At 44.5% G+C, this 257,136-nt stretch overlaps 5 protein-coding genes and 1 long non-coding RNA gene across 8 annotated transcripts in view; 3 read left to right on the top strand and 3 right to left on the bottom strand.

The window, feature by feature from the left end:
* The window catches only part of LEXM (lymphocyte expansion molecule), a 19,170-nt gene extending 6,176 nt beyond the window's left edge, over positions 1-12,994 (top strand). Inside the window, exons 5-10 of the mRNA XM_036256795.1 lie at positions 1,170-1,307; positions 1,443-1,586; positions 3,157-3,318; positions 4,389-4,514; positions 6,200-6,333; positions 12,922-12,994. Coding sequence (XP_036112688.1) covers positions 1,170-1,307; positions 1,443-1,586; positions 3,157-3,318; positions 4,389-4,514; positions 6,200-6,333; positions 12,922-12,994 — 777 coding nt within the window. The remainder of the gene's footprint in view (positions 1-1,169; positions 1,308-1,442; positions 1,587-3,156; positions 3,319-4,388; positions 4,515-6,199; positions 6,334-12,921) is intronic.
* A 7,026-nt stretch (positions 12,995-20,020) lies between these two features.
* On the bottom strand, positions 20,021-46,045 carry DHCR24 (24-dehydrocholesterol reductase). The gene is made up of 9 exons (XM_036257116.1): positions 45,789-46,045; positions 42,493-42,648; positions 36,482-36,587; positions 35,657-35,775; positions 33,673-33,936; positions 29,035-29,178; positions 24,200-24,397; positions 23,647-23,825; positions 20,021-22,601 (listed from the first exon to the last, which is right to left on the bottom strand). Exons 1-9 carry the CDS (start codon positions 46,017-46,019, stop codon positions 22,448-22,450), a joined length of 1,551 nt encoding a protein of 516 aa, XP_036113009.1. The 5' UTR covers positions 46,020-46,045; the 3' UTR covers positions 20,021-22,447.
* Positions 46,046-75,958: 29,913 nt separating this feature from the next.
* On the top strand, positions 75,959-85,286 carry TMEM61 (transmembrane protein 61). The gene is made up of 3 exons (XM_036257590.1): positions 75,959-75,973; positions 79,173-79,522; positions 84,937-85,286. Exons 1-3 carry the CDS (start codon positions 75,959-75,961, stop codon positions 85,226-85,228), a joined length of 657 nt encoding a protein of 218 aa, XP_036113483.1. The 3' UTR covers positions 85,229-85,286.
* A 6,441-nt stretch (positions 85,287-91,727) lies between these two features.
* On the top strand, positions 91,728-100,157 carry BSND (barttin CLCNK type accessory subunit beta). The gene is made up of 4 exons (XM_036256794.1): positions 91,728-91,904; positions 96,488-96,582; positions 98,323-98,586; positions 99,719-100,157. The coding sequence occupies exons 1-4, from the start codon at positions 91,728-91,730 to the stop codon at positions 100,155-100,157; spliced, it is 975 nt and encodes a 324-aa protein (XP_036112687.1).
* A 16,412-nt stretch (positions 100,158-116,569) lies between these two features.
* Positions 116,570-255,320, bottom strand: USP24 (ubiquitin specific peptidase 24). 3 transcript variants are annotated; one of them, XM_036255871.1, is made up of 69 exons: positions 225,346-225,391; positions 223,986-224,053; positions 220,125-220,299; positions 219,323-219,445; positions 217,713-217,748; positions 217,302-217,367; positions 210,445-210,510; positions 208,274-208,348; positions 207,536-207,694; positions 206,380-206,494; positions 205,817-205,920; positions 203,388-203,495; positions 203,095-203,190; positions 202,842-203,003; positions 202,595-202,639; positions 200,280-200,339; positions 196,818-196,925; positions 195,538-195,687; positions 194,543-194,674; positions 193,177-193,288; positions 191,430-191,506; positions 190,399-190,539; positions 190,176-190,229; positions 189,088-189,203; positions 184,459-184,525; positions 184,221-184,331; positions 183,417-183,515; positions 183,153-183,326; positions 181,269-181,354; positions 181,018-181,111; positions 179,895-180,050; positions 176,243-176,340; positions 173,433-173,528; positions 173,083-173,311; positions 169,556-169,715; positions 168,620-168,775; positions 166,463-166,533; positions 165,393-165,553; positions 159,986-160,047; positions 158,217-158,408; positions 157,160-157,277; positions 154,925-155,069; positions 152,495-152,614; positions 151,942-152,067; positions 151,194-151,292; positions 150,229-150,311; positions 149,478-149,619; positions 149,134-149,253; positions 148,494-148,714; positions 147,446-147,570; positions 145,390-145,531; positions 144,788-144,938; positions 143,719-143,814; positions 142,982-143,085; positions 141,367-141,480; positions 137,282-137,378; positions 134,831-134,947; positions 134,309-134,401; positions 132,400-132,502; positions 130,804-130,925; positions 129,630-129,743; positions 127,679-127,744; positions 124,532-124,598; positions 123,356-123,434; positions 121,258-121,333; positions 120,778-120,864; positions 120,003-120,113; positions 117,538-117,562; positions 116,570-116,955 (listed from the first exon to the last, which is right to left on the bottom strand). In XM_036255871.1, the coding sequence occupies exons 3-69, from the start codon at positions 220,206-220,208 to the stop codon at positions 116,906-116,908; spliced, it is 7,314 nt and encodes a 2,437-aa protein (XP_036111764.1). In that variant the 5' UTR covers positions 220,209-220,299; positions 223,986-224,053; positions 225,346-225,391; the 3' UTR covers positions 116,570-116,905. The 3 variants fall into 3 exon arrangements, with proteins under 3 accessions (XP_036111764.1, XP_036111765.1, XP_036111763.1); XM_036255872.1 differs by lacking the exon at positions 200,280-200,339 and adding an exon at positions 254,977-255,320 and having other exon boundaries at positions 116,570-117,562; positions 220,125-220,268; positions 225,346-225,511; XM_036255870.1 differs by having other exon boundaries at positions 116,570-117,562; positions 220,125-220,268; positions 225,346-225,479.
* Positions 234,801-246,774, bottom strand: LOC118626334. The gene is made up of 4 exons (XR_004958892.1): positions 246,103-246,774; positions 245,668-245,760; positions 237,187-237,229; positions 234,801-234,936 (listed from the first exon to the last, which is right to left on the bottom strand). It is a non-coding gene; the product is annotated as an uncharacterized LOC118626334 (long non-coding RNA).
* Positions 255,321-257,136: the final 1,816 nt, after the last annotated feature.

Here is a 257,136-nt window from a genome sequence, read left to right as displayed (position 1 = left end):
CTGGGTCTCTGCCCAAGGACCTCCCCCTCCCACCCACCTACACTGCTGGGTGGCTCTTCTCACTCCATCTACAAAGAACACACTTCTGACCTTGGCAGTCAAGGTCCCAGATGGTCATTCCAGCCTTCCAGCCATAATTATCAGCCTCTCTTACCTCCTCCCATGCCCCAAATCAGCCACCCAACCCTGACTCGTCAGTGCCCACTATGGGCCGGGCACTGTGCAGGAGGCTTTATTTTAAAAGCTTGTCCTCGTTACCCTGGAAGAAAGCGTCACCATTCCCATGTTACAAAGGTGGACCATGAGGCTCAGGCGGATGAAGTGGCCTGCCCACGTCACTCAGCTAGACTCCAGATCCTTCCAGGTCACAGCAGTGCTCACAGCACAGTGTGACTCATTCATGCAGCTGCAGGGCTAGGCCATGGGCAATGGATGGAATTGCCGAGGCCACCAAAGCAAGCAGCTGTCTGGGTGATGGGGAAGGAAGGCTTCAGTCCCAGGAGAGGGGGCATTTGAGTCGGCTCATAGAAGAATGTTCCAAGGCAAAGAAGGCAGGAAGGGCCTTGCAGGTGGCAGTATCGGCACGAGTGAGCGAAGGCACGGAGGTTGGCAGAGCGGCGTGTGTTTGGGGACCAGCGAGGACCCACTCAGGTTGCAGTGGGGGTAGGAAAAGAGCAGTGAGCTAAGCTGACAGGCAGCAGGGTCCTGGTGAAGAGTCTGACCTTGGAAACGAAGGTCTGATCAGTGATGGAGGCTCACAGGCCCACAGTGCTGTGTGTCGGGGGGCAGTGGACACCCAGGGTCCCTGAAAATCCTATTCCCTCTTGGGGGGTATCTCTTCCTCAGGTACACTTAGCATAAGAAGTGGGACTGCCCTGGCCAGTTTGGCTCAGCGGTTAGAGCGTTGGCCTGCGGTCCGGAGAGACCCGGGTTCGGTTCCCGCTGAGGGCACGTACTTCGGTTGCAGTTTGTCCCCGGCCCTGGTTGGTCGTGCGGGTGGCAGCCACTCGATGTGTCCCTTCACGTCGATGTTTCTCTCTCTCTCTCTCCCTTCCTCTCTCTTCCTCCCACTCTATCTGTACAAAAAATGGAAAAATATCCTCGGGTGAGGAAAAAAAAAAAAGGAGAAGTGGGACTGATGGCCTTCATGTCCCTCCCTCCCCCCACAGAACTACTATCCAGGCCCTGGGAATTATGGTGAGAAGGGCAACCCTTACACGAAGCTGGAGGAGAAGGCCTGGAACCGCTCTCATTCCGAGGGCCTCATGTGCAGGATGACCAACAAGCCGTCCTCCACGGCTCCTCAGGTACCTCCTCACCTGACCGGGCCTGGCTGCCTTCCTGCGCAGTCCTGCAGGCAGACTCCCAGAACAGATGGGAAACCGAGACTCCGAGGGGCCCTGGGCCCTCCCACAGAGCCTGGCACCTGTGCTCTGTTCTAGGGCAGCGGTCTGGCACCATGCACCTACACCCTCAAAAGCGGCATAGAGGCATGCCTGGAACGATCCATGGGCACCCGCGGCTTCTACGACATTTTCTCTGGTGATCGAAGCAAGCCCCAGCCTTACGGACATTACTCTGTGCAGGTGTGTAGCAGGAGGGGTGAGGGGGGCATTCCCCAGCAGGTTAACAGGCCTCACTTACTACCAACGGGAACACCACCCCGTGAGCCAGGGACCATGCAGGGCCCTCCCCACATCCTGCTCACCTCGAGGGCGGGATGTCTCCCTGTGTTAGGTGAGGAGACTGAGGCTGGTCACACGGGATTTGGTCAGGCTGGTCAGGATTTGAACCCCACACGCCTGTCTGACTTCACCGCCAGTTCTCTCTCCTCGGCCCTGGCATGAACTACAGAGGCAGTGCAGATGGCCACAGTGCCATCGGGATAGGACACTGGCCACAAAGCCTGCAGGGACCTTGACAGCTAGGCCGGGGTGTCCTGCTGTTCTGGGCACACTTCACAGGCCCGGTTAGTGCTGCACTGTTAACGAGGCAGAGAACTGGAGGGCTGGGAGGGGAAACCGAGGCAGAATGTTAGCTCCAACTTCCCTTTCCTGTACCCATCAGGTTCCTGTTGCGGGATCCATAGCACCCTGTGCTTTGCTTGCTTCATGCTCGTAGCAACCGGACTTAATTAAGTATTTGTGTAATTACCTGTTTGTTTGGTCTCCACTGTGCATTCACTCAGTGTGCACGGCCAGGCCAGGCAATGGTCTAGGTGCGGGGAAGCCTGCCCCCTTGGCGTTTACATTCTAATGGAAATAGAAACATAGTCATGAGTGGAAACAGTGTAGTGTTAGCAGGTGGTGAGTGCTGTGCTGAGCGCCCCGGAGTGCGGGGAGGAGGGGGTGGTGGTGAGGTACTGAATACCTTCAGACCAGGCGGTAAATAGCCACTGAACAGAGCCCGCCTGGTGCAGCTCCCCTGGGCCTTTCCAGGTGGGCCTGCCAGGCACAGCAGGGACCTTGGCCCTGTAGTCAGTGCCCATTCTGAACGTAGTACCCAGACCACGTCATCTTTTTTATTATCTGAAAAATAATAGACTCTATTTTTCCTTTAAGTTCCCAGCAAAATTACGCAGAAAGCACAGAGTTCCCATGTACCTTCTGTCCCCCGACACGCACAGCCTCCTCCACCATCAACACCTCGGCCCAGAGGGTACCCCTGTTATAATCAGTGAACCTACATTGATACGTCATCACCCAACGTCTACAGCGCACATTAGGCTTCGCTCTCGGTGCTGTACATTCCGGGCACATGCACACGTGTGTAACGACACGTACCCACCACCAGAGGGTCAGACGGCGCAGTTTCTTGCCCTAAAAGTGATCCCCACCACACTGGGGGTTAAATATTTGGACTACCCCTCCTGCTGAGACTCAGCAAATGTCCATGAAATGAGTGAAAGAAAGATAAACTCAAGCTGGGTTAGAGGGTGTGGCCTGTAGGGGGTGCTAGAGACTGTCACACTGACCCCACCGAGCCGGGCTGCTCCTCCCCTGCCTGGGCCTGGCCGCAGGTGTCCTCAAGCAGTGTGGGGAGTGATGCCTTACTGGGTGGCCACCTGCTTTTCTCTGCGTCTGAGGGTCCAGAAAGGCGCCCTGGATCTTCCTGGCGTAACAGCTCACTTTCCCCACCCACCCCTCTGTTTCACAGAAAAAAAAACCCAGTGAACTGTTGGGTTTCAAGAGCTTCGTGGACGAACTTAACTCTCGTCACAATAAGAAGCGCGGGGTGTTTTCAAAACTTTCCCGCAACCCAGCAACCCCTTCGGAGAGGATTTACTGGAGCACCCTCAGCCAGTGTCCCCGCAAACTAGTCAGTATCCCCCCAGGGCCTGCCTTCCTTCCTCTCTCAGACGGCGGCTCTGCAGGCCCGGGTGGAGTGGGTGGCTCTCTCTGGGGAAAGCTCAGCCTTGGGGTCAGACCCACCTGGGTCCCGGTCCTGGTCTTGCACTTACCGGCCACGCTGGGTGGGTCCCTCTCTGAGGCCACGCTGGGTGGGTCCCTCTCTGAGGCCACGCTGGGTGGGTCCCTCTCTGAGCGCTGGTTTGCACTGTTGACCTAACCAGGAGCGTAACCAGGTGGCTGTGAGAATTAAATGAGGTTGAGGGCTGGAGCCCATAGCGGGGAGCCTGGGATGGAAAGTGGGGGCTAGCACTGCTCTCCGCCCTGCCCCTCCCTCTCCTGGGGAGAAAACAAGGGGGACATGGGGCAGGGCGGTGTGAATAGGGCTCTACCCTGATGGAGGGCTGCACACCTGTTCCAGCTCGGGGGTCTTGGGCTCCTCTCTGTGGGGTCAGCCTGTCATCTGACTTTAGCTGGGTCTGCCCCCCCCCCCATCTCTTTGAGAGAACGGCTAAAGGGTTGGGAAGGAGTGGGGTCTGGGGAAGAAAAAAGGGTACCAACATTTCCTGAATGCCTGCTCTGGGTTAGGCACCTCCTAGCACCTCCCCCCACGGAGGGATCGCCATTTACATTTCACAAAAGGACACTGAGCTCCAGAGAAAGGAAGAGATTTGCCCAGGCTCCTCCAGCAAGGGTATGAGAAGGAGCAGATTGGAATCCAATTCATGTGGCTCCAAAGTCTGAGAGTGCCTAGACCCCAGCCTGGGGAGCTCCCTGGACCCTGCCAGGCCTGGAGGGCCCCTGGGAACCTGGAAAGAGGTGTCAGGCTAGTGGGTGGAGGTTAGCAGGGGTGGCATGGATTATGATGGCACCATAGGGCCCTTCACCCCTGGCGGATGGGCTCCTGCTGAGTTGGAAGGTGGCTGGCCTCCACTGTCCTTGGCTCAAGGCCCAGGGCTGTCAGGGAGCCCCCATCAGCCCTGGCCCCAGGCTGACCGCTGCCAGACCTCCCAGCTTTCAGCCTTCATCCCTCACCTTTAGGCCACATCCGGCCCCAGTATGTGGCTTCCTTCAGAGAAGGAATGCAGAAACGTCAACCAGCCGCCGTTCCTGCTGTCCTCCAAGCGAACAGGCTTAAAAGCCTACCAGATGCTGCTGGGAAGCTGGGTGAGTGGATCTGCTGGGGTGATGAGCAGCCCCAAACCCTCCTGCCCCCTGGGAATTGGTGCTCTGAGTGAGCCCGATTCCCTCTCTTTTCTCCCCCAGGGACAAACACCCACTCCCACTGTCTTATTTTTCTAAGGCATTGGCTTATAAACCTGAGCGGGCATTAGCATCACCTTCGAATGCTTGTTAAAAGACACACTTCTGGGCCCCACGCCAGAGCATCTGATTCAGAAGCCTGGGGAGGGGCCTTGGGATTTATGTTTCTAACAAATTCCCAGGTGATGCAGATGCTGCTATTCTAGGGACCACACTTTGAGAAGCACTGCGCTAAGGGACATCACCTCAGAACCATCTTGTTCCCTTATTTTCCCAGGGGGATGCTCCCTCCATCCTCTTTGTGTGTGTCTTGCGGCTTCAGGGGCGACTGCTGGAGTCGGCCCATTTCTCATCACTGGTTGAGCAAGGGCTCCTTGTGTTCCCCCCTTCCCCCCCTTCCTCCTCCCCACAGGCAGCCAACCCCGCTTGTGTGATGTAATCTTCCTCTGTCCTGACTTCCAGTAGCACCGGTTAGTTTTGCCTGGATTTGAATAGCTGTATATTTTTAAGGTCTCTTCTGGTTTCCCTGGGAACATCTTGCTTGTAACTTATTTGCCTTCTCATTATGCTCCCACTGCCTCATCTGAGGACAGCAGCATGCCAACCTCCTCGCCTCGCTTGGTCCCCAGTGTGCCCGCACTGCCAGCCCTACCTGACTGAGGACCAGCTAGTCAGTGCCCCTCATCCTTCCTCTCCTCACCTCCAGCCTGCATCTCCTGCAGGGAAGAGTCTCCCCCCGGGCACCCCAAATAAGACATTCAGAAAAGAACCCGACGCCCATGCTGCTACCACAGGGCTGGCCAAAGTGGGAGGGCTGAAGTGAGGCCCTTTGCACCTGGCTGGGGGCTGCCCCCGAGCCAGGCCTGTCCGTAGTTGGCAGCAGCTTCAGCTTCACACTGGGCTAGTGTTTGGTTCCTAACATCTCCCAGCTCACCTGGGTACTGCTCTTTCTCCGCAGATGGCAGGGCCCTGTCACCGGGGCAGGTCGGTCTCCTCTCTGAACCTCTGTGGCACCTCTTGTACCTATGACCAACCCGGGTTTCTGAGTGGGATGGCATATTAATTTCCCAGGGCTGCCATAGCCAAGCAGCACAGACTAGATGGTTTAAAACAACAGGGATCCATCCTCTCTAGCTCTGGAGGCCGGAAGTCTGAAATCCATGTGTCAGCAGGACTGTGCTCCCTCTGAAACCTGCTGGGGGGACTCCTTCCTGGCCTCTTCCCACTTGTGGCCAGCAATCCTCGGAATCCTTTGGCTTGTGAATGCGCCACCCAGTCTCTGCCCCTGTGTTGTATGGGCATCTTCCCCTCGTCTCCTTAGTAAGGACACCAGTCATAATGGTTAAGAGCCCACCCTACTTCCAGTATGGCTTCATCTTAGCTAATTGCATCTGCAACTACAGTATCTCCAAATGAGGTCACACTCTGAGGTAGCGGGGGTTAGGACTTTCACATCTTTGTGGGGGACACAGTTCAACCCATAATAGAGAGTAGGGAGCAGTGTGGGGAGGGGAGGAGGCCTGAGATCACGTCTCCAGGCCAGGTGTCCAGCTTGCTAACGCCCTGCCTCCTCTCTGTCCCTGGCGCAGAACCCTGTGGGCGTGGGCTACTACCTCAACACCTGGCTCATGGAGACAAAGGACCATCGGCAGCGATATCGGTCCCTGTTCCTGGGCAAATCCAAGCGCTACCTCACGGACCCGGCCTGGGACAGGTTCATGCAGTGAGTGCCTCTGGAGCTCCGCAGAGCGGCCGGCGGGCGGGGACCCTCCTCCACCTGCTGCTCGCTTCCCATGGGAGCACAGCTGCTGTGCCCAGTGCCAGCCACACAGCTGTGGCAGTGGAGAGTTCAGATCCTCCTGGCTCTGCCACTTACTGGCTGTGTGAGGTGGGGCATGTCGCTTAACCTCTCTGAGCCTCATTTCCCTCAACTGTCAAACGAGCAGAGGACTGTGGAGCCCCAAATGAGACACCATCTGACGCTGTGGTAAAGCAAGGGAACTCGTCAGCCCTGAGTCCTCCACCCATGACCCAGGCATCCAGGCTCTGCCTGGCTAGGCTTCACTCCATGGAATCTCAGTTTCTTGGTGTTCATAACGGGGGTGGTAAAGCTGATTTCAGGGCGTTGTTGTGAAGCCAAAAGAAAAAGTGCATGAAAACCATGGCCATCTGGGGAACGGCTTGCAAACTGTAGCGGCCGCCGCATTTTATCGACCCGGCAGGCTGTCAGTTACAGTGTGTTAACAGTCTCAGAAACGCGAACGTGTGAGGCAGGTATGAGCATTGTCATTTCGTGGCTGGAAATCCCGGTGAGGACAGGAGGCCCAGATTCTGGGGATCAGATGGCTCAGGGAAAACCAGCTTTTAACTGTTTACTTTTTATCAAGATAGTCTTGTGTCTTCTCCATTTTCTCCCTTGTTTTGGTGACTTCCTTAGAAAAAGTAATGGGAGGTAATGTTTTTGATAGACTGTGTTGCTGAAAAACATTTTTTTCTTCTTACTTGAGCAACTGATCTATGGTTTGGTTGGAAATGAAGTTTTAGGTTGGAAATCATTTTCCCTCGGGATTCTGAAGGCTCTGCTTGGTTGCCTGTGAGTTCCAAGCGTGGCTGTTGAGAACTCTGGCGCCTTTCTGGTTTCCTGTCCTTTGTAGGCAGCGTGCACCTTCGTCTCTGGGCCCTTTTATGGTCTTCTCTTTGTCCCTTGTGTTCTGAGGTTTTATGACCAAGGGTTGTAGTGTGAGTGTATTTTCATTTACTGCTTTGGGTACTTGGTGGGTTCCTTCCTTCTGAAAACTCAGGGCCTCCTAGTCTGGGAAAAGTTTTGCGTTTTAGTCTTTGACGATGTCCCCTTCTCTGTTTTCTCTCTCTTCTTTTTCAGATGAATGGTTTGACGTTGTAATTTCTTATTCCCCCCCCTCCCATTTCTATTTCTACCTTTTCTGTCCTATTTTCTAGTAAACTCCACCTGCCCTTTCTCCCTCACTCTTGCCTTTTTACAAGTTAACTGGCATCTTTCCTCGTCTCCAAGATCTCTAGTGTGTTTCTCTTAGGGCCCCTCCGTGGGGTTCGCAGCGTGGCCTTTCACCTGAGGACCACGCGTTCTCCTTACATTTCCTTGGCTGCCTGCATTGTCTCCACTTCCTCCAAGATGTCTTCTTTCACTTGCTCTTTAAAAAAATACCAAAATCAATTCAAAATAAAGCAGGAGTAAAGAATGGACAAAAACGAATGGAGACTGGATGGAGGGAGGTGCTCTGATGGGATCCTCACAGCTCCTGGGTGTTGACGCGCTCGTGCTAGTCCCTGCCTTGGCTCCAGGTGGCGCTCACAGGCCGCTGTGCACAGCTGTGGATGAGACCGCGGAGAAAGGCCAGGGACTGGGGGCTGCTGTAGAAAGGGCAGGGGGACCCTCAGTGCTACCTTCCATCTTATACATGAGTGAGTGAGGCTCAGAGGGGTGGAGTGATGGGAATGCCCAGGGTCCCTCAGCCAAACAGACCGAGGGCAGGGACCAGGAACCGTGGCTCTGACTCCCACCCTGTGCTCCAGCCTCTCCTCCTTGGCCAGGTTTGGAGGAGGCCGTGGGCTGGCAGAACACAACACGTCTTTGAACAGTTGCTGTCTTCAGTCAGACAAGGGAGGGCATGTGTGGGAGAGTTGCGAAGTGTCCTTCTGGAATGTGTAGTTACAGCTAATCTTTCTCACCCCTCACTCGCAAGCCTCATTTGCTTCGTCTTGCCAAACCACAGGGTTTGGGGCTTCCAGCTAGGAGCCTGAGATTGCATCCTGCACGGGAAAGGCAGCCTTTGTTTTCATTCTTTACAGCTGTGTCTATAGTTGCGTATACATTTGGCTGACCTACCCAGTGGACCAGGTTTTCCATCCGGTCACCTTTCTGGCTCTTACGGCCAGGTCTTTTTATTCCATCTGGCCACCTCTGGCCATGTGGACATGGGCTCTCTGTGCTCCAGCCAGACCTTGCTTTGTACTACCTCTTGCTCTTCAGCCTTTGGCCACACTGAGATCGGTTCTTGGAACATCCTTCTCCTAGTTTCTGTCTGGAAAACTCCTATTCATCCTCCACAACTCTGTTTAAACACAAGGCTGCCCTGATTTTTCCAGATAGTGTCTCTTCATTCTCAGCCTCTTGTGAATTCCCTGGCTGGAACACTTCCGCCGTTACAGTGTAATCTGTGTGCATATGCGTGTGGTCCCTCCTAGACGGGACTTCTCTGTTCTCCAGCCTCACTGTCGAGCTGGCCCACACAGCAGGAGATCAACGAACATTCGTCAAGGGTGAGGCAGTGCGCTAACTGATGAATGGAGTCTGAGTAACGCCATGCAAGGAGCGTGTAGGAACTCCCATCTGACGGAGGAGTTCTTTTTTTGTTTTAATTTTTTTCACCTGAATCTTACTGTGAATTTTTTTCAAACATACAGCAAAATTGAAACGATTTTACAGTGTACTCCTGTATATCTATCACTTAGATGATATCATAAATGTTTTATTCTTCTTGCCTTATGATAGATACCATTCATCCATTAATCATTCATCCATTCTCATCCTTCTGCCTATCTATTAATCATCTTATAATCTGGTAAATTTCAAAGTGAATGGCAGACATCAATATACTTCCTCCTAAGTACTTCAGTATGCACACTACCTTTTAAGCATTTTAAACTAAAGCCATATTTCTTGTTCAGAAATCTGAGATTGAAATCATAATATCCATTTTTTTAAATAAAATAATAATAATAATAAGGAATATATTTATAATGGACAAAGTGATTTTGTATGTATTTACCGTACATAGTAACTTTAAAAGGTAGGTATTACTCTCAGTGTTTTTCAGTCAAGACCACTCAATTTGGAGAGGAAGTGTTTTCCTGAAGCCACTGCTAGTCAGTGGCATTCATGCATGCAATGTTCGAAAATTAGTTGAGCACTTACTATGTGCCAGGTTTATCCTGGTTACTGGCGCATTGCAAGAGAACCAGACAGCTGTTCTGCCCCAGGCTGGCTCCCCACTTCTTAGAGAAGGCAGTCACCCTTTTTCTGCAGTTACAGGGTAGCGTGAAAAGAAGGATGAGGGCAGATGGGACCCAGGACCTCTCTCCACGTTAAGAACACTTGTTCCCACAACTTTCTGAAGGATGTGAGCAGGAGGGAAGGCTCTTTGAACCCAGAAGGCTAAGGCTGAGACAGCCTTTACCAGGCTCACCTTCACGTTCTCATCTCACCTGCCCGCACCTGACCACGTTCCTGCCACCTCCTTTCACCTTTGTGCATGCTGCTGTGGGGAGATGGGGACGTTTGGTCAGAAAAGGGGGACTCTTGGGAGTTCAGCACGGATCCTGCATCCCGCAACCCCCCCAACTCTTATTATTGAACACAGAAGTCTGGTTATTGCCATGGAGACAGGACGATGCCAGGGAAAGACAGGGCCTTAACGCCAAGGGAAGGCCATATTTTTACCCTCCTTCCCTCCTCCCTCCCCTCCCTCCCTCCTTCCTTTTTTCTCTTTCTCTATCTTCCTTCCTTTATTTTTGGTGGGGTAGACACTTGAGCATGTTTCTGAGCTGACGGGCCAGGAAGAAGCAGGGGATTCAGGAGTGAGGTGGTGGAACCCGCTCCTTGCATGGGCTGGAGAGCTGGTCACCCGAACACAGAGAGAGGTTCAACTTGGATGGGGCCAGGGGGTGGGGGAGACAAAATAGTTGATGACTCAATTAAATTGAGCCAACATTTGCTAGTGCCAGGGGTCCTTGCTCAGAAGGTCACAGGCAAATGGGGATAAAAGCTTAGGACAGCCCTGGCCGGTTTGGCTCAGCGGTTAGAGCACTGACCTGCAGACCAGAGAGTCCTGACTTCGGTTCCCGCTAAAGGCACGTACCTCGGTTGCAGTTTATCCCCAGCCCCTGTTGAGGTCATGTGGGTGGCAGCCAATCTATGTGTCTCTCTCACATAGATGTTTCTCTCTCTCTCTTCCTTCCTCTCTCCCTCCTGCTCTATCTGAAGATAAATGCAAAAATGTCCTCGGGTGAGGATAAAATAAATAAATAAAACTTAGGACAGGGAAAGAGCATGAGTGAAGGAATGAGAACAAAAGCCACTAGAAGGTTCATTCCAGATGATGTGCGGAGTGTGTAAGGGGACTAGCAGAGAGTGAGGCAGGCAGGGTTCATGAGGTCAGTCTTTGGAGACCTTGAACGCAAAGCTAAACTGCTGGGCTTTCATGTATCCTGCCTGTGAGAAGCCGTGGAAGGATTTTTTTTTTTTTAGTCAGATTTGTAATTGTATAACTCTGTACAGTGAAATTCACCCTTTTTAGGGGTACAGTTCTATGAGTTTTGACAAATGTGTCATCAGCAAAACAAGCAAGATGTAGAATATCACCCCCCCTCCCAGTCTCCTCCCCCTCCACCAGGCCCTGGCAACTACTGATATGATTACCATCCCTATAGTTTTGCCTTTTCCAGAATGTCATATAAATGGAATCATGCCATCTGTAGAATCTTGCATCTTTTCTTTCATTTTACATAACACTTCTGAGATTCATCTATGTTGTGCATGTATCAGTAATTCCTTTTTTGTTGTTGTTAATCCTCACCCAAGGATGTTTTTCTATTTATTTTTAGAGAGAGTGGAAAGAAGGGAGGGAGAGAGAGAGACACATTGATGGGTTGCCGCCCACACCCTCTCTAGGGCCAGGGATGGAACCTGCAACCCAGGTATGTGCCCTTGGCCAGGAATTGAACATGCAACCCTTTGGTTCAAGGGCTGATGCTCTAACCACCGAGAAAAACTGGCCAGGGCAATTTGTTCCTTTTTAATGCTGAGTTATATTCCATTGAATGGATGTACCACAGGTTATTTAATCCATTTCCAAGGTGAAAGACATTTAAGTGGTTTCCAGTTTGGGCAGTTTTGGATCAAACTGCTATAAACAGTCATATATGAACCTTCGGACATATGTTTTTATTTCTCTTTGATAAATATCTAGAGTAGGATTTCTAGGTTGTTCAGTAAGTGCATGTATAACTTTATAAGAAACTGCCAACCTATTTTCTAAAATGGCCGTACTGTTTTGTATTCCCACCAGAAATGTATGTGGGATCTAACTGCTTTATATCCTTGTTAGCGTTTGGTATTTCAAGTTTTTTTCTTCTAATTTTAGCCATCTTAATAGGGTTTTTGTGTGTGTGTGTGGTTTGAATTTGCATGTCTCTGGTGACAGGCCTGATTTTAGACATTTTTTCATGTACTTTCTTTATATCTTTTCTTTTGCACATTAACAAAATAGGTTGCTGTCTTCTATTAAGTTTTGAGAGATTTTAAAATATATTCTAAGCATACATTTTTCACCAGATACATGTTTGGCAAACATTTTCTCCTAGATACTCAGAAGGGTTTTAATGGGATGCAAGTCTTGAGTTTTAAAGATGTGCTCCGTGGCATTGTGGGTGGGGGAGGTGGGTGGGGGGAGAGACAAGGAGACTCTCTAACGGTCAGGAGAGAGCTGAGGATCTGAGCCTGGCCAAGGGCAGTGGCATGGAGACCCACCAGATGGTAGCAAAGGCCCCTTTTTCCCTGTGAGCCTCCCTCCTGCCCACCTTCCTTTTTGTGACAGATGTTTGTGGAACACCTACTAAGCACCAAGTAATGGTCTAGGCATAGGGGATACATCAATAACAAAATCAAAGTCCTGCCTTCATGGAGTTTACATCTTGACGAGGAAGACAGATAATAAACACATACATGTGTGTAACATAATAGCTGGTAGGTACTGTTGGATACATGACGCAAGGAATTCTTATTGAAATGCCATTTTTCAAATGGCTTCAGGGATGGAAACCAGAGTCCTCCAAGGTTCCACTCTGAGAAAAGAATCAGAACAGTGGGAGGGACACTAGACTGAGGTCAGGGGCTCTGGGCTGGAATTCTGGCCTCGACTCTGGCCCTCAGTGTGACCTCAGGCAAGTTCCTTCCTTTCTGGGCTCTCAGCCCCCTCTCAAAGTTGGGCTAAATGATCTTTCAGGTGCTAGGATTTTGTATTTGAAGTTCTGACAAAGCAATTTGAGGGCTCTGAAGAGCCGAACTTGGTGCAAAGTAGAGGGATCTCTACTGTTTTGATGGAAAAGCTCTGGAGGTCATCAATGTTGGCCTCTCACCTAATGTAGGATCTCCTGGGAAGCACAACCAATAAGGTACTTGTTTGTCCCTATGGGCACCCTCCAGGGATGGGAGGCTCACCCCCTTCCAAGGGACCAGTTCCATTTTCTTTTTTCTCTCTCTGTCTTTTTAAAGGGAAAGGATCACACCTTTTACTAAGGGGAAGTGCCTTCCAACTGTGGATTACAATTCAGATCCTACTCCTTAAAGCCACATATGAAGGACAGCCTGCGGTGACCAGAGTGCCCAAAGGACTGAAAAATCTGGGGATGGGAGGGTGGAAGAGGGAATGGAGGGGTCTTGGAGAAAGGACACATGGGAATGCCTGGGAGAGGGGAGAGAGGTGATGATGCGGTGGGATCACTTTTACTGGAGACATTCACCTGGAGGTCACAATGTCTGCTGGGACATCTGGAGCCAGATATCTTTTGATACAAGAGATCAATTATCCTGAGAATTCAAATCGGCCAGTGACATGAACATGGGAGCCAGACAGCAGATGGACTGAAGGGGTAAAATACAGTGGACGCTTTTGGGGCTCCTTTTATTCTAAAGCCAAAGTCTTTGACTCCCTGTTCATTAAAAGCCAGAAAGAGTCAGGAGAATGGCATTCTGGAAGCTCAGCGGGGCCTCATGCTGTGAGGAGGCTGCTGACTGCAGGCAGCGTGCAGCCACTGAACAATGAGCTTCAGCCCCGCAGTCAGGGTTCAGGAGCACATGATCTAGCACAAAGGTGGGTCTGTGTGCATTGACCACAATGTCTTGAGCTGTTTTTGTCAGTGAAAGATTGAGTGGGATGGCAGGAGACTGTTGTCCCCAAAGAAAAGAAGACTGGGACACCACAGCCTCGGCCAAAAAATCCGCACAATGATTTTTTAAAAACCACAAAAAAAACTTTAAGTACTTCCTTCAGAGCCTGAGTGTGTTACAGAAAGCAGTTTCTTTCTCACTTAGGTCAAAATGATTGTTTTGGGAGGAAAAGTAACACTGCCTTTGCTCATAGAACATGTCATCTATCTAAAAATCATACCAAATCCTCAAAAAAGCTGATGAGACAAACTAGACACAGCTAGACTTAATAAGTCAGTTTAGCAAGGTTTCAGGAAATACGATCAATATACGAAAACCAACTATATCTATATACTAGCAATAAACAATCAAAACTTGAAAATGCCATTTATAGTAGCATCCAAACTATGAAATACTTAGGTCTAAATTTGACAAAAGTACAAGATCTGTACACTGAAAACTATGAAATACTGTTGAGAGAAATTAAAGACCTAACTAAGGGAGAGCTATACCATGTTCATGGATCAAAGACTCAATGTTGTTAAGACGGATTCGAAGCAATACCAATCAAAATCCCAATAATTTTTTTTTTTTTTTTAAGTTGGCAAGCTGATCCTAAAACTTACAGGGAAATACAAAAGACATAAAATAGCCAAAACAAATTTGAAAAACAGAAACAAAACTGTAGAACTAACATTACCTTATTCTACAGTGTAGAATTGGTGTAAAGATAGACAGATTAAAGGAATAGAATATGGAGAACCCAGAAATACACACACCATATATGGACAACTAATTTTTAACAAAGATACAATGACAATCCAGTAGAAAAGAGTAGTATTTTCAACAACAACAGCAACCAAAGAACTATGATCAGACTTGTATCATATATAAAAATTAACTCAAAATGGATCATAGGTATAAATGTAAAATCCAACTATAAAAATTCTGGAAGAAAACAAAAAAATATTTGAACTTTGTGTTAGGCAAATATTTCTTGGATACCAATTTAACTACTTATTTAAATGTTTTTTTTTATCCTCACCTGAGGATATTTTTCCATTTTTTGTACAGATAGAGTGGGAGGGAGAGAGAGGAAGGGAGAGAGAGAGAGAAACATCAACGTGAAGGGACACATCGAGTGGCTGCCACCTGCACGACCAACCAGGGCCGGGGACAAACTACAACCGAAGTACGTGCCCCCAGCGGGAACCGAACCCGGGTCTCTCCGGACCGCAGGCCGATGCTTTAACCGCTGAGCCAAACTGGCCAAGGCCTTATTTAAATGTTTAACTATTTAACAATTTGTTAAACTGAATTTAATTAAAATAAAACACTTTTGGCCCAGCTAATGTAGCTCAGTGGATTGAGCATTGTCCCATGGACTGAGAGGTTCCAGTTCAATTCCCAGTCAGGGTACATGCCTAGGTTGCAGGCTTGATCACCAGTGGGGGGCATGCAGGAGGCAGCCGACAGATATTTCTCTCTCATATCAATGTTTCTATCTCTCCCTTCCTTTCTCTCTAAAAAATCAATAAGAACATATTTTAAACAATAATAAAATAAGTGTCATTTAGCCCTGGCTGGTTTGCTCAGTGGTTAGAACATTGGCCCAAGGACCAAAGGGTTGCAGGTTCGATTCCCTGTCCAGGGCATGTACCCAGGTTCAATCTCTGGCTCCGGTTGGGGTCGTGTGGGAGGCAACCAATGGATATGTCTCTCACATCAATGTTTCTCTTTCTTTCCCTCCCTCCCACTCTATCTAAAAATCAATGGAAAGACATCTTTGGGTGAGGATTAACAACAACAAAATGTGTGTTTTATTATATGCTAATTATACCTTGATAAATTATTCCATTTGGGGAGAAATAAGAACTAAATGCAATGTAGGATCCTAGAAAGGATTCTGGAAGGAAAAGGAACATTAATGTTAAAATTGGTGAAATTCAAATAAAGGCTATGGTTTAGTTACTAATATAATGTCAATGGCAATGTCTTGGTTTTGATAATTCTGCTATGGTTTTATAGAAGATGTAAAACATTAGAGGAAGTTGGGTGAGGGGGATAGGGAAATTTGTACTATCATTGCAACTTTTCTGTAAGTCTAAAATTAATTCAAAATAAAGTTTTAAAATATATGCAATAAAAATTTTTTAAAAGATTGCTTTACCTTATAGAAAAAGTGCATTAAAAAAAAATATATTAGCTATCGTATTACTGACAGTTACCATAAAGTCAGCAAGTTTGGGTGGTTCGCTTTTTGTAAGAGAAACCTGTGTAACAACTTTACATTTAGACAGTTCTTTTGAGTCCTTTGCCATGAGATACCAACGGACTTCTGTTACAAAAGTCATGTATACCGAGAAGGGACAGCCACCTATGATAATGGAGCGCCGGCTGCCATGGAGGCTTCATTTCACTGTTTCTGGGTCTGGGCCCCGGCTAAGACTCTGCGCGCTTTGGGGTGTAAGACTAGATGAGCCTGCGCCCTTGTTTAACTCATCAACAGCTTCAACGTGGCCTGCAGGCAAACCACCTGACCTTTCTTGAGCTTCATTTTCCTCATTTGTAAAATGGACCTGCTTTTTTTTTTTTTACAGGAGTGTAAGGATGAAATAGGACACAGTATGTTGCAATTCAGATGTAAGGTGGGATTGAAGGCTTAAACTACAAAAGCTGTTTTAAGGAACATTCTAGATTTCTCCCCCGCTTTATTTTTAAATCATCACCCGAAGATATTTTTTCCACTGATTTTCAGAGAAAGTGAAAGAGAGGGAGGGTAGAGGGAGAGATAGGAAAGAGAGAGAGGTGAGAGGGATACATCAATTAGTTAACTCATGCATGAGTCCTGACTGGGGCTGGGTGTCAAATGTGCAATCCAAGTACTTGCCCTTGACAGGGAATTGAACCCACGACCCTTTGTGGCTGATGCTCTAAGCACTGAACCACACTGGCCAGGGCTGATTTTTCCCCTTTATGGAGAATTTACAAAATTGAGATTTGTGAAACTGGAAAAGGAATTTCCTAAAGGGTTCCTCTGTAACTTTAGGAAGAGACACTCACATCACACATATTTTAGGAAAACATACATCATGTATATATTTGCATTTGCACAAAACTCAACTCTTTCATCCCAGTTCATTTAAGCCTGTCAACCCTCGAACGATTGGGGTGAGCTAAATTGCTCTACCAAATAGTCCCAAATATTTAGTGACTCAACTACAGTAAAAATTGTATTTCTTGCTCCCAAAACAAACCAGGCCAGACTTCAGGTTGATGGGCAGTTCTCCAGCAACTCGGGGATCCAGGCTCCCTCCAACTTGTGACTCTGCCATGGCCCATGGCCTGGCTGTCATCTGCATCCAGCTAATAGAGGGGTAAGAGTCAGGGGAATCTCACATAGGTTTTTCCCACATTTGTTCCCGTTCTTCTAGAGAACTGTAACTCAAGGACACGTGACTACAAGGGAGGCTGGGAAATGTAGTCTAGCATTGTGTCCAAAAAAGGGAAGAATGGATTTTAGTGCATAGCTAGTGGTCTTCACCAGTTTGTAGGTGAAGAAATAGTCTTAACAGGGTTAGCTTGCCAAAATTTGTTAGATCACCTGGTGACAAAGCCAGGACTGTGGCGCAGAGCTCCTTACAAAGCACTGCCCCGCCACCCCCAAAGGCACCAGAGATATACGGGGAAGAATCGAGTTGTTTGGCCTTGATGCAACGGCTGGAGAGGCAGCTTTCTCCTGGACAGACGTGCTGGCGGAGCCATTGTTCCTTTGGTGAACTCTTCCCCCATGGGGTCGGCACCCGGTGCCATATCTGGGACTCCAGCAACCTGGCTCAGTTTGCCCCACCCTGGTGATTCCCTGAAGCCCTGCTCCCCTCCCCCCCAACTTTCAGGCCCACCCAGGCTGTTCCCAGTGGCTTTACCATAGGATTTGCCTGTCTTGGCTCCTGCTTCAGATTTTCCTAAATGCTCTAAAAAAAGCAGCATCTGGCCTCAGAGAGCCCATACCTCTCGCTAAGTGGCCCCAGGCTTGGCACTAGGAGCAGCCATTGGCGGATCCACTTTGTAGCTTATGCCTGGTGGCCCTGGGTACAACACAGGCAGTGACTGACCTTGCCCCAGAGCCAGGACACCCAGTGGACAGCTTCAGAGCACATTGAAACACCACCACCCAACCACCTCCACAAGTGACACACTCAAGGAATGAACTCAGTGGGCACCAGAGCCCTGCTGAAGTAAGTCTTGCTCTGTGTGGTGGGCCCCTGCACAGCAGATCATCCAAGGTAGTCAGAGGTCAGTGGATAGTGGGTACAAGCCAGACCTTGCAGCTGATCAGCCTGAGTAAAACCCTCCAACTGATTTGCGAACAGAAATCAAGACTCAATTACAACAGAAGGGTGTAAAGTCCACAAAGGGGGGTGTAGTTTGATGGCCCAGCTGGGTGACCAGGGAGGCTGCGCCACTGAACCCTACAGGACACCTACTACAATAGGCCACCCTAGAAAGCCCAGGAGACATAGAAACTCTACCTAATACATACAAACACAGGGAGGCCGCCAAAATGAGGAGACAAAGAAACATACCCCAAATGAAAGAACAGAACAAAATTCCAGGAAAAGAATTAAACGAAATGGAGATAAGCAATCTAACAGATGCAGAGTTCAAAACACTGCTTATAAGGATGCTCAATGAACTTAGTGAGGGCCTCAAGAGCATTAAAAAGGACCAGTCAGAAATGAAGGATGCACAGTCAGAAATGAAGGAGGCACTAACTAAAATAAAGAATAATTTACACAGATTCAATAGTAGAGTAGGTAAAACCAAGAAGCAAACCATCAATTTGGAATATAAGAAAGCAAAAAACACCCAATCAAAACAGCAAAAAGGAAAAAAGAATTAAATAAAGGATAGGGTAAGGAGCCTCTGGGACAACTTCAAGAGTACCAACATTTGCATCACAGGGGTGCCAGAAGGAAAAGAGAGAGAGCAAGAAATTGAAAACCTATTTGAAACAATAATGACAGAAAACTTCCTAACTTGGTGAAGGAAACAGACATACACATCCAGGAAGCACAGAGAGTCCCAGACAAGATGAACCCCAAGAGGCCCACACCAAGACACATCATCATCAAAATGCAAAAGGTTCAAGACAAAGAGAGAATCTTTTCTTTTCTTTCTTTTTTTTTTATCCTCACCCGAGGACATTTTTCCATTTTTTGTACAGATAGAGTGGGAGGGAGAGAGAGGAAGAGAGAGAGAGGGAAACATCGATGTGAAAGGGACACATCGAGTGGCTGCCACCCGCACGACCAACCAGGGCTGGGGGCAAACTGCAACCGAGGTACGTGCCCTTAGCGGGAACCGAACCCGGGTCTCTCCGGACCACAGGCGGACGCTCTAACCGCTGAGCCAAACCGGCCAGGGCCAAAGAGAGAATCTTAAAAGCAGCAAGAGAAAAGCAGTTAGTTACCTACAAGGGAGCTCCCATAAGACTATCCGCTGACTTCTCAAAAGAAACTTTGCAGGCCAGAAGGGAATGGCAAGAAATATTCAGAGTGATGAAAAGAAAGAACCTACAACCAAGATTACTCTATCCTGCAAAGCTATCATTTAGAATCGATGGACGTATAAAGAGTTTCCCAGGCAGGAAACAGCTAAAGGAGTTCATCTCCACCAAACCAATATTATATGAAGAAAAAGATAAAAAATATGAACAATAAAATGGCAATAAATACATATCTATTGACAACTGAATCTACAAACAAAATGAACAAGCAGAACAATATGTTCTCATATACAGAGAACATTTTGTTATTTGCCAGATGGGAGGGGGTTGAAGGAATGGGTGAAAAAAGGTGAAGGAATTAAGAAGTACAAATTGGTTTAGACAGACAAACCTCAAAAAGAAGGTGGGAGGTGGGGTGGGAAGAGATAAACCAAAGGACTTATATGCATATATGCACAACCAATGGACACAGACGGTAGTGTGGGGAAAGGCAGGAGGGGGTGGGAGTGGGGAGGATGGGGTCAATGGGGGAAAAATGAGGTACATCTGTAATACATTGAACAATAAAGATAAGTTTTAAAAAAAACCACTGCCCTCCCCAGGTGACCCTGATCTGAGCCACACTGGACGCTCCTCTGTCCTCCCGCTCCCACCCTTGCCCTGCAGTCTGTTCTCCACCTTGCAGATGGGAGAACCCAGGAAGGCCATTCACATTGTGGCAGTGATAGAAATTCAGAAATGGAACAGAAAACCACCCATGAGCCCACTGCCCTGAAGAAGCTGTCCCTCCCCCACGGTGTCTTCCAGTCCTCGTTCACGCGTGCGCGGGTTCAGAGGGAAACCGACCTTGAGAGCTGCGGAGCCTGCACTTGAGCCAGGTCTGACCCCCACAGTGTGGTCCCTAGAGCAAGAAACAACAAAAGCTACTTTCCAGGTTACACTTTTATTTTTACAGAAGCGGGGGCCACACAGCCACGGGGACACAAAATATTCTGGACAGCAGGCACGACGCCTGTGGTTGACAGCCTGCCAGGGGAGACTCATGCCTTTCTGCTGGGGCCCTGTGACCAAGGGGGGAAAAACACACATCCCATCCCCACCCCTCCTTTCCCTTTTAGTAACACCCAACTAAACTATGCATCCTTCCAGCCAAAGAAACGGGCTATAATGGATTTTACAGAAAACTTTCATGCAGCCACGCAACTTGCGGCTCTGGAGGGAGAGGCCTATTCTGTTACTTTCCACATTGCCCCAGATGCGAAGTTAACTCCACTGGAAACCACACCCGGCTGGACAGTGAAGGGACTGGCTACAAGAAAAAGCTGGCTGCTCACCATGCTGGAAGACTGCCCTTTCCAGGCAAGACGTTACTGGAGAAAAACATTAACCTGAGGCTGGTGCAATCCCAAGACCTTCCTTGCCAAGCCCCAGGTTCCAGGTGAGGTCTGCGGGGACAGGATTTTGGTTCATAGGACTAAGGACAACAGAGGCTGCTGGCATCTCTGGCCACACTCCCAGTGGCTTAGGGATAGAGGCCACAGGGGTGACAGGATGGAGCCTATCTGTTGGGTTATCTGCCCGGGTTAGCCATTCCTCTACAGCAAGTAGGATCATTGGTTTAACCCAGAGCGGAAGCACGTGGGCCCACCATGAGAGCTAATGCCAGAATTCATGTGCTTTGCATACACACTAGAGAATGAGTTTCTGATAGTTTTCCTACGGCCCCTCCAGGGGCCCAAGGGTAAGGAGGTCCCTTTGCCTTGAGTGCCATGAATGCACCCGCACTCACAGGACCATGCTAAGATACTCTGCAGCATGCTGAGGCCTGGGTGGGGTGGGTGAGCAACTGTCAGTCAAACCGAGACTCTGTGAGGACTCTGGCAACCTGCAGTGACAAGACGGACACTTCCTGCAAGCCTTTCAGAACATGAGATGAAGGAAGGACCTTAAGTGACTGACCACCCCCAAGTGTCCACTTGATCGTTTGTTTTTCCTGACTTTCCATGGGGTTTGCAACCACAGGGTGTAAGACAGCCACGCACTTCTATAACAGAATGGCCCCCAGGGAAGTCTTGTCTGCACTGATGTGGTGGATGAGGATAAACTGTAGTTCAGAGGAACAAATGACTTGCCCACAGCTGACTCCTGGTAGTGCACACCCTCTCTCAGAATGTCACTGCCTGGCTTCCCTTACAGGACGCAATTCCTTCCCAGACTCTGGGTCTTTAGTTCTTAAGATGGAGCTGCATAAAAAACCAAGCTTTAGTAAGTGGGGAAGGATGGTCCCTTCCCTCTGCAACAGAAATGGAGCTAACTTTTCTCTGAGCTTAAACTTTGTAAGGCACTAAAATTAACTACAGCTGGGGTGTGGGAGAAAGAAAAAAAGATGAGTGGTTGGGGAAATCAAACGAATGTTCTATTCTTTCAGCCCCACGGTGGGAATCCTCATGGAACCTAACAATGGCAGGCTCCACTTTCCTGCTGGTGTGGCCCACCCCACCCCCGACACCGCAGAGCAGCGTGGACACACCCTAACAACTAAGGGGGTTTTGGGGTCAAGACGCATAAGGGTTGGAAAGCAAATGAGCCCAGACCTCTAGGTCCAACTCAGAGCAGAAACCACTCATTCCACCTAGGCAGGTCCCAGGCTGAGGACAGGAGTCAGCCCTAAAATGTCTTCCCAGGGACATGGTCCTCTAGGAGTAGACTTGGTGATAGCTGGGGGCGGGGAGGAAGCCTGAGTGCGAAGGAGGGAGGGGCAGGACATCACCAAGGATGGCAGAGAGAACTTTGGGATTGGACCTGGCTTTGGCACAGCACCTCTCGGGCCTGCCCACCCATCTGTTGTCCCCCTGAGACTCCAGGGATGGAGAGGAACCTTCCCTGTCCCCCTGAGGAGCAATTCTGGCTGACTGAACAACAGCAGTACATGCCAGCCAAGTCTGGGCACAGGTGACCTAACACAGAGCCTTCTGGACTCAACCACCAAACCCAAAGCACTTGGATGTGACACAGAGCGGGAAGCAAGAACAGCCAGCACAGCCTGTAGGCAGACACTGCTGCCCTGCGGCAGATGAAGAGCCAGGCTCCGAGGGGCTGAGTGGTTCACCCAGAGCCAGTGGCTGCACTGGGAACCAGACGCAGGTTCACCTGACTCCAAATCCCATGTCCTTCCCGCTCCACTCGGGAGGCCCGTGGAAGCTGAGAGCAGTCCGTCGGGGTTGTCTGCGTGGGACTTCTGGAGGGGCTTGTTTTTGAAAGTGTGGGTCTGGGAGAGCAGCCAGGCTTAGAGTGAAGGGAATATGACTCCTGGCCCTGAGGACAGGGCCCACCACACGTCTGTCTCTGTGGCCGGCCTCTGGCTCAGTGCCGGGCGGCCTTGCAGATCTTGTCATACACCTCGGGGAAGGCATCCTGGCAACTGAGCTGCTCCCGCAGCTTGTGGTACAGGGAGCCATCAAACATCTCCCAGAACTCCTCGCGGTTCATATAGCAGTCAGCATACAGCATCTGGAACCTGCAGAGCAGAGATGGGGGTGAGGATGGGAGGCGATGTCAGTGGGACGGAGGGGAAGGGGATGAGAGAGAACTCCAACCCTACCACCCTCACGTGTAGTATGCTTTGCAGACAGGAAGTGATTCTGGAGGATTTCTCGTTTATCCCCTAATGACCTAGGAGTGGAAGGTGGCAAGGGAACTCTTATCCCCATTTTGCAGATGGGCAGTCGAGGCTCAGGGTATTAAGTGGCTTGGCAGTGGAGGAAGAGGCCGGAGTAGAACTCAGACTGCTGGCTTCTCCCTGGGCTCAGTGCCTCACACACTGCCTCCCTGATGGGGCTGCTGACTACTCTCTTTTCATTTCTTCACTGATGTTCCATAAACTGCGCACATTGAAAGTGTGCAGCTTACTAATTTGACATATGTTTACAAACTAGAAACCATCAGCTCAATAGAGAGAATGACCACAGTGAACACCCTCACAAGGGGTCATCGCCCTCCGCCATCCTAGGCGATCAGCTTTCTGTTGTGGATTCTGGAATTTGATATAAATGGAAACATCAGTACTCCATTTTCCTGCCTTCTTTCAACCAGCATGTTATTCTGAGACCTGCCCGTGCCGTGCAGGTCACCAGTTTCTCCAGGCTGTTTTCTGAGCACTGCTCTGATCCAGGCCTCTGTGTACTTTCACAGTCATGAATCCTCCCCCCTTAGCTCTGGTCTTCCAACCTGGAGCTGCAGCCCCTGAACATCCGGAAAACCACCCCATCATCTGCCCTGGGGCCAGGGGCGGGCAATTCCTGGTTTTCTAGCTCAAGCAGCTGGGGCGATGCAGGTGTGCTCACGGGAGGAGGGGGTGCAGAGGAGAGGAACCGGAGCCTGGCACTCACACCTCCTTACCTTTCATCAGGCACTTCCAAGTACAGGCTGCCACAGTAAGAGAGTCCTGAAGTGACCAGCTGGTCCTGCTCCAGAGCTGGCCCCCGTGGCCCTGCCCTGCACCCCTGCAGCAGTCCCCCGGGGCTGGCGGCCGACAGGGCTGTGCCACGTGCTGAGCCACTCACCCATGCACACTTCGGACGAACTTCTCCAGCTGCCTCATGCAGGACCTGGCTTCAAAGTGCTTCACGCGCGGCTCCCCGTAAGCTCCAATGTCCACATAGAGCTCGGTCTCGTCTCCCTTGGGGTGCACCAGGCCAGGCTGGCTGGGCAGGATGAATGGGCACAGCCAGATGGGGTAGACCTAGGTAGACCAGGGAGGAGGGTGTTGGTGCTTTCTCTCCAACAGGTGACAGGCTCATAGCTGGCCCACACCACCCTTACCCAAAGGGAGGCTTTGCAACACTCTCCAGGGGCCCCTTCTCTGGCTGCTCAGTTTCACTTCCATAGCCCAGCCCCGGCTGAGAGCACCCAGCCCCACCCAGCTCCACCACACTGGACGGCACACTCTGAGCAGTTCACGAAAGTGCTCAGCACTGGGCCCTATGACTTCTCCCCCATCACGGCCATGGCTGAGCAGGTCCAGTTTGTAGCTGGGGAAACTGAGGCCCAGAGGGTCGTCGGAATGCCCAAAGTCAGCGGCACAGTTCTCCATGGGTGGCCCTGGCCCCGGCTCACGTGGATGTCGTTGTGGAAGGTGTGCAGGGCCTGCATCAGGCACTTCATGGGCACCAGCATGTCCTGCACCACGTGGTGCTGCTCGTACAGCTTGCGCAGGGTCTCGCCCTGTGTCAGCTTCAGGAGGGAGATCTTGGGGGGCACCATCCAGCCAAAGAGGTAGCGGAAGATGGGGTTGTTGCCAAAGGGGATGATGTCCTGAAAGACAGAGTTTGAAGATGGAGAGAAGGAACCAACAAGGACTGAGTGTCTGTGTGCCAGGGGCCAGGTCCTCATTTAGTGTTCGACATGTATGACAGGGTCCACCCCTCCTATTTGGAGTGGCAGAGCGGTACCCAGGGTTCACCCAGCTGGAGTAAGGTTTGATTCTCAGCTCTGGCATTTGCCAGCTATGATGAGCGTGGGCTAGTTACGTGACTTCTCTGAACTCAATTTCTTCATCTGTAAATCGGGACTTCTGAGAACAGTGACAGACTGAAGGCTAGGCTCTCAGCACAGTGCCTGGAGCAAAATAAGGTGGTTATTTTGCTGTTCTAGTTGTAGGGGTCAGAGTGGCTGGCACAGAGCAGACATCCACAGTGTTTGAATGAGAAGAGGGATACTCAGAGAGCTTAAGCAACCCACCCCCCCTTTTAATTTATTGATGTTAGAGACAGAGAGGAAGACAGAGAGAGAAACATCAATTTGTTGTTCCACTTATTTATGCATTCATTGGTTGCTTCTTGTATGTACCCTGACCAGGGATTGACCCATAACTTTGGTATATAGGGATGATACTCTAACCAACTGAGCTATCTGGCCAGGGCCTTCAGCCATTTTTCTAAGGTCACGCATCCAGGGACAGCTCTCTGGAGTGGGCAAGGTCTGGCTCAGGTTCCGTAATGAGTCCACTGGTTTACAGCATCTCCTAAGAGGCTCCTAGGACAAATATGGCCCATCCTCTGGTTTTTTAAATAAAGTTTTATTGGAACATATCCATGCCCGTTTATTTACATACTGTCTTATGGCTGCTCTCAGGTTGTAAGGGTAGAGTTGTTCTTAGAGAGACCTCATGGTCCATAAGGCCTAAACCTAGCCCTTTACAGAGAAAGTCTGCTGACCTCTGCCCTATTGTATGAATGTGGCTTAATTTATTTAATCAGTTCTGCACTGATGGGCATTTAGATCATTTCCTGACGATTCCAATGAACGTCCTTTATGCATGTGTCTTTGCCCACTTACACACGTTTATCTGTAAGATAAATTCCTAGAAGTGGAAAATCTGCTTCAGACAGTGTATGCAATTTTAATGGGTGCTATTTTAAGAGCGCGGACATCGGAGGAGACCGCGGTTCCCGTACCCTGGCCAGCACGCGTGTTATCGGGCTTCCGTGTCTCTCATTCAGGCAGGCAGAAAATGAGACTTCTGTAGCCTGGTTTCGCCTGCCTTTATTCCGACTGAGACTGCAACACCCTTCTCATGTTCAAAAGCCATTTAGTTTCCCCCTAAAAACAGTCCAGCATTAGCCGACAGTTACCAGCCGGGACTACTCCTTTTCCAAAGTTCAAGTTTAAACACCATGCCCTGCCCTCCTCCTTTCCTGCCTCTGTCCACCCCATTAGCTGTCCTACTTGAAGTGACTTCAGGTCCCATGTCCCTGGCTTCACTGCACTAAGGTCAGTTATTTCAGGGGACCTCGTCGCAGCCTCTTCCCTCCTTGGCCTCATCTCTCCAGCTGCCCTTGGCGTTGGCCTGGGTCACGCCCGCTCCTGGCCTCTGCTCTGCTGGGCCCAGGGTCCCGAGCCCCAGAGGCAGGCCCTGTGACAGTGGCACTCTAAGAAACACGAACAACCAAGGACCTATGACCCTTCCTTACTTTCTGCGCTAGCCAGTCACTCACCCCGCCGGAAGGAGGACGTCAAAGGGAAGGGAGGGCAGGGCTGGCCGAGTCCCGTCTCTTTTCAGTCCTTCCTTACTCACCAGCTGCCAAGGTGGGGTGTTGGTGGAACATGAATGTTATCAAGAAGAGAAATAAAATTTGAATGTTTAAGTTTTCGTTTCTTAAAATAACATCAAATAGCAAATATTTATAAGAGACAGACTACGGAAGAAAGGAAAAAAACTGTAACTAAATATCTTCGAGGGCACCTTTTTCCTGCTTTTTAGACTGGGCTCTGAAAAGGTGCAGCTAGCTAGCCCTGACCCCAAATACTGCTGACTGACCGAGCTGGGTGAGCGGCAGGGATCGGACCAGCCAGGCCGCTCGGGTGTGACGGGAATGCAGTGATGCCCGGGAATGCTGGGCATGCCCACGCTGACTGGGGCACCCTCACCTCTGCTCTGGAGCCCTGGCATGGAGCCAGCGCCCACTCGCTGTCTTACTTAGATGTCTGAAAGGATCTCAGACTGACGTGCCCCACACCAATCTTCCGATCTCCCTTCCCAGATCTTCCCCCCACGCTGCCCACGGCAGTCAGGGGCACCTCCCGGCTCCCACTTGCTTGGGCCCTAACCTTGAAATCACAGCCACAGCCAATCTGTCTGGAAGGTGGGTTGGTCCCACCTTCACAGACTCTCCTAATCTGACGTTTCCCCTCCTCCACTGCCACCCCCCGGGACAGCAGAAATCTTTCTTCTACTCTGTCACCCCCATCTATTCTCCATGTAGCTGTCAACATTATTCTTTTAAAACAACAATCAGGTCGTATCACTTTTCTGTGCAAAGCCCTCCACCAGTTTCCTTGGCTTACGAGGACACACATGATCTAGACTCTGGCTGCTGAGTGACCTTGTTTTCCACCTCGGTTCTAGCTCGGGGGCTTTCTTGCTGTTTTTTAAAAACATGGAACCCGCTGTGACAACTGGATAACTATATACCTTCCACCATGTAGAAAACTTAAATCAACAACATAAATCTAAGAGCTGAAACCATAAGCTCTTAGAAGAAAACACAGGAATAAATCTTCATGACCTTGGATTTAGCAATGGATTCTTAGATATGACACTAAGCACATATAACAAAAAATAGATAAACTGGACTTCATCAAAAGTAAAAACTTTTGTGCATCAAAAGATATTATCAAGAAAGTGAAAAGTCAACCTATAGAATGGGAGAAAATATTTATAAGACATATATCTGATACAGTAAGTGTCTAGTATTCAGCACTCTTACAACTCAACAACAAATTTAAAATGGGCAAAGGGAACTGAACAGACACTTCAAAAAATATGCAAATGGCCAACAAGAATGTGAGATATCACTAGTTATTAGGAAAATGCAAATCAAAATCACAATAAGATTCCACTTCATACCCACTAGGATGGCTATAATCGACACCCACAAGATTACAAGTGTTGGTGAGAATGTAGAGAAAGTGAACTCTGCTGCTGGCAGTGTGAAATGGCTCAGCCGCCGTGGAAAAGTCTGACAGTTCCTCAGTAAGTTAGATACAAAGTTACCACATGACTCAGCAATTCCACCCATAGGCATATACCCCAAAGCACTGAAAACTAGTACTCAGCCCTGGCTGGTTTGGCTCAGCAGTTAGAGAGCATCGGCCCGTGGACCAAAGAGTCACGGGTTTGATTCCGGTCAAGGGCATGTACCTTGGTTGTTGTGGTTCATCCCTGGCCCTGGTTGGGCCCATGCGGGAGGCAACTAGTGGATGTGTCCCTCTCACATGGATGTTTCTCTCTCTCTCCCTCCCTCCTTCTCTCTATCCTTGGGTGAGGATTAAAAAAAAAAAAGTACTCAAACAAATACTTGTATATTATTTACAATACCAACAGGTGGAAACAATCCAAATGTCCTACGATAGATAATGGATAAACGATAGATAATGGATAAACCAATTGTGGTCTATCCATACACGGAGTAGAGTAGATTATTTAGCAATAAAAAGAAATGAGTACTGATACATGCTACAACATAAATGAACCTTGAAAACATCATGCTAAGTGAAAAAAGCCAGTCACAAAAGGCTATATTTTGTATGATTCCATTTATATGAAACAATCTAAAACAGGTAAACCCAGAGGGACAGAACAGACTGACGGTGGGAGAAGCCAGGAAAAGGAAGAAAGGGAAGTGACTGGTTAATGGGTACAGGATTTCTTTTTGGGGTGATAGAATGTTTTGGAACTAGACAGAGGTGATGGTTTCATAAGGTCATGAATGTACTAAATGCCACTAAATCGTAACTTTAAAATGGTTACTTTTATGTTATATGACTTCACTTCAACTAAAAGAAAACACGACCCGCACAGCCTGTTTGAGGAGCACAGCCTGTTTGAGGAGCTATGCTCCGACTCTCTTTGCCTGGAGCACTCTCTCCCAGAGCTCTGCATGGCTTGTCCTCCCTACGTTCAGGTCCCTGCTCATAAGTCATCTCCTGAGAGGCCTTCCCTGATGCACTTATTTAAAATGTCGCTGCTCCCCATCCCTCCGTGCACAACAACAAATTCTTGCTCACCTGTCAAGGCCAAGCTTGACGGCTACCTCCAACCCTAGCCAGGACTAGACCAGGCACTTCCTCTTCCTGTTCTTTTGGCCCTTATGGTCTGTCTGCCGGACTAGGCTACAGATCCTCAACGACAGAACAGGTCAGTGTTCCCCAAAGTACCCCCCCGAGGGCCCCATTCCCAGGTGCTCGGGGAAAGCCTGCTGCTTTAAGTGAAGACTGCCCAGTCCTTCAGAAAGAAGCGACTGAGTTGCTGTGTAAGAGGGTGTTCCAATTCCCCAGGACAAAGCCACGCTTTTCCCCTAAGGGAGAGAGTGTGGCCACATTGTTAACTATCCTGGTTCCCTGCCCAGCTGGCCAGGAGGACCAGGCCGACTGGGAAATCCGAGCCTCACCTGGAGCTCCCAGAAGATGCTGCGCGTGTGCCGGTGGTAGTACTGCCTCAAGGGGATGTATTCCAGGCCCTCTTGGTTTGTCTTCAGGTAGTTCTCCACGTGCTTGAAGAACCACGGCTTGTAGTAGTTGCCAATGCTATTCAGCTGAAATGACAGAGGGCACCGTGTCAGCCCACAGACAAGCACCAGTGCCATCAGGGCGTAACAGTGATACCCGGCTACTGTTCAGCTCTCCTGGCCTTTTCAAAGCTCTTTCGTGTCTGTTACCGCCTTTGAGACTCTTGAAGCCTGGCAAGGTTAAGCACAGCGGCTCTTCTCTAGCAGAGCGAGCAGAAGAGGTTAAGTGGTGTGCCCAGGGCCCCACAGCTAGTTCCTGACAGTCTAGAGGGCTTAGCGACCCGACCTAGTCTGCTGCTCCTTCTCAACGAGAAAATCAAAGTGCAGACGTTTACCAGCATCTATCACAACGCAATGCTCCATGCAGGTGCATTCCTCCCCCGTTCCCTTCCACTAGGCCGGGGTGGCACAGCCCCGAGCGCAGGTCATCTCCTCACGGGGTCCCAAGGCCAACAGTGCTAATTAACCACAGCACTTTCCCCGCCACGCGAGACCAAGCCCACGACCCTGAGCAGCGCTCGCCGCAGGCAGCCCCCATCAGTGGAGGAAGCTCACAGAGTGAACCTACGTGCTTCAGTCCTAAATGGTTCAAGACTTCAACTTCTGTGTGTTTTAGGACTTAGCTTCTCTGGACCCCAGCTTCCTCATCTGTGAGAGGAATTCTGGGCTGGTGCTTTTGGAGAGAGGCAGGGCCATACCCCGACGGAGCACAGGGTCCACCTTGGGCAGGCCACTCTCTCAGCCAGTTTCTTCACATGTAAAATTGTATGAAACACATATGCCCTGTGGAAGAGTTTTTGGTGCCTATTGGAAATCACACACACACACTGCAGATGCTTAGGCCCCAGGTAGACCAGCTTCTCTGGGGGGCAGGTAAGATCACACCTAGGTGGGTGGGCTCAGCAAGGACTCAGGAAGCAGATCGATTAGGAGAGGAAGAATGTTGCCAGGGGACCACCAGGGAGGGGAAGGCAGGCGCAGAGGCAAGAAGTGAGCCAGCCCCAGAGTAGCTGGTGGAGAAGAGTCACAATGCGCGCTGAGTGCCGTGATCTCGGCACCTAGCGGGTTCGTTCCTTGTCGCCCTCCACGGCCTTGCATGGCAGGGCTGCTTTCACGGTCGGGACTGGGAATCATCAAGGCTGAACAGGCTGCCCAAGGCTACAAAGCTGGCAAGAAGCAGGGCAAGGACTCACCCCGTGTTGCACAACAAGCCCAAGGTTGGAGGGCTGAGAACCTTGAATGGTGGGCTCTGGTATGTGGGCATTGTCAAAACAAAACAAAAAAAGCTATTAATTTCTTTCCTGATTCTAAAAGCAACATATACCTTATGGAAACTTTAAACATTGCAGAAATATGTAACTTGGAAAGAGAGACACCACTGTAGCCTAATAAAACTAATGTATATTCAGTAGGTTTTATTTTCTGTGTACACACACCTAGATTTAAAACAATGGGACCATCCTGCGATACTCTTGCCCAATCTATTTATTTATTTTTCCACTTATAATACACTAGGCTGACCCTGGGTAGCTTACTCAGCCTCTGTGAGCCTCATTTTCTGTGCAGGCGAACTGAAGACGTTACTACCTCCTGGAGTGGCTGGAAGACTGAGAGGTAATGTACAGAGTGCCACACACGGTGCCCACCCACAGTGGGGGCACAGTCTTCAGTTCCCGGTCCCCACTGGCCTTCCATTCCCACATCCCCTCGCCAACTCCCTTCACCTTGGAGCTGGCCAACCCTTTGGGTGGTTGCTTATCTGGGTGTCGCCCTCTTGTGCTGGCCACTCTGCTGGTAGGCCACCCGCAGAGGAAACCTGGGGCCACAATGTACCAGGAAACTGCAGTTACAGAGCCTATTTGTCCAACTCCGTTTCTGAGAGGACAGGGAGAGAGGACACCGTGCGCTGGCCTCTGCCTGCTGATGTGAAGGAGACCGGAGCCCAGCAGGCACACAGCAACCTGATCTAACCCAGGTGGGCCTGGCCTCACACCTGGCAGTGGCTCCAGCTGCGTAATGAAATGGAGACTTGTGGGCACCTGGAGACAGGTGCTCCTGCTGCTCATCGACTGACTCATCAGGAACCCTTGTGCCAGAGAAGCCAGACTGTCCACCTCTCCCAGGGCACACAGCTGGTGCTGCCAGGAGCCGCGGGAGTTCCAGTTCCAACCGTGGCACTTACATAGCAAGCCACTTCCGATCTCTGGGGCTCCCCTGTAAAACGGAGGTGGGTGGCCTCCTCCCAGGGCCACAGTGAGGCTTCCACGGTACAGTGCCTGCAGAGGGCCTATCGCAGTGCCTGGCACATGGGGACACATTCCTGAGCAGCCTTTCACACAGGACTGTTTGGGAGAAACGCTCCTCAAAGGAAATGTCCACATCAAATGGCATCTCTCAGTCTCCTCCCCAGCCCTGTTCCCACTGGCTTGCTCACAGGATACTTTGCCAAAGGCTGTGTGTGGCCTGGGGCCCCAGCCCCTCTGCCAATGACACCAGATGGGCCTCTGGGTAAAGTCTCGGTCTTGTCCTTGGGAAAACGGGTCAGGGTGTTTAAAAGCTGTACAAACCCATCTGCCCAGATGTAAGCTTGGGTGGCATCTAATACATCAAAGAGATGACAGAAGAGCTGGTGCAGTGGGGGCGGTGATTCCCCCTGGCCCCTCCCTCAGCACTGGCAGCCTCTAAGGGAATGCTTCAGAGAAGCTGGACACCTCTGAACTAGAGTCCCTGCCAGGTGGCGAGGTGACACAGGTTGATGGGGCTCGGCCCAGGTCAGGCAGAGCCAGGGCCCAGGGAGCGCCAGGGCACTTGTGCTCAGTGTCCAGTCCTCCCAGTCCCGGTCCGGGGCCTCCACCCTCCAGTGCTCACCAGTGTCCCACATGGTATGGTGCTCAATCGATATTTGCAGATGATGCCAAATTCTAGAAGCTGATATGGAGGGGATGGAACACAAGTAGGAGCCAGAGAGCCAAATTAATATCTGCCCTGTGCTAGCTGTGTGTCCTCAAAGGAGTCTCTTTCCCCCTCTGGGCCTCGTTTCCTGATATGGAGAGAGAATTATACCAAATGATTTTGAGTCCCTTCCAATTTTAAAATGTTTTAGTTATATATAGGCATTGATCTTAAGAGTGCCTATTCCTTTGATCTACTAATTCTACTTTAAAATAGTATTTAAATTACAAACAAAAGATGTTAATCACTAACATTAACTTAAACAGTGAAAAACTGGAAATAACTTAAATTTGCAACTCTGGGGAAGGGGTTCAGTAAACGATGGATGTTCGCCCAAGGCCGAGTTCTGTATCCATTCGCTATGACCACTTCAAAGGCAATGTGAAAACATGGGGACGTGCTTATCACACTAGACAAGGCAAACAAATTTGGACAGGTGATCACAGATGAAGACAAACAAACCAAAAAACTGTGCAAACAGATGTTCAACCTCACAAGTGACCCGAGGACTGCAAAATAAAACGAGACGCTATTTTTAACCCTATCAGATTGGCAAAAATGAAAGAGCAACACTACCCAGTGTTGGCAAGAACGGAGGGGAAGGGCACTCTCACGAAACTGCTGGAAGTGGACAGAAGTACAACTTTGAGAAGGGCTGTTTGGTCGTAGCTATCGATATTTAATGTGCTCAACCTGTGGGGTCAGGAATTCCGCTTTTTGGACATGATCCTATAGAAATGCTCATACAAGAGGCCAAGGAGAGATGTAAGAGAATCTTCATTGCAATCTTATTTTTAAGAGCAAAACATCTTAAGCAATATAAATACTCATCAGTAAGCAGTGAATTAGTTCAATTATTTACATGCAACAATGGGATCCTATGGGATGAAATGAGGGTGTGTACACACCCCCACACACAGAAATAGGCCTTAAAGAACACACACCAAACTGTTACAAGCAGTTGTGTGCCTGGGAGTGAAAAGGCATGTTAGCTTTTTCTTTATATATTTCAATATTGTTGTACTATTTATGTAGTTTAAAAACTTAAAAAAAATCTATGCACCAAAAAAGAGAAAATAAATACACCAAACACGTTAGCCAACAGCTGACTTTGGGTCATGTTTATAGGTAGAGTCTTTTCTTTCCTATTACTTTCTACATTTGCCAAGTCTCTCATTATAAAACTCATAAAAACTCTCATAAAAAACTGTTATTAAAAATCATACAGTAAATTGAAGAAGTGTCCATTCTGAGGCATCAAATCAATTACTCAAAATTTGGCTTTGTCTTCTTATAGCAGTTTATGTGACCTCTTGGAACTCGGTTTCCCCATCTATAAAATGGGGTTGCTGTGAGTATCAAAGGATACCCGGCAGGCGGTAGGGGCAGAGGAAATAGAAGCTTTGTCACTGCCTAAGTCAGCTCTGACTAGATCCTGCTGCCGAACCCCAGTGAGCTGACCCAGGTTGCAGCCTTGACCGGGGTGGCTGTCAGGGTCAGGGTGGGGCAACAGGCTCAGTGCCAGCCCACCCAAGCCTTCCTCCTCCCACCGCTGATGCCCTGGCCTACCTTGCTGGGCTCCAACTCATCTGTCATGACCCCTGTCATGATGACAGCCTCGTCCAGGGAGTAGAGCAGCCCCTCCACAAAGTGGTTCTCCTGCTGCTGGGACTCATGCTGGAATTTGTTACAGATTGCCTCTAGGCCGCGCACTGGCTCAAACCGCAGCTTGATGTACTTCTTGGCGGGAATGATGCGAATCTCGGCAGCCACCAGGAAGCCCAGGGTCCCACACGACCAGGGCACAGCGTAGAACAGGTCTGAGTTTTCTGACTGTGAGACAGAGTCAACACATGCTGAGAACCTGAACCCTGGGCCCCACATCACAGCATGTCATCAACAGGGGCACAAAGAACCTAGGCCGGAATTGAACTCCCGTCACTACCTTGTGCAAACCCACCAGGCGCTTCACAAACTGCTCTCTGCGCCTCAGCTTCCCCTCTGCGGCTTCAGCGTGACACTGAGCTCACATGGCCCTGGTCGGTGCTCAGGGAGAGTGCCGCCTCCCTCCTCCACCAGGCACAGCCCCAGGAAAAGGCCATGACCAGCCCAGGGGACTAAACAGAGCTGAATCCTTACTGAGGGTCACAGTCACCTAGGAACATTAAAATGCCTCCCTTCTGGGACATTACCCACATTTACAAAGCCCTTCCAGCCCATCGGGTATGGAATCTCCACAGCCTAGAGAGCGCATGAACACTCCCAGTCAAACAGATAAGGAAAATGAGGGGCCAAAGGCGACACAGCTCACCCAAGCCTCCCGCTGTGCGCTCTGATGCTGGGGCTCAGGATGATCACTTAACCCCCAATCCGGTGTTCTCCCTGTAAAGCCTCATCTGCTTCTAACATCATCATGTTCTTGTTTTGGCAACACAAGGGACTTTTTCTCTGGCCATTCTAACTCTGATTCTTTGATTCTAATAAAGCACCTTTTGAAAAAGTCCAGCTTTGTCTGGGCTTTACCCAGAGGACAGCTGTGTGGTCTTTGCTGCCCTCACTGTAGCTGGTGGGGCAGGAGCTAGAGCAGGGGGCTCTGCAGCAGGCCGGCTGAAGCCTCTAGAACAGTCGACGTGGGCAGTGGATGCCCATCTGGGCCACCCGTAATCGCAGCAGCAATGCCCAGGTGTCTGCTGCAGGCTACTTTCTCCTCCTGACAACACATCTGTCAGACCGGAACCTGGGCCTCAGAGAAGGTTGGTAACTCATGAGTGTCTGTCTCCTCTTTTTGCTGGTAATAAATAGGTTAGAAGGCGGGCCCAGCCTGTTCAGGGAAATGAGCTAAACCAGTGTGAAAGGGGTTGCTCTTGTCCAAGACCTGAGCGCCAAGCCGGGAGAGTCCAGTGGCCCTGGAGGCTCTCTGAAACATCCCTTCGGAAGGCTCGCACGGCCCCTCCCATCCAGGGCCCCTGAGGCACGCTCGGGGAGACCGAGTTTCTCTAAGGCTTCAATCCTGTCCTACCCCCCGGATAAATGCCTTCGATGTCTGTGTCCCACTTTGGGCAGTAAATTGTTTTTTTATTTCTTCAAAACAGCCCCTCTTACCACTTTCAGTCAACCCTCACACCATCTGCCACACTTTGATGCTAAGGCCCACTTTCCCTAGAGAGGAGCAGAGGGCGCCGAATGGCTGAGGACACGGATCTGGGAGCTGGAGAACCTGGATCTGAATCCCAGCGGGGTGGGATTTACTGGCTGTGACCTCGGGTGTGTTTACTAACCCTCTATGCTTTAGTTTCCTATCTGTAAAATGTGGCTAATAATAGTACTTACCTCATAAAGTTATTGAAGGATTAAAAGTCTTAATATATGTAAAACATTTCAACAGTGTCTGAGCACAGAAAGGGGCTATATAAATCTTGGTTGCTGTTATGAATTCAGACCCAGACTGAACAACTATATTTGAAATGAAGCACCCCCAAGGCGCCACCTCCCCAATGCCAGGGTCCTAGACGCCCAGGGCAGGCGGGTGGGCATCTTGACTCTCTGAACTCACCGGTGTGCAGCGCACAAAGCTGCCATCAGCCAGGACCAGCTCGTAGGCGGTGCAGATGTGCTGGAAAAGGCCGTACTTGTGAGATGACGACTCGATGCCCGTGCCCATGATCAAGCCCCCTGCAAAGACACACGTGTTAGCGGGAGGAGCTGTGGGGTGCAGGGTGGTGGTGGGGAGAATCGGGTACAGGGCACTTCACTGGAGCCGGGGAGCTCAGAGCACAAGGGTGATATGACAGGGCTGGCCAAAGTGGGCGGTCCGCTGGCGGAGACTTCCCACCTCTGTGGATCTGGAGAGCAGGCGAGAGAAGGACTTCGATGGGAGCGTGAGGGCTTGCTCAGAGGAAGGGGACAAAAAAGAGACCCGACAAGGGCACTCATACCCTCACCTCTGGCCAGACCCAACCTGCAAACCTGTGTGCATTCTTTTTCAGAGGGACCTTAATGAAAAGGGGGATTCTTTGGATGGCAGGCAGCTGTGTCCCATGGGAACAGTTAAAGGGACTGAAGGTGCTTTCCCCGGATAAGAGAAGACCTTGGGGACCGTAAGTCCTCCAGAAGGAAAGACTAAACATATTCTGTGTGCTCCACAGGGCAGAACTGGAGCCATGGATATGTCATAGGGGAGCAGATTCGCGCCAGAGACTGGAAAGTGCTATCTGGTCATTGGAGCTGTTCAGAAATAAAGTGGTCAGCAGGGAGCGCCCTGTCTTTGGAACGGGGTGAGGGGACTTCTGTCACAGACGGAATAGTGGCGACTCCTGTACTGGAGGGAAGGTGGGCCAAGGTGCCTCAGTTCTGATCCTAAGACTGTCTGAGTCCTTACCCACTGTGAGGTCATCGAGCTCGGGCAACACAGGCAGGGTCCAGCCAATGGAGGTCAACAGGGTGGTCACCTGACCCATGGTCACCAAGGGCTCCACACGGACAATCTGTTGACACGAGAAGAGAAACTCTGAGTCACGAGGAGGCTGCCAGGCCTCATGGGGGCTTCTGCATGCAGAAGGGGTCCTTCAAACCTTCCCAAACGATTACCGAGATCTGCACTCAGCAGGACAGAGTACTGGAGAGGAAACTAGGAGAGAACTGAAGAGCTGCAAAGGGTGCTCACTGAGCATACAACTGAGTGCAGGTCAGAGCGTACACGTCAGCACATTGCCTGAGGCTGAGGCTGGGGAAAGAGCTACCAGAAAGGATAACCGGTAACAGTATCTGTTCCCACGAGCCTGGAAACTTCATGCTTCACAGGGTATTGGGTAGAGTCCTCAGAATGGTCTTGCCTCACAGAGGGGAAGACCTATCCCTAGATTTAAATGCTCTCTGGCCCCACCTGAAAAAAATTAAGACCCAACAGTATCAAACTGTTTCCCAGTAACTCAGCTATATCCCTGAACAAAGCTTAAGGTTTATAGGAATACAAAAATAGCCAGCCAAGGTAAACTTCACAAAATCCAATCAAAGTTTAGGCATGCCGAGGGGCAGACAAATTCAACCCACCATGAGGAGAAAATTCAATTAATTTGTTTTGATAAAACGGACCCAGATTTGACACAGATATTAAAATTAGCAAACATGGGCATTAAAATAATTATTGTTATAGTGCCTCTGTTCAAAAGTTAAGCAGAGACATCAAAAAGATAGTAAAGAGACCCTTATCAAACTTCTAGATATAAAAACCACGATATCTGGGAAGAAAAATGCACTGGCTGGGATCGACAGCAAATTAGACATCGCAGAAGAAAAGGGTAGTGATAGAAATGATCACAGCAATAGAAATTATCCACAACGGAACACTGAAGGAAGAACATTTAAAATCAATAGTTACCAGAGTGAGCTGAGCTGTGGAACAACTTCAAGTGGCCCAATATATGTGTGAGGTGGTCCTCAAAGAGGAGAGGGTAGCGAACAGAAAAATACTTGAAGAAATAAAGACCCCAAAATTTCCAAATTTGATGAAAATTATAATAACTCCCAAGCACAAGAATTATGAAGAAAACTGTACCAGTGCACATTATAAGTAAACTGCTCAAAACTACTGATAACAAGAAAATTGGAAAAATAGCCAGTCGGGGGAATAGATGTGTGTCATGCAGAGGAACAAAGATAAGGATAAGAGATTTCTTGTTGGAAACAATGCAAGCAAGACGACAGTGAAGCGTCTTTAAAGTCAACCTGGAATTCCATACCCAGTGAAAATATCTTTTTTTTTTTTTTTTTTATCTTCACCCGAGGACATTTTTCCATTTTTTGTACAGATAGAGTGGGAGGGAGAGAGAGAGAGAGAGAGAAACATCGACGTGAAAGGGACACATTGAGTGGCTGCCACCCGCACGACCAACCAGGGCCAGGGATAAACTGCAACCGAGGTACATGCCCTTAGCAGAAACCGAACCCGGGTCTCTCTGGACCGCAGGCCGATGCTCTAACCGCTGAGCCAAACCGGCCAGGGCCCGGTGAAAATATCTTTCAGAAATGAAGGCAACTATATATCCATTAGGATGGCTACTTTAAAACAAAACAAAACAAAACACAAAACCAGGAAATAACAAGTGTTGGTGAAGATGTGAAGAAACTGATGCCCACCGTTGGTGGGCATCTAAACTGGAATAGCTACTGTGGAAAACAGTATGGCATCTCCTCAAAAATTTAAACATAAAATTACCATATGACCCAGCAATTCCAATTCTGGGCATATAGCCCGAAGAATTAAAAGCAGGGTCTTGAAGAGACATTTGTACATCCATGCTCATAACACCATTATTTAGAACGGCTAAAACGTAGAAGCAACCAAGAGTCCATTAATAGACAAATGGACAAGTAAAATGTGGTATATACACATATGGAATATTAGTCAGCCTTAAAAAGGACTGAAATTCTGCAATATTCTATAACATAAATGAACCTTGAGGACATTCTGCTAAGTGAAATAAGCCAGTCACCAAAAGGCAAATATTGTATGATTCCACTTACATGAGGTACTCAGAATAGTTAAAATCACAGAGACAGAAAGTAGAACAGTAGTTGCCAGGGGCTAGGAGGAGGGGAGAATAGAGAGTTATTGTTTAATGAGTATAGAGTTTCAGTTTTGCCAGATGAACAGAGTTATGGGGATGGATGGTGATGATGGCTACATAACCTTATGAACATATTTAATACCACTGAACTGTACACTTAAAAATGGTTAAGACTAAATATCATGTTAAGTATACTTGACCACAATAAAACCTAGAGAAAAAATGAAGGCAAAATAAATGTTTTCAGAGATACAACAGTTCAAAGAGTCACCACCAGCAAAATCACCATATAAGAATGTTAAAGGAGGTCCTTTGGGCAGAAGGAAAATGAAAGCAGATGCAAAAATGAATCCAGCCCAGCAGGTGTGGCTCAGTGGTTGAGCATCGACCCATGCACCAAGAGGTCGCCAGTTCAATTCCTGGTCAGGGCACATGCCCAGGTTACCGGCCTGATCCCCAGTGGGGGGCAGTCAGGAGGCGGCCAATGGATGTTCTCTCTCACGGATGTCTCTATCTTTCACTCCTTCTCCCTTCCTCTCTCTCTATAATCAATAAAGAAAAAAGAAGAAAAAGAACTACGAATCCATACAATGGAATAAAGAAATGGCAACTATATGGGTAAGTATATAAGATTTTTTCTTATTATTTAAATTTATTTAAAAGATAAAATGACTTAAAAATAATGTAGTGTGGGCTTTATAATGTACATAAAAGTCTGACGACAATGACACAGAAGTAGGAAGGAGAGAAATGAAGTGAATAATTACAATAAGATTCATATACTATACATAAAATAGGATATCGTTTAAAGGTAGACTGTGATAAGTCAAGTGTATGCTATGAATCCTGAAACTACTGCTAAAATAACAAAACAAAGAGTTACAGCTAATAAGCCAACAAAAGAGCTAAAATGGAATAAAAATTATTTGGTAATCCACTTGAAACTAATACAAAATAACAATAAATATAAACTATAATTGAAAAAAAATTAGTTGAAAACAACAACAACAACAAAGAATATTTAATAAACACTATTCTGTCTTCAAAAAAATGTATTCAGTAATCCAAAAGATAGAAAAAATAAAGAAAACGACAATAGGAAGAAAGAACTAATGGGAAAAACAGAAAACAAAGAACCAGGTGACAGTTAAGCCAAACTTTACCAATAACAACATCAAATGGAAATGGTCTTACCATCTCGATTAAAAAGAAGATGGTCAGATTGGATTAAAAAGCAAGACCCAACTAAATGTTGCCTACAAGAAATACATTTTGAATATTTAAAAACCCAAACAGGTGAAAAGTAGAAGGATGGAAAAGATACACCATACTACCACAAGTCAAAAGAAAAGATAGAATGGCTTTATCAATACCAGATGAAGTAGATGTCAGAGCAAAGAATATAACTAGAAATAAAACAGGGCATTTTGTAATTATAAAGGCTAAATTAATTAATCAAAAGGACAGAAAGCCCCGGCCACGTGGCTCAGTAGGTTGGAGCATTGTTCCATACACCAAAAAGGTTGCGGGTTTGATCCCTGGTTGGGGCACATATGGGAGGTGACCAATCAATGTTTCTCTCCCTTCCTATCTCTCTAAAATCAATAAACATACCCTCAGGTAAGGATTAAAACAATTTTTTTTTCAAGAAAGGACATAAAATTCTTAAACATTTATATACCTAATAAGAGCTTCAAAGTACATGAAGCAAAAACTGACGGAACTGCAAGAGATATAAACAAATCCACAATCATAGGCAGAGATTTCAATAATTGACAGAATAATGCAGAGAAAATCTGTAAGGACATATACTTGAACAACACTATCAATCACCTTGACCTAAATGACATTTATAGTACACACCATCCTAAATAGCAGAATACACATTATTATTTTTTAATCTCACCTGAGGATATCCTCCCCCTCCCCCCCCATTTATCTTCAGACAGAGTGGGAGAGAGGGAACGGGGAGAGAGAGAGAGAGAAACAGAGAAACATTGATGTGAAAGAGACACATCGACTAGTTGTCTCTTGCACAACCCCGACCAGGGCCGGTCCAAACCGCAACCGAGGCGTGTGCCCTTGACTGGGATTGAACCTGTGACTCTTTGATCCGTGGGCTGATGCTCTCTCTAACCACTGAGCAAAACTGGCCGGAGCAGAAGGCACATTTTAAAAGAATGTGCATGAAAAATATGATTATCTAACTACTATGCTGTACACCTGAAACTAACACAAAATATTGAATGTAAAATAAATAACTCAAAAGAAACAAAAACAAAAAGTACATGAAACATTTACAAAAACAGACTATATTCTGGGCGACAAAGTAAATCTCAATAAACTGAAAAACATTCTGATCATACAAAGTATATTTTCTGACAACTGAATTAAATTAAAAATCAGTAACAGAGCTCTGGAAAATTCCCAAATATTTGGAAACGAAATAACATACTTCTAAATAACCCATGGGTCAAAGCAGGTATCAAAAAAGGAAACCAGAAAGTATTTTGAATTGAATGAAAATGAAAAGATAACATGTCAAAATTTGTGGATCGGCTCAAGGGGGAAATTTATGCACATGTGTATGTAAATGTGTATGTAAAATACTACAACCACATTGGAAGCCAAGTTGGCAGTTTCTTAAAAAGTTCACCCCACACCTATCATTATGATCTGGCTATTCCTATCCTGGGTGTTTAACCAAGAAACAGAAAAGCATACATCCATACAAAGCATGTCCATAAATGTTCCTAGCCACTTAATTTGTGATTGTCCAAAGTTGGAAATCCCCCAAATATCCATCAATAAGTGAAAGGATAAACAGGCTGTGATACATCCACACAATGGAAAACTACTCAGCAATGAAACAGAATGTAATTCTGATACATGCTTCAACAAGGATGAATCTCAAAATAATTATGCTGAGTGAAAGAAGCCAGACATAATAAACATAATGCATGATTCCGTTTATATAAAACTCTAACTATAAACAAATTTATAGTGACAAAAAGCAGGTCATTCTTTGCCTAGGGATGTGGGGGAAGAGGCAGAGAGTGGCCTGCGGAAGGGATTAGCAAGGGGCAAGAAGAAACTTTACGGATGATGGGTAGCTTCATTATCTTGAGTGTGGTAATGGGGTCACAGGTGTATACATATGTTAAAGTTTACTATCAAATTGTACTTTATGTGCAGCCATCATGTAGACATATCTAACAACTGTTACTATTTGGATATTTTGTCGTCTTCAATTAGAAATAAAGCTGTGATAAAAATAAAGGAAGGAAGGAAGGAAGGAAGGAAGGAAGGAAGGAAGGAAACTGTGAAACAATCTTTCTCTGGGCTGTCTTTAAGCTTTATTTTCTGTTTTTTTGAGCCAGATTTTAGAACCAGAATTACTAGATAGGCCAAAGAGTATGCACATGTCTATAGCTATTAACAAGTGGGTCCCCAGGAAGCTTGGAAAAGGGCCCACCCTCCCAGCCACTTCCACAGCCCCGTTTGCCAGCACACTTCCTTACCAGGAAGGGCAAAACAGGTTTCCTTTGTGTCTCATTTTGCCCATGATTTCCCCATCTCTGTCTTCCTGTGGAATTGCAGATAATCAATGAATCCTCCTGAACTCTCAGGTGGGGCTATGACCAATCTCTTTCAAAGCTATGAGGCTTTGGAGAGTGGCAATGGTCAGCAGAGCCTTCTGTGATGTCTTCTCTGTCCTGTCCACTCTGGGATACCCTTGGTTGAAATCATCTCCCTGCAAGTCACTTGTACCAAGGGCAGTGCGCCACCCACTCCCAGAGCCAGGGAACCATGCCACTCTCACCTGTTTCTTGGTGTCCACCTCCAGAATGTCCATCAGGTTGATCATAATGTTTTTGTGTGTCTTCTTGTACTTCCCAACCCGGAGCGAGACGGTGAGCCAGCCAGGGCGCCCTGTGCACATGAAGGTCTTGCTGCCTTGCTCCTTCCATTCTCGTACCTGCAACCACGGGACAGAGGCTGAGCTGGCCAACGTGGACCCCCAGAGCAGCTCGAAGCCCTGCTTTCAGGAGAGGGAGCTGGGAAGAAAACCTTCACTCGTCAGCAAACATTTACTGAGCCCTTGCCTCTTCCAGGCACCGGAAGGCCCACTGGCCTTCCCCTCTGGGCTCTCCCTGTCTAGGGAGGCCGACAGAAACACTGGATGCTGCCACACCACAAAGCAGAGTGAAGAAAGAGCTAAAACACAGGATCCGTGTGCTTTGAGAAGGTTAGCTCTAACTGGGAAGGTCAGGGAAGGTTTTGTAATGGTAATAGTAGTAACCATAGAAATGATAACCATTTACTGGGCGCTTACACTGTGCCAGGCACTGTCTCATTTAATTCTCGCAACAACCCGAGGAGATCGGAATGACCTCCTTTTGCAGATGAGAAAACTGAGGCAAAATAACTTGCTCAAGGTCATACAACCAGTGAAAGGCAGAACCCAGATTCACAATCAGGCTTCTGGAAGGACATGATGAGCTTGTGTTAACAGTCAATAGAGTAACAGCTAACATGTACAGAGGCTTGTTATGTGCCAAGCCCTGTTCTTAGCACCTGTATGTGTTAACTCATGTATCACTTCGAGGAAAGGGGCAGGGAGGGACCACCAAGCCAATGGAAGGAAAGCTTTTGCAAAACCTGTACTGTAAGTGACCAGAGCACAAAACACAGAAAACAAATGGCCCAGGAGATGACAGGTCATTAGGAACATGGGAGGAAGTGCTCCCTTGCTGCTGAGATGGACAAGGGCAGGGGGCTGGCTATCTGTTGCTGTAACCTGTGACCATCCATTTCTTCTTTATCTCTCACTGTACTGAGGCTGCTGAGCTGGTTGGATGTAAGCCAGAAACTGCTGGGGCCTCCACAGGGAGACAGCCTCCCTGAGAATGAAGTCAACCCAGAGGAAAGCAGAGCAGAGATGGCAGATGGATGGAAAGATGGAGATGGGGTATCCTAGATCCTGTCACTCCCTAGTCAGTTTTACTCCTTGACTTTTCAGGACCTGGGTCAATAAAGTCCCTTGTTTTGCTCAACAGTCTAAGCTGAGTTTCTATCACTTGCAACCAAGAGTCTGGGAGGAGATTGCACTGAAGTTGATCAGGCAAACAGCTCAACATGGGGAAGAACTTTCCTATCATAAGAGGCCAGGGTGCCATAGGAAGTAGAGGCTTCGGAGCAGAGAGGAGTCATTGAGGAAGGAATCCTGTGAATTAGGGACGAAGGCATGGCAGGAGGGGACTCCATGGCCACGCAGGCCTTGCCCCTGCCTGACTCTGCAGTCCCAGGACGTAATACAGGCTCAGAGTTATGGAGAATGGATTGGGGATGCTACATTCAAGCAGGAGGGTGGGCCACAAGACATGAAGTGAATGTGGAAGCCATGAAACCCGAAACACTGATTGAATTGGAGCCAACCAAGATTTTTGGCAGGGTGGCAATGCTGTGGGGGAATGGCCGTTGTGACTATGTACAGACCCAAGAGAAGTGGGAAGAGCCCAGAAGAAGGGCAACTAGTCCGGTAGCTACTACATGCCTGGTGTGAGGCAACAGAACCAGACCTATAGGGTAGAATGCAATGGGATGGGAAAGAAAAAATGTCAGCAATCAGGCTCTGAAATCACCTGCCCTGGATTCCAGCCCCAGTTACTAGCTATATCTTCTCGAGCACTGAATTACAGTTTGAACTTCAATTTTTCCCCACTGTAGAACAGGTACATGATCTACCAGGGTTGCTGTGAGGATTAGAAATAATGGACATTCGTGGCACAGGGTGTGGCAATGGCAGGCTGAGCCCCCTGTCTTCCTGTACAGTGAGCCCTTTGGTTTAGTTTAAATAAGCAAGAGCTCAGTGGGCTGTTCTGGGCCAGGTCCCATGGGCCAGAGGTGAGTTGGCTAAGAGTCCCTGCCCTCCAGGCGCACACACTCTGATGGCGGAGACAAACAGGTCAATGGAGCATCTGAAAGCATGGAAAGAGTTATGAAAGAGGGTGCAGCTGGGGAGGAAGGGTAGGCAGGGCTCTGGAACCATGACTGTGACCAGCAAAACCCAGGGCAGCCCAAGCAAAGCACTTGCAGACACTGCATTCTCCCACGCGGGCCACGGTCTTCTCCCTTGTGGGAATGCTCTGGGCATCCATCTTCGCACTCTTGCTTGCAGCACCCAGCCCAGTGCACAAAGAACATGGAGGCTGCTACACCTGTGGCATCGGTGGAGGTGGGGTGGGGGTGGGGGGTGTAGCAGGAAACAGAAGCTCTTTGCAACCTGACTCCAGTAACAGAGGAACATAAGGGGGGGCAGAGGGAACCAAGAACCTGCCCAGGCCTGATGCCCATGTCAGCTCTGGATGCAAGAAGGAGCTTGGCTCTGAGCAGCAGCAGGGCAAAGCTCTGTGGGTGCTGACACAGGGAGGATGTACAGAGGTACTGGGAAGTGGATGACTGTTTTGTCCAGGAGTGAGCACCTGGCCCAGAGGCTGCAAGGCTCCTCTCCTTGGCTAAGTGCTACCTCCTCACTTTAGTCCTTTATTCTGAGCACGTCAAAAGCTCCCTGCTGCTACAGAGTAAATGCTAACCTCAAGGCCCCTCCATAACCTCCATAGCTCCAAACTGACTTTCCAATCTTCTTCAGTCCGCCTTCGCTCACATCCAACCCTCCACTGGACACACCTCCACCCAACACACCTCCCCCGAATCATTTCCCCTACTTCCCAGTCTCTAGCCAGCTCCACCTCCCAGAAGCCCCCCTTCCCCTCTGAAGTCACTCGGGCCTGGTGATAGCTACCCGTTCACTGCCCACCAAACCCCTCTCTTTAGATTCTTTACATTCCTCGTGGTATCCGCACATGCTCTGTACATAGTGGGAATTCCATAAACATCGGAGCAACGTTTTATTCTCTCCAAGTCTTTGCTTACGCCCCTCCCCTCCCGAGAAGCCCCCGCCATCATATTTTTTTAGTTCAAATCTCCCTCGAACGGCACGTCACGTCCTCCGTGCCGTCTGGGCTCCCCCTGCCCCGCGAACACTCCATCCTCGTGCCCGACTTGCACACAGACGGCCCTACCCGGAGCCCGGCTCAGGCCCGCGGGAGCGCTCACCTGCTTCTGGATGTCCCGCACGCGCTGCCCATGCAGGCGCGGCGCGCTGCTGAGCTTGAACACCACCCAGGCGCGCACGTAGTAGTAGATGTCGAAGATGAGCGAGAGCGGCAGCAGGAAGAGGCACACGAACACCCAGCGCTGGTGAATGAGCACGAACTCCAGCCCCTTCACGCGGATCCAGAGCAGGAAGAGCAGCGCGCACACAGCCAACGACACGGCGGGCTCCATGGCGGGCCGACGGCGCGCCGCGCGGGGAAGGGTGCCGCTCGCCTCGCCTCGTCCGTCGCCGCCACCCGCTCAGCGACCGCCTGCGACCGCCTGCGACCGCCAGCACTTGTCGCGGGCTCCTAGGGAGGGGGTGTCGCCTCGTTGCCTCACGATTGGTTCGGGTCGCAAAGGTTCGGTGGGCCGAGACCCGGCTGGCGACCAATGGCGAGCCGCGCGGGAGATCGGACCAGGAACCCGCTGTTTTTATTGGCTGCGGGGGTCAGGCCGCTCCACCCTCTTTGCGCCGACGCGGGGAGGGGTTGCGGGGGACCCAGGCCCCGGCGGGCGAACTGCGCTCCCGCCGCCCCACTGGGGCTTCTGGCGGAGGGGGCTGCGGGGGCGCTCCTTAGCTCAGGGGCGCGGCTGCTTCCTCTTCCCGCCCCTTTAGGGGGCGCCTTCTCGAGAGGCGCGTGAAGCGATCACAGGTTGGGTTACCTCCGGAAGGGTGGGGTGGGGGTGTCTTCTGGGCGCTGGGTTAGCCCCGCTGCGGCCAGGGAATCCCGGGCCTGGCTAGCAACCTCCCGCCTTTCCGTGCGCCGAGGGAGCTGGGGAGGCTTGGAGGGGGACGAGCGATGGAAGGAGCTCGAGCTATTGTCCACCCTCTAGCGCCCGCCCTGTGCCAGGCGGCGCTGCCCCAGATAGGGTGGTGAGCAGAGCCCGCGGCCCTGCCCTCATGGAGCAGCCGGTCCAGAGGAGCGGCGGCTGTTACCGGCTAAAGCGTAAATACGATGTTATTTGCATTTCATCTCTTCCAACATTTTCGGAAGAGTAGGGCATTTTTATTTTAGAAGCCAGACAACTTACCAGGCCTGTCCACTGGCCTGCGCGCCTGTCCACATTCCTCTTTGCCTTAACATGCACTCCGGAGGGTCCCAGGGCCCACGCTGCCTCCGTTCAGTGCCTGCTCCAGCTGGCCCCTCCGGAGTGCCCTTTCCGTCCCCTGCATACAGCGAACATTGCACATCCTTGAAGGCAGCTCAGGGCCACCCCTAAAATTAATTTTTGTCACTTCCTTTCCCTTTCAGGTGCTGATAAAATAAATCATGAGTGACATAGATGCACCCCGCCCCCACCGCCCCCCCCCGCCCCCCCGCCAGTGGAAGGGAGGGAGGGGGAGAGGGAGAAACATCACCTGAGAGAGACACATCGAGATGGGTCGCTTCCTCCCTCACTGGAAATTGAACCCGGACCCTTCATTGTGCGGTGGAAGCTCTAACCACAGGGCCACCCCGGCCAGGGCCCATGCATACTTTATTCACATTATAATTGTTTCTTTACGTGTTTCTCACCCTCACAAACTGAGCTTTTACATTTCCAATTTCCAGTCTAATGTTTGGTGCATAGGAGACACCCCAGTGTTTGTTGACCCATGGATGAATGAAGAATGTAGGCAGAGGCTCACTATTCTGTGATGATCAAAGTCCAATAGTGAGAGACTGTTTGGATTAGGCTTGGTCGTGGCTAGTCCAAACTGGGATGTTTTTTTTTTTTAAAGTTTATTTTAGAGAGAGAGAGAAACATTGATTTGTTGTTTAACTTGTTTATGTATTCATTGGTTGATTCTTGTATATGCCCTGACTGGGGATCAAACCCACAATCTTGGCATATTGGGACGATGCTCTAACCAACTGAACTACCGGGCCAGTATCAAATTGTGATGTACTTTAAGTATGAAACATGGTGGATTTCAAAGACTTAGTACAAAAAAAAGAGAATGAAAATATCTCATTAATAATTTTATATGGATTGCATTTGAAATAAAATTTTGATATATTGGGTTAAATAAAATATAGTATTAAAATTGATTTCACTTGCTTTATTGTGGCTACTAAAAAATTAAAAATGACAGATTTGTTTTGCATTATATCTCTAGCAGCTCCTGTCAAGAGGATGTAATTAGAGAGTATAGAGGAGAGGCACTGTGGAAAATGCCTTTTCCCTGGTTCTGTCTGAATTCAAATGTTGGAACTGTTAGAGAGGGAATGAGGTAATCTGGAAAGTAAAGTTCAACCTAAAAATTAACATTTGGACCAAAGTGTTTAGTGCCTTGTAAAAAAAACAACAGAAATTACTGGTAATCAATCAGAATAGTTTTACACTTGGAGAGAGAAAGAGGAAGCCCCTAGAAGTACATAAGACTGATCTTTAGGGTACAACTCTCCAAAAAGAAAAGGAATGGAAAAGTACTCAGAACAATTGTCTATGCATCATGCATGTTCTCATTCTCCCTTCCTGCCTAGTCTGATTATTCTTTTCTCTCTCCACAAACTCCAACCATTTGAGTTGCTATTATCTAGGCAAGGAAAACAGTTACCATGAGTTGGGCCAATTAATTTTATTTTTAGGTTAACATATAGTAAAAGGTGCTTATCTTTGTGTACAGTGTATGAATGTTAGCACATGTAAGGGTTTTTGTAACCACTAACACAATGAGGATACGGAATAGTTCCTCTCCCCCAAAAACCCATTTGAGTTACACCCTTCCCTCTCCCTTAGCTCCTGGCAACCACTACTCTGTTCTTAGTAATTAGAGTTTTGTCTTTTCCAGAAGGTCATGTGAGTGGAATCATGCCGTGTGTAACCTACGCCCCATTACTTGTTTTAAACTAGATATTTTTTTATTATGGTAAAATACACCTAACATAATAATTACCATCTTAACTATTTTTTTTTTTTTTTTTTTTTTTTTTTTTTTTTTTTTTTTTATCCTCACCCGAGGACATTTTTCCATTTTTTACTCAGATAGAGCGGGAAGGAGAGAGAGGAAGAGAGAGAAACATCGATGTGAAAGGGACACATCGAGTGGCCGCCACCCACACGACCCAACCAGGGCCGGGGACAAACTGCAGCCAAGGTACATGCCCTTAGCGGGAACCGAACCCGGGTCTCTGTGGACCGCAGGCTGATGCTCTAACCGCTGAGCCAAACCGGCCAGGGCCCATCTTAACTATTTTTAAGTGTACAATTTAGTGGTATTAAATACATTCACATTATTGTGCAGCTATCATCCCTGTCCGTTCCCATAACTCTCTTCATCTTGTAAACTGAAACCATGCTCATTAAACCATAACTCCCCATTCTTCCCTTCCCCCAACCCCTGGCAACCACTATTCTACTTTGTCTCTGATTTTGACTACTCTGAGTATCTCATAAAAGTGGAATCACACAGTATTTGGCTTTTGGTGATTGGCTTATTTCACTTAGCATAATGTCCTCAAGGTTTATCCTTGATCTGGCATATGTCAGAATTTCCTTCCTTATTAAGCTGACTAATCATCCCCTTTAGGTACTACATTTTGCTTTTTATCCAGTCATCTGTTATGGACATTTGGGTTGCTTGTCTTCTGTAACTATTGTGAATAATGCTGCTGTGAACATGGGAGAACAAATATCTTTTTTTGCAATTCCTTTGGGAATTGGAAATGAAAGTGGAAATGCTGAATCATATGGTAAATCTATGTTTAATTTTTGAGGAAACACGGTACTGTTTTCCACAGTGACTGCATCATTTTATATTCCCATCAACAGCACACAAGGACTCCCATTTCTCCACATCTTCACCAGCACTTGTTTTCTGCATTAAAAAAAAAAAAAAAAAAAAGTTAGCCATCCTAATGGGTGTGAGGTGGTATCTCACTGTAGTTTTGATTTGCATTTCCTCAGTGACTAGTGATGTTGAGTATCTTCTCATGTGCTTTTTGGCCAATCATGTATCTTTGGAGAAATGTCAATTGAAATCCTTTGCCCATTTTTGAACCAGTTGTTTTTTTGTTATTGCTGTTGTTGTTGAGTTTTAGGAGGTCTCTACATACGATGGATATTAATCCTATACCAGATATATGATTTGCAAATATTGTCTTTCATTCTTTGGGTTGTTGGGCCCATTGATTTCTGTCCAAGTCGAGGAAGCTTCCTTTGACAGGGAGTCTACTAAAAACGCATGTATTATTAATAGTGTACATTATTTACATGAAAACTCAGTCATTTAGAATGCTTAGGTGTAGGATGTTCTGGTTAACAATTCTCAGGTTAACTGGAAATTAAGCAAAATCTCCTTTACAGTTTGACCACATAGCAATTTTAAAAATATATGAGTCCCCTTCTTTTTGATATATCTTTATTGTTGAAAGTATTACAGATGTCCCTCCTTTTGTTCCCTCATTGACATCCTCCTCCTCACCCTTGCCCCCTCCCCTTCACCGCATTGTTGTCTGTGTCCCTATTTATTTCTTTATGAATAGAGCCTAATGAACACAAATAATTTTTTTATTATTGAGGAGCTCAATAAACACTAGAATTCTGACAAAGAGCATTTTCTTGTTTTTGTACAGTACATCAACTGAAATCATTTGAGATTTACAATCAGACTGAGGGATGGCAATGCAGAGAACTATTAATTCATGTTGTCTTTAATAAATGGGGACATTCAGATGTAGAGAGCAAGTGATTTGCTCAATTATTACTTTATTCTGGTGATTAGAGAAGTCAAGATAAGGCCCCCCAATCTTCTGGAGCTTTATGTCACTTGAACCTGCTCCCTTGGTTATTGTGTGAAGCACCATTTCCTGTGGCTCAGTTCCATAGATATCAAGTGGAAGTTGTAGAATAGGGTTTCTGGAAGTGTGAGTGGTCTGCAGACCATCCGCAGCAGAGTGCTGGCTACAATGTAGCTTCCTAGACTCCTCCATGTCCCACTGAATCTAAATCTCCAGAGGTGGAGCCCAGGAACTGGCTGTTTAACAAAGGTCTCCACGTTATGTGCATCCTCTAACGCTGAGGATGTTGGACTGAACGTGTACTGACTCTGACACTTCTCTAAGAATATTACCTCTGGTTTTTAAATAAAGCCCTAATTAAAAATTCCTTTCCCTTGCAAAGTGCAGCTTTCACCTAAAAGCCAATTTATCCAGAAAACTATAATATGGGAAACTCCCTGATAATCAAGACTTTATTGTCTTACTACCTTCAGTCATTTAAGAATAGTAAGCAGTTTTTGAAGTCTCCAAGACAGGACATTAACTTGATTCTAGGAGAGTTGGTTTTCTTATGCTGCTGGATAGAGTCATTCATTCATTCACTCAGCCTCTCATTTGTGACGATTTGGCTGCATGTAACTAAACAGCTGCGACAATAATGGTGATTATTTTCTCATGTAGCAAGAAGTCTGAGTCGGTTAGTTCCCTGGCTCAATGACATCTTGACAGATGCAGGTCTTCCTGTCTTCTGCCTACTTTGTGTTTCCCAGATTAGTTTCCCTGATGATGACTGGATTGGCCAGCGTTCCTGTGTTTCATCAGATACAGCAACACTCAGCAGCAGAAGGAGAATCAATTTTAGATGGAAATGAACTGTATCTGCAGCTCACCCACGCGGTGAGTATTGACGTGCAGGAATTTGTGCAAAGTAACGGGGACATACTAGTGCACTAGACACAGCCTTGCCTTGACAGATCATTGTTGGAGATCTAGACAAATCAATAGGTAATGAGAAATCGGTGTGTTAAGTACTCTGATAAGGAATTGTAGGGTACTATGAAAGCACATGAAGACACACACACAAAACACAGTCCAGGACATTTCTGAGGACTGATAACTAAGCAGAAACACTATAGGATGACTAAGAGTCAGTCAGGTGAGGTGTTAGGGTTTAAAGGAATAAGAACATTCCAGGAGAGAAATGTGTGAAAGCCCAGAAGGGGATGAAGGGTATTTGGGCAACGGAAAGAAATTTATACTGTATGGTATAGACAATGGGGAGCCACGGGCAAATTTTAGAAGAGTGTCTTATTTACCCTGCATTTGGAAAGATCACTCTGGTTGCAGAAAGGAAAATGAATGTGAGCAGAACTGAGGCCACTGATAGGAGGACATTTCAAAACCCAGGTGAGAAGTGATGAGGTTATGAAACGAAGGTGGTAGCAGTAGAACTGGAATGGAGAGGAAAGGTCTGAGAGGTATTGGAGAAGGTGCGGACCAGCAGAAGAGGAGTCCAGGAAGGTTCCTGGGTGTTTTGCTTGGATGACAAGGTAGATGGGGATGTTTACCAGCAACGTAGAGAATATAAGTTGGGGTAGAGTAGGAGAAAAGATAAGTGCTATGGACGGAACATCTGTATCCTCCAAATTCATATGCTGAAACTAAAATCAAAAGGCCTTCTTGCGGTCCAGAGAGACCCGGGTTCGGTTCCCACTAAGGGCATGTGCCTTGGTTGCAGTTTGTCCCCGGCCCTGGTCGTGCGGGTGGCAGCCACTCGATGTGTCCCTTTCACGTCAGTGTTTCTCTCTCTCTCTCCCTCCCACTCTATCTGAACAAAAAATGGAAAAATGTCCTTGAGTGAGGATTAAAAAAAAAAAAAAAATCAAAAGGCCTTCTAAAGTGAGAGAAAACAAGTGTTTATTGGAGATCAATAAGAATAGCTATTTGGGACACACTGATTTAGGCAGAAGCCCAAAAGTGCTCAGATTAGGAGACAAGGCAACGGGTATTTATGAGAAGACGAAGGGGAAGGATTACATCAGTAGAAGGAAGGCATTTCCACCGGTGCAGGTAACGTAGTGATGTTAAATCTAAACAATGTTTTAAATGTCCAGTTCAGTAGTCATAATAACTGCTTTCTTGTTATCTTTGCAAACAGTCTTTTTTCAAGGCACAGGGTTGCTTAGATCCAGTCCAGAGGTGGTTTGGCCGTGTTTGAACCTCCCAAAGCTTTGAGGCGTGCGGTGTGCAAGGCCAGTCCTCTGGCACCGCGGCGCCCGCTCCCTTATCAAGTGGCTCCATTTATTATTATTTTTTGACACCCGAATCCCCGTGTGATGGCATTAGGCGGTGGGGCCTTTGGGAGGTAGCTGGGGTTAGGTGAGGTAATGAGGGTAGAACCCCCGTGGGGGGATTATAAGGAGACACAGGGACCAGAACGCTTTCTCTCCGCCGTGTGTGGACAGTGAGAAGGCAGCCATCTATGAACCAAGAGGAGGGCCCTCGCCAAGAGCCAGGCCATGCGGGCACCCCCATCCCAGGCTTCCAGCTCCCAGCCCTGCGAGAAATAACTGTCTGCTGTGAAGCCCCCAGCCTAGGGTATTCTGTTAGAGCACACGGAACTGATGATGCAGTGAGTCGGAGTTCACTGGCTCTGGTACGAAGAAATAATCATAGGACATCGTCAGGGGTGAGTAGTGGAGAAGCAATGAGCCCATTTCCGTATCCTTCTGAGAGAACCAAGGTGGGGCTGCTGTCGGCTTCCTGAAAAAGCGAGCCTTGGAGACAGGGTCGGGGGTTAGCCCAGGACGAGCTGTCACTGTCCACGCTCCTCTGGTTGCAGGTCTGGTGGGGACCCTTCGAGTTTAGGAGAGGAAAGTGAAGATGCATGCCCGAGAGGGAAGAAAGGCGCCGGCTTCCTCCCGAGAGGGAGAGCGTGCCAGGAGCAATATTTATTTATAATATGTTTTTATTGATTTTTTAGAACAGAAGGGAGAGAGAGAGAGAAACATCGATGTGAGAGAGAAACATTGATTGGCTGCCTCCTGCACGCCCCACACTGGGGATTGAGCCTGAAACCCCAGCATGTGCTCTGACCAGGAATCAAATCGGGACCTCTCAGTCCATGGGACGATGCCACTGAGCCACACTTGCCAGGGCTTGTTTTAATATTTTTAATCTCTGTGCACCCAGTACATGGCCAGTGTCCCAAGTCAATGGGTTTCCAGCTTGATTCTTTAAAAAAAAAATTTTTTTTAAGTTGAGTTGCGAGAGAGTGAAACATCGATTTGTTGTTCCACTTATTTATACATTCATTGGTTGATTCCTGTGCCTGACCGGGGATCATACCCACAACCTTGGCGTATTAGGATGACACTAACCAACTGAACTACCTAGCCAGGCCCCAGCTTGATTCTTGAATCAGAATAATTTCAGTTTCTTCTAACAAAGTCAGAACATCCCTTGAAGAACACGACTGTAAAATAAGCGTCACATACAAACAATAACATTTATATATCTTCATTGGTTTAGTGATCAGACTTCCAGCCCCTCACTATTAAAAACACCGGTGAAGCCCTGGCTGGCTTGGCTCAGTGGTTAGGGCATCGGCCGAGGAGAGTTAGGGCAAAGAGTCGCAGATTCCATTCTCGATCAAGGGCAGGAAACTCCGTAGCAGGTTTGATCCCCGGCCTGGTTGGGGTTGTGTGGGAGGCAAACAATTGATGTGTCTCTCTCACATTGATGTTTCTCTCTCTCTCTCTTCTTCTTCTTCCCTTCCTCCTTCTCACTTTATTTTTTTAAATATCAATAGAAAAATATCCTTGGGTGAGGATTAAAAAAATAATAATAAAAATAAAACCACCAGTGAAGCCCAGCCAGTGTGGCTCAGTGGACTGAGCATCGTCCATGGACTGAGAGGTCCAGGTTCAATTCCCAGTCAGGGCACATGCCCGTGTTTCAGGCTCGATCCCCAGTAAGGGGTGTGTAAGAGGCAGCCAATCAATGTATCTCTCTCACATCGATGTTCCTATCTCTCTCTCCCTTCCCCTCTCTCTAATAAAATCAATTAAAAAGATTAAAAACACCAGGGAAGCCAGGTAGAGTAAAGGTTAGTAGCACCAATTTCATTCTGACAGTTGTGGTTTGAAACCTGATTCTTTAATACATTAACTTGGGGCGAGTTACCTTTTCCAGGTAAGTTCTGGCACACAGCACGTTTCCAAGGACCATTATCTGTCTTGACCATTTCTCAACAGGATGGTGTAGATGTCTGCAATCATTTACTGAGGCCCTCATTCTTTCACAGAGATAACTAATCCCAGACTATTGACTTAAATTGATGTGTAAAGTCAAACCAGTTAATAAGCTTGGTGGCCTGACATTCTGAGGTGGTGGGTGGAGGACCGAGTGGACGTATGGAGAAGGGACAGCAGATGGGGTGATAGGGAGCTAAGGAGGCAGCAAGACAGCTGCTCACCAACAGAAAAGCAGCCTGGCTATTTACTGAGGGACAAAGAGTCCTTTCTCTGTAGCCTGCTAGAGGGCATGCTTGTGGGTTTGACAGTTCTTTATATTAATAGCTGTGCATAATGATCAATAATAGGTCAAATGTGTTCCAAGTAAGCTGTTCAGCCAGGCTGCAAGGTGTGGAATGCCTTTTTAAAGACACCCGAGCTTAACTTGGAAGAGAAACCACTTAGTCTAAACTCTTGCACCCCCAGGAGCAGCATGTTCTTGAGTTAACAAGTACACGGACCAAAAAGATTTCTAAAAATCAAGGGCCATTCCAGGATTGCCAACCTGTTATTTGGGTATGTTACAAAACCAAGAAACAAACTAACGAAAGATCCACCACCTATTATCATTATCTTTCCACGAAAGAAGGGGAATTTTAATGTCAGAAAAAGTCAGAAAGTCACAGTCTCACAATAAAGGACAATTCTTTAAATAGAGCAGGTGGAACACGGAGAAACACTTGATGCATTTCATAGCTTTGCTGACTTTGTTGTAACTTCTGAGGCCATTGTTACGGACGCACCAGATGGGCCTGGAATTTAGAAAGTGCTGCTCTCTAAGGTGTGAGTCCCTGGCCAGCAGTGTCGCATCACCTGGGAACTGATTCGATTTGCAAACTCTTGGGCCCTACCCCCAACCTGGTGAAGCAAACATTCTGGATGTGGGCCCAGCGGTGTGTGTTTTAACAAGCCTTCTCGTGACTCTGACACACCCAGGTGAGAGCCACTGTTGTAAGGCGTCCCTTTCAGGTGGATTGCCCCTGCCTTCTCTGGAAAACCTCCAGGGACAGGATCCCACCACCTCAAAAAGAAAGCTGTCCCATATGAGTCACCTCCGGTGGTTAGAAACTCCTCGATCAGCCTCCTTGGCCCCAGTTCTGTCCTCCTGACCCACTGAGAACGAGTCCCCTTTCTCTAATATCACTTGAAAGCACTGTGTACATTTGAGGGTGACTGTTACAGCTCCCTTCTCCAGGTAAGCGGGGCCCCTGCTCTGACTGGCCCTCTGGTGGCTTGATCTCTAGTCCTCTTGTCAGGCTGATCACCCTCATCTGGATGCCATTATTATTATTATTATTATTAACAATTACCATTTGTTGGATACTTGTGACTATCTGCCATGCACTGCTTAGAGACATTCTTTTCCCTCCATTTTTAATCTCAACAACCCTGGGAAGTTGGTCTGCGATCTCCATTTTACAGAAAGAAAATAAGTTCAGGGAGGTCAAGTAACATGTTCAGTGTCACTCAGTTTGTAAGCAGCTGAGCCAGGATTCCACACTCCAGTCTCACGCTTTTTCCACTGCACAAGGCTGCCCTTGCATTTCCATCAAAATCTTACTAATTCAGGGCGGCTGAGCCAGGAAGAGCCGGTCATGAGGTCTGAGTATGCAACGTGTGGGGAGGATCGTGGGCTCTAGAGGCAAGAAATCTGGGTTGAGTCCTGTCGTCTGCAGCTATTAAGTATATGACCTTGGATGTGTTTCATAATCTCTGAAAGCCTCAATTTCCTCATCTTTACAATGGGGATAATAATAGCATCCACCTCATAGGGCTGTAAATGAGTGGTAATGAATTAGTGCTGATAAAGCACTTAGCAAGGTGCCCCGTACACAGTGAGTGCTTGGTAAACATCTGTTGCGATTACTGAATAGTCGGACTCAGCAATTATGTAATTACAACGTAGCCGGGCTGTGTGCAGACACGTGCATCTAAATCGGTGTCTCCAGCTCCACCGCCCACCCGCCTATTTCTGAACCGGGACTATTTCCGTAGCTTCCTAACTGACTCCCTGTCTCCAGCGCCTGGCTTCTCCAAGCCAGCCTACATATGCTAAAAAAATCAATCCTCCTGAAATTCAGCTCTGATTATGGTGTCATTTCCCTGCTGAAACACCATCTTCAAATTAAGTTCAAGTTCTCTTCCTTCGTGGACTCTGGTTCCAGTTGAACCAAGTTATGGGCCCTTCTTCCTACACGAAGCTCCTCCTGCATTGTTTCTGCCCTAATGGCCCCCCCTCCATCCCCCCCTCCCCCCCCCCCGCCTCTGCCCTCCCTCCCCCTGCCCCATGGCTCTTGGTCAAAATTCTTCCAACGGCCCAGTGCTATTTCTCTCGTGAAATACTTACAACTTCCACAGAGAGTGGGCAACTTATTCCTTTGAACTCATTTGGCCTTTATTTCCTGAATAATTAGTTTTGAAGTCATTTGGCCTCTATTTTTTTAATTATACCAGTATTAGGAAAAGAACTTAGATTTTGCCACCAAGTAGACCTGGATTCAAACTCTGAGTCTTCCTCTTATTAGTGTATCATGTCCCTGAGATTAAATTTTCTTTTATGCAATGGGGATGAAATCCCCTTCATACGGTGTCTGTGAAGACTGAAGACCAGGAAGCAGAAATCCCCGATTGCGTTCCCTTCTCCCCGCGGCCCACCATGGTTTAGATCCCTATCTGCTAAGAGCAGGGATTCGTCTTCATCGTGTTGGTGTCTCCCGCAGAGCTTAGAACAATTCTTTATATACAGAGGCTCAATAAATACATGTTGGAGTGAACTTTCTGCCTCTTACTAGCTAAGTGGTCTCAGTTTGCTTAACCTCTCCGAACATCAATTTTCTTGTCCTTAAAGCTAGTGATATTAAAATTAACCTTTTTTTCCTTAATCCTCACCTAAGGATATTTTTCCATTGATTTTTTTTTTTTTTTTCAGATAGAGTGGGAGGGAAGGAAAGAGGAAGGGAGAGAAACATAGATGTGAGAGAGACACATAGACTGGTTGCCTCCCTCACGACCCCAACCAGAGCCAGGGATCTACCTGCAACCAATGTACATGCCCTTGACTGGAATTGAACCCGTGACTCTGGTCCACAAGTCGACCAACACTCTAATCACTGAGCCAAACCGGCCAGGGCTAAAATGAATCTTAATGTTCATTCCAGCTAAGTCATTCTTTCATTTACTCAACAAATATCTGTTGAGCACCTGTCTTCTGCCAGGTGGCCTTCTAGGCGGTGCAGTGTTGTGACTAGGCCAGATGTTCTGTAATTAGAACTCTGGCCCATAAAAACTAAAACTGGTCCCGGAGCAGGAGCATGGATGTCACTTTTCCTTTTTTTAAAAATATTGATTGATTACAGAGAGAGAGAGAGAAAGGAGAGAAAAACATCAATTTATTGTTCCACTTATTTATGCATTCATTGGTTGATTCTTGTATGTGCCCAGACTAGAGATGAAACCCTCAACCTTGGCATACTGGAACGAGGCTCCAACCAGCTGAGCGACCTGGCCAGGGCACATTGGCACTGTTCTCATGTTGACATTAGAAGGAATGTATGCAGGCAGCTGGGGAATGTCGGAGTTCGCAGCATCAAGTACTCTGTCGTCACCGCCTGAACACCAATTGTGTCCCTTGGCTTGGTGCTTCATAGGAGGCTGCATATTAATCGAGTACCAGGTTTTTTTTAAAACAGCTTTATTGAGATGAAATCTACATATCATTAAATTCACCGTTTAAAGTATACAATTCAATGGTTTGTCAGTATATTTACAGAGTTGTGCAACCATCACCCTACCCAGCTGTAGAACATTTTGATCCCCCAGAGAAACCGGTCTGTTTATCTTTTCGACACAGGCCTTTGCCCCAGTCCAGCCCTCCTTTCTTCACCAGCACAGTGGGGTGCTTAGCTCACTGTGGAGGTGGCAGCGATGGGAAATCAGTGTGGAGATAGGTCTTAATTTTAAGCCTATTTATCAGGTGATTATCAATGGTCTAATTAAGACCTATCTCCATTGATAATCACCTGATAAATAGGCTTAAAACACAGTCACCCCCAGAGACCCGCTCAGCCTCGTGCACATGCCCCAGCTAAACGAACCTTCTGCAAACACAGCTCAATCCTGTGGGCAGTGCCCAGCCAGCTCCAGAGCTCCTGCTGTCTGTCAGCCCAGAGTACCCAAACCAGCAGCCATGAGATGACCTAAGAGGGGCCACCCACCCTTCCTGTTTATCTCCCTCTTCTCCCTTTGTTCTCCCAATTTTGCCCTCAGCCCCGCTTTCTCCTCCCTCATTCAGACAATTATCCTTCTCTGTCCCGTCTTCCAAAATGCCCTGCAACTACAAAGCCTTCTGCTGGACCTGTCTCCCGCACCATCCGACATGCTTTACAGACATGCTCCCTGGGTAGGCTGCTCATACCTCTGCCTGCTCCCCTCACTCCTGTTAGCTCGGCAGCCTTGCTGCATCCTGTGACCCTCTCCTGAGAACCTGAATCCAGACCACCAACGATTTTAGAATGGCCAGACCCAGAGGGCCCCTTTCAGTCTTTCTTTCTGCCCTCTTGGTACTCACTCTTCTCCTTGAAGCCCTGTCCTCCCTGGCCTGTGCCCCAGCACCCCCTTTCCCCCAGTCTGACTCCTCGGCCCTGTGCCTGGCTCCTCCTTGCGTGGCTCCCCGCCCACTGCTCTCCTAATGCTCGACCTCGCTCCCCGCCGGCAGGGTGACCTCAATCACCCACATGCGGAGGTGCCCACACTTTCCAGGAGGCAGGAGTCCGCAAGGCAGAAATGCAGGTTTCAAGCAAGACGCTTTGGCGCTGACCTCAGGTCTGAGCAGGGTGTCTGGACTCAGCCACGCCATTCTGGGACAACAGGGTCTCGGGCAAAGCTGCCTCTCCCCTTGATAAGTAGAGGATTTGAGGGCAGCACGGGCCAAATGATATAAGAATCCAGCAGCCTTGGGGAGAGTAGGGCCTGAGTCACTGCCCCATCCCAACCCCTCTCCTTGGATCTGAAGGTAGGGACACCAGCAGGTGGACCCATGGTCTTATCCCTGGTCCTGGAGCTGGTGGAAAGGACACCAGAAGCCTCAAAGGACGCATGCCACTGGGTGCTGATAGATGATCACCTACCCACGACGGAGGTGAGGGCTGGTTTCTGGGCAGTGCTTAGCTGTGCTGTTCTGTTTGGGAAATGAAGGAGAGGGTTGGTCTTTAACGGGCTCCAGCAGGAGTGGTGTTGAACCGTGACACCTGACAGTGGTGAGTCCGTGCAACAGCAAGTGAGGACTTCCATCTCGGAGCTCTTGGCCTGCTGGGAGGGAGGCAGGTCTCGTAAGAGAGATTTGGAATTTTTGTTAAGGTGGGGGCTTGAGCAGTTGATTTGAAAAACAAAGATGCGACCATATTTCTACCGATCAGGTGAAGTGGGCACATATACAAACATACCCGCTTTCTCATCCTATATGTGCAGTGCCGCCGGACATTTCCACTGGGAGCCCCACGGGACCCTCGACGTCAGCATGCCTCACGCTCGGCCTCCTGGAGGGCCTGTCCTGGGTTATGGCACAGCCAGGACAGTCCCCCAGGCCGGAAGCACTGGAGTCCTTCTTTAAAAAACAAACCACTGCACAAATATCTTTTCATGATATAAGTAACATTCTCTTTTTTTTTTAAGAGAGAGAGGAAGGGAGAGAGAGAGAGAGAAACATCGATGTGAGAGATACATAGATCGGCTGCCTCCTGCACGCCCCCTACTGGGGATCGAGCCTGCAACCTGGGCATGTGCCCTGACTAGGAATCAAACCAGGATCTCTCAGTCCACGGGACGATGCTCAATCCACTGAGCCACACCAGCTGGGCCAAAATGATCCCATTTTACAGATGTGGGAACTGAGGCCAGGAGAAGAGTCAGCATGATTTCAAGTTCGCACGACCAAAACAAAGTAATTCAAGGTCCATACCCTTCTACTGCACTGTTCTAGAGAGAGAACAATGCCTGACATTTCCCGTGTTGTTAATACGTCCCTTCCGATTCCATCTCTTTGGAATATGGTTAATCTGTTCATCCTGTGAATTTGTCGAGCCCCGTTTCCATATTGTTCCCAGGAAGCCTGCCCTGATGCCCGGACCATGCTGACTCTCCGGCCGCTGGTGGGATCATCTGAACACTCCACCTCAGTCCATCCTTACCATGACCCTGTGCATTTCATGGAAATTTCCTTTTTTTAAATTTCATATGAGGAAAGTGAAGTTGAGAGAACACGAGCAACACGCGCAGGCGTCCGGGGCCGAATGAGGACGCAAACGGAATCTGATCAGAAATGGCCCGCCGCTCTGGGGCACTGGTTTGCTCACCCGCCGTGGGCCTGCCCCGGGGGGCACCTGAGCAGTGCTCCCCAAGTGTGGCACTTTGTTTCAGGGAACTTGCAAAGATGCAGATTCAGAATCAGGACGTCAGGGCGGGGTCCGAGAGTCTGCATTTCTCACCACTCCCGCGATCCCAGGGCTCTGGTCTGAGCACCCAGCCTGAGGAGCAGGAGTTTCTAGCACTCCTCTCAAGACACCGGCCTTGCTTCAAGCCACACAGCTAGTCAGCGGAAGAGGCAGGGTAAGGATTCGGGAACCCGGTTTCCAGCCGGAGTCTTTTCTACACTGTGTGTCAGTTGCCTCTCAGCTCCAACCATGCCTTTCTGCACTTGGCTTCGGATGCTGGAGCTGGGACTGTGCAAACCACATTTCTCCTGCTTTGCCCACTGGCCCAGCTTAGGATCTGTGCGTGTGCTCAAGAGGCACCAGAGGGAGAGAGAAGGAGGGGAGAAGAGGGACACCACTCAGCCACCAGCTAGAGGTGGGGTGGGGAGAAAAGGACGTGCTTCCTCCTGTTCGCTTCCTGAGGCCTCACATCTGTTTCCTTCTTCCCGAGAGCATCACCCAGCAGTGCTTCTGTTGCAGGAGCATTTCTCCTGTAGAAGCACTGGATCCAGTTTGCAGTTTTCCCAGTACTTGTGGAACATCCTCACCATGCCTCAACCTCACGGGCAGGAGCGCCAGCACCTGTCACCAGTGCCCCTCGGTCCCAGGCCCGGGGCTTGTAGGGTCCCTGAGAGCTGGGTCTGAGGCTCCAGGGCCAGCCCCCAAGTGTTTACTTTTCTTTTTCAAATTATCTTTATTGTCGAGACCAAGTGTATGCTTTTTATATTTCCAACCGCTTCCCTTTGCCCTTCCCACCCCAGCCCCAGGAGTGAGACAGCTTCTTACATGGCTCCCTCCCTGGTAGCTAAGTGTTTTCTTCTTGTTTTTTCAGTGACTGAGTCAACAACTTTAACCCAGCTTGCATTTCTGTATACTAAATTCTCTCTCTCAAAATAACTGAACCTTTACTAATATACTTTATGATATGTTAATTTACAAATTAGCAAACCATCCCTTCTCGACTCTGATTCCTGGAGGGCAGACTGGAGCATAGCAGCAAATACACATGCACACACACGCGTGCACACGCACACACACATGCACACGTGTAGTCATGCATACATGCACATACTAGATGGATGAAGCTATGATCTACTTTTCTCTTCATGCTTGACCTGCAGAAGGGCCTTATTATAAAATATATGCTGGTTGAACTGGAAATAAACGTTTGGCTTCCTAGAGGTGGTGAAAAGTGAAAAAGAGTCCAGGTTTTGGAGTCAACAGGACCTGGGCTTCTAGTCCTCGTCCTTCCACTTACTAGGCAAGTTGCTCCCACTTCCTCTCCCGCTCCTCCTCGGGAAGAGGAGATAAAAATCGCTACCCGTGGGCTGTTGTTAGAGTGAGGAGTAATGATCAATTAGCTGTAGACACCATGGTCCTGGCAGCCACAGTGAGGAGTGACGGAGGTAGAGAGCACACCTGGAGAGCTGCCAGGGCACAGGGTGTTCACGGGGCGACGTCGCTGGTCTCATCAGGTTCCAGCGGAGAAGAGCGAGAAGCACCTGGTGAAGTGGGGTGGTTCAGTCATCCATGAAGATGAGATAAATCGGGGGTAATTTTCTGATGAAGTAAACGTGGGGAGAGAGTCAGGCCTAAAGGCTTCTTGGAGGTTTTGAGTTTGAGGAACCCGGTGACTACAGAGGGACCATCAGCTCACCAGCACGGGGACCCTCCACGTGCTAGGCCCAGTGCTGGGCGCCAGGCTGCAGGCACCAGTGGCTCAGGCTTGTTTTGGCAGCGCACAGTACACTGAACGGATTCGTTCAATTCCCAGCACCAGGGGACTATGGGTGCTGGGCTCTGGGCTGCGGCTGAGACTACAGAGTGGATCAGAGTCAGCTCTGCCCTCGGGAATTCAGAATTTAATAAGGGGCAAGTGAGACCAAAAGAATATCAGGCACGTGGAGTTTGGAGGGCACCCTGCTATTTAAATGGCCTTGTTGCCCTGGCCGGTGTGGCTCGGTTGGTTGGAGCGTGGTCCCGTTCACCAAAAGGTGGTGGGTTCGGTTCCTAGTGAGGTCACATACCCAGGTTTCAGGTTTGATTTCCTGTCTGGGAGTGTGCAGGAGGCAACCGATTAATGTTTCTCTCTCACATCAATGTTTCTCTTTCCCTTCTCCTTCCTCTCTGTCTTAAAAAAAAAAAATCAATGAAAAAATCTTAAAAAAAGAAAGGAAGGTAGAGTCAGAATTTGGCACCACGAAGCTTGGAGACAGACGCCCCGCCCACACCTCATACCTTTGGAAACACACAAAATCCCCCAAATTTCCCTGGCCAGTTTGGCTCAGCAGTTAGAGCGGTTAGAGCGTCGGCCCGCGGACCAAAGAGTCTCGGGTTCGATTCTGGTCAAGCACATGTACCTCGGTTGCCGTTCGGTCCCTGGCCCTGGGTGGGGTCGTGTGGGAGGCAGCCAGTCGATGTGTCTCTCTAATGTCGATGTGTCTCTCTCCCTCCCATGCTATCTAAAGATAAATGGAAAAATATCCTCAGGTGAGGATTAAAAATAAAATCCTCGAAACTGACCACACAAGCAGCTCACTCTCCAGGTGGCCACTCGACGTGTCTCTTTCTTCTTTTACGGTGGCACCTGTGCCCTGGCCTCTTTCTTCTTCTCTACCTGAATAAACTCGCCTTGTTCTCACTCCGATTCGTCCTTGACATTTTTCCTGGGCGAGTCAAGAACCTGACATGTGAAAGGTCCCAAACTGTGTCCCTGAGCCAGCCCTGGCGCAGAAGGGGTCAGGTAACAGTTTTACTTCAAATCTTGGAAGTCACTGGGCACTTGGGGTGAAACATAATAAAAGCTCCCTCTGTGAGGCCAAAGGTGGCAGCACAAAGCAGCAGGTCAAAGCCCACCCAAGGTTTCCTTCCCTTCTCCCTGGAGAGCAGTGGGGGCACTGGCTGGCTGCCGGAGTGGGGGTGGTGAGTGGGCCTTTGAAGTTGTCCGGGGCAGAGCTGGTGGCTATGACTAGGCCGGTGACCGGAAGGGAGAGACATTGAGGGGTGGCCATGATATTTTGGTGTGGTTATTGGGCATAGGGCTGGGAAGGAGCGGAGGCTCCAGGAGGAGCCGGTGATGGGCGCGTGGGACTGGGAGGAGGAGGCTGGGGCAGGGAGAAGAGAGTGGCTTGGGCAGTAGCACTGGTTCAGGCTTTGGGGTGCCCCAGGCAGCCAGCGCCCAGCACAGAGCCTGGCACAGTGCCTCAGTAAGTGCGTGTGGAATAAGTGGAAACAGAACTTTTGGGCCCTGAGAGGTGGTATAGCAGGGACCACCAGGTGGACCGTTGACCCCACTGTGCCTGAGAGTGTCCGGACTGTGCGTGGGGCGGCTGCCCTGGGTCATTAAAGACCATCTGGAACTGTCTGTGCCTGGCAGACTGGGCTCCTGGCCCCAGGGAGTGGCCACCTGGAGGTCACTGGAGCCCTTACTTTTCCTGTGGCCCCTGTGTCCTGGGAGTCCAAGGCCCACAATTAGAGGTACGATAGTAGAACTCACCAGAAGGTGGCGCTCATAGCTTTTCTTTATTTTTAATTTCCATTCCCCCATGACGGGTTTGGGGTTCTTTTTGTGTTGCTCAACAGCACCCTGACTTAGTCTGCACAAGTTAAGACGCTGATTCCCAGTGTTGTGGTTTGCAGCCGCCCCCAGCCCGGGAAGTACAGGCTAGCATTCCTGCCAGAATATAGGTCCTGATTCAACGATCGCTGGCAGCCCCCAGAGGCACAATAATGCATCACTCTCACTGGCTGTGTGACCTCATGTACTTCTCAGAACCTTAGCTTCCTAAAATAAAAAATTTAAAAATGGGGTTATAATCATTCCTCTCTCATACAGTTGCTGGGGAGAGTAAGAACAAATGGAAGCAGTACTGTATTATTTATATATATATTTAAAATAAATATATATATTTTTTTATCCTCATCCGAGGACATTTTTGCATTTATCTTCAGCTAGAGCAGGAGGAAGAGAGGAAGGAAGAGAGAGAGAAACATCCATGTGAGAGAGATACATCAAGTGGCTGCCACCCACATGACCAACCAGGGCCGGGGACAAACCGCAACCGAGGTACGTGCCCTTAGTGGGAACCAAACCCGGGTTTCTCTGGTCCGCGGGTTGACACTCTAACCACTGAGCAAAACCAACCAGGGCCTGTATTATATTTTTATTAGAGCCCCTGAAACCCAGCCCTGAACAAGCACTCCCGTTGGAGTCTCCCAACCATCGTTTACAGAGTCGCGGCTCCGTACCTGGCCCTGGGCTGGCAGCGGGGGCAAAGAGGAGTGTGTGGCAGTGATGGCCCTAAGGTGCCTACTGCCTGGGGCATGTCTCTTGAAGTCTGTGCCGCCCCTGAGGTCTCACAGCCAGTGTGCAGACCATCTGGGTACGAACCGCAAGTGTCCTAACTGCCAGTCTGCAGTGACAGGAATTCAGAGCAGTGACCTCAGCTCTCCCGGGTGGAGCAAGATTCCCTCTGGTACCTGCCCGGTGCCTGCTAACATCGGCATTAGGCTGGATGGTCCTGGTGGGGAAGGCTCCAGTTCGGGGTTAGATGACTCCAGAAATGACATGGTTTCCTGTAGGTCTGAGCCTTTGCAGAAACCATAATAGGAAATAAAGAAACACAAAAACAAAAAACCATAATAGGAGCCATCGTCCACTGGGTGACTCAAGGCCTCCTGGATGGTGGGTCACGTGATGCACTTTTCCTCCAGTAAAGTTCCTGGGAAGGCTCCCCTCTGTGCAGACAGTTTGGCCTGCTTTCTCTTCTTGAGAGAGAGACACCAATGAACCTGCCTCTTCTGGATCTGGATGTCTGCTCAGTCAGAGAATGACAAGAAGTCACATTTGGCTGCATGAGCTCTTGGCAGGTACCTGATACCAGGTTCTTTCTGTCCCTTTTCTTTTCATTATTGATTTTTTTATTTTTTAGAGAGAGAGAGGAAGAGAGAGATAGAAACACTGATGTGAGAGGGAAACATCAGTTGACTGCCTCCTGCATGCCCCTACTGGGCATCGAGCCTGCAACCCAGGCATGTTGCAGGAAATCGACTGGAAATCGAACAGAGACCTCTCAGTCCATGGATGATGCTCAATCCACTGAGCCGCACCGGCTGGGCTCTGTCCCTTTCCAAGAGGATCTACTCACTCAGAAGTGTAACATTTTGGTTAGGAACACAGACCCTGGAGCCAGACTGTGCGGGTTCAGATATCAGCTCTACTACTTCCTAGCTTGGGCAGGTGACTTAACTTGACTGTAGCTCAGCTTCCCCATCTGTGAAGTGGGCCACTGTGAGAATGAAATGAGCTCGCTGTGCAAAGCGCTTAGAACAGGGCCGGTCACGTGACGAGTGCCATGTGAGGGTGAGCTCTTCTGTGTCTTCTCTGCCTGCCTCGCTCTGCCTTGTGTTGATGGGATGCAACAGTGAGCCCGCAACACGCATTTATAAAGCAGCATCACAGCAGAAGCACGGCATGTCTGTAACTGGTGAGACTCTCAGTAGTAACGGAAGGTAGTAACTCTCATTCTCATTTGACCCATGAGGAAACAGAGGCTCACTGTGAGGAAGTGGCTAAGGCCAGGTCACCTCTGCTGCAGGGAAGTGACCCAGGCCTTGGCCCCCAGGCTGGGCATCCTCTGCTGTCCTCTCGTCTTTTGGCCTCAGTCTCCTCAGCCCTCAGCTGCCTCTCTGTGCCCCTCACTCTTGGGAGTCAGGACACCGGGAGTAAACAGCACTGCTCTAGTAAACGACCCTCCACTGTCAACGCTGACCACGCTGGAGATTTCTCACTCCTCTCCAGTTCAGTGCAGGTCAGATATGGGGAGGGGGTCTACCACACACAACCACTTGAGGACCCGGAGTCCTTCCATCTAGTGACCTTGACACCCTCCAGGGGCTCGTGTCCTTTCCCCACTTCCCCTATCCCAAACTCACAGGGTGCGACCATCTCAACCAGAGAAACGAAGGCCCCGGAGAGGAATGACAGGGTCGGGGTTGCTCCGCAGACTATGGCAGATTTGGGAGTAAAATCAGAGCAGTTGGGCCTGTCAGCAACTTTTGATATGGCCACGTGCAACCCCCTTAATTAACTATTGAGAAACCAGGCCCAGAAAGGGTAGGGAGCCTGGCATTGCTGTTGCTGGTGTCCTCGCTGGGCGGGTGGAGCTGCCATTCACTGACCGCGGGGCAGAGGGCAGCTCGGGGGGATGGTGATTTGGTTTGAACAGTCCGAGTAGGAGGTTTTTATGGGATGTGAGCCATTGGGTGAGTGGGGCTGGAGTTGGGAGTGGATTGGCACCGGAGGTAGGAGTCGAGGCAGGAAATGGAGCTCCTCAGAAATCCCGGGTGAGCAGTAGATGATTCTAGAAGAGCCTGTAACTTATAAAGAAAGCACCGATTCTGAACAGGGTCCAAGATTTCTACTGGACTTGGATGTGAACTCCCCGATCAGTGAGTCCAATTTAGAAGAGGAGGAAGGAGAGGAAGAAAGAAAATTAAGCCCCAGAATAGTGTCCCACTAGAAAGGACCCTAACTTTTTACAGATGGGGAAACTGAGGCTGCGAGGCAGCAGAGACTTGGCCAAGGCCAGGAGGCCCAAACCAGGCCTCCTGTCTGCCTGGCCAGCTCCTCCGTACCCGATGTCAGCACACTGAGAACAGTTCTGCACGCTGACAGCCAGCTCTCAGTATCCTTCGCAGGATCTCTGGAAACAGATCAACTGGCTCTTTCCCAGAATCCGAGCCCTTTCGTGTGTCTGCCTGAGCTCCCGGAGGTCACCCTGGAGTGAAGGCTGTCGCCAACCCTGCATCCACAGCCCTTTGTCTCAGATGGCAGGCGAGACTTCCTCCTCCAACCGGCCTGCATCTCCCCGCTCCGGGGCTGCTGGCCCAGCCTCGGCCCTCCCAGAACAGAGGTCCCAGAATAGCCCTGGACCATTTCATTGGGGCAGAAAATGCCTTCCAAGGAGGCAGAGGCCTTGAGGTTCTAATCCCTTTCTTACCGAGAGGGCAGTTTCCTTTTTTAGAACACGAACGCAGAGGACACAGCGGCTCCCTGCCCCTCCATGAACAGACTCTCCTAGGCACAGAATTCCAGGCACCTGCTGGGCCAGTACAGAGCGGGCCGCAGGTCTTTCAAGGTTAGCTGCAGGGGAGGAGCAAGCCCCTCGCAGTGGCTGGAGCCAGACAGCTCCAGGAGTCTGAAAAATTCATCCTGGCACCCAGGCTGGTGCAACTTGGGACCAATAGGAATCTCAGGGGATTTTCCATGACTCATCCTCCCTCTCACATAACAAGTATTTATTGAGCACCTAATATGTGTCAAGCCTCTTCTAGGCACTAGAACTTTTTGAATATAGCAGATAAAACAAAGATCTGTGCTCTCAAAAAATAAATATTTTAGGAGAGGAATGGTTAAAAGAGGCCTCTCTACTATTTTGTATGTATCCAGAGGCAGGAGGTATAGGTGTTGGGTAGACCTGAGTTCACACCTGTTCTGTCCTCTGATCTTGGGTGGCTGTTTTCACTTCTCGGAGCCTTGTGTGGAGATAAAAAATTCCTACATTATCCTCAGTCTGTTAAATTCCACACAAAACCGTGTACATGCATGTTCATAGCATCACTATTCACAGTGGTCAAAAAGCAGAAACAACTCACATGCCCACCAACTGATGAATGGATAAATAAAGTGTGGTATGTCCAGCCCTGGCCGGGTGGCTCGGTTGGTTGAAGAGTTGTCCTGTACACCAAAAGGTTGTGGGATCGATTCCTGGTCAGGGCACATACCTAGGTTATAGATTTGATCCCTGATTGGGACACATATGGGAGGCAACTGATCGATGCTTCTTTCTCATATCAATGTTTCTCTCTCTCTCTTAAAAATAAGTAAATAAATAAATAAAATGTGGCATGTCCATAGAATGGAGTATCATTCAGGAATAAGAAGGAGCGAGGTGTTGATGCATGCCACAACAGGGATGAGTCTTGACACATCATGCTCAGTGAAATAAGCCAGATACAAAAGACCACACGTTATATGTTTCCATTTATATGAAGGGTCCACAACAGGCAAATTTATAGAAACCGAAAGTAAATTACTAGGTGCCTAGGGCTGGGAGGAATGGAAGAACCAGATGGCTCAGGGGTGTCGGACTTCTTGAGGGTAATGAAAATGTTCTAAATTGATTATGGTGATGGGTGCACGTCTGTGAATATATGAAAAGTCACTAAAGTGTACATTTTAAATGGGTGAATTTTATTGTATGTGAATTGTATCTCAATAAAGCTGAAAAAAATTTCTACTGTGCAGGGGTCTTTGAGAATTAAATGGCCTGCCTAGCGTAGTGTCTGGCATTAGGTAGATAGTCAATAGATGCTAACTTTTATTCTGTTGATAATCCTTAACAGGCTGATTTATTAGAAGCCTAAAAATATATCCATTGTCAACATGAGGATGGCGCGGGCTTTGGTAATCTGCTGCGGCTCGAGGTGACGCTCCTTCCTGACCCCCAGTCCCGGCCTTTTCTTTGCCTGTGGACATCCTGTCCTTATCACAACCCAGCTCAGATGCCGCCTTGGCGAGGCCTCCTGGCAGTCTATCTCGGAACCCTGGGGTATTCTCTGTAGGATCCCCAAAAACAGGCATTCGGAGGCAGCTCTTGTCACAGTCTGGCTCATTCCAAGCTCTTTGTGAACACTCGCCCCCCCATGCCCTGCCCTCCGTGGCGGCATGTCACCTGGCGCCGATCCTGTGACTAAGGTGTTCACAGCACACCTACTCTGTCTTCCCTGGAACAGCCCCTACGGTGGCAGATTTCTCAGATGCCCTCGTGGCCTTTGCACTCTGGTTACATGGCAAGAATTGTGTTCATGTAATTAAGATGACTCATCAGCTGGCTTTATGACACGGAGATGGGCGGGCCTCACCTGACTCCAGGGGCCCTTTAAAAGCAGAGTTCTCTTCCACTGGTAGCAGGAAAGGCAATCAGAGAGATTCAAAGCTGGAGACAGATTGGACTTGAGGGAGGGTCTCCATTGCTGAGGTGGAGGGGTCCATGGGGCAGGACCTGAGAGCAGGCCCTGGGAGACAACCAGAAAGAAAACGAGGCCGCAGTCCTACAACCACAAGGAATGCAATCCTGCCAACAATCTGAATGAACTGAGCAGCAGGATACTCCCCCAGAGCGTCTAGATATGAGCCTATCCCAGCCGACACCTTGACTCGATTTTGGCCTTGGAAAAGCCTAAGCAGAGAACTCAGGTGACTCAACTGGATTTCTGACCTATAAAACTATGAGATAATAAGTAAAAGTAACCCTTAAACAACACGGTTTGAATGGCGTGGGTCCACTTACATGCAGATTTTTTTTCATCTTGTAAACAGACAACATAAACTTATGATATCGATAAATACGGTACAGTACTATAAATGTATTCTTTTTTTCCTTATGATTTTCTTAACAGTTTCTCTAGTTTACTTTATTGTAAGAACACAGTATATAGTACATATAATATACAAAATATGTGTGAATCGGCTATTTATGTTATTGGTAAAGCTTCCGGTCAACAGTAGGCTATTGGTAAAGTTTTGGGGGAGTCCAAAGTTATTCTTGGATTTTCAACTAGTCAGAGGGTAGGGTTGGCACCCCTGACCCCTGTGGACTTCAAGGGTCAACTGTAGGTGTTATTTTAAATTACTAAGTTTGTGGTAATTGTTACGAAACAGTAGAAAATCAATATGGCACCCACCTGTGGAGAAAACATCACCATTGTACAAGTGCGGGGAGCCCTGGAGGTGCGGTCACCTGCCCAGGGTGGCACAGCCCATTAGTGGCAGAGCTGAGGAGAGGCCGGGGCAGGGATCGGCAAACATTTTTTATGAGGGTCCAGATAGCAAGAACTTTAGGCTTTATGGGCTATAGGGTTATGTCACAACTCCTAACTCTAACATTGTAGCACAAAAGTGGTATGTAAGAAATGAGCTTGGCTGGATTCCAATACACTAAAATTTGAATTTTGTAAAATTTTTGTGTATTATGAAATATTCTTATTTTTTGGATTGTCTTCAATGATTTTTTAAAAAGGTAAAAACCCTTCTTAGTTAGTAGGCCACATGAAAACAGGCAGTGAGCCCGATTTGATCTGTGGGACATAGTTTGCCAACCCCCCACCTCAGGTGCCTGACTCCTAGCCCAAAGATCGTGATTCCGTAGAGTGGCTATGAGGCTGATGAAAAGGCCTCTGGATGTCAGAAATCTGTGTCTAGTTCTCTGTTATACTTCAGTCAAGTCACTTTCCTTCCCTGGGCCTGTAAACACAGAAATCAACACAGACCATTGGTTTTCAAAACTGTTCTCCGCCCATTCCCCAGCCCTAGGATCTTCCCTCCTCCCTAAAAAAATTGACCTAGAACTCGAACATCAAAAAGGGCACATGTTCTGACTGGTGGAGAGGGGGCCAGGGTCCCTGCCTGCTTGTGCCCACTCCACCCTCTGCTCCTGATGAACAGGAGACATGCTGGGAAGTCTGTTTTTGTTTTTTTTTCATCCTCACCCAAGGACATTTTTCTGCGTTTTTTGTTGTTGTTGTTGTTGTTCAGACAGAGTGGGAGGGAGGGGGGAGAGAGAGAGAGAGAGAGAGAGAGAGAAACATCGACGTGAAAGGGACACATCGAGTGGCTGCCACCCACACGACCAACCAGGGCTGGGGACAAACTGCAACCGAGGTACATGCCCTTAGTGGGAACCGAACCTGGGTCTCTCTGGACCGCAGGCTGATGCTCTAACCTCTGAGCCAAACTGGCCAGGGTGGGAAGTCTGGTTTTACACATTAGTGTTTCTGAGACTTTTCTATGGCATGTGGGAAAACAGGGTTGAATTTCTAGAATCTCAGATTTATTTTCTCTTATATTTCTTCTTCTTTTTTAAATCCTCACCCGAAGATATTTTTCCATTTATCTTCAGATAGAGTGGGAGGGAGGGAGAGAGAGAAAGAAACATCGATGTGAGAGAGACACATCGACTGGTTGCCTCCCGCATGATCCCCACCAGAGCCAGGGACAAACTGAAACCTAGATACAAGCCCTTGACCAGAATCGAATCCGCAGCTCACTGGTCCGCGGGCTGACACTCGAACTGCTGAGCCAGACTGGCCAGGGTTCTCTTATATTTCTTTATAGCATAGACTTATATTTATTTTCCCTTCCCTCTGCAGAACATGGGATGGCCTCCATTGAACTAATTAGTCTCCAAAGCCTAACTGAGATCTATAAACCAGGGTTTCTCAACCTTGGCACTTGACACCTGGATGGGATCATTCTCTAAGGGGTTGTCCTGTGCACTGTGGGATGTTCAGATGCCAGTAGCGTCCCCCCCACCACAGTTATCACAGTTATGACACCCAGAAATGTCTCCACAGATTGCCAAATGTTCTCTGGGGGTCGGGGGGAGGCAAAATCTCCCTGGGTTGAGGACATTGGCCTAAACCCCCTCTTTCAGGAAGCCATACCTTACAATCCTGTTGCTAGTTGGCATTAATGAATGTGCTGAGATCTTTCTTTAAAGATATTCCCACGCTAGACCGTGACCAGCCTTGGCTGCAGTGCTGGCAGACTTTGAGATGCCCACCCCCTGAGTCTCCCTCCCTCCCTGTGGAAATGAGCTGTGCTCCTAGGCAGGGCACAGAGCAACCCACCACTATGGTACATCCCATGCTGTTCACAACTTACATTCGTGGTGGGCCTACTGTGCACCAGCTTTGAGATGGTATGAGGAGGGTGGGGTGGGGATAGGACACGAGATGTCCATGTGTGCCCTCAAGATGCTGTCTATAGGGGAGCCAGATATGTCAGTGAATTACTAGAATGTCGTGAGATATGGGAAGATGTTCATGATGAATTGTGTGAAAGGAAAATAAAAGCCATTAAAAAGGTTATAAAATGTATGACCAGATTTTTGTAAAATGTACACATTTGGAAAGAGTTACATTAAAATATTATAGTAGTTGGCTGTTTTCTAGGTTGTGATGAAAAAGGATGCTGGACCCCGGTCCTGGGGGTGGGGGAAGGAGGGAGGATGTTCTGCCAAGATGCTGGTTTCTCTCATTGCTTCTCTTCTACTTACAGATATGATAACAACAACAACAACAGCCAGTTTCACTAAGTACTTACTATAAGCCAAGCACTGTTGCTAAGCATATTATATAACTCATTCTATCCTGATTCCAGGGCTTATTTTTCATTGCTTCTCCAAATGTGGCTGTGGCCCCAGAACCACCTGCCCAGGAGGGTTGGGGTAAGAGCATGGGCGGAGCCTGTACAGATGAGCCTACATTTAGGAAAATGTTTTTCTTCCTTTACAGCATTGGCAACTGTCCTTTATCTGTGAAGGGAGATATTCTGCATATGGGTCTGGAAATTCAGAACGACGTGGCTTTTGGCATTTCCTCTTCCCACGCCCATTCCCCACTCCTCACTTACTGTGTGACTCCAGGCAAGGCACTTGTTTCTGCCTCGATGATGTCACCGAGTGACAAACAAGACAAACAAATAATATTGTATGTGAACTATAACTGAAACACACACACACACACACACGAAAAACGGCTGGCTAGTAATCTTTGTAATGAGTGGGTGCAAGTGGCAGCCCCCTTCTCTACTGTCTTGGGGCAAAAGCTGGTGACCAATATTCTCCTGAGTCTTCAACCTGGTGCCAAGGAACATCCTAGGCTGCTTGCTCAGAAAGGGGCTGCAAATGTGTCCAAGCCTGTGGGGCTCCCCAGAGCTCCCAGAAGGTGGGAAAGAGGAAGACAGGGCCAGAAAAACTGGGCCAGATCCCTGGGCTCCAATCAGGACCTAGTCCCAGTGGTCCTGGCCCTGCTGGGTCTGGCTGGGTCTTGAGCCAAGTTACATCTAGTCCCTGCCCTACCCTCAGAGAGGTTACCATTGACTAAGGAGATCCACAAAGAGAGCTATTGTAATTTGAGAGTGCACCCTACCAGCTCTGTGGGGAATCCTGGGCATGGGTGAGGGGACTCAGGCCATGTACCCTGTCTTATTGGAGCAGCAAGAAAAGACAAAAACAAAACCCTGGGAATTCAAAACCCTGGAGCTGGTGCCCGAGTCTCTGCCGGACCAGTGGCCCACGAGGATGAGGATCCCAGGAGAGGTGAGGGGGACCCCTCCCAGAGTGCTGGGCCACAGTCTGGGAATCGTCTCCTTTTGACCCACGTGAACCTGTCAAGCTTTAACCAGCCACTTCGTCCAGGCGTTGCCCCCGCTGCTCCTCCAGCCTGAACGCTATGACCCATTCCCACCTTTCTAAGACAACTCAGGGGTCTTCCCATAGAAGAATACACACACACACACACACACACACACACACACACACACACAGCTGACCCTCCCTCCAGAGTCCAGATCACCTGGACACAAAAACTGCTCTTAGCCTGCACTTGTTAAATGGTCCAGCGCTTAACCAGAAGTGTGTAACTCTTTCTCCTCCCGTCCTGAGTCGGAATCTTCAGCCCTCCTGTGACACAGGAGGAAGGAGGTTCAGAGAAGCAGGTCACACATCAGGTGGGAGGCCCCTCTCTAGCCCCATTCTCCTGCCTCTCACGCCTGGGGCAGGGACCTGGGGTCGGAGCTGGGGGAGCACTTCATTGAGGGCCATTATTTCTGAGAATCCTTCCTCCTCCAGCAGGGCTTGCTCTCAGATTGACCTCTGTGAGAAGAAAAAGCCAGTTCCATCGAGTAGTTTGCGGCAGAACACTCAGGCCTGTGGTTTTCCTGCTTTGGGCCTCAGTTTCTCTTGCTGTAAAAGGGGAACGAGGGGGGCTAGGGCTCCGGCACCCTAGATCCCTCTCCGGCATCCTAGATCCCCCTCTGAGCGTTGATGGCTCTCCGGGCAGATGTCCGCGTCCCCAAGCGCTGCCGGTGTGTGTGGGAGTGTGGGGGGTTGGGGGCAGGACAGCCAAGGACAGACAGTTCCAGGTTCCTCGTGCTGGGGAGCCTTTACCCCGCCAGCCCCACTCGCGCTGTCGCTTTAAGGTCGGGCGGGGCCGGCGGGGTGGCACCTGGAGCCGCCCCGGAGTGGCCGGAGCTGGTGCTCGAGTGTCCGCTGGACCAGGGAGGGGTCCACGAGGACGGGATCCCAGGACAGGTGAGGCGGACCTCGCCTAGAGCCGGGGCCCAGAGCGCCGGGCCGCAGTGGGCCAAGCCAGGGCTGGGGCCGGTTACCGCGCGGGTCGAGGGCGAAGCCCCAGGCTCTGCGCGCCCCGCGGCTCCCCGCGCAGCGCCCCCACCCGGTAGCGGAGCGGCTGCTGGAGCGCGCGGCTGGCCGGCGCCTGCCCGGTGAGGTCGGCTGGGCAAACCCGCTCGGGGCGGGGCGGCGCGGCGGACGCGGCGGACCCGACGGACCCGACGGACCCGACGGACCGCCACTGGCTGGGAGACGGGCGAGATCCGAGGACAAGACCCCGAGCCCGACCGTAGCGCATCTGCGGGGCGCGGAGAGTGGGACTAGGGGACCGTCGCCAGAGCCACCCCCTAAGGGCCGTCCCCGCCTGCACAGCCGCTCCCAGGGTCGCGCTGCCCTTGGGTCCACAGCCACCATGCCCTTACCCCCGCCCGGGTCCTCACGCGGGACCTCGCCTGACTGCCTCGCGTGATGGCTGCGCCCCAGGTGGGTACCGCTGTCCTCTGTCCCCCCTTCCGGAGCATCCTGGCTCCTCCCAACGCCCAGCTGGTCTGGACCCTTTCTCTTCACCTTGTTACCCGGTGTTCTAACTCACCGATTGGCCGTGGGTGGGGCAAGGCGCTCGGGACCTCAGTTTAGGTGGAGATGATTTGGGCCACTTCTTGTTTAGACCAGATGGTTCAGTTCTTTACAGCAAACTGGTACCTAAAGTTCTCTCGGTAGCACGACGACATAGTGTTATTGTGCCCATTTCACAGAGGAGGGAAGGGGGGCATGGAGGAGCAAAGTACCCTGCCCAGTGTCAGAGCCAGGGCCCGCCCTCTGTCCAGCTGTCTGTGTCACTGTGCTTCACTTACAGCGTGCCACTTTGCCATCTCATCTTCACAACTTTCACAACCCTGGGAGGTAGGACTTTGAGCTCAGCGATGTTGAGCTGCCTGATCAAGATCACAGGGCTGACAGAGTGGCCATAGTCAGAGGAGCAATGCATGGGGTGTAAGAAAAGGCCTCCTCTGGCTGGTGGGAGGTGAGTGGCAACTGGGAGGATGAGGTTAGGCTGGGTCTTGAAGGGGTGGGGCTGTGAAATAAGGGTCCTGGATGGGGACAGAGAGCTCCCCAGGTGGAGAGGGCAACAGGTGTAGAGGCCCCCAAGTGGTAGGAGTTGGAAGTGTTTGTGTGTGGGAGTATGGGGCAGTGAGGGAGGCCCACCAGCAGGCTGAATGCCAGGTTCAGAACTTCTCTGGGACTGGGGTTTTTCCCTCCAGGGCAAGGAGCTCCTTTTTCCTCCCCATCAGGGTACCATGTACACAGTGTGAGAGGCTGTCACTAGAAAGGGGACTTGGCCCTTGGTGGATCTGCCTAGGGCCTGCCGGTAGTGTGTGGGTTCTTGAATTTGTGCAGGAAAGTTCAACAGGAGTCCAGGTGGCTATGAGGGTACGTTTATGAAAGCTGAGGACGGTGAAGCAAGGAAGGGCTTAGGACAGAAGCAACAGGAGAGAGCCTGGGGGTAGGGTGCTGCTTTGGCCCACTGAAAGTCAGAGAAAAGGGGGCCTGGGAGACAGGTTGCACATCTCATGGGGTCTCTTAGAACTGAGGAGATGCACACCTAGGGGGAAGAAGAGGGGAAAGAGAAAGGCATGGCTATGCTCCGGGAGGGAGAGTGAGCACTGACCGGCTCCTTTGTTTTCAGGGTTTTTAAGGGCTGGGAGTTTAGGGGAGGTCTTAGGGGAGATAAATAGTCATCCGCTTTTCCAGGTGTGCCCTTTCAGGGCCATGGTCTCTACTGATTGGCCAGCACCAGGCAGGAGGTCATTCGTCACTGCAGCTGGTCCAGGCATCACCCACCAACCATTGCTGCTTTTCTGGGCCTGGAGCTGAAATACAGCTGAGGCCTACATGTGATCTCTAGGGAGGTGGCCTTTTGTATCTGGCTGTACATTGCTCAGTTTGTGCAGCTATCTGCCTCAGTTTCCCCATTCCATTTGCCAAGGAATTTTCCTAGCTTCTTACTATCCTGCCTCAAGGTGAGTAAGCTGCCTGAAGACCCCTCTCTGAAACAGGTCAGGGGAATCCTGGGCCAGGACACCTGCTGCTGATAGTCAGCGCTCTGATCTGCAATGATGAAAACCACCACACAGCCACAGAACAGGCTGTTCTTCATCCAGTGCACATTGACATCCTCCATCCCCCAGGGAAGGAGGGAGACCCACACAGAGGGAGATGCCCACACCTGTGAGAACAAGCTGAGGGTGATTACAGGGGCTTGTCTGAGGAGGACAGTGCATTCTAGAGATTGAGAACTGCCTGTGTCCAAGACTTACAGATACATCTCTTCACAGCAAGGTCTCAACTTTATATACTAAAAAATACAGATAGATCTTAGCTGTGCACACACACAGGGATTTGAGTCAGAGTAGACCCGTGTTCAAATTTGACACTGACCTCGGCAGACTGTCACTCTCCTAGCCCCATATCCTCAGGACATAGTGCCGCTGTGAGGATTCAGTGAGAGGACACCTGTAAAGGGCTTGGTGTGGTGTCGAGCCTGTGTCAATGCCCAGCACACACAGGCTGTCACCATCATCATGTGTGGAGGCCGAGGGAGAAATGGAAAGGAAACATCCACAAGGGGATCATGCTCATCTCTGGGGAGCAGGCTGAATGACAATTTCTATTTTGCATTTTTATACCCTTCTGTGATTTTCTCCTCTTCCCACAGTAGAAATCATCATACGTTACCTTATGCAGAGCAAGTTCTTCAAGTGTTGAGAAACCCAGTTTACCTGAGTGTGGGCAAAGTCTCTCACCTGTTTCAGCCCCTTCCTGTCCGTGTGATCTGGGGCCAGGTTTCCTCCCAAGGTTTTTTTTCCCCTGTGTATTTTTTCTTGACCTAATTGAGATAACACTATATGCATAATTAGGTATTCCGAGTTGAAAAAGATATAAAAAATATTTCCCTCCTGTTGTTAAACATGTAGGCTGAGCTTGACTTTTAAAATGTCGTTAATACTCCATCCAGAGGTTATGCCATGATTTACCCACCATTTCCCTAGAGTTGGATATTTTGGCTCTCTCCAAATTAAGGTCGTTATAAATAAGGCCATAGCGAACATTTGTTTTGTACAGTTTTGCTTCATATCATGACTTTTACCTTCAGACTTCTCAGTGCCCTCCTTCACACTTGCTCCTTTCCTGTCCTGGGTTTTGGTGTCCCTCTGGAGAAGGAAGGTGACACCTCTTGGGATGGTGACTGGGTGGAGTGAGGCAATGCGTAACCAGCCAGCCCTGATCCCGGCAGGCCTGGTAGACCCAAGGGGTGTTTACTCTTCTCCTGCCCAGCCTGTGGTAGACACAGTGGGGAGTCTTGTACCCACCAGGCAGATGAGGCCTCAGGCCTGGAGAGGGGCCCGGAGTGGACACAGCCACATGCATTGAACTCCTACTCGATCCCACGGGTGGTGCTCGAAACCTCAGACACATTAACTGTGACCTTCACGACAGCCCTGCAACGTTAGGAGCATCCTCTCCACTTCACAGATGAGGAAACTGAGGCACCGAGAACTCACACGACCTCTCCAAGGTGGCACAGTGTCCTCAGGTGGAGGAGAACCAGAACCCGGGTCTCCAGAACTTGGCAGGACTTTTGCATGCCCATTTCTTCTTCTCTTTCTTTCTCCATGTCCAGAACTGTGACAGGGGCCGAGTGGCCTCCACCATCCGCTACTGCATGACGGTCAGCGGCACAGTGTTTCTGGTGACTGGGACACTCTGCTACGCGTGGTGGAGTGAAGAGAATACAGGTGTTCAACCCAGTCAGCCGGCCCCGCCCACTGGGCGCCCTGTGCCTGAGGCCCCCAGGCTCCTGCTCAGGTCCCTCAGCTTCTTCTGCTGCGGGGCAGGTGGCGTGCTGCTGCTCTTTGGCTTGCTGTGGTCCATCAAGGACAGAGCCTGGGGGCCACCCCGATGGGACTCATATCGCCTCTCCAGAGACCTTTACTACCTCACTGTGGAGCCCTCGGAGAAGGAGAGCTGCAGGTGAGCAGGGAATGGTGGGGGCAGCAGGTTGGGGCCACCATCGCTGCAGGCGGGGCATTCCATCGTTGTCCATTTATTCAGCAAACTCTCATGGGGTTCCTTCTCTGGATCAGGCTTTGTCTACGCCCTGGGGACTTAAAGGCTGATCAGCACAGTCTTGGCGGAGTTTGAAAGCCCATGACAGAAGCAGATGTTGGCAAATCAGAGTAGTTAGAACTGTGAAAGAGGCAGAGATACAGGCCTGTGGAGACATGGAGAAATCCAGGAAGGCTTCTGGGAAGAGGTAGAAAGCTGAGCTCAGCATGGTGTGGGGCAGAGTAGCTCAGGGGCTAAGAGCCCAGGCACAGGTGTCAGACTGACTGGGATCCTCTCCTGCTTCTATCATTAACTAGCAGTAGGACTTCAAGTAGATCATGCAACCCCACTGAGCCTCAGCTTGCTCCTGTGAAATAATACAGGAATAATAAGAACAGCAACAATAGCAGCAAACACTTGTGTAGTGCTTACCATGGGCCTGGCACTGTTCTAAGAGCTTTTCATATATTTACTCTTTTCATCCTTACAGCAGCCCCCTGAAGTAGGTACGGTCATTAACTCCATTTGAGATGAGGAAACTGAGCACCACGATGTTAAGTAACTTGCTCAAGGACACCCGGTAGTGTATGTCAGGCCAGGACTTGGACCCAGAGTCTGTGCTGTCCCCCACTCGCTAGCTCATGGGACACAAGGAGAATGAAACGGGGTGATGTGTATTAGAACGCAGCCCCGTGGACAGCAGGTGCACAGGCGCACTCTCCCCAAGCGGCTAGGGCGGAGGGAGGCGGTTCAGGCCGGCCGAAGAGCACGTGCAAAGGCTCGGGGCTGGGGTGGGGGCGGAGACAAAATCTTGCATTAGGCAACGTTTCTCAACCTTAGTTTTCATTTTTACTCCAAGGAGGCTTTTAAGGTATTTTTTTCTTAATCCTCCCCTATGAAATTTAAATACCATACATATACTCTATATTTGTTTATGTTCTATATGTTTATCTGTGCTTTCCATCACCAAGGTACCAAGAACCAATTATTGTCCTGTTGAGAAAGGGAATCATGCTTGCGCTTATTATGTACATATTCGTTCGACCAAGTATTGGGTGTACCCATTGTCAGGGGCCTGCATGCATCTTCTCCAGCCCTTTTGTCCCCTGCAAGGTGAGAACTACTGGTGCCCTTCGCAGAAGAGGGTAGGGTTGGCTAGATAACTGGAAAGTGGCAAAGCCTGCTGGCTACGGAGCTCACGCTCTCCCACACCACTCCTAAGACTCGGACATATTGGGGCTAAAACAGACGTCTGTGAGCTGGCCTGGGACCTGGACACCCTCCTTCCCTTAGTTAAGGGAAAAATGCATGCTGACTTAAGGAATGTAAGAGATTATTCCACTACTGGCTTGTGAATCCTAGAGGTCAGAGACAATAGGATTCAACAGAGGCCACTTGTCCAACGGTGGGGCCTTGACTTGACCCAACTATTAGAGGGAAGGGAGGGCCTTGGGAACTCTCCAGCCAGACTCCTTGCTTTTCGGAGGAGAGGCCTGGGCGGCCCTGAGACCAGTGACCTACCTGTTCACACAGCGAGTCAGTGGTCAGCTGGAACCAGGCCAGGCCTCAGGGCACTCTGGCCCAGAGTCTGCCCCCCCCCCCCAGGGTGGCCTGAGCGTAGGGGGTGGGTGTTGTCTGTACACACAGCCATGTTGACCCAACAGGGTCCAGGCCACAGCTGCAGGTGGGCCACCTGGCCCGCACTCCCAGCCAGGCCAGGGAGGAGGCTCGCCCGGGAGGCTGCCGAATGCTCCGGGTTTGGAGACCCGAGTCTGAGGTTCAGAGCTGGGCGGCTGGGTGTCGGGGAGGCTGCTTTTGCTCATGGCTCTTCCCTGTCCCTGGGGCTGGCTCAGCTCAGCCCTGCTGCTCTGGTCCCCGTGGGGAGGCCACTCTACTGCTCACTCCCTGGGGGCACCTGGCTGAGGGTAAACCCGGGTCAGAGAGGCCTTCTAGGCTGACGCCTCGGCCAGGATTTTCCTCCTCTTAGACCTCACTCTCCATTTATTTATTTATCTACTTATTCTTTCACGTATTTAACCATATTACTAAGCACCTACTGTATGGTGGGTCCTAGGCAGGGCGCTGACAATGCAACACTGGACAAAACAGACACAGCCCCTGTCCCTGGGGGCTCCCATCTTATGTGTGAGCCCCTAAATTGGGTGGCTAAACAGGAGGCCCCTCAGACCCTCCATCCTTACTGAGCACAGTAGAAAAAGCATGGTCTTATTCAGACATGAAGATTTAGTCTCTGCTTTCTTTTTATTTATTTATTTTCTTCTTTTTTAAAAAATCTTTATTGTTGAATGTATTACAGATGTTCCTCATTTTTCCCCCATTGACCCCCTCCTCCCCACTCCCGCCCCCCTCTGGCCTTTTCCCACACTGTTGTCTGTGTCCTTTGGTTATGTTAGTCTCGGCTTTCTTTGATAAGCTGTGTCCTTGAGCATGCTCCTTAGACTCTCTGAGCCGTGTCTAATTCCTCATCTGTCAGCTGGGGCGACAGACCGTTTCCCTGGGATTGCTGCTAGGCTCAGACCAGATGACAGGCGGGGAAGTGTGTACTCTGTAAAGTTCGGGCACACGTTATCTTTAGCTGCTATTACTGTGCTTTGTATTTTACAATGTATGATATGTCCATTAACTGGTTTGAGCTTTAACTGCTCAGAAGTGGAGCAACTTGTGAGGTCAGGGAAGGATTAGACCCATTTTACAGATGACAAAGCTGAGGCATGGAGAGCTGGGGCAGGGTGGGGAGCGGTGTGATGGCGGAGCTGGCTTGAGCTTTGCAGTCGGACAGAGCTGGGCTTTGCCGCCTGGTTGATGTGTACAGTGGTGAGATGCTGTTTCCTATGGTTGTCACGGATGTGAAACAGATGAGAGGGCTAAGTGTTGAGCAAGTAGTATTTCACCCCTGTCCCTTCCCTTTTCCTACCAGTTTGCCTGACTCCGCGGAGGGTGGAGGAGCTGGCACCAGGCCAGGTCTTCTGCCCCAACCAGAGGTGAGCCTTTGCCTGCACGTGGCACCAAAGTGGCAGCCTGCCCGGCACAATGGCAGGGAGCTGTCCAGACACCAGGAACAGAGCCTCCCTCCGACGTGTGCAGTACGGCCGCCCTGCATGGGCCTCATGATCCCCAAGTTCCAATACTCTGGATCATGACCATGGAGACTTGGCGCTGGGTGGGCCCAGCTGACCCAGTGGGTGGCATGAGGGCCACTGCACATCTGCCCTCTTAGCAAACCCCTGCTGTGGGCTCAGCTCACATATGCCCCGCCCTGCCAGCTGTTAGCTGCTGGGGTGGCCCCAAGCATACCCAGTGCCCTATGCCATGTCTCCAGGGCTTGAAGAAGTGGGGAGCGGCAGGGGTGTGGCTGAGAAGTGAGCAAGGCAGGAGATGTGGGGCTCTGGAAGGCTCATTACCTACATTTTTCTGAGTATTGTCAAAGCTTTTTCCTTTTTTTCCCCTACCCTGAATCTATAAAATGAACATTGTTGTCCCCATTTTACAGAGAAGGAGAGAGAAGCTCAGAGAGGGCCGTGAACACAGCTAGGTCAGACAGCAACAGACCCCGGCTTGCCCGCCTCCCAGAGCAGCGGCCTGGGCCGGCCTCACCTGCACAGGATGCTGGGAGTGTAGGAAGGGGTGAGACCCCGCACCAGCTCCCTCTGCACGAGGCTCTTGGCCTGGCTTCCGGAGGAGGAGGATCTGTGAGAGAGTGTGTAAGAGCACTGGATGGGGAGCACCGGGTTTGGCTTCTGGCTGGTGCCCTTCATCAGACTGGCACACAGACTCGGGGTCAACCCCAGGCCCCCAAGCCTGCTTCATGGCCCTGTCTGTGACTGGAGCAGCCTCCTAGTGGACCGCTCTGAGGGCTGTAGTGGGCTTGGGCTGAGAGGACACATTGCCCAGAGACAGGCCGTGTCCCCAGCGGATGATGGGTGCTCACATGAGGGGTATCAGCAGGTTCCCAGCAAGAGACCCCATGAGCCCCTGGAGCAAAGTCCCCTTCACTTCCTCTTTTGGCCTCTGGGCCAGACCCCGTCATCGGCCACTCTGCTGTCTAGATAGGCAGGCCCACTGGCGTGACTGAACTGCTTCCCACCGGCTCAGACTGGTGGCCCTGCGCCAGCAGCAGCCTCCCGGGCCCGGTGGGACTCGCCATGTGGGAGGTCTGGGAGGAGGTGTGCTCCCCACAGCTCTTCCTCTGCGAGACCTGTGCGACTTCGCGACTGCCGGCCGGCCGTTGGTGGGGCCTGTGCACGGTCTCGCTCAATCTGCACAGCTCTGTGGGTGGGCTATGCTTACCCCATTTATGAGGGGAACCAAGGCCCGGATGAATGGAGTTACTGTCCCTGATGGCCCACCAGGAAGGTGGCCGAGCAGGCGGGAAGGGACCGCTAGTCAGCCCCCTATCTGACAGCAGCATCCTCAAAGCAGAAGCAGCCCACCCGCACAGAGTACTACGAGGGGGAGGGAAAGGGACTCCCGAGGCGACCCACCGGGGCCCCGAGAGGACTGAGGGCCGGCGTGGATGGGATGTGGGGACCTGTTCTTGGACTGTAGCTGCAGAGCCTGGTCAGAGGCGCCTCAGAGGGTTGGTCTGTGCTCGAGTCCCTGTGGTAGTTCATTTCAGGGAGCTGGAGGCCAGTCTCAGGAAAGCCACGCTGCTCAGAGATAGACGAGGTTGAGTTCATCTCGGAGGTAGACAAGCAGACGTACTCACTGGGTGGACTTACCACCTCAGGGCCTCAGGCGTCCAGCTGGGCACAAGAGTTGAGGTCTCCCAGCCTGCTCTGAGCATCCGCAACTCCGGCCCTTGTAAGAGACAGTGCAGTGAGCTGGGAGCCTTTCTGCCCATGGACCATCCATCACTCAGTCTTTCAGCAGACACCCCCAGCACCTGCCCTCAGCCCCGGGACACTCAAAGCCAGTCCCTGCCCTAGAAGACACCAGGCGGGCCAGTGTGGAGACAGAGGGGAGCACTGTGGGAGCCCAGGGCCGGGAGCGGGAGCTTTGCTGGGGAGGTGCAGTCGGGAGAGCTTCCCAGAGGAGTCTCAGAGGACACGTGGGGACTGAGCAGCAGGGGAGGGTGGGGGAGGTGAGGACTTGCCCTGCAGAGAGAACTGAGGTGAGCACAGGGGGGGGGACAGGGGGTCTGAGGTTGGCAGGGGCAGCTCAGGCCAAGCTCCAAGTGTGTATAGGGACTCTGGGGGACCCGCAAAGAATCTGGCCCAGGGCATGCCGCCTTCCTGCCCCCAGCCTTCATCCCTCTCCCTGGCATGCAGTATGTTTTGCCCTCGCCCTTGCTGATAGTCTCTCTTCTCTTGTCCCTCTAGGACCCCAAAGCTTGTTGCTGTCCCCACTTATGAGGAGGCCATGAGCTGCGCACTGGTTGAGGGGTCCCTGGCACCACCTGCGTACCCCTTGGAGGAAGACCTGACGTGCAGTGCCTCTGGGGCTGCCCTGCGGGGCACCCAGCCCGCCTTGCCTCCTCCCAGCTACGAGAGCGTCGTCCTTGCTGCTGCTGCTGTCCCTGGAGAGAAACACCTGGCGCTGCCCGGCCATTCAGACCACAGTAGGAGGAAGCCGAAGGCCCCTAGCGGGCCCGAATCCAGGGACAAACCATGAGCTTCTTCTAGCGTCTAATACAGAGGCTGGTTCACAGTAGGCACTCAGCGAGTGTGTTTCTCAGCGCTGTTTTATCTGCCCATTGCTATGTAACAGATGGCCTGAAATAAATCCGTTTCTTATCTCTCCTGACTCTGTGGGTTGCCTGGGGCCAGCTGGGTGGTTCTTCTGCCCCAGGTGATGCCTGTGGGGCTGCAGCCTTGGGCCCAGCTGGGCCAGAGTGTCCATGAGGGTGCACTCACCTGGCTGGCAGGTGGAGCGGCTGCCGGCGGATCTTACCGCGCAGGTGCGACAACCGGCCCTGAGGCAGAGTCAGGTCACACACTGAATTTATAACCCAAAGGACATGAACTCTACATTCAAACCACCTGTGCCTGGGTTCCACCATGTGCTAGCTGAGTGACCTTAGACAAGTGACTTGACCCCTTTCTGCCTCAGTGTCCTCTGCAAATGGGAATTGGGAATTACAGTGACACCAGCTTCCACTGTGCGGATTAAATGGGATAGTAGCAGCTGACATCGAAGCTTCGCGCAGGCTCAGTGCTAACAAATCAAATAAATGCAGATCTCTCAGCCCCGTGGCAGGTGTCTGTTAGGTCCGTAGTGATTGTCAGAGTTGGCTAGCAGAGGTAACCCCCGCTCCACCAAGGGCAAATTCAGCTTCTGCTCCAGTATCTCCTGTGACAGGGAGCTGGCTACCTCTCCTCCCTTTCCAGATACGGCAGAAATGTCTGCTTTCTGTCCAGCTATATTCTGCATCCCTACATCTCTACACCACCCCATTCACAGATGAGAAAACCAGCTCAGAGAGGTTAAGTAACCTTTCCAGGGTCACACGGCAAGCAGGGGTTCAGGTTCCTGGGGCTCAGTCAGCTGGACAAAGGTGGCATTCCTCGAGGGCCTACTTTATGCTGGGCCAGGCCCTCTGCCATGGTTTTACATCCTCAAGCCTGCTCTGCTGCAGGTGGTCCCATTTAACGGATGTGGAAACTGAGCTCAGGGAGGTCAAGTCAGAGAATAAAGGCAGAGCCAGACCTTGAGCTACCCCCCCCCCCACACACACACCAGTTTCCCATAGGTATCTCGAGGATGGGGTGGGGATTTGTCAGGCTTTCTGAAATTCCTAAAGGGTTAATGGGGTCCCAGGCTGGGAAGCAGAGCCCAGCCTCCCTCCTACCCCAAAGTGAGGAATCTCCCCGAGGCAGGTGAGTTAATGAGTTGCAGGTTGGCTGGGAGGCACCACCTTTGCCTGGCAGGAGCTGCAGGTGTAGAGGGTGGGGAGGGCTGGGAGCCTGGAAAAACCTCTTCTGCTTTTCTTTCTATACCAACCAATCTGTGAGCGCCCCCAGCATGGGCAGTGACTTGCTCAAGGTCACCAGCACCTTGGAGGCTGAGTCAGGGCTATGGCGTCAGCCTCCCGTCAGGCAAACCCCCTAACCCTTCTGAGCTGCAGTGGCCTCGCTGTGAACAGTGGCCCTGTGCTCGCTGGCAGGGCGTGGGGCGGAGGAGCCAGTGAGGCCGGGTCTGCCACCCACAGCCCCCACCAGGCACCCGTTTGCTTCCTACTTTCCTTCCTCCTGGGCCTGGCGGTTGGCTTCTTCCCCCGGTACTCAGAGCCCACAGCCGGTGCCACCACGCCTGGGATGTCAGGGACCCTCAGGCTCAGGCCTCTCCCACACTTCCCCTCAGCTTATCCCCTGGGGGGCCGGCGACCCCACCCCTGCAGCCTCCACCTCAGATCAGTCAGAAGTTTCTCAGTTGTAAGTTTCCACACCACCCGCCCTCCTCTCCCAGCAACTAATCGCTTTTAAAATGGTTCACTTTTGTCCTTGTCCCCCTGGATTTCTGCTGCAGCCTGGCAACTGCTCCTGACTCCGCCGTCTCCTGCTCCTGTCAACCTGCCTGGAAACCTGAGGCCCCTGTAAAATTACTATCCGATCTGTCCTTCCCCTAGTGACCCTTCTAGTGACCTGGGCCCCGAGGCTAAGGCCACTAGATTCCATTTTTATCATCAGTGCACCTTCCTGGATATTTTTCCAATAATAGATTAATTACCCCTAGAAGTAAAGGAATTTTGCCTAAGATTATAGTTGCCCCACGTGTTGGGAGGCATTTGCAGTCGGTATTTGCAGGTACTTGTGAGCCCAGTGAATAATGTGAGTAATGCTAATTCTGACTTCTGTAATCCCTGTCACATCCACTATTGTACCAGTTCCCCGAGGTGGGGGCGCTCTGTCTTTAAAATCAGACGAGCAAGGAGAATCTGGTGCTGAGGTTCTGGGGAAGCTGTAACCCCCCCAGCCCACCGGTGTAATGAAGTGCCCCTATAGGAGAATCTGGTGCTGAGGATCTGGGGAAGCTGTGACCCCCCCAGCCCACCGGTGTAATGAAGTGCCCCTTTAGGAGAATCTGGTGCTGAGGATCTGGGGAAGCTGTAACCCCCCCAGCCCACCGGTGTAGTGAAGTGCCCCTTTAGAGTTCGGCTGTGCGTCTCTGGTTATCTCGCTGACACGTTACAACACTAGGGGCTCTCTGTTGATGCCTGAGAAAGATGCCGGATACCTTGGCATGGCCCCAGCAGGTTCCAGCCCGTGCTTCCTCTCCGGCATCCCTCTCCTCTGGAACTTATGTCCATCTCTCCATTCCCAAATATGAATCCAGAGCCTATCCTGTTCCAGCACCCGAGGATACCACAGTGAACAAAACAGAGTCCCCACTGCGAGCACTTCAGTTCTAGTTGAGGGGAGACAGACAAGAGACAAACTAAATAAATAATGTGTGTAGTATGAAAGATGGCAATGAGTACTACGTAGAGATGTAAATCTGGAAATGAGGACAGGGAACACCTAGGGAGATGGTGATATACTACCAGGGAAGACCTCAAGGTAAAGCTGACTTTTGGACAAAGACTTGAATAAGGTAAGGGAGGGAGCCATATAGATATCTGGAGGAAGAGCGTACCAGGCAGCAGCAACAGCAAGTGCAAAGGCCCTGGGGTGCCTGTGTGACTGAGCCTCCAAGGTGCTGTTGACCTTGATCAAGTCACTGCCCCAGCTGGGGAATTTCACCAATAGGAGAGCATGGAGCTAGGGTGGTTGGAATGGAGTGGATGGGGGGGGGGGGGCATGGCAGAAGGTGAGCTCAGAGGAATGATGGAGTGGGCGACATGGGCAGATTATCTAAGGTCTTACAGGCTATTTTGAGGTCTTTGGCTTTTACTCTGATAAGACAGTAAATAATTTCAGGGCTCTGAGCAGGAGTGACAAGGTCTGACCTGGCATTTGGATTGGAAGGAGATTTCAGGGGGCAAGAGGAAAAGCAGAGAGCACTTAGGGGGACAGAGATGATGGGTGCTCAGACCAGGCTGATGGGTAGTGGCAGGTGAGAAGTGATTGGGTTCTCGTACCTTGGAGGTAGAGCCAACAGGATGTAGGAGTGAGAGAGGAGGCGAGGATGTTTGCCAGGATCTGGGTACTGGCCTGGAGAACACTGGAAGGCTGCAGTTGACCTGGGACCTGGGGGGAGTAGATCTGGGGAGGAAGGGGAGGAGTAGATAGTATAGGGGCAAATGTGTCCATAGCATTTAGAGTTTTATCTCCAGCCATGTGTCAGTGCTTACTTGCCCCTGGGCTTTTGCACATGCTGGTCTCTGTCTGAACTGCTTTTATTGCCCTGACAGAACTCCAGCTGACTCCTCAAGGATCCCTTCTGCGAATCTCCCTTCATTCCTCATCCAAACCCTGGAGTCTATCCCTCTCTGCTTTGTGCACATCCTGGACCTCACACTTATCTCAGCGCCTTAACCACATTTTATCCCAGAAGTTAGGACAAAGTCCCATCACTCTTTGAAACCCCGTTTATCAGCATGCTTCATACCTCTGAGTGTCCTGCACATACAGGTAGTCAACAAGAGACTGAGGGGACCTGGTTTGAATCCTGGTTCTACTAAGTACAGGTTCTGAGACCTCGAGACACTCACCTTGCCTCCATGGACCTCAGCATCTGCATCTGTCAAATAAGTGTGATCTTTCCCCTCCCTGCCTCTGAGGATGTTTAGAGGATCCTAATTCTGTGGACAGGGAGAAAACAGTGGTTGGCGCGCCCTCTGCTGGGAGTCAAGAGACTCCTCAACCCAACACCGCCAGAGCACCGTCCACACCTCTGTTCCCGTTTATCTCCCCACGGCTCTGTGGAGGAGGTTAGATTTTACGGAGCACCTACTTGTCCCACAGCTTCTTACTCGTCACTCACATTTTCATTTTTTTACAAGAGGAGAATAAAAGGGTAAAGGAGTCGTAGAGAGGAAAGGAAAGGTGGGGAGAGGAGGCAGTGCTCTGGTGACTGGCAGGCCTCTCAGGAATGGCTGAGCACCAGATCCATCAGCATTGAGGCTGGGACTATGTGGGTCCCAGTCCCCGCTCAACCACAAACTCAGCTTGGGGAGATCTTGCCAGTCCCTCCCCCTCCCCGGCCTCAGTTTCTTCGCCTGTAAAATGGGCATGATAACCCCTTCCCTGTGCTCCTCTCCAGGGAGAGGGACCCCAGCATGACCCAAAGGGTGTGAAAGCGCCTTGCCACGTGCTACACCGCCACAAGGGGGCGCGAGAGGCTCCTGCTGGACTGCGACCGCGGAGATCCTCCCCCAGGAAGCCAGGACCAGAGAGGGCAGGCTGAGGCGGCTCTGGACCTCCGTTTCTATTTCTGGGAAGGATACTCGTGGCTTCCCTTTTCTGCTCCTCTCTGTAAGATGATGATAATAGTGTATCTTTGGTGGGTCTCGCCCTATTGATAAGCACGGATTGCAAAGCATTTTGTCCTCCATTAGGTCACTTACCGGCACAATACCAAGCAGGTGGCCCTGATACCACCCTCAGTCCTCAGGTGACAAAACTAAAGCCAAGAGCGGAGCCACCAGCTCAGGAAATCAGACCTGGACATGACCTGGTGACTCTCAGCCCTTCTCTGAGATCTCAGCAACCTTTCATTGGGAGGCTCTCCTGAGCTCTGTGACAGGGGACCTCCTCTACAAACAGTAGGGCGCAGCCCGGGGGGATCTCAGGGCTGGTGAAGGAGAAACTGCTGCTGGAAAAGTGTGTGTGTGCAGAACAGCAGGCAGAGGGTATGGTGTGAGCGTGGGGATGGTGTTCGAAGCACAGCTGCTGTTGGGGATGAAGGAGATGGTGACCACAACACACAGGAAAATCCCCAACCTACTAAGTCAGGATGCCAAATAGAAGCCACCAGCCCACGTTAGCAAATGAGCCCTGTACAAATGATAAGTTAACGTTTTCTTTTAGAGACACGGATGGTCCTCATTTTCCTATAATCCTGTAAGGGAATCTGATTTTTCCCATCAGCCTGTCCCCAGAACTGGAATCCCACGATTACAATGTCAATCTTAGAATTAAGGCATCTTCCTAGTTTAGAAGGCAAGGAATTGCTGTCAGTCATTCACTCCCTGCAGAGAGAGGAGGCGAGGATGTTTGCCAGGATCTAGGTACCTTTCTGGGAGCAGCTCACAGAGAAATCCAGGGAGGCCATGCACATAGCTCTGTTCTGGGAAATGCTGCAATTAACCCCATTTTACAGAAGAGGAAAACTGAGGCACAGGGAAGCAACTTGATCAAGGCCACACTGCCCCACAGTAGAGGACCCAGAACCCAAGCCCAGGCAATGTGCCCTGGCCCCTGGAGCCCAAACTTTTAACCTTCCTACTACAGTTAGGGAGTATCCCATGGCTAGGGGCTAGGGGCACGGCCTCTGCGTTCAAATCCCAACTGCTGTGCCATTTCTAGCTGTGTGATGTTGGGCAAGTGATTTGTCTGTGCATCGGGGTCCTCATAAAGTGTGATAGTAGTGCCTGCCTCAAGGGTTCCCCTTAAATGAGTCCTATCTATACCATATTCAGAATGGGGCCATGCACAGCCACCATCCAGTAAATATGGGCTACACTCCTGAACCTCAGATGGGCACTTGACCTTGAAGAGTCTAGAATGCTCAAGATTCTAAATGCCGGGCTGTGGGATCCTGGAATCTTCCAGCGGTATTCTGATGTGTTTTGGCTGTGGCACTGGACCCAGTTTCCCATGACTGGATGGCATGGGGCCGCCTGTCCACCCAGCTCAGCCCCACACAGGCAAATGAGGTGATGTCAAATCCCTGGCTGGGCCCCAGCTCCTGTAGCCACCCCCTCTCCCTCCTGGCTTCTCCCTCACTCACAGTCACACACACACACTCTAGCTGGGCCCAGAGGGAAGGTGACAGAGAGTGAAGGTGGTGGTGGGGGCAGAGGCCACTGAAGCGTGGCTCCTGCAGCCTGGCGAGGGCGTGCGCCCAGGAGCTGCAGCTGGACCGAGGGAGCCTGCCCCTCTTCACCTGTAGGTCGGGATTTGCGGCCATCCCGCAGCGTCATCCACTGGGTGCGGTGCCCGGGCGTCCACGCTGGTCCGCGGGCGCCCCTCCGCGGGCGGTGCACTGACCGTGGCCTGGCGGAATAGCCATGGCGGACGAGAAGACCTTCCGCATCGGCTTCATCGTGCTGGGGCTCTTCCTGCTGGCCCTTGGCACGTTCCTCATGAGCCACGACCGGCCCCAGGTCTACGGCACCTTCTATGCCATGGGCAGCGTCATGGTGATCGGGGGCGTCATCTGGAGCATGTGCCAGTGCTACCCCAAGGTAGGCAGCGGTGGGGCAGGTCAGCTGGGCCTGGGCCGGGAGGGCAGGGGGTTGAGCCTCTATTCCAGGCATGATGCCCCGTCCTTCAGTCATTTTCTCCTACCCCCCCTTACCACTCCCTGTCTTCTCTCCACTCTCCTGATCATCCCTCCTTCCGTCCGTCCATCCATCCATCCATCCATCCCTCCCTCCCTCTCTTTTCATAAAGATTGATCAGAAGCCCTCCGGGATCTAGGCCCATGCGAGACACAATGAAACCCAGCACACACGCACCCGTGTGCTAGCGACCAGAGTAAACGAGCGCTTGCCGCTTGCCAGGCGCTCCCCCAGCCGCGGTGCGGTGCAGGCACCTCCGAAGCCTTTGCACCCCCGTAGTTTCATTTTCCAGTGCAGAAGCCCAAGGCTCAGAAAGGTGAGGTCCCACCTCTCCTACGTGCCAGACTCCGAGCTCAGGTGTGCGTGACTTAAGGCATAACCCTCTACCTGGGAGGGCTGTCCCGTGTACCCCAGCCGCTGAGTTCTGGGTGGGTCCGGTGCAGCCTCGAAGGCTTGGATTGGTCGGTGCTCTATCCTTCAGAGTTACCAGCACGCCTGGCCTTGCGAGTGACTTAGTGATGGGAGGAGCATTGGTTTGGGAGTCCCGAGTTCTAGTTCCAGCTCTGCCCCAAACTCTGTGTGGCCTTTGTCTTTCTGAGCCTCAGTTTCTTACATATGCAGAATGGAGCCCCAAGCCCCGATTTCTTCCAGCTCAGAGTTATTATGAACAGAGAAGAGATAGGATGTAGGAATGTTTTATAAACTGTAGAGTATTATATTTAGGTGAACAGCTGCCACCCTTACTGTTACTGATCCTCCCAACAACCCTGTGGAATGAGCGTGTCAGGAGTTGTAAACCGTTAGTGTTCAGAGAGGTTGTGTGGCTTTTCCATGGTCACACAGCTGGTCAGACAGATCCAGGGAGACAAGAAGAGAAGCATGGATTCTAACTTGGGCTCAATTCTAACTGCTTGGGAGACTTTGTTAAGCCCCTTCCCTCTCTGAGCCTCAGTGTCCTCATTTGTACAGTATGTGAGTCAGGAAGAGGGGGTGAGAAAGGGGGTACCTCTAAGGGCCCTGCTGGTCTGGACATCTAGGGCTCTAAGCCCCAGGCAGCCCCCACCACCTGCAGTCCTGTCCTTACTCCCACTTGGGTGGCTGTGCTGGGGGGTGTTCAGGGGAAGAGGCAGGAGGGAGGAGGCTCCTTGGGGACTGGGCCCAGCTCTCCCCAGCCCTGCCCCCTCCATGGGCCAGCCCCAGGCTGTCAGAATGTTTGGTGCTGGGCGGTCCTGGCTGGTTTGTAGTCACACCCAGCAGTTTACAGTCAACTCGCCTGTCTGTGCAAAGCTCTGAGGTCACCAGGAGAAGAGGTGCTTGGGGCCCGAAGCCACCCCCATGTAACCACTTTCATCCTCCTCCTCCTTCCAGTGATGAGGTTGGATCCTGGGGGCAGCTGGGGTGCAGAGGGTAGTGTCCTCACTGTCCTCCCTGCCTTTACTGGAGGCGGCTCTGGGTGGTGGGCAGTGACGGGGTGGCAGCGGCAGAGGAGGGGGAGCGAGGGGAGAGGGAATACTGCTGTGTATTAATGAGTAACTGTTGACAGATTCACGTGTCCCTGTGCCGTGGAGGCAGCGGTGGGGGGGAGGGGGCATGCTTTAGTGTCCGACAGGCCCAGATTCAAATCCCTCCTCCCTCCTGCCCCACTTCTGTGACCTTGTCAGAGGGAGTTTCCCTGCCTCCCGAGCCAAGTGGGAGGAACCCAGTGGGGTCTTGTACGGGGGACCCAGCGTTACACCTGGCACAGAGCTGGTTCCGGGCACTGTTCTCAGGAGTGGTGTTTGTGGCCTTGGCGGGCTCTGTGTGTGTGCAGGTGTGGGTGTTAGATCTGGCACACCCAGGGGAGGGAGGCAGTGTGTTGTCAACCAAGGAGGCATACTAGATAGGGAAGTCTTGTCCCCAACACTGTCTCCTTGGGGCTGGGGCTGTTTAAACCCTCAGGACATGCCCACCCTCCCCTTGGCACCCTCCCTTGGCTCAGCAGCTAACAAATGGGAATTCCTAGATCGAAAGAAATGTGATTAATTATAGGGGACTAGAATCAGCCAGTTAAAGTATGGGGGTTAGCGGTAGCCAATACCAACATGAATTAAGCTGTCCCTATCTTTGAGGGGCTGGGGGGTCTTGCAGGGAAGACAATTTTCTGCCTGATGGGGAGGGTGTAGGCTTCACAGATACATGAGCTGGGTTTTGTGCACTAAGTAGAAGTTCTTCAGGCAGAGAAGAAGGGGAAGACATTCCAGGCAGAAGGAACAGCATGATCAAAGACACGAGGTGAAAGAGCAAGGCAGGGGGTCAGCATGGCTACAGGGGTGGGCATGGGTGATGAAGAGGGGAAGGGGAAGGAGAAGAGGGAGTAGGGCTCAGCTCTGCAGGGCCTGAGATGCCGCGCTAAGGAATTTGGACCTTGCCCTTTAGTTGATAGGACAAGAGAGGGACATGATCAGCTTTGTAGTTCAAGAAAGTTATCAGGCCAACATGGGGCGGAGAAAGGTCCAGGCACAGCCTGACCAGTGGGGGAGGCTCCTTCTCTGGTATAAGTGAGAGATGATGGACTATCGTAGAATTTGAACTCAAGACCATAGGAACTGAGAAGACACTTCTAGTTCATCAAACGCATAGTACCTGCTGTGTGTGGTGGTGATGATGATGGTGGTGATGATGAGAAGGAGGAAGATGGTGACTGGGAGACATTGAGGCAGAGGAAGGGACAGCTTCTTCAAAGTACAGAGTAGCTGGCAAGTGCAGGGCATCCTTAGTGGGTGTGGAAGACACCTGGGCTCCTGCCTTATGTCCAGACATTTGGAGGAAGCTTACCCCTCCCAGGAGTTCTGAGATCCCCTCCATCCATCATTCCCATCTCCCCAGTCGGATGGAGCTTTTCCGAAGCCGACAAGTGTCTTACTCACTGCACTCTATGGGAAGGGAAAAGGGTGCTGCTATTTATGAACCTGGTATAACACAGAAGGGCCTCATCAAATATTCATTGAACAAATTTCCAGATGAGAGCAGGACTCAGAAGGTAACTTCATCTTCAGTTGTGTCAAACTAGTATTTACTGAGCAGCTGCTATGTGCCAGGCTCTGTGCTGGGGGATTCCTATTTATCCTCTCATGAACCCTCACAGCAACCCCCGGAGACAGGCATTGCTAGTCTTATTTTTAAAAATAGTGGTAAAATACACAACATAAAATTTGCCATCCCAACCATTTTTAAGGGTTAACTACCTTTACATTGTTGTGCAACAGATCTCCAGAGCCCTTCCCGACTTGCAACTCTTCACCCATAAACAATAACTCCTCACCCCCTCCCTCCAGTCTGTGGCCACCACCGTCCTACTTTCTGACTCTGCCTTTGACAATTCAAGATGCTGCATATACATGGAGTCAGACAGAACCTGTCTTTCTGTGACTGGCGTATTCCTTCGCGTGTCAGCCATGTAGTAGCTGGTGGCAGAAGTCCATCCTTTTTCAGGCTGGGTAGCGCTCCGCTGCACGCATAGACCGCATTTCGTTTTCTCATCCATCCGTGTAGGGACACCTGGGCTGCTTTACCTCTTGACGACTGTGAAGCATGCAGCCAGTATCTCTTGGAGGCTATGTCCATTTCACAGGAGGGCAGAGAGGCTCCGGGGGGAGACGATCTGCCCACGGGAGGATTCTCCTCTAGTCTCCCAGACCCCAAGGCAGGCTCCTCTGCCTCCTTCCACTGCCTTCTTTATGACTCGCCTCCCTGCCCTGGCCGGTTTGGCTCAGCGGTTAGAGCGTGGGCCCGCTGACCAGAGAGACCTGGGTTCAGTTCCCGCTAAGGACACGTATCTCAGTTGCAGTTTGTCCATGGCCCCAGTTGGGGTCTTGTGGTGGCAACAGGTTGATCACATCGATGTTTCTCTCTCTCTCTTTCCTCTCTCACTCCTGCTCTATCTGAAGATAAATGCTAAAATGTCCTCGGGTGAGGATAAAAAATTAAAAAGTTAAAAAAATGACCCACCTCCTTTCCACCACCTGTGCCCAGCCTATGGGGCTGCACTTGCAGAGACCTCTTGATCCCTAAAAGTTCAGGGACAAGGACTGGTGGGCACACCACAGCCTGTCCCCCACCACAGCCTCTGCCGAGAAACACATGACAGTGACCTGCTTTCCACTCGTTCACCAGATGTGGACGAAGTGCAGGCGCAGCTGGGCACTGGGTGAGGACCTGGTAAATGAGGAGATGTGAGCAACCCTCGGGCAGTGTGTCCCATTCACTTCCTGCGACCCCGAGGCCCCAGGAGAGTGGCTGCCCACAGCGGGTGCTCGACACAGGTCGGTGGGTGAATGTAGGGCCAGGTGGGCGCAGGAGCCCGGGGAGCCATCCACCCTCTGGCCCTGGCCCTGAGCAGACCCCTCTCCTGGCAAAGGGGAGGCCCTCCCCGGTGGAGCTTCTCCCCCAGGGCATGCGGAGAGCTGTGTGGGCAGCCGCAGAGAAGCCTTCTCCCCTTTGCCCTGCAGATCGCCTTCATCCCTGCTGACTCTGAATTCCAAGGCGTCCAGGCCCCGAAGCCGCCGGGCTTGCTGGAGAATGCACTCGCTGCGGACATGAAGAGGTAGATGCTGGGCCCTCTGTGCCTGGGGTGGGCAGCGGCTGGAGGGGAGGGGCCGTGAGCCCCTCAGGGAGGCACCAGGAAGTCTCCCCTTACAGAGGAGCAGAGGGAGTGGGGGGAGGGGTGGACAGTGTCTCCTCCCCTTGCTCCAGGCTTTGGCTAGGCCTTCCCACCTCACTAAGAACACACTGTTAGAAATCATGGGTTGTTTGGAACTCTTACTTCTGTGAGGCAAGCATTACTGTTCCCATTTTACAGATGAGGAAACTGAGGCTCAGGGACTTTATCCTGTCTTACAGTGAACTAGCGTCAGACCCAAAATCAAAATCAGGTTTGACCCTAACTCCCGAAGAGCTGTGATACTGTTGCTACAGCAAACAGCGCGAGGCCTGGTGGTGGGCAAGGCACAGCCCTGGGCTCTGCCTCCTCCTGGCTGTGTGGCTTTGAAACTCAGGTACCTCTTTGCCCCCTCTGTGAACTGTGGACGCTAATGGTCCCTTCCTCCTGGGGGCTCGGGGAGGGGTCAGTGAGATGGTAATAGAAGCAAAGTGCTAAGAGCAGAACCTGGCGCCCAGAAGGCCCTTTCTACGTGTTTATCATCACCTGTAAGAGGAGCGTCCTTTGCACCAGAGACCGAATCAGACACTTGCACCCATTACCTCCCCCAGTCCTCATAGAAACCCTGTGAGCCGGGAGGGAGGGTGTCCAGCCCTTTCTACACAGGTGGAAACTGAGACTCGAGGAGCCTCCCAGGGAACCAGTGACAGATCAGACCAGGGGCTTTGTCCCTGAAGGTGCCAAACCGTGGCTCGCCAGGACACTGCAGATCACTCAGCCGGGAGGGACGGGGGACCGGCGCCCCTTCCTGCCCCTGGCGGCTGTAGCTCCGTGTTCAGAGGGCCAGGCTGCCGGTCCAGGGTCTGTGGCTGGGGCTCTGGACCTCTCTCCACTTTGCTTGGGAAAGGAGGTCGCGATGGTATTTTCTGTTCCTGGCACACAGAGCGACCAGATATTCCTGGGAGATGAGGTGACAGACCCTGGGTGGGCACGGAGACAGCCTCAGCCCGTCACACGGGGGGAGCTGCTGTGACAGATCCCAGGCTCCTCCCTGTCACTTCCCAGCTGTGGACCCTGGGCGGGAAATAGTCTCTGAACTTCACTTTCTGGAGGGACTGTAGAGAGCAGTAGAAAACGTGATGTCTGGAGCCCCAGCACTGACGCCAAGGGTCCGAGTCACCAGGGCAAGCCCGATAAACTCTCTGTGCCTCGGTTTCCTCCAGTGTCTCCCAGTTATAGTGACAGAGCCCGGCAGGCAAGGAGCACTCAGTAGCTGCTAATTCCTGCTGCTGGGTCCGCGTCTGGAAAACGGGATCAGTTATTCTGCTGAAAGGTCTCGTTCAGAATAAACGGGAAACAAGTAGAGAGCCTCTAGTCCACTGTGTGGAACCCGGGAAACTGTCAGTGAGACTGTCTTCGGTCCGCAGTTGCACCCTTGGGGTTAACTCGGGAGACACAGAGTGAAAGGGACACGGGACCGAGTGTCAGCTCTGCCACCTGCCTTACCTTGCTGGGCCTGACCCCTCACCCGTGAACTAGGTACAGGGATGACCCGTAAGGGCTTCTTTGAGATCTGGGCAGACCAGGTGGCAGACCAGGTGGGCCAGGGCACGGCAGGCACTGGTGTCTGGAAGGGATCTTCGCCCACCCGCCTGTTCTCTCCTGCCGTCTGCCCTGCTCCCCCAGCACCCAGCCCGCCTACGTAAGGCTGTGGGAGGAAGCCGCCTATGACCAGAGCCTGCCAGACTTCAGCCACATCCGGATGAAGGTCTTGGGCTACAGTGAGGACCCTCGCCCCCTGCTGGAGCCAGGACGGCAGCGGCCGGAAGCCAGCGGGAGAGGGGAAGGTGGCCCCCATGACGCTCAGGCCTGGATGGAGGCTGCCGTGGTCGTCCACAGGGGCTCGGATGAGGATGAAGGAGAAAGAAACCCAACCCAGAGCAGTCCCAGGCGAGTGTGGAGAGCCCGGGAGTGGGGATGCTGCCCACTTCTGGGGTGGAGGAGGAGGGATGTGGGCCGATGAGGGCTGGTTGGGCACATTTGGGAGTAGACAGGACAGTGTAGCAGAGGAGGGTCTGGGCTTAGATAGGCCTGGGTTCAAATCCCAGCAGCTCTGCCGTGTGACCTTGGCAAGAGTCTTACCCTCCTGAGCCTCAGTTTCCCCACATGGGAATAATCGCTCCTACCTCAGAGGGGTGCTGTGAAGATTGGGACAGTGTATTTATTTATTTTAATTTTTTTCTTTATTGATTTAAGAGAGAGGAAGGGAGAGGGAGAGAGAGATAGAGACATCGCAAGAGAGAACATTGATCGCCCACCTCCTGCATGCCCTCCACTGGGGATTTGGCCCACAACTGGGCATGTGTCCTGACCGGAAATCGAACCGGCGACCTCTTGGTGCATGGGTCGATGCTCAACCACTGAGCCACACTGGCCGGGCTGGGACAGTGTATTTAAGCATCAGGCATACCACAGGCCTCTACCGTGTGAATGCTTGTCATGTGTAGCGGGGGCATGGAGCCAGAGGGCCTGAGCTCAAATCCAGACTCTGCACTGATGGGCCCCATGACCTTGGGCAGGTCACTCCCCACCCACCCCAGCCCTGGATGTTCATGAGCTGAATTCCTCATCCATCCACCTATTTACTCACCGTTACGGGGCACCTACTCCCTGCCAGGCCTTGATGGCCCCCACCTCGCAGGAGCTCCCAGTCCAATGGGGGAAGCAGGTGAGGGGACAGAGGTGACAGCTGGTGTGATGGGGGCTGAGGGCCCAGCAGAGAACCCTGAACGATTGGAGAAGTGAAAGAGTGATCTAGTTTGGATAATTACATGATAATAGCTCATTTCTTGAGCACCTACTATGTGCCAGGCATTGTGCAAAGTGCTTTGCACGCACAATCTGCTATAAACCTCAGAGACGCGGAAGAAGTGAATATTATTATTTTCTCTGCCTCACAGGGAGGGAACTGAGGCCCGGACAGGTGAGCTCACCTGCCCCGGCCTTGCAGCCAGTGGCTGAGGTTTAGACCTAGGCAGTCTGACTCGGAACTACCCTTGCCCTCTCTGGCTTTCCCCTGCAGCTCCCCAGCTGGTCCCCAAGGCCCTGCACCCTTGGCTTCCTTCCAAGATGACCTGGATGTGGGCTCCAGTGAGAGTGGCAGCCCCGCCCCCTCTCCACCTGAGAGGGAGGAGCCTGGCCCCCTGCCAGGGGAGCCCTGGGCCTGCCGGTGCCAGCTGGACCACTTCCATGACTTTGCTCTGATCGATGCCCCCACATCAGAGGACACATCTCCAGAGGGGCAGTGGCGGGACGCAGCCCTGCCCGGCCACTGGCAGCCGTCCCCGAGGACGAAAGAGGAGGAGGCAGCTTCGGACACAGGCGCAGAGGAGCCGGAGCAGGAGGAGGAGGACTTGTACTATGGGCTGCCGGACAGCCCTGGAGACCCCCTCCCAGACAAGGAGCTGGGCTTTGAGCCTGATGCTCAGGGCTTGGATGGAACTGTCCCTGGGTACTACTAGCATGGCGCCAGCCAGTATCCCTGTGCGATTTCACAGGGCCTCGGTTTCCCTCTCTGCAAAATGAGGTTGTGTGGAGGCTCAGATGAGAGGGTGGATTCTAGAGCACTTGGTACATTGTAAAGAAATTTGGGGAAGTGATGATTACTTGCGATGGATCCTTGCTATTCCAGTTGTTATTTTGGGGGTTACAGCTTTTAAGGTAAAATGTGATTCATTGAGAAGATCTGCAGTAGCTGGGGACCCTCAAGAGCCTTCTCTGCCTACCCCCAAAGTTGGCCTTTGAATAGGAGCCCTCTGGTGCTACGCCTAGTTCTCTGATCTTCTGTGAAGGCCTCTCAGGGTTTCTGTTCCCGCCGAGTCTGGTGGTCTGCCTGGTATATGGTGTGATCTGTCCTCACCCAGAGCTAACCCCGTGTCCCCCAGCCCACATTCGTCCTGTGGCTCCTGTTGCTCTGGGGTCATGGCTGACCTTCTGGCTTGTTCCCCCCATCCGCCCCATGCTGCACCCTCTGCTCCTCAATGCCAAGGCCAAGTCCTACCACACACACTCACCCTGCTACCTGCGCCCTTGCTGTGATGTCCTCTCCGCCAAGAAGCCCTTTGATACCTGTCTGCCCCGCAGATCTCTGCTCATCCTTCAAACCCTTGCACAGACACCCTTCCTCTGACAGCCTTTCCTGATGTCACCCCTCCTGGAACCAGTTAGCCCTGGCTCCTTGGTGCCACCTCTGGGTCTTGTGCACTGATCACTGGAGCACGCTGTGCAAGGCTAGTACTTGCTTTACTCACATTGGTATCCCCAGTGTCCAGACTCGGTGCTCCTCGAGGGTGTACGGAACTGACCAGAACCCAGAAACTTTTGCAGATAATGTCCCCTCCCCCACTTCCCTAACTCTTAGACCCTTTACTCTCTGGCATTCAGACTTCCAAATGGCCTGCATAGGAGTCATAAAGCCAGGCAAAAAGCACCCAGGAAAACCTCCTCCCTGCAGACTACATCAGCATTGGCTTAGGACTGTGGGTGGAGTGAAACTTCCTTGCTTAACTCAATTGGATTTCGGTGGCATTTACTGAGCATCTACTATGTGCCAGACACCAAGCCAGGATCTTAAGGGAGAAAGAGACATGAGTTGGTAACAGTTTTTGTCCTCAAAGGGCTCACAGTCTAGTAAGCTCCTTTCTTATACGTTAGGGACAGAGTGCAGAGCAGGAGCCAAGGTGGGAACAGAGAAGTTAAGAAATTGGCGCAGCAGAGGCAGCAGAGCGGTCGGAGCCTGCTTCAGCAGCCCCGGGAATCACTGGGGCAGCTTTGCAGAGTAAGGCTCTCAGCGCGCTGATCTCTGCCGCGCCTCAGGGTCCCAGCACGGACTGGCAGCTGCGTCACAGGCAGGGACAGTGGCACTACCTCAAACCAGGTCCCTGTACTTAGAGCTTGCACTCCGGGCCACCTGGGACTGGGACCTTCTCCTGAGCTGGGCCTCTGCCGAGGGCTGGGGGGCCTGGCAGTGGGAGAGGCGCAGCTCCCCTCCCCCCAATACACTTCTTCTTTCTGGGCGATTCTACCTCCAGTGTAACAGCCTCTCGGTAGTGAAAGGCGTGCTCGGGGACACCCCCTGTGCCCCAGCAGATGTTCCCACCCATGACCGGAGTCAGACTGGGCGAGGTGGAGTGTTCTGTTCTCTGTTTACTAAGGCGGGGAGGGGTGGCTGGCACCGGAAACAGCACCAGCACGAATGGCTAAAATAAAAATATTTTCAACATTTAAAGGCGTCACCTTCATTCACCTGCAAATTCTTTTACGTAAAACCACCTGTTCCCCTCTGGGCAGGATAAGTGAGGCATCATGCCTGGCGGGCTCCATGGGCACCCTCTGGAAAGTGAACACCAAACATACCGGGGTGACCATGTGGGACAGCCGTGTGGCGTGGAATCTCAGGAGGGCCCCGGTGGCCCCAAATACCATGGCAGGGCATTCCCCAGACCGTGCCAGAGAACCGAGAGCCTCCCCTGTGAGGCCCAGTGGAGGGACGCCGACCCCATCTGAGGAAGGGAGAGATGGCGAGACTCGGCTTTGGCTGCAGTCCCGGCTCCCCCACCATCTCGCTGTGTAATGGGGAGACCACCCCGCTGTTCTGCCCAGGGCAGTCCAGGGTCCTCATGCGCAAGGGGAGATCACGGGCCCGTGTGCCCTCTGCAGGGTTCGGGCGGGGCGGGTGTCTGATGGACTCCATCTGCCAGTGCCCGCAGACCACCCAGAGCTCACCTGCAGCTTCTGGCTGGGTTTATCACTCACTGCGGTGAGAACAGACCCCTGGGGACTGGCTGCGAGGAGGGTGTGAGGAAGGACTTAGGATGGGATTTGGGCTCGTGGAGGTGTTTGGGGGGAGGGTGTGAGGAAGCAGGGCTCTACTCTGGGTTGGACACTGTCAGGAAGCAGGGCTAGTCCTGTGCACGGCGTCCTGACGGGTCTGATCCCCCGGGGGCAGGACAGCCCCAAGCTGAAGCTGTGAACGGCACCCGGGTGACTGTCATCGTCCAGCCGGGAGAGGGGGACGTTTGGTCACTGTGTGGCTGTGACAATGTCCGTGTTCTGTCTGTGCTCAGCAGTGGCTGCCGAGCAGCCTTGACCCATCGCCGTCAGCGTGGCCCTGTCCGAGCTGATGCTCTGTGAACTGTTCACGCCAGCAGAACCCCAGGGCCGCGCGGTGACCGGGCTCCTGCCGTCGGCTCTGCTCTCCCTCTGGTCTCACTGCTTGGTGGGTCCTCCCGGGGGCGGGGTGGGGTGCTAAGTGACTGTGAGGAGGGCGGGCGAAGAATGTGCTGTGGGTTTCATTTGAAAAGAAGGGTCAGCAGCTTTGTAGAAGTTTGAAGAGCACAGGTCAGAGGGCTCGAACTCGGCTCCGCTCTGAGCATTTCCAGCCCTGTGATCTGCCTCACCAGCTTATTACGTCTGGGTCCCACCACTGTGCCCGTTCCCCTGGCCTTCCCACCTCTTAGCTCCCTCTCAGAACACGGGCCTCTGGGCCGGTCCCTCTCGCGGCTGATTAATTGGGAGGGCAAGAGGTCTTCCTGCAGGGCCCCAGGGCTGGCGGGCGCAGAGGGCTGAAGGAGCAGCCTTGGCAAACCTGGGCTCCAGCTGCCAGCCCCAGGCTGCAGGTTTGTGTACCGTGGCAGAAACTCCTGCTCTTTTCACCTTCCTGTAAGGTCAGAGGGACTTGGGAAGTTTCCACTCTCCGGGAGGAGAAGGCCTGGGGAGGTGGAGGGATGGCCCCTGCCCTTCACTGGGAAAGAGTGGTCCTGGGGGCAGGGCGCTTGGGTTCCCGCTGACTGCTTGCCGTGACCTTGTCACAGACCTTCTGGACTTCTGTTCTCTATACGATGAGGTGGAGGTGGACAAGATTCCACTTCTACTCCCAGGCCTTGAGCACGGTGCCAGGCGCCCTCACGCCTATTACCCGCTCTGGTCTTTGCAGCAGCCCTGGGAACAGATCTGTTGACCCCACATTGCAAATGTTTGTTCTGAATCCCAGAGTCTGGAGTCAGAGAGACCTGGGTTTGCACTCAGCCTCTGTCGGGTTCTTGCTGTGTGGCCTTGGACAAGTCGCTGCCCCTCTCTGAGCCTCCATGTTGACATTTATGCAGTGGGGAGGATAATTCCTACCTCTCGGGCTGTGGTGACAGAGCTCATGGATGCAATGACTCCTGCAGGTTGCAGGTGCTCAAACAGTGCCTCCTTCCTTCCCTCTCCAGGTCTCAGTTTCCTCATCTGCGCACTGGGGATCAACTCTGTCCTGCTTATGAATCAACAGTGAGTGGGTTCACCCAGAAGAAGACACAGGTGCAAGTTCTTTGCAAAGGGTAAGAAAGTCTACAGAGTGCCAGGTGCCAAGGGACAGGTCAGCTGACAGCCAGCAACAGGTTGCTAAGGCAACAATAAAATACCTCCTGCAGGACGAGGAGGAGGGAGCGGAGGACTGAGCGAGAGAGGTAGCGATTTGGTGGCAAGGAGGAGAAGCAGGATGGCTTATGGTTGGCCAGACAAGCAGCAAAAAAAGTGATTGAGCATTTGCTGAGTATCAGGTGCTCCATGTATATTTGCTTGCTGAATTTAATCCTCCCACCAGCCCCGAGAGAGGGCCACTCCAGGGGCAGAGCCGGTATTCAAAGCTAGGTCCTCTGAGCCTGTGCTCCTTCCCCTCTGCCACCTGGTCCACACGTGGAACAACTCCACGATGCACTGACTGTGCTGTGCTCACCTGATCTCATTTCATTCTCAGAACCTGCGAGGCTGCTGTGTTGTCCCCATTTTACAGACGAGGACACTGAGGCTCAGAGAGCTGGAGTAATTTGCCCATCCTCCCAGAGAAGAGCTAAATGGAGGGGAGGTAGTATAGCTATAGGGCCTTCAATTCCTGGCAGGAACTGTCCACTAGTTGGGTCATTCCAACCCCAGCGAGGATGGGAGAAAGGCACCATCAACACACCAGGCAGCGAGGTTCGCGGTTCCACTGACCAGGAGTGACCGGGGCCAGGCATCTTCAGGGCACATTCTGGTTAACAGGTGCAAAAGGGACTGGAGGGGAGTGAAAGGGACCAGGGCCTGCAGCAGGAATTCAGTTCCCAGCTGGTCTGTGACAGACCATTTCCACCTGTGAGGGTGGCACCAATGTCCCGGAGTCCTCGCTGTTGAACCCAAACCCTGCTGAGCAGAGTTGGGGGACCCCATGGATTCCATCCAAGACACCAGAGCCCGGCTAAGCAGTGTCCGGTTCAAAGATAGCCCAGGGGCAGGGCAAGCGAGGGCCCCAGTGACCCAGGAGTGCCCAGGTCAGATAAGGGCCCCCCAGCCCATTCTTCAGAGAGTGAAGATTCCCAAGTCACCTGCATAGCCTCCACATTGAACCCAGACCGAAAAAAAAACAACAAAAACTGTGGTAAAAGACACATAACACAAAATGCATTAACCATTTCTAAGTGTACAGCTCAGGAACATTAAGTGTGTTCACACTCCCGTACCACCATCGATCCCCATTTTCACACTGTGTCTCTGCTCCTCACACATTAGCTCCTCTCACCCCTCCCCTGGCCTCTGGCAACCACCACTCTGCTTTCCTTCTTTCTTTTTAAATCTCTCTTTCTGCCCTGGCTGGTTTGGCTCAGCAGTTAGAGCCTCAGCCCGCCGACCAAAGAGTCCTGGGTTCGGTTCCCGCTAAGGGCACGTACCTCGGTTGCAGTTTGTCGCTGGTCCTGGTTGGGCTGTGTGGGTGGCAGCCACTCAATGTGTCTCTCTCACATTGATGTTTCTCTCTTTCCCTCTCCCTCCCTCTCTCCCTCCTGCTCTATCTGAAGATAAATGCAAAAATGTCCTCGGTGAGGATAATAAATAAATAAATAAATAAATAAATAAATACATACATACATACATACATACATACATAAATAAATAAATAAAAATTTCTCTCCCCCCCCTATACCCCTCAGTCTACATTTCTTGATGTGGAAAGATGTTTATGATATATAATTAATAAAAAAGAGAGATTATAAAGTAGAATGCAGCAAGCACTATTTATTCCCTCCTGCCTTGATTTGGGTTGGAGGGACGACATGCCCATTGCCAGGTGATACATTAGGACCGATCCAAAGCCAGTTGTGCCAATCCTGTCTACACTGCCCGTCTGGCCAGTGAGGCCTGAAAACAAATGTAAAAAGTTTCTTGATAAAAAAGCAGAAGTGCCCTGGCCAGTTTGGCTCAGCGGTTAGAGCGTCGGCCTGCGGTCCGGAGAGACCCGGGTTCGGTTCCCGCTAAGGGCACGTACTTCGGTTGCAGTTTGTCCCCGGCCCTGGTTGGTCGTGCGGGTGGCAGCCACTCGATGTGTCCCTTCACATCGATGTTTCTCTCTCTCTCCCCCTTCCTCTCTCTCCCTCCCACTCTATCTGTACAAAAAAAATGAAAAATAACCTCGGGTGAGGACAAAAAAAAAAAAAAAAAAAAAAAGCAGAAGTGATTAGCTTTGCTGGCCTTGCATATAGATTCAGTGGCCGGAACTGCTGCAGCTGTCTTGCACGCACGAGGAAAATGGCAAGAGAATCACAGATTTTGAACCTAGGAACTCATGAACCAAAGCCAGCAACCACTGGTCTTCTAGCTACGTGAGGAAATTCAGTCCCTATTTGTTTAAGCTGCTCTACTTCCGGCTGAACTTCCTCCCAATCGATGTGGACTGTGATGCTATGCACAGATATAAACAGAAAAAAATCAAAGAGATACCTCTGGGTGATGGGATTCTTCTTTGTGAAATTTGTATGAGCGTGTAAATAATAATCAGAAAATAACTTGTTTAAATTCTGAAAATAAAAGTGGTTCTGGTTCCACTTTTTAAAAATAAACAAAATACGGGGCTCCCAGGAAGTAGCTCACTCCGATCAGGGAGTCCGAGGGAAGCTGGCTGACCACCTGTGGGCACGCTGGAGGACAGATTCCAAGAGCAAGTGGGAGACTGGCCTCGACCTGTCAAGGTTCCATCTGAAACAGTGTGATGGCAGCCTTGTGCAGGAGGCAGGGCCGACATCCCAGGGACACATGGAGACCTGAGGCTTTGTTAGCAGAGGTGAACCGAGGACAGTCCCTGGTGCCGCTGTGAGGGGCTGGGGCTCGCCCTCCGTGGCCCTCCTTCCTCTCCCTCCCACGCCTGCAGCCCCGAAGGCCCCACCTCTCCCTCTGGGCTTTGGGGACAGACCCCTTGTTCCGTCAGTGCCCACAGGACACATGGCCTCACCCTGAGATCAGGCCTCCAGGTCTTTGCCTTCGGCCGTCCTGCCAAGCTGGTTCTCAGAGCAGATGGCCAGACGCCTGGGAGGTTGGCCTGGGGGTGTGGACCGAGGCCCCAGGAAGACAGGGCGGCTGTGGGGTCTGCAGGTGGCACCTGTATTGGCTGTAAATACAGGCTCACAACAAGCAACGCTGTCATTTCTTCTCACAAAAAGCCCAGAGAGGATCTCTGTGAACGTGACCCTGGGGGAAAGCAGAGGAGAGAATACAAAGGCAACAAAGGCAAAGACACTGTGGGAGGTGCTGATTCTCTACCAGGCGGACGTCCCCTGTGGCCTCTGTGCCGCATGGGACACAGGCTGTCACAACAGGCAGGACTCTTCTGTGTCCAGGGTGCTGTTCTTACCCCCTGACACATGTTAGCTGGTCGAATGTTTCCCGGCGGTACAGCCATCAGACCGGGAGTGACCAGCGTGCCCTGGGAGAAGCGGGGACAGAGACAGCACCCGGCCAGGACCACTCATGGGGTGGGGAGACTGCACCATCAGGGGGGTTCACACTAGCGCTCATCCTGTGAGGGGCCTGGGCCTGAGCTGTCAGCCCTTCTTATGTCTTTAGAATAGGTAGACCAGTCTGGGCCGCTTGTGGTCCTCTGTGACCCCCGTCTTCCTGTTTCCCTTCCTTTCCTGCCTCCGTCCTCTCTGAATTACGATGTCCGAGCCATCTGCCCAAGCCCGGGCTTTCCCATGGAAGTAACAGGGTGCCAGTCAATGCCTCCCACCCCTTCGTAGGGAGCCCCGCTGATCTTCCCTGCCCGGGGTGAGGTATCCAGACCCCGCTGGTATTCCTCGGGAGACCTTCCCCCGCCTCAGCTTCCTCTCCCTGGTAACGGGACAGCAACCCTGTCTGCCTGCCTCACAGGGCTGGCCTGAGGCTGCGGGGCCGCTAAGGGGCTTCTGGCCTGTCTCCCGAGCACAGATGGCTGCCTTCCCTGCACCATTAACACCCTGACCTGGAGGTGATGGAAATATTTTGGCCGGGGGTGAGGGTGAGTGGCCCTGGAAGCTGCCAATGGCACATTCCTCCTGGTCTCTACCCCCACTTGCCCTGGGGCCCTGGGGCCGCTATGATTCTTTCCTTGCACCCTAGACCTCAGGGAACTTGATGCAAATTGGGTGCATGCCTTTGGGGTCTTTGGATCCAAATTTCTACTCCAGTGATTCCGGTGATACAGCTGGGTGTGCGTGTGGAGTGGGGGCTGCCATCTGACCCTTCACAGCTCCGTCCTCCCCTCCCTCCGTATCAGTCTCTCCCCGTTGCTTGTGCTATGAGAACAGAAAGCATTTTCAAACTGTCATCTCATCTGGTCCCACATCTCCTTGGAAAGGTCAGAATTATTGTCACCATTTTACTGATGAGTAAACTGAGGCTTAAAGAAGGCAGTGACTTGCCTCGGGTCACACCATAGGTTCCGTGGCAGAGCAGGGATTAGAACTGTGTTCTGGATCCCAGCCCCAGGTCCTGTCTCATCTGCTGCCTGGGCCAGTCTGTTCTGGGAGTACTTCCTGGAGGAGGCGACTGTGGTAGGTCTTGAGGAAGTGTAGGAGTTACCAGGTGAAGATGCTGGGAAGGGCACTCCAGAAGGGAATGCACGTGAGGAGGCTTGGGCCCACCTGGTGGCCACAGAGTGGGGTTGGGCAGTCTGGACCACTCCAAGCAGCGCTACATTTTCAGGGAGGAAACCTGTGCTTCCCCACTTTGGACTGCCTCAGCATCCCCTGGTGAGCTTATGAAATGCAGATTCCTGAATTTCAGGCCAGTCAGGCATTTGCGCTTCTCACAGGCTGGTCCCCCCCCCCCCCCCCGGCTCTATGCAGGTGGTCCCTGGGCCTCTCGGAGAAACACAGCAGGACTGAGATGGTCAGTGTGTGTGCAGGGGTGGGGTGCGGGTGGGGCTAGGTGTGGATTGAGCCTCAGCAGTAGCCATTGGAGCTGGACCCTCTGACACCCCAAAGTGCAGCTCCGTCCCCTTCCCTGCTGACACACTCCCGCCCCCACTTCCATCGTCTCCACAGCTCTCATTACCAGCTCACATGCTGCAAACTCCACCTGTCCACTGTATTTACTCTGCAAGTGTGAGGGCTACACGAGCGCAGGACGTTGGTCTATCTCGACGTACCCCCGTGTCTAGAGGAGTACCCGGCACATGGAGATGGTAGTGGGGTGCTGGTTCTGTTTTATGTTTCTTCTTTGGGGTGGAAGAGATCTGCGTGTGCTCAGAGGCTAGCAGGAGAAGGGGACAGCAGGCGGGTGTGTATGAGGTACAGAGAGTCAAAGAACAGTTCCTGGGAGCAGCTGGAGGGAAGACAACCTGCTGGACGCGAGGTGGGTGCCGGTGGCCTCCACTTTCTCCACGAAGTGGCAGGCAAGGGACCTCTGGGAAGAGAGGCTGTGGCCTGTGAGGATCTGGAGTAACTCCTGAGTGGGGCCTCTGGAAGCTGGTGAAAGGTTTCCTGAAGCTGGCGCTCTGGTCACGACCCTCTCTTGTTCAGAACCTCCCAGGAACCCTGCCCACCGGAAGGGGGCTCAAGAAATATTAAAAACCAGCCTCCTGTCCTAACATCCCTAGCTGGGTCATGCATTGCTCCCTGGACCCCATTACAGCTGTTCCACAAATCCCGAGGTGCTTCGTCCAGGAAGCCTGCCTGGATCCAACTGGGCTCCCACAGCACTTACTCTCTTCCCTCCTTGTGTGACTGTCTCCTCCTACTTCCCCTTAAAGGCCTATGCCCTTACCTGCCTCCCTGCCTGCTCTCCAAGGACAGGGCAGGGTCTCATTTGTCCCAGGAGCTAGAGCAGGCCAACAGCAACGGTTGGGTTCTGCCTGGCCTGGATGGTTAGAGCCTGGGTTCTCACGCTACGCACGGGGTGCCCTCTGCTGGCCCAGCTGGGCATGGCCATGCTCCAGAGCCAGGGCAACTCCTGGGAGAGGCCTCCTTCCCTGGGCCCATCTCCTCCCTTCCCAGTTCCTTCTTCCTGAAACCCTCACTGTGCCCTCGAAATCCAGGCCCATCACCAGCAACACCCTTGTCCTCAAACAATGCAGATTCCTGAATTTCAGGCCAGTCATTCCTGAATATTCCTCCCTTCTTGCTCTGCCTAAAGTCCCCCTGTGCCTCAAGCACACTGCTTCCTTCCCTCCTGCCACAGCCTCCCCTGGGGCCTGAGTGTGCTGGGGTCTCCTGGCTCCTCGCCGCCTCTCCCAGACCATCGTCCACCTATCTTCCATAAACCCTAGCGCTGACGCTCCTGTCATCAGGTTACACCCCACCTGTGCTGGAGACTTAGCTCACAGTCACCTTCCCTGCTGGGGCGATTCCAACGTGCCCTGGACTCTCATCCCCTCCACCTCCAAAGACGCCGCCTCCACTTTTTCTCAGCCTCCAACTCCCGCCATTATACTCTTGACCTTGTGGCCACCTGTAGCTTATCTCCTCCAGAGCCTCAGTTTCAAACACCCACGTTCGTCTTCCCTTTTCCAGCCCACTCCCAACTCTCAACTCCCATGTTCTTCATCAACACCGACCACACCTACACTGGGGACGCCTACACTCTCCTGTGGCTCTCACTCACCTCCTCCCGGCCCACCTCCACCCAGCGGAGACCCCCCTCCCGGGCTCAGCCTATGTCTACCCCTTGCTCACACGCTCACTCAACGGGGGCTGGGGGCCGGGGGGCCGGCCATGCACGCACTCCACTGTCCACCAGCTCTGCCCCAGCGGGAGCGAAGCTCGCGTGCTTCCTGGCTTCACCTTGAGGCTGGCCTACCAACCCACGCATTTCCTGAGCCCGGCACTCCGCTGGACTTATTTTTATTATTTTAGACAAGGAAATGGAAGCACAGAGGAGACTGAGTGACCTGTCCCTAGACGCCACGTCCCTAACCCGCCAAGATGACAATATCGTATCTTCTCTCTCCTCAAACCTGTATAACCTTCTCCCCGCCTTCCTTCTAGCCGATGCCTTGCTTCCTATTTCAGTGAGTTGATGAGTGAGGGCCTCCAGCGGCTCCACACCCACTCGCTGCCCGCGCTCTGCCCTCCCGCTCCATCCCCACCTGCTGTTAGGGCCAAGCGTGCCCATCGTCCAAGGACAAACCCTCCACCAGAGAACGATCCCCACCTGGACGTTCCCTCCCCGCCTGGGACTGTCCCTCCCCGCCTGGACGTTCCCTCCCCGCCTGGGACGTTCCCTCTCCCGTACCCCAGCTCTCCTCTCTCCCTGCCGTCCATCAGCTGCAGCCTTGCTCTGGTAGCTCTCATCTAGGGGAAGAGCCCTTGGCCTCGTGTTCCCTCTGGACACAACCCATTATTTTGCTTGCTTCATAGGAAAATTCCTTGAGAGAGCTGTCTTCTCCCCGGCCATCGTCAAGTCCTCCTCCTGCCTGCCTTCCCTCGGAGCCCTCTTCACTCAGACCACCTGGTGATCTCCGCATTGTAAACCTGATCACCAGACCCCGTGGACCTGCCACATCAATTCCCACCCTCTGGGCCACAGTGGGCCCCACTGGTTACTTCCTCCTCCCGGACACGCTCCCCTGGTGATCTCTGAGAGTCATCAGCCTGAACATCACCGATATGCTGACCACGCCCAGCCCCACGTCTCCCGGGGGGTCGAGAACCCCACATCCCACTGCTGCAGTGGCGGGTCTGGCGAGTGGTTCAAACAGGGGCGACCAGAACCCACACCTCCCCGCTGAGCTGCTCTGGCTGCACGTCCCAGCGCAGTAAACACCACCCTTGCCTCCCCCCAAACTCGGAACTTCCACCCGTCTGGCTTATTCCACATCTAAACGGGCAGGAAACGCAGCAGGCTCTTCTTTCCAAATTACACCCCGACTCCAAGCCCCTCACAGCCCCACCGCTACCCTGGGCAGCACGGGGGCTGTCTCCTGGCCGGCTTGCTCCCGCCGCCTCTTGTCTAAGCAGCAGTCAGAGCAGTGTTTCAGAGATGTAAGTCAGAGCCCGTCGCTGCTCCGATCAAAGCCAGAGAGAACCCGAGTCCCAGGACGGTCCACACGCTATTGGATCTGCGCCCGTCCTGCAGCCACCCCGCTGGCCACCTGTCCCTCCACGCTGCTCCCTTCCTGGGCACGTGCACCTGCTGTTCCCCGGCAGGGGCTCTTCTCCCTCCCCATGTCCGCATTTTATGCCCCCCCCCCCCGCCCCGTCTCTCCATCTTGTGCACTGCAGGTGTGATGTTTCCCTCCCCTAGAGGGAGGGCTGCGTAGGGGCAGGGATTTTGTCTCATTCAGGGCTGCCACCCAGCATCTAAAACACTACGTGGCACATAGCAGGTGTTTGGTAGTAACTGTATCAGTCATTAAATATACATGTCAGGCTCTGGCCTGGAGCTGGGGACCCCAAGGTGACAGGGTCACAGTCCCACGGGGCAGACATTGCCAGACAGATGTGCAGGTGGCCATTTGTCTTTGTCACTTTCTGATGCAGCCCCTGCCCTACCTGGCAGGAAACACTCTCACGCAGAGAGCTGCGGCCCGCTTCCCCTTCACTGCCTGGGGATCCACTAGCTGGCTCAGGTCGTGCAAGGGGTAGGGTCAGGGTGTGGTGCTCTGGTCCCAGGTCTTGGCTGAGCTCTGACATGGTTCCTCCTTCGCTCTTCCTCAGCCTGGGCCCGAGGACAGAGGATACCTCTACTTTTCTGTCACCGTGGTGCTGGCAGGGACGAGGGGCAGGCTCCCTGCCTCGGAAAACTTCTCTCAGCCTGGATCACCCTCCTCCCTCACTGTGGGGCTGTGCCTGGAATCCCACCATTAATGCAGGAGGAGCGATGCTCAGCTTCCCGCCAGCCGCTCCCAAGATGCCAGTGCTTGTGGGTGGAATTACCTTTACTGAGCTCCTGCGACAAGTCAGCTGCCAGGTCTGCACAGAAGGGAGTGAAACTCCCACTGGCAGGCAAGGAGGCCCCCGCGGGCCAGAAATATGTCAGTCAGGAGGACCAAGTGTGAAAGGCGGAGATGGCCCCTCACCTCCGGCCCTCTTTGGGGAAGCCCCTTTGGGTTCCCTGACGAATGCAGGATGTTTCCCAGGCCTCTGGGGGTGCAGGGTGGGTGGTAGGCACTGGCAGGGGGGTGATGCTTCCCTAGCATTTCAAAATGTCCAAAGTGCTTCTCTGCCCACATTATCACAGGGTTTCAGAGCGGCCGTGGACAAAGGCGGGGCCGACCTACCTGTTGGGTAGACGAAGATGTTGAGGCCACCAGAATGAACCCACATCAGCTTCCAAGAGACCTCAGTTCAAGTCCTTCCTTTTTCTAGAGATCCCATCTGTTGGGATCCCATCTACCCCTAGGACTTGCCTCCTGGAGGACAGCTTATGTCGATAAGGCTTCCAGCTCCCCTACCCACGCCTTGAGCCCCCGCAGAAGCATGTGAGATCCAGCTGGGGCTGGAGATGTGTCCCAGGCGATCACAGGTCGTACCTTTCTTACAGCTGCCCTCGCCCTGCTCTGGCCCAGCCTCTAGGGAGACACCATGCCCACGCTGACTTTCGGCTTGAGTTTGTTTGCAGTGGAGGGCCCACCGCTTCACCCACTCCTCCACCTCCCCTGCACAGCACCCCCCCCCCCCTTTAGGGAGGACGGAACTGGGAACTGGAGTGCCCCAGCTCACATGGGCCAGGGAGGGGCAGCTCTCCCTCCCGCAGCTCCCACCCTCACCCAAGCAAACCAAACGCATGCATTTATTTTCTTGGTCTGTCATCAGCTCTCTCTGTTGCCTTTTTACAGCAAGAAGCCTGTCTGGCTTTTGCAAGTTGAAGATATTTATTCTGGGTTTTGTAGCATTTTTACTACATGATGATGTTAAAAAGTAAACACAACTTTGTCATGATTCTTGCCTGAGTTTAACTGAGACGACGTCTTGCTTACACTAGGCACGTCGTGCAAGTTTCTGGAATGGTTGAGCAGAGCCAAGTGATGAGGACGTGAATTCTGAGGACAGAACCTGATGAGTACTGCACCTGCCCCAGGTAAAACCAGTGTCTCCCGGAGCTTCCCGGAGCCCCCCAGCAGCCAGGGCTCCCTCTCCTGGTGCTGTGCCAACACCATTCTGGACGCTTCGTGGTTGGCAGGCACCTCGGAGCCCTGGTTCCTGTCCTTCTGTTCCCTGTCCCAGCACCTGGCAGAGCCAGTGTCCGTGGGGTAAGTTGGCTGTATTTTTAGCGCCCGATGCTTGTGATGAGACTCATTAAGTCCACGATCACTTTTTATGAGTTGAAATTAAGAAGAGTCTCAGAACTTTCCAACTGTCAAAGGACAATTACCCCATTGTACGTGGGACCTCCTGTCCCCCACCCCAGATGGTAAGTGTAAGCGGACTAAAGCAAGGCCTACCCCTAAACAGCCCGTATTATAAATGATAAGGGAACCTGCCCGCAAAGAAGAAACACTCAACCAGACTCTCTGACAATTCAGCGGCATGGACAGCAGCTGAGCTCAGATGCTCCTGGCCCGTCACCAGGAAGGCAGTGTGTACTTGGGGTGCTTGTGGCTCGGCCTGTGCAGAGACCCCCTGCCCTCGCCTGCCGAGATGGCGCAGAACCAAGTGTCAGCTCCTTGGACAGCCACACCCTGACAGCCCGCGATCGCAGGTTTGCAGACGCTGGCAGGTGTGCGTGGGCGGGAGCATGGGCGTGGGCTACGGAAGAGGAAGGCCCGGAGCAGCACACATCCTCGGAAGGGGGGCATGTGCACAAACACAGGGCTTCCGAAGTGGGGCTCAGACCCGTGGGGTCCAGCAAGAGACCCGCTTGACCAAGGACGCGAGCGCTGCTGGGGGGCCTCTGTCAGCCATCAGCCTGAGCTCAGCATCCCTAACCGCGCCCTGCAGAGCAACAGGCTGTCCAGAGGACAGAGCGGCAGAGGCCTACTCACAGCCCCAGAATGAAGTGCGGGAGGAAGCGCAGCACTGTTCGCGCCAGGCTGCCCTCCGTGCCGCTGACACACGCAGAAAGATGTCAGTGAGACCCAGCTCTCCATTTTTGAAAAATTTATTTTATACCCTTAGAAGCTAAGAACTCTGCCACTCATGAACCAAATTTAGAATTAAAATTCTTCCCTGTTCATCTACTTTCTTTTGAAATTTTATAAACAAGATTCTGTACACAAGAGGTAGCAGAGGAAAATTCCAGTCTGCTTGTTCCGAGCTCAGAAGGTAACTGCACACACCTGTGTTAGCAGGGGGTGGGGCAGAGGGCAAGTCCGAGGACACAGCCTCTGGGTCCTGCGGCTCGCTCCAGCTGTCAGTGCTGAGGAGGTCGCGGTGCGATGCCGGCCGGACGCTCCGACACACAGACGTGGCCACCTACAGCGGGCCTCGCGAGGGGGGCTTCTTGAGAACACGCGGCACTGAGCTAGTTGTGCAATTCCTACTTTTTGAAAGATTTATAAAAACATCTTCATCCAAAATAGTTGGCAATAAAAATGACAACTCTTCCAAGGTAGCCTGTCACAAATGTCACTTTGTTGTACATTAAAGAAAGTCGTCAGCAGGCTTGTAGACTGCAGCCGTTGGCATCGAGTGGTTACTGGCTAAGTGGAAGGGATGGTCATTGCAGCAACAACGAAAGCGAGATTCGCCGGCACAGGTGATGCACACCGTGACGGAGGTCCCCACGAAGCTCTACAGTGAGGACAGCAGGTGCTGGGGTGCGGAAGGCGTTGTTTCCATAGGAAATAAGGGACTAGAAGTGGTGATTTCACTCCTGAATTTGGGCTCCTGAGTGCAGCAGCCAGCAATGATACCCCAACACATCTCACCACCGGCATGTCAAGGTCACGTCCCACACCACCTTTCTGTGAAGATGGTGGCAGAGATGGGGGAGCGCAGGGTAGAGGAAAACAGTAGGGCGTGGAATATTCATGTACTCGAAATCAGTCTTAAAGCATCACATTCAAAATTGCAAGAACACCAGAACCACAGAAAATGTGCCAACCGCCTCTGACCATTCTGAGGGCGCGGTGCTGACGAAAGCACCGCCGGCCGCGGGCGTCACACAGGCCACCCGGAGCCCGCGCACAGCCACGCCCGCCTTCAGCAGTGAGGTGGCTGGGTCACTGACAGTGCGCAGCTGTGAAGAGCTGACGGTCACATGTTCACAACGCAGGAGCCACCAACAAGGCACTTGGGGCTGGACACACCTCTGTGACTTGGCCATCTGACTGACAGCGGCCACCCGGCCCTGCCCGAGGCGCCTGGCGTTCTGAGCACGGAGAGCTGAGAACAAGGTGGAAATGGAACTGAAGGCGGAATAAGGCTGAAAATCTCTGCAGCAACTCAAGATACACCATGTAGACACACACAAGTGCTGGCTATGCAGCCCCACCCCGAGCAGCGGAGAGACTGGGTCACCTTGGGAACGGCAGCTGAGTGCTGGTCCTTCAGCTGCTTCCTAGTTATTTCTGGGAAATGAACCCGATCCCTTCAGTGTGAATTACTTGTGTTGAAGAGAAACAAAGTCTCCAACTCCTTGTCTACATTAAAATGACCAGAAACTCTCGAAGTACATCTCCCCATTCAAATATTTCACTTCGTATACAACCAGTACCAAGGGTTTCAGTAATTACGTTATAAGCAAAAGCAAATAAACGATTGCAGATCACATGGTCTAAGACTACAGTTTATTCAATATGTCTCCGAGCATTAAAAAGATGATTTCATGAAGTCAAACTCAATAAAATTATATCTTAAAGTGCTTTTTATTTTGCTGTTTTAAAATTTTGTTTTGGGAATAACTTACAACTTCTTTAGTGACTGATGTCAAAGAGTGTACCCTGTACTTCTAGAGAACACAGCACTTTTTTTTTTATTGCTCTCTTTTTTTTTTATCTCAATTATATCAGAAAGAATACCTTAAGTAGCTTAATAATTTTCCAATTTTTGATCCTGGTAACATTTCATCAAGATCCAAGTGTATGCCTAGGGCTCTCCTCCAAACCTATCTGAAATTCTTTACAAACAGGGAGACATATTAAATACAAAGGTCTGTGTAAACGGAATTCTCTACTATTTTACAATGAAAAGGAACTTTATCATGTTTACATAATTTTAAATTGGATATCCCTAATCAATGTTACTGCCAGATTAAAAATTTGCCCACACATCTAAAGGCAGCTTGCTATTTTAAAAATATAAAAACCAAAAGAATTTCATTTGTTACATCATAGAGAAAGCAACAGCTTTGCCCTCGCTTGTCTGGTATGTTCATGTAACAGAAGTCTGCCACCGGCGATTCCGCAGAACCGCCACCAAAAGGTAATCCACACGCGGACCATGCCTCGGGCAGCGGATCCCAGGTGGGGGTCCCCCTGCCTAAGCGCTCCCGACTCCTGGCCAGAGTGCTCCTCACACACACACTCCTCCCGCGCTGCGGCAGGCTCCTCCAGCCCACCTCCAGGTTCTTCAACAGGGGTCAAGGTGAGATTCTGATTTTAAAAAGGTGCCGAGCATCCAGGAACTGAGTTGACTCCCCATGGTGTGCTGGGCATATTCCTCTAGGGATCAACGTCATCTAGGTCACTTCTTAACTCACCAATCATCATGGGCGATTCTGAACCCTTTGAGAAAGAAAAGGAAATTCATACACAGAAAAGTTAGAGAGAAGGTTTATTTATGCTGATTTGTGTTGTTTAAACATGTCCTCATTTAACAATGTTTACCAAAGGGTAATAAAACATGACTATAACACCTTGTATTTGACAACTGCTGACTATGCAACACTTAAATTTCCACATTCTCCTTGAGTTGCTGGAACCAACCAGTGCCCTGCCCAAAGTCACAACGCTCACAGGCAACGCGGGCAGCTCTCAGCACCCGGGGAGCAACGGCACGGAGCAGGGAAGCACTGGTCGCCCCGACACCTGCTCCATGCCAAACCGTGCCTCACTGCCAAAGATGGCTCTGGAGTCTGCCTGTCACCAACCCTGTGGCCTTTGGCTTATACAGGGTGCGGCAAAAGTAGGTTTACAGTTGTGAATACATGCAAGTTTGTTCTCGTATATTATTATAATTTTTTCCATACGAACAGCTGTGAACCCACTGTTGCCACCGAGCACACTAAGTTCTGAATGCCCACCATGTGTCTTCAGACTGACAGTGGGGTAGGGGTGGGAGGAGCAGGGTCTTCCTGCAGGGGCATGGAAGCCGAGTGGGATGAGCAGAGGGGGAGGGCCGGGTGGAAGAGGCGGTACCTCCGGCGAGCTAACAGAAGGCTGCTGTGTCTAGAACTCAGACAGTGAGGGGAGCTGCGCAGGGCCACATCAAGAGGGGCTGCTGGGGACGCTGGCCTGGCCTGGCAGCAGTAGACGGCCGCTGAAGGTCTAAGCGAAGGAAGTGGAGAGAACAGGTGGAGGCAGGTGCCTATGGCGACGGAGCAGGATGAATGAGGTGTTTGTCTGACAGGATGAAAGGCATGGAGCATGAGCTGTCCAGAAGGACATCCTGCTTCCAGGTCCGGACACTGAGGGAGGGCCGGGCTGGGCGGGCTGGGCGTGCTGGGCGTGGGTCTCAGGAAGAGAGCTGGATGTCCAAGTCTGGCACTCAGAAGAGTCAAGGCAAGGCCAGGTCTGTGGGCACGGGCAAGAGGACAGAGCTGAGGGACACTTCCTGGTGGATGAGGCTGAGAAAGAACCACCAGAGGGGTGGGTGGAGAATAAGAACTTGGAGTCACGGGAGCCCCAGGAGACAGTGTTAAAGAGAAGGTGTGGCCAGTGCCATCAGACATCACTGAGTGGTCAGCTCAGATGAGGACCAGAAATGTAGGCCACTGAGTTGGAGGAGAGGGAGGGACTCAGCCAGGAAGAGGCTGAAGAATGAGTGAGAGATTAGAAAATAAAAGTTTTTTTTTTTATATCCTCACCTGAGGACATTTTTCCATATTTTGTTCAGATAGAGTGGGAGGGAGAGAGAGGAAGAGAGAGAGAGAGAAACATTGACGTGAAAGGGACACATCGAGTGGCTGCCACGCACACGACCCAACCAGGGCCGGGGACAAACTGCAACCGAGGTACGTGCCCTTAGCGGGAACTGAACCCGGGTCTCTCTGGACCACAGGCCAATGCTCTAACCACTGAGCCAAACCGGCCAGGACTAAAGTTAAGTTTTGATAACTCTTTGGAGAAGTGAGGCTGCACACAGGAGAAAAAGGGGGCAGACATGAGGGAAGAAGAGAGTTTTGAGAAGACGGGAGACAAGTGAGTGTGCCCACCACTGGGAGGATCGGCAGAGAGAAGGTCCAAGATGCCCCAGACGGAGAAAAGGACAGACTCGGTGTCTGAGCGGAGGCGGCGGCAGGCCAGGGAGCCCTGTCCGACAGCTGTCACTCTGCAGAAAGCGGGCGAGCCCGTTTCCCTTCGGTAAGTCGGGTAACAGCGACCTCACAGGGTTGTCATGGGGATCCAAAAGATTAAAAAAAAAAAAAAAAGACACACACAACATCAACAAGATTCATTTAATGAGGCCTCTGCCAAGCCCTGTAATGGAGCCACAGAGGAGACTGCCCTTCTGCAAGGTTACAGAGAAGAGGGAAGACACACATGTCATTACATTTACACCTGCTTCATTATTTTGTACACAGGTGTTTAATAAATATTTTATTCCTTTTCTACTAATTAGTACTGATTTTTTTTTTTTTAAATATAAAGTAAGCTTAAAATTATTCTTTGACTCCCCCATGAGGCCCTTCCGCTCAAGGGTCCATGTTTCCTAGAGCCTGGTGAAAGCAAAAGCTGGTGGGGTGGCCCCTCGGAGCCCGCAGACTGAAGTGCACAGCTGGGACGGAGGGGCTGGGCCTGGCTCTGCCAGACTGAGGTCACAGCCTCGCGGTCTCACGGTCAGCCCTGCCCCACTTTGAGAGCACACTGCGAGCCGAGCCGAGCCGTTGGACAGGGCCCTGGGGAGGGAGCCGGTGTCTCCTTTTCTCCCTGACTACGGAAATTCTTTCGGACAACTTCAGAGCGGGCGCTGCCCCCCACACAGGGACACGCCCCACCGTTATACCTGTTGCAAACGCCTCTCCCCGTTTTCATTCGCAGGACTGCCCTCCGACCCGTTACTGCTTCCTGATTGCTCTTTTTCATTCAGCAGAGCGGTGGCATATGCTAATGTGTCCTGTGGGAAATTTAAACACAAAAAGGAAATGTCAGGCAGTGTGGAGTGGCAAAGGCATCACCAAGAAAGGCTACCCTTCATTTGACCTTTGGAGGCACCGGGAGCCTTGAGGATGGTGCCTTCCTAGCAGCCCCCAGAGCACCCCTCAACTTCTGTGCCATGTGGGGGCCAAGCTGACCCACCCATTTTCTTCTATAATTTGCAAAGTACACACCAATTTGCTATCTTTTCATAAAAATTCAATAATTTCTTTTGCCCTTTCTCATTTTTTATTTATTTATTTATTTATTTATTATTTATTATTTTTTTTTCTATCCTCACCTGAGGACATTTTTCCATTTTTTGTTCAGATAGAGTGGGGGAGAGAGAGAGAGAGAGAGAAACATGGATGTGAAAGGGACACATCGAGTGGCTGCCACCCGCACAACCCAACCAGGGCCGGGGACAAACTGCAACCAAGGTACGTGCCCTTAGCGGGAACCGAACCCGGGTCTCCCTGGACCAAAGGCCGATGCTCCAACCGCTGCGCCAAACCGGCCAGGGCGCCCTTTCTCATTTTTAACCTATACCTACCTCTCTTCTCTGAGGCTATGATTCCTGAGAATAATACTAAATATCCTACCTAAGGGATTTCAAGCCACACAAACCAAAAGACAGCCCTTACCTGAGCTGAAATCGTTCGCTGAAAAGTCTTTCCAGTTGACGTTTCGTTAGAGACATTACTTTGTGGCGTCCAATAGTGTTCTGACATCTGAGATGAAAGGCCAACAATGCCATCAGAGATGACAAATAAGCCCACGTCAGCCCACAATGTCTACTGTTAGATAGAATATAAAAGCATCTAAAATAGTACATAAATCTGCCCAGACCTTCTATCACATAAGGAAAATTTCACTTTCGCTCAAGAGCTCAGTAAAATACTACTTCTTATACAATCATCCCTACTTTTTCACCTATAAAGTTAAGATGCATGTATTAAGACAAATATTTAATGTATAGAAATAGGTAACAACTGTACTAAAACATGCTTGAAGACAAAATATTTTGAGGCCAGTTTCAAATGAAGACTGAGAAGCTCTTCCCCAATAGGACGTGCTCCTACTGGTTCCAATCTCATAACCAGAAGAGTGCACAAGCCGGTCACCTTCTTCTGCAGCCACTGCACAGCCCAGCTCCAGCGGTGGGAATTCTCCTTGAAGTACTCTTTAGCAGCAGGACACCTGCCATTGGAGACTTTTATTAGCTAAATACTTTCTTTGCAAATATACTTATTTAATCTACAGCACTTTTAAAATTTTGAAACACAAATGCTACTTTCATTAAAGTTTAGTTGTCTTTATATTAGATTTTTACTTTTCTTTTTGGTTTGGATACATTCACATTATACTTCAAAAGTAAAAAAAAAAGGTAAATACATAGTAAAAAGTCTCATCTATCTCTAACTCATTTACTCAATTCTATTAAAATTCAAAGTTGAGAAATGAAAAATAAAAAACCTCACATCGAATAGTACATTTATTAAATGACCTCTTGACAGCATCCAGTTAATCTTTAGTATTTGTGATTTGAATAAGAATATTGTATTTAAACATGGTCTTAGAGCTGCCCTCGTATCTGAAGACAGTACTGATGGTGATATTGCCGCGAGTGAGTGTGTGTCAAACAGACATGGGAAGGATACAGAAGCACATAAAAACACTGGTATCTGGGCTGTGTATCTGCTGCAGCAGACATGCTCTGCGGCCCCAAACTACCTGGAAATGCCATTCCTAGACAAGTACTTATTTATGATAACATGCTGCCAACATCAAGCCTACTAATGAATGCACACACAATTGTGGCAGGATGATCTCCATCTGTGTTTGCAATGCTATGTCATACGGAAATGCATGTTCATGCATTATTTTAGTGAGGTTCTCATTAATATCTGTTTAGGATGCTCAAATACAGCAGATTAAGCCAAAAATATTCTCATTCTTATTTTGGTCAAGTCCAAGGATAGCAATACCCATTGCCTAAGAATCAGCAAAAATCTGGAGCAAAATAAAGGTACAAAGAAGGCTTGGTGCAAGACTCAGAGATGGCAGTGGGGCATGCTCAGTAACCTTGGGTTCTCATGCGGTTACTCTATCTTTTGTTTGCCCTTGTACTTACTACATTAGGGGAACTGAAGTAGCAAACCACTAAGTTTCCTTATAACATCAAGAACCTTTGCATTTCAAGTGTCTACTGACAGATGAATGGATAAACAAAATGTGGTATATGTCCACACAATAAAATATTACTCAGCTTTAAAAAAGGGAAATTCTGACATGCTACAACTCGGATAAACCTTGAGGGCTTCTTGCTAAGTGAAATAACCCAGTGAGACAAGGACAGACACTGTATGACTCCACTTATATGAAGTGCTCAGAGTAGTCAAATTCACAGAGACAGAAAGTAGAATGATGTTTTCCAGGGACTAGAGTGGGGAAAGAACGGGGAGTTATTGTTAATTGTTTAATGGGTACTGGGTTTCAGTTGTGAAAGATGAAAAAAGTTCTGAAGATGGATGTGGTGATGGTAGTACAACAATGTGAATGTACTTAATGCCACTGAACTCTACACCTAAAAATGGTTAAAATGGTAACTTTGATGTTACGCATATTTTACCACAACCAGAGAAAAACGAAGAAAGAACCTCTGCTTGCAGTCCATCAGCCTGTGTCCTGGTCCTGGCTCTGACTGCAGGCGGGTCACAGAAACCACCTGTGATGTGGGACTGGTAACAGTTCCTGACCTCACAGCTGTTGCCAAGTTAAATGAGAATACAGGCAAAGTATTCAGCACCCTGTCTGGATTCTTAAGTGTAAGTAGCTATAATGGGATTTTGTCTCAAGAGACTGTTTTGGAAGTGGGGACCTAGAACCTGAAAGAGTTGCTGCTTAGTATTACGTCATGAAAGACATCTCGAGTGAAGGCTCATGAACTCCTGCTGTTAAGATCCCCAACATCCACCTTGACTCCTCCTACTGTTCCTGCATAAAGCCTGGTGGTTTGGCCTTTTCCCCAAACGCTGTCAGGCCTGTCACTCGGCACACTTCCCTTCACATCTCTGAGACCATCTGTGCAGGTTTCTGCGCCACCGCAGCAGTCACACCCCGGCTGAGTCAGACTCTCTAGGTACCAACACAAGGAGGATTTTTTCTGGTCATATTTGAATTATAACCATTTCCTCCCTGCATTTTTGGGCCAATACTTACTTTTGAGCAAGAGTTACCAGAAATTTGACACACTGGTAGCAGCGACTGCTGTCCACATGGTTACTGTGGTGCATCAGCGCTGGAGGGAGAGAAGAGGGTGTGAGCGCCGAAGCCCTGGGACGGGAGTGGCCTCCTGTTCTGAAACTTCCCACCCACTCCTCTGGTGAGCAGATAAAGAGCTCAATTACAAGCGTGGTGCTGACTCAACAGGATTCCCCAAATTCTAAAGGGTAGAAATACTAAATAGTATTCAAGAAACACACATGGTGGTAACAGCGTCACTTTTAGAAGAAACGAATGGAGGTATTTTTATACTGGCTGATTATTCACCTAGAGACCCCCAAGCTTTTCCGCCCACCACACTACGGACAGGAGAGCAGTGCAACGCTTCAGTGTGATGAATAGAAACAGACGGCATTAGTTCAGTGCACTAAGGCGATCCTGCTCCGGGCTCTGCGGATTTAAAGGTAAACAGCACTTGGTCCTGCTCCTGAGGAGTGCACGGTGGTCTGCAGTCCCAGGGGCCTGTGCTGCTCTGAGCCACGCCCGCCCCAAGAGGCTGGTTTAGAATGTTGCAGCTACAGAACTTTCTAGCTTCATTTTCTTTTCTGCAATAAAGGAGGGCCTAAATCTTTTCTTAATACATAGCAAAATGTGAAATGACTCAGATTAACTGGAAAAACAGGTGGACGACAGGAGTTGGGTAAGACTATTTTTAACAAGTTTTTCCTACAATAGCTAGCTCACTAAAACCACTTTAGCCTTCTGAGAAAGAAAACTCTTCCAAAAACCTTTTATGAGCAGACAACAGAAATTTGGGTGCACTCATACCACAGGTGAAAAACTAATTAATTTCATGAGTTTGACAACATCCTGAGCCTGAGGTTTCAGCTTTTTCCTCCCCAATGGCTACAGAGTAGAACAAAAGGTCTCTTGTGTCAGAAAGTACCCCACACTGCACTTTACTAACTAAAGGCAGGGAGTGTCCAGGACGATCAGGTCATCTGGTTTTAATTCTCATGACTAGGGTGAGGGAACCCAATGGCCTTAATCCGACTTCTGTTGGATTCCTCACTGACCTACACTAGGGAGGGGTGGGGGGCAGACCTGTCAGGGAAGAGACTAGCTAGTGCACATTCACTATAGATGTTTCCCTTTAAGGCCAGGTATCCTTACCCAGTAGCCCATTTTCTGTCTCAAACACAAATTTGACTCGCTCTACTTGTATGGGATCTTCAATGACCTGTGGGAGGAAGTAAACAAAGGCTGGTAAATGAAAGGAGCTAGAGACATATGAAAAAATGTTCATCACTAATAATCAGAGAGATGCAAATTAAAACAACAATGAGGTATCATCTCACACCAGTCAGAATGGCTGCCATCAACAAATCACCAAACAGTAAGAGCTGGCGAGGGTGTGGAGAAAAGGGGACTCTAGTACACTGCTGGTGGGAATGCAGACTGGTGCAGTCACTATGGAAAACACTGTGGTGTTACGTCAAAAAATTAAAAATTGGCCCTGGCCAGTTTGGCTCAGTGGTAGAGCGTCGGCCTGTGGTCCAGAGAGACCAGGGTTCGGTTCCCGCTAAGGGTATGTACCTTGGTTGCAGTTTGTCCCTGGCCCTGGTTGGGTCGTGAGGGTGGCAACCACTCGATATGTCCCTTTCACATCAATCTCTCTCTCTCTCTCTCTCTCTCTCTCCCTCCCTCCCTCCCTCCCTCTCTCTCCCCCCATTCTATCTGAACAAAAAATGGAAAAATGTCCTCGGGTGAGGATAAAAAAAAAAAAATTAAAAATTGAACTTACATTTGACCCAGTGATCCCACTTCTAGGAATATACCCTAAGAAGCCTGAAACACTGATCAGAAAGAATATATGAACCCCTATGTTCAAAGCAGCACTTTTTACAATTGTTAAGATCTGGAAACAGCCCAAATGCCCATCAGTAGATGAGTGGATAAAAAAGTTGTGGTACACATACACAAAGGAATACTACGCAGCTGTAAGAAAAAAAGATCTCTGATCCTTTGAGAAGACATGGAGGGATCTGGAGGGTATTATGCTAAGCAAAACAAGTCAAGCAGAGAAAGACAAATATCACATGATCTCACTTATTTGTAGAATATAATGAACTAAACAAACTAATGAACAAAATAGATCCAGAGACATAGAAGTAGGGTACAGACTGACAAACCTCAGAAGAGGGGGTAATGGGGAAGGGGAAAGAGATAAACCACAGAACTTATATGCATATATGTATAACCAATGGACATAGACAACAAAGCTGGGGTTGGGGGGATGGGGAGGAGGGTGTCAATGGGGGTAAAAGAAGAAACATCTGTAACAAAAATAAATTAATAAAAATAAAAAAAAGAAGGAGCTTATGTTATAGCCACTGATGCCTCCTTTTTTTTTTTTGTTTAAAATAATTCAAGAGATTTAGTTTCTAGCTTAACAAAACCCAATACAAACAAATACCATGTCACTGCCATGTATCTCCACAGTACCTGAAACTTTAGAGTGCAGACAAAAACTATTTCATAATCCCTGAAGATCCACTTACTTCCTATCAATGTGTTCTTACCAACACCTACAGTTCTCTGTGGGTTATAAGGACTTATATGCCATGATCCTGAGGACGAGAGGGTTATGGTCCAACCTGTTCAACAACGTGTCAAAGTTCGGCTACCCTCAAGCTCTCCAGTCGATGTGGAGGTTCATGCACAAGGGCCGGTCTGGTCTCATTTCTAGTGCCGGCACCCAGCTGTGCAGCGCAGTAAGCCCAGGGGGCCGGGGTGGAGCAGACGAACAACGCGCAGCCTTACCCCTGAGGAGGGACAGCCTCCTAAAGCTTGTCAAGTGCTAGGACTGACAGGAGGTGAAGGGCCAGAGAGACAGGCTTTCGTGAATGGCATCCTCAGTGTAGTTCCTTCTTTGAATGCATTAATTGCCTACCTGTGCCAAGGCCTACACTCAGTTTTAGGGATCTAAAGGGAACCCAGTCCCTCCCTCCCTCTCTTTAAGGAGTTTCTGGGCTAATTCTCTCACTAGTTCACAAGCAGTCAACAACTCCTATTGATTTTGTTTCCAAAACACCTCTTGTTATGTCCCTTCGACATTGGCCTCTCCTCAGTACAGGCCTTGTCATTTCACACTCAGGGCACTGCCACAGACTTCAACATGGCCTTCCAAGTCTCACCTGCCTCCTTCTTTAGTCCACTCTTCAAAACAACTGCCAGGGGCATCTTTCTAAGACATAAATAGGCCACAGAACTCTCCTGCTTAAAACCCTGCCATAGCACTCGTCACTGACAGCAGAGGACGCACGCTCAAGTGTCTGGAGAACAGGATGGTAGGAAATAAGCAAAATGGGCTAGGCATCAATCAAAACGGAGTGGCGAGGACAGCAGGGACTTGGAGATCACGTGCCCCAGCAGAGGGGACCTGCTGCTGCTGCGGCTCTAGGTGGCATGCAAGACATGCAACCACCATGGCCAGATTACCTGCTTTCTCAATAAGGCCTCAATCCAGAAATTAGAAAACAAAACAAACTGGGTCAAATAAAACAGGCACAGGGGCAGAATGTGGCTATCAGGCCCCAGTGTGCAACCACTGTCCTACAGGAGAAGGGCCAAGTGTACTGGTCCCTGAGCCTTACTTCATCTGGTTTGGTTTCTTTCCTCACACCCACCCCGGTCCCACTCTTTCTAGTAATACCACCTACTTACAGTTCACTGAGCAGTCAGGGGTTTGGTGGAGGGCATGGGCTATGGGGCTAATTGCTTGCTCATATCCTAACTTTATGAGTTATTAAAGGTTGGTCTTAGGCAAATCACTCCGCCTGAGTTCTAATTTCTAATGTGATACTATATTTTGCTGATTATAACTGAATTTCCCATTAATATTTCCAAAATTGGATGCATCCTATAGACATTACATTTCAGTGTCATAGCTTGTAAAATTATTTCCAGTAGTACAATCAACGGTACCTCCGATCTGCATGAACTCGAGGTTACAGTGAGGTTTAACAAGGTTGTGCTTGTGCCCAGCACAGCCCCTGTCCACAGCAGGGAAGCCGTTATTCCTCTGCTCCCTGCACGGCCACTGCCTGTGTGCTTGTCTGGCTCCCTCCCTAACCGTGAGCCCCTTATTGCTCACCTCTGAGTCAGTAATGCATCACAAATAACTGATTTGAAGAGGATTTTTAGTAAGTGCAGGGCAATGAATGGAGAAACAATATAAGGACACACAACTTTTTATTTATAAACTATTCTGGCTAATACATGCCCAAATACAAGTGAATCAAAACATTTATGACTTACCAATATCTCATGAAGTAGTTGGAACGTATTCTTTAACTCATGCGGTGGAGCTGTTTCTAGTTGGTTCTGAAATGTTTTTTAAGAGTAAAAATTCCAGTAAGTCTTCAGTGGAAAGCATGCTGGCATGTCAGTCAACAATGTCAGATTCAAGCCCTATTAATACCACTATTTGGTTTACGTTGGCCAAGTCAATTCCTCTCTTTGGGGAGCCTCAGTTTCCCCAAATGCTAAATCTGGGGCTTGAAACAACCTCTGCAGTCCTACCAGTTGCAATACTCCGTGATTAGGAAGGAGAGGGGGAAAGATGAAGAGAATTTTAAGTCATTAAACAGGTCCAAATTTTCATTTCATTTATACATATCCTATTTTGTTTTCTAGAATATGCTGTTGTAGCTATGAAAATGCAAATGAGTATGCTCTGAGGTAACTATGCTATGAGTGAAGTGTGTAAGAAAAGCTGGTTTATGAAACAGAAATCTATCAAGTCACACCGAGCGAAGACAGCCAGGTTCAGAAGACTCGAGGCTTTGTGCACTTTAATAACCTCACACAGATACAGGATTAGGGGACCATAAAGGACACTGCCGTGCCACACCACAGTGCCAAGTGTCAGGCCTGGTGCTAAGTAAGCCTTCACACACCACACCTCACGAGAATCTCCACCATCTGTGAAGTCAAATCACACTTCCTCCCATTGTGCGGAGGAAGAAAATGCCCGAGGTCCTATCATCAGTAAACAGTAAGGGAGGCACTCAGTCGCTCTGATATAGGTCTGCACAGAGCAGGCTCAGAGCAAAACACACTTTAATAAGAGTCTGAAGACATAACCCATTAATCACCTGCTATTTGTCAGCACTATCTGTGACACTATTACAAATCCTGATGCAGGTAAGAAGGTGTGGCAGAAATTCTGTGGGCAGACACTAACATACATGGTGTAAATGTACAGAAAGAGGCCTGGAAGGACACACAGCAATGTGACAGTGCTGGCCCCTGGGGCAGGGTGGAGAGGGGACAAGACTGGCTGATGTTGTCAGTGGACTATGGCCTTATTTGTATGTTTTAATTTTTCACAAAGAGAATGCAGTCATTTATTGCCCATGTAATTAAAGATTAAAAACTAATAAAAATAGTATGTGTAGGCTTAAAGGGTTTTCTACCAATCCCTAGAAAGGCAGTAAACAATACGGTGAAGAGAATAGTCCTGGAGCCAGACTGCCCACATTCTAATTCCCACTCTCCCACCTATTAGGAGTGTGACTCTGGGCAAGTGAGTTACTCTGTGCCTCAGTTTCTCGAACTGTAAAATGGTGACAAAACAGTATCTACCTGAAAGGTCTACATGAGAATTAAATGAATTAAATATGTACTGTGCTTGGAGCAGTGCCTGGCATCCAGGAAGTACCATGTAAACAGTAGTAATTAACATACTGATCAGAGCTTCGCAATGAACTGTATCACGTCTCGCGTGAGAAAAACCTACTTCTGATTTTTAAAATGTTGCCCAGGGGCCAGTAATCTGAAATTGGAAAACACTTTGCTCAATAATGGTCACCACAGCATTATTAACTATAAAGCATTATGCCTCACAGCTGACATGGAACAGAATGCAAATGTGTTGCTAGTGAGGGATGGCTAGGTAAGCCATGGTGATCAGAGGAAAAGATGGTATACTCAGTAACTTTTAATGATATGGGAAATATTTATAATGCTAAGCAAAAAAACCGCACAAAATCATGAACACAATAAAATCCCAATTATGTTAAAATAGATGCATAGAAAATAAAAAAGAAATATAAGAGCATGTTTGTGGTGATTATCAGTGAACGATGGGATTTTGAGCCCTTTTTTAAAGGGGCCTATGTTATTTTTATGATTAGGAAAACAACCAAGGTTGTTAAAAGCAGCACACTGGCTGGGAGGCAGGCCTGCCCGCCAGGCTGCGTCCCACCTTGATGAGGTGCAGCATGGTGAAGGAGAAGCGCTCGTTGCAGAAGCAGCAGCTCACCACCATCTCCATGAGCGCCAGGAGTGAGCCCGTCAGCTCTCGCAGAGCAAACATCACCTGGTGGGAGGGAAAAGAAGCAGCTCTTCTTATGCCAGTTCGTTGTCCATAGGTTGTTCTGGCTTGAAATGAAACTTACACAGATTTAACATCATCAACACTGTCTCAAAATAGGGTTTTTTTGTTTTTGTTTTTTTTTAACTGCTAGAGCGCTCCATGGATAGATTACAGCTTGTCTAAGTCTTTCTGAAATTTAACACAATGGGTTGCAAATGCGCACTTTTCTTATGTCGTTTTCATCAGATTTTCAAAGGTAAATGCCTTCTCCAAATTAAAATAATTACTGATAGGTCTAAAAAATACATAATGTTCAGCTTAAAAAGAGATGTATAGCATAGCACTGTTAATGTTGATTAAAAAACAGCATGAGACATAGACCCATATATATGTTAAATCAAGTCATGGAAGGATCAGAAGATTCCATTCTCAAGAAGGGTAGTAGCTCGGGGTGGAAGGAGAGTGGCCTGGGCTGCGGACAGGCCACGGAGTGCTGCGAGCGGCCCACTCCCACACTCCTGAGGCTTAAAAAAAGCGTGCTTCAGACTTGTAATATTTTAGGACCAGGGACACATGTAAGAGATTGGGAACAAAATCTCTGACAATAAACTGAGTAATCGTGATTGGTGAGGCGCCATTTGCTTACTAGGACCTAGAGGGGTAATTAGTTGGGCTGGACCAGAGGACTAATAACATTCTCTTCTACTGATTATTTCCTTCTGATATATACATAGGAAGAAAAATAGTTAGAAAGAATCACTTCTTTTTTTAAAATGTTTTTTTTTTAAAGAGAGGGGATAGGGGAGAGAGAGAAACATGGACTGGCTGCCTCCTGCAGGCCCGTACCCGAGATCAAGCCCGAAACCCGGGAATCAAACATAGACCTCTCAGTCCATGGGATGATGCTCAGTACACTAAGCCACACCAGCCAGGTGAGTCACTTCTTCTCTTAATAATACCATTCTTCATCAGAATAACATGCAAAATATAACTATAACTAACAAAAGGTATTTTTCCTCAGAAAAAATAAAGAGAAAATGGCTTTAGAAAAACAAGTACATACCTCTAACAGGTAAGGTTTCCCTTCAGACAAGAACAACAAGGCTTCTACTTCCTCATGGAGGGGCAGCAGAGGGCTAGAGGGAGCAATGCTTATAGGCGGCCGCTGTTTAAATACACCAGGAGCTGCAGGAAACCAGAGAAACAAAGCCTGTCTCACTTTATGCTAGTTGATGAAACAGACATCTACAAGGTGAAGCCATGTTCTCAAGATTCACACATACACTGCTGAGCACTTACAACCTACTCTCTCACAGTCCGGCGAGGAAGCCAGACATGCAGATAGGAGAACATGTTACCTATTTATTTCAATGCTTGCCTAAAATGTAGGTGTGATTATTAAGATCTCTAGAATTCTAGTGATCCCCCACCAAGACAATCTTTCAAAGAAGTAAAATATAAATCATACATGGAAAAAATGCCCAATGTGATTCTGAAAAGGCACTGCATGAGACCCTTCTGTTCTTCAAACACCGCCTATGCTCAGAACTAACTGACCCATATGGAGGGGGTTACCCTGTTTGCTAGAAAAACAGAACTCACACTATCTTCTTTTACAAACCTATCTCAACTCATGTTGGGTAGCTTTGTCTTTTTAGATGAATGAATCAGATTGAGGAAGCAAACTCTACCTGGAGCCAAGGCCCCTTAGGGCAATACACACTTCGGATCGGAGTGGCGCTCTGATTCTTACCTAGTTCCCTGTGTTCTGATCTTACTGGCAGACGACACTAAACCCAAACACAGCCTCTGGGTAAATGCCCTCTGGCTGTGAGACCTGTGCAGGATACTAACCCTCTGTATCTCAGTTTCCTCATTTACAGAAGGGAAAATGCCCCTCTTATAGGTTTGCTGAAGGGATTATAAACACAATAAATTAAAAAGACAGTCGCAGTACACAGAAAACACTGAATATTTTTCAGTGGCTCGTTGTATTAGTATTGCTACTGCTGTTGGTGCCTTCATGACAAGGCCTAGGAACAGTACAAAAACACAGTGCACACAGGTCAGAACAGCAGGTAACCATATAGGACAATCTGTGTCTGCTCTATGAAATGAGGGCTGAATTACTGGTTGTGGGTGACAAAGCAGGAAATGTTACCAACTATATCTTATATTCAAATATATTTCAATGACTTAACTTACAGTTGAAATCCCTTCGTTTTCACAAAGTACTTAAACATTTTATCTCATTAACCCTAAGTACACCTGAGGGGTTGTGTTTTCAGTATTTCCATTTTGTATTGAGAATGAGAGGGTCAGGTGGCTTGGTCAAGACCACATAGCTAGGAGACTCCAACCCACACCCTGGCAATTTTACCACTAGATGAGTTGTGACAATTATGTTAATGAATGAACTCCGAATTAACCTTTAATTCTAGATTTTTAATCCTTACACACCCCTCTCCCCAAATAAACAACTGACTTTCTCTTGTGACAAACAAGTCAAATAAAGTCTAACATGAATTAAAACAGTATCAAACAGCCAAATGAGAAATAAGTAACATTCACTTAATTGTTAACATTGTTACCCTCCACACGCTATGACACACTCAGTACCCTTCATTGTTCTGATGTATTAAAGATACACTCAGCTCACCAACGTTCCTCTGGGAAGAGACATCGGAATGCAAAACGAGCAACGCCACCGTGTTGTGAAGATTCCCAAACTCTCGAGCTTGTGCTGAGCTCCATCGTCGTATCTGTGGTCAGAGAACATAGAGTGGACTTTCGTGTTTTGAGTAGAGATAACACGATGAGGAAGGGTGCTGGTTTGTGATAAGATGGGCCACGATTATTTCTCAATATTTGATAGTAAAGGAGGTCAAAGTACAAGAAGTCATAGGTTTTGAGCTAGCATCATAGTGTTTTTCCCTTTAGATATATTAACTCATATTCTAAAGCAAGTCCATTTGTGTATTCTAATTTGGGTACTGAGTGCTCACTATGTGCTGGTGATGGGGAAGACCCATGAGGCTGGAGACCGGGTGCCTGGCCCTCCTCCACCACTCACTGCGTTGTGTGGGTGTCGGCAAGTGTTTCATGGTATCACTGCCTGACCCCATGGTACAATGGCAGAGATAACCTACCTGCCAAATGAACCTTAAACGTGAAAATGTTTTCAATGCTATGTGCTCCATAAATGCAAAACAATATTGATTATATGGTGCAGCTGAAGTACAGTGAATTTAAATCAATAGCCATTGTCAGTGGAGTCCCTGAAGTGGAAGAGCTTGAGTGAAAATGATGTTGTGGATCTCAACATAATATCCTTACACGGAGCAGGCTCTGGTGCCAGAGCTTGTTTTTCAAGCCTGAAGACAGAACAGCAGGGCGCAGTCAGGAAGCCGAGAGGAGGCCTGAGCAGCAGCCTGCCTCCCTGAACAAAGGAAGGAAAACTCCTATTCGGTGCATTATATACAGGGGACACCAGAGCTGGGTCTGAATCCCGGCTCCACAACACTTTAGCTTTGTGACTTTGAACAAGTCACTTGTCTGCGCTGCAATTCTTGCCTGAGAATGGGGATGAAACTGTCTATTTTACTGAACTGTATCGGTGATAGGAAATAAAGTAACCAGTTGTGTTGGACACATAATAGGCAGCCTATAAATATAAATAGTATTTATCATTACTGCACATTCATATCACACGTACTTTAAATCTATCAAACAAAATAAATATAATGGATGGGAGAAACACACCAATATAGAAACTTCAAACAGGAGTCTACATACCACCTTGAACGCGCCAGCTCTTTCTCGTCTGATCTTAGAAGCTAAGCAGGGTCGGGCCTGGTTAGTACTTGGATGGGAAACTTCAAACAGGAGAGCCCTTTCACACCTATCTAACCTGTTATTACAAAACAACTACCCTTCATTCTGAATATGCTCGGCAGTATATCTGCAGCAACAGCTTCTGGTATATAATAGTACAATTTCACATTGGAACTCTGGCCTGGTTACTAGCATTCCAGAAGCGAGCACCACCCAAACGGCCTTGCTCTCGGTGCCAAGAGCAAGTGGGAGACCCAACGCCACTAGTCCTCGCAGGTTTTGTAATCCCCGCATCAGAATCTTTCCTATGACACTTTACGTTTTAACTGACGCTCTAGTTCAGTGGTTCTCAACCTTCCTAATGTTGCGACCCTTTAATACAGTTCCTCATGTTGTGGTGACCCCCAACCATAAAATTATTTTTATTGCTACTTCAATAAGTGTAATTTTGCTACTGTTATGTCTTAGGCGATCCCTGTGAAAAGGTCGTTCGGCCCCCAAAGGGGTCGTGACCCACAGGTTGAGAACCGCTGCTCTAGTTAGTCATTTCCATGGGTTGTTCTTATCAGAAAATTCTGAGAAAGCTGTAAAAATAATTGAACTATAAAGAATTTTAAACTCTATATAGTATTAGTATCTGGACTCTTCTGAAGTTAAACATATTTATCACCTACCCAGAGAAATACAGAGACCACGGAAAGACGGCCCTCACGGGGCTGTAAAGGAGGCAGTACCTGATTGTTCTGCCGGCTGGCCCCCAGGAGAAAGCTGATCATGTGTCGCAGGGCTGAATGCCTCAAAAGCAGGTCTCCAGCCCTGATACCTTGCTGTCACAAGACATTGAGAATGACAAATTATATTCCTATCCAGACAAAAATTAGTTTTAAAACACAATTAAATGAGAAGTCTTAAGGAGTAAGTTTTTAAATTCTATAATTTACGGTCAGAAAATACTTGTTAAGAATCTAAGTTAAAAAACTCTTAAGTTCCAACAGCCTCACATTGCTTCACAAAGGCTACAAAACATGTAATTAGACTCTAGCTTTAACACAGACTTCTGCTGTCAATGAGTAACTACACCTCCCTGTATCTGAATTCTTGCAATATCCATGAATTAAGATTTTTAAGAATAAACAGTCATAAAAACATATCATATAAATACAATACTGACCAAATCAGTCTATATTTTTTCCATGTATAAAATTCCTTTAGACTATAAATATTCTGTATTATGAAAAGAGAAAAAAATCATTTACCTTTTGTACAAAAGTGTTGAACAGGAAAAAGTACTGAGCACAGTTTTTACAATTTTCTGGGACGTCTTTATCCAAGAGAGCAAGTAGTACCTCCAGCAACTGGTGAAGGCTTTTTAACTGGTCAGAGGAAAGATGAAATTACATAAAGAAAAACAATGTAAGACAGACATTTGTACAGAATCAATTCAAAGTAAATCACCATAAGAACAAAAGGAAAGTCTGGTTGATACAATCCAGTCTCAGTTTCAGATGGATTTATGCTTTGAAGAGCAAAAACAGAATGATCAATTTTACCTGCTGGGGAATACTGGTACTATAGAAATAATTCAAAGAAAAGCCTAGTTTTGTTTCCTAGATGTCACAGTCAAGGGTGTGATTCAACAACCTGATGGGCAATTTCTCGCTATTTCTTAAAAAAAAAAAGGTGGTGGGGATGGTGGTGGTGAGAGGAAACATCTCTCTGAATCCCTCCCTCCTCTATGCTACCTCTTCACATAATCACAGATGCAAAGAATAAAAAACACAGACACAGGCATAGGCTAGAGATCAAGCCAATGGAGCAGATGGAGAGCAACAGCCTGACAGAATGACAACGGCAATATCGACTCAACTGTGAACTTACTTGAAAGCCCGCTGACGCCTCATGGAAAGCTTTGAAAAACATTTTATTTGTTTAGAAACCATTTTGGTTATCACATTGCTTCTTCTTTCCCTCCCACCCCAACTGATTTTGGACAAGTCCCTAGAAATTCACCTGTGATCTGAGAATTAAGACCAGGTTTACTCCTACTCCTGTTGATTTATTTCCTCTGAAGATGGTGTTCGTAGACTTTTAAAATACTCCCATCCATCCTGTCACACCCATTATAAATACAGTAAAATCTACATTTATATAGCACTTCATTTTCAAAGTACTTTACAATACAAGGTGGGTGGCAAGAGGCACCATTTCCATTATGAGGGACAAACTGACATGAAATGCATCAGCTGGATCTGGATAAATAGGATTTACTGAGGCGAAAGGCTTCCATGTTTACGTCCTGCACCACTCCTCCCCCTCCTACCACTTGCAGTTCTGCCTTCAGAGGTTGGTGGGGTGATACGGTGTGGCCCGACCCCATCTATAGGGAGACTGCAATAATTCTATCTTTATCTTTTGTCTGGGTTGGAGCATGGGAGGAAGGAGAAGGATGAGAAGGTTCTCATGTTAAATATCTTACCCAACTTTCACAGGGGTATTTCAGAGCAATGGTATCCAAACTATCCTAAGCAGCTCCCAATGACCTATTTTATATCTTCTGCATGCAGGTAACATTTTGTTTGGAAAATAGTTCTGCTGTTTAAGCTTATTGAAAACCAATGTCACAGAGTAAACCTCAACTTCCTTATGATTCCTGGACTGAGAGACCATCTTCTGGGTTCTTCCTAAGGGGCACGTTTGCCCTCCTTGTTCATTCTGGACCGAGCAGACCTCCCGAGGCTCTCTGCTCTAACAGCACACCTGAGTCAGGCAATGCTGAAGGAACTAGGTGCTCGGGTGTCAAGTACTGTGTCTGGATTGAATGTCTCCCTTAAAGAACCTGCTCAAGGTTGCGTAACAAAGTCAACAACTGTATTTGAAGCAGCAATTTCCAGATTTTGCATTTAGTTCATTGAGACACTGTCTCCAGCCAATGTTTATAAGGAGCCAATTAGTTTTGAAAATGACATTTTTCAAAGTTTTCCATGTAGTGTCAGCTGTTTGAAACAGCAAACTTGGGAAGTAATGCTGTATTTGCTAGGACTTAATAACAGATTGAATAATCACACTTACAATGTGTCATTTATTTCCCTAAGTCTTAAAATCTTTGGGGCTCGAGGATGGTAATAAATACCATGGTTTGTTTTGGCATGTATAGAATTCTGAACCAGAAAATAAGCTACAGAAAATAGGATTAGGAAGAAGAAGAAATTCAGAGGAACAGGAACAGATTAGGGAACAATGAAAACCAATGAAGGAACTAGCCAATGCCCCAGGACGAACGGCACTATTTGGTTTGGTTGCCAACTGCAGGTTTAGGTCATAAAAATAGTTTATGAGGAAAGAGACAAAGCCAGGGGTGTCTTAAAATGTCTAAGGGTCTAGACTAGGGTCTCCAGACTCAGGTTAGTCTCAGCGCAGAGATCTAATACAAACTTTTGAGAGAAGTCTTTGAAAAGGGAGTGTTCTAGCGAGAAAATTCTGGAGCAGACCAAAACACTCCTCAATTCCTGGTCTACCTTGGTTTCTGGGATATGAAGAGGAAAAGTCAGAATGCCTTCTACCTGGCATCCATCAGAAAGGTAGTTACAGAGGGTATATTTTACGTGGCATAATGACCAGATTGCAATCCTAGGTTTTCTTTCTTATTATGTGCAATTTTAAACATTTGGTAAAACAATGTATAAATACAATTTAAACACGAGACTGACCTTATCCTGATAAAACAAGGCACTGTCCAGGGTTTTCTCCAGAATGGTGGCCACAGCAACTCGTACTTCTCTCACATTGCACTCCAACAAGAATATCCTCAAATAATGAGAAATGTGGTGTAAGAAAGCAAGACAGATTTCTGTAAGTCAACCTTCCCAATGTGGGTCCTACCTACAATTCATGAAACAAAATTACTCCAAGATACTGGTTCAAGTCTTCTGAAAGCTTTGGCACACCTTGCGGCCACTGTGAAGGAGGAAGGCCAAATGGGAAAACAAGAACCCTGAATACTGAAAAGTAAAGTCTTTCTTTTTTCTTCTCTTCCCCTAAAATGAGTATCTGTATAAATACAATTTTGGACTTAAAGAGATATAAAAGCAAAAAACCTAAAATCTTATAAATTCTTTCACTCGGGAGATCTCCCTGGAACCCCTTCGTTTTCTCAGAATAAGATGCCCCCCCCCCCACCGTGTACTTATACTTCGATCCCTTCCCTTCCCTTTCCTCTCCTCTCCCTCCCCAACCCTTCCTTATAACTCAGCGCTAAAAGTATCGGAGGCTGAAAGGCCCTGCTTCCCTCCTTTCCTTTTCTGTGGTGATGATGTCACGCCTGGTATTCTGTGTCACAGATACTACACTGTGCATACAAACGCTCCATCTAACTCAGTCCTTGCCAGCTGGTGTCTGGATGAGGCAGCCTCAGCTGTGCTGGGGGCCAAGCCAGGCAGAAACATCTGCTCTTGGGGCTGGGTGGTGGAAATGACCTGAGAGCAGACAGGTAACCACATGTTTCTCCACGGTCAGCTTTTCCTTCGCTGCTTCATATACTCACTTTGACATGACAACCCATGTTATAATCACCCAAGTGAAAAACTTCTCTATCACTTCTTATACAGATGCTTCCTGACTTACAATGGTTTGACTTACGGTTTTCCAACTTTACAAGGGTGAGAAAGCAGTAGCATTCAGTAGAAAGTGTACTTTGAATTTTGATCTTTTCTCCTGCTAGCAATTTGGTAAGATACTCTTATGATGCTGGGTATTGGCAGTGAGCTGAGCTCTCTGTCAGCCATGTGGTCATGAGGGTCAACAACTGATACCTAATAGTGTACTCATTGCGTTAGGTGATTTTGTCCAACTGCAGGCCAAAGTAAGTGTTCTCAGCACATTTAAGGTTGGCTATGCTAAGCTATGATGTTTGGTAGGTCAGGTGTATTAAATACATTCCCAACTTATGGTATTTTCCAACTTATGAAGGGTTTATTGGGACGTAACCCCGTTGTAAGTCAAGGAGCATCTATATTTCTTAACAGAAGATTCTCAGTATTCCATGAGAAAGATTTAAATATAACATCATATTGATGACCCAAGTCTTGGTTCAGGGAACAGCGGTGACAGCAGCTCTGGGCTCTGAGTGCAGCACTGGTGTCCCTTCCTCGGCTCCCAGCAGCATGCTAATGACCCTGCCTCTTACACAGGAGGCTGAAAGGAGCTTCACCTCTGCTCATCCGTCACTGTGAATGCACTAGCCGCCTGCCGACCCAGACAGACACGGCTCTGTTCCAACTCCTCTAAGATTCCAAGCGACGACTATAAGAACATTTAAAAGATGACAAGTACTCCTGTAATATTTAGCACTAGAGGCTTGATCAGATTTGGGTACAATTATTTTGGAAAGAATATCTACAGAGGGTGTCCACATTTCTTATCATAGACACCAGGAAGCACCACGAGAATGCAAACAAATCCAGAATACGGGAAAACAACTAGTCTCCACCTGCACCCCCCAACCCCCAATAAATGACATGACCAAAAAAGGAGGTGGTATGGGGTAAAGAAACAATGACAGGTTGAGAGAATCTTAAGAGACATACAAACTCAATACATGTGGAGCTTGTTTGATCTTGATTTGTCCAAACTCAATGGCAAACTAGTATTTTTGAGACATCTGAGGAAATCTAAAGATGGACTGGGCATCGAATGATATGAAGAAGTTATTATTTCTGTTTAGTGTGATAATAGTGTTTATATTGTTGTTGTTTAAAAACCATGTTAACAGATACATGCTGAAATTTTTAATGAAATTATATGATGTCTGAAATTTACGTTAAAATACTTCAGAAGAAACAAAACATGCATGTAAGCACGTGTGAGGACTGGTAACGTGGACAACCTGAGGTGGAGAATAGGTACAGAAGAAGGTACATTATTCTATCTACTTTTGTGTACGCTTAAAAACCCACAAAAAACAATTTGGAAAAGTACCCTTCATGTTAGTATTTTTAATTTCTTTAGATCAATTTGCAAGCAATATTTATTACTAATCTAATTTTGTTTTACAAATATAATTTAAGAACTGCCTAAAAAAGAATGACACTGAGGGGCTGATCTGAGAGACAAGACCCTCTTCACATTTACAGTCACTAAAATACTAGCATAGTGGTATAGTTATTATTTAGTTGTAACAATAATAATCTATCAAAATTTCTAAAGAAATAAGTAATTAGAGAAAGAATATTTACTCTTCAAAAGTATGAAATCATAGCAGTTGATAATGATGAGTATTGGGCTTTATAAAGAAAGAGACATGTCCTGGCTGGTCTGGCTTAGCAGTTAGAGCGTCGGCCCACGGACCAGAGTCGTGGGTTCGATTCCAGTCAAGAGCACTTATCTTGGTTGCACTTTGGTCCCCGGCCCTCATCGGGGTCATGCGGGAGGCAACCAATCTATGAGTCTCTCTCACATTGAGATTTCTCTCTGTCTCTCTCTCTCTGTCCCTCCCACTGTCTGAAAGTAAATAGAAAAATATCCTTGGCTAAAGATTAAAACAAAGAAAGAGACAAAATATAACAAATTCTACCAGGAAAAGTTCAGATTAGGTAATTAATTCACTGGGATTCTTTACCTTTAGGAATTCGAAGAAACCAAAACATACTACCAACGAAGTTAATGAGTTTCTCTGGATACATTTGAATATAAGGGAATGAATTAAGTATTTGCCATGTTCCTTCCAAATAGATGATGATTCTATGACATTCTACAATACTCAAAGAGTCCTAATGGGAAGATATTTTGGAACTGAGCTAAATAACTGGGTGAAAGGTTATCACCAATGCAAACTCTAAAGAGACAGGTATATAACACTTCAAAGGAATGTTTACTTGTTCTCTCTTTATGAACTGTATGCATGTATGTTGTACAAATACCTGAGTGCTTACTATTTGCCTGGCTCTGTGTAGAGTAGGGAACCAAACAAAAGTAGTTTCTGCCCTTAAGAAGCTGGAGTTCAGTGGGGAGACAGGTAACACAACAGAGCAGATGAACAGGGAAGAGCCACTATCGATGAGTGATTGGGAGTAAACAGCCTGACATCTGAGGGATAAGAAGGCACTTACTATGCACAGAGTAGAAGGGAAAATGTTCCAGATAGAATATCAGGCTCAAGGGTCTTTAGGCAGGAAAAAAGCTTAGTGTGTTGAGTAAACCTGGAAGGATAGACACAGACTATATTCAAGTCAGGCCTTGTGAGTTATGGTAAGAATTTTGGATTTTATCATGAGTGCAATGGGAATCCACTAACATTTTTTAAAGTAGAAAAGTAACACAATATAACTTGTTTTAAAATTAACACTTTTGTTGCTGTATGGGGTAGATGGAGGAAGGAGAGGTGGAGATATCAAGAAGGCAAACAAACAAACATCTGAAGCACAGACCTAGGGATGAAGGAGACATGGGATCAAGAGTTTTGATTAGATCTCTAAGCTGCCACCAGACTGTGGGTCCCTGAGGAAAGGGACTTGTACTTCGGGCGTTGGGACAGGGTTGTCTGGCCATCCACACATACGCTCTCCTTGCATTCACTGAACACCGTGTATGAGTCTAGTCCAACAGAGATGGTTTTGGAAAGAATGATTTTGAAGTGACCTGAATGATTTTCTCACTGCTTCATCAGTGAAGACAGTTTAAAATTGATTCCAATCAGAAAAATAATTTCAAGTTGAAATAAAAAGAGCTACAAAAAGCTTCAGCTCTAAATTGCTAGGACAAACACAGATTTCTTTTAATTAAAAGTCTCAACACTTACTTTATCAATTCTCGTCCTTCAGAACTAATAAAATATTCAACTAGCCACTGACAAGCATCAAAACTCTTAGAAAGCAATGCCTCAATAGTGGCAATCCATTCTTCAGTGTCAACCCTTTAAAAAGCAAAGAAAAGTGATGTTAGGAGTACAGTCCCAGCAAATAACCCCCCAGAGTATCACTCCATTTAAAAAATTTTTATTTTTTGTGGGGGTGGGTAGAAGATAAGTTAAATACTTAGTGACTGCTAACTAACATAGCTCCATGCACCCCAGAAGCCAGTGCTTTCCAGTCTTTGGTACCTGTGGTGTGACTCATCCCTCTCACCCCCAAAAAGAAAAAAAGTATAAAGAAGCTATCTGCATCTTCTTAAAAAAACTTCAATTGCAAAATGCCTAAAAACTTTGTTTTGCTTAATTAACATTTACAAAATGCTTACTTTCTACATTTTTATATTTTATTGTTACAATAATTAATGTCCTTTTTTAAGAAATAAAATATTTGGACAGAAAAAAGATGTAACGACTATACTACCCACGACTTTATACCACCTCTCTCCAGTCCCTGGTGCTCCCAAATGGTTCGTTAACAACATGGAAATAGTGTGCAATGTGTAGACAGCTGGAGCAAATTCCACAAAGAAAAGTAACCAAATAAATTTCCTTAGTCAATCCTATGCCAGACATTACAACATATTATTTCTTCTTTTCCAATCAAATAATAAAGACTGGTATTTAATATATCTTTGATTATTACACATAAAAATAAAATATCATCATATCTGTTATCATCTCAAGAGTTTCTTGATTGCAAAATCTTTCCGAAACACTCGATACTAGTGCTAGAGAGAGAGGAGATTGGGAAGTTCATGCTCTTCTATGAACTCATCTCCTCACCCTGAGCCTACCCTTCTCGTTCCAGGAATATCCTACAAACCAATGCACAACTACTCTTCATCCTTCCCTCACTCGCTCTCAGGACTATTTACCCAGAGCCTATAATGTGTCAAGCACTGTACCAGGTGCTAAAGATAAAGCCAATGATGACTAACATGCAATCAGTATTGAGAATTTCCACAGCATCACTCTGTACTTGCTGACCCTCTGCTCAGAAACCCTCCACCATCTCCCACTGAGCAAAGGCCAAACCCCCTTCGCTGGCACTCTGAGCACTCAATGAGCTCACCCAAACCCAACATGTGTCTCACCTCAAATGAGTTCCGTAAATGTACGAGTAGAACACTAGTCATTTACCATTCCTTAGGCAAGTCTTATTCATTACTCAGGTTTTCCCTTCTACCTAGACTAGAACTGTCTCTCTACTTTTGCCTTTCAAAATCCTCTGAGAACATCTGTCTTTACCGCCAACCCCATCCCCGTATCTGGATAAGATTCTGCCCAATTTCCAAAGCCACGTCTTGTATCACAGCTACTGCTCTGTTTAATCTATTTTCCTACTGAATTAGAAATTCCTTAAAGATAGGAGCCATTAATCATCTAAGTACATTAGGTTGTTTCCCATTGCCTAAGATGACGTTTTAAAAAGAATTTATAAATTCAACTTTAACTGAATTAATCAGTGCTTTTTGCCATGACAGTAAAACTTATCATTTCTTACCTGAGTTTTTTCTTTGTCCGGAGATAAGTTTGAAAAAGGAATTGAATGGCAAGCTGTAAGCTTACCTTTGCCATGCAAGGATAGTATGGATGCTTTAATTTAGTCTGAGGGAGAATAAATAGAGGATATTTTTTCACAGAAGTTTATAGATCATTATAATTGTTAGGTACTAAATAATGACATATATGACAAAGTTCAATTTTAATAACAAAAATCTAGCCAGCCATTATAGGAAATGTTACATAACACTTTTTAAAAAGTTAAGAAAGACATCTTCATTTTTTTAATGAAGCCCTCTCAAAATAGTGTTTATACCACAAGATGCTAAGTAATCTATCAATATACTAAGAAAATTTCCCCCTTATTAGCAAATTATAATTATGGTACCCAATAAAGAGAAGCACTTGGAAGTACTGGTAATATCTGATTACAAATTAGAAAAAAAATAATCTCCACAAAGCCCAATATCCATTGATAGCACCCTCTCGTGGCTGCTCTTAGATTCATCACAACATTTAAACAAGAGCACTTTAAAAAGCCAGAATGTAGAAACCCAGTCATTTACAACCGGTGTCATATAATACAAATATCATTCAGTAAGTTACACATTTGTGGGAATTCTTTTTGCATCTAATCTAAAGGCTAACAACTGAGCGTGAGCATGAGTCACTGAACACTTTAGTGGAAAAGTGTTTAATTACAATTCTTATTTTAGTAACAATCCAGCTAGTACTTACAGCATTCAATGACGCTAAAGACAAAACAAAACTGAAATAATCACTACTGTATACATCTCTATTCTTCAAAAACTTGAGGTTTTCATCTCTCACCATCTACAAAAAAAAATTAACAATTAGCAATTATTTTAAAGAAACAATGTAAAATATTCAATATATAGAAGACATTTTTAGTGATATGGTCAGTAAAAAGGATTCAGAAGAACCCTACTCTCAAGCTTTGAATTTTTAAAAAAAGAGATAGGAAAATCTTCATTTAAATATATAAGAAGTTGTAAAAAGGTGAATTATTATTTATTAAATCACATCCTTTTGGAAAATTTGGGAAACCACCACGTGAAGGACAAATGAAATCGAACCTACTATTTTGGGTAGGGATGTACAAGGCTTTCCCAAGTACAACCAACTTCATGCTCTCCTTGATTTCAATGGCTCAATTCTCTCTCTCTCAATCTCCCTTATTGAAAGACTCCATAGTCTTCTTATATCCCCTGGTCTGGCTACTCAGCTTCTGATTACTTAGTGTAGAAAGTCTGAGCTGGGTAGTTGGACAGTTCTGAGTTTAATCCTGACTCTAAGACACTAGAAGGTCATTTTTCCTTTTCTGAGCCTAATTTTTTCCATCTGAGAAATGAGTAGAAAACTTTTTATTTCACAAGAATGTTTTAAGAATTAGGAATTTGTTTAAAGTGTGTAGCACAGAGTTTATATTCAATAATTAATGGTCATCACTGTCATAGTTTTACTCAAAAGTTATGAACTTTAACTTATTTTTCTCTCCAGATACAGTAAGTTAATTTGAGCAATGTTTGTGTTTACTGCCCACACCCTCTACTTATTTATCTTTGGCATCCCACAGCCACAGATGCGGTGTGGCCAATCTTCAGTCTGCAGCCACCTCTGTGACCTGACACAAAAGCTTCGGGACACAAGGTGGGTAGGTGGGTGAAAGATGTGGCACTAGCGGTGCAACTAAGTCCACAGGATGACTGGCTAGAGTACTTGTGGACCCTCGAGAAAGATACGGACGCTTTCTGAATTTTATCTCTCAGCATTATACCGTTCTTACCTGGTATATTCGAACAGGCATTTTCTCCACAAACAATCCTTTCTTCTCTCCTTTCTTCACCAGCTTGGTTAGAATAGAGAGCCGGTCATTGTTAGGCCTGTGGGGCCGTGGAGATGACTGAGGTGAAATTTCTGGTGAAGACGGTGCTGACCTAAGGGACAGAGTCAGAAAAGGAATCAAAGTGGCTCTTGTCTTAGTCGCTCCTATCACCTGACAGACCACATACACAGGGCACCAGACTTAAAACTGTGTGCCTTCCTGACTCAATAATTGAAATTCAAGTCCACAGAGAACTGGGTAAAAACACTTTGACAGTGCTGCTGTAGTGCTTACTATGCTTTGAACATCAACTTTTTTCAGTAAATGCTGAGATGAAAAATTAAATCTCACTTCTAGAATACAGTAATTTACACACATTTTTCTAAATACAAAATAAATTCTTGCCAAGGAAATAATGACCAGGTGGCAAAGAAGAAGAAAGAGAAGGGCTAGAGCAATTTACTTCTTTTCTTTGTAGAATCTCTCTAGCTTAGCCAATTGTATTTAAGATCACAATTATCACCTACTAAATCACACAGCAAATTACACAGAAAAACACTCACAGAGAGAGGTCCTCAGCTTCCTGCCGTACAACGCTGACTCGACTTTTCTTTGGTAACACTGGGGAATTCTGATCAGATACCCTTTGGTAGAAGAGCATATAGGCATTCCAGTATCTTCGGCGAACATCAGTGTATGGGTTTGCTTTATAACAAGACAGTAAGAAAAAAGTCTTTGTAAATAAAAATGTTCTTGTCTGGATAATCTAAAACAAAGGACCCATAAATCCAGTAAGTAACTACTTACTAAATTTGTTTAATGCAAAGTGTAAGTAAAATGTGTGTCTTTTTAGAGTACTGCTTAGAATTACTTGGAAGGTGATATATAGGGACAGGGAGTGACGAAGCTGTATGGTAACACAGTAAGGAAAAGAAGGTCAACATTCCCAGGCAAGTTTAAATTTAATCAAAAGGCAAGTAACATTTAAAAATAAATTCTGGCCCTGGACAGTGTGGCTCAGTTGGATGGGTGTCATCTCATAAACAGAAAGGCTGCTGGTTTGATTCCCGGTTAGGGTACATGCCTGGGTTGTGGGCTTGATCCCTGGTAGGGGAGCATGCAGGAGGTGGCTAACTGATGTTCTGCTCTCACATCGATGTTTCTCTCTCCCTCTCCCTCTTCATTCCTTTCTCTTTAAAAATCAATATGTAATTTAAGAAAATAAATTCTGTGGATGGGATTATAATTGGCCTCACTTAATCATTTCTGCATAGAATAGCTAAATCTGGGTAAGTTTTGGTGAGATACTATAGTCAACCATTAAAGGCCACTAACATTAGATGCATGACTATTATGGTATGGTGTCAAAATCTAGTACAGTAAATCTCATACAGGTAGAAATTTTAAAATGCTCCAGAATATTTCAGAATCAGGTTTCAGAAATGCTAACGTCTCTGCAAAATGTTTTTTTTTCTTTAAATAGCAAATTCTGACCAGATTTTGTGATACATTTTATTCTCGTACTTTTTCTCCTGGGGGTAGGGGTTGGGGAAAGACTCCTCTGCCACACCACATAAGAAGTATGGTTTTAAAAACACAGATACTAGCGCTCTTCCTCAAAGCAGCCAGAGATGACCTGTGAAAATGGTTCGCTATTCACCTGACCCAGAAAACCCCACAAAATCATGCAAATCAAGAGGTTTAAATTTTTGTGTTCACTTTAAGGACACCCGTGAAACTGCCCAAGCCATCAAGGGTGTGCATATCTGAAAAGCCACCAAGCATGTGAAGGATGTGTGCCTTTCTGTTGTTACCATGGTGGAGCTGATAGGTGTGCCCAAGCCAAACAGTGGGGCTGGACACAGGGTTGGTGGCCCCAAAAAAGTGCTGAGTTTTTGCTGCACGTGCTTAAAAAGGCAGAGAGCAATGCTGAATTTAAGGGTTTAGATGTAGATTCTCTGGACACTGAGCATATCCAGGTAGACAAAGCTCCCAAGATGCTGCGTAGAACTTATCGAGCTCATGGGCGGATGAACCCACACATGAGTTCTCCCTGCCACCCTGATGATCCTCACTGAGAAAGAGCAGGTTGTTCCTAAACCAGAAGAGGAGGCTGCACAGAAGAAAATGATGTCCCAGTAGAAACTGAAGAAACAAAAACTTATGGCCCGGGAGTAAGTTCAGCACAAAATAAAGACTAATAAAAGTAAAAACACAGATGCTAGAAATGTCTTTAGCTCTAACGAATCATACCTCTATATAAGTGAAAAGGAAGTTGGAAAATTTCAGTGGATAACTATTTCTTCTGAAGGATTTTTAAGGTTGGAATCTTGCTCTCATTAGCTGCTCTTTGATATTCATTGCTTTCCTTTAACTTATACCTCTCCCCACAACCCACAAGGCTGTTGAAGAAATGATTTAAAAGTTTTTGTAAGCAGCTTGAATATTTTTAGTCTACCAGTTCATGGATCTATACAGCTACAGCAGTGGATGTAAAAAGAATAAAATCTACTCTATTTTTATGTAAAGAAAACTGCTTCTAATTTGATAGAAAATGCTAATTCAAAAAACAAACAAACAAAAAAACCTCATGGAAAATGTCCATTTGTAAATACTTACTTTGATCATAAACTTTTGGTCTATATTCTCCTCCAAAGCATTCATATTCCAGGGTCTCATCATTTAGGTCAAATTCTTCTATAACTGTGTCATTAAATTTATACCACTTTCCTTTTCCACATCCCCTAGAGCCCGCAGATAAAACAAATATTATAATAAAAGACAAACATCCTACATCCAGCATTCATCTCTTTGTATTATCTAAAAATATAGCAGGTGATCACCATTTGAAAACACCTAAGAAAAATATAGCAACAGTGATTCTAATTTCTAAAAAAACTTTTCAGATTGAAGGCATAAAAACAGTTACAATAAGTTTTAAAAATTCAATATTAAATAAGACCAAAGAGCAATGCAAAAGTGTCTTTGTATTATAATGATAAGTGTGAGTGATAAAAGTAGGGCAGGGCCCTGGCAGGTTTGGCTCAGCGGTTAGAGCGTTGGCCTGCGGTCCGGAGAGACCCGGGTTCGGTTCCCGCTAAGGGCACGTACTTCGGTTGCAGTTTGTCCCCGGCCCTGGTTGGTCGTGCGGGTGGCAGCCACTCGATGTGTCCCTTCACGTCGATGTTTCTCACTCTCTCCCCCTTCCTCTCTCTCCCTCCATTCTATCTGTACAAAAAATGGAAAAATATCCTCGGGTGAGGATAAAAAAAAAAAATAATAATAATAAAAGTAGGGCAGGGAATGCAGAGGAGAGATAAACAGGAGGGCAGAGGGAGCTGGGGAGAGATTTACAGGAGAGCAGGGGGAATGGAGGAGAGGTATACAGGAGGATGGGGGAATGGAGGAGAGGTATACAGGAGGATGGGGGAATGGAGGAGAGGTATACAGGAGGATGGGGGAATGGAGGAGAGGTATACAGGAGGATGGGGGAATGGAGGAGAGGTATACAGGAGAGCAGGGGGAATGGAGGAGAGGTATACAGGAGAGCAGGGGGAATGGAGGAGAGGTATACAGGAGGATGGGGGAATGGAGGAGAGGTACACAGGAGGATGGGGGAATGGAGTGGACACTGAAGGGCAGAGAGACTGGCGGGAGAACCTCTTACCGCCTGTCCTTAATAAAGGAATAGTAGTGGCCCGCGTGTGCCTGCCCACTATGTACAATAACGCCGACAAGTTCATAGTTTTCTGTGAGGGCAACTTTCTTCCGTGGGGACCCTCCACCTCCCTGATCCATACTTCGTCCATTTTCACCAACTTCAGAAGATGAATCTTGGCGAGCCATTCCTGAAACTGTGTAAGGCTCCATGTTTAAAATCCAGGGAAACTAAAAGGAAAAAAAGCACATTAATGTTGATTAGTAATATATACTGCCACACCCAATTAAGTCAGACACACAGAAGAGGGATGTGTGTTTCCCAATTCAAGCTAGGACTACCTTTCCAATTTAAGTAGAAAAATCTCAGAATGGCACACAAGTCTGGGAAAGTACACGTGATCTCTCATCTGAGCACTGAGGAAGCTCTGACCTCACAGCTGACACTGGGATGCCTTCGAGGACGAGGGTGATTGTTTACAGGTAATCTCTATAGTTTCACTAGCAGCAACTGCGTAAGACGGGCACATTCCTGAGAATGCTGAGACTACAGCCTTGCACTTTAAATGACTTTGAAAATATTAAAAGAAAACGATGAAAAAAAAAGTAAGGTAGTAATGGTTATAGGAACTTTCAGGAAAAAAAGTTACCCTTATCTGTTCATCATATTTAATGGAGCGTCCACTCTCCCAGTCAAATCCAAATCTCATTAGGTGAATGACCAAGACACTAGGTAAAGACTTGATACAGGTCCTTTTGACTGTTATTCTCTAAAGAAAAGTAAAACCAAATTATCTCCTTGGAGAAAATAAAACAGCCAAGTAATCAATACAAAGGTCATAGATTTCTATAGGCCTTTCCCACCTGTGTAAACACATGTGATAATACAATCTAATGGGAGTAACAACAGAGCTTAAAATTGGTCTTACATAAAATACACAGTACATGAATAAAATAGATTAATCTTGTTTTATAAAAAGGGCAAATGAAATACCTTTTCTTTACACTTTTCACAGTAATATGCATTACTTCCCTCTAGAACTTCTCCTCTAACAAACTGGTCCAAAGAAATTTCCAAACTCTGACAAGAAGTAACTCCTAGATTGAGAGCCATGAAAGCTTCTTCTCGCTCATATCTGAGTAGGAAATAATAGAAAAACCATGATCAACAATGGAATTTAAAAAGCTTGAAATTATCATGATACCTGAGACTACAAAAATATAACTATATTAACAACCAGTAAAATTAACAATAACTTCCCTCATCCTTTAAAAAATACGCCACCAAATAAAAATAACAATTTTTGACAATTCAGAATTGCTTAAAATTATGAATTTCAACAAAGAAATTTTAGAAATTGAAAGCAAATAAATTTAATTCAAGAAACACTTATAGACAGATCCATTGAGATATTTGAAAGTCTCTCAACAAATGCAAAATTCACAACCTACTAGAAGAATCACTTAAAAATAATAATTATTAAAAAACTTTTTCTTTATTGATTTTAGAGAGAAAGGGAGAGGAAGAGGGAGAGAGAGAGACAGAAACATAGATGAGAGAGAACATCGACTGGCTGCCTCCTGCATGCCCCTCACTGGGGATCTGGCCCACAACCTGTGCATGTGCCCTGATCGGGAATTGAACCGACGACCTACTGGTGCATGGGTTGACACTCAACCACTGTGCCACACCAGCCGGGCAAAAATAGTAATAATTTTTTAATGTTAATGAAATCTTGACTAACCTGTGAGGGCAGTCTTTACAGATCTTCTGATCAGAATAAATGCCCTGAAAAGTATTCTTAAAAATTTGGTCTCTCCCCATTTTCTGTTGGAATAAAAAGTTAAAATTTTAGTTGATACACCTAGAATTTATAGGTTGTTTATATAAAATTTTATTTAGACCTAACTAAGCTAAAGCACAGATGCCAATTTAACTACCAAAATAAAATAGTCATCTTGGTAGTTTAATCTGGGAACTAATGGAAGGACTACAACCCATTAGATCTACTGTCAGAATGATGCAGGTCATCAGAAAAGGGGAGAGGTCAGTCAGAGCTGATGACAAGGACAGCATTCTCCATGACTCTGATTCCTCCTCCCCATGACACCATTACCGAGGCATTAGCAACGCTCCATAATTTTTTTCTTGTAGAAAGAAGGCTATAAATTTATAAGTTATTTAAAAAACAGAAGTAGATAAATTGTGCCTTCCACTGAGAAGAGAGGCCATGTTGGCAGTGATGGGATGCTCTATAACTTTAGAAGGCAGTATCATTTAGGAAGTTTGCCATATGTTTTACTGGGTAGAGGTAGAAAGCTTTGGGTTTAAACATCACCACAAACAACTTTAAATCTAGTCCCTTTGTTCCCTTTGCCAAAGCAAGACAGCTCTGCAGGGGGCCACCAGCACACCCGAGACCAGCTTACTTCAGTGCCTACAAGCACGAGAATGCAACAAAGATGGTCACTGTTGTGGAATACAGACTAAGGGGTACATACTTCATCTAGTGTTAAATGAAGTAAGAGGAAATCTATAACTTCAGTGATCTGTGTATGTTTTGATGTTCAAACCCAGAAGAAAATGATACACAGCTATGGTATTCAAGATAATTTCTGATTTGTCAGTTTCATAGCAGTCCTAAATTCTAAATCACTGTTCTTATACCAGAGTTTGAGAGGGTTAGAGGGAAAATGAAACTTTCTCTACCTTAAGATATTCATCCATCTGATCAATGAGGCTAGTGAAGAACTCATATGCATCCTGTTGTTCTCTCACATAAAGTTCTTTGTTCCACATCTTGAAAATCTACGTAATAGGAATTAAGTGTCATTAAAGGAAAAGTAGCAATTTCTGAATATGATAGAAAAAGAATGTGAAAGAGCGCTTAATGCTTCTAAAAACTAAGTTCACTGCTAGGACACAGACGCTCTGACGGAAGTGAGGTGAGACGGTTTAGGCACCTACGCTTTCCTCTGGTCCCTCTGCAAGCCTGACAAGTCTGTGAAGCCACAGGGTGAGAGCTAAGGCCCGAGTTTCTCTCTCAGAAACTCACCAACCTGTGGGGGTAGGTTCCAGTTACTCCTCCTGGGAAACACAGTAATGCAATGTGAAAAGAAGAATGTCCTTTATTTAGACATTAGTGTAATGGGCACAGGTTCTGAGGAATGAATTGAACAAATATTTCAAACAGCTAAAATAAGAATCATAAGAAATATCCAAAATAATTAAGATTAGCAAATTCCTTGAAACTACAAATGACTACTCTAAACATTCTAATCATTTAAAATCCAGGACTCATTTCAAGAAGAATGGTACAGACAATTCTTTTATAGGTTCTGGCAATGAGATTAGTCTAGAGTTAATACAGGCAAGTGACAACTATCACAGTAGAAAAAATATTGCCAACCTCCAAATATCTAACATCTTCAAACCTAAAGAGTTACTGGTGAAATACCTTCCAAAAGTTCTCAGGTACGTAATACTGCAGCTTGCTTTCCATCAAATGCCCAAAGAGAGACTGCACTTGGTAAAACACACTATCATCTGGATTGTCTGTGTCATCATCCACTGAAAGTAATGCCTGAAAAGAAAGTATTAAGTTAGAAACACCTGCTTTACAGAAAACCCTGACTTAAGGAGGTGTGACTATGCATATTGGTCTTTTAGAATGCTAAATGTGTTGGAATGTGGTTGTAAAAATATTTCTAAAATACTAAAAATGATAGCAATTTTATGGAATAGAATTTGAGAATAGCTCAGGAGTTCAAATATCACATTAGGTCAAGTCCATCTGCCAAACAGGCAACATATTACCACAGGAGATGCATAAAAATGTGCAATTAGAAGCAACATGTTGTCTAGATATATTTCAGAAGCCACTGAAGAGTCCAGTCCCTAAGTATGTTTCATTTTAGTAAACCCTCAAATGCACTATATGACAGTGGAGGAATTTTCAGGCAATGTACACGTTATTTCTCACACCAAACAGGAAGGAGGAAGGCAATCACCTCAGGGAGACCAGGCTGCATATACAGCTGCTGGAAGACTGCATTCATGTAACACGTGGCGCCACCATTCCTCAGCCCCACAAACCCTGCACTGGACCTGCTGTCCACTGGGGGAAGGTACTAGGAAAGAGAGGATGAGAAACAGGAGAGAGAATTAGTATCTCTGCCACCAGCGCACATTCTCATAGCTCTATGAGGTGTATAAGGGGGAAAATAGAGACTCAGATTTATGTGAGACATGCCGGCAAAACCTGTGTTCATGAAGTACCTCTGCAGATATTGACACAATTATAAAATGCTAAGATCTCAATGTTTCTTTTTAGTTCATAAAGTACATAGCATATAAGCGTGTATTTTTTATCCATCATGTAGTCATGCATTCAGTCACTTGATTATCATTCAACAAATATTTATGGTGCCAGAAACAGTGCCAGGATACAGGAAAGAATACAAATGTACCTGGTCCTGATCTCAAAGCTTACAATCTAGTAGGGTAGACAGACATTAATCAAGTAAATATATATACTAATATATATTTACACATTTAGGTGTACTCTGGGGGAAAAAAAAAGAATAGGGTTCTATGAAGTGTTAACTCTGAAGAACTCGGACAAGTCTATATGGTCCAGGAAGGCACATATTCCTTCTCTTTTTTTTTGAGAAGGTAACACTCTTCTATTGAACTTCCTCCAAAAAGTACACAATTAAATAAATAGGAAAATGCCTTAGCGTTTCACATAAAGATGTTGTAATGATGTAGATTCCAGTGCAGAGCTTTTCTAGGTGGAGATGATCGAGAAAGGCATCTTGGATAAAGCTCAATATGGCACTTCTCCATGTGGAAAGGATACTGTAACGACACTCTAAAATGCTATTACAGCAGAGTCTTGATCCTAATGCCATGACCAGAATCACGTTATCTGCATATATCAAGTATCTGTATCCATATGATAACTAACCAACTGACAAGACCCTACTGATCTTTTGGACTGAAGGGAATGTATTACATACGTTTCATTAACATTCGACATTTACTTAGAGCAACGGTTTTCAACCTGTCGACCCTTTCACAGGGGTCACCTAAGATCATCGGAAAACACATATTTCCGATGGTCTTAGGAACCCAGACATGGCTCCTCTATCCATCTCCAGATGGGTCCGCCCATATGCAGATACGCCCACATACAACATGAGGAACTGTATTAAAGGGTCGCGGCATTAGGAAGGTTGAGAAGCACTGACTTAGGAGCAAGGTGATTTCTAATATCTAAGTAACACTAATTTATTTGCAGTCCATAGCATAGATTTAAAATAAAAAGGAATGTTACAAAATAAGGAAAACTGGTTTATAACAGTGCTAAAAATATAAGTATTTATGTAAGCCATATTTTCTTCATTCTGCTGATATAATTCCTAATTTATGAAAAAAATAAAATTTTCATTTAAATCTGATTAAATACATGTAAAAGTAAAGCACAGCATAAAATAAGCATATAAACTAAACATTTTGATACCAAAACAGTTCCCAATTTATGCACTCACATTTTACTTTGCAAATGCTATTTCCTTTATTTAGAACACCTGTTTGTCCCACTTCCTTTCCTGCCTGAACTGTATGTTTCATAACACTCAGCTCAAATGCCTGAGGTTAGTGGAGAGTGTAAGCAGCTCTGAAGGCACCCTCCACTCCCGATCTGGTACTCCAGTGCACTGGCAACTTGCTTCCCTCTTGCAGATCCCAACATACACTCTGCTACTCCGTGGCTCCACAGCGCTGCCCACACTGCTGAACAGCCTTGCTCCCTTGCTTCAATTGGCTCACAGTCTTTAAGGCTCTATTTTAAATTTCACTTTTTTCTAAGAAGCCTTCTAAGACACCACCATCTGGTGGTGAAGTGTCTCTCTCTTAGTAGGGCATTATGGACATACCTCTATCTTAAAATTTATCACATTATAGTGAAATTATCTGCTTATGGGTCTGTTTCTTCTATTATACAATAACCTTGAGGGCTAGGATTAATCTTTACTTTTGAGCTCCACAAGCCCAACATATCTCTTAGCATATAGTAAACTCAATAAATCTTAGTTGAATCTAACTGAACATATACTGTAGTGTGAAAGAGCCAACGTTTGAGTGTTTGTCTCTAGTGCCTTGCCAAGCATAAACTTACTAAAAAAATAGGCTGACATGCCACATTTTACTGAGGGTAATTATTAACCGACTTGAAAATGTATCCTCTTTAATTAATTAAAAGGGTACCATTTAGTAATATACTATAGATTATAGTTGATTTGAGTATATCAACACAATAAGCAAAAGAATAATACTGACTTTCTTTGTGATAAGAAAAATGAAAACATAGTTTTAAAATTCTATGTTTAGGAGATCACTCTAAAAAAATTAAGTGTATCAAGGTCTAGAAAACGTACATCAAACTCCTTGGTAAGAGCAGGGTCAGGTTGATGATGCATAGAAAGTAGTTCTTTTGTAATAATTTGAAGATTTGAAGGTGAGCTATCAGCCAACATTACAAGGACTTCATAGGCTGCCAATCGGCTATTCACTGTACTACACCTAAAAACAAAAGACACAAGTCAGTTAATCTGAATCAGCTTTTGAAATGAAAGTATCAGAACTGCAATTCCCCAAACAGTTAGGTTAAGTCAGGTCTGATGGAAGAACTCTAGCAAATCTAGTTGGCAGTGCTGACTTAACAAAGGAGGAGGCCATGAATACTGGAGGGATGAATATGGTTTAGAACTAAACATCTTCTTGGCCTGATGATAAAGCAGCAAAAACTTGCACTTATAATTCCAGAGTACTCTTATCTATGGGTTATATCAACAAGAACAGAGGATACAGAGTCTGAAATTTTTACCAAAACCACAACATGGGAAATAACTATCTTTCAATTAAAGTAGGTAGCAAGAAAGGTTTTTGTAGATATCACCCTGAAATTCAAGTCTCTAAAGGGCAGAAAAAGAAAGCTATACAAATCAGAATAGATGCCCATAAACATTTTACATGTGCCTGCAGATAAAAAATTCTTCAAGGACACTAATCAACTTTCCATTTTGCTGGGGGTGGGGGACAGGACAAAAATACATAATTTGCTCAATCAATTTGTTTAAACGGTTCACCTTTAATGGAAATCATTTTGGGGATAAACAGTAATTTCTCACTGTCACCCTTGCCAACCTTGCAAATACTGAGATCACAGGTTGGGAACGATACACAGAATAGAGGACATCCAACCTCTCAGAGAAACACTTATGGAGTGCAGAAGGTGTGTTCAAGAGGGAGCTGTGAGCTTTTCAGATCAGCACCGCACCGGGCACTGAGGACAATGGCCATGGACTTCTGGGTTGCAAAGGACAGGTAAAGAATGAATAGGTGGTACCACATACATAGGCCAAACATTAAGAAGTTCTTTTGTGTTAGTGTGATATAAGAACAGTATTACTTAGGAAAAGAGTTTCTTTGTATTTTAAATCTCTTTCTGACCTTAGGATTTAGGTGGGAAAAGGCTGGGAGACATTGTGATAAATGGACACCATTCAGTGTACTGGGGAGAGATGAAATAAAATGTTTCCTTTTCTATTCAAGGCACTATATATGATTAAAACAAAAAACAAAAATAAACAACTCCTTGTGGATGGAGTTTTACTTTTAAGAAATATAAAGAGAAGAATTCACGGACAAAAATTTCAGTAAAACTGAAGATTTATTTTCTCTGTTCACTAAAAACTGATATACTCATGTATTTCTATTGTTTTACTAAAAATCTTCTGTGGCGCTAGCACCAAATCTTCTAGAACAAGGTTGGGGCAGGAGTAAAGATTGTGGTCACAGCCCAAGGGACACCCCAAGAGTTCTAATGAAGATTTATTACTTAAAACAGACTTTGCTAATGAGAGATCTCTAAACAGAAAAATATTTCTACATAAGATTCCTCAAAATATTGCTTATTATGCCTTGCCCATTTCATTAACCACTGAAATTATGTGGAATTTCTTTTGCTGGTTAAATGCCAAATCCTCAGTTTCCCAAGATTACTCAACTAACTATGATTTTCATGAGAAAAGAACAAAATAAGTTAGATTCAAAGCAAATAACCTCCTCCTATCTCGAAGAGTATAAATATCACCCAAGTGGGGTTAGCCATTATTATAAAAGGATCTTCTAAATTTCTACCCACAGAAACTAATACAAAATTTGATTCTAAAGTTACCACTGTAATCAATCATTGTTTTAGTTATCAGGACATAGTCAATACTCAGCAAATCTCAAGGTTCATGCAGTAAAGCACCTACACTTTTCTTCTAGAAAAAACCCTCAAGACCCAGAGCTTACTGACTTTTACTTTGGACTAAATTCTTACAAACTCAGTTTCTCTTGGAATTTGTTACTGACCAAGTTAAACACATTATCACCTAATCCGTTTTGGATAACAATGGCACCAGCATACTTGCTCAGCACTTACTATGTGCAGGCAGGTTATCCTAATGCTCTTTACATGAATTTCTTTATATAATGGATAATATCTTATAAGCTATGCACACTCACAAGATAGAAGACAAACTCTGAGTTAAGAAAGCCTTTTTGGACTAATGTTTCAAATTAGAATTTTTACCCAAACTGAACACAACGTGCATTTTCCATACTTTGGATGAAAGTCCTGTTGACTGATGGCGGCACTGCCGGCTGGAGAATGACTATTTAAAATAATTCTAGAAGCTCGGAAAAGGAAGTCATCTAATAATGGTTTAATGAGTGATGAACCTGGAACAGAGCATAATATTCATGTTGAGTATGAACACATATTTTCATTCAAAGACCCTGTCTTGCACTTTCACATCAGAATAGCAAAGGCACCCACTCAATAGCAGGGCATTCAATTTAATTTAATGCTTAATTTTTGTCAAAGCTCTTGGGGTAGAGAGGTAGGGTCAGGGGATAGAATATACAGATAGACAAGCGAGGGTCCCTTCCTTTATGAGCTTACAACAGAATGAAAGGAGTCAAACTTTCACTTTAGAAACACAAATGCCAAGAGCACCACAAGGTAGATGGTTTGAGTGCGTAATTTTTACTTTGGGCATAGAGGAGTCCACATGAAGGGTCTTGAAACGTTTAAAATCTTGTTTTCATTAAGTAAAAATAATCTGCCCTTCTCACCCTGGTTTAGAATCACTCTTTTCTATGTATCCCCAGTAGCCAAGAAGATTTTTAGAGAGCTTAGTTTGTGGGATTAAAAGTGGTAATTAATGTCTTGATTTGTTTTCTAAGTATAATTGTAATACTGAATGTGCTTTTACAAATCACATGTGTAACCCTGGAGACTCATCCATCATCTAGGGGTGGTGGTTGGGGGCTGTTTCCCTAGAAGAAAATTTTCCTTTAAAGAAGTAAACTAGATTATATTTTATAAAGAACATAATAGCAAAAAAAGAAAAACTTACTTTGAATTACAATTTTTACTTGGTATTAAGAAGTTACGTGATCCAACTCTTTTGAACACTATAAAATTCTCTATATAGTTTAGTGACACAGGTAAAATATACCTTAAATTTGTTAGGCACTAATCCAACCAATCTCCTATTGCCTGAAGGGTCAATTTTCTATGAACACTAACACCTCATTTTCCCAATTACACGCAATACTACGGCAATAACTAAAGACGAGCTATTCTGTCACAGAACAAGATGAAGCAATAATTACCCAGCATTTCTTTTTCTGCTCCACAGAGTGAAAGAAGGGTCTTAATGAGTCGTAAGTGTCCTGCCAATAAGATGTTGTCTGCTTCACTGGTTTCGCATTCAGCTGTGCGATTAGGTTCAAAGTTATCCAGCCAAGTAATCTCATCTTCGAGCATGGTAGCTGGGCTGATTCTTAACTGCTCCATTTCTGAAGCTAAGAAAAAATAAATCCATTTCTAAGAAAGAAGGTTTTCCCTTCATGGAGTCAAAATCCTGAATTAAAGTAAGCAAAGTAAAGTTTCAATCTTTCACACTTCATTGATCTTAAAAAATAAACACCTGTCATTAATAAATAGCAGGCTATAGCTGCTGCCCACAGGACTATGAAGGCTCATGCATATTCATTCCTTCCCTCACTCACTCAGTCATAAACCAAACATATGTTGAGTGCTTCCTCTGCGTAGGTCACTGTGCTACATGCTGGGGATGTAAGATGAAGGAGATAACCCTTGCTCCAAAGAAACTCTGGTTTGGTGGGAAGGAAGGGATGGAAGGGTATAAGGAGAGCCAATGCTCCTACAGTGTTACCTAAGCCAACAGGGGGCAGAGTTCTGCAAAGGAGAGAGGTCAACAGCTAGTAGCAGAGGCCGGGTTTCCAAACAATGCACTGAACTCCAGAGAACTACTCTGATCTTTTGTCTTAAATATTTCACTTCCCCTCCAAGTGAGGATTTAAAACAAGATTCCATATTAGAAGTTGGGATGGGGAGGAGAGGAGGACTGATCATGCTCTACTTTCACTGCACTATAAGCCACAAGCAAGCAGGGTCCCAGATGAGGAGGTAAAAAGGGATGATACTTCAGGGTCAGCCAGAGCTGGACTAGCACCAGGCATGAATTCTGTCTCTGTCACTCTTTTATTACTATCAACATATCTCAGTAGACATTCCCTCTTTCAATAATCAACGTTTCAAAAATTGTCAGAATTGACTATATTAGAGAGAAAGAGTATTCCTAATAGCTTTGTATCAGAGTAATTAAAGTATGAACGCCTTTGACAATTTTTAAAATCATCAAATCTTCTCAACACATAATAGTTAGATATATAACAGAAAACTGGCACAAAGGTTTGTGTTATTTTTTTTTTTATCCTCACCCGAGGACATTTTTCCATTTTTTGTTCAGATAGAGCGGGAGGGAGAGAGAGGAAGAGAGAGAGAGAGAAACATCGATGTGAAGGGACACATCGAGTGGTTGCCACCCGCACGACCAACCAGGGCCGGGGACAAACTGCAACCGAGGTACGTGCCCTTAGCGGGAACCAACCCGGGTCTCTCTGTACCGCAGGCCGATGCTCCAACAACTGAGCCAAACCGGCCAGGGCTATGTGTTATTTTTAAGAAAATAAAATTCAACTTCAAATAATAATTATAATCTCATTTATGTCTTGTTACATTAAGTCAGAATTAGAAATGCTCATTTAGCCCGGCTGGTGTGGCTCAGCGGTCGAGCATCGACCCACGCACCAAGAGGTTGCCGGTTTGATTCCCACTCAGGGCACATGCCCAGGTTGTGGGCCAAATCCCCAATGAGGGGCATGCCGGAGGTGGCCAGTCGGTGTTCTCTTTCATTGATGCTTCTATCTCTCTCTCCCTCTCCCTTCCTTTCTCTCTATAATCAATAAAGGACAAAAAAAAAAAAAAAAAAAGATATGCCCATTTAGCTTTCTTTTCCTTCCCACTCCCTTCAAATCTCTCCTCCCACACAAATCAAAGTTAGACATTTACTTACTTGTCAGATCATCTAATAATTGGCACCTCAGATCAAAATACTCCATACACTGAGATAACAGTCTAAAAAACAGATAGATTTCAATTAAAAAAAGGTTGATTTAAAAATAAAAAGCATTTTTCTTGTTATAAGAAGTTCATAAAATTGAATAAAAAACTTTTCCTAGCATATAACTACTTTTACATGAATTCAGCTTCAATATTTTAGAAAGAGGTACACTAATGATTTTACTAATACAGATATACTATGAAATAATAATGTAAAGAGAGGAAACATTAAATCTGTCACATTTGATAATGGTGTACACACCGACTGCATATGTAATGCACTGATTACATTCATTCATTCAAAAATCAACCAATACTGAGCACTATGCTTGGAACTATTTTAGAGGAACCGTGAACAAAAAAGAGAGACAACGATTCAAAAAATACACACACATGTCAGCTGGCAATAAGGAGAGAAAGCAGAGCAAGGGAAGAAAGAGAAAAGTAAATTCTTTTATCTAGGATGATCAATGAAGCTTTTTCCAGCAATTATAGTAGTGAAGAGCATAGGTTTCAAAGTCAAGTGAATCTTGGTTCCGATCCTGGCTCCACTACTTACATTATAGCTAGGTGTCTAGGGACAATTGATTTTAGCTCCCTCAGTTTTCTACTTTCTAAAATGCTTATTAGAGTACTTGAAATAAACATGCACACATGGACACAGACACACATAAAAGACTCAAGAATGCACTGATGATGAGAATAGTTGCTGAACCAAGATTTGTGATTATTTAAAGAGTGGGGATAATAAAACCATTAAGCTCATTTGACTATTAAGAAGATTAAATGACAAATCTATGGAAAGAATTTAGCATGCTGTATAGTCAGCCCATGGTAAATTGCTATTATATTCTCATTACTATTATTGTTAAGGAAATTATGTACCAAACTTGGGCATTAAAAAAAGTTGTGAAACGCCATTATCCAAATTACAAAATCATATAATTAGTTTCAATATTATGTGAAATTAAATGTTCTACATTCAAGAGATTTGTTGAGAGTGTATGCCAAAAAATTCATCTAGGGCTTTCTGTTTCCCTAAGTTTACAGAAATTTAATATCAAATCAAACTCATACAATTTAGTTATATTAAATAATCTGACTCTTACAGCAAGTTTAAGCACCATAGCTTAGTTCTTTAAAAAATAACTTATGCATTCCTACTAGAGAATCATTAATCTTACATAATCATAAAAGGATCACCTGATTTTAGGAAAAGTTTAAGTAGGAAAAGTTGGAAATACAAAGCAAAAAATGTACAAGGGCAAATCAAAGGTTTCTGTAGCTTTTAATGTAGATGTCTGTATCAGGAAAAAAAATCATTCTCTGAAATTTGGTTTTATACCATTAAAAATTACTTTCCATTACCAAAAATATACAACTAACATCTAATTCAGGTTAAATCTTGATGGTCAACTATAATATAATTGTAGGTTTTAGCTAAATTTTTAACTTGGTGATCTTATTTCAGAAACCAAAATCCTGACTTCTTCCTTATTTATAAATTTAGAATGCTAAAACAGGTTAAATGTTTCAAAATGTTTAATTGTGGCCCTGGCCGGTTTGGCACAGCGGTTGGAGCGTCGGCCTGCGGTACTGAGAGACCCGGGTTCGGTTCCCGCGAAGGGCACGTACCTCGGTCGCAGTTTGTCCCCAGCCCTGGTTGGTCGTACGGGTGGCAGCCACTCGATGTGTCCCTTCACATCGATGTTTCTCTCTCTCTCTCTCTCTCTCTTCCTCTCTCTCCCTCCCGCTCTATCTGAACAAAAAATGGAAAAAATGTCCTCGGGTGAGGATAAAAAAAAAAGTTTAATTGTGACTTAGATGTGTGGGCCAGGAATCTCCACATGTGACAGAATGCCTGAGAACAAACAAGGTTGATATACATATTTAATTCTGTAATGAAGACTTGCAAACTGATAAAAATATAACTCAATTCAAAGAAATTCTGATGAATATCTGTCTTAAAACTAGAAAATATAGGTATCAAAAAAAAAAGCAAGGATGGATCAGAGAAGAAATCACAAGGGAAATTAGAAAATATCTTGGGACAAATGAAAATGAAAATACAACATACCAAAAGTTATGGGATACAGCTTTAGAAAACAGTGCTAGGAGAGTAATTTAGATCTATAAATGCTTATGCTCTCACCCTGGCCAGGTAGCTCAGCTAGTTAGAGCACTGTCTTGATAAACCAAGGTTGTGGGTTCAATTTCTAGTCAGGGCACATACAAGAATCAACAAATAGCCCAGACAGTGTGGCTCAGTGGGTTAAGTATGGACTAAGAGGTCCCGGTTCGATTCCTGGTCAGGGCACATGCCCAGGTTTTGGGCTTGATCCCCAGTAGGGGGCATGCAGGAGGCAGCCAATTGATGTTTCTCTCTTACAGCGATGGTTCCCTCTCTAAAAGAAATCAATAAAAACATTTTAAAAAATAAACAAATAAATGCATAAATAAGTGGGACAGACTGATGTTTCTCTCTCTCTAAAATCAATTTTTAAAAAAGAAGAAGAATGACCTTAGATCAACCTATGAAACCAGAAAAAGAACTCATTCCAATGCTAGTAAAGGGAAGGAATAATAAAGATTACAGTGGTGTCCTGGCCAGTTTGGCTTAGTGGTTAGAGCATTGGCCTTGGACTGAAGGGTACTGAGTTTGATTCCTGGTCAAGGGCACACACCTGGGTTGCAGGTTCGATCCCCGGCTCTGATTGAAACAAGAATGCCTGCTTTTACCACTTCAATTTAACATAGTATTGAAAGTTCTAGCCAGAGTAATTAGGCAAGAAAAAGAAATAAAAGGTATCCAAATTGGAAAGAATAAAGTCATTATCTCTGTTGGCAGATGACATGATCTTATATACGAAAAACCCTGAAAAGAGTCCACATACAAAAAGAAACTTGTTAAAACAAATAAATTCAGCAAGGTTGTAGGATACAGAAATGAATTAAAAAAACAACTTGTAGACATTTCTCCATACAAGTATAAAAATGGTCAATAAGCACATCATGAGATAGTCAACATCACTAATCTTTAATAAAAATCAAAACCACAATGAGATGCCACTTCACATCCATTTAGGACAGTTATGACCAAAAACAAAACAACAGAAACCAATATGAATTGGCAAGAATATAGAGAACATGAAACACTTATGCATTTCTGGTAGGAATGCAAAATGGTATGACTACTGTGGAAAATAGTATGGGGGATTTTCAAGAAATCAAACACAGAATTTCCACATGATCCAGCAAACTCTACCTCTTTGAGTATATACCCAAAAGAACTAAAAGGAACTCAAATAAGCATTTGTATACGCATGTTAACAGCAGTATCATTCATAACAGCCAAAAGGTGGGAACAACCCAAATATCCATCTACAGATGAATGGATAAAGAAAATGTTATACATACAAAAAAATATTATTCAATCTCAAGAAATGAAACCCAGACACATGCTAGAATATGGATAAACATTAAAAACATTAGGCTAAGTAAAATAAGACAGATACAAAAGGACAATTACTGTCTGATCCCACTTATATGAGGTAGCTAGAATAACCAAATTCATAGAGACAGAAAGTAGAATGGTAGTTGCCAGGGGCTTTAGAAGTGGGGAATGAATAGGGAGTTATTGTTTAATGGTCCTAAGTTTCTGTTTGGGATTATGAAAATGGATAGTAGTGGTGGCTGCATAATAATGTATAATGTATAATTACTAATGTCACTGAATTATAATACCTAAAAATAGTTAAAATAGTAAATTTTACGTTATTTATATTTTGCCACAGTAAAAAGAAAAAAAATCCCACCTATTGTTTGATTTATAGTAAATTTGAAAAATGTTTTATCAAAATTAGCTTATTGTCTGTCATATATGTTAGAAATCTATTTAGCCAGTTTGTTAATTGACTTTTGACTTTATGATATTTTCCCATATAAAAAAAAATTATTTTTATGGGCTCAGAGTCTTTTTTTTTTTAATCCTCATCCAAGGATATTTTTGCATTTATCTTCAGAGAGAGCAGGAGGGAGAGAGGGAGGAAGGGGGAGAGAGAAACATCTATGTGAGAGAGACACACTGAGTGGTTGCCACCCACACGACCCCAACTGGGGCTGGGGACAAACTGCAACCGAGGTACGTGCCCTTAGCGGGAACCAAACCTGGGACTCTCTGGTCTGCGGGCTGACACTCTAACTGCTGAGCCAAACCGGCCAGGGCAACTATCAGTCTTTTATTTAATGACTTCTTAATGGGTATACAGTTTCAATTTAAGATGAAAAACATTCTGAAGACAGTTGTACAACAATGTGAATATACTTAATGCCACTAAACTGTGCATTTAAAAATGGTTAAAATGTTAAATTTTGTTATGTAAATTTTACCACATTAAAATAAACAATAACCAAGTTTGGTTGCTTATATGTTAGGGGTTTAGATTAGCTCTAACATTTCTTTCCTCCATGGGCTATAATTTGTGAAGAATATACACAAGGAAAGTGGATACAGATTTCACAAATCTCGGTGGCACCTATAAGCCCCACAGCAGGTGCTCTGGCAGCACAAAGTTGAAGGCAGTGGCCTCAACCTGAAGTCAGCGTGGGCCCAGACTGGGGCACCTCTGTATGTAGGCTAGCATAGAGAGATGAGATGGGGCAGGCTAAATGGATTTATTCATGTTATTCTACGAGCCCGATCACAAGCCTTCTTAGATGTGCAGGTATGACTTAGAAAAAAAGAAAAAGAAAGAGAGGATACCCCAGCCATGTCCAGACGTGGAGACGTGGAATTGTGAAGTATGCCGAGCTGAGCAACTGACATACAGGAGGACATGAGCAGTGTGACCTTCACACAGTGGTCTGGCTTGAATTATTTCAGGCTCTTACCAACCAGGTGAGGTGGAGATGGGAGTTGGAGGTGACCGAGGGGAAAATAGCTTGGTCTTATTCTAACTCTCCTGTTCTTTTTTTTTTTTATCCTCACCCAAGGACATTTTTCCATTTTTTGTTCAGATAGAGTTGGGAGGGAGAGAGAGGAGAGAGAGAAACATCGACGTGAAAGGGACACATCGAGTGGCTGCCTCCCACACGACCCAACCTGGGCCGGGGACAAACTGCAACCGAGGTCCGCGCCCTTAGTGGGAACCGAACCCAGGCCTCTCTGGACCGCAGGTCAACGCTCTAACTGCTGAGCCAAACCGACCAGGCCTAACTCTCCTGTTCTTAATGGGGAAAAACACTGAGCTGCCTTCTTCCAGGCACAAATGATAGAAGAGGAAAGGAGAGGTTCTTCTGGAGCAGCACAAAACTCATTATTCTTTTTTTATAATGTAAGTTTTCTCATCTTGATTACGTACCTCTGATTGACTCCTCTCATAATACTAGTTGGAGACCAGAGAGGCAGCTGAGCTGTGAGAATCACGCCTAGAAGAAACTGATTTGGCTTCTGTACATCTGGATGAGCTGAAGTATCTGTCTGACTAAGAGTATACAGTTGATCACAGGCAACACGGCGAATCTGAAATTATATTAGTGGCAAAGAAAGCCTATCAACCAACACTTAGAGATTGCTTAAAAAATTATCTTCTTTCAAAGTATAGACTTGGAAAGATACTGTAAGAGTCTGAGTGTTTCATTCATTAATGGTAAAGGTTACACTGAATAAACTAGGATTAAGAACAAGTATGTTCTGAGAACTGATTTCCCAAACCATTCTTTCATTCTACTTTAATTAACAGATTTATAAATTAAAAAAAAATTTTTTTAATTTTTTTAATCCTCACCCGAGGACATTTTTTTCCATATTTTCTTGTTCAGATAGAGTGGGACGGAGAGAGAGGAAGGAAGAGAGAGAGAGAGAAACATTGATGTGAAAGGGACACATCGAGTGGCTGCCACCCACACGACCAACCAGGGCCGGGGATAAACTGCAACCGAGGTACATGCCCTTAGCTGGAACTGAACCCGGGTCTCTGTGGACCGTAGGCCAACGCTCTAACCGCTGAGCCAAACTGGCCAGGGCTATAATTTAATACAAATAAAAATTTAAAAAGTTAATGTTCAAGGTCATGTAAGAAAATTAGAATTTTAAAATCTAATGAAAGTTCATGGCTTGAAGTTGGTCTTTCTTGATTTTGACCAACATGTTGATGCGTAATGCCAGTTGCCTTTGCCAGCTATGTGTGTTGAACACTGGCTGTCGTCCTTTATCTGTAATAACTAAAAATCAATTGTAGCAGTAGTCTCTTAACTTTTTGTGGAATATGAAACAGAAAGGAGGGCAGATAGTCCAAATGGTCACTTCGCTTCCCTGAGAGGACTAAATGTCATTCCTTCTGTACTCCCTACAATGTCACAGGTAGCCAGAGAGCCAAAGACAGAATGGGACCAAAGGGGTTTTTTATTAAGTAATGTAAACAATCCTTACCTCAGCACTTGGTGATCCAAGCAGAATATCAATGATAAAATCAGCAACACAGGGCAAGTTATAGAAAGATGCTAATGATAAGAATAAGGAGAATTGGGGGGGGGGGTGGTGGATTAAGTTAGGAAATACATTTTCAAAATTTCTGAATAATTTCTTAAGCTTAACTATAGCAGGAATTCATCTCTTCTACATAGGGTGGACTTCAAAACCTTTGATAACTGCCTCCTGCCGTGAGTTTCTCCAGCACTCAAGAGGAAGACCATGTCTTGGCCACCTTTGTGCCTCCACATCTCAGCACATCTCGCACATTCCCAGTACAGAATAAACGTCTTGTGTTGACAAACTATTGATACTTGTGAACTACGAAATATTCCCTACCACAAACCTACAAATGATACGGCATATGTTCAACAGCATGTCATGACTCACACTCTCATATATAAACCGTCAAAAGCATTCTTGCTCAAAGTAAATAACTGTGGCTACTATTGTAATGTGCCATAAATATCTAACCTTTTCTGTGTTTTTCTTATTAATAAATTTGGATGTTACAGTAAATACATAATGCTCACCAATTCTATGTAATAGGCAGCCTGAATCAGTAATAACAGTTAATAAAGCTCCTATGTGTTGGCACAATTTTTAAAAGTGGAGCTGCTAAGACTTCATTCCTGAATAAATATTTATTGAGGGCCTACTACACACTGGGCAGAGTTTGGTGCTGGAGATTCAGCAGGGAACAAAGTGGACAAAAGCCCCTGTCCTTATGGAGCTTACAGCCTAGTTGCAGAGGGGATGATGACAATGAACATGACAAGTAAATCATGTGTCATAAAGTCTCAAATGATACAGCAAAAAATAAGGAAAGGGGTTTAGGTAGTGCTGGGGTGAGGGGAGCACTGTGATTTCTCTAAAAAGGTGTTCAGAGAATGTCTCACTAAACAAGTGACATTAAGCAAGGATTTGTAGGAAATAAGGAACAGAGAGCAATGTAGATAAAGGGGGAAGAACATACCAGGAAGAGGGAGCAGCCAATGCAAGGGCCCCGAGGCAGGATGTGCCATGGTGGCTGAAGCACAGTCAGTGAGGGGAGAGTAGGAGAAGGTGTAAGCACACAGGTATCAAGGGGGTTGATTTGTCGGGCCTTGAGGACCTTAGTAAAGATTTGGCTTTTACTCAGCGTGAACTGAGAAGCCACTGCAAGGTTTTAAACACAGGAGTGATAGGATCTAACTTACATTTAAGAAGGTCCACTCTGGTTACTATGTGAAGAATAAACTGCAAGGGTAGAAGCAGGGAGATTAGTTAGGGCACTATGGCTATGATCCAAGTAAGAGATGGCAGATCAGAGGGTAATAATAGTGAAAAGGTAGAAACTATATATAGTTTAAAGGAGGCTGTGCTGACAGCTTAGAAGTGGGGTGTGAAAAAAGAAATTGAGGATGACTCCAAGGTTTTGGCCAGAGCAAAACCACTAATAATTAAGTTGGGTAAACTCTTGGCTGATATGGGCCAGATCAATATAGTTCTGGACATGTAAGTTTGGAAAGTCTATCTGATATCCAAGTGGAGATGAAAGGGGTGTGGTCCAGGCTGTAGATCCAAATTTAGGTATCAGCATACAGAAGGAATTGAAAACAATGGAAATGCATGAGATCACTGGGAGAACGTGTGTAGACAGAGACAAGACAGTGCTTGAGGACCAAGCCCTGGAGGCTCTAACATAAATAGTATGACTAATAATAGCCTCATTTTATTAAAGCCAACAATGAAGTTAAAAAGGCAAATCTTAAGTTTCATAATTTTTTAGTGCAGTCATTATCAGTTTAGGAATTGGTATTTAATTCTAATTCTAATTCTATAGTTTATAAGTTATAATTTGAGTTGTTTTAATTTCTCAACTGGACAGTAAGCTCCTGGAGGGCAAACATACTGCTTTTTGTAACACCTATTGTGGAACCTTATATATAGAAGGTGCTCAATAAATACTTATTCAAAATTTAACAACTCTAGCATTTTTCTTACCTATTCCACGTGCCAACTTTTCCCCCTTACCATTTCTATTAATATGACCTACCTATAAAGGAATGTGAATAATTCACAATAGAACCTGGCCTTTTCCTAAAGGAGATGAACCACACCAAGCCTCCTGCATACCTAGTTGCTGGCTCCGAAGCTGTAGGCAGGTGACCAGGAGAGACAATGCCTCTCCAGCAATCAGGGAGTCTTTGGTGGACACGGACTGCTGTCGCACACAGATGCCCGCGTGCAGGGCTACTGGGTCCCCTTCGCTTCCAGAGCTGCAATTGCTTCCTGGAGACAGGCAAGCAGCAGGTTATTGTGAATCCTACAGCACCAGTGGGATCTTCTAATATCCTTCTAATGTGTTCCCCAGAGTCCTCAAGTGAAATTAAATAGTTTAAGAAGACACTTTAGTCTAAGAAATAAGAGAGACTTAATCACTGTATGTGACCCTGACTGCTTTGTATATAAAACATTCTGAGGCACTCCAAATGTGTTTATGAGGCAACACTAATTTGAGGTGACAGAATAAAGAAGAGTGCAATTTTGGAGGCATGAGAGAATCTTCCTGGGACATTAGAAATGCTCCTTATCTTCATGTAGATGGGTTAAAATATGTAAAAATCCTAATAATCCTGTACATTTAACATTTCTGCACTTTACCACAGATGTTCACACATTAAAAATGTATTATTATTATTATTGAGGTATATACACACAGGAAAACAAAATAAAACTAAAAAGTAAAGCTATTTATAAAGGTCTGATAGAAAATAAATAGCCGAACCAAGACGATGACTTTTCCAGGTAGAAATTCAAGATGAATTTTTATTACAGCCACAATCACTAGCCTCATGACATTTTACACTGAGCAAGATAAAAACTTTGTTTGATTTGGTTTCCCCACTTACTCTGTGTATATAAATTATTTTTTTCTTAAATGAAGTATGGCATGCATACAGTAATGTGCACAAATCTTAAGTGTATAGCTTGACAACCTATATACAGAGATAATTCTTACAGGAGTTTCTTACCCAATATTCTAATTACTTTATCCTTTTTAATCAATACCTGAACTGCTGAGCCTGTTTCGAATTCCAGCAGGAAACAGAGAATTACTTTCTTTAATTGGCTGGCTACTCCCAACGAGGTCAAGTCGTCCTGCAGCAGCCGCCCACGACAGTCTCATGAAACAAGCCACAGTGGAAGTGAAGTCATTTACTTCCATTGTCTAAAGAAGTATGGAGAGAGTGTTTGTTATAAGAAAATGCAGTAGGAACACATTCCACTGGCTTCTATAACCTTCTGGGTCTCAGTTTTGTGACTCTTTCCCCCCAACATTAGCTAGAGGACCACCTTTTTAATGCTTCCATGCTGTTCAAAGACTTTCACTCTCTCTCTGCTACCTATAAAAAGGAGACTGATCTCCATGCTCTGGCTTTAAATTACCTGCCACCAAGTTGGTTTTACCATTTCCCCACTACCCCACACTGCATTTTGACTTGCGTGAACCCCATGTGACCTCCCATAAAGCTCTGGTTTTCTCCAACTTTGCTCATGCCCTCCCTTTTGCTTGAACAACTCTCCTCTCTCCAACTCGCCATACTTAGTTCTACATTCTTATCTATTATTTTTTAAAACTTATCTTTATTGCTGACTGTATTACAGATGTCCCCTTTCTCCCCCCATTGACCCCTCCTCCCCAATCCCACCCCTCTCCTGCCTTCCCCACACTATTGTCTGTGTCCACTGGTTATGCACATATGCACAGTTCTTTGATTTACCTCTTCCCACCCTTTCTCCTCCGCTTCCCTTTGAGGTTCATCGTTCTAACAACCAATTCGTACTTCTTAATTCCTTCATCTTTTTCACTAATCTCCCCAGCCCCGTCCCATCTGGAAAGCAACAAAAAGTTCTCTGTATCTATGAGTTTGTTTCTGTTCTGCTTACTCTTTTTGTTTGTAGATTCAACTGTTGATAGATATGTATTTTTTGCCATTTTACTGTTGATATTTTGTTCTTCTTGTCCTTCAAGAAGATCCTTCAACATTTCATATAATACTGGTTTGGTGGTGATGAACTGCTTTAGCTTTTTCTTGTCTAGGAAACTATATAGTCACTGAGTCTAATTAATAGCTTTGCAGGATAAAGTAATTTTGGTTGTAGGTTATTGCCCTTCATCACCTTGCCACTCCTTTCTGGCCTGCAAAGTTTATTTTGAGAAATCAGCGGACAGTTTTATAGGAGCTCCTTTGTAGGTAACTAACTGCTTTTCTTTTGCTACTTTTAAGATTCTCTCTTTGTCTTTAACCTTTGGCATTTTGATGTGTCTTGGTGTGGACCTCTTTGGGTTCATCTTGTTTGGGACTTTCTGTGCTTCCTGGACTTGTATGTCTGTTTCCTTCACCAAGTTAGGGAAGTTTTCTGTCATTTTTTCAAATAGGTTTTCAATTTCTTACTCTCTCTTCTCCTTCTGGCACCCCCATGATGTGAATGCTGGTACACTTAAAGTTGTCTCAGAGACTCCTTACACTACTCTCATTTATTTTGAATTCTTTTTTCTTTTTGCTTCCTTATAGTCCAAATTGATGGTTTGCTTTTTGGCTTCACCTTCTCTACTATTGATTCCCTATAAATTATTCTTTATTTCAGTTATTGTATCCTTCATTTCTGGCTGGTCTTTTTTGTGTTGTTGATGTTCTCACTGAAGTCCTCGGAGTTCTCCTTAAGGTCCTTGAAGGTCTCACTACGTTCCTTGAAGTTCTGACTACATTCCTTGAACATCCTTATAACCAGTGTTTTGAACTCTGCATCTGATTGATTGTTTATCTGTATTTTGTTCTGGTCTTTCATTTGGGACGATTCTTTGTCTCCTTATTTTTGGCTGCCTGTGTTTGTTTCTATGTTTTAGGAAGAGTTGCTAAGTCTACTAGGCTTTGTAGGGTGGCCTATTATAGGTTGCAGGATCCGGTGGCACAGGCTCCCTGATCACCCCAGCAGGCCCTTGAGGTGCACCCCTAGTGTGAACTGTACACACTTCTGTTATAATTGAGTCTCGATTGCTGTTGGTACATTAATGGAAGTGATTTACTAAGGCTGATCAGCTACAAGGACTGGCTGTGCCCACTGACCTCTAGCCTCTGACTACCTTGGAAGATCAGCTGTGTTGGGGGCCCACAACACAGAGTAAGGCCTATTTCAGCAGGGCTCTGGTACCCACTGAGTCCATTCCTTGAGTGTATCACTTGTGGAGGTGGTTGGGTGGTGGTACTTCGATGTGGTCTGATGCTGTCCACTGGGTGTGCTGGCTCTGGGGTAAGGTCAGTCATTGCCTGTGTTCTACCAAGGGCCACCCAACATGAGCTACAAAGCGATCTGCCAATGGCTGCTTCTAGTGCTGGGCTTGGAGGTGCCCAGGAAAAGCCAAGCTGTGAACCAAAGCTGGCTGCTTCTAGTGCCAGGCCTGGGACCATTTAGTGATAGGTATGGGCCTTGCTGTGGCCAGATGTTGCTTGTTTGAGAGAATTTAGGAAAATCTAAAACAGGACCCCGAACAGGCCAATCCTATGGTAAAGGCACTGGAAACAGTTTGGGTGGGCCCAAAAGTTGGGTGAAGCAGGGCCTCTGGGAATCACTAGGGTAGGGCAAACAGTGTGAGCTAGGTTGGTGGAGTCCCAGATATGGCGGCTATCTGCTGGCCCGTGGGAGAAGGGCTCACCAAAGGAACAATGAATGGCCTCTGCCAGCACATCTATCTGGGAAAAGCTGCCTCTCCAGCTCTCGCCCCAATGCCAAACAACTCAGTTCTTTCCCATATGTCTCTGGTGCCTTTCAGGCTGCCTCCCCAACGCTGGAGCCTAAGAGTACGTGCACGGACCCTTTAAGAGGAACTGCCTGGGGCTCCAGCAGCTTCGGCATCCCTCAGCCTCAATTCCCACTGGTTTTTACAGCCAGAAGTTATTGGGACTTTTCTTCCTGGCCCTGGAACCCTGAGCTGGGAGCCTGGTGTAGGACAGGGACCCTTTGCTCCTCAGGGAAGACCTCCACAGCTGATGTATCCCTCCTGATTTTTAACCGCCACATGTGGGTGTGGGACCAGCCCGTCCAAGCTTTCACCCCTCCTACCAGTCTTGATGTGGTTGCTTCTTTAATTTAATAGTTGTAGGACTTCCATTCAGCTTGATGTCAGGCAGTTCTGAATGATGGTTGTTCTCTAGTTTAGTTGTAATTTTGATGTGGCTGTGGGAGGAGGCAAGTACTGCACTTACCTACACCACCATCTGGACGGGTAGTCAATCCTTATCTATTCTTCAAGGCCTATCTCCAATGCCACCCCTTACATAAAATCATCCATGATAGATAATTAGTCTACTTTCTCTGAAGGCCCATAGAATGTTTTGCCTTTGTAGTTCTCTTGTAACACCTGACATTTTTCACCTTGAATTATAGTATCTCTACATGAGTGGTCTCTTTCTTACCATAAATTCCTTTAAGTCAATATTCATGCCAATATTCAGTTATATCTGAATGGGCCCTCTCTGCAAAGTCATTTCTAAACAGGAGGTACTTAATAATTCTTGAATACATGAATCACTTACTTGTATTGCAACTCGTGCAGCAGGGATGATTTCCTCAACCCGAATGGAAGACCTGTCAGATACGGACAGCTGTCGGTAGGACGACTTCTCGGGGGTACCACATAAAGACATCTGCCTGCTGGTCTGCCGGCTGACGTTTCGGAATGGGCGAGAAGAAAGTGCTTCTATGCCATCTTTGGCGACGTCTTCATCTAATAACGTGGGCATTGTTTGTCCAACAAGTAAAAATCTTAAAAGGAAATAAAAGGGCAGACTTATTCAAACTCATTTCACACTATTTAAAATGATTGGACTGGTGAAAAAAGTAGTCGAGTATTGCCTTGTGAGATTAACGCAATATAGTGACATACCTTGCAAGTTGTAGACAGATAGAATAAACTCCCTGCCTTGTTTCATAGTCGACTTCGGATGGAATGGAGTCCCTCTGCATAACATTTACAACCAAACTTCAAAAAAGAGAAAAAATGCTGGATGTTAAAACTTTTATTTCTTTCATAAAAAATTTTCTGTAATTTAATTGCTAATAAATGTCATCAATCACTCAAAATTTCTATAAGACCCTTACATATAAAATGAACCATACTTATCTCTATCACAATGATTTCTTATGATACCTACAACCCTCCTGGTCCATTTAGAATTAGACTCCTTGTTAACCCAAAGAAAGATCCCCAACATGCAGTGTTTGCACAGTTCCCCTTTTCGCCAACTGATGTACCTACCAGTCGAACTAACAACTCAAAAACATATCCAGTATTGGTGTAGTCAATAAAGCTTGTTTTTCACTGCCACTACAACCTGTATCACTGCAGAAGATTCCCAACTGTTCTTCCTGCTTCCAATCCTGATGTTCCACCTCCAAAATCTAGTCTCAAGAGATCAACAGTGATCCTTTTAAAATTAAGTCAGATCATGGCACTCCTCCTCTGCATAAAATCATCCAATGGCTTCCTATTTCCTACAGAGAAAAAGGCAATCTTCACAGCAGCCTATAAAATCCTATATAACCTGACCTCTTGTGTGTCTAACTTCATGTCTGCCTCACTCTGCCCCAACCACACTGGCTTCCTGATGGTCTCTGCAGACACCAGGTTGGTCCTGCTAAGGGTCAGTGGCTGCTCCTGTGGACAGCTTTCTCCAGGTATCTTAAGGTCTCGCTCCATACCTCCTTCACATCTCTGTGAAGTGTCACTCCATCAGTGAAGCCTTCCCTGACCATTCTACTGAAAATCACAACCCTCTCCATCCTTCCTGTCTTATTTTCTCTACAGCTCTTATCACCACCTGACATACACTACTACTTTTACTTCTGCCTTTATTGTTTGTCTCCCCTCTAGACAGTAAGCCTCAAGAGGATATGGGTTTTTGTCTAATCTATTCGTTGCTCTGTTCCTTGTGCTTAGAACAATGCCTGGCACGTAAATCAAATGACATACAAGGAGCCAGAAGTAAAATGCCTTTTTTAATCACAGCCCTGTAATTGGTCGAATAAACTGAAATAAGTTATTACAGGAACATCTCTACAATGGTGAGCAACGGATAAAACTATATGTGCACTAAGCCTTCTCCGTGCTTGGGAATTCCATCAGCTCTCTCTCTATTTCTCATCCCCTTTATCTCTTCATGGTCTCACCCGATTGTTCTTCCCCTCAAGGTCTCTGAACAGGAATTTCTTTAACTATCTTCTGCTCAACTTCAAGTTGGTTTTCACTCCTGGAGGAAATGGCATGCCTACTTCTTCCTAGAGCAAATCTCCTTTCAACTGCAGAACTCAGCTCCTCAATCAAGCATCCCTTTTTTATCTTTATTCTTCTTCACTGGTCCCTTTCAGTCTGCCTACAAAGAGAATAAAATCTTCTACAAGTTAAAATCAAAACAGAAAAAGCACTTTCCTGTCAAAGTATCATCACCCCTTTTTGTCATTCACTGTAAAGCAGAGATGCCCACTTACAGATGCTATTCTCATTCTTATACTTTCCACTCAGCTCTGCCAGCTGCTCATGCCCTAAAGGCTATATTACACACTGTTTCCCCTGGAATCTCTAACGCCATTCTCCCCTTCTCTCAACAGCATCATATCCATCCATCCACTTCACATGACTCACAGAGACCCCGTATGCAATTTAATTCATTCCTCTTGACTTCCGGTTTCCTCCATGTCCTTCCATGTTCATTCCCCACTTACTCACTCTCCTCAGCTAGCAATCACAGGGCCACTCTATTGATTTCCTACTGTAGCCATATGTCTAGTCATAAAGACACGCCTATTTCACCTCATAAATGTCATTCTACCACTGCCCTAAATTTAGAACCAGTCATCCCTTCTCTGGACCACTGTCACAGCTCCCACTAGTTCTCCCTGCCTTTGGCCTTTGCCACTTCTATTCTTCTTCTTCTTCACTGTAGCCAGAGTAATTGTTCTAGGTAATTTGTGGCTTAGGAACTTCCTGTTTTTCCGTCGTCTACATATTTCTCTGCCTTATCCTTGGCAATAGCCTGGTAACTATATTCCCAAGAGCGGCCACGTACTCTAGTGCTGCACTCATCCCCACCCCCACCTCAGGCTGTGAGTGCCCCCTCCTCATTTACCTCGGGAATGGCTACTCACTTCACAACTCCCAGCTCAAATGTCACTTTCTGTGAAGCACTTCCTAGTCTTACGACCCTGACCAAATTTAACCAATTGGACTACTCCTTTCTTCCCTAACCTCCACTCCCCCCAAGCGCTTTTTATAAGCCTCTGTATTAATAGTTATAACAACTGTTAAAACATGAGCCTCTCAAGGGCAGAGATAACACCTAATTTATCTTTGCATCCTCAGAACTAATGTCTCACACAACATGGACTACTGGGACTCAAATTCACCTTCTCACAAAAGGATGTAGGAATCAACAGAAACTGATACAATCTCCTCTCCTCTTCCTGAGAATCCCCAGTACCAGAGTGGAAACAAACATACTTCTCTAAGCTTTCCAAAAAATCAAGTCATAAAATGAACTAAAATATTCCAAAGGCTGAAACACCATTCCTTCTTATTCTAACTCTCATTTATGCTTCACATAATACTTTGTAGGAATAAACAAGGCTTGGCAAGAGAAGTTAATCAAAATACCAGAATCATTTTCTGCAATTCATGTAATATTATATTGAAACTCGAACCTCAAACCTCCTGCTTTGAGAAAGTTCTCACAGAAGGATTTTGCACAGTTTCTTGCCATGTCATCATCAGCTGTTGGCATGAGTTTGGAGCTTAGAACCTTGGAAATAGATAAGCACAATTAATAATCCCAACATTTCCAGAAGAAATTACTTCTTTACTAAATAAAATAATCAGACAATTCAAGTCACAATCTCTTTGAATACTGCATGCTGTTTTCCCGCCCAGAGTATAAGGAGGCTGAGGTTTCACAATTAAATAATCACACTTTCTAAGTTCTATTTATTTAGCAAGAAAAATCTGTTTTGAAGGAAGCTGATATGGATATGCTCTTCTTTTCATGAAACCAGCAAACATGAATGTCTCAGTCTCTCAGGCTTAGATAAGAACAGATACATTATATGATATGCTAGATATGTTCTTAAAAAGTGTATGTTAAATTTTATAAAGCAGCCCATTTACTAAAAATGTTAGAGGAGTCCCCAACTAATGATTCTAACTTCTTTCTTCTCACTGAACATGTACAGTGTACTAGGTGTAAGATGAGGTGCATTACCTCTTCATTTCACTATGCATGGCATAAGTATTTAACTTTCTAAGTAAAGACTGTGAACTGAGAGGTTTAGTGACCTCTAATCCAAGGTCACATAGTTAGAATTTATTATTTTTCTCTTTATTGATTTGAGAGAGAGAGGAAGGGAAAGGGGGAGAGAGATAGAAACATTGATGAGAGAGAACATCAATTGGCTGCCTCCTGCATGCCCCCCACTGGGGATCTGGCCCACAACCTGGGTATGTGCCCTGACTGGGAATCGAACCTACAACCTCTTGGTGCATGGGTCCATGCTCAACCTCTGAGCCACACCGGCCGGGCCAACATGGTTAGAATTTAAATCTAGGTGTGTCTCATTTTAATATCCATGCCTCTTATATTATTTTTTTATTTTTTGTTAATCCTTACCCAAGGACACTTTTCCATTGATTTATTTTAGATAGAGTAGAAGGGGGTGAGAGAGTGTGAAACATCAACATGAGAGAGACACACTGACTGGCTGCCTCCCGAACAGCCCCGGCTGGGGCTGGGAATCAAACCCTTCCACTCGTAGGCTGGTGCTCTAACCGTTGAGCCAAACCGGCCAGGGCATGCCCCTTTTACAACACTGCCATACCTACCCAAAGAAAAGCTTAACTGAGTATTTTGGTATGACAGAGAGTTACTGCACATGAATAATTTAAACTAGACTATGAGACTACAAATCTTGTTTACATTCTGTTTTTACCCCTTATGAGCTGACAGATCTCAGGCACGTAAGTTTCCTTTTTACCTCAGTTTCCTCATCAGCTAAATCAGGATACTAACTACCTTTTCCAGAGGACTGTTTGGATTAAATAACACAAGTTTAAGGTGCTTAGTTATAAGCACTGGCACAAAACATAAAACAGCTGGCTTATTTAGTTACTATGACTTGAACATTAAAAAAAAAAAAAGACTCATTGTCTCAATTTCCCAAGGTTTTAAACTACATGTGGTTCAAGAGCCTTTCCTGTTCTTAAAAAAAAAAAAAAAAATCTGCTCCTATGAATCTATGGGTGTTTTAAGTACTCAGATTTTTAATGTGGGATTATTATTATTTTTAAGATGCTTTCTTCTTAAGTAGCTCTTTGGGAACAGTTTTGTTAGCCCTGGATTATGAACATTACATGGGCAAATGGAAACCCTCTATAATTCTAATCTTTCCTGAGTGTCGATAGCTATATACATGCACATACTCCCCATGCTTAATGGATAATAATTCATTGAAAATAAAATATTTCTTCAAAGGAAGCGGTACTTGGAATATCCACTTAGAGGTTTCCTAGTAGGAAAATACAAGTTAAAGATCAAAATGTAAGAAATTTAACCAACCTTTCAGGTAACAGTAAAAATAAGTGCTTTTGGGAGTGTTTTGTTTTTCAAATGCTTTCTGTTGTCTAAAGTAAAAAAACAAAACAAAAACCTACCAAAGGAATTTCCCAGTTAACAAGTCCTAAAGTTGTACTGGTGTTATTTTACTAAGTCCTTTGGTTCTAAGATAATGCAATCTAGGTAGCTGATGACAAGCTAGACCACTGCTGGATCATTCTGTTTTTCTAGGTGCTCTCAAATGTGAATGTTAAGATTTATACCTTAACTTTTTTTGACACAATCATTCAAAAGCAAATGACAAATCTGGCAGTAATGTAAAGTTCCAAATTTATAAGCTTAAATTGGCCAAAAAGTTCTAAGCAATTTTGTTTTGGGATAGTATACCTATTTTAAATGTCCACATTAAATAAAGATAAACTTTATTTTAAAAATACTTGCTAAATATTTTCTACTTTTGATTCCAACGTATCTTTTGACAAAAATAATTATTTTAAGGTAAATATGAAATGTTACCACAGCATGAACATATAATCAACAAACAGACCATAAAATGAATGAATATAATTACAAACTCCAAATTAGATCGTCAGATGAAATAAAACTTGGAAAAACTGCCCAAGCAGGTACCCTTTAGCAATTATGACCTTTATTATGACTCAAAATCTACTCAAGATAATAACAGTTCAATAATTAAGACTGCTTAGGTATTGCTGTGGATTCTTTTTTTTTATCCTCACCCGAGGGCATTTTTCCATTTTTTTTGTTCAGATAGAGCAGGAGGGAGAGAGAGGAAGAGAGAGAGAGAGGGGGGGGGGGGGGGGGGGAGAGAGAGAGAGAGAGAGAGAGAGAGAGAGAGAGAAACATCGAAGTGAAAGGAATACATCTAGTGGCTGCCACCGCACAACCCAACCAGGGTTGGGGACAAACTGCAACCGAACTGTGGATTCTTTAATAACTAAACTGCCTGCACATAATTTCCTAGGTCAAAGCAAGATCATCTAGGACTTTATTTTCTCCAGGCTGAATGTGGCACAAAGGTCTGACCTCTGACCTTCCAAGAGCAGGACTATTTGCACCTGGTCACTCTCCACATGGCTTTGTCAATGCTTTGCTTTTAAGACTCAGTATATCCAGCCTCCTCTATGTCTCATTCGTAAGATCTGGGAGCAAATATCTTGTCTTTTCAACTCTGACCTCTTAACTATCACAGTGACTTGTAGAGGTAAATAATTAGCACATGTTTACGGAACTAAATCTACTAGTTTAAAGCTACTTTGAGGAAAGAGGGTAACAAAAATGTTCTTTTGCTCAAATTCTTCCAATGGCTTTTTTAAACCTTGAAATAATAATGTTAACATGTCTCCTGACAAATTCCTCAAAAAGCTTAATTAATGTCAACAAATTACAATAGTTTTTAAAAAATTAAAATGCATTTAATAGCAAGAAGGCTCAGGATTAATAATTGATATTATACATATTTTTAAAACTTCTAGAGGAAAGCAATGTCACACTTTGATAGATAATGCTTCCTAATTATTTATTTAGATGCTATTTGTAAGTATAACAATGTACATAGGTATAAATTGAAAAACTGAGTACTCACCAAGGCAAAAAATATTTCAATTTATACTCTATTTTGTACTTTTTAAAACTAACTTTTAACAGATTAAACATTTGTACGTATTTCTGTCATCAGAAAGCATGATTCTACAAACCAAAACAAAATGAAAATAAATTAGGTTTCTTACTTCTAAGTTGTAAAGCACTCTGAAGGTGGACATTCCTGGAGCAAAAGATCGAAACAGACTTTCTAAAATTGAACTGGCACTTGGTTGGTGCTGTTGCTTTGAAGACAGAGATGGAGATTTTGAAGACTGAGAGCTTGTTTCAGACAGCAATGTTTTCTAAGTTTAAAAGAATGGAAAAAAGAATGTATGTCCTAAAACCACAAATTAAAAAGAAACAGATACCTGTACATATTCTGATATTCTTTTCCTTTTTAATACAATTCACGCCAATGACATTTTCTAAAAATGAATCTCATAAAACCATTGTTTTATAGTTATTAACAAGACATCGAGCTTCATCACACAAACTGTACATGCTCAACAGCACTGTAATCCTATTTTAAGCAACACTATCAAGGTCATCTTAGTTTATTTCTGTATTTTTAAAAACTGCACCTCTAAATAAATACTGATAATCAAATTATAAGATTGCAAAAGTGGTAATTTTGAGAACTAGTGATGTATTTTGTTACATTAGTTTCTCTTCTCCCTCAAGTCCATATTTAAGCCAAATATGACAAGACTGAGTTGATCTAAGCGTCAACCACTAAAATAGAAAATTCATAACTTAAGTCTAACAACTCTGTTCTAAATTAATTTATTCTAAGAACATAATATTATAGATTAAACACAATTTCAATATATAAAGGAACAATATCCTAAAAACTAAATAAAATGAACTTTAAATATCAACAGTGAAAAAATTGAAAGACAATCTCTTTATGTAAGCAACAGTCACCATCAGAGAGGCATAATGAGAGAAGAATCAGAATCAGAGTTTGATCCTGGACAAGACACTCCATCTGCCTGGGCTTTGGTTTCCTAACACATAACCTGAAGGTAGAAGTAGATGACATTAAAGTCTCTTCTAGTTTTAAAATTTGACATTTTTTTCACTCTATCTAGATTCTTTAAAAGCCAACACTAAGTTCTGATGTCCATTTACAGAGAAGGTATTTTTCAAAAGAAGAAAAATCATTATGAAAAAGATATCAATAACCTTAGTGTGATTTCATGTCGTATTTTCACTGAATCATGATATAAAATTCCATGCCAATTAATTAACTATCCAGGATACCCATACCTTTCTTCCTAAAGAATCCAGTTGGTCAAGGGCTTCCTGAATGGCTGGGTCAGTGGGTATCAAGAGCAGAAGCTTTCGTACTCGTAGAGTTATCCTGAAATTTTTCAAGTATGAATTTTTTTCAGATAAGCCACAGTTTCCATAAGAGTCATTTAGCATAAGATGCAAAGTAAATACATTTCAAGTGAAAAGTTACTTGATTTCTTAACCCTGATAACTTTCTTTCAAGCTTTACAAACATTTATACTTACCTTGGCTCCTCTAGGTTGGCAAGCTGGTAAAGCATGTCAAACACATTACATACAAGTGCCATCACAACACCAGGAAGGGATTTCTCCTGAGGAGGGAGAAAAGGCAAAACATAAACACAAATTTATAAAAAATTTTCTTTTTCAATTAAATGTACAAAGATATTGGTTCTGAAAGCCTGGTCACCACAAAACTTGAGGAACATGTGGACACACACAGAGGCGGGGGTCTCCCAGCTTCTGGTGTGCTTATTACCTGGACTGGTAGGGGGCGAAGCTGCCGAATGGCAGGCAGAAGAAAGGTAAAACAAAGGCAGGTATAATTTAGAATGAAGAGTGGACACCAATGAAAGCTGACCAGAGCTTGTCAGGAGGAAACAAGGCAATGAGCGATTTAAAAGAAAAGTAAAGTAGTATATATGTACACATATATGCTCACACACAATACACAGATATATATGTAATCTAAATTAAGGGGAAAATAGTCACCCTGTTTTTTCTAAAGGTAAGAAAAGAAAAAGTGGATGTAAGTGCACAGAAGAGGTTCAGATGGATTAAAGTACTATTTTTTGGTTAGAAGAAATAAAATAATGTATTATATAGGGAAAGTTTTTTGTTTTTTTTTTAAATCCTCACCTGAGGTCATTTTTTGCATTCATAGAGTGAAAGGGAGAGAGGGAGGAAGATAGAGAGAGAAACATCGATGCGAGAGTGACACATCGACTGGCTGCCATCCACACAACCCCAACCGGGACTGGGGACAAACTGCAACCAAGATATATGCCCTTAGTGGGAACTGAACCCGGGTCTCTCTGGACCGCAGGCTGATGCTCTAATTGCTGAGCCAAACCGTCCAGGGCTAGGGGAAGGTTTTTAATAAATTCAGGATAAATATAAAATAGTGTAAACATGTTAAACTTGAAGATGCTACATAGTTTCTGTTGCCAGTTAACTGTCACAATACTATTCTGAATGGAACTTTTCTTACATTCCTGCTATATACAAGTAGTGTCTAGTTATTTTTAAAAAATCCACAATATTAATACTAACCTTGACATCTATAGCAAGGTTATGCTAAGGTAAAAAGACACAGTCACACAAAGACCTGAAAGCCAAGTAAAGAAAGTATTTCAAAGGGAAGTGATCATAGGTATCAACTCTGCTGAATATCAAGATGAGGACTGAGAGGTGGAAGGAACAGATAACCTTGAAAAGAGCATGAAAAGCCCTGGCCGGTTTTGCTCAGCGGTTGGAGCATTGGCCTGCGGTTCAGAGAGACCCGGGTTCGATTCCCACTAAGGGCATGTACCTCGGTTGCAGTTTGTCCCTGGCCCTGGTTGGTTGTGTGGGTGGCAGCCACTCGATGTGTCCCTTCACGTCGATGTTTCTCTCTCTCTCTCTCTCTGTTCCTCTCTCTCCCTCCCACTCTATCTGAACAAAAAATGGAAAAATGTCCTCAGGTGAGGATAAAAAAAAAAAAAAAAAAGAGCATGAAAAGAGGATGCAAAGAGTTTCAACAACTCTTTCAAGGAGCTTTGCTAATTTGGGAAGGAGCGAACTGGGGAAAAGAGCGAGCTTTTTTTAAGATGACAGAAATAACATGACATGTGTGACTGCTCACGGGAGAATCAATGGATCAATGAGGAGGCACATGAGCAGAGCAGCAGCGGCCTGGCAGAAGGATTCAGGACTCAGACAATCTGGGAGTCCAGGAGATTGATAAATTATGTATCTTTGCCCAATTGATGCCCAGTGCTTCCCAGTGATACATTTCCGAAGAATGAGGATTTGTCTGAGAAAAAAGTACATAATCACCCAAATCTATATGGGCTGAAGACAAAAAGATATTAAAATCTTGTTTTAAAATAGCAATTTATCACTCAATACCTGCTCCATGGCATACGATGAACTGAAAACCCCACTGCTGCTGCTGCTGGAGCTGGTGGAGGAATCTGCTGAGCTCCCGGATGGGGTCCCGCTGCCGGAAGTCTTCACTGTAAGGGTCTGTTCATCAGAAAAGCCCAGCTGGTGGAGTAGCTTTTGATCTTTATTTACTGTCAGCTGAAAAAGTGGTTTCTTAATTATTGAGAGGGAAAGGAAAAAGAAAGTATAACTATCAGGGCTAAAGGGCCACAGTTTGTTTAGACCTACCAGACTATCATTTGTAAATATCTGTATATTATCCACAGGACAGCACAACTGTTTGGCTATCTTCCACCGGACACTCCCTATGGTTTCATTACTGTGAGCCTGTAAAATGAAATCAAACACTGTTGTAACTAATTTAACTCGTTCATTTAAACAACCCTAAGTGAGCATCTACTGTGTACTGGGAACTGTTGTACAAGCCAAGAACAGCAAAAAAACAGACAAGAATCCCTGCTCTTGCAAGGCTTCCCTTCTGCTGTCAGTAAAAGTTCTATTCCCTACTCCAATTCCTCATCACACATGAAATAAAACCTCAAGTCCTTCCTTCATCACAGGTCTTTCATTCTTTCTTTCCCTTTCTCACTGTCACACCAGCCACCATGTTCGTCATGAACAAGCCAAGCAAACTCCCACTTCAGGGCCTATGTACCTGCTGCCCCCTTTATTTGGAACGTCCTTCCCCAGAGAGGGCTTACTCTGTCACTTCATTCAGTTCCATGTTCAAATGTCACCACCTCAGACTTTCCCTGTCCATCTCTATCTGAAATGGTATTTCATGTATAATGATCACCTCCACCAACCTGTTCTGCTTTATTCTTAATAACACTCAGCATCACCTGGTACTGTATTATATATTCACCTATGTGTCTGCTTTATACCCCATCAGTTTTCTTTCATTTTAGGTCTTTATTCTAAATTTGTTTACCAAACAGCTTTTAGAATAGTCACTCATGCAGATCTCTTAATCAACAGTGTTGCGGAAACAAGACAATATGAAAATGGCTACAGAGCTTAATGTAAACCTACCTCTACAGTAAAGGTATCTTTGGTAGACTCATAAGTAACATTAAGAGTTAAAAGATGTCCATGAAATGAGGCACCGTGAGGTAGAATAGTTCGTAGAACAGAGTAAAAATCCTTGAAAAAGATAGTAAGTCAAAGTCAGTTTCACAGTGCTACTACTGAACATCCCCAAAATATATACCTGACACATTGAGTCTATTAACGGGATGATTCAGTTGCTTTAAAAAGAAGAGAGGCTTACCTCTATAGTGATCACATAGCGTTCTGCCAGAAGCAGCAATCTCTCAATGATTACAAGTTTAGTGGATCTATGGATTCAAACATTTAAAAAACATATTTGAAATGAACTGCTGATCTGAGCTCAATTCCAGCCTGTTTCACCACAATCCCAATCAGTTAGCACTCACTAGTCAAAAACTGAAATTTGCAAAGACTAAACTTCCCTTTCCCCGAGGAGGAGGGAATTCAAGCAGGTCACAGCTGCAGCACACAGATGGAAAAAGGGAGGAGAAGCCTGATCCTCTCCACATTTCTTTTCCTGTTCTCTTCTTTTTCTTTTTTAAACAGTTGTTCCATACATAGAGGACCAGGTGTCCAGGCCTATTTGTCCATCAGTCCACCAAGAATAAAAATCAGTGTGCTTGACTCTCATAATGTTACAAATAAAATAAGCTACATACTGCTGTAAACACCTAGAATCAAAGTTCTAAACTGCCTGAAAATTAGAAGACAAATGTAATCCAGGAAGAGTTGCTACTTGTTTTTTGAAAATAATTTTTATGTCCTGGCCGGTTTGGCTCAGCAGTTAGAGCGTCGGATCACGGACCAGAGAGACCTGGGTTCGGTTCCTGCTAAGGGCACATATCTCAGTTGCAGTTTGTCCCCAGCAGTTTGGGGTGGGGTGGGTGGCAACCAGTCGATGTGTCTCTCTCACATCAATGTTTCTCTCTCTCTTATTTCCTCTCTCCCTCTTGCTCTGTCTGAAGACAAATGCAAAAAAAAAAAAAAAAAAATGTCCTCAGGTGAGGATGAAAAAAAAAAAATTTTTATTTTTGAATTACAGTGGATGTACAATATTGTTATTAGTTTCAGGTGTACAACCCGGTGAGTAGACATTATAATGTGATCACCTTGATAAAGCCAGAACCTATCTAGCACCATATATAGTTATTACAATATTATTGACTATATTTCCTATGCTTTACTTTATATCTCCATGAATAATCTAAAACTACTAATTTGTACTTCCTTAATCCCTTTGCTTTTTCACCCATTTCCCTAACCTCCTCCCATCTGGCAACCATCAAAATGTTCTCTTTATTTATGAGTCTGTTTCTATTCTGATTGTTTATTCTGTTTTTTAGATTTCATATATAAGTGAAATCATATGGTATTGTCTTTCTCTGTTTGACTTATTTCACTCAGCACAAAACCCTCTAGGTTCATCCATGTTATTGCAGATAACAAGATTTTATTATTTTTTATTGCTGAGTGATAGTCCATTGTGTATACACACCACCTTTTTTAATCCACTCATCTACTGAAAGACACTTAGGTTACTATTTGTTTTAATTAGGCTAAGAATGAAGCCCAGCTGCTGTTGCTCAGTGGTTGAGGGTCAACCCATGAACCAAGAGGTCACTGGTTTGATTCCCAGTCAGGGCACATACCCAGGTTGTGGGCCTGATCCCCAGTGGGGGGACATGCAGGAGGCGGCCAATCAGTGATCTCTCTCATGGATGTATCTATCTCTCTTTCCCTCTCTCTAAAGTCAATAAAGAAAAAAAAAGGAATGAGGAGTTCTGGTCAGTTTTCTCAGTGGTTAGAGCGTTGGCCAGCGGACTAGAGAGTCCCGGGTTTGGTTCTCACTAAGGGCATGTACCTCGGTTGCAGTTTGTCCCCGGCCCTGGCTGTGGTTGTGTGGGTGGCAGCCAGTCGATGTGTCTCTCTCATGTGAATGTTTCTCTCTCTTACCCCCTTTCTCCCTCCTGCTCTATCTGAAGATAAATGCAGAAATGTCCTCGGGTGAGGATAAAAAAAAAAAATGAGGAGGAAAGTTGAAAATTGTTTATCTGTGAACATTCTGTATAATTCAAACTTAAAATACAAGAATTTGTAATCTAAGATTTTTTTAGAAGTACTTAAGAAATCAACACATATCAGGAGACACAACCATCTCTGGGACAGACTCTGAAAATTAGACCTGAGGTCTCTTTTGGTTAGACTTATGAATGCCTACTTATCATTTGAAATGCTCATTTGAAATGCAGTCGGCCCTGCATATGTGTGGGTTTTGCATCATAGTTTCAACCAACTATGGATCAAAACTAGTTGAAAAAACAAAATCCCAGACAGTTTTAAATGCAAAATTTGAATTTTCCATGAGCTAAACACTACACTGAATCCACATAAATGAAGTAATGTGTAGGCATACCCTGCTGCAGCTATACGCAAATATAGATTAATGAAAATATACACCATTTTATGTAAAGGACTTGAGCATCCTTGGATTTTGGGGGGTGTCTGTGTCCTGGAAGTAATCCCCCTTGGATACCAAGGGGTGATTGTAATAGGACTCCAACTTACATAGTCAGCACTTACATACTCACAGCTCCATACTTTATTAAAGAGGATGCTGTGTGTTCACACTGAGAGATGAAAAATCCAAATGACTATAAACATTTGCTATTCCAGAAAGTCTAGGTATTTCAAATAGGTGTATTTCTAGAAATGAAAAGAGGTACTACCATTGCTAACACTTGATTAGCAGTACTGGAAATTTCACTTTGAAAAGAGTTGGTTAAATCCATATTAACAGTTTTATTAAAGACATTTAACAGAGTTCTAAATTCTTTCAGCCTATGAGCAGGAACTAGAATCTGATATTCAGATGAAAAATCCCTAGGAAATATCGAAGTGCTCCAAGTGCACTGTTGAGGGTACTGCTTTAGTTACACCTCCACAATGAATTAGCCACAGACAGCACTGCAGCACCGTGCAGCTGAGAGAACAGCTCCTCCTCCATAAGTTAGAATAATTATGGTCATTAAAAAGTTCTTTCAAAACTAGTAAAATAAGATAAAAACAATGTCCTGGTTCAAATGCAACTTTGACATTGTACATTCTTATTAATTCTGTTTAAAGTTTATAATAAGAATATTTAAAACTATTATGTGGTTTTGCTCTGTTGTTAAAAAGTCTTGTTATGTGTTCTTATCATGGATTCAATCTTTAACAACTTTTCTGCCATTTTTTAAAAAATCCTCACCAAAGGATATTTTTTCATTTATCTTCAGATAGAGCAAGAGAGAGTGAGCGCACGCGCACGCAAGAAAGAGAGAAAGAGAGAGAGAGAGACATTAATGTAAGAGAGACACACTGATTGGTTGCTTCCTGCACAACCTCGACCAGCGCTGGGGACAAACTGCAACTGAGGTACGTGCCCTTGACTGGAATCGAAAGCTGCGACTCTTTGGTCTGTGGGCCGACGCTCTAACCACTGGACAAAACCTGCCAAGGATACTTTCTGCAATTTTTTTTTTAAATCCTCACCCGAGGACCTTTTTTTTGTTTTTTTGTTCAGAAAGAGTGGGAGGAAGAGAGAGGAAGAGAGAGAGAGAGAGAAACATCAACGTGAAAGGGACACATCAAGTGGCTGCCACCCGCGCCACCCACACAACCCAACCAGGGCCAGGGACAAACTACGACCGAAGTACATGCCTTTAGAGGGAACTGAACCCGGGTCTCTCTGGACCACAGGTTGACGCTCTAACCACTGAGCCAAACTAGCCAGGGCTACTTTCTGCCATTTTAAAAAGAGGTTCTAGAGGGCTGAGTGTTACTGGCCCCTTTCATATTAACAAAGTATCACCATGCAATACTCAATTCATTTTTAAAAAGATAAAAAATGTGAGCCAGGACACTGCCTTGATTCCATTTCTAAAGGAAGGCTTTAAAAAGAAAAGGAATATCCTCAACAGCAAATAAAAATTCATACACACATACATAAAGTCATTCCAGGAGTTGAGAAAGACTGTATGAGTACCCATCACTAGAAGGCAGCAGACTGAGGTGCAGAGACCTCTGAGCACCTGTCAAGGTTTCCCGAGTATCATTGATTCGGTGCTGCTTACCAGTAATGAAAGGCTCATAGAACCTCAGAAAAATGTTCTAGTTACTTCAATCTAATGTTTTAAATATTTATCTATTCTACTTATTATATCAAAGAGCTAAAGCAAATATTGAACTCAGATTTCACTGGTTGAAAACAAGAAACAGCAATATGATTAAGAGACAATGTCAGTTCAGTTTTAACACAGATATTTGGGGATCAAGTTCTCATTAAAAATTATTTTGAAAAATAATTTTAACTATAATTATATTATAATGTAACAATTTTAATTAATCATCTTCCACTTCATTTTGCTTATGCTATTAGTATCCTGCATTTGACTATTCAAGAAGAAAATTTATATCTAAGTAAATATTTCAAACTTAAAAAAATTATTCTTCATGCAATGAATATGTCTTTATTCCATCATAACAGAGAAGATTACTCACTCCACAGAGTTAAATGAAAAAACAAAACAAAACAAAACAAAAAACCGACTTTGCCTACTAGGTAGAGAGGTAGGAACAGAGCAATACAGGTTATGACAGTGACCTACAATTTTCAAAAGAGATACAAATTTGGGGATGTATAATGAGAAACATAGTATTTCCCAGGACATGACTGCAAAAGTTATGAAATAAAATGAGGAAATCAACAACTGCGAGGTCTCCATAAAGAAAAAAAAAGATGTCAATTATTTTTTTAAATTGATATATAGTTATGCATTGTGTATTTGTCGTAACTTCCACAATAACTTACCTATATGGAGACTGAACTGATGTTGCTACAGTTGGCATGGCAGTTGCTGTAAGCATTTTTGTTGCTCTGGTCACAGCATGTGTTAAAGTGGGGCCACCAAGTGCTGAACTGGCTGCCTATGAAATAAGAAATAGTCATTCTATAGCAGGGTTTCTCAACCTCATCTCTACTGACATTTGGGGCTGGAAATTTTTTTGCTGTGAAAGACTGTCCAGGGCATTGTAGGGTGTTTAACAGCATCCCTGACCTCTACTTACAGCCCACCTACCCGTAGGACCCCTCTAATTGTGACAACCAAAAAGTCTCCAGACGTTGCCAAATGATCTGTGGGAGGAGAAGTAATCCCCAGCTGAGAACTACTGTTCTACATATGTTAATAAATGGTACCTCATTTAGGGGTACTTGAAATGTTTTTTATGATGACTTACATGGATGAAAGTTATGACTTTAGAAATCCTACACATATTCTAGCACATATTCATCACCAAAATGTTTAACTTATTAACATTTGGGGGCAGTAGCACTTTATATTTTTGGTACACTATTAGATATAAAAAACACAAATTAAGAAAAAAAATGAATGTTTAATGCTTTAACCATCATGCTGGAAATAAGGCACTATATGTGAGATAATATTACACAGCAGGCTTCTAATGGACAAAGACAACCAAACACCACCTACCCGAGTGTCCTGCTGTGGCCTGTAATAGCAATTATAATATAAACTAGGTGAAATATAGAAAAGGATGGGAAAAGAAGCAAGTGCTTGTATATAATTGCTAAACCAAAAAATAAAACAGAGAAAAAGCATCTACTGAAAATGTGGAATGTGGAGTACTCCTCAAAGGAGGGTGGATAAAGTAGGGAAGAGGGTGGTGGAGGGAGAAGAAACAATGTCCTATATACACTTCTATACGGGGGTATTGGACAAATGTCTGCTGCCTGTTACAGTATGGTTCTGTTCACAAATTCTTCAGTAGGATCCAGCCACAAATAGCAACATTATACATGATCTCAAAATGCAAAATTATAAAAGGAAAAATAAAACATTTATTTTAAAAACCATTTAAACAAAATTTGTTACTCACTTCTAATCTTGTGTAGCAATCAGCAATGAATTTTTTATGTAACGATACAGAATCCTAAAAGTAAGAGGTATACAGATATTAAACTTAGTATGGCATTTAGCTGTAATCATTAAGGACAAATGTCAAAGAAGCCAATTTTCAGGCAAGCTAACTTAAAAATAAAAAAATATATAAAATATTCTGCCCTTTTGTGTTTGAGTACCTTTTTCCTGTAGATACTCACCTTTTTTAACCTAGGATTTAGATTAATATAACTATAGTTTATGATTAACTGAATAGCTTCATTTGCAATTTCTTCATCAGGTGATTCCATGGCTATTTTCCAAATGAAATCCATTCCTATCAATTCCAGCTTTTCTACATACTGTTCAAAAGAAAGAAAAAAATTATATAGTACACCAAGCTCACAAAATTATAATTGTTTTCTGTTACATCGTTATGTTCATACCTCTTTACTTCACAATATGACTTAAGGCTACAAAACCAAACTATATGAGAACAAAAACAAGCTACTGTACCAAAATGGATCTTTAAAATAAAAACAACCAACCACAGAAACACTGGGGTACATCCAAGGGAACCAGAAGAGATGTGAAGAGTTTTTTCCAGACACGCCTACACCCATAGTATTGATGCAGAATTAGCATAGGCGTGAGATGGGTGCCATCTTCTGGAGCTTTTTTTCCAAAAGGAAATGAAGTCAAGCTGGAAGTAATTACTAATTCTTAGAGCTCCATTAAGTCTTCCTAAGGGTTTAAAAGCTCTTGTAAATGGTCTTACCATCTAGGAAGCCAGGTCATGAAACAGTCTTAGAAAAAAGTTATTTTGTTTTTCTTTTTAAAGGCACACATGTAAATATAAACATCAACTATATACACTCTATAGATCATTTTCCTGCTTCCTTGTCTGTTCCTAAAGTTTTCTCCCCAAATCCTTGCCACTTTAATCCCAGAACTGAAGATTTTGTTCCTTTTTTAGGAACATATGGACTGATGGATCTGAGGAGTTGAGAGCATAGACAGAACTACCCTGCTCCACATTTACCTAGCCACAGTAGGCTGCTGGCTGCCCCAGATCAGCCAGAAGCAGAGGGATTTGAGAGGTCAGTTGTTATCAATGCAGAAAATGGCAGACAAAAAATATCCATTCTTAAAAAAAAAAAAAAATTCACATTTTATCTTGACATGTTTTTGCTGAATATCAAGTCAGACTCAATAACTTAAATTATCCAGATTTGATAGTAACTATACTTACCAATTGAGCTCCTTGTCTTTTCAATCGATGATCACAGAGATTCACATTTTCAAAAAAAGTCTTAAATAAGTTAAAACCTAGAATTATAAAATGTCAAATAAATTCATGACTGTTAAGTAGCAGAGATAATCAATGAAAAAACTTGAAGCACATCAAGAGCTAAAACTAAAATGCTCAGGACAAAACATATGCCCAAATCTTTAAGACACTGGATCAGGCAATGGTTTCTTAGATATGGTGCCCAAAGCACAAGTAACAACAACAACAAAAATAGCTACACTGGACTAAACCAAAAGGAAAAACGTTGGTATTTCAAAGTACTATCAAGAAAGTGAAAAAACCCATAGAATGGGACAAAAAAATTGCAAATCATATTTCTGACAAGGAGCTAGTATATAGAATACATAAAAACTCTAACTCAACAATAAAAAGACAAATAACCTAATTAAAAAATGGGCAAAATTTTATTTATTTAGTTTGTTTGTTTTATCTTTACCCGAGGACATTTTTCCATTTTTTGTTTAGATAGAGTGGGAGGGAGAGAGAGGAAGAGAGAGAGAGAGAAACATCGACGTGAAAGGGACACATCGAGTGGCTGCCTCCCACATGACCCAACCAGGGCTGGGAAAAACTGCAACCAAGGTACGTGCCCTTAGCGGGAACTAAACACAAATCTCTCTGGACCGCAGGGCAATGCTCTAACTGCTGAGCCAAACTGGCCAGGGCAAAAATGGGCAAAAATTTAAATAGGTATTTCTCCACAGACTATACCAATGGCTAATAAGCACATGAATAGGTATCAGTATCATTAGTCTTCAGGGAAATACAAATCATATACCATGTAATACTACTTCACACCCACTAGGACGGATAAAATAAAAAAATAGAGACATAACAAATACTGGTGAGGATGTGGAGAAAGTGGAATTTTCATACACTACTGGTGGATTATAAAACAGTGCAGCCATGTTGCAAAACAGTCTGGTAGTTCCTCAAAAACTAATCATCTGATAAAACAATTCCAACCCTAGGTATATGCTCAAATGAAATGAAAACCTCTGTCCATAAAAAACTTGCACATGAATGTAGCAGCAGGATTAATAGCTAGAAAGTGTTAACAATCCAAATATCCATCAACTGATGAACAGATAAACAAAATGTGATACATCCTTACAATGGAATATTTGGCCTAACTGGAATGAAGTACATGCTATAACCTGGGTGAACCTCGAAAACATCATGCCTCAGCAATGAAAAAAGCCAGACACATATTGTACAATTCCATTTATATGAAATGTTTAGATTGGGCTAATCCATGAAGTCAGAAAATAGATTAGAGACTGGGGTTAAGAGAGAACGGGGAGTGACTGCTAATGGGTACAGGATTCTTTTGGAGGTGATGAAAATTTTCTGGGATTAGAAAGTGGTGAAGGTTGCACAACTTTGTGAATATACTAAAAAGCCACTGAAAGAAACACCTAAAAGGAAGATGTCTATACTTTGACAAATTTTTACTTTAAATGAATCCTTTTTATATTAAGTATGAAAAGACAGCTTGGCAATTTGAGTTATTAGGCCATATAATTAAAAAAATTATAAGATAACATTTATATAAAAAAGAATTTATCAGTGTATATAAACATCACAAAGATACTCTAAACTGCTCGACTGCTTCTGAAAAGTTGGTTTACAAGGAAAAGAATACAATTCTTTAAAGAACTGAAAAAATAATTTTGTTTTTTCCTACCATTCATAGTGATTTCATATGACTCCAATTTAAGAATCTTCTCCTTGAAGAGTTGCTGCTGAACATCACTCTCGAGGTCATGTTGCCCTTTAGTAAACCATTCAAAACACATCTGTGGATCAAGACAAATATTACCCTACAACTAAAATCCATTCCAGGGAAATATATAGTCTAATTTGGAACAGTAAAGTAATTTTAATTCCTCAAAAACTTATATTGCTAACATACCACTCAAAACTGAAATGCTTAGAACTCTGGACTAAATAAAGCATTAAGTTACTAGCAATCTTTCCCATAGATAATGAAAATACATATTCATACTTTTCTTCTTTTTATTTTAAAAAAATTTGTCTTTATTGTTGAAAGTATTACAGATGTCCCTACTTTTTCCCCCCATTGACCCCTCCTCCCTGCTCCCGCAGCCTCCCCCTGCCCTTCACCACACTGTGATACTCACATTTTAATTTGAATTTTATAGTTGAGTTTTTCCACAAACATTTATTAATAAGTCTTACTGTGTGCCAGGCACTGTGCTAGGCATTATCACATATTTAGTACTGTACTTTCAACAATCCTATCAAGTAGTTAATATTATTCCATAAAATGAGAAGAAACAGTGATTCACTGCTAGTAAATGTCCACACAGGTGTTGAGCTCCTGGTTTAATCTATTTTCAGCTGTTTAATTATAGTTCTAAAAATCTGTCTAAGCCTTCATTCTTCTTTGTTTCTAGCGTACAACATCATTGCAGAAACTCAGTTTTCTCTTGGTAACTTAAAATCAGTTTCATGTGACAGGAAAAAAAGAACCCACTAAAAGATACATTGAGAATTCTTTAGCTATACTTAACTACGCTGAATTGGGTTGTTGTTGTTTTTTTTTTATCCTCACCCGAGGATATTTTTCCATTTTTTGTACAGACAGAGTGGGAGGGAGGGAGAGGAAGGGAGAGAGAGAGAGAGAGAGAGAGAAACATTGACATGAAAGGGACACATCGAGTGGCTGCCACCCGCACGACCAACCAGGGCCGGAGACAAACCGCAACCGAAGTACGTGCCCTTAGCGGGAACCGAACCCGGGTCTCTCCGGACCGTAGGTCGATGCTCTAACCGCTGAGCCAAACCGGCCAGGGCTGAATTGGGTTTTATACAGAATAGTATAAAAATTACCAAAGTATTCACATATTCATTTATATCATAGATATACACAAACAAATTTTTTCAGCATTTACAGTTCCAGGTCTATTAGTATAAATGCATGCTTAGTAAATGGAAAAGTGTTTAGAATAAAGATGTGAGACACACACAAAAAATGAAGTATTTAATCCCACTTCTGCCTTACTTTGTTCACAATATCATGTTCTTACCTCTCTATCTAATTCACAAACATCCTGGCCAGTCACAAGACACTCCCAGATTTCCTTGGCACGATTCCAACCCAGATACAGAGTAGCTTCTTGCAAGAAAAACGCCAGAAATTTTAGATGGGCTTCTAAATACTGCAAAAAGAGATGATAATTATTTAACACTAGGCATTCATATTTAAAAATAAAATTTTAAAAACAAAACTTTAAAATAAAAAGTTCTATCTAATGTCTAATGCTTTTTCATATAATGTAGGGTAAAGTAAATGTTAAATCTGTTTACAAGCTGACAAAACAATGTAGTAGTAGCTACTTCAAGTCTATTACAAATTCAGTTGACTTTAGATGACAATAAAATGATTTCAGGCCTGGCCATATGGCTTAGTGGATGAGTGTCGTCGGCCCATGCACCAAGAGGCCACCAGTTCAATTCTCAGTCAGGGCACAGGCCTGGGTTTCGGGCTCAATCCCCAGTAGGGGCTGTGCAGGAGACAGCCGATGGATGTTGATGTTTCTCTCTCATGGATGTTTCTCTCTCTCTCCTTCCTCCTTCCCCTCTCTAAAACCAATAAAAACATATTTTAAAAAAATGAATAAAATACGATTTCAGCAATCTCAAGTAAAACACCATAAACTCACAACTGGTGAGTTAAGATTTTTTTCCTAATAAAAAAACAAAATACTACTAATCAATCTATTGGAAAACAAAAACAACTCTCCACAGAACCGACAATTAGTATTTCATATCAAAGTCAAAGGAAAAATGTTTATTTTTATTACTTTATCATAATGCAGTTCTTAGGTTAATTTACCCACAAATATCAATTTTCTAAACTTTTATTTTGAAATGATTACAGTGAAGATACTAAAGTTTTCCACCACTATAAAGATACCTCATGCTCTTCAGAGTTACACCCAATAAATATTATTTTTATAGTTCAAGTGCAAGAAGTTCAAATCAGTGCTGTAAACATGAAACAAAAGCACCATGCCACTACCTCCCGATAAGTGTATCGGCCATCCACTAGTGTTGAACCAGTTAAGCCTCCAGGTCCAGCCACAACTGCTGCAAGTCGATGACAAGCTATCAAACTTCCCGTTACCAATTTCACAATTTCAAAATTTTTCTTCAAGTCTTGAATAATGCTCTTGATAAAAACAACAAAAAAACAAAAATGGTATGAGAATTTAGTTATTTTGTCATTTTAATGCAGCGGTTCTCAACCTTCGTAATGCCACAACCCTTTAATACAGTTCCTCATGTTGTGTGTGGGTGTATCTTCATGTGGGCGGACCCATTTGGAGACAGATAGAGGAGTCGTGTCTCGGTTCCTAAGACCATCGGAAATATGTGTTTTCCGAAGGTCTTAGGCGACCCCTGTGAAAGGGTCATTTGACCCACAAAGGGGTCGTGACTCACAGGTTTAGAACCGCTGTTTTAATGCAAACTTCTGTTAGCATGTAGTCTTAGATGACTAATAGCAAACATAATTTCTTCAATCAGATTTCTTACATAAAAGTAAATATAGCCCTGGCCGGTTTGCTCAGTGGTTAGAGTATCGGCCTGCAGTCCAGGGAGACCGGGATTCGGTTCCCGCTAAGGGCATGTGCCTTGGTTGCAGTTTGTCCCCAGCCCTGGTTGGGTTGTGTGGGAGGCAGCCACTAGATGTGTCCCTTTCACGTCAATGTTTCTCTTTCTCTTTCTTCCTCTCTCTCTCTCCCACTCTATCTGAACAAAAAATAAAAAAATGTCCTTGGGTGAGGATTAAAAGAAAAAAAAGTAAATATAATCAATCTGGTATCCACATTTACTAGGGAATTAATAAACTTCTCTGCTTTTTGTTGAAAATAATTCTTTCAACAAAACTAATTCACTTCTTATATATCTTTCCAGATCTTTCTTCTCAAGTCTATTTCACTGAGGAAGTTCTAGTTCCTTAATCACACTAATCTTTTTGCAATATAAAATAAGTCTTTGAGTCTTTTCAAACAAATTTCTAAAATACCATTCTACCTTTGGAAAACTGGCTTAATTATTTTAATATATAGAAAATAAAAGGAAATAAAATGAGTTAGTGATATAGCAAAAGAAAAGCTCCATAGAAAGCAGAATGATGTTTAAACTCAAAATTATTAAATACAAATGAACTACATTAGTAATTGTAAAATGTAAAATAGTGACTACAAGACTCAGCAATCTTATTCATGTTTTATTATTATAAAAGATTATTATGTAAGAATTATATAATAATCAGATATAGCTATATTATACTCTTACCTTGTCTTGCTTTTGATAGGTTTGTTTTATGAATGAGCGAGTGATTTCATGGAGCTGACGCAAAGCTGGTACCACCCATACAAACTGGGGATTGTTAAGCTGAGATGACTAGAGTTAAAAAGAAGTTATATAAATTAAATTTAGAAATAAATGGCCGAGGAAGTTTATTAGCTATAAAAAATTTCCAAGTCAATTAGGCTTCACTGTTGCACATTCTATTATTTTTTTCCTCATATTGCCCATTTATAGCTTATCTCCATGCATTCATAATTTAGTCTTCAGCTTCTTATTCTGCATGCAATTTCCTAAGGCCAAGAACTGCAAACAGGAGTGGATGTGAAGTGACAGCAAATGTACAGGGGTACATCAGCAAAAAACAGACAACAAGGAATTAGCAACTTCAGAGGATAGATTAAGTAGCACAGGCTGCTAGGACATGTTGAGATAATAAAATGAACTGATGGCAAAAGCTTAACTTGGATAAGACTGAACTGGCTGGTAAGTAAAATGATAAAAAATATGGTTTTCTGTACTTATATGATTAACATGCCAATAATATGATCAAGATATTGACAGTGGTTAAATATTTTTAAAAAAACTATTCACAACCTACTTGTATTCCCTAGTTAAAACAATTTTATAAGAGATAATTCTACTTTTACTAATTATTATAGCCACTTTATACTTATACTTTATATTTTTCAAAATACTTTAAAAGGTATTATTTCTGAAACCGGTACAGTACAATCCAGATTTTCATAGTATACATCTGAAAAGTCTGATGTTCACCTTTAAAAAAAAAAAAAGAACTGCTTTTTAATAAACAGCATCTTCAGACTTTGAGATTTCATTATAAAATTTGTAAGAATATCAGGTTAAACACTAAAATAGAAGGATCATTTAAGTCTAAAAAACTAAGTAAAAATTTAAGTCTTGAGTATTTAAAGGATAATTTTTTTTTAAAGCCTAGTTTCTTTAAGTATTTCTGTAAGATGAAGAACCTTATGGGGGGAGGGGAGGGATACTTTTGAAATCTTTTGTAGGAAAAAATCCTACTACTGAATATGTAAATGTGAGAGTGCTATTGCCGAAACAATATTAGCTTTCCTAGAGACTATCCAATCAATCAGCCAATACCATATTTCCTGGATTCTAAGATACAGGTTTTATAAATTTCAACAGTTCTGGAACTGATGCTTCTTACAACTATGTCAAAAGAAACTTAGCAGCCTCTAGGCACAGGAGTAAGTTTTGATATAGCTGTTCTTACCGGAGTATGTGCAAACTTAGCTGTATACAAAAGGTTATCTGTTCATCTAACTGCCATTTTATTTATCACTTGGTATAGGACCAGCCAAAGAATGCTGCTTAACTTTAAATGCTATCAAAAAGGTTACACTACAATGTAAAACTGACTAGCCTGTCATGTCCACTCATTCAATTAAAAGCAAAGAAAACTGCCAGTGGTTTCAGATTAAAGCCTTTTTCAAAGCCAGGGGAATTTGGTGTGAAGGGCTGTCTGTATCACTCAGCACTAAACATCTCTCTGCCCAAAGGTGTACCTTAACTCCAGAGAAGTTGTTTAATGTGTAGTACACACAATTTAATGAAGTAAAAAAGCAGCTCGAGTGTTATGAAACAGGACAAGGACACAAAACTCCATAAACTTCAACATGCCTCAAAATTATGCAATCAATCTTAAAGATTTCAAAGAGGTCAGAACCGCTAAGGTAGAGTAGTGTGCCACAGTGAAGCTGTACATGATGGTCAAAAGGAAGCTGAGACAAACTGAATGTGGATCTAAACAAATGATGTATGGTACAAGTAAAATGTAGCTTCTCTTTTACTTCTTTATAAACTTATTAAATCTAGCATCTTAGAATCAGAGAAATAAGGTATATACAGGGTTGGACAAAAGTAGGTTTACAGTTGTAATATAAATAATACAGTAATTAATAAATAATACAAGAATAAGCTGTTTCGTAATAATACAATAAACTGTTACTCACAACTGTAAACCTACCTTTGCTGCACCAAGTATTAAAGGCCAAATTTGCAGGACTAGCTAGAATATTTCTGCTAAAATATGAAAGTTGCAAAATGACAGGGATTAAAACTCTAAGGCTTAAGCCTAAACTGATACCTTCCAAAACGATTACAAACATTAGGACATAAATATAAACCCTGCAGTAAATAATTAGATATATTCAAAAGTACCATTATGACCAATTAAGTCAATTATGATTAGAATATTTTTATGTGACATAAAAATTATTCTTTGAACGTAGCTCATTATAAAAAGAAATAGATAAAACTGGAATTTAAGGAGTATTTCTAATATTTAAAGTTTAGCAAACAGGACAGATATTATTTATCCTATCATTTTATGACATTATGTTGCCAAGTTACAAGAAAAATTTAAGCTATTCTTCTCCACTCACAAAAGAGGCAAAAGACTATGGTGAACAATTAAAATAAACATATCTGATAATATCTAATGATGGAGCTAAGGTTTCATAAGTAGGAGTTAGCTGGTTTGGCCTGCAAATATACGCCTAAATTCCTCTTATTCATTTCTGTAGTATTTCTAGTGATAAGGAACTTGGGAGGCAGTGCATTCTAGTTCAGGCTATTCTCACTGAAATTTACTGATCTATCATAACAAAATATGCCTTCCCATAGCTTCTTAGGAGCCATAAAAAGTGAAGTCAATACAACTTCTCTATAACTACCCTCTCAATATCTGAAGAAAGCTTTCATATTCTTTCTTGAGTTCTCCCTCTCAAAGCTGAACATCCCCACTTGCTCACCTGACTTTTTTATCCAGACCTAGCAATATATCTAGAATTAAAGTAAAAACTTACATGAGAGAACATTTTTTAAAAAGTATTTCCTCCTGTCTTAACCACATCTCTGTGAGACTGTACTGAGGACATCTTGTTATTTATACTTTCAGTTACATGTTTTGGCAAATAGAGGCCATTCAACTACGGGTAACGTTTTTAATGTACTTGTAGGGTGAAGGGGAGGAAGTAAGAGGAAGGGAACCAACATTTACTGAAAGGCTGTCAGGTACTGAACTAGAAGGCCTTAAGATAATGACTTAAGGAATATGCAAATACCACTAATTAAGTAAAAATAATTTTTTTTTTGCTTTAGTAATTTTGGATGAGTACATATAAACTTTTTAATTGAAGGAAAAAAATAAGTGAAATAAGACGAAGAGGGTTGGGGTAGACAGTGGAAGGTATAAAGGAAGCAAAGGAAAGAGGACCAAGGAAGCCAAGGATATCCTGGCAGAATCTACAGAAATGAAGTTAAGAAATAAAGGTCAGATTTTCTGAACACAACAGTGGAATTTGGGAATTTTAGAAGTGTCAAAAGCAGAGGGAAAGGGATCAGTTGGGGGAATAGAGGTAGCTGAGGGTGGAGGGGAGTAAGAGGTGGGTGATCTTGTCTTACCCTTTGCTTAGTTTCTGTGTAGCCTGGCAGGGAGACATAATCCCCAGTCAGCCCACCTTGCTGCCTGGCAGGAAAGGGCATAGCATAGAAAAACACCTTTAGTGGCAGTATATAAATCACCCCCCTGCCTGGAGTCATATCCAGGGGGCTTAGATCTTCCCACTGCCCCCCTTTAGCCATGTGTACTTTAAAAGAATGTCTGTAAAAGCACTTAGTCAACTGAAAAGTGCTATATAAATGCAAAATATTATCTGGAATGAAATAATAATACATCAGGATTTCTTTACTGGGAGCAGTGGGAAATAAAGGAAGAATATTCCTTTCGAGACTCACAAAATGACTCCAAAATTCTCCCTGTTACTTTTTGAGTTTGTTATGAAACAACAGACATGAATGAAGTGACTGCAAAGAGAAGCAATAAAGATATAGTGAAGCTACTGGCTAAAAGAGCTAAGTAATGCTTAGCTACAATGAGGAAGGAACAGAGGTCAGGAAAGATTTCCTGGTTTTAAAAGTCATTTTCCTGGGGGGAGGGTGGGGGGGAAGAAGTCCCTTCAGCTTTGACCTTTATTAGCTATAAAGAAATGTATCTGTTACTATGAAGAAAAGACTATTTTCCTATAGATATATCCTTTTCCTCTTACTATTACTACTGAAGGACTGAAGGATCTAAACTTCTTAAATAACCCTGGATTAGTTTCAATCATTAAGACAGAGGCTGCTAAATTATCTGAATTGCTGAGGTGAGAAAAATTCAAATTGTATCTGAGTAGAAAGAGAGCAATGTTGTTGAATTAAAGGAGTAAATTCCTCATAACCAGAGCACTACCAACCCCAGTTTGTGAATGACTTTAAAAATCTCTAAAGCTAGAAAATATGTAGGAAATTCAATTGATCAAATTTCAATGTCAGAAATATAGAACATCAAGTTCTTAATGCTCCCAAGTAAACTTTAGGACCAAATGTAAATGAGAAAATAAAAGCCCACTGAATCACCAAAGACTCTTAACAAGAGCTGAGGGCCTCTGAATATATCAATGACAATTAACAGTAGTCAAGATCTTTAAAGAAATACTTCTTAGTGAAAGCCAAGAAAAATGGTTTACCAGTGAAATTACTAAGCCATTAACCATTTACCAAAACCTTTTATGTGAACAGTAAAATGACACTCCTCTGGCTGCCAGGCTTTCCTTTTGGTCTGGGCAACCTGAGGGCCTAAGTGGGAGGAGGACACAGTTCCTCTGATCAGGGCTGTTGCAACAACGGGTGCAAGTTCCAGTGACTGGCTACTGTGCTCAGCCCTCTCAGAGGAGAGCGTGACATCTAAGGACTGGAGCAACAGGGAAGCAACAATGATCACTGCTTCCTCTGCTGATCACCCTATCAAAGGACAGTCCAGAAGCCCACTGGAACCTGGAGGCCAGAGCCCTGAAGGGTAAGGCTTGTACAGAGCCAGTCCCTCTCGCAGTCACTACCCAAGCCTACCTTCTAAAACTGAGACCCAGCAGCAGGCACTCACCCATTAACTGTTGTCTAAGGAGTTACTTTAGGAACACATCTGAATCAAACACCTGAAAAAATGACCATGTGCCAGCACTGAATGAACTTTCTTGCTTTCTCTCTCTTTTTCTCTCTTCTTACTCTATGAATGTTTCTCCATGAGAGAACAATGGGCATGCTGTTTACTTAGAATCCACTGTACTTACTAAAATTTTCCAAATTTGGGAATTAATTTTAAATGAGACTAAGTTGCCCTGGCCAGTCTGGCTCAGTGCTTAGTGTTAGGCTGCAGACTGAGGGGCTGCGAGTTCGATTCCTGGTCAAGGGCATATACCTGGGTTGAAGGCTCGATTCCTGGCCCGATCCGGGTCATGTGGGAGGCAACCAATAGGTGTGTCTCTCCCACATTGATGTCTGTCTGTCTCTCTGTCTATCTCTCTCTCTCTCCCTCCCTCTCCCCCCACTTCCATTCTATCTAGAAATCAGTGGAAAAATATCCTCATGTGAGGACTAAAAAAATAATAATAATAAAAAATAAATAAAAAAGACTAAGTTGAAGTTCTTATAATTTTGTGAAAATAACATAATAAAATGACTCTGAATGTGATTCTGGATGTTGTTTTTTTCCTTTGAGAGTCAATAACTCCTCAAGTTTTAAATAATAAAGCACAGGTCATAAATATTTAAACAGCAGTTTGTACTGCACATTAGTCTAAGAAACACTAAGACACAGATCTTTAAATTATGATGTAAAATATTTTTAAAAATTATTAAATTAGTATACCTTTCAGTTGGTTCCATCTGCAAATTCTTACCTTGAATCCATCCTTCTTTTTTTCCAAACCTGACCATTCTCCAGGCTGAAAAATTGTTTTAAGATAAATATAAGTGACTTAGTAAAAGTAGTATTTATAATGTCCTAATCTTGGACTCTAAAGTTAAAAGCTTCCAGAGAAGACATTTAGTTTAAATGACATAATAGTGGAGGAAAATTATTTGTCTCTGATTACTCAGATAGTACTATTGTTTTGACAACAAAACCAGATCAAAGATAAAACCAACCCTTTTAATATCTTCTATGCACTTGATGATGTAGCTCCGCTTGATCGCTTCTTTCACTGCATATGCATCACTAAGGATTGTCAGGTGTTCATCCAAAGCTTGCTGAATAAGGCTACTGGGCAGGGTTGGAAGATGAGCCAGTTCCCAGAGTACATCTAACACCTACAATAATATCATATGATGAACCAGCCAATATGCAAGTAAAACCTGCTTTAAGTATTTGTAGTTAGAAAAATTCATTTGATTCTCCTGCCTTTCCAGAAGTGGTCTCAAAGCGAGCTTCCCGGCCTATTCGTCCAATCAGGCTCAATAGCTTCTGTCTTACTCTATCACTCTCGGTCTCCCAGCTCTGTGGAATGGAAAGGACAAGAATCAGTACACTACACAGTGTCATCAAACTGGCAAAATAGGCAAAACTTTAAACTTGAGCTAAAAAAGTTTAATAAAGTTAAGAAGAATACATTTAAATACTACTAATTTGGGGAGGGAACCTCAAAATAAGCTTATTTTAGAAAAATTTAAAAGAATGTTTGATTGAACACATACCTTCTGAATGAGAACAAACAAATGATTAAGCTGATCTGAATTAAACTTGACAGCTGCTGCTGCAATAATAGTATGAATGTTCTCAATCACGGTAGATGATTGTCCTGACTAGAAAGGAGACATTGGGAGAAAGTTAAGTTGTGAAACTTGAAAAACCCAAGTCTTCTTCCTGGCAATTTATAGAAGCAAAACAGTAACAAAGATAATTCATTCTAATCTAATCAGCATTCACTCACATAATATTGGCAAGACTACATGAAGCAACCATTATTAATGATTGGACTTGTTTAAATTCCTAACAGCATTAAATCTTTAAAAATACAATGTAAAAAGAAATATGAGAATCAAATCCTCAACCTGCCATTCTTTCAAGAGGGGAACAGAATATTTCCAACTGGCTAAACAATAATCAAACTGATTACATTACAAGACAACCACACTCATTTTTGGCATTTCATAAATGAGCCTAATGACCTCAGTTGAAGAATTTTATCTGCCTTTTTTTTTTCATGATAGATATTTCATGACTTCAATTAATATTTATTTATTCCATAAGCAGTAAGTCTCTGTGTCAGAGATGCAGACCCCATGGTCGACCTTATGGCTGACATTCACTTTATAATCTCAATTACAACTCTGCCATGCCTCACTGTTCACCACGTGAGAGACTTGAAAGGCAGGAGGACTCCTTCCTTCCTTCCTTCCTTCCTTCCTTCCTTCCTTCCTTCCTTCCTTCCTTCCTTCCTTCCTTCCTTCCTTCCTTCCTCCCTCCCTCCCTCCCTTCAATTTTTTGGTACGTGCCCCTAGCAGGAACTGAATCCAGGACTCTCTGGTCCACAGGCCGATGCGCCAACCACTGAGCCAAACCGGCCAGGGCGACAGGACTTTTAAAAATTCAGTTCTACAAGAATTTGTTCAGTAGCCTGTATCCACATATTTATTGAATGTAGTAGGGATATATATCTGTATTTGTATCTAGATCACGGTCTCTAACCCTGAACCTGTGTTGATTCAAAACTTACGAAACAAAATTATATGGCAATATTCAACTAAGGTCAAGACATGGGAAGTAAAATTCATAGGACCCAGGAATGTTTTTTTCAGTCCTGCACCTAAATTTTCTATAGTCTGTTCTGTAATGCCAGACTGGGTGCCTGCAAACTACATTTCCCCGCCAGCTATGCTCCTGTTATGTTCTAGCAATGCGAGGCACTGCTGGGAGGTGAGCAGGCAGGAGGAAGAAAGAAGTGTTTGTGGTTTACGCTTGGGGACTGGATGTAGGCGCTGGCATTTGTGATGGCAAGGGACTCTGGAAGCGCTGGTGGCAGTGTCACCTCTCTGACAGTTCAGCACTTGTAGTGCAAGAACCTACAAAAGCAGCTTCCTTTCTTTGGACTTAATACCTCTCTTTTCCATATTGCTGTTCCAACACTCATACTTCCCTTTTTGATCTTCCATCCTAGCAACACCTTTGCAAACAATGCCCTATATTCAATTCCCTCTGAAATACCTAACACAGTTTCTGTTTTCTGACTAGATTCTGACTGATACAGTGATTAAGTGGATATAGCCTAAGTGAGCTCCAGGTGTCGTATGACTTAGCAACTAGATGAAGAATAATACTATTGCGGAAATAGACTAGAAAATGACTAGGTTTGGACGTGCTGAATTTGAGATGCCTATGACATGACACATGTGAAGGTGTAACAGTTATGCATTTAGATATACTGTCATGGAGCTCCAAAGAGGTCTGAATTAGACATAGAATTATGAAAGTCAGCAGCATCCAAACGTAGTTGAAGTTACAGGTGTGGATGAAATTGACCAGTGAAGGATTAGATAGTGAAAAAGGGCTAGAGACTAAGGCTCAAAAATACTCATATTTACAGGGTAGAAGACAATAAGGTGGTAAAGAAGACTTAAGAAAGAATGCCAGAAAAGTAGGAGAATGGACTATTAACAAAGTGAAGGAAAAAGAAAACGATAGGTATAATTGCTTCTGTCACAAATGTTAAGTTCTGATGACATCAATAAACTCAGTATGACTATCATCCTCATTTAATAAAATTAAATGGGAAAAACTTATTAATGAAAACTGATAAGCAATATAGTAACAAAAACACTGGAATGATAAACAAAAGACATACCTATTCCTAGCTCTGCCACTAACTGCTGTATAGCCCACAGTAAGGCTTTTCATTTTTTAATCTGAGAAATGAGAAGACTAGACTAGATCAGTAGTTTTACACCTTCTGAGTAGAGGAATCCTTGTCACATATACAATCTTAATAGAAACTCTAAACTGAAAGACAGATTTCAGTAGAGCTTCTCTGGTTAAAGCAAGATAGAAGCTCCATTTTCCTGCTCCTTTTCCACTCTCCCTCTCATGACAAAAATGTTAGAAAAGGTAAAAAGTCTAATCAACTTACCTGTATCTTCCAAATTTTAGTGAGTTCATCTAAAGACAATTTACTGCCCAAGAGTTCAATAATTCCCTTTATACGATCACAGTACTGTGCTTGGTCTATGTTGCCTAAGAGAAGAAACACCAAAGGGGCAGGCAAATACAGTGAACACTGACTTTCTAAATATAATTCTAATAAGTCAAGCAATATTAACTTTCTTTAAGATTATTCAAAGGCTAATACAGTCAAAGCAATAATTTCATACCTTTCTTTATATAAAAATAAGTTATTTATAATTATGTATTAGGTAATATATATGTGTGTGTGTATTTTTTTTATCCTTACCCGAGGACATTTTTCCATTTTTGTTCAGATAGAGGAAGAGAGAGAGGGAGAGAAACATCGATGTGAAAGGGACACATCGAGTGGCTGCCTCCCGCACAACCCCAACCGGGGCTGGGGACAAACTGCAACTGAGGTACGTGCCCTTAGCGGGAATCTAGGTCTCTCTGGACCGTGGGCTGTCACTTTAACTGCTGAGCCAAACCAGCCAATGCAGGTAATATATATTTTTTAAAGCAACTTACCTTCCAGTGCAATTGACAGAACTGAGTTTTCAACTAGCCAATCTAACAATCTGTCTGTATCTATAGCATTCTTCACAGATTTGGATAAAGTGCTATCTTCTATTAGTTTGGTTACCTAAAAAAAACAAACAAACCAGGATTACTGTGACTGAAAGTAAAGCAAATAAGCATAATCAAAATCTTCACAAATATATGTTCAGTGACTTTTACAGTGTTGCAATATGGTCTGTTAAGTAGCTAAAATGTATCAAAGGCCAGTTATTAGACACTGATAGACTACTTGTGATGTCTCTTAAAAGGTATGAGACATTCTTACAGCGCATACTTCCTGGGCCACTGCTGACTGGATCAGGGATAAGCAATTGACCCAAATTTCAATCAAGGCATGTCTTCCAAATTCTATACTTTGGACCAGAGAAAGTGCCAGTCTCTCCATGGTGATGGGAGCTAAGCATGGCCATGATGTCTACCATATGAAAGATGTCACTCTGCCGGCAGAGGAATAACAAAGTCAACAAGCTCAGAAAAGCAGAGCTAAGACTTGGAAAGTCTTGAACATAGTAAGGTCTCAAATTCTAATTGTTCTTGTTGCCTACATGTGTTCCTGCCCCTTACAGAGTCTGGCTACTTAATCCTTCATTCATGTGAAATAGTCCAGCCTTCTTCCATTAAATTTCTCTCTGGCCTAACATGATTTAAGGTGAGTTTATTTCATTTACAGCCAAAAATCCTAATAAATACAAAACTGAAGGAAAAAGATTAGAATTGTGACTCAACTCTATTGGTTCCACCTGTCACTCACCAAAACCAACTATGTAAACACATCTGAAATATAATAAAAGGAATTTTACCCTTAGGCTGAAAAATAAATCTCAAACTGTATATGCCAAGAAATTATGTTCTAGGAAATTTCACAAAAGCACTAAATATTTCAAACATTTCAGAGAACAAATTTTGAATGTAATATAAAAAGATCACTTTATTAACAGACAATTATAAACATATACACCATTTCATATATAATCTTCTCTCTTTTTTGTATGATGATGAGAAATTGTTCTTCATTTCCCAACATTTTTATATTAACAATCACAAGTTTTGGCAGAACTTAAAGTGTCTGTGCTTTAAGTCTTCTAGAAACAAATGAAAAACTTACCTCTTTCAGAGAATTCATTTTAGCGCTAAAGTGAGGCGATTTTAGCATGCGCAGCAGAATGTCTAGTCGAAGGTCGTCCACGACAATCACCAGTTCCGGTTGGAAGCGCATGCAAAGTAACTTAATGGCGGATAAGAGCTCGGGGATGCTAACCAATCTCTTTTATTAAAAACACATAGACACACACAAAAACAAAAAAGGAAACAGGAAAACATATTGCTCCCAATTCTTACACACACACACACACAGAAATACAGGACATTTTCAATAACAATGGTCTGTGGTGTCTGATACTCCACATAGTCAATTAGCTACTCTTTCCCTCTCAACATGGGTGAGCAAAGGAAAGGAAAGGGTCCTGTAAGAAATTCAAGGCAGACAAATAAATCATGTTAAATTTACATGTTAAAATTGCTTTAAACAACTTTGGATAAACTTTTAGTACTGAATTATTTTAAAGCTTCTTCACTGATATACAAATTATAATACTATCAGAACATGTTAGTAAGATTCTGAATGTTGTCACTGAGAACCCTATACTCATTCCACTGACTGAGGTAACACCAGCCACTGCTGCTTCAGGAGAAGCATTTTTCAGTTAGAAAATGTAAAATTAAATGATGTGAGTTGTATGGGACCAGAATCCAAAAAACAATAATGTATGAGCCAAGTTCCAAATCCTGACTCTGCTTCCATGGACCAAAAGTCACTGGGCCTACTGCTGGAGACAGCACTTACCTTGTCTTTGAGGTCCTTTTCCTCCACACTCCGCACATCCTGGATTGTAGTAAGGATGACCGGGTCTAGCATAGGCTGAAGAAAAAACAGTGCTACCTTAAAACAAGTCCTTAATATGTCCTAAAACTAGAGAGGAGAGACGCCTTCATCCTCATTTCAGAAAGAGAGTGCAATTCTAGTAGCACAGTTGCCACTACCTTGTTAATACCATTTCAAGCAAACCTTTAACTGATTCTGTGCCTCAGCTTTTTCAATATCATACAGGTGCAATCTTTGTAATTACTATCTTGTAAGGGTACTTTTAAAGAGCAACCAAAGACACATGGACTAACTCTTAAAACATTAAGCATGAATACGTATTATTTTTGTAATATTTTGCACATGATTTTTTAAATGAATATAAGCACAGATTATGAAAAACATGCTGTCATATGCAGTACTTTTGTTTGCTGATATAAATGAGGCCTATAGATGGGACTCACAAAACATGTTGCTTCAGGATGGCAGCATAATCAGACAACTAATTCTAAATGGTATGTGAGAAACAGTCAAATACTAGCTAGATCTAAATGATCATTTCCATCTAAGTAAAATACTTTTTAAAACTTATCTGGTGATGAGAGAAGATGAATAATATTTGGCTGTGAGAGCCAAGAAGGCATTAGCAATGAATTAAAATGACATCAGGCATATAACCAAATAGAATTTCTTCATTTACACTTAATACTGATTGTACAGTGAGGATTGAGGGCTGTTAGGGTAAAAGGCAAGTCACACTGTTCTTGTCAGCATGTGCCAGCCCTGCTTCTCACTGCAAATCTGTGAGATACATGACTATCATCACCATTTTTCAGATAAGGAAGCCAAAGCGCAGAAGTAACAAATGGTAGAGATGATTGTTAATTTATGACATGTAACCTGGTATGAATATGGCATGAATTTAAGGTTGGGTAGTTTCATAATTAAAATAAAGATGAAGTTAAATATGCTTTGATTGGAAATTGACATATCTTCTTTTTTTTACTCTTTTTAAAGTACCCTGTGCTTATATATAAAATCTGAAATTTCTAAAGAACTTAGCATTAATTACCAGCTGAAATATTTATGCTAATTTCCATGGAGCATTGCATGCATTTAAAAATAAATTCTGACCGTTATTAAAAAATTATTAAATTATTAATATTTATTAAATTATTAAAAAATAAAATAATTTTGCCTCTGTGTTTCAGCTACAAAACTGATTATGTTTATAGCTTAATAAGTTAAAAGAACACTAGATGTTTCTCAAGAGCTCACTCAATATCCAGAATGAAGAAATATGTCCTTCTATTTCATCTGAAAATCTTGCAGTATTACTTTGACATCTAAAGAAGGCATTTAACACTTAGAAATAGCAGAAATTTCCAGAACCTACTAAAAAAAAAAAAAAAATCCTATCTCCCTTGTTAAAATGGCCCTAACTAAATCAGGTTTTAGAAAGAAGGACTCGTGTATACTAAATATTGCCCCCAAAGGACACTGTGCTTTTTAAATCATTTATATGATTAAAAAAAAAATCTGAAAGTTATAGGTTTCACACTTATGTATAAAGGAAACAATAAATGGAGGTATTTCAGCGTGACATTTTATTCAGTAAAACTTGTCAACTGAAATGGAAAGGAAAAAGAGAGTACACTAGGCCTTAAGCATTATAAAACTGAACACTCACAGCTTTGCATATTCTATGACCTGCTGAGGCAGGAAATCAGACAAGATGTGCTGTCAAGCTGTTATTCAGCAATGAGACTCAGCTAGTAAGTGAGCCTAGTGGGTTGTTCAACACTGATCTAATTTAATTCACAATGGTACTGAATCCTTAAACAATCCGTGAAGCGGGGCGTGGGTGGGATTTATGCAGCCTATTTTATAGACAAGGAAATGAAGGAAAATATATGCTGTAATATATGAGTTATAGTTATAAAATTATAAATTAAAAGGTAAATAACTTTAAATGTTAGAGGTCCCCTAGACCTTAAATTATTAATCATTTTGTATTTTTCTTTTGATAACATATTCACTAAAAGTTATTCTGGATTAGGCACAATTCTGAACAAACCTGATAAAAATATAATTATTATTCTTTGTATGTCTTAGATCACCTTCCAAAGTAAATGTAAATGGGCCAATCTCACCTGAACCACTGAGGAATTGAGGTACTCTGCACACACCCCTAAGGGCTGCACCAATGCTGAGACTGCCTGAAAAAAGACAGTGATGGTTAGAAACAAATGTGAGTGGGTTTTTCCCTCCAACATTAAACACATTTTTTTCGTTATGTCAGAGAAAAATTTTAAAAAGTAGTTTATCAAGTCATGAATGAATAACTTAGGCAAATTATACTCTTAAATAGAAAGAACTCATATGAAGATGCCAATCCATTTAAATTATTATAAAAAGTTCATGTAGACTTCCGGTCAAGATGGCCGCGTAGGTAAACGTGGTATCACGTCCTCCTACAACCACATCAAAGTTACAACTAAACTAAAGAACAACCATCATTCAAAACCACCTGAAATCAAGCTGAATGGAAGTCCTACAACTACGGAATTAAAGCAGCAGCCACATCCAGACTGGTAGGAGAGGCGGAGGGGTGGAGACGCGATGGGCTGGTCTCATACCCACGTGTGGCGGATAAAAATCAGGAGGATACCTCGGCTGGGAAGGTCCTTCCTGAGGACTGAGAGGTCCCCGTCCCACACCAGGTGCCCTGCTCAGGGTTTCCAGTGCCAGGAAGAGAAGTCCCCATAACTTCTGGCTGGAAAAACCAGCAGGAACTGAGGCTCAGGGAGGCTGAAGCGGCTGGAGCCCCAGGCAGCTCCTCTTAAAGGGTCCACGCACGGACTTATTGGACTCACTCCCTCTAAGCTTGGAGAGGAGGCAGCTCGAGGGGTACCAGAGACATACAGGGAAGAACTGAGCTGTTTGGCACTGGAGGAGGGCTGGAGAGGGGGCTTTCTCCGGGACAGACGTGCTGTCAGAGGCCTTTGTTCCTTTGGTGAGCCCTTCCCTGGGGCTGCAGACAGTCGCCATACCTGGGACTCCAGCAACCTGGCTCAAACTGGTAGCCCCGCCCTGGCGACTCCCTGAGGCCCCGCCCCACCCGCTTTCAGGCCCACCCAAGCTGTTGCCACTTGCTTAACCATAGGATTGGCCTGTCTTGGATCCCACTTCAGGTTTTTCCTAAATTCTTTCAAACAAGCAGCATCTGGTCTCAGCTAGCCCCATACCGCTCACTAAGTAATACACAGAAACAAACACAGGGAGGCAGCCAAAATGAGGAGACGAAGAAACAGGTCCCAAATGAAAGAACAGAACAAAACCCCAAGAAAAGAACTAAGCGAAATGGAGATAAGCAACCTAACAGATGCTGAGTTCAAAATACTGCTTATAAAGATGCTCAATGAACTTAGTGAGAACCTCAGTGAACTTAGGGAGGGCCTCAAGAGCATAAAAAAGGAGCAGTCAGAAATGATGGATGCACAGTCAGAAATGAAGGAGGCACTAACTGAAACAAAGAATAATTTACACAGATTCAATAGTAGAGTACGTAAATCCAAGAAGCAAACCATCGATTTGGAACATAAGGAAGCAAAACACGCCCAATCAGAACAGCAAAAAGAAAAAAAAAGTTCAAAAAATGAGGATAGTGTAAGGAGCCTCTTGGACAACTTCAAGTGTGCCAACATTCACATCTTGGGGGTGCCAGAAGGAAAAGAGAGAAAGAAATTGAAAACCTGTTTGAAACAATAATGGCAGAAAACTTTCCTAACTTGGTGAAGGAAACAAACATACAAATCCAGGAAGCACAGAGAGTCCCAAACAAGATGAACCCCAAGAGGCCCACACCAAGACACATCATCATCAAAATGCAAAAGGTTCAAGACAAAGAGAGAATCTTAAAAGCAGCAAGAGAAAAGCAGTTAGTTATCTACAAGGGACTTCCCATAAGGCTGTCAGCTGATTTCTCAAAAGAAACTTTGCAGGCCCTGGCCAGTTTGGCTCAGCGGTTAGAGCGTTGGCCTGCGGTCCGGTTCCCGCTAAGGGCACGTACTTCGGTTGCAGTTTGTCCCCGGCCCTGGTTGATCGTGCGGGTGGCAGCCACTCGATGTGTCCCTTCATGTCGATGTTACTCTCTCTCTCTCCCTTCCTCTCTCTTCCTCCCACTCTATCTGTACAAAAAACAAAAAAAATGGAAAAATATCCTCGGGTGAGGATAAAAAAAAAAAAAAAGAAACTTTGCAGGCCAGAAGGGAGTGGCAACAAATATTCAGAGTGATGAAAAGCAAGAACCTACAACCAAGATTACTCTATCCTGCAAAGCTGTCATTTAGAATCGATGGCCATATAGTTTCCCAGACAAAAAAAAGTTAAAGGAATTCATCACCACCAAACCGTTGTTATATGAAATGATGAAGGGTCTTTTTGAAGAAAAAGATAAAATATATGAACAAACAAAATGGCAATGAATACATATCTATCAACAATGGAATCTACAAACAAAATGAACAGGTAGAACAGAAACATTCTCATAGATACAAAGAACATTTTGTTGGTTGCCAGATGGGAGGCAGGTTGAGGGAATGGGTGAAAAAGGTGAAGGGATTAAGAAATACAAATTCATTGTTAGACTGACAAACCTCAAAGGGAAAGGGGTTGGGGGGTGGGAAGAAATAAATCAAAGAACTTATATGCATAACCAATGGACACAGACAATAGTATGGGAAAAGGTGGGAGGGGGGCGGGAATGGGGAGGAGGGGGTCAAGTGGGGGAAAAATGAGGAACATCTGTAATACATTCTACATTCAACAATAAAGATTAAAAAAAAGTTAATGTAATTTAAATAATAATAATATGCCAATAAAACTTCTTTGGAGGACTAGCTGAAATTACTTGAAGTTCATTTTATACAATACTAAAAAATTTTATTTGAAAAAAGAGAGAATAGTTGGGAAGGAGTAAAACGTGCATTTAACAAAAAGACATTTAAGACTTCCATGAAGAACATTATAAAACCTTACTAAAATACATACAAGAAGGTACAAATAAATGAAATGCTATGTTCTTAAATGAAAAGAACCAGTACAGTAAAAATGTAAATTCTCCACATATTGACCTATAAGTTTAACACAATTCCAAACATGATCTCAGTGAGATTTTCTGCAGGAGAACCTAACATGTTGACTATCTTCAGAAGGGTAAAAATATGAGAGTGATTAAAAAAACTTTAGAGAAGAATAATTCTGGGCAGAATTGGGCAGAATAATTAAAAGAGTAGAGCAGTAAAGAAATGGCCAAAGAATGAAAGAATGAGTGAATGACTGGAACTGAAGTCCAGGAACACATCCAGGTACACATGGGATGGTGACATACGATAAAGCCAGCAAATCAGTCAAGAAAAGATGAATTTTTAATTAGGGGATCTTATAACAATGAGTTACCCATTTGGAAGAAAATAAAATTGGATCTCTATGTTACACAATATATAGAAATAAATTTAAATTAAGAACTAAGTGCCCTGGCCAGTTTGGCTCAGCGGTTAGAGCGTCGGCCTGCGGTCCGGAGAGACCCGGGTTCGGTTCCCGCTAAGGGCACGTACTTCGGTTGCAGTTTGTCCCCGGCCCTGGTTGGTTGTGCGGGTGGCAGCCACTCGATGTGTCCCTTCATGTCGATGTTTCTCTCTCTCTCTCTCTCTTCCTCTCTCTCCCTCCCACTCTATCTGTACAAAAAATGGAGAAATGTCCTCGGGTGAGGATTAAAAAAAAAAAAAAATTAAGAACTAAGTTTAAAAAATAGAACTGTAAAATATACAATGAAATGAGTGTTATTATAACCTTGAGATAGGGAAACATTTCCCCAAAGGTTACGAATGTTTTAAGTCATTAAGAAAAATAATGACTACATAAAATTTTGAAGCTTCTGTGTAGCCAGCAATAAAAATGAAAAGAGAAGCAAAAGACCGGAAAAAAAAAAAATTTACAACACACAAAATAGACAGGGCTTGGATAAGCTTACTATGAAAAGAATTCCTGAAATTTACCAAAACAAACAAACCAACCAAAAGAGACCTAAATAACTAGGTCAATTTACAGAAGAAACGAAAACAGCCAATAATCTTATGATGAAATGCTCAAATTCACATAAAATAAAAGTCCAATCCTTATCTTTCATATTGGAAAAAAATTACTTTGTGGGGAAAAGATTTAGCACTATCAATTATAATTTTAAAATTTATATAGTCTTTAACCCAGAAATCCCATTTTCCATATCCTTCAGAGATGGCTGAATATACATATAAAGACAAATTTACAGGGAACACTCTCCACAACAGCAAAAACTTAGAAACAATCCATGTTCATTAATAAGTGACTGCATTATGGTACAACTTCTGTGGGAAAAGACTGGAGCCATTAAAAACACTGATAGTACTAACCTGGAAAGATACCTATGATATAATATTACATGAAAATATGCTACTAGGTATAGATTATGATTTAGTCTTAAAGAGAGAAAGAACATGTACACATATATTCTTATATAAATTTAGAAAAAACCCAGGAAGGCTAAGTATAAAAAGGTAACCATTTTCTAGGAGGTAGGTATATTCATATGTGTCGGGATAGAGTAGAGGAAAAGCAACTTTCACTTCTTACTCTGTGCAGGTATTAATTTTAACTGATGGATTAAGAATAATTTCCCCCCAGTATTTTCAAATTAAAAAATATTTAATGAGTGTAAATGTTAATGTAAAACGAATCATTTAATTGTACTCCATCTTATCCTATGGCCTAAATTTATTCTGGAACATAGCCACCTTCTTAACTGGTCAGAAATCAGGCATTTATTGTGAAATTTTCATCATACTTGTTAGAGCCTCAATTTTTGAATCTTTCTCCTTAGCCTGAATTTTGCCATTCCTCAATACAACCTCAACAATCTAATTCTACATCAACTGCAACAACAAACAACAGAATTGTTCTAAGAAATGGTCTGAACTGAGGAAAATATCTTGGAGGAATCTTTTTTTTTTATCCTCCCCCAAGAACTTTTTTCCATTTTTTGTTCAGATAGAGTAGGAGGGAGAGAGAGGAAGACAGAGAGAGAGAAATATTGACGTGAAAGGGACACATCGAGTGGCTGCCACCCACATAACCCAACCAGGGGCGGGGACAAACTGTAACCGTGGTACGTGCTCTCAGTGGGAACTGAACCCAGCTCTCTCTGGACCACAGGCTGATGCTCTAACTGCTGAGCCAAACCGGCCAGGGCTCTTGGAGGAATCTTAAACCTTAAGACATTTGAAAATAATGAGAGTAAGCCCAGATTCCTATATATCTATCCTTAGTCAATTTTCTTACAAGTAGGGTAGAAACTTCGGGCTGTTCTCTGTTTGTTTTTTTAAATCCTCACCCAAGGACATGCTTTCACATTGATTTGAGAGAGAGAGAGGAAAGGGAAGGGAAGGGAGAGTGACAGAGAAAGAGAGAGAAACATTGATCAGCTGCCTCCCGAATGCTCCCCGACCAGGTATTGAACCCGCAACCTGTGTATGTACCATGACAGGAAATTGAACCCAAGACCTTTTGGTGTATGAAATGATGCTTCAACCAACTGAGCCAAGGCTGTATTTGTTTTTTAAATAAATTAGCTCTGCAAGAAATGATTGGGTGTTTTAATCTTTTTTTTTTTTAATACTCACCTGAGGACACTCTTCCATTGATTCTTACAGTGCAGGGAGGAAAAGAGGGGTAGAGAGAAACATCGATTGGTTGCCTTCCGCACAGCCCCAACCAGGGCCAGGGATCCAACCACAACTGAGGTATGTGCTCTTGACCAGAACTGAACCTGAGACCTTTTGGTCCAATGGCCGACCAAACCAGCCAGGGCGGGTGTTTTAATCATTTTTAAAAATGAAGTTAATTTCTGATATCAACTGGATAAAACCCTGTATCTGAATAGGTTTTTGCTTTATTTTGATTTTCAAAATCACTACCTATTATCTTCCAGGTCAATAAAGTCATTTCTAACATACTTTATCCATTCAATGGGGATAAAACAACAGCCCAACAACCTACTTAACGTTCAGGGAAGGTGGAAGAGGCTCCCTGATCAGTGTCAGTGGGAGTATTTATGACCGGGCAGACATCTGATCTTTAAGGATAAACAGAGGGTGGCAAGAAAGGCTCAGTCTCTTACCAACCTTGACTGCTGTTATGTTCCTCATGCAAAGATTAGTCATGATCCCACAAATAAATGCCACTCCAACCACAATTTGCATCACTTAGGTATATTATTTTACCACATCATTTTCTGCTCTGATCTATTTACAGTAGCTGGCACAGTGTCTTATAAATGGCAAGTACATAAGTCATTTTTAATTGAATGACTAATTACCTAGAGAACAGAATAAAGTGCTCTCAGTTACAAAGAGGTCAGCAGTCTGCAAAATTAAAGCTTAAATTATTTCCCTAACCACAAGGTTAAATTTTTTTGAGAAAATGAAGTTGACATGAAAACATAATGGTATTGCACCTGAGGGATGATTCTCAGCTCCTGTTATAGCCCTCTTTTATCTATGAATCTCTGTAACATCAAAAAGCTTACTAAACAATTTTCAAGTATTTCATTTGGGCCTGGTCCTATGAAATAAACTGATTACTGAGGCATAAAATTGTTATGTACACAAATACTTGACACATATTTCAATTGTCTTTAAATAACAAGAGCATTTCATGTAACCATCACAAATTAAGAGAAAAATACCATATGCAAAGGGAAATTAGTGAAATAAAATCAAAACACCCTATATTGAAATTTGGTTGTTATGATTAAGAGTAACCATTTCTGTGGTTACCAAGGAAGCTGCTTCTGTAAAGATTAAATTATATTTTAACATTTAATTTAATGTGTCCAGACCATGTCCCTTGGTTACATACCAATATAAATATAAAGTGAACTTCCATATCAAGCACAAGTGGTGGTTTCACTTACCCCAAGTTCTATATCTTCCGAACGAAGCTTTGCTTGGATTGCTGCAAATCCACCTAATTCTCCAAACTGAAAAAAGGTACAAATTCATTTTAAAATGCCATACATTAATATTTTAAGCAAAGAACTAAGGCTAACATTGCACTCTATCAGTGTGCTCTACACGACTGCTCGAGAGTCATCACAAAGAGAATTCTAATGCTCTTGTGATACACTGCAGGAGTTGTGCTAAGTCCTAAGGATAATGTTCATCTGTATAAACATCATGCATAAAAGACAGGAGGGAAGTATAAAACCTGTCTCCCTAAAATAAATTCTGATTATTCTCTGTAGTTGTCATTTACTTAACATACCAAATTCTAGGAAATTTCATTAGAACGTGAAAAATAAAAGTTATTAATAAAAGCTGTATACCTTGTTTACCAAATCCACAACCCATCCATGAGGTTCCTATGAGAGAAAAAAAATACAAATTGAAATGGCAATATAAAAACTTCCCCATCAACCCTTATATTTCTTTTACTTTAAAAAATAGAGAAAAAAGTATTAAAATTTGAAAAATATTTTGAAAGGTTTTTCCAAATGTTTAACATGAATCTCTGACATAACTATATATAATTTTAGGAGTCTATAAGTCTGTATTATAATTGCATCTATTGTTTATTGTACAGTAATTTTTATTTACATAATTTTAGGAGTCTATAAGTCTACATCATTATACTTGCATCTACTGTTTATTATAAAATATATTTTTTTCATATTTCCTCCACTATGCTCCACATGTTTAACATGTTATGAATCATGTCTTATTACTCTTTATATTAAGAACAAGGGCTTTTTAATTTATATCTCCAAAACCTAAAATAATGTCAGACATATAGTAAATGTTTAATAAATGATTAAACCTCTACTTCTGCTAAAGCAATGCCCAAGTTTTTTTTTTTTTTAATTGATTTTTTAGAGAGATAGGAAGGGAGAGAATAGAAACATCAATGTGAGAAACATCCATCGCTGCCTCTTGAATGCCCCCTAATGGGGATCGAGCCCACAACCTGGGCACATGCCCTAGACCAGGAATTGAACCAGGACCTCTCAGTACATGGGACAACGCTCAATCCATTGAGCCACACCGGCTGGGCACAATGGACAAGTTTAAAAAAAAATTTTTTTTTTCTTTATTGATTTTAGAGAAAGAATAAGGGAGCGGGAGAGAAAGATAGAAACATCAATGAGAGAGAACATTGGCCACTTCCTGCATGCCCCTCACTGGGGATTTGGTCCACAACCTGGGCATGTGCCCTGACCAGGAACCGAACCAGCAGGACCTCTTGGTACATGGGTCGACACTGAACCACTGAGTCATACTGGCCAGGCAATGGACACGTTTTTTATCTACTAAACTGACTTCTTTCAACTGTTTATTAACAACCAGTGTTTGATCAAGGGATTGTTTAAGTTATGTCCTCCTTGTAGATATAATGCTATTTGCACATTGTAGTACAGTACTTTCAAGATATAAAAAGATACTGATTCTGTGCCTGAAAAAACAAAACTGTTAATACTTATGGAGTTTAAAAGAAAGTTATACATGAGACTACTATTATTTTTTTCTAGGTATAATTAGTCCATTCGCATTATTTCAAATGCTCTAGTCTCTCAAACATCTCTAAGGAACTGGGACAGCCATTAAACTGTAGTTCTGAAAATTCAATAAATAGGACATTTATGCAGTCTCTTCTCATTTCACTAAATATCACTTCAAATCTATAAAATTCTTTATGATGTTAGTTAACAGCTATGGGAAAATATATAATTTATTTTTTTAAAAATGTTACCAATTTTATGAGCCATATGGAATATTTGTCATTTTTCATAGACTCTTTTAATCCATCTGTGTAAACTTATTTTTATAGTACAGAACATCTTTTTCAATACATTTCTCTATAACAATGTTGGAGAAAAATGTATTAAAAATTGAAAAATATTTTGAAAGACTTTTCCAAATGAAACAAAACTATGTTTACCTTTTGGAAAGTAGATCCAGGTGAAACAGCAAACATATTTCCCTCTCCAAACACTTCTGCCCAATTCCTTTGAGACACTTTCATTCTGTTTTTAAAATGGTATTCATTATCAGGATTGAAAGCCTAGATTCAAAGAGAACAGAGAAACATTATTTTTATCTATTTCTATAGCAACACATATTAGCATTAGAAAAGATAAAAATACAGCCTTGAACTCCTTTATTAATGGAATCTTTCAAATATCCCCACAAAACATATTCTTTAGCTGGAGCAGAGGAGCAAATGACTGAAGTGGTGCTCTCTGGTACTGATCAACATCTGCTGTGAGGGAAGAGAAGAATGTAACAGGACGAGAGGTCTGATTCAGCAAGGTGATGCAATGTTCCTGCCATCCTAGGACTGCCACAGGTAGAGCTGAGCAGAAAGGCAGTGAAGACAGAAGTTAGGAGGGAAAACATGAGTGCCTCTTCTCCATGTACTGTTACTAGTCAAGAAAAAAGGCCAGAAAGCAAACCATATGAACATCCTATATGAAAGTATTTATGTTATAAATAATCAGGGAGACATAAGGGAAAGCTATTTTAATCAGTCTATGAGCTGAAAAAGTTACTAAAATTAGAAAGGTTATTTCTTTAAAAGTGAAAACACAGAATGGTAGCTTTTAAAATAAAAAGCAAGGATCCTAACAGCTAAGTTAATATCTTTAATGATAATATTGTCACTCATTAAGTACAAGTCAGAGGATAGTAGGTATTTTAAACAAAATCAAAACAAAGCACTTCATATTTTGGAGATACTATACCATTGTAAGCACACCCAGGAGACCAATGGGAATTGGATCTTGTTTTATTCTCTCTGCAACCAGTTCTATTAACAGCATCAACATGTTGTAGATTCCTTCATGAATTTCAGTACCCCACTTGTGAACAGCACTTGACGTCAGGAGCTACAAAAACAAAGGGAAGTTTGGAGTCTAACTGGAAGAAGGAAAAAGTCCACAGTTTATCAGTTCAGTATCAAATAATCAAGAGAGTATTATCATAATACTTATTTTTATGCAGACGACTTGCTTCACAAGACCCAAGCTGTAGTCCATCTACTTGTTCATGTAATTCACAGTCAACACTGAACTCTGTTTTTGAACTTTAATTCCCTTACATTAAAGAAGTTGGTTTAAAAATATATATATATATCTGCTCCTCTACTTTTCAACATTACTAGGGAAGGTTGAATGGTATAGAGCTAATAAGAACCTGAGATCAAAACCTGATACTGCTATATTCTAGCTGTGTGGCCCTGGACAAATTTACCTAAGTTCTCGAAGGCTCAGTTCTCTCATCTCAATATATACATTCTTTTTATGTTTTTATATCTCAGAAACAGGACTGCATTTTCCACCTACTGACCAGATGAGAGCATGACTCTGAATGTGAAAAAAATACAATCTGTATATATATTTTTAATCCTTACCGGAGGATATCTTTCCATTTATCTTCAGATAGAGTGGGAGGAAGGGAGGGGAAGCGAGAGAGGGAGAGGGAGGAAGAGAGAGACAGACAGACATACAACCCTGATCGGACAAACCGCAACCCGTGACTCTTTGGTCCGAGGGCTGACACTCTAACTGCTGAGCCAAACCGGCCAGGGCTGAAGGTGAAAAATATTTTAGAAATACCTTACCAGTTTATTTTGCTTGTATTTTCCTTTTGGTTTATATAAAAGTAATATTCAAATTTAAAAAATGTTTAAATAAAAACCCTTTGGGGGTTGAACGACCCTTTCAGAGGGATCGCCTAAGACATAACAGTAGCAAAATTACAGTTATGAAATAGCAATGAAAATAATTTTATGGTTGGGGGGGTCACCACAACATGAGGAACTGTATTAAAGGGTTGCAGCATTAGGAAAGTTGAAAACCAATGCTCTAAGTGATAAGGCACTGTAACACTGTTTGCTTTGCAGCTATTTTTTTAAAATATAAGCATAAAATAGAGAACAATGGTGCCTCTTATACTCAGCATCTTATATTTGTTAAAAAGAGGGAATAGGCACATAGATAAATCTAAAATCATCATTACTAAATTTTCCCAATCCTCAGTATGCTATTCCTTAGGGAAGTCTAATTCAGAAACAACTGCCAGAACAGAGAATGAGAACTCAAAAGATTTCACTTAATAAAATAATGGCAAAACAATATAGTGGTTTTATGTTTTCATAAAATTTCCCTTCAGAAAGAAAAGACAGTGCAATAAAAATTTCATCTTGGCCACATTAAGAAGCTCTTAACAAAAGCAGCCTAAGAGAGCTCAGAGTTTTTAGCTGCAGAGGAAAACCTCAGTTCCAGATTTTCTAAATACCAATTAACTGCACTATTTGCTCCAATGAGCAATAATCATAAGACTGATTTTTTTATATAAACCAATGAATTACTATTTTTTGCAGGACTTTTTTTTTTTTTTTTTTTCCCCTACCTATATATTCTTCCTATACTTAGAATTAAATTAAAGCAAAATGAAGCAGAGATTAACATTTAAGAAGCTTCATGGTGACAACAACAAGAAAAAGTAGGTGGATTAGGCATTACTCCCTCTGTTGCCATCTCATTCATTCAGTTTTTAATTTTAAAATGGAGTTCTGATACCAGAAGAGGTAGGGAAGATGCACACGTGGTAACCACATGTATGCACTAGATTTCTTCCCTGCCTCAATATACTAAGTAAAAATCCTGCCCGGCTGTTGTGGCTCGGGGGTTGAGTGTCGACCCATGCACCAAGAGGTTGCCAGTTCAATTCCCTTTCAGGACACATGCCCAGGTTGTGGGCCAAATCCCCAGTGAAGGGTATGCAGGAGGCAACCAATCAATGTTTTCTCCCATCGATGTTTCTCTCTCTCCCTCTGTCTCTAAAATTAATAAAGAAGAAAAAGGAAAGTCAAAAAGAATCCAGGCTGGCCTGAAGCAGTAAAGTGAAGAAAGTAGAAACGACAACAAAGATCCTTTGTGTATCTTATTCATACAGGTGCTTAATTACGAATATACCCTTCTAAAATTTTTGAAGCGGCTTTTAAGAAAAACCTAGAGAAGGTAGTAGACTGAAAATAATCATACCAGAAAACATAGCAAAGGAAACCAAGAGCAATTATATAAAAAATGCTACTGAGTTTTCTAGCAGCCAAGTCTAAAGGCACACAGAATTCTGTAGCTCTTCTGATTTAATAAAAGAAAGTATGCCTTACTGATGGGAGGGGAATCTTTTTAACAGTTCTAAACACTAAGGGAATTTAACAGACATTTTTACATAAACAACCAGGAAAAATATAATGTAGGGTACCGTAGTGCTCACAATTTTACAGAAAAACCCCAAACAACCCCTTGACCATTTATTATCCTATTACCAACAGCTGAGGGCATAATATAAAACAGTCCTCTGAAGCATCTGTTTATAGGGTTAAAGTATTATATTCCAAAAATGCAACTTGCTGGTGAACTGACAGGGTTCTCTGGATCTGGAGATCATCAACCTAAAGGTCCTTTCCTTACTAATAAATCCCTTTCTATGCCAGAATAAACTTGTATTTTCTTCCTCTGTAAATGTATGCATATATTGTATGCCTCACAGTTTGTTACATTATCAAAATTCTGCTATTTTTAAAAAGCTACTCTAATTCTAAATGCAATTCTTAAAAGTTTAACACTATAAATTGGTTAATGAACTCACCCAAAATGAAGATAAATTCTGGAGTCCAAATAATCCCTGCCTGATGAAAAAAGGATTTCTCCCTTTTTTCAAAGATGAAGCTATTTTTTGTTCCTATAATTAATTTTGTTATTTTTTTAAGCCTCCAAACAAAGGAGATGAGAATAACAGTTTGCCAATGAACAGTTTATTTTACTGGGTTTAAAGATAAGTACAAACTTCACCCATCTGTAGTTGTACTGACTTACTTGCATATGAGACAAAAATGGATGTCAAAACTCAGAAGTACAAGACAGCAGGAGACTCATTTATTCTTTCAACAAAGATTTACTGAGTTATTTTACTTTGAGCTGGGCACTGGCTACACGCTGGAGAAAACAACAGTGTCTAGGACATTGTCTCTATTCTTGTGGGAATTCAGGATTCATATTCCAAAAAGGGAGTCTTCCTTGAGTTAGAAAAACAAGTCCTGTGGTCTCTGATTCTCAATGTTAAGGTCACTGCTTTACAAAAGATGTGACCAGAACAGGAGCAAGCATATCACTCTAGCCTGACACATGGTGCCATCCGCATGTCATTTTGCCAGTAAGAATACTCAACCCAGCCAAACTTTCTGTAGTTTATTTTATCTCAGAATACATATAAAATGACTTGTATATTGATAAACATTATTTTTCTAAGTGCCACAACACCTAGTTTAGTAAGATGTCTCATTTCCTATTATAAAATCTTAACCTTTACAATTAAATAGAAACAAAAGTGATAGTCAATCAAAGACATGTGCAAGCAATTAAATGCAAAAGCAACAAATCATTTATAAACCCCAAATTTACAGCTATTTTTTCATATTAGAGGATTCCTCAGTTGAACAAGATTCATAAACTGGTTTCACACATAAAAAACTAAAACAAAAAGCCTGTTCACCTTCACCCCCAGCAAAAAAGAAATCAGCCAAGCACACTTCTTACCTTTTTAAATGCTTCAGGCATACACCTATCCATAAATCTTTTACAATTCTCATCGGACTCGGAAAGACCTTAGTAAAATAAATGAAAAGATATGCCTCAGAGTTTAAATAGTTTGTAGAGACCATATGTATCATTCCAAAGTCATACATCTGGAACTATTTACGATAGAAATCTTGATTCTTAAAGGGATTATTAAAAGTAGAATATAAAAATTCTGATAAAGAAACAGGCTAAGAAGCAATCATAGTATTCATTTTTTATTAGTGGCACAACACAATTATTAGTATTTATTCATTAATATACATTTGTTAATAGTATAATCAATAAATATTAATTATAACTGAAATGGTTGAACTGGTTTCCATGTCAGAGTAACTTCAAATGATCTGACTGAATAACTAATAAACACCAACAGCAACTACTTACTCACTATTATTATTTTCCTAAACAGCTCTATAAAAATACAAATATTCTCAAATAAATGCCAAAAATTACTCTTCTTCCCTAAATCAAACTGATGAACTCTGTGTAAAATGCACAGAACTGTGCCTGGCACACTGTACGTGATAAAAACTAGCTAAGTGAATGACTGCTGAACACATTTTCTTTTTCTCAGACCCACTGCCTAGCACAGTACCTACATCCTTACAGGTACTCAATAAATGCTGCTGCAAAAAAGCCAGTAATAAACGTACCAGAAAATTGCCTATTGGGATTAAATCTAATTCTAGTGAAAACAGTTCCTACTGATGTGCCTCATATTTAATCATGGTGGTAAACTATGCACACTTTTAACGAGGGGGGGAAAATATCACAAAACAGTGGCCCATTTCTTATTTTACAATTGAATACAATATGAAAAATAAATTATTTTCTGTTTAATATATACTAGAGAAGCTTCCTTATATTGACACCCATTCTTTCAACCTAGTGATATTTTATTACTTTATTAGTTTAATATTTGTAAAGCACTTAAGACAGTGCTAAGCACTTAATAAGCACAGAGTATTTGTTAAATAAATATTACCTTCTCTTAAAAAAAAAAAAGCCACTGAATTGGGACTTAAAGTGCTCCAAACTTCTGTGGAAAAAGTTAATTTCAATTTCTATAAAGCTTCTTCAATTATATAAAGCTTCTTGAATTATATTTTAAAGAATCTTGCACTCTATTGGAGCTGGATGAAAACAGCTGATTTAATTCAAAGCTTTTATTCCACATGGGATAAGCAAAAGATGAAGAGAGTAAATGATCTAAGATTACACAGATAGGCAATAACAAGAGCTAAGATTAAAGTCAGGCTTCTTAGCAAAAACAAAACAAAACAAAACAGCTCATGTGTCCCGAAGCCTGAAAACTTACCAAGTCTTGCTAGGTAAGTAGATGCCAACAGGCATTTGCCTAGTGATTCTTCTCGCTTGTAAGGGATGGACCAATGATCAGTCAAAACACGGCTTTCCAGTTCATATAAGTTTGTTGTAGGGAATTCAATTCCTTCCCCTGAGCAGTTTCCATTTTCATCATTCTTCTGACATAAAAGATATTATGGTAAAAAACAAACAAATCAGCAACTAACACTTTATTTAACACTGAGCAGATGCTTATCAATAGAAGCGATTAATAGTATTAGCGTGGATTCCACATTTCTTTCTCATAATCCCATCTTTCATCAAGACTATCTCAAGTATTCTCAACTTTTATTATAGTGGCATCCCTAGTTCCTTAGAAGGCAAGCTCATCTCATTCTTCCAAGATAAACTCTCTTATTTTATTATAAAATATCAAACCTACCTTCATCTACATTATCTTCTCCCATGTTGTCTGTTTATTTATTTTTTATCCTCACCCGAGGACATTTTTTCGTTCAGATAGAGAGGAGGGAGAGGAACACAGAGAGACAGAGAGAGAGAGAGAGAGAGAGAGAGAGAGAGAGAGAGAGAGAGAGAGAGAGAGAAAGAGAAATATCGACATGAAAGGGACACATCGAGTGGCTGCCTCCCGCACAACCCAACCAGGGCTGGGGATGAACCGAACCCGGGTCTCTCTGGACCACAGGCCGACACTCTAACCTCTGGGCCAAAATGGCCAGGGCCCGTTTTGTTTATTTTTTCACTGAAGGGATAACTTTCTCCAAGGAGATACCTGTATTTGTTGTTTCCATTTTCTCACCACTGACTCACTCCTGACACTACACCAGTAGGGTTTTGAGTCCATACTCTCCCACAATGGCTACTGTTAATGTCACCATTGAACTCTATCTTTAAATCCAATGAATCCAATAAATAGGTTTTAGTCCTAATCTTACTTTTCAGGAAAATTTAACCTGCCCGCTCCCTCTTCTCGATATGCTAGACTCACTTCCTTATCTCCTGGGACAGCACACTTCCCTGTTCTCCTTCTGTGGGTCTGGCTGGCTCTGTTCTGTCTCCCCTTCCTAGCTACCAAGTACTGGAGCTTCTCAGATCTCAGTGCTCCTCTCTCCTCTCACTGTTCTCCAGAGAACGGTTCCACAGTCATTTAGCAACACAGCCAAAAATCAGGGAACTGACTCCTTTTTTTTAATTTTAGAATTTCAAGATTTTAAAAATTGAGCTTATTGGGGTGACATTGGTTAGTAAAATTATAAAGGTTTCAGGTTTACAATTCTATAATACATCACCTGTATAGTGTACTGTGTGTTCAACACCCCAAGTTAAGTCTCCTATCACCATTTATCTCCCCTTTACCCTCTTCTACCTCCTTCTAACCCTATTCCCTCTGGGGATCACCATACTGTGGTCTGTGCCTAAGAGTTTTGTTTTTTTTTCTTTGCTTAATCCCTTCATCTTTTCCACTCAGCTCCCCAACCCCTTGCCCCTGACAGCTGTCAGTCTGTCTAGGAGTCTGTTTCTATTTCATGTTACTTTATTTTGTTCATTAGATTCCATGTACAAGTGGAATCATATGGTATTTGTCTTTCTCTGACTTATTTCACTGAGCACCATACTCTCCAGGTCCATCCATGCTGTCACAAAAGGTAAGATATCCTTCTTTTTCACAGCCGAGAACCAAGGACTCGTTCTTAAAGTCCCTTTCTCCCATTTCCATCCCCAAGACCAAGTAACTAGACTTAAGCTTCTCTCAAATCTACTTCTGTCTATCTCCACAGAGATGCCTCTATTCCTCCAATACTCCTTCAGAGAAGCCTTTCCAGAATGTCTAAACTACGTCAAATTCCTTTAATTACTTAAGACCTGAGATTTTCAACATTTTTCATCTCATGGCACACATAAACTAATTACTAAAATTCTAGGGTACCCCAAAAAAGATATTTTTTGCCTATCTATCAAAACAGGTATAATTTTGATTCATTCACACTGGACGGCTATTGCATTGGCTGCTGTCATTTTTGTTTGACAATTTAAGGGAAAAACAATCAGTGCTCCTAAATAATCAAGTATTGCCATGTTTTAAAAATTCTGTCAGCACATGCTGTGGCACACTGGTTGAAAACTGCTGCTTTAAACTCTTACACTGGAAGAACCTAATGAATTACAGATGTAGGGACTCACTCATAGTGGTGTGGAACAAAAAGAGGTTCTATGGGAAGTAACCTCATAGAGTGATCTGACCATAAATTCCTAAGCAGGTAGGTCATGATAGGTGATAACGCCCCAAGCATATAACTTCTTTACTATTAGGCTTATCCTTGCCCCAGCCGGTTTGGCTCAGCGGTTAGAGCATCGGCCTGCAGTCCACAGAGACCCAGGTTCAGTTCCAGCTAAAGGCATGTACCTTGGTTGCGGTTTGTCCCTGGCCCTGGTTGGGTTGTGCAGGTCCCTTTCACATCGATGTTTCTTTCTCTTTCTCTCTCTTCCCCTCCCTCCCACTCTATCTGAACAAAAAATGGAAAAAATGTCCTTGACTGAGGATTAAAAAAAAAAAAAAGGCTTATCCTTGCCTTAAGCAAGCCTTTTGTACACTGTTTCTATACCTCTAGGTTAACACACCTTTGAATTACCCCTTTTCAGACTCCTCACTCTAAATAACTCACTGCCCTTTCAGACCTCTCCTTCTAATATCCCTGCCTTGCTCTCTCCTATCTTCATTTCCCCTCCTAATTCCAAATGCATAGGAAATTGCAAACTGCTATTCTTGTGAGCAATTAAGATCTTGCTCTTGGGCATGTGTCGTAAGTCAGGCTCAAATAAACTTGTAAAAATTCTCTACAGGTTTGATGTTTCTTACATACACAATGGTAAAAAAGCTTTAATTACATTTAGTAATAGCCCATTCCATTGGTAACATAATAATTGGTTTCTAAATACTTTTAGGTTTTTGTCATAAATTACATGTTCTTTTTAGAAAATAGACAAAATATGAATTGCAAAATTAAGACATCATTAGTCCCACCATTTAAAATTAAATCGACATTTTAACAAATATTTTTCCAGTAAAAGCTTTTCTTTACAAATTTTATTTTCTTAAAAATTCATAAATATGACACTAACCTATTTCACCACTTTCATGGCCCCTCATCATTCTCTCTATATAAAGACAGTATTAATATAGTATTTCTTCCCTATCTGATCTAAGACATATGCACAGAGCAATAATTTAAAAACTGTGTTAATAATATAATATATAAAGATGTGATTTGACACTGTATGTACACAGATGTAAATGTAAACAAAATCAATTCTAATTCTGTGTCCTGGATTTATTTTTATGGTTCATGCTATGACCTTCGACCTCACGGTTCATAAGGTAAGCATATCGAAACCTTCCAGTTAATGATTACTGTATTTGTGTTCCTGAAAATGTAGCCATAATATGGCCCCTGGAACTACTACATTCTCTGCTCCTTTATCTTGTCAATCTTTACTACCTGAGTTATAATGTAAATGGAGGAAAGAGGGCCTCATCTCTCCCAGTTGCGTGTGGGACTTGGGGTACAGCTGGGATAAGCATTTCCAGAAGCCCCCCGAGGAAGGATGTGATATAGAAAGCTTTCTTTCCACTGAATTTAATCCCAGGGTTTCAAAAGTCCTATTTCCCTTAGTCCAGTCACAGAAAAAGTACATTGGGGCTTCAGCAACGCTAAAAATCAGCCAGTATCCAGAGTTTCCTTTCCATGTTGGAGCTGGGTCCAATACAGCATCAAGCTAGCTTAGCTTGAATGTCCCCAATGCTGTCCATCAGTTCATTGTGTGTGTGGGCATATGCAAGAAAGCAGGATCAAAAGAGCCCTCCAAGCCAAGAGTCAAGTGCAACGAGAGAAGAGAATTTCTTTCTTTAGCAGTGGGGACCCTTTAATACAGTTCATGTTGTGTGTGGGCGGACCCGCCTGGAGATGGATATAGGAGCGGTGTCTTGGTTCCTTAGACCATCAGAAATATGTGTTAGGCGACCCCCGTGAAAGGGTTGTTCAACCCCCAAAAGGGTCATGACCCACAGGTTGAGAACCGCTGCTTTAGGGGATTATGTAAGCCTAAATTTTGTTGGCTTGCATTGGCTTCACCCATTCTAGCCTATGATCTCTGTCCCCAGATTTCACTGACAGCAAGCACCTTTCCTAGTCCCCACAACTTGACTGGGCATACATCTATCTTCCCTTTGTTGGGTCCATTCTCCAGTGTTTTGCAAGGAATAGGCTGGTGGTTCCCTGGGGAGTGCAAAACTGCAACTTCCTGATGAAGCTGCTCAAATGACATGCCTATAATGTCTGGCCTTCCCACTGCTCCTTTTCTATTATTAATAACTAAACTAGCTAACTACAACTGTATCAATACCATAAAAAAGTACAACAGGAATCTATAACAGAAAATAATCTGCGCAGAATTGCTAGGTCATCTGGTTCTGCTCTGACCCAGTTTTCCTCTTTATCCTATAATAAATTCTATTATATTGTATGGAGGTGCCTGCTTCATTTTTTGGTCTGAAAAATCCCTTCTTGTTATGGCGAGCATTCCACCTTTGCCTTGCAGTCAGACAGTATAACAATAATAGCACAACAGAGTGGGGAGGGAACAAAGTTATATTGGAGCAATGTGTTGTTCACTATTGAAATTAAGTTGGTATTAATCCTAATTATACTGCTATAAATTGAGATGTTAATTATAATCCACAGGGCAACCACAAAGAAAATTAACTTATAAATACATGTAGTGAAAAAAAACCCACAAGGGAATTAAAGTTGTACACCTGTCATAAATAAATCCACAAACAAATAAATGCTGGTGAGGATGTGGAGAAAAGGAAACCCGTGTTGGTGGGAATGCAGACTGCTGCAGCCACTATGATAAACAGTATGGAGGGGGCTTCAAAAAATTAAAAATGGAACTGCCTTATGACTCAGCAGTTCCACTTGTGGGTATTATCGAAGAAACCCAGAATACTAATTTGAAAGAATATACAAGGTGAGGCAAAAGTATGTTTACAGTTATGAGTACATGAAAGTTTATTCTTGTAATATTACTTATTATTGTATTATTTTTCATATGAACAACTGTAAACCTCCTTTTGTCCCACCTTGTATGCACCCCTATGCTCACTGCAGCATTATTTACAATAGCTAAGACATGAAAGCAACCCAGTGTCCATCAAAAGATGAGTGGGTAAAAAGTTGAGGTATATACATACAATGGATATTACTTGGCTGTAAAAAAGAATGAAACCTTAACATTTGTGATAGCCTAGATGACCTAGAGAGTATTACGGTTAAGTGAAAAAAGTCTGAGAAAGACAAATACAATATAATTTGCTTATACATGGAATCTAAAGAACAAGATAAACAAACAAACAAAACTGAAATGGACTTATAGACACATAGGATGACTAATGGTTCCCAGTGGGGAGGGGGATTGAGGGACTGGGTGAAAAGGTCAAGGGATTAAGAAATACAAATTGGTAGTTACTAAACACCAATGTAAAGTACAGCATAGGGAATATAATCAACAAATACTGAAATAATTACGTATGGTGTCAGGTGAGTCCTGGAAATATCAGGGAGACAGACCACTTTGTAAAGTATGATTGTCTAAGAACTATGCTGTGCACCTGAAACTAATACAAAATAATACTGAATGTAAACTATAATTGAAGATGAAATTTAAAGTTCTTAAAAAAAAACAACAAGGAACTCTGAATAGCAAAAATAATCTTGAAAAAGAACAAAGTTTGAGGATTCACATTTCCCACTTTCAAAACGTACTAAAAAGCTACAGTAATAAAAACATACGGGGTACAGTACTGGCATAAAAATGAACATACAGATCACTGGGACTGAACTGAGATTCCATAAATAAACCCTTACATGTGTGGTCAATTGATTTTAAATAAGGGTGAACAATACAATTAAGTTAATCTTTGACAAAGGCATAAAAGCAATTCAATGGAGGAAGGTTAGCCTTTTCAACAAACAGTGCTGAGACAATTGAACATACAAAAGCAAAATAATGAAACTGAACCTGTACCTCCTACCATGTACAAAAATTAATTCAAAACATACCACATTTTGGGATAGCCAATTATTTCTTAAGATACCAAAAACAGAACAACAAAAGTAAATAAATTCTGAATTTTGAACATCAAAATTAAAAACTTTTGTGCATCAAAAAACATTAAGAAACCGAAAAAACAATCACAGAATGGGGAAAAATATCTGTAAATTTTATATCTGATAATAAACTTTTATCTAGAATATAAAAGAACTCTTACAACTCAACAATAAAAATCAAATAACCTCATATAAATGGGAAAAGAATTTGAATGGACATTTCTCCAAAGATTAAAAGGTGGCCAACAGTTTTACATGAAAAGATGCGCTCAGCGGCACTGGTCATCAGGTAAATGAAAATCAAAACCACAACACAACACTTCATACATACTAGAAAGATTAAAATAAAAAAGTCAAAAGTAAATGTTAGAATGTGGAGAAACTGGAACCTTCACACTCTACTGGCTGGATTATAAAATGGATCAATAATAATTACGTTCAACGATTACAGTAAGTAAACATATATAAATATATAAACATATAAACATCATATCTAAGCATTTCAGAAGTCAGGTGCATTCAGGGTGGTATGGCCATTACACGTATCTAAGAATTTCAAATCACAGAGCTGTGCCTAATATCTATAATACAAATGATACATATGCCCATACGATAGTTTTAAAGAAACAATTTTAAAAGTAATATATTTAAGACCTAAAAGGTGTAAAATCTCATGCTGTTAACATTCTTGGTCTTGAAAAAGGAGGGAACAAACATGGTGTACATCAGGGTTAACAAATGATAGAGAGCAGCATGACATTCTGAGGAAGGTGCTGCCAATACAAAGAGACAGGGATCACCCGAGAGGAGGAAATAGTGACATGAACCCATATTTAGGGTGGCTTAGTATTCTGAGTCATCACTGTGAGTAGAGCCTGTCCTTGGCAAAAATTACATATTGAGCAAGAGAGAAAACATGCAAAACAGCTCAGAATTGTTCTATTACAAAATAGCTCCCAAGAGATATAAGCTGTCATCAGGCTTTTAATATGAACTCTGGAATGTAATATACTATTTTCTCATTAGATGCCAAATTCAAATGATACACAGTAACCATTAATGATTTCTGATTCAAAATTGATTAGAAACACATTTATCAAAAGCTCACTATGTTCCAGACAAGGTGCTTTAATGCTGGGGACAAAGATAAGGACACGATTCTTATCTTTAAAGAGCAGGACAATGCGAACAGAGAAGAGGGGAATCCAAGCCGGACTGTGACTACTGTGCAAGCACAGGCAATGGGAATGAGTGCGCATACCACTGAAGAAGTTGAAGGGAAATGATATTCGAGGCAGAGGGTTACAGAGCGTATTATTTCAAAACCAGTATTACGTTATTTTTCAAGTATATTAAATAATAAAAACCTCAATATTTTCAGCCTTTTTGACTATTTGAGGCAATGTCTTTACTTTTTATTATGCTATTCCATCAATTTCATTTAAAATTTTAAAATACTTAATTTCTAAAAAATGTTTTACAAATGTAAATTCAGCATTTGTTACAGATCACAATGCTATCACTAAAGCAGAACAGAAATAAGCTCATAAACAATTCTTGAATGCCACTTTTAATCTGAAAATTTTCCAGTAACACTGAATCTCATGTATTTGATCATCCAAGAAAAATAAGAGATGAGCTAATGCGGCGATTTTCAACCTTTTTCATCTCATGGCACACACTAATTACTAAAACTCTGCGGCACACCAAAACATGTTTTGTTTTGTTTTTTTTGCTGATCTGACAAAAAAATAGGTATAATTTTGATTCATTCATACTGGATGGCTATTGTACTGGCTGTGGTCGTTTTTTTACTTGACAATCTAAGGGAAAAGAAGCCTGTGTCTCTGCTCTGACCAGTTTGGTTCAGCTGTTAGAGTGTCAGCCTATAGACCAAAGTGTCTCAGGTTTGATTCCAGGTCAAGGGCATGTACCTGGGTTGCAGGTTCAATCCCTGACCCTGGTTGGGGTCGTGGTAGAGGCAACCAGTTGATATGTCTCTCTCACATCGATGTCTCTGTCTCTCTGTCTCTCTCAGACTCTCCCTTTCTCCCTTCCACTCTGTCTCTATCTAAAAATATCTTCCAGTAAGGATTAACAACAACAATAAGAATTTGGTGCCCCTGACTAAACAGCCAGGTACTGCATGTTTTAAAACTACTTGTGGCACACCAGTTAAAAATTGGTGAGCTAATTAATTTGATTTCCAAATTAGCCAGTTTAGGATTCAAATCCAAACAATTAACATTGTTAGATACATAATTTAGGCTATTTCTTAAATATGTAATCTTATGCCCATAGATACAAATGAAAATATAAATAAAGCCTCTGTAACTCCCATAACACTTGCTAGTGTCAGAAACATGCTAGGAATTCAAACAGTTGTAATTATTGTATCTTCATCTATTTGGCAAATTATTCAGAACAAGACTTACTATTTACTTACTTAAAAGGGCAAGTTAGAACTTTAATTGTTGGAAATGAAGTTTTCCACAAAATTGAAAAATGCAGTCATTATAAAGTATGAATTTACCCACACAGAGCTTAACACAAATTATTAGATTTAACATGTAGATTATTTTGGCAAAAATATTTTTTTACATGATACCTGTTATATTTATAACGAGGCATGTTCACTTATATCACTAGCCATATCTGAAACTTGCCTGATTAAAAAATGCAGATGAACCAATGTAAATACAGGCAACATTTTAACTGCACGATGAATACACAAAACAATGTAATTTACTTAACCCTTGCAAATAAGCTTTAAAATATCATCACATAAGCTTTTAAGTTAGTAATAATGTTTAATATTTATTTAGAAAACTACCTTCATTGAGTTTCAAAAAAGAAAACAAACCCTTTGCTCTTGAACACAACAAGGATATATTATTAAAATGTAAGCTTTCTTTGTTTAAAGAAGCAAAACCTACTCGAGTGGGTACCGCCTGTTAGTTTAGAGATAAGTTCCTGTCTGCCCACTGACTCAACAAATACAGATAAAAAAAATTATTCAGCTTAACATGTAAGAGACTGCTACTAATGTTGCTTAAAGATTATTTTAAGACTAAATTCAATTGGTGACCTATTTTATTAGCCAACAATGTACTCAAAAGAATTTCTACATTTCCGATTAATGTACAGAAAAATGAAGATGCCGAATTGTTTTCTCCATGATGATTTTAAATGGAAAATAAACAATGAGTAGCATATATATCAAGTGCTTAAGGAAAAACATGACAACATGAACATTTAATTCCAAGTCATTGATTTATAATAATTTTTATTAACTCTTGAAATTGTCAGTCTTATTTATAAAATATTTTTCAAAACATTCAGAGATAGTTACATGCAGATTTGATATTCCTTCTGTTATTTCAGATCAGAGGAAATGACTCCTAAAATACTGCTTCCTGGAAAAAGAAGACATGGATAAGTGCAGGTAGTCCTCAAGTTACTAACACAGTGTGTCTCAAGTCTGCAAATTGTTTTCTTGGAATTCATATTCATTCCATGTTATAAGTAGTAGATAATTTCCTAACTTTTCTATGAAAGCTGACATTTCTTGTGGTCCCTTTCTTTCATAATCCTTGGTGGCTATTAATTTATTTATAATATATAGAAACAAGGTTTTCATGAAAAGTCTTATAAATTCAAATGTAATATCTTACATACAGAATTTAACTTTTCATTTAGATTTAAGGTTTGGGACTTACAGATCTTTGATGACAGGAAGGGGATTTGATGTATTCAGGTGAGAGAAAAATGAATAAGTGGCAAAAGGAGAACCACTTATCTACCGAGTATTTAGCCACTGCGACAGGAGTTGTGCCAAAACTCCATGAGGCAAAAATTATCTTCATGTTTTAGATGGGCAAACCAGGCTCAAGTAAGACAAGTTATTCACTGAAATTCACATTTCTTATGTTCTCTTGACTAAAACAGTCATTCATGTGTTCAGAATGGGATGAGAATTCAAGTCAAAGTTTCTTTAAATCTCAGGTTCTAGAATAACACTTAGAGGTATTCCAATTTCTCCTAAAATGAGTAGAATGGCACAGCCCCAAAAAGCACCACGCCACAATGGAGGTAAAATGTTTTTATAAAAACAAACAAACAAAAACATATAATGTATTCTAAACCAAAATTTGGGAAAGAGAGGATTGATTACCAATTAAAATTCTCTTTTGTCCAAAGCACTAGTATTTCTTAATGCATTGATATTTCTAAAATTCTAAATAAGGGGTTATGTAGCATAAGCAATTATCTTTTATTCTTAACTGTGTTGAAATTTCTTTGACCTTATATTCCTTTATGACAGATCCAAAGGTTGATTCTGTCACCATCGGCAGTTAGCTCTGACCTTAAATAAGCTTCTTAACCTATGTGCCTTAGTATTCACAACAAAAAATACAGAATAGTATTTAGTTGCAGGATTATAACGCAGAGAGAGCTAATCCATGTAGAGGGCCAACTACAACAAACAGGCACATCATAAACAGTAGCCCAGACCTCTTCAAGCTTCAGATCAGTGTTTCTATCTCCCTGTCTTACTCTTCAACCTCAGTGCCCCAAAGGCCCTTAAATTTGCCATATCCACAAAGAACCCAGTATCCTTCTGCGTCAAATTTGTTTCTTCTCTAATATCCTATTCGCTGAAACTTTGTTTCATGTTCCCAACCGGTTGGTCACCATACCACAATGATCCTATCTACCTCAAAAATTTTTCTACAAAAGCCTCTCTTAGGCAACCACTGCTTTAGCTGAGGTCCTAGCTGCTAGTATGTTGCCCAGACTGCTTCTGCTATACACTTATAACCGTCATTCCTGCTCCCATTTTCCCATTTCTCTCCCACTTCTGTGCCCCTTCCAAAATGCCGCCAGAGTAATCTCCCTTTAAAAAACAAAAACTAGCCCTGGCCAGTTTGGCTCAGCTGTAGAGCCTCAGCCCGAGGACCAATGAGTCTTGGGTTCGATTTGGTCCAAGGGCACATACCTCAGTTGCAGTTCGTCCCTGGCCCTGGTCAGGGTTGTGCGGGAGGCAACCGGTTGAGTGTCCCTCTCACATCAATGTTTTTCTCTCCCTCTCTTCCTCTCCCTCTACCTGAAGATAAACAGAAAAATATCCTCGGGTGAGGATTAAAAAAGCAAAAGAAAAAGCAAAGACTAAATCAAACCAAAAAAGGAAATCTGATTCCATCACTCACTTGCTCAGAAATTTCCATTAGCTCCCAGCTGCCTACAGGTGCCTAGAAAATAAAAGCAAGTTTCCAGCACATGCAAGGCTCTTCATCACCTGGCCAGACCCTGCAAACAACCTCACTGAACTTCTCAGGCTCTTGAGTACACAGGTCTTGTCATGAAACCATGCATATAGCTCTATGCTGTTCCTTCTGCCTGCAATGCTTAGAATGCCTTTTCTCAATCTAGTAAATTACTACTTGGTTCTTTGCTATAGGCAATGTTTTTGTTCTCCTAAAGTTCATATGCTGAAACCTAATCCCCAATGTGATGGTATTTAGAGATGGGGCCTTTGGGAGGTGATTAAGTCGCCAGAGCTCTGGCTCTTATAAAAAGAGGTCACAAAGAGATCCCTTGCCTCTACACCATGTGAGGTTTTAGTGAGAAGATGGGCACCTATGAATCAGAAAGTGAGTCCTCACCAGACACTGTATCTGCCAGGGCCTTGAACTTGAATTTCCTAGCCTGTGAGAAATAAAAAAAATTGTGTTGTTTATAAGCCACCCATCTATGGCATTTTGTTATAGTACCCCAAACAGACTAAGACTGTCTTGAAAACCAGTTCAAGTTATCAACTTTTCAACAAAATTTTCAAGATTCCTCCTTGCAAAGTAAGGTGTATGGTCCTCTATTTTTATTTATTTTATTTTGGTTAATCCTCACCTCAGGATATTTTCCCACTGATTTTTAGATAGAGTGAAAGGGATGGAAGAAAGGAGGGAGGGAGGGAGGGAGGGAGGGAGGGAGGGAGGGAGAGAAAGAGATCGATGTGAGAGACACATCGATTGGTTGCCTCCTGCACAATCCTGACCAGGGCCAGGGATTGAACCTGCAACCCAGGTACATGACCTTGACTGGGAATTAAATCCAAGATTCTCTGGTCCATGGGCCATCTAACAGCTGAGCCAAACCATTCAGGGCTCTGTCCTCTATTTTTATACAGAATTCTCATTCAGTATTTTCCATTGGCTGTGAGTAAGATAAACACATTCTGCCACTGAAGCTTGAACAGTGTCTATCACAGAAGACAAATAAGAGCTTACAGTTTCTTATAAGGAGCACATTATAACACAGTGCAATGAAAGTATATAAGAAGTGAAACCCATGAAATATTATTCAACCTTAAAAAAAAAAAAGGAAATCGTGCCTAGTCGATGTGGCTCAATGGATTGAGCATCATCCCAGGGACTGAGAGGTCCCTGTTCAATTCCCGATCAGGGTACATGCTGGAGTTGCAGGCTCGATCCCCGCTAGGGGGTGTGCAGGAGGCAGGAGATTGATGTTTCTCTCTCTCCCTTTCTCTCTAAAAAATAAAAAACATATTAAAAACAACAACAACCAAAAAAAAGAAGAAGAAGAAGAAGAAGAAGAAGAAGAAGAAGAAGAAGAAGAAGAAGAAGAAGAAGAAGAAGAAGAAGAAGATCTTGCCTTGGCTGGGTGGCTCAGTTGGTTGGAGCATCATCTTTTACACCAAAAAGTCGGGGTTTCTATCTTGGATCAGGGTGCATGTGGGAGGCTACCAATTGATGTTTCTCTCTCACATTGATATTTCTCTCTCTCTCTCCCTCCGTCCTCTCTCTCTAAAATCAATAAACATATCCTTGGGCGAGGGAGGGAGGGAGGGAGGGAAGGAAAGAGGGAAAGAGGGAAAGAAGGAAAGAAGGAAAGACCAACAGACTACTTCAGCAGAAACAAATGGTCATTGATGTCCTTCACCCTGGGAAGGCAACAGTACCCAAGACAGAAATTCAGGGAAAACTAGCCAAAATGTGTAAGACCTCACCAGATGTCATCTTTGTGTTTGGATTCAGAACCCATTTTGGTGGTGGCAAGACAACTGGCTTTGGCATGATTTATGATTCCTTGGATTACACAAAGAAAAATGAACCCACACACAGAGTTGCAAGACATGGCCTGTATGAGAAGAAGACCTCCAGGAACAGAGGAAGGAACGCAAGAACAGAATAAAGAAAGTCAGGGGGACGGCAAAGGCCAATGTTGGTGCTGGCAAAAAGTGAGCTGGAGATTGGACAACAGAAGGAGTAAAGATGCTTCAGTGACTTTATCTGTGGTAACTGGGCAGATTTTTCATGAGAGGATTAATAAACTAAACTGTTATGTGTTAAAAAAAAAAAAGAAAGGAGAAAGGGAGGGAGGGAGGAAATCTTGTCACATGCTACAATATGGATAAACTTTGAGGACTTTATGCTAAGTGAAATAAGCCAGTCACAAAATGACAAATACTGTATGATTCTACTTATATGAAGTATCTAAAGCAATAAAATTCACAGAAACAAAGTAGAATGGTGGTTAGTAGGCAAAAGAGGGGAGTTGTTTAATGAGTACAGAATTTCAATGTTGCAGAATGAAAAAGTTCTGGAGATATGTTTCACAAATATGCTTAAAACCTATTAACTGAGCAGGACGTATTTACACGTCTTCGCACCCATTATATGCTGCGTAATTAAAAAGGGAATTCCCCGGTTAACAGGTTAACACTACTGAACTGTACACTCAAAAATGCTTATAACAGTAAATTTCATGTTGTATTTAAAAACATATATTTTTTCTTCATTGATTTTAGAGAGCTAGGAAGGGAGAGGAAGAGAGAGAGAGAAACATTGATGAGAGAGAACATTGATCAACATCCTCCTGCATGCCCTGCACTGGGGATTTGGCCCACACCCTGGGCATGTGCCCTAACTGGGGCTGGAACTAGCAACTTCTTGGTGCATGGGTTCGATGCTCAGCCACTGAGCCACACCTGCCGGGCCATGTGTGTTTTTAAAACTAATTTGTTAAAAATAGCCCTGGCTGGTTTGGCTCAGCGGTTACAGCATTGGCCTGCAGTCCAGAGAGACCCGGGTTCAGTTCCCACAAAGGGCATGTACCTCGGTTGCAGTTTGTCCCTGGCCCTGGTTGGGTTGTGCGGGTGGCAGCCACTCGATGTGTCTCTTTCACATCGATGTTTCTTTCTCTCTCTCTTCCTCTCTCTCCCTCCCACTCTATCTGAACAAAAAGTGGAAAAATGTCCTCAGGTGAGGATAAAAAAAAAAAGAAGAAGAAGAAGGGGACCCAGCATAATAAAGTCAAAGGTCAAAGGTAGCCTATAAATGAAATGACATTTAAACTAAGACCTAAGTAAGCATCTAACTTCTTTACCATAATTTCAAATACATGGTTAATCTTTAGTCCTCATCTTACCTAGCCCATCAGCAACATCTAAAACAGCTGACCACTTCCTTCTGCTGGAAACACTTCTTTCACTTGGCTCTCAGGTCAGAACCCTTGCCTGGCTCCTCTCACCTTCACTAGTCACTTCTCAATCTCCTTTGCTGGTTCCTCTATATCACCCCAGTCAGTCCTCAGACCTTTTCTATATATATATACATATATATATATATACACACACACACACTCCCTTGTGGATTCATTGAGTCCAATCTAATGCAGTGTTTCTTAACCTTGTTTTCCTCATGGCTGCTTCAAGGAGCCTTTAAACATTTTTTCTCAATCATCCCATCTCCGTTCATTAAATGCTAAACAAGACTGTATTGAGTGGGGTTTAGTTTGGGGCAAACCACTGTAATATCTAATATCCCCCCACCCCACCCCCGCAAGAACCAACATCCCCTTTGGAGTGCTAGTTGGCCATGTTGAGAAAGCATATATTCTAATGGTTTTAAATACCATCTCTAAGCTGAAGGCCCTCACATTTTAGCTCTTCCCTAGACTCCACACATCTACCCAACTCCTTCTTTGACATCTCCACTAGTATATTTAATAGGCATCTTAAATGAACATGTCCAAAAACAAACTGCAGACTTTCCAACCAGATTATGTCACACTCCCCCACCCCCATTCAGAACCCTCAATGCTTGCCTTCCTCATTCTGACAAAAAGGCATCGTTACAGTTGCCTGCAAGGCTCTAGTGAGGAGCTGCCTTCTCCTTCACCTCTGACCTCACCTCCCACTTTTCCATTCCTTCACAACGGTCCAGCCATATTGGCCTCTCTGCTTCTCCTCAAACATGTCAGCCATGCTCCTACCCAGGGCATTTGCATTAGGTGTCGCTTCCAGTTAGCACAAGAGTCAGAAAAGTACACACAGCCCACCACCTCTATTTATAAAGTGGACCACAGAGCCACTTACTAGGTTAGGTAGTCTATGGCTGTTTTTGCACTATAACAACAGAATTGAACTGCAGTAGAGACCTGCAAAACCTGAAATACTTACTATTGGCCTTTTACAGAAAAAGTTTGCCAACCCTGACTTAGAGTGCTTTCCCCCAAGTAACCATGTTTACCTGATCCAGGGTTTTGCTCCAGGGTATGACTTACTCAGTGAAGCCTTAAAAAAACAGCCCTGTGATACACACTCCCTAGTCCAGCATGTTCTCCCAACCATTTCCTGCTTTATTTTTTTCTATCTTAGCATCTGACATCCTATGTTTTACTTATCTCGGTTGTTGTCTCCCCTAACCTAGAATATAAATATAAGCTCCCCAGGGCAAAATTTTTGCTTTTGTTGCATTATCACCAACAGTCCCAGATACAGAGTGGTTGCTCAATGAATACTTGATGAATGAATAAATGAATTCTAGGCACAGAGAATTGTACGTGTGAGGGTCTTCCACCAAAGACAGAGTGTGGCATATTTAAAGCATTTTCTTCTACTTCCATTAACACCAAATATTGAATTGTATTAAACTTGATCTATTTACAGAATGATGCCCCATTTAGACTGTGTTACTCAAGGAGAGAAGCTGTATCTAATTCTCTATCTATTACTTCCAGTGTTTTAACTTTTATTTGATACCTAAATCCCTTTTAACATCTCCAGCAATATCCAGAGTCTCTGCCTAAATATGTCTAGTGATCAGGAGCTTATGACAGTCTGAGATTGCCTGTTCTCATGCAGATAAAAAGTTCAACTGGCCCTGGCCAGTTTGGCTCAGCGGTTAGAGCATCGGCCTGCGGTCCGGAGAGACCCGGGTTCGGTTCCCGCTAAGGGCACGTACTTCGGTTGCAGTTTGTCCCCGGCCCTGGTTGGTCGTGCGGGTGGCAGCCACTCGATGTGTCCCATCACATCGATGTTTCTGTCTCTCTTTCCCTCCCACTCTATCTGTACAAAAAAATGGAAAATATCCTCAGGTGAGGATAAAAAAAAAAAAAAAAAAAGTTCAACTGAAATCTCTCTCTGTATAATTTTAATACCTACAGTGGCCACAGTCACATGGGACCTATTATTTTCTGTGAACCTTCATTTTCTCACTTGTGAAAAGGAGACTGCCATTTTCTTTGCTTATAACTACTAAATAAGATAATGTATGTGAAAAAGCTCTATAAATTCAAACATCATGTAAATAAAAGTAAGGTGCTATTATAGTTACTAAACTGCTTTTTAAAGGTTATTCTGCACAAATTTTTACTTAAGAAATAAAACTCCACTGAAAGTACTTTTGTATTTCTCTTTTAAAAAGATACTCTATGTTCTTTCTAGCAATATGTTCTAATTCAGCTTAATCCTTATAACCATACAATAATTCATTAGGCTTAACAAAAAGGCTCAAAGTGAAGAAACAGAAGATGAAGGTGATAAGAATAAAAGGGAAAGAAAGCAATGCAGTGTGTGTGTGTGTGTGTGTGTGTGTGTGTGTGTGTAAAGTATACAGAATTGATTCAGGAAACATGGCTTTAGGCCCCATCATTACCTACGCGATTTTTAGACCGAGGTTTCTTAACCTCGGCACCACTAACATTTTAAGCTGGACAATTCTCTGTTGAGGGCACTGACTGTTCTGTGCATTGCAGGGTGTTTAGCAGCATCCTTGGCCTCTACCCACCTGTGCCAGTAGGACCCCTCCAGTTGTGACAACTGGAAAGGTCTCCAGACATTGCCAAATGCCTCCTGGTTAAGAATTACTGTTTTAGATAAGACTTAATATCTCCATACTTCAGGTTCATCTATAAATAAAAATGTCTACCTTTATTTATTTTTTCCCTTTACTGATTTTAGAGGAAGAGGAAGTGAGAGAGATAGAGACAGAAACATCAATGAGAGAGAAAGCTGATTGGCTGCCTCCTGCATGCCCCCCACTGGGGATTGGGCCCACAACCTGGGCATGTGTCCGGACCTGGAATCAAACTGGTGACCTCTTCGTGCATGGGTTGACGCTCAACCACTGAGCCACACCGGCCAGATGAAAATGTTTACCTTTAGATACAAGGTCCCTTTTGGCTCTAAAAATGCTAAAATTCTATAAAAGATCTGAATATAAATATTGAAAGTGCAGTCTTATTAATGGGGAACAAGTTAGGTCATGAGAGAAATTAATACTTTTGTTGTTTTTATTACCTTAATAGATACATAAAACTTCCTTGTATAATTCAAATAATTCAATTATATAATCTTCTAAAAATACAGTAAGAGAATTTGGTTGTTTAAAAAAAAAATAAGACTAAAAGATGTAAAGATGCCAGTTTTGCTCAGTGGTTACAGCGTCCTGGTTTGATCCCTAGCCCCCTTTATCACCAGCCCTAGTCAGGGTTGTGTGCGAGGCCAATCGATGTCTCTCTCTTACATGGATGTTTATGTTTCTCTCTTTCCCCCTCCCTTCCACTCTTATGTTAAAAAAAAAAAAAAAAAAAAAAGATCTAAAGACTATTCTAGAATCTACAATGAAGGGGTATGATAATCAGTGCAGCATATAATCTTTGATTCAGTCTTAGATTATTTTAAAATGTCTATAAAGGATATTTTTGGTATAAGTGGGAAACTCTGAATATGGACAAAATAATAGAGAATATTAATGTATAACTGTTAAATTTTGGCAAGATAACGGTATTATAGGTCTGTAGGAAAATGTCTTTGTCCTTAGGAGATTCATATTGAAGTATCAGGAATCAAGTGCCATAATATATGCAACTTATGTTCAAAGGGTTAAAAAAAAGTATGTGTGTATGTGTACTTGTACATCTTTAGAGACACAGGAAAGATAAAGCAAATGTGACAAAATGTTTTTTAAATGCTGAATCAAGGTGAAGGGTATGCAAGTGTTTTTTATACTATTCTTTCAACTTTTCTATAGGTTGATAATTGTTCAAGATAAAAACTTGGGGGAAACACATCTAGTGTACAAATCAAATTACATCGACATTGGATTTTCCAGTTGACCACAGTGCGCACACACAGCTTTTCTAGCAGTTTATGAAGTAGTTTATTCAATATTATCCACTCTGTCAGAATCTCCTGGAATGGTTGGAGGCCCAGTTGGGGACAAGCTATTCTTATTACCTTAATAGATAAATAAAGCTTCCATTATTATTATCTATTATCTATTTATCTGAACAAAAAACCCAAGTGATTCTGATCTGGTGCTGGCCACCCCTACTCACTCTTCAGAACCACTGCAATTGGCTATGAACTCCTAAAAGCAGGGACTGTGTCTTAGTAATCAGAAGCCAGACCACAGATGAAGGCATTCAATAAGTATTTGTTCAGTGTTAAACAAATGGTTCCCATACTACTGTTTCTCTCTTCCTCCTACTTCCCCTCTGCACATCCCCTTTTTTTAAACACTGGGGTGAGAAAGGAGGGGTTATAAAAAAGAACAGTGTCGTAGTAGCTTTACTTCAAAATTAACTCAGATTAATGGTGTCATCATTAATCATTATCAGGGTAATAAATGAAACAAATAGGACAATCCAAAACAAAAAAATGCTAAAAGTCAGTTTCCTGTTTTAATTGTACTGTAGCATCATGCTTTCTCTTCTCCAGAAATGACAATCTCTGCAAATAATCTCCTTATGAAGCTATACCTCAACTATGTCATGTAACAAAGCTGAATTAAAAGCAGATTGGCAAACAGTCCTGCCAAAAGCTTTAAAAAAGTTTGTTTTAGCATCTATTATATTCTTTTCTGTGTGCAACAGTTTTCTATGTGAGCTATGGGGAAAAATTCGTAAAGCAAAGGGAGTGCTACCAAATACCAAAGTTAAGATTTAAAGTGTTATGTCCAAAATGATGCCCATTATAAAGACTTTGACAGCAGTTAAAAAAAAAGTTTCTTCCCACACACTGTAAAACAGGTAAAAACCATGACAGAAATCTGTTACAAGACTAATAAAATATGTATGTTACCTATAAGCTATGGTATAGGTTATTTTATTTTATTTATTTTATTATTATTTTTTTTTATCCTCACCTGAGGATATTTTTCCATTTTTTGTTCAGATAGAGTGGGAGGGAGAGAGAGGAAGGGGGAGAGAGAGAGAGAAACATCGACGTGAAGGGACACATCGAGTGGCTGCCACCCGCACGACCAACCAGGGCCAGGGACAAACTGCAACTGAAGTACGTGCCCTTAGCGGGAACCGAACCCGGGTCTCTCCAGACCGCAGGCCGACGCTCTAACCGCTGAACCAAACTGGCCAGGGCTGGTATAGGTTATTTTAGGCAAAATTAACTTTAAGAGACTATTTGATCTACATGAATGGAGGGAAATGTGTTCCAAAATGGTAATGCAAATAAGTATTTCCCAAATCAGACTGTTTCATTTAATTTAGCATATGCTATGTCAAATGTTACCCTGGACTTTATGGGAAATACAGAAGAGCAGACTCGGTCCTCAAAAGACTTGACATGTAGTCTGGGTAACAAATAAATGAGTAATCCCAATAAAATACAATAAATGCTCAGACAGAGATATGTAAGTGTTTCTATTCCAACTTAAGCAGGGACTTTCAAGTAGGAGGAGGGGAACAATGAGGAAAGAAGTACAAGGCACTGAGCTCTAACAGAAAGCCATCAGCAAACGTGATTAACAATACTTATGGTAAGTTAGCATTTGCAGTCTCATGGGACTTGCTGGACTGAATGAAATAAGGGGGCTGTTCATTACCTATCTCTGCCAATGGAGAACATGTGTTACTTCTACTTTGTGAAGAAAGGATCAAGTTGATGTCACACAGTGCTGTGGCCTGACTCTCATACTCTAATATGGAAAGAAAAAAGGAAAGAGGGATAAGAAGGATGTGCCAGGTAGGAGAAAAAGCACGTATATAGACAAGGAGTCATAAAAGGCATATTTTAAGCCTATTTTTTTAAGGTATTCTCTAAGAGTTAATTAATATACACTATCTTTTTCTATATTTATTTAAATATATAATCTAAGACAAGTGTTATGTTTTAGCATATTAACACCATTCTGAGATATTATTCAAAACATTTAATTTCAAAGCTGAAAGTATATAAAACATCCCAGTTGATACTTCTGATAAACACTGTATTTGACAGAGAACAAAAAAGCAATTTCAAGGAAGTAAAAGATACACACCTGCTATAGACAAACTAGGTGGCATACTGTTTCAAGAGATTTATACACTGACTTAAACTTATTTTTTAAGTACCCAATACCCATGTGCAACTGTGGATAGACTTCAGCAGGAGTTCGTTAACCCTTGTCAGGTTTAAAAGGATACTAAGTAGACAGACAGAGCACCTTCACAAGTGATAGCACTTGCTCAATCTTCCCCTCCTCAATCTGCACCGCCTTTTATAAACTCCTTAATAACTGTTGACATTAAAAAATGCTGAATGAGAAAACAAGATAAATATCTTTGAAGGGGAAAAAAACAAATCAAATGTCAATTTTATCCCCCTAACCCAAACTAATATCTAACAAAGGAAATGGTGGTGATTAAAACAGCAAATTTATGAGGAAGAATGATATATTAAAGATGACCTACAGAAAAAGACTTCCTCTGCCAGAAAGATAGTGTGGTAAAGTGTACAAAAGACATCTTGTGCCACAGAAGGCTGGCTTCCCTTCCTGACTTTGCTAATGCTCCAAGAGGTCCTCTCCCTAAACTGACAAGATCCCCATGGTCCCTTTCAGCTCTTCAATTTTAATCCTTAGATTTACAACTTTTAGTTTTGTTTATTGGAATAGGTAGAGTAGAAGGCAGGAAATACTCTGTTCCACAGAGATTATTTTTGTTTTATTGAAGTAGATCTTGCTAAGTATTCTTAATATTTTTCTTCCATATTATAATCACTATGGACTGGGTGAATCCAAAGTAACTCTGCATTAATTTTAATCTTCGATTCTCATAAAAATGCTTGGAATTCCTTTACCACAGATAAGTTTTATACTCCAACCATAAACCCTCAAAGCAATGAAAAGCAAACAGGACTTGCTTGTTATTCTCTACAGATGTCAGTATATCACAAACCAATTGCCAATTGTTATTATGGCACAGTTTTTTTTATTTTAATTACATGTATGTATGTGTATATATATCTTTGCCTGGCATAATTTCAACACCGAGAGTACTGACTACACAAGAGATACCTGACATTTTCTCAAAAACAAATGATATATAGGATGACCCACTGCTACTACAACTCACCAAAACATTTCAAATGAAGCATACATCATTAGAAAGAAATCTTACAAAATGAAAATCACTAACATTTTCAAATTATTATTTTAGCAATGACAATATACTCCAACATAAAACTGACCATAAAAAAATACTAATAATAAACTAACATAACCTAAGGATTTCTAATGTTACTAATCTCTGGCAGGTTTTCATTTACAGAGAGTCACTACTATTTCCACCACCATAAGCCTTTCTTAAATCAACAACATTCCTCTAGCTTTAAAATAGCTTTTCTGTATTATCAACAACCACAAGCAATTTTTAGCCTAAAATAAGATTAGTTCCTAGAGCAATTTTCCTTTTCTAGGAAAAATGTAAACATTCATGATTTTAGGACAAAAACGTAATGACATTTAACTGAAATGATTAGCACCATTCTTAGAGGAGATACTAGTTGAGAGAATCGTCAACCTACTAATATTAAACATCCAACAAGTAAATAAATACAAATTCTGTACATTCCATAACACTAAAGACACATATCTTGAAAAAGAATCACTTGGTTTATGGCAATAGATACCACTACAGATCAAATTACATCACAAAAAATTCCTGAGGCACTATTCAAATAATTATGATATAGATCTAAGCTCTTTCATATTTAACCCACAACTCTTCAAGGCCTCTAGTTTCTGAATTATAATTGATCAGACTCACAGTATAAGAAATCCACCAGCCTTTAAATTGTAATAGAGGAGGGACTATGTGTGATTGGTTCACCACTACTGTCTCAACACATAGCTCAGTGCCTAGCAGACAGTAAATGCTCAATCAAAACCTATTAAATAATGGCTATTTTGTTAAATGGTCTAAGAACTGTTTTTGTTGCTCTGACATTTTTAGTTTAATGTCTGTTTTTATCATCAGAATTTGATTTTTACTATTATTTAATATAAATCTAGAGTTTTAAAAAATTATTTTCCATTTAATAAAAATACCAGAAATCACTGCCCCCACCCTCTTAAAAATAAGCAAACAGATACAAGAGTACATAAAAAAAACAGACAGTCAAGTGAGTAGAGAGTGTCTTGAAAACAATAGGTGAGATTAGGTCTAGAGCTGACCATGACATGGCTACAGGTCACAGGAAACAGAGGTGACAAGGGAAGGCTCTGTTGGCCAGGTGTGCATCTCTATTCAATCCCTTTGGCAAAGCAAAACTATGCTCTAAAGACAGTTGTTTTTAAGATACAGTCAAGGACCTTTGAGAGTACTGATGAAAAGCTAGCAGGTAATCTAAAGGCCAATCAAAACATACCTGAGTTATAAATGACAATATCCCCAAAACAATTAACAAGACAAAATGCTGTAAGATATTAGGTGAGAACTGGGGGGAACATGCAGAACAGTCGAAGGGCAGAAAAAACAACTAAATAGAAATTCCATTAAAGCTTAAACTATGACTCAAACTTGACAAGTCCTGCTGAGTTGCATCTTCCCAGCCAATTTTCTTACGAGAACTAATTAGAAACTACCTAATATTCTAAATAAAATATTTCTAACGAACACCTTAAACTTAAGTGAAATAGTGTCAACTGAATTTCGCAACACAAATAACTGGCCAAGTTACTACAGAACAGCAAATATGTGCCAGAACAACGAAACTTCTCTTCAGAAGTGAGCACCTAAGATGTTATTTCTAAGGGAAAAAAAAAAAAAAATCAAATCTTCAAGTCAGCCTTAGAAAAAGTTCTCACAGTTCTTTCCATTTCAATTTCTGGAAAGTTTATCAGAATAAAATTTTGACTTAATTGTGTTAGTTCTTTTTTTCAGCACACTTAAAAATAAACCGAACCTACAATTATTTGTTCCATTAACTAACTTAAGGATAATCTCTAAAACAAGTGGATTCCACTTCCCTCACCCTCTCACCCATACAGAAATAAAAAAATGTAAGCCACCAACAATGTTGGAAACCAGGCTTCTCACTGGTGGACAGAAGTGAACGCATGAACATATAAAGAGTATAACAGTTTTCAAATACTATCCAAAAACTCATCACAGAGATTATCAACAATAAACAATGTTACCTACCAATAACAGCTTAAGAAAAAAATTTATAAATTGTGATTTTAAAATGTTTTAATACTGAATAAAAATTCCTACAATAACAATGAGAAAAACAAATGTAAAAAAGAAACTAAAACTCTCTTCAAAGAGGTGAGAGAAAATATTTGCTCTTTAGAAAATGAAGCCTAATTTTCTTAGTAGTGCCTCTACATTCTAGTATCGTCAGAGTTTTCCAAACCTGAAGCTTACTTCTTTTATGTGCCCAACTTCCTTCCCTTTCATTTTTTATTTTAAAAAATGAAAACCTTGCTAAAATACGTTACACATTCCTGACTTCTCTTAACTAGAACATACTGGAACCTTTTTTTGGATGTGGCAGCACTGAAAACAGCTATCCTCTCAGGGTCATGAGCACAGAAAGCTGTCTCACATTGCTCGACACAAACTGGCTGGCTGTTTGGGTTGAGTCTGCTTCTAAGGCTTTCCTTTTACCCGTGAGCTGCTTGCTCCGTCACTCCTATTATCAGATGTGCTTGCCTCTTAACAGCTCATCACCGCATGTTTGGACTACTATGAAACCCCTCCAATTTGATAGAAAACCTAACATTAAAACTTATTTGAACTATGATTTTTTTTTAAGTTACAACACAAATGAGTGAAAAATATGAGCTTAGTGCATTAAATGTATGGGGGTGTTTTGAAATGGTTTAATCAATGGATTTTACTTCCTATTTCTCTCCGGTGTTCCAAATACAAAAAAAAGTCCCCAAAACTGAGCTGCAGATATGACAAGTATTATTTAACTAATTTTTTCTAAATAAAGTAGTTCTTAATAAAAGTGAACATTTTCATCTTCACACTCAGATTCAAATGTTATATGACATTTGAGCAGTAAGCACCAAAATATGTAGTACATTGATGCCTGCTTTTTAAGTTGCATTATAAAGTTGAAACTGTTTCCTCAAATTGTTAAAACATTACAACATTTAATTTTCTAATATTGTAATTGGTTTTAAATTTTAAGCTAATAGCACTATTAGGCTGTACACAGTTGTACTTACTACCGACTATGATTTCACTAGAACTAAACACTCAATGACACATAAAAGGTACTTCCTTCATGCCAAATTACATTCATTATAATAGCATATGGCCAGGTAATCACAAGGTAAGAAACTAACTGGTAGATAAACTCACAGACCTTATTCCCAAAGGAGATTACATATATACTAAATCACAAAGAAATTTTTATTTCGAAAACTAGGCTAAATCTTTCAGACTCCTTTTTTGATTTCATCTACTTTCACCTGATTATGGGTATATATTCAAATCACTAATCAACTAAAATTTACTTGATATTTACTCCACACTCAAATATACTGGGATTGTGTGTTTTAGGGGGGAAACACATAAATTTTAATATAAACCTTAATATAAATATTGATGGTATTATAATTTTAATTCATTTACAACTACCACTTAGTACCAAAAGTGGGGTGGGGAGCAGAAATGAGGTAAGTTAGGAACTACAAATTAATGTGATTTTTATTTTTATATGATTTAAATCTATTATAGTGGGACCAGCTTGTAGGCTCTGAAAAAACAAAGCAGCAGCCTGGTGTGGCTCACTGGTGTACCCCCATGCAACAAGAGGTCGCCATTTCGATTCCTGGTCAGGGCACACGTGAGCAGGTTGTAGGCCCGATCCGCAGTGAGGGTCATGCTGGAGGCAGCCAATCAATGGTCTCTCTCATCAATGTCTCTATCTCTCTCCCTCTCCTCTCCCCCCTCTCTAAAATCAATAAAGAAAAAACAAACAAAACAAAGAAGAAATGAAATCTTGCAAACACTTCTGACAAAATAATTCCAGAAGAAATGTCCACATTAAAACAAAGAGTTCACAATATTGTTAGACCACAGTATTAAATGTCACTTCTAAGAATATTAGTGATCACAAAAAGGTATTTCTAGCTGTTAACTGAAATCCCCTTGCAAAAAAAAAAAAAAAATCATTTTAGCATTTTCTAAAGAGAAATAAAGGAGATTTAACAATAAATAAGATACATTGCACAGTTGTTATATTTTATAAGATGCTCACAACAGTGCTAGGTTCTGATTTCTACTGGTCCCCTTAACAGGATCACAATTCTTAAAGGACCAACTCTCCCAGCTCCATGGAGGGCAGAACCACAGGGCATGCCCTTAGCAGTGGCCAGAGGGATTTATATTAGCCATATAAGAAACAGTAAAGAATTCTGACGGTGGGAGTGTTAAATATCTAAGTTATTTAGAGCAGTTGTGAGATCTCACTCCCTTTAATATTAGAACAGACTCTTACCAGCTGTGGAAAGGTTCTGAAGAAATGCTATTCAAAATAAAAACTGGATAGCTTCTTGAAGTTCCTTTCAGACTAAGAGTTATATACACATCTACATCCAATAATACTAGTAACAACCAAACAAAACTTGCTGCAAAGCAATACCTTTTCTTAACTGAAGGATATTAAAAAGGTGGCTTTCTGTGCAGTTTTGTGTGCTAGATATGTTTTCTTTTTTTAATCTGCATTCTCCTGGCTTCTATAGACCAGTTAACTGCTTTTACTTTCCAAATTTTAATTTTTTAACCAAATCCTAATTATAGCATGGACCCAAATTACTAAACTGATTTCCCTAATGAGCTACATGACCTTGGGAAGTAAAATAAGAGGCCTTGCCCTAAGATCCATGTTCTGCTCACCTCTATATTCCCAGCCCCGGTATATGGAAGGCATGTATTGTTTACCCAATGAGAGGATCATTCCTGTCCCCAAACTACAAATACAAAATAAATGTAATCATTTTTCTTTTTTAACAATTAGAATTTAACCTATTATTTCCATTTTCAAGAGGTCACTGAAAGTGAAATTTCCTATCCATTAAATAAAGCTTTACATAATTTAAAACGAGGTACTCATTTTTCAGAAATCAAACGGGTAAATCATATAAGAACTGACAAACTTCACCCAGTTGGTTACACTTCCCTTTTCTTCATCCCCTTTAACCATTACTGTGTCTTGTCTCTTTCTTTTGAAAGGAAAAGAGCTGACAGAAAGAACATGCACTGGACTTGCAGTGAGAAAGAAGGCCTGAATTCTAGTCCCATTTCTTCCATTAACTGGCTCTGTGGAGACAAGCCACTTCCCCTTTGGGGCCCGCAAGACTACATTTGTGAAACAAGGCAGCTGAATTCATTATTAAATTTCTAAAGTCTTCTGCTTTAAAAATCTATGATTCTCCTTTCATTCTACCTATTATTCTATTCCTAATGCCTTGATTCAGTGCTTGTCACATCATTCCTAGACTTGTACAAATAACCCCCAAATGTTATTTCCTTCCTTATCCTAAAATGAATTCGATCCTAAAACCATGAGTTAAGCAGAATGGAAAACACAGTCTTTGAAGCCAGAGAGACCCAGGTTTAAATTCAGACTCTGACACTAACTAATCATATCTCTAAAATGGTGATGTTATTAGCTATCTCAGTAAGGATTAAATAAACTGTATAAAGTACCTATTATAGTGCCTGACATAATTAGCAAGTTTCCCTTTTTCCCAAGATCAAAAGCTTCAGTTTCCCACTATAGCAAAGATGATCCACAAGCTGCAAAGGTGGCATGCAAGAAGATTTCTAAAACTAGAGAGGCAAAAATGGGGTTAAACATTCTCACCAGGTTCCTGTGTCTGCCTGTATTCCTGCCAATATGTTTCTGGGTAAAGCAGCCTCAGTCACCAGCTCCTTGTGAATTCTCAAAATTAAATAGTGATGCTTCCCCAGGCCAAACTGACAAGTCAAGAGGAAACAGAAACTTGACACAACTCCTCAAAAAGCTATAGCTCCTCTGGATTTTATCTTAAAGCAAACTCCTCAGCCTATCATCGTGTGAAAAGAAGCCAGTGCCAATACTTTATACTTAAATGTACAGGCAGTACAGCTAATGTTAAAGTACCATCAAACATTATATCAATTTGATTATTCAATCCCAGAAAATTAAAATGTGACCAAAAAAATAAAATAAAATAAAATTTCTCACAAAATGAGGATACACTGAACTTTGTAGAGTTACACAAATGCCTTCAGCAAAAGCAATGGCTTTCTTTTTTTATTTCAAAACTGGGTCAAAACTGGAAGGCACAAAAAGAAGAGTAATGCTTGCAAAGAGAAGATCATTTCTTATAAAGTGCCTTAAGTACAATTAGTTAATGATAGGAAATTTTATAAATAATTCCCAAACTAGGAATAACAATCTTACTTCCATACATTAGTCAATGATACAGATGAGTTAATGGGTAACACAGGGCAATCAATAAAGTGTATGGAAGTTTGGAAATCAAAGAAATCTTGTGAAGAAACCTGTTTTTTTTGAAGTGCCTTCTTTCCCAAGCTACTTCAGTCCAAGCAACTGCTGCAAAACCATATAATTAAAATAAGATAACACTATTTAGGAATATTCTTCCAGAAGGCTTAGCTTCATTAAGAATTATCCAAATTCCTATCTATTTGAGAACACAAACCACTAATCTGAGACCAGCATTTTTCTGTGATTAGGCCCACCTGCTCTACTGGACCCTTTGAAATAATTCACTACTCAGAGAATCTGACCAAAATTCCTGCCATGGGCTGCCATGTTGCTTCTGGTTCATCATATTTTAAACTGCAGTTAAAGTTCATTTTTACCCCCCATGTTCTTTGCTCACATCCCAAATTAACCAGTCCTAACTTTCTCTACCCAGACTTGAGATTTATCATCAAAGCTATTCACCTCGATGACACTTTCCCCTTAACAGACTCCCCCACTCTCATTTATCTCCCACCCTGGCTTTCTGCATACAGTCCCTTTCCCAGACTAGTTTTCCCTCATTTATGACCTTACCTACGACCCCAGTACTCCCCTCACCCAGACTTTGTCCCAGCTTCATCCTCCAGCTCCAGTACCTCTCACTGCCCAGTCCTTCCTCAGCTCCAGCTCCAGCCGGGCCTCTTACCTCTAACCTCTTGGTCCAATCCCCACTGTTTTGGGTACCTGACCTTATTAACGCCCGTCCCCCCAACCCAGACCTTATTGCAACTGTGCCCCTCCCCCACCTTATATCAAGGTCTGTCATTCGTGCCTCCTGTCCAGTCCCTCTTCATTTTAGATCCTTTCTGGTCCTTGACTAAATGAAACCCAAGCCCCACTCCTAACCCCAGAAACGCTCCCGTCTCTAGCAAAGGGCCACTACTCTGGCTGGCCCATCCCACTTTGCCCCACTCTGAACCTGGTGCTTCTCCCATCCATTCACTGAAATCTGGTGCCACGAAAGCTCGGACCCTCGCCTACTCCACTAGTGCCCCATTTCTGACTCCCCGACACGCGTCCTCACGCACCCAGGCTCACGTGTGGGCCTTCTCCATCTCCAACGCCAGCCGTGGACCCTCCAGCCCATCCCGACCCGGGCTGGTCCGTCGGCGAGCCTACCCCTTAGCCCGGGGGACCCTTCCTCACCCTGCCGGCAGCCCTGCCCTGCACCCCCAAGTCCCTGCGACCCCTTCCTCTCTGGGTCCCTCTCCCCTCTCGAGCCCAGCGCGGCGACCCCCGCCCCGGCGAGCCGGGCGCTCCATTCTCCTGGGTGCGGTGCCTCCCGCCGCCGCACACACCTCCGCACTCCGAGCCCAGCGGGGTGTGTCCCCTCCGCCCACTGGCCTCTCCCGCGGGGGTCACGGTGGCCTCTCCTCACCTCTGCGTCCACCACCTCGTGGTAGGCGGGCGGGGGGTCGAAACCGCCCCCGCCTCCGGTGCCCCCGCCGCGGGAGGGGCCGCCGCCGCCGTCACCGCCGCCGTCGCCCCGCGGGCCCCCGCCAGGCCCGGGGCTGGGGCCGCCGCCGCTGTCCATGGGCTCGTAGCCGCCGTAGTCGAGGCCCGGCCGCTCGTTGGTGAGCAGCGCCACGGCCTCGTTGATGTCGTTCTTGGCCAGACGCAGGGCCTTGCGGATGGTGGCGGGGTCCGAGAAGCCCATGCACAGCAGCGTGGTCATGTGCTGCTCCTCCTCCGACTCCATGGCTCCGGCCTCCGGGCCGCGCCGGCCGGCGGGCGGCGGAGCTGCGGGTCCCGGGCCTGGCGGGCCGCGCGGTGCTGCCTCGGCGCCGTCCCCGCGCCCCGGCGGGCCCCTGCGCTCCTGGCCTGCGCCGTCCGCGGCCGCCGGGCCAGGTTGGGTGCGGGCGTGCGCGCCGCGAGCCGAGCAAGGGCGGTGGGGCGCTCAGGCGCGGCGGCGGCCCGGCCCAGCCCTGCGCGCCGCCATGTTGGCCTCCTCCTGCGCCTCCGCCTCCTCCTGCGCGCCCGCCTCCGCCTCCTCCTCCGGCGCCGCCGCCTCCTGCCCGCCGCGCCGCGCGCCCGCTCCCGGAAGCGGCACGAGCCGCCACCACGCTCGCGGTTCACGGGCGGAGGGAGGGGCCGCGCCGAAAGCGTCCCTACGGTGAAAGGGCCGCCGTGAGGCCCGGGCGGAGGCGAGGGAGGGTCCTCCGTCGCCGCTGCTGCCGCCCGCCCATTTCTCTAGCAACAGGTTCCCCCGGGAGCGGGAGGGGCGGGAGCGAGGTGCCCTCGCCACGCGGAGCGCCCCGAAGCCCTCGATCGGTGGATCCAGCGCAGCCCTGGCCGCCGCCCCCGCCTCGCCCCCGAACCGCCGGCCCCCGGGCCCGGACTCGCTCGCCCGGCGCGGCCCGAAACGCACCCCGTCCGGAACGCAGTTCACTCGCCGACCTACCCCACCTCCGGCCCCGCCTGCAGTGCCCCCGGCGCGGAAGGAACGCCCGCCACGCTGCTTGCAGTGCACCCCAGTCGACGTGCATTCATGCTCGAGCCAGGCGCGTCGGCCCACGCGAGCTGAAATCCCCCCACGTGCCCTTAAGTCCCTCCATCTCTCACCAGAATCACCCCACACCGGTTGAAATTAAGTCCCAACCTTCACTGAATTTTCTATCCAACGGTGAGTGGCCACCCAACCTGCCTGGACTCGACCGAACTCGGAACGCAGAAGTCCCGAGTCTGAAGTGCATTGTACAACCAGAGCTCAACCCCGACGCTCTCCATGAAAACGTCCACGGAGAACGGAGACGCATCGCCTTCCCCAGCCAGGCTGTTCCCCACCTGATGCTGACCCCCACCACACGACTGCAGCCTTGGCTCAGGGTTCCCTCTTTGCTTCGGCCCTTGGTGGGGGGCACCCCTGTTCCTTTCTTTCTTTGCGCAATCCCCTTCCATTTAAGGCTTGCTTTATGTGCTCGCTCTTTTCACCTTTAGCATTAGCGCTCAGGGGTCGTATCTCATCACCTTGACTCCACCATCTAAACTCTGGCCCTTGTTAGACCACCCCTTCAATTTCCTTTAATTCATGCTAATCCTAGGTTCTTTCCTCACCTTCTCCCAAAGTCATGAGACCTTTTTCCTTATCTCAGTACTTGTGAATTTAGTTCATCTAATGCCCTCACCCTGGTTTCTCCCAAAACCCTGAAGGCCACCAGCTAGCCTTTCTTTTTCATCCCATCAAACTCCTCCCATTGCCAACCCAGCAGTCACTGAAATCTCCACTATCCCAAATCTTAAGTCGGTAGCAGTACTGAGAAATTTCCTCTGCAGTCTCTCTGTTGGCAGCTTTTGCTATCTATATTTATAAACACCAGCAATTTGATTTACTGGGTGAACTTACCACTGTTGTTTACATTTAGGTGAAGTAACTGTATTCATTGTACTGATTAAAGGCCAAATTATAGAACGAAGACTAGGTTTAATATCCAAAGGAAGTAAAGTCTCTCAGTTTCTAAATGAAAATAAAACAAATAATTCTTCTTACATGCCTGGACAACAACAAAAAAGAACCTACTAAGGAAGAGTGCCCATAATT

This window comes from Molossus molossus, unplaced genomic scaffold (assembly GCF_014108415.1).
Source record: "Molossus molossus isolate mMolMol1 unplaced genomic scaffold, mMolMol1.p scaffold_m16_p_12, whole genome shotgun sequence".
In the NCBI taxonomy this organism is placed as follows: domain Eukaryota; kingdom Metazoa; phylum Chordata; class Mammalia; order Chiroptera; family Molossidae; genus Molossus; species Molossus molossus.
Note: the sequence above shows the minus strand (reverse complement) of the source record. Positions and strands in the feature narration are given on the sequence as shown.

Coding starts and splice junctions, on each gene's coding strand:
- DHCR24 (XM_036257116.1), bottom strand. CDS start 46,019: ATGGAGCCCGCCGTGTCGTTGGCTGTGTGCGCGCTGCTCTTCCTGCTC. Junction 42,649..45,788: donor TGCGGGACATCCAGAAGCAG/GTGAGCGCTCCC, acceptor CCGTGGTTGCAG/GTACGAGAATGGAAGGAGCA. Junction 22,602..23,646: donor TTCGTCCGAAGTGTGCATGG/GTGAGTGGCTCA, acceptor TCTGCTCTGCAG/GTTCCAGATGCTGTATGCTG.
- TMEM61 (XM_036257590.1), top strand. Junction 79,523..84,936: donor TCGGAGAAGGAGAGCTGCAG/GTGAGCAGGGAA, acceptor TTGTCCCTCTAG/GACCCCAAAGCTTGTTGCTG.
- BSND (XM_036256794.1), top strand. CDS start 91,728: ATGGCGGACGAGAAGACCTTCCGCATCGGCTTCATCGTGCTGGGGCTC. Junction 96,583..98,322: donor CTCGCTGCGGACATGAAGAG/GTAGATGCTGGG, acceptor CTGCTCCCCCAG/CACCCAGCCCGCCTACGTAA. Junction 98,587..99,718: donor CCAACCCAGAGCAGTCCCAG/GCGAGTGTGGAG, acceptor TTTCCCCTGCAG/CTCCCCAGCTGGTCCCCAAG.
- USP24 (XM_036255872.1), bottom strand. CDS start 255,297: ATGGAGTCGGAGGAGGAGCAGCACATGACCACGCTGCTGTGCATGGGC. Junction 152,615..154,924: donor CTCTTACCAAGGAGTTTGAT/GTACGTTTTCTA, acceptor TCTCTTTCCTAG/TACCTTCCCCCAGTGGACAG. Junction 147,571..148,493: donor TCCTTTATTAAGGACAGGCG/GTAAGAGGTTCT, acceptor TGCGGGCTCTAG/GGGATGTGGAAAAGGAAAGT.